At 43.6% G+C, this 288,358-nt stretch overlaps 2 protein-coding genes across 14 annotated transcripts; both read right to left on the bottom strand.

Moving 5' to 3' along the window:
- Positions 1-35,784: 35,784 nt before the first annotated feature.
- TNFSF8 (TNF superfamily member 8) lies at positions 35,785-55,078 on the bottom strand. Its single transcript, XM_075015853.1, has 5 exons — positions 54,884-55,078; positions 47,904-47,949; positions 43,488-43,559; positions 36,877-36,948; positions 35,785-36,342 (listed from the first exon to the last, which is right to left on the bottom strand). Exons 1-5 carry the CDS (start codon positions 55,076-55,078, stop codon positions 35,891-35,893), a joined length of 837 nt encoding a protein of 278 aa, XP_074871954.1. The 3' UTR covers positions 35,785-35,890.
- Positions 55,079-117,050: 61,972 nt separating this feature from the next.
- Positions 117,051-220,821, bottom strand: TNC (tenascin C). 13 transcript variants are annotated; one of them, XM_075015810.1, is made up of 29 exons: positions 220,632-220,821; positions 180,784-181,373; positions 176,696-178,288; positions 175,079-175,342; positions 173,634-173,749; positions 173,070-173,226; positions 171,746-172,015; positions 170,199-170,384; positions 169,194-169,283; positions 168,102-168,365; positions 163,595-163,954; positions 160,286-160,705; positions 156,380-156,652; positions 153,116-153,388; positions 151,499-151,771; positions 149,035-149,310; positions 144,120-144,392; positions 142,215-142,487; positions 136,186-136,308; positions 132,306-132,449; positions 129,739-129,858; positions 128,329-128,472; positions 128,105-128,235; positions 126,888-127,020; positions 122,740-122,891; positions 121,936-122,032; positions 121,579-121,740; positions 119,762-119,925; positions 117,051-118,307 (listed from the first exon to the last, which is right to left on the bottom strand). In XM_075015810.1, the coding sequence occupies exons 2-29, from the start codon at positions 181,244-181,246 to the stop codon at positions 118,197-118,199; spliced, it is 7,305 nt and encodes a 2,434-aa protein (XP_074871911.1). In that variant the 5' UTR covers positions 181,247-181,373; positions 220,632-220,821; the 3' UTR covers positions 117,051-118,196. The 13 variants fall into 13 exon arrangements, with proteins under 13 accessions (XP_074871911.1, XP_074871912.1, XP_074871913.1 ...); XM_075015811.1 differs by having other exon boundaries at positions 151,499-151,768; XM_075015812.1 differs by lacking the exon at positions 153,116-153,388.
- Positions 220,822-288,358: the final 67,537 nt, after the last annotated feature.

Raw genomic sequence — 288,358 nt, 5'->3', positions numbered from 1 at the left:
TGGCCAGTTTTTATCCATTTGATCTTGTTTAAACATTGTCACTGAAATAACTCTTCTCCGTTCCTGGTATTTCTCCCTCTGTTGAAAACAATTGTATCTCCTCTCCAGACTTTGTTTGGTTAGGGCAAGCAAGCCAAACTCTTCAGCTATGGTTACAGTGACCCGAACCACTAGCAGCAGTATGCAAATGGATGGCTTCAAAAATGCAACTGGCCACTCAGTATCATATTTTCTCACCGGCAGATGTGGTGATCTTTTCCAAGCATAAATAGCTGCTGACAAAGGGTGTGGGGGGCAGGGTTTGCCAGCAGAGCCACATTTACGTAGCTTTCTTGCTTTGGCGGCAGTGTGTGCCGGTGAGTGAATATGCAAATGAGCATCAATTTGGATTTTTGAGACCACCCATTTGCATACTGCTGCCAGCTGTTCAGGTCAGTGTAACCATAGCCTTTGTGTCTACTCCTCTAAGGTAGGTTTGCTGTTCTTCAGATCATACTAATTGATCATCTCCACACCTGTTCCAGTTTGAATTCGCCTTCCTTAGACATGTGAGATCAGAGTTTTACACAGTATTCCAGATAGTGTCTCACCAGGTATCTTGTATAATGGCAATGACACTTCTCTTTCTCTACTGTATATTCTTTGCCTACTGCATTCTACAATTGCCTCTTTTGTGGCCGCACTATTTTGGTGGCTTATAAACATTCTGTTATCAACAAGTACAGCCAGATCTCTTCCTCCTCTGTCACTTGCAACTGATACATCCCCAGTATATAGAAAAATTGTTGTCATTGCACTTAGCACTATTACATTTCATGCTATTTCTATTACTCCAGTTTTAAGGCCCTCCAGATTTCCTTGTATGATATTCTGGTCCTCCTTCATTTTGGCAATGAGCTTTCAACTTTGTGTCATATGCAAATTTTATTGGAGCACACTCACTTTTTGTGCCACGGTCATGAATAATGTTAAATGTCAAAAACGTCAAATAAGATTTGTCCGGAGACTGATTTCTCAGGAACTCCACTAGTGACCTTGCTCCAGCCTGATGGTTCATTTTTCACTATGACCAGTTGAGGTTTTTCATTCAACCAGCTCCTTATCTATCTTTCAAATCTCATATTACTCTCCATCTTCAATTTAATTAATTTCTTACATGGACCTGTACCAACTATCAACTGTGCTTGTCCTCTACACTGTTCTCCCTCAGTCTGTTCCTAGAGGCCCAATTCTTTCCTCACAGGTGACAATAGGGCAAGTGGGGGTGATATTATCTCACTGTATAATACAAGCAACTCCCATTCTCTTTTATTGGAATGGGAATCCAGTGGCAAAAGAATAAGACACTCAGGTACAAGTCAGTGCAGAAGTTAAGTCCTTTTGTCCTCTTCTGCCTATTTCCCCAGTTCTTGCTGCTGACTATTCTTGTTTCCCTCTCACTTACCTAGTTCCTGCTCAGATCGTCCCTTCTACTCTCTGATTTCACCAGACTCTCCACTATGTTCTATCCCTAACTTGCTTTGTCCTACTCTTCTGCGTCCTCAAATGTAAGGAGGGCATTAGGGTGGGGTGCAATCCTAGTCAGTACATAAGAATGGCCAGACTGGGTCAGACCAAAGGTCCAGCTAGCCCAGTGTCCTGTCTGCCAACAGTGCCAATGCCAGGTGCCCCAGGGGTGTGAACAGAACAGGGAGTCATTGAATGATGCCTCTTCTGCCATCCATTTGCAGCCTCTGACATAGGCTAGGGACACCAGTCCTACCCATCCTGAATAATGATGGACCTAACCTCCAGGAAAGTATCTAGTTCTTTTTAACCCTGTTAATGTCCTGGTCTTCCCAACATCCTGGCCAGGTGTTCCACAGGCTGACCGTGTGCTGCGTGAAAAAAAAAACAACAACTTCCTTTTTGTTTGTTTTAAAGCTGTTATGCAGTATTCATTGGGTGCACTCTAGTTCTTATGTTATGAGAACAAGGAAATAACTTTTTCTTACTCACTTTTGAATTGGCTGTGTCATCCCTGCAGGGCAGTCTAGGGGGCGTCTTGCAATGCCTCATTGCTCTATTCCTCACCTGGGGTGCTTACAGTCCACCAGCATTCAGGTTATACTCTGAGAACCTTTGCACTGCCATAATTCTAGTTCAGCAGCTCTGATTCCATCAACAAACACCAGCCACCTTGAATATTACCTACAGGATGGTACCAATACACACCCAGGCCTGAATCCTCCTCTCCCTCCAAAATATTTTGTCTTCTGCTCTTTCCTGGACAGTTTGCATATTTTTTTGATCTGTTGTCCCCTTGAGGGATCAATAGACAGTAATTTGCCGTCTTAAACAGTTACCCACAGAGTTCACAACAGATTTTGATTAAAGAACAAAAGCTATTTCTTTGTAGTTAAATAGATTTTAAGTGAGTACAATGATTAAGGTGTCAAAATAAAAATGGTTACAAGAAAAATAGACTAAATTCTTTCTAGTATTAAATTTAGCAGACAAGACTGAGTTTATAGTGAAAGTCTTACCATAGGTTCCAAGTATTTTTGCTGACCAAGGATCTGTACCCAAAGTCCATAGACTGTTTCTTTGTCATCTTAGTTGAAAAAGAGAGATGAAGACTTACTTTCAGCTTAGATGCAGATGGAGGCAAACACACATCCCTTTAAGACATATTTGCTCAACCAGTTCCATGTGAGTTTGGACATGTGCTTTTAACAGAACACAATGTTGTTACACACACTGAGGTGGAAAAAATACCCAGAAAGTTACTTGAGTAAAACTGCTGCTGCTTTCACTTGAGTGCAATCAAGATGTGTGTGTGTGTGTGTGCGCGCGTGCACTTTCACTCAAGCGGTTTTCCTGAGGGACACCAGTGACTTGTAGTTAAGTACATCATGTCCCCTACCCCTTTTTATTCAAGTAATTTTTGGATACTTTTTCCTCCTCTGCATATATTCCACTATGATATTTTTTGATTAGTGAGTCGATAGTTTTCAGGTAGTACCTTGTGGCACATTCAGTACAAAGATTATTGCAATAGTGTGTAAGGAGTGACTATAGGGGTACATTCAGTCTTAGTAAGATTAAGTCCACTTGCAAGTGAAAAGTATGAAGACTTGGGAGAAGGGTCAGAAAATGGGAGGACCCTAGTGCATAATGGCAGGTATAAAAGAGAGGCAAGATAAAAATGGTGTGGGGATTAAACCAGTATCTGAGATATCTGTATACTAATGCAAGAAATATGGGGAATAAATAAGAAGATGTTGAAATGCTAGCAAACAAATGCACATGACACAGCTGGCACCATAGAAACTTGCTGGGATAATATGCATGACTGCAATACTGGTACAGAAGGCTACAGCTTGTTCATGAAAGATAGGCAGCGAGTAAAGGGAACGGTTGTTGCCTTATATATTAATAATGTATACACAATTGGGCAGAGGTTGAGATGGAAATAGGAGACAGACTTGTTAAAAGTCTCTGGGTAAGGATAAAAGTGGGGAAGACCAAAGAGAATGCCATGATCAGGATCTGCTACAGACTACCTAACCAGGAACAAGAGATTGATGAGACGTTTTTTAAACAACTAACAAAATCACCCAAAGCACAGGACTTAGTGGTTGGGGGGTATTTCAACCAGTCAAACATCTGTTAGGAAAGTAATAGAGAAAGATAGATTATCCAACAGACTCTTGGAGTATATTAGAAACAAATTGTTATTCCAGAAGATGAAGAAAATGGGGTGAAGCTATTCTAGATTTGATGTTAACAGAGAGATAGCTATGATAATCGGTATTCTAACAAAACAAAACATCAGTCACGTGGCACTTTAAAGACTAACAAAATTATTTTATTAGGGGATGAGCTTCTGTGAGACAGACCCACTTCTTCAGATCAATAGCATTTCCAGTACAGACTGACAGTTATACAATACAGAGGTCCAAAAAATTGCAATTTAATAGATAGATTTGATATTGACAAACTAGGAGGAACTGGTTGAGAATTTGTAACTGGAAGGTAGCTTGGGTGAAAGTGATCATGAAATGACTGCTCATTTTTTCTCCAGAATCTGATGAAGCATGGGTCTTACCCATTAAAGCTCATTAGCTAATAAATAAAATTGTTAGTCTTTAATGTGCTACAGGACTGCTTGTTTTTATGGAAGGATTGAGTTCTTGATTCTAAGGAATGGTAGGAGGAAGAACAGCAAAACAAAGACAATGGATTTCAAGAAGGCAGACTTTAGCAAACTCTGGGAGTTGGTGGGTAACATCCCATGGGAAGCAAGTGTAAGAGGAAAAATAATTGAAAATAGTTGGGCAGGTTTTCGAAAAGACATTATTAAGGGCGCTGCATGGGAATGATTGGAAGTATGGTAGGAAATCACCCTGGCTTTACTAAGAGATCTTGAATGATCTACCCATCAAAAAGGAGTCCTACAAAAAGTGAAAATCAGGTCAAATTAAAAATGATGAATGTAAACAAACAACACAAGTATGTAGGGGCAAAATTAGAAAGGCCAATGCACATAAATGAGATCAAACTAACTAGAGACAGAACAGCTCCATCTACACTACAGAAATCTTTTGAAAGAAGCCCTTCTGGAAGAGCTCTTCTGAAAGAACTTCTTTTGAAAAAGTGTGTCCACACACAAAAAAGCAGATCAAAAGAGTGATCTGCTCTTCGAAAGCGAGCGTCCCCAGAGCCCCCTACTCTTTTGAAAGAACAGGCCAGGGACTGAAAAATCAGATGCCGTGAGGTCTGCTCTTTCGAAAGAAGGGCCCTGAGGACCAGCTACACCTTTTCTTTCATAAAAAACTTCCGAAAAGGGGCGTCCTTCCTGAAACAGGAGTGGAAGAGCACTTTCAAAAGGAGCACCACATTCTTTCAAATTTACATTTGAAAGAAAGCTTTTTGCATCTAGACACAGTGGGATCTTTCGAAAGAGCCCCCTTCTTTTGCAAAATCTTTTGAAAGAAGTTGCTAGTGCAGAAAACATCCTGGCTGCATCTATACTAGCAAGCTCTTTCGAAATATTTTTCAGAAGAAAGGGGCTCTTTTGAAAGATCCTGTGGAGTGTCTACACACAAAAAGTGCTCTGTCGAAAGTAAATTTGAAAGAATGTGGTGTTTCTTTCAAAATCGCCCTTTCACTCCCATTTCAGGAAGTTACAGCTAGTCTCTTTTCTTTGACCAATGTCATGAAGCTAGAGCGAGAGCCAAGCATCAGTGCAAACACTATCTAGCTTTTCCCATGAAAGACCATTTTTCTTGAAAAAAGTCAGAAACTCTTGTCAAAACCTCAGAAGCCTTTATGTGATCTCCAGTGCTTTTGAGAAAAATATTTCTTCTTTCACAGCACCATCATCCACAAATCAAGCAACTGAGAGGCAACAGATAGTATTGAACTTCATCACTGGCACCATTACAATGAATTGCACAAAAAAAAAAAAGCCAAAAAAACCCCAATGGTTTTATTTTTTCCAAAACTTGTCTTTTTATGTCCTCTGCAAGTTCATCAATACGATGCTTCACTGTGTTAACAGAGACTGAAATTATTAACTTTTCTGGCTTTTGGCACCATGCACAATATTCACAACCTCAACAGGCATGGTTTCACAGTCATATGAGGTTTCTTTACTTTGGCAATGAATCGTCACAGCTCATAAGATGCTTCCACTGGTTTGGCTATCTCCTGATGCAAAGCTCCAGCGCTGTCCAGCTTTATGAATGTCATGCTCTGAAGTTTAGCAGCAAAATATTGTTGTGGCTTGTTTTTCAGTGCCTTGTGGTTTGTCTTCAAATATTGCTCCAAATGGCCAGGTCTCATAGCACCATTGCTGAGAACTGCATGACAGTGAAGCCAAACTTGTTATACTCCTTACTTTCTTTTTGTTGCCACAGACATTTTGACAAAAAATGAAAAAAAAAATCTTTGGGTCTTCAATATATCAGAAAAATTTCAGCCTTTCAACCCACAGAAATTAAATAAAATACAACTAAAATTGCTTAAAATTCTGTAATTAATAAGACCGATATATATAGAATGAATTAACAGTAATTTTTTATTATGTAAACGGAGGTGCCAAATTTAATGACTATTCATGCTTAATTAAAACAGCTATAAAAATTGAAAAGCATTATGCACAGAAAGATAGACATGCTAAACTATCATAGGCCTATAATCTGTATTTAAAATGTAAAAAGAATAGAATTTGCCTTCTGCTGGAAGAAATAACACAGACATTGTCCTGACAGTGAATATCAGCAAACCAAGCAGAACAGGTGGCTTGGAAAGGATGTGGATGATTTTCCAAGAAAGCAGTTGAAAGGTGGGGAACGCTGGCATTTGTAGAAATATCTATGATACAAGAAAAAAGGCAGGTTTATATCCTTTGGCTGCCCCTCAATTAAAAATAATTCCCTTTCTTCTTTTAAGGACGTCTAGGGATGCTGCATAGTGATATTTGTTTGGCAACAAATAATGCTGACACGAGGAAATCTAATCTACTCTTCATTTTTCTGACACAAGGACTGTGGAAGCAGGAATATGAGGAATGTGTTCTTTACAGACAACTTACATGGAAGGGGTGTGTGTATGTAAATAGATAGTTTCTTTTTTTGCAAGACCTGCTCAGTAGCAGATGAAGCAGTGGTGTTTCACCAATTTTAAACAGCTTGTAGTTGTAAACTCACAACTTATGTTATCACCCAGTGTAAAAATTGTGGAATATCACCAATGCTTGAAATTATTGCCCCCCCACCTTTTGCAGGGCAGTCATCATCACTGCAAGAGGTCGATCACACAGAGCTTTCTTTAGCAGATCACAGTAGAATAGAATTGGGGTATTGATTGAACTGCCTGTGAGGTGTCAGGTTTGACTAGTCCTTCTCCCCCACTGGTCAAAGACAGAACTACAGCCCAGACTAATGCAGGGGTCTATAGTTCTTTTGTGAGACTCTGCTCTGGTGAATACAGAGATTCTTGTGGCTAGACCGAGAGCTGAAATCACAGGGTTATGCCTAGAGCCAAGCCTGCAAGTGGCTGGGCAGTGATCCAGCCTTGGTGTGGTAAGTCTCCATGCTCATGTACCTGTGAATTCTGTGTTGGTATGGATTGGACAGCACTGTGAGTGGAAAGTTGAGGTGTAGGTACACTCTGTAAGTGGGAGTATACGTGGTTAAAGAGCTCTAAGCAAGGGACTTGGCTCAGCAGATGCTGGGGACAGTGCCTTGCTTAATGGGGTTTTCCTTTCCTTTGTTTAGGAATACTGAAGGTGTCACTGTGTAATTTATATTAGGCTAGTTTGCTAAACAAGCTGTTTCCACCTCAGATTCTGTGCTTGCAAGAGGGAAGAGTTGCCTTTACTGGCACCACACAGGTAGGGTGAGATTGTCCCATATTACTGGGCGGGTGCTTGAGCCAATTTGATCGCATTATTGACAGAATTCCCTAGGAACTGAACCTGGCCCTTCTGACAGTCACCTGTCATTAATAAAGAGTTACACTTTATATTTGAATGGATTAATAATTTCTATGGGTATTTATGGAAGAAATTATTAAATGTAGCTAAAATAGTGAATATTTCAGCTGAATTTTATATTTAAATTGATATTTTACTTATTGCCTCATGCACCCCCTGGAATCCTTTCATGTCCCAGAGACGATGTGCTCCACAGTTTGGGAACCACTGGTCTAGACAGTATTTGATTCTGTCATGAGAACAGGGTAGTGGACTTGATGATCTCTCCAGGTTCCTTCTAGTCCTATGATTCTCTGAAAAGAAGACATGTTCAGTCATGCAGGCGAGGAACAGCCAGGTAATTTCTGCATGCAAGTCAGTCAGCTGGTAATTGATACCTAATTATTGGGGAAAGTGCCAGATGAGATAAAAAGGCATGTTCTAGTCTTCAAATCGGAAGACATGCATTTCCTGGTGAATAGCACCACTTATGTAACAGGTTGCATAAAAAGTCCTGCAGATGGAGAAATGAATATCATTACCCCCATTTACAACAGAGAAAGCAGAGAAAGTGTAGATGGGACCATGGCACACCCTGGATGACTTTGTTTTCTCAACTGCTGTGAACCAGTATCACTGTGTGGTGTCTTTTATAATTAGAACTGGATAAGAAAGGTTTTTTACCATTTACTTGAAAGCCCATTTTCTGTAGTTAAACCAAGCACAACCAAGAACCAAGCACAGCTCGCTCGACTCCTAGACAAATGCTCTAACCACTAGAATATGCTTGTAGCCTTAAAGCAAAGTTTGCTCCTTTCAATACATCAAACCACCCAGATCAGCAGGGAGGTCTCCAATCTGCCCTCTATTTTTTTTCCATGCATGTGCACAATACATTTTGTTATGAGTACTGAGGCAAATGTAAATGTGTGTCACCAATGAAAACACATTTCCAGCTGCTGTCAGCTGTGAACGTTCTGCTGATCAGGTGGGCAGCATTTGAATCTCATCTGAGAAGCCACCTGAGCCCTCTGTTTACAGTGAACAGTGATGGTCTCCTCACTTCTCCAAATAGGCTTAAGTGCCTCTGCTGAATTATCTGTAGTTCAGGACTGGTCTTAGGGCATTGTTTGTGGTCTCAGAATATTTTACCATCAACTTAAAATGAAAGTCATTGTACAAATAATACTGTATTGTACTGGCCTTTTGGGAATCTCCACATCAAGAAGAGAAATTGGAAAACATTACCACAGCTCAGTGAAGCTCTGGAGAGAATGAAAGAAATACATGTGCTCCTTAGCTAAAAGACAATTAAGGCCATGTCTGCTGTTTACAACTCTTGGAAGGATAATCTTATGGAGGAACTAGCAATGCCTAGTGTATAGAGCACACTGACCTGCGACTAGGTAAATATAGCTATCAGCTGTACCATTGGCCTGCAGAATAATCCGGAGCAAGTTACTTTCGCCTTTCCCTCTTTGAGCCTTAGTTTCCCCTTCTGTAAAATGGGAATAACAACAAACCTCTTCTGTAAAGTGTTTTGACAAATGCTACATAAGAGGTAGGTGATGATGGTTGTGTTTCTTAATCACAGCAGTATATAGCATGTGAGTAGTTGCAGAATCAGGTTCTTGCTACATGTTAACTGAGCCTTTCCACCTACTGCATCAGTCATTTAGCTTAATCAGTGTTACATGTGGCTTTCTAGGGGCTGGTTTATAAAGTGTTTGTACACCCATAGAATTATATCTGTTTGCAAATTGATATAAATAGAGGCACAACCCCTGGGTGTGGATGTAGTTATTCTGGAATAAAGTTATTTATATGGAAATAAGCCTCAGAATCTTGGAAAATTCTACTAAGTTATTGTGCAGGTCTGTGAGTACTTAAATACATTTACAAATCTGTACCCCACTCAGTTTCCCATCCTATAAATGGGGATAACAATCCTTCTTTACTCATCCTGCTGTTTAGATACAGACCTAGTATATCGGGATTGACTTATTATATTTACATAGAACCTGGCAGACAGGGACTCTATCTCTGATGGTGCTATTCAAATCCAAAAAATAATGAAAGATATTAATATTAAGCAGAGGGAAGAATGGATATACTAGAAGGATACTAATAGGAAAAGAATTGAGGCCAGAGTACCCAGGGGAAACTTTTTGATAATTGAAGGCAAAATAGACTATGGGGTGATTTTCTCTGGGAAGTGATGGAATCCTTGTAACTGGAGTTTCTCAGCTTCTTGACTTAGATCTTAATGGGTGATAAACTGTACTAATTCTTGGAAGTCTGAGACTAGAATCTAATGTAACTCAAAAAGTGCTAATTAAAACAAACTTTGCAGCCATAGCAAGCAGCTAGAGAGATGTCTTTTCTGATTTACATTAATTAATTAGTTTTTTCCATGTGGTTAAGGTTTCACATCATGGAATTTTGCTAATTACTGAACTATTTCTAAGTTTATTACACTAATAAGGTTCTCATTGCATTTCCTGATGTGGTCTTTGGTTTAAACAGCTGTTTGAAAAAACTGTGCTTGTCTGACCTGCAAATTATTTTATTACTAATATTTACTGTGTAAAAAGCAGTGTAAAGGGACCATGGCACACTGTGGACGACTTTGTTTTCTCAACTGCTGTGAACCAGTATCACTGTGTGGTGTCTTTTATTATTAGAACTGGATAAGAGAGGTTTCTTACCATTTACTTGAAAGCCCATTTTCTGTAGTTAAATTAAAAAAAAACAAAGCAAATGTTTTGATTAGTCTCTAATGCAGGGGTCAGTAACCTTTCCGAGGTAGAGTGCCAAAATTTTACATTTTGACCCCTGTATATGGTCTGAGTGCTGGTGATACTTTTTAAAGTCACTAATAGTCCTACTTACAACAACTTAATTAATAAACAAATTAGGAGGCAGAGCGTTGCCATTTAGATGGTAGTTGCTAGCATTACCTGGTCTTTTGCTAGTGCACAGGCGACATGATTTTGAACAAGCTTCTGGCTGCAAGGGGGAGGAGGGGAAGGCTAAGCTCCTGCCTTGCATGCTGATGAAAACTGGCTTGCATGGCGCTCTTGGCATGTGTGCCTGGGGTTGCTGGCTCTGCTCTAATGTTATCTGGTTCAATTTACAGAAAGTGCAGCCTAGCCAAGAAGGCTGGCATCTTAATATGCTCTAAGAATCTTGCACGCAGGATTACATTCTGTCACCACTCTATGCTGCTTTAGTATTTTCAGATGGATAACAGGCAAAAGTATAACCACAGCCAATGGGGGAAAGCTGAAGCTAAACAAATTGAGATGAGAAATCAGACAAGAACTTAGAACAATGAGGGTAAATGACCACAGGAAAAGAATGACATAGTAATAGCCCAGTCAATATCATGTTCCTCTTTAAAGAAAACTGAATGGGAAGCAGTAGTGTTGTGTGGATGTGGTGCCTCTGTAAAGAATCAGGAGAACTTGATTCTATTCCCAGTTTGGCTGCTAAGTGACCTAGAGCAAGTTATTTCACTGCCTTATTCCCCATCTATAAAATGCCTGTAATGATGCTCAGCTAATAAAAAAATAAATATATATGGAGATACACATCTCATAGAACTGGAAGGGACCTCGGGTTGTCATCTAGTCCAGTCCATTGTCCTCTTGGCAGGGCCAAACACCATCCTTGACAGATTATTAGTTTTTATTTTTAAATGTAATCTATTTGCCCCAGCTCTCTATAAGGACTGGTTAAGGATTGAACGCACAACCTAGTTTTTAGGAGGCCAGTAAAAGTGCATTGAAGTCTGTGGACAGAAATGCTAAGAGATAGTGTTTTTAAAAGACACTTTATTGCTCATCTCAGATATCTGGTTTTGATGATGGAATGTTTGGGTGCACTTAGTTCTATGGCTTTTGTTCGGCAGGAAAGTCAGATCAGACGATTATAAGGGTTCTGTCTAGACTTAGAATCTGAGTTCAGCCAGAAAGAGAGTCCACCCTATCTTGAGCTAGCTCTTTATTTAAAACAGAAAGTGGTTGAACAGTGTAAGCAAGAAAGCAATGGGGCCCAAAGTGTCTATCTAATTTCCTTCTTAGAATGGCATAAACCAGTAATTATTCCAGTGGAATTACACTGGTGGAAAACCAACATGAAAACTGTGTCCTAAATATGTTTCAGTTTGTATTTTGCTGACCCCCGCCCCCAACTCCATCTTGTTCTACCTACACCACTGTAGGGATACTTAGCTAATAACATGTTGCAAACAAGCTGAGCTTGATGGATCTTGAATATGCCCCCTTTGTTTGCTGTCCTTAATGGGCCCCCATGCTGGCTCCATAGTTTGATATAACTGAACCTCCACGGTCTGATTCCTTTGAAAAGAGCTGGCTGAAAATTTTCAACCAAGGGAACAGTTTTCCCTCAGAAAATGACGACTTGGGTAAATTGAAAAGTTTGGTGCAAAAGTATTGGGTTTTCTTTTTGATTTAAATTTTCAACGAATATCAATACCATTTAATAAAGATTAAAGTTCTTTGTTTAGCATTTACTGTTTCCATTTATAATATGATTTTGATATAATTATAGAAATGTAGGGCTGCAAGAGACACTGAAGTCTAGTACAGCCCACTGTGCTGAGGCAGTACCAAGTAACTTCAGCTACGTCATCCCTAGGGCTGAGTCACCCTGTTCTTTCATACTGCCAAAATTCTGCAATCTCCCTTGGAAACCTGTTCCAGAATGTAACTTCCCGTGCTGCAAATAAGTGTTTTGTAGTATCTCATCTAAATCACATGTAGTGAAGACTAAAGCCACTACTTCTTTTCCTGCCTTCAGTGGATGTGGAAAAAATCTTTTCTCTGTCCTCTTTAAAACAGCCTTTGCCATATTCTGAAGACTCTTGTCAGAGCCTCCTCAAGGTTTTTTTTTTATCATGCCTCTCAACAGGCCCAGGTTTTTTTTTAGGCTTTCCTCATGTGCCAGATTTTATTTATTTATTTATTTTTTCACTTTAGTTGCTGTCCTCTGGACCCTTTTCAATTTGTTCATATCTTTCCTGAAGCGCGGCATTCTGAACTGGACACCATATTTCAGCTGACTCCTCACCAGCAGTGAGTAGGGTAGAACAATTATCTCCTGGGTTTTGCTCCTGCTAACACACCCCAAAATACTAGCGTATTTTTTTTTAAGCTGCATCACTTTGTTGACTCATGTTCCACTTGTCATCCACTATAACAAATGTGGGGAAGCTTTTTTGGGTTGGTGGCCACTGACTCACAGAAAAATCACCATACTGCAAACCTCACTGACCTGGCTCATTATGCGAATGAGGCACTGAATATTCACACCAGTGCTTCATTAGTACTTTCTACCCACTTCATTTACATGCCCCTTCCGAAAGGGAGGGGCATGTGTAAACGTAGTCATTGTGTATGCTTGTGCATGCACGCACACCCACACCCACACTTTTATAAGTCTGTTTCGATACTTCTAAAACAATTTTTTTTCAAAATTTTTGTTTTGCTGCCCTTTTTTTAAACTGTGACTTTCCGGTCCAGTTCAGGATGAAAGATGGTTTATTGCTCTGATCCAGTATGGCCAGTCTTAGGATAGTTCAAAGTATTGGCATTTCCCATAGAACGGACATGCATACTTTTAATCAGCTCTAGCAAAGACAGGAGGAAGTTGGAGGCTGTCTTTAACAATCACCTTTTCCAAGGGGCAGGAGAGGGTATTTTTGCAACGTAAATTACATTGCACAAGCAAATTTACACAAATGTTCCATATACCCCAGTTCTGCTGGCACAGAGACAACTGCTGCAATGTTTTCCTACGTAATCATTTGTGTGCATGGAAAAGGGAACATCTTAAAATTAGAAGCAAATGCCAAGAACTGCTGTGATTAAGGGTGTAGCGTCCCTTATGAAATCAACATCTGTCTTTGCATGCTTGCTTTGTATAGGCTGATGCTTCATTTTTCCACAGTAATTTAATGCTTTGTAGATTGGACAAACCTCAAACTCTCTTAGACAAAGAATTAATGGGCATAAAACAGACGTAAAAACACTCCTGATTCACAAACCTGTCAGCCAGCACTTTAATGGAGTGGGCCATTCTGTTAATGACCTGAAAGTCTGTGTTTTACTGAAGAGGAATTTTCACAACAGTTTGGAAAGAGAGGCTGCTGAACTCTCTTTTATATTCAAATTTGACACATTAACATGTGGTTTGAACTGGGATGGGAATTTTCTAGCTCATTTTAGGGGCTGTTTTGCATACTTGGCTTTATCTAATTCTTGACTCCCCCCGGCCTTCTACTCCTCTGCTCTCTGATTTGCTCACCTGGATAATATTTTTCTGATTTGTCAACCTTGATTACTGTTTTTGGTTCTCTGTGCCTTAAATATTGATTCTGTTCTGGTATGGCTATGGTCTGAAGAAGTGGGTCTGTCCCATGAAAGCTCATCACCTAATAAATTATTTTGTTAGTCTTTAAAGTGCTACTGGACTGGTTTTCTGTTTTAATTTAAACTAGTGTAAATTTAGGAGCAATTCCACTGATTCAGTCACTCCAAATTTACACCAAGGTAACTAAAAGCAGAAATAGGTCCAATATATTCACCTATGTAGCACCTTTCACTTATCTATAATATCTTTGGATTTTTATAACATATATACACAGTCAGCATTGCAGTTCAGGGGTGCATTCATGTGGGGGGACATGTATTTTTAATGATCTAGGAGTTAGTAAGAAATCTGTAGGGCTACGCTCTGGGATATGGCACAGGGACTCTGGGTGAGAAGATGGATTACACTTTGAGCAAGTTTGCAGATGACATTAAACTAGTGGGAGAGGTAGATATGATGGAGGGTAGGGACAGCGTCCAGAGTGACCTAGACAAATGGGAGGATCAGGCCAAAAGAAATCTGGTGAGGTTCAGAAGGGACAAGTGCAGAGTCCTACACATAAGAAAGAAGCCCTAGTATAGGCTGAGGATTGACTGGCTAATCAGCAGTTCCACAGAAAAAGACCTACGAATTAGAGCAGACAAGAAGCTGGATACGAGTCAACGTTGTGCCCTTGTTGCCCAAAAAGTGAACAGCATATTGGGCTGCATTTAGTAGGAGCATTGCCAGTAGATCAAGGGAAGTGATTATTCCCTTCTATTCGGCACTGGTGAGGCCCTATATAGAGTATTGCACCAAGTCTGGGGCCTTTATATTAGGGTGGCCACTGTGCTACAGGAGGATAAAGGGTTAAACCCAGACCCTGGGAGTGGGCTAAGACTGTGGAGCCAGCAGCTAATCAACCTAGCTGCCAACTGGGGCCCAGCTGGGGTGTAAATGGGGATTCTGGGAGAGGAGGGAGAGGAGCTGTGAAGCAGGAGGGATTCTTGAAACTCTGACCTGCCCCCACTCCCAGGCTGCAGGCCCTCAGAGAAGGCCAGCTCAGACTGCAGTTTGCTATTGAGGCAGGGGCTAGATCATGACTGGCAGTGGGTCACTGAGGCAAGGTGAGTATAGGGGGTGGTGGTTCCCTGGGAGTGGAGAATCCCCGAGTGTGGGGCACTGCCACAGGGCTGTACTCTGAGGGAAGGACATCATGGTCTGGGAGGAACATGGGTCTGTTAAGACTGATGGAGAATGAACAAGCAGGTGATGCTGGGTGAGACACTGGCCAGAAGAGGATGCCCCAGTTTTGAGCTAATTTCCACAGCAACCAGCAGGAGGCACCACACTGGGGAGTCATGAACGAATACAGCCCCCTACTACAGAAAGGATGTGGAGAGAGTTCCCTGGAGGCAACAGAAATAGTTAGGGTCCTGGAGTGCATGACTTCTGAGGAGGGGCTGAGGGAACTGGGCTCATTTAGTTTGCAGAGTAGAAGAATAAAGGTGGATTTGATATCAGACTTAGGAGCAGCACATGGAGGCCCTATTCCCTCTCTCCCCAGCTGCAAGGGCACACACATTGGCAGATGGGGTAAGTGAGCATTTGGAAGCCACTATAACCTCGCTGTGCTCCTGTCAGACCCCCCCTGGGGCATTTTAAATCACCCAGGGAATTGCAGACAAGGCTGGGGGACTTTCAGAGACAGGAAGCACAGGCAGGTGGCAAGTTTTGATGGACTTCAGTCCCAGGCCAGAAATATTCATGCTGCCATGGCACCATGGCCCATATAACTTGCCATCTATGGTAGCAGGCTGTTTAGGTTGGCTATTAGGAAAAACTACTCCATTAGGAGGGTGGTGAAGCACAGCAATGGGTTTGCCTAGGGATGTGGTGGGATCTCCATCCTTAGAGGTTCTTAAGGCAAGGCTTCTCAAAGCCTTGTCTAGATTGATTTAGTTGAGGTTCGTCTTTCTTTGAGCAGGGGATTGGGTTAGAGGACTCCTAAGGTCTTTCCCAACTCTAATTTTCTGATTCTATGACTCTCCATACCCATCCAGTGGGGTATGTGTCAAGAAATTATTTACCCTGCCTTCGAATTTTCAGGATCTTAGAGCTTGGCTGTGCTATAGGAACTATAGTGGTATAACTGTGGAGCCGTAGCTATGCTGATGTAACCTTACAGTATATATTCAGATATTATACATGCCTTTTGTACAGGTACGTGGTACCTACCTCAACAGCAATAGTCCTAAATTGACAGAGCCGTGCCTACATTGTGTGTTAGGACATGCATAAGCGTCAGTGACGTAATTCTACCTCCATAATGGGATATTCTGTAGGATCTGCATAAACTGATTTTAGGGCAGGTTTCTTTTTGACACTAGGTAGATAAACTGAATTCCATGCAGCTTATTCTGTGTGTACATGTGTGTCTGGGGCTGAATCTCCTGTAGCTGCCCTCCAGGAGGGTGTGCTATAGTATCCTTGGACACAATTTGCATTTCCTCATTGTACAATATGGTTTGTGCCTTTCTTGCCACACTTCTCCCCAGAGCTGTGTCCAGAGGTTGTATACGGCTATGCAATGGAAGGCGTTCTATAGACGTTGGTGACAATTAAACTATACCTGGTTCTGTCACAGTTGTACAGGTGTATCAGTCTTAGAGCTTTTCTGGTCTGCCTTGTACTAATGGTTTCCATAAAAGTGGAAACATTGTTTCAGAAATATTTTGGTGCTCCACCCCCCTTTTCCAGCCTAGTCCGGGAATTCCCTGTTTTACTTGATATTGATAACCGCACTCCCTTTCATGATATCACCAGTTTTGAAAAAAGGATATGTAGAAAACTTGTATCTGAGATCAGCTTGTATCCATGATAAGCAAAAAAAACCCATATAATCACATATACCATTGGCAAATATTGACCTTTCAGTGTATACCATTTGATGGACTAGTGAAGAACTTTTCCAGTTGGCAGCATGCCTGACAAGGGTGAGATGAAGCTGGCAATACACCACAACTTCCATCGCTCACCACAGTATGATGAACACAATGTTCCAGGCGTAGCTTTGGTAGTAGAAGTGGTTAAGTGCTGAGGCGGAATGCATTTATTTTCATTCCACTGCAGGTTTTGAGAAGTAACAACTTTTAATTTTTTCCATACATTCTTAAAAACAAACTTGGAAGAGGTGGAGGGCTGGGGAGGTGAAAAAAAAAGGAAAACAAAACCAAAACCAACTTCCTTTTAATTTTTCATTTTAACTGTTGTTTTCTGTCTACATTTTCCCCCATTTTTGTCACTAATAGAGGAGAGTGAGGAAGCAGGGACAAGGAAACAAAGTAATAATCAACCAAAAATTGAAAAAGAAATAAACAAGGCAATTGTTTGACTTTTTTTTTGGCAAAAAAGCAAAACTTCAAATATAATGGTATTTCAAAAAGTCCCAACGCTTACAGATAAAAATGCTCATTCTAAAATGCTGGTGAACGCTATTTTATTCTGTGAGTTATGAATACCATATCGTAAGGGAACATACACAAAGATTTATATGGACCTTACAAAGATTGAATTTTCATGTTCATTTATAGAATGGAAGTTCCATAGCCTCTTGCTTATTATTTCCCTCTCTGCACTTTCACTGGCCTTTTTGATAAGCCATTTAGAACATGTCTAGAAAAATAAGTGAGATAAGACCATTGTGCTTACATGGAAATGCTGGTATATACTTCCAAGGTGACAAACTAGCCAAGAATGACGTGGGTGTTACAACCTGCGTCAGATTTGAAGTTGACAGGAGAACTGAGGAACGTTTAAAATAAACTTCCTGTTGCCTACCTTGGCAGGATAGAAAGGGAAGTGGGTTTGAGTAATGAGGCATGGAAAATGGTGTCAAGTGGACAGGAAGGAAAAAATATCAGAAGCATCTTAAGTTCTATTTATGAACAAGTTTGAACCCACGTTTCTTCTGCAGCTGAGAGGCCTATCTACAGGCAAACCGGGACCCTGCTTGTGTCTTACACCAATAAAATGTTAGTATTTGGTCTACACCCATTGATATAAGTGGAGAGACTTCCTTTGACTTGGAAGGGCTTCAAAATAACACTCAGTTGCCTTATTGCTACACTCTGATTACAGATAGGTTCATCAAGCAGATAAACACTCTCTATACTATGCGCTGGCCCTCTGGGTGCTCTAGGTTTGGAGAAAGTTTTCAAATGAATTCATTCTTCCACTTGTTGGACTTTAATCTCACATGGTAGTTGGAGTTTGGCCAGAAGGGGTGTTGATGTCATCTGGACCCATGTCTCTGTCCTGGGTTGGTTAGGTCATCCCTCAGGATTAGGACAAAGAAGGTCCAGGACTCCATAAGATGATGGGGAGTGACAGCCATGATGGTGATGTAGCTGCCCGCAGCCTCAATGTCATTTTCCATCTATTTGTCCTTTCTCTGTTTTCCTTAGCTCCAAAATCTCCTTAAATGGCATTTTGGATAGAATACTCCATCCCTTTTGACAGTTAAATAGGCCTAATATCAGACACCAATTTTGGTTCTTTATTCCCTGGTACCACATCATCTGGTTTTACCATGCATAATTTCAAGATAGTCTATGAATTATATCCCTCTGATGTTGAATTTGGACTAATTTATCCCTTGTCTGGTTTTCTTACTGGTATTCATGTCAACATGTTTTATTACAGGACATTGTGACATCTTACAGACCCACACTCCTCGTGATTAAACTCACAATTAGAACAGGGATTCTCCAGCTTTAGCAACCCAATGATCCCCCTTTAGACTTTAAAAAATTGGGGGATTCCAAGCTCCCCCATCAGGCCCACCAACAGATGAAGGGGAAGGAATGGGGCAATTGCGTTGGGGCCTGGTGCATTTAAGGGGGCTCAGGGCTGCCGCCGCCGGGGTTCTTTTAAATAGCACAACTGTAGCAGCATGATGTGATGGAGGGGGTGGGGGGGCTGGAGCTGGGATCAATGGAGCTGCAAGGCAGGAAGGGTTCCCAGAGGCTGTAATCTTGTGAGTGAGCAGGGAGGGGAGAGCTGGCCTGGGAATGGCAGGGAGCCAAGCTCTGTGGCAGAGATGGGCAAGGAACTGCAGGGAGTGAGGGCTGCAAGGGGCTGAGGAACTGGGCTGGGAAGGGAAAATAGCTGGGAGGGATGTGTGGGGGCAGAGGTAGACAGGGATGGCTGGGAGAAAGGAGACCAGGACCTCTGGGGGAGGGGCAAAGGGGGGGCAGAGAGGGGAAGGAGCCAAGTTGGGCACAGGACCACGAGGGGGGGCAGAGTTGGGTAGGGGTGCCTGGGGACCAGAGGGGGAAGGGGGCTGAGCTGGGCACAGGAACATGTGAGGGGGGCTCAGGAGGACAGAGCAGGGAAGGGGAAGAGTTGGGCAGGGAGTTGTGGGGGTGGGGCAGAGAGGAGAAAGGGCAAAGCTGGACACAGAGGGTCTGGGGGGACAGAGCTGGGCTGGGGAGCAAAGGGAGAAGGAGCCGAGCTGGGCATAAGACTGCTGGGGAGAAAGAGCTGGGCAGGTTTGAATGGGGGGTGGCAGAGAGTGCAGGGAACATTGGGAGCAACTCCAGGCAGGTGGGGGATGGGCTTGCTACCAACCAGGGGGTCTTGTGATTGATGGGTGGCACTTGGGGTTTCCCAGGGTGGGGGGTGGCTTGTGGTTCTATCCAAGGGAGGGGAGCAGGGGGCCCATTGGATGTACTGCCCTGGGTCCTGGAATTCCTGTCAGCAGTCATGCTCTTCCCCACTCAGAACTTGTGCTGCCCCATGCCTGGAGGCCCCACCCCCAATTGCTCCACACTGCCTCTTTGCATCACTCACATTCCCCCACCCTCAGGGCTGAGGCAAGGGTTCAGAGGGAGGGTGGGAGTTTGGGTGCAGGCAAGGGTGCAAGCTGCAGGGTATGGCCTGTGGCAGGGGACTGAGGTACAAGAGGGGCGTGTCAAAGCAAAAGACTTCTCTGTGTTTAGGTGACTAACAGTTTTATTGAATCCAATAAGGCAACAGATGAACCAAACTGGACACCAATGAAACCAGGTCCAGCATGGCTGCTTGATTGCGGCTAACTCTAGTATTTTATACCCTTAACAAGTCCAATGTCAGAGGCAATTAGTTAGAGAAAGGTAAGTCATTTTCAGAGAGAAAACTATCATCAGTAAGGAGGAACAGGTACCAGGTAGTAAGAGCCAGCTCCAAACAGTTCATTAACACATTCCATAGAGCCCATCCTCCCTGCCATTCCCAGATAGGTCAGGAAAAGTTCAAGCTGTTGTGTACATGCGGAAATCAGAAACGTGAAATGACTTCTATATAAGATAGCTTCCACAGGCGCATGCTCTGGCCAGTTCTTCGCCTTTCATGGTGGGGATAGCATATGGGAAAACTGCCGAGTCGCCCCTCCTCCCTCCTAAACCTGTAAGGTTGTGCTAGCCACTGCTGCAGCCCTGGACTTTTAGTGTGCAGGATGTGCTGCGGAGGGCAGAGGAGTTGAAGGAAGGAGTAATGAAACTCACCAGTGGGTTCTGCAGTCCCCCTGGAGCACCCTTGGGGGACCCCAGGGGCTTGGGGACCTCAGTTTGAGAAACTGCGTAGAGTAACTTTGTAGGCCCAATTGCAGATGAGGCTTGACCTGACATGGTACGTAACACACTAAGGGAGGCATCATTTTCTTGGAAGACAATAGATTTGATGACCTCTCTAGGTTTCTTCCAGTTCTTTGGTTGAGGAGTTAAACAGATCATTAGCCTGAAAACCAAACAGCTGTGATAAATAAGATCATTAATAGGTCAATAAGCACCGGGACTGGTGCCTCAGTAGTAACCAAGCCAGTTCTAAAGTATGTGGTGTAATAGGTTGTTAATTGTCTATAAAAGGTTTTCCTATGTAAGTTCAGGTGTGTGGTACCCACCTTGAGTCTGATCAATTCAGTGTAGCTTTGCTGCATGCTAAATAAAGATGCCCAATTGGTGATGCTGGGACTCAAACTGAGGCGGGGGAGGGGGGTTGGATCCCAAATAACTGGATGAAAAGTATCCAGTCTGGGAAGTTCTGGATAAGTTCAGTGGGCAAGGTCTCCCATGATTAGAGTCCTAGTCAGAGACCCAAGTCCCATTGTGCTAGGTGCTATACAAAAACAGAAGAAAAAGATGACCCTTGCCCCAAAGAGCTTACAGTCTGAGGTGCATCTTCACTGCGGAATTAGCTCAAGCCATCTAGCCTGGAGATACTTCTCACAAAATCATCTTGTTTGTGTGAGAGCTGCCGCACTGCAAAATAACATCCAAGCCTCACAGCATGACTGAATTAGCAGCAGAGCAGCTGAATCACCATTTGATTGCTACCTCCAGCATCAGAAGCATTTGAATTTCAATGCTCTGCATGCCCTTCATGCTGTCCTTTATGGGCCAGCTACCTAATGTTCAAAGCGCTCCCTAACAGGGGTTAGAGACGTGTGTGTGCAGGGATTGGGTTGGGGCAACATGGTTATACCTCAGGCTAACAAGCCATATGTAGTATTAAAAGAGGAACATCAAGTGGATACAGACAGATCGATGGCTGTGAACAAAGAAAATATCAGTCAGCATAACAGGCAATCATATGCATCTTCTCATTTCTAATCATCTCTGTGAGACAAGCAGAGCAGATGAACTGCAATGAGAGGTGCTAGAATGGGGGTCAGTAGAGCCCTGGGTAGGTAGTTCCCTGCTGCCTATCTTCTAAGCAGGGGTGAGCAAAATAGGGTGCAGTCCCCCTTGGAGGGGTGGCATTTCCTAAGGAGGGCATAGCACAATCGACTGCTGGGTCTCAGGCTCATCCATCTCATTAAACATGTTGAAATCTGTTATTGGTTTCATTTAAGTCTATTCACATTCATATGCCGATTAACGAAGTTTTTACATTCGACATTCTTATTTTCTTATGCGTGCCGAAAGGGTTTTATTTTTTTTTGTATGAACATTGCCGAAATGTCCATTGTTATGGATTACATTAGACAGGTTGGGGAGGCCCTGCTAATTGCACAGATGACAAGTGGGGTCTGACATAAAAAGATTACTCATCCCTGTTCTACAGCATGTGCAGGAAGTTATGGTGAATGCAGAATTGTCATGCTGCTGCACAGGGCCTCTGAAGAATTCGAAGACCCACCCCCAACAGGTGTCACGCTGGGCTTCATGGAAGGAGTTGCCCTGCCTGTCTGATCATATCACTGCAGGACTGGGAGACAGAACTTAGTACATCAAATTACAATGAGAATACACCCAGTCTCTGCACCACTGATGGAACATAAGCACTGTGTCCTATGAGCTGAAATGACAGTCACTTTACCACCCAGCACAGGGTATATGTCAAAGGATTTGTCAAAGCATTCCATGCCCATAAAATGAAAATCTCTCTTTGAGGGACCTATCTGAAGCAATTCTGCAGTGTCGGCTTCTCTTCTAGATACGTGCACAAAGACTGGTGCCTCCTCCAAACGCTTGCATCCTGCAACCTCTGCTGCGCCTTCTAAGTTGCTGCAGCATAGGCGTTGGTCTTATGTAATATAACTGTGTCCTTGTCTGCGTTTGTCCTTGTCTTATCTGAATGACTGATGAAAATATGAGTAGCTGGTCAATTGATAACACTGTGATGGAATTTGTTAGCTAAGTACTCTGTGGTTTCCTTTACTACCTTTAAACTACCATTGACCTGTATTCTGTCTCCTGGTAACCAAAAGCACACCTCTCAGCTCCAAACCACCTCCCCCATCTCCAGGTTTAACCCCTCCAGCCCCAAACCCACCTCCCCAACCCCAGGGTTAACCCGCCTTAGCCGCCCTGCCCTAACCTGCCCACTAAAGCAGAATGAAGAGGCCTGTTTGGTTTTGCACAGGGTGGTGGGCAGGATCTGGCCCATTAAACCAATGCCATTTAGTTCCATTATTACAGGGCAGGGAGCTGCCCCTGCTGCATGTAGGGATGTTGGGCAGGAGAGCTGGGGGGAGGTGCAGTGAGTCTGCCACTGCTTGAGCTGTGCAGCCTGCTGAGAAGGAGGAAGAGGCAGGGGGGCCTCTTGGGACCCAAGCACAGCTCTCCTCTTTGTGGGACCAGCGCCTCCTTCTGGGCAGCATGGTGCCCCCCAGCTCCTTCTCGCTCCGCAGCTACAGCCCCTCCCCCTTTCCACTGATAGCTGCCAGAGCCTGGAGCTGTGTCCCGCAGTGCAAGCTCAGCTCCCCAGGACCCAGCCCACTGCCCCACCCAGCCCTGGAACCCAGTGTGTCCTGTGCTGGTGCTGCTATGGGGGGACCAGCTGGGAAAACTGCAGTCGCTTTGAGGCCTGAGAAGTTGGTGTGGGCAGCGAGGGCAGGGAGACCCAGCGTGCATGCAGAGGGAGAGCAGTGGGTGGGGAAGTAAGATCCAGCTTTAGTGGGCAGGTTAGGGCAGGGCGGTTGAGGCAGGTTAACCCTGGGGATGGGGAGGTGGGTTTGGGGCTGAAGGGGTTAAACCTGGAGATGGGGGAGGTGGTTTGGAGCTGAGAGATGTTAATCCTGGGGATGTGGGGTTAAACTTGAGGGGGCGGATTTGGGGGCTGAGGCAGGTAAAGCCTGGAGATGCGGGAGTTTATTGTTGTAACTGGTACAAATCATTGTGTGTGCACCGTTCTTTAAATAGGGGTTACAAAAAGTACGGTTGACATTATTTATTAAGGACTGTCTTGCATTCACTTGCATTCACTTGCATTGTGGCTGCCGAAGTATTGATTTTGCAACTGAATTTGAAAAAAATGGCTCTTCTCACTATTTTGGCTGCAGACACCTCTCCTCGCCCTTGGAAAATCGGATGCTAAGTGGCTTACCCAGGCTCACACAAAGTCAGTAGCAATCGTGACTCCTGAGTGCCAGTGCAATGTATGATCCACAAAACTACTCTTACAGTAGTAACATTACCATATCATATCCTCACCATGTACAACTGGGGAACTTGCTAATTTGTAGCAAGGTTCAAAATTGCCATATTAACAACACACTTGCTTTCTCCAGATTGGGCAGGCTCTGGTGAGAAATCAGAAAGATTGAGAATATGTCCTTTATCTGCTTGGCTAAGGTTTATGTTAATTATTGGGTGAATGGAGAAGGTTATGTAGTTGTAATTTAAAAATGCATGAAAGAATACTCCTTTTTATTAAATGAGTATGTAAAATACAATATTAATTGCAAGATACAAGGCTTGATCCAATGTCTGAGGAAGTCTATGGGAATCTCCCTTGATTTAAAATTGGTCAAGTCCTTAATTCTTATTTTCTAAAATTCTACAGCAACAGGTTTGCTGAGACTGTTTTTCATTTGTACAAGATGTTAGAGACATTTTCTGTGCCTGGAGCCCATTTAGCACTATAGGATCTGTGGGGGAGAGTGGCTGACTTTTTTTTTCCTGATACCTGTTCACAACCCTGAGCTCCAGAAACCAGGCTTTGCAAAAAGTTTCTGACTTCATGAGAATTGCATGAAGGCTCTCTAGGCTTTTCAAATAATGTTTAGACACTCTGACGCTACAATGGCATCTGACCAAGATGACCAACAAATATGGTTAGCAAATATTATGACCCATTTGTTTTTCTACATAGGAGAACCTACGACCCTGATAGGGTAAGTCAAGAGTTGTCAGAAGTAGCCACTTGCTCTGGATGCTCTTAGGTTCTGGGTGCCAGTACAAAGGTGTGCTCCTAAAACAGAGATAGCCAGTATCAGACTCTTCTGAAAACGTTGCCCTGGCTCTGACTTGCACAAGGTCATATAGTGCATCAGTGGCAGAGCTGGGAGGAGAGGTTGGGAGTTTCAAAGGCATTTAAGAGATTTAGGAATGCAAATCTTACTGAATTTCCATGGGACTTGAGCACTTAGCTACCACTTGGGTCCTTGCAAACTCCTAGCCAGCACTCAGTACATTCTAGAAATTAAATGGAGCTCATCAACTTAACAATCACATCATCATCTATAAATTTTACATCTGCCACTACAAGTACCTGTGATTCGTGCTCCTGAAAGCAATTAGAGAAAAAGAAATATCCCCATTTCCTTATTTTTTCAGTGTGTTTGCAACCTGCCCAATGCATGGAGAAGCCAGATTTTCAAAAAAGTTCAGCTCTCAGAAATTGCTGCTAACACTAATAGGCACATGTTCCAAAGCACTGAACTCTGAACAAGCTGTACTCTTTTGATAAATTACTCCTTTATGCAGAGTTCATTTCCTCTGCATAACCAGCCAGTTTCCTTGATGTGGTCTGTTTAACTTTTTCCACTCTGTAGCCAGTGTTCTTTGTTTATGGTAGTCTTTCATCTGACAAAAAAAGAAAGAAAAACATTTTTGCAATGAGATTATAAATCCATGATAATAGGCCGTTTCACAAAAGGAAACACTTTGGAACACAATTTCACAGTTAGACTGGAAATCACTGTAGCTGAGAATTCAGCACGATTCAAAAAGGAATTGGACATTTGTTGCGGTATCAAGAATATCCAGGGTTACACTTAATGCCAACAAACATGTTGGAATGGATATAAACATGCTTCATTGTTAAACCAATTTCTATTACAGATAATTGGGATACGATTATAAACGGGTGAGCTGTAGGGCATGGCAGATTATCCTGCCTCTATTAAATTCATCATTCTTTTTCATCTGAAGGAGTTGGTACTGGCTGCTATGGGAGACAGGACAGTCATAGGGTCTAATTCTTTCTGGCAATTGTGAGGTTCCTGCAAAGGTGCCTGAAATGCATCTCTAACCATCACTACTAATGAAATATAGCCTAGCTGGTTAGTAAAATCTTAGTAAGCCTTCCCATCGTATATAACTGGTAGGATTATTATATTCTGAGCATAGTGAGGTTGGAGTACTGGGAAATCTCACATTTAATTTAGAAGAATTGTCTTTTATAATTATGCATGACATAGAGGTCCTCTGGGATCTAATTTTAATGCCCAAACTGGATCCATCATGTCAGACTTAGCCTTAGGGCCAGATGGTTGCCATGGGTCCAACGTCTGTAGGGCCCCATGCCCCAACTGATTTCAGCATCCACAGCTCACTGGCTGGACCCCACTATCAGGGTGCTGTCTTGAGCCCTATCCACCGGCTGGGACCTTGTGGCCTGGCTGTGCAATATGCCCCCATCAACGACCTGGCACTTAAAAACCTCTAGGGATGGAGATTCCACCACCTCCCTAGGCAACGCATTCCAGTGCTTCACCACCTGCCTGGGGAAAGAGTATTTCCTAATATCCAACCTACACCTCCCCCATTGTTCCTTGTTCTGCGATCATCCTCTGTCCATCCTCTTTAGAGCCCCACTTCAAGAAGTTGAAGCCTGATATCAAATCACCTGTCAGTCTTCTCTTCTGCAAACTAAATAAGCCCAAATCCCCCAGCCCCTCCTCGCAGGTCACGTGCTCCAAATCCCTAATCATTTTGGTTGCTCTCTGCTGGATCCTCTTCAATGCTTCCACATTCTTTCCATATTGGAGGGCCCAGAACTGGACACAATATTCCAGATGTGGCCTCACAGTGCCAAATAAAGGGGAATAATCACTTTTTAACATCTGCTGGAAATGCTCCTCCTAATATACTATTCTCCTTCTTGGCTACAAGGGCACACGGTTCACTCATATCCAGCCTCTCATCGACTGTAATCCCCAGGTCCTTTTCATTGCCTCATTTTTGTGTGTGTTGTAGAGAGAGGCACTGTGACTTGTTGGCACATGCACTGTCTTTTGCCATGCCGATCCCACAGGGTGCAGGAGATCAGAGATGACACAACCTGAGCATCAGAGGGGTAGTTGCGTTAGTCTGTATCTTCAAAAACAACAAAAAGTCCTGTGGAGCCTTAGAGACTAACATATATTTTGGAGCATTAGCTTTCATGGGCAAAGACCTGCTTGGTCAGATGCATGAAAGGGTGGTTTTTTCAGACCTGACATGAACCTGATAATTATAATTGGGTTCCAGGGGGCCCTGAGTCAGGTAGGAAGGCTCTAGCTTGCTGTCTGGAAATGTTTCTTATGTTCTGAACATTTAAGAGTAAAATGGGACTCCTAGTCTATCTACAACATGGAGTTCAAGACAGGTGCATTTTACAGAATGCATCACTCACACTGGGCTCTCTTTTACTGGGACTTATATTTGATCTTTTCTTTTCTTTTCTTACCCTGCAATGAAAACTACCCAATCTGAAAACTACTGAGCTGTTTGCCTAGGGAAACATTATAACCTTCTAGTCCTATTAACCTTTGAGTGCTTTCAATTACTAGTAAAGCAAAATTCATACTAAAGTCACTGTTAAATATTGGATTTCACAACTTTAAAATTACATTAAAACTATTCAGTATTTTTGGTATGTTTAATATATATGATAATAAGGAATCAAAGCGCTTGAGCAATTTGTTTAAAGTATTGGCAGAAGGTAAATGTACCAAGATTGAATCACCTTCCAGGCTGAAATGGCTTTGAGTCTAGAAAGCACCCAGCTGTACATTCAGGACAGCACTCAAATGCAAACTTAACTGTAATTATGACCCACTGACTTAAAAAAGATGAAAGCAAATGTTTGCAGAAGAAGGGTCTTCTGGAAGGGGGCTTTTTTTTAAGAAGGACCCCCATGTCCTTCCAAAGTATCTCCATCTACACAGCAGCTTTGCTTCCAGAAGGCGATCTTCTGGAAATGAGATCTCACAGGGATATGCTAATAAGATGTGAGATATTTTAATCCATGCCTAATTAGCATCTTCTACTTTGTTCATTACCATGCCCCTTCTGGAAGGCAGTTGGGTGAGTTTAGACACTGCTCAAGGGTTTATATGTATGTTTAATCCTAAACGTGAATAATTTGATCAAGTACACACAAAGAAACAACTATTTTCAGATTTGTGACCTAAATTTGGACTATCATTATTATTATTATTATTATTATTATTATTAAGTGATGTCAATGGCCATGCATCAGCAATAGAATTGAGTTGTTTGGAAAAAAAATTTTGTTGAAGAATGTTTTTTTATTGACAATTTTGAGGAGTAAAAGGACTTTGAAGTTGCCCAGGCACTTTGAAGTACCGTTGGGTTAGCCGCAGCTACATGCGAGCTGGCACTTCAAGGTTTAACATTTCGGAGTTGCCGTGGGGGAGAATTAGCTTAATGAAGTGCTACATATGAAGTGCAGAGCTTTGTTAATAATCTCCTGACACCTTACTTACCATGCGCCCTTCGAAGTAGGGAGCCAGCATAGACAAGCCCTTAATTCCAGAGTAGGGAGCTCAACTTCAGAGCCCTTACTCCATTCCCAGGAATGGAGTAGTGGCCTACTTTGAAGTTTAACTTGGAAGTAGGGTGTGTGGATGCTCTACTGTGAAGTTGCTTACTTCAAAGTTGTATTTCAAAGTAAGCGACTTTGAAGTTATTTATGCAGTGTAGACACAGCCCTATTGTTCAGAATTTGAGAAGCAGAAATAGCTATTTGGAGGGTTTTTTCTGTGTTGGGGAGGGGTTGTGGGTTTTTTTCCTCTTCTTTCACTGTCTTTCCCTTTTCTACCTTTCACTTTTCAGTAGGACAATTAAAAATATAAGGGAATGGGGGAAAAAGATGGGCAAGATGAAAAGCCAACTAAGATCTGAAAATAGGTGAAACATTTCAAAAATGACTATTTTAAGAAAAACAAAATGTTCAATAAAATATTTATACAAACGTAGAGTGAGTAATAAATTATTCCTCCTCAAAAGCTGCAGAATTAAAATGGTAGCTATTTTTAATTTGGAGGGCTCCAAACATCCCCCACTCCTGACCCTCACTTTTGACAGTAAGAATATAAAGAGGTACTTTACTAGGAAGGTGGTGAAGCACTGGAATGCATTACCTAGAGAGATGGTGGACTCTCCATCTCTAGAGATTCTCAAATCCCAGTTTGACAAAGTCCAGGCTGGGATGATATAGTTAGGGTTGTTCCTGCTTTGGGCAGGGGGCTGGACTCGATGACCTCCTGAGGTTTCTTCGAGCCCCATAATTCTATGAGTGAAATCACAGTCAGACCGCTGAGTGAAATGGGATCCACTCTCATTCCTTTTTTCTCCACTAACCATGAACATAAGCCCAATTTCATCAATAGTGCATAGCATTGCACTGCACTTAGCATAAATAGTTTGCAGCATGAGCAGAGGCCATTGGGGAGATGTGGAACTGGATTCTGCTTTGAATGGTTGTACATTTCCTAGATAAATTCATGGAGCATAAGTCCATCTAGCCAAGATGATCAGGGAGGGTATCCCTAGCTTCTGTTGACCAGAAACTGGATATTGGTGAAAGTGGATGGATCACTTGATGATGATGATGATGACCTGTTTTATTCATTCCCTCTGCAGCACCTGGCATTGGCCACTACTGGAAGACAGGATACTGGCCTACATGGACCTTTGGTCTGACCAAGTGTGGCTAGTTTTATGCTTTTAATGCACCGCAAGCGTCTGTTGGACCTCTATTTTAAGAAACGATCATAAGCCAGGGCTAAATACTTTTACAGTAATCTTGTATTAATCAGGACTGAAGAGGACAAGGGCCTAGGGATAATCATGCTGCACTGGCCTATCGTTGTGCTGGTTAAAGGCACAATCCTGCAACCACATAGGCCATGGCTACACTAGTCCTCGCCTTTCAGAAGGGGCATGCTAATGAGCTACTTTGGCAGTTGCTAATGAGGCACTGCCATGAATATGCAGCTCCTCATTAGCATAATGGTGGCTGCACATGTTTCGAAAGTGCTGCTTTCAAAATGCATGCTGCCTGTGAAGACAGGGGCCTTTCGAAAGGACACCCTGGACTTTGAAAGTCCCTTCTTCCCAAACCAAATGGGGAGGAGCGGCTTTCGAAGTCCAGGGGGTCCTTTTGAAAGGCCCCTGTCTTCACAAGCAGTGTGCATTTTGAAAGCAGCACTTTCAAAACATGTGCAGCCACCATTATATTAATGAGGGCCTGCATATTCATGGCAGCACCTCATTACCAAATGCTCGTTACCATGCCCCTTCTGAAAGGTGGGGGGGCCAGGGTAGCCATGGCCATAGGCTCTGATCCTACAGCCACTTCCTTGTGTACTTATATTCACATACTATGTGTAGTCCCTTTAAAATCAATGGCTGCTCACAAATAATCCCGAAGGAGTCAGCATTTGTTTACAGTATTAAGCATTTGAAGAATCATGCTCTAAATTAACAGTGTCCCATGAAGGAGTAGGGCTTATTTTAGCATTTGTCCTGCTTTCCTGCTGACAGTGCTGTGAATACTAGTACTGATGCAGGCATAATTTATGTTGCTTGGGGTAGTGTGTGTGTGTGTGTGTGTGTGTGTGTGTGTGTGTGTGTGTGTTAATAGTTTCATCTCTAAGGCTATGTCTACACGTGAAGCCAACATCGAAATAGCTTATTTCGATGAATAACGTCTACACATCCTCCAGGGCTGGCAACGTCGATGTTCAACTTCGACGTTGCGTGGCACCACATCGAAATAGGCGCTGCGAGGGTACGTCTACACGCCAAAGTAGCACACATCGAAATAAGGGTGCCAGGCACAGCTGCAGACAGGGTCACAGGGCGGACTCAACAGCAAGCCGCTCCCTTAAAGGGCCCCTCCCAGACACAGTTGCACTAAACAACACAAGATACACAGAGCTGACAACTGGTTGCAGACCCTGTGCATGCAGCATGGATCCCCAGCTGCTGCAGCAGCAGCCAGAAACCCTGGGCTAAGGGCTGCTGCCCACGGTGACCATAGAGCCCCGCAGGGGCTGGAGAGAGAGCATCTCTCAAACCCCCAGCTGATGGCCACCATGGAGGACCCGGCAATTTCGACGTTGCGGGACGCGGATCGTCTACACGGTCCCTACTTCAACGTTGAACGTCGAAGTAGGGCGCTATTCCGATCCCCTCATGAGGTTAGCGACTTCGACGTCTCGCCGCCTAACGTCGAAGTTAAGTTCGAAATAGCGCCCGACGCGTGTAGCCGCGACGGGCGCTATGTCGAAGTTAGTGCCGCTACTTCCAAGTAGCGTGCACGTGTAGACACAGCTTAAGTGACATATATTATGCCAGTGTAGGCTGTGTGGTAAGAAAAGGGCTTAAAACGTAAGACCATGTGTGAGGCCTGGGTGCAGGTAAAAGGGGTCAAGACTTTACTAATGTAAAGCAAATTTGAGCTGTGAACAAGAGGCAGGCCCTGTGTACAGAATCTGGAGTGAACAGGTCTGATATTTTTTAGAAATGCACGTCTCAGGTAATAGGCACAGGTAATGCACACACACATTCCAGAATAGTACTAGAACACCCCGATACCAATGTACTTCCCATACGTAACAAGAACATGTGGACCCAGGCTATGGATAGGGTGAGGATGACCACACAATGAACAGTGGTATATCAGGTGGCATCCAGGTACATCAGAAGGTGAAAGTCTGACATGTCAGCAGTGATGTGTGGCATCTACATTATGCAACCACTATTTTGAAATAAATTTGAACTAGCAGGCACATTAGTTCGAATTTCATAAATCTCTTTGCAGGAGGAATAATGTCAATTTCTAAATAGCTATTATGAAATAGGCATTGTTAAGACAGGCTATGGCTATGCTATAGTTGCTATTTTGGTGTACAAATGTATCCCGAAATAGCAATTCTGTGCTCAACACTGTGCTTGAAATAGAGCTGCTATTTTGAGCATGGTTTTCCAGTTCCGGTACCCCTTGTCATACAAGGGGCAGTGGAAACTTTGAAATAGCTGCTTATTTCAAACTTCAGTGCTGTATGGATGGCACCAAATTCAAAATAAGTGAACTCAAAATAAATTTCACAAACTGCATGTTATTTTGAGTTATGGCTACAGTGTAGCCATAGCTACACAGAATAGCACTATTTTGAAAAAAACTGTTATGGGCTGTGGCTACACTACTCTTCCCTTTCAGAAGGGGCATGTAAATGCAGCCCTTCAAAAATGCAAATGAGGCACTGATATGACTATTCAGTGCCTCATTGGCATAATGACAGCCACCCAGCCCACTGAAAGTGCTGATTTCAAAATAAAAATAGCCACGTAGCCAGGGTTCCTTCGAAAGGGTGCCCCAATTTTGAAAGCACCCTTTTTTGGAATAGCTATTCTGGAATAGGTTATTTCAGAATAACACTGCTGTGTAGATAGAGCCACAGAGAGCATATGCATACAGCAAAACAGTTATCAGCATTTCATAGAGCAAGATACCTATCAGGACACCACATTTATGTTTTCTGACAACAGGCTGTAGTGTAGATGTGCCCTGATTCTAACTCTGCATAGTTCAGTCTGCTTGGTGCAAGTTGCATCTTTGTTATTGTTTTCTCTATTGTTTCCCCTTTGTGGCAGACCAGAAGAAGGCTTTTGCAATGTTGATGTTCAACTTGGAGCCTCATAATATGGTTTCTGTGAATTTATGATATGCATATACCTGGGCCAGCCCTCATCACAGTGAAGAATTTCACTCAGCTTTTCTAGAATCTCAGGGGAAGATCTGAAAACTGAATGTAAGTGGAGAAGGAAACTTCAGGTCACCAGAAGAAACCACTCATTGCTAAAGTGGAGAATATGTAGCAGCTGGACCATGACAAAATCCCCCACATCTGGTCACCTTAGAATTTTACTTCTTACTCCAGCCTTTATAATGATCTGAGTCCAAATCTCTCTAATGTTCTGTTATTCAGAGGGTGGGGGGAGGGGGGATTATTAAAAGCACTCAGATCTGTTTCCATTGAAGCCAATGGTAACACAACAGGAGAATAGTTAGCCAAAATGCTGAGCACTTTTGAAAATCCCACCTATATTTACCAGTGATGGACCAGTCTTCCAGCACCTGAAGAATGAGATCAGAAAAATGTAAAAACATGCAGAGGATTCGTACTGTTTGGATCGTGAACATGAAAGAGAAACCCTGAGAGGTCAGACTTCCATATAAGGTTTCTGCTGCTTCTCATTTCTGGTCAAGTCAGGAGCAGAGCATAGGCACAAATGACTGTAGGACTGCCACATCTGAGGACACAGGGCAGGATAATTTAAAGTGTCTGTGTGAGGCAGGCTCTTTCAGTGATGCAGGAATGTGCTGTCATATGAGGGAATCTCAGAAAAGGTACATTCACAATGCTGGAGAGATAATGAGCAAAATAATGGGCAAAGATGGGCTCCTGATTTGAAAGAGCTCTAGAGGTCTTTGGGAGTCCTGCCAGAATAGGGACTTCAGGGTTAGGCTACCATGCTTACTAAAGGAACTTTGCATAACCAGCGTGTCCTGGCACTGAGACTGAGCTAGACTGACTGAACACTGGAGAACAACTACCTTTTGAAAATTGGTTTCCATTGAGACTTTGGTGTTCTGCAACATGTGAAGTCTAGGCCTGTGGTATGGTGTGTCCTCCAAAGGCTGCCGCCATTCACCTTGCTGACCTGACATGCTGTTGTGCAATGGACTGGAAGAGGTTCCTATTATGTTAATGTGTTCAGAATCAAGAAGAAGACAGGTGTCTGCGTAGCGAGCGAGGAATGAAATAGTAACGTGTTTTGGAATCTGCAGCAAAGTGTGGAGTGCAGTGCCTGTCCCAGGGCTTTGTTTTAATGCTAGACACATGACACACATTTAGCTGAATGGCAAAAGTGTACTCCCAAACTTGCATGATGTTATGGCTGCAGTTGGTGCCTATTTCTTGGCCATGGCATAGTAGGTCCAGACTGGTCCCTCCTGCCATCCTGCAAAGCCAGGGTCTGATCACCCTAATTTCACTCTTCCATGATTTCCCCCATTTGCTGAAAGAAAAGCAGAACCTATTGTTCAGGATTTTTTAAAAAGAACCCTTTTATCCTTCAAATTCAAAGTCCTCTTTGTGTAAAAATGGTGCTCTTGTATTCACACTGGCTGAGAAATCTGCCCTTGAAAGTTCTTAAGCAGGATGAACCTATTTCAACTTCATTGAGTTCTACAGAGATGAGGCAGAAGTGCAGGCTGATGATGAATAGAAAGACGTCATAGGCCATCATAGATTTTTAAGAGCAGAGGGATGATTGGATCCTAGTGAGGGTCTCAATGTATGGAGCTAGGTGAGTGCTGCAACAATGTATATTCCCTTTAAATATTCATGATTTTATTGCCATGGTATCTGCAATCTCTTACACTCATTTTTTTTTGCAAGTGTGTGAAATATTTTTCACATGAATGGTTTCCAAAACAAAGAGTGTTGTGAATTATCTAAAAGATAACAGTCTAATTCAAACAGAAATTATTTTGAAGGAGTACTATGGCCTATGAGATATTGATCTCTTCTGACCTTGAAATGTATGACTCATGAAATTATGTATTTACCTGGAAATTCTTGAGCAATTATGCATTTGCACAGATTAAGTGGATGTGTTTTGAAACCTCTTTGTGTATTCTGAAGTCATCCAATCAGGGAGTAGAAACCATAGCATGTGACTGAAGTGACTGACTTGGGTGACCAGTCTCTTAATACAAATAATTACAAATATCTCTGAATGTACTCATACAAACAATACATCAGAAAAACCTGAATAACAATATCTCTAGTAAAAAAAACTGTAGTCTGTTTGGGAGAAATTCACAAAGACAAAAAAGAACTAAGTCCACTAAAATGCATTGTGAACAACTCTCGTCACATGGTTAAAACAAAATACATGTATGCACGAAGAAACTTTATATCAGTAGGCCTTCTATAGTGAAACAAGAGGATGATTTAGTGCTTGCTTTCTTAATTTTACATTTCTGCTGTCACCAGTGTTACAGGAATTACATTTTAGCAAAACATGTTTAGGAAGCTGGAATTTCAGGTAATATTCTGATTTATAGTACTATTGATAAATAACTTCACAGACTGAGAGGATGGGCCTCTCTTGTAGAAGCCCTTACACTTAGCAGTAGCAGACACAAGGCCAAATCAAAACCACAAAGCAGATTCTGTTCCAAATGTCAGATGTCAATATTGGACCACATCACAACCCTGATTCCAAAAATTCCCAAATAGGGGTGGTCAAACTCCAGAGCTCAATCTAAAATGTCACCAAATTGTTTTGTGCAGTGTTTTGTGTTTTGTGCAGTGTGGGCTACTCCTTCCTCCAGTGAGTCTTCTAGAAGCAAGCTGTTGTGACATGCAGCATACCTTTAAAACTTGTCTTTACCAAGCACTTCAAAATGTACTGTGAGGGACAACCCTGTTATGAGGCACACGGATTATTAGTACTACTTTTAATATTTGTATTCTGCATGTACCTAGAGGTCTCTCATGAGATCAGCATCCTGTTGTGGTGGACATTGTACAAAGACATAATACCTGCTCCAGAGCGCTTACAATGGAAATGTGAAAGATGGACAAATGGTGAAACACCATGCGCAATGCCACCCTGCAGGTCAACAGCAGAATGGGCCTGAACAGTGGGTCACATTGCTTTCCATGACTTAACTTCTTCCCATCTCTTTGTTTAGTCACGCTGGCCACAGACTCTCTCACAGATTCAAAATCACTAGCTCTCATTGCAAAGAAAGGTTCAGTTATTGCCTTTGACTGCTTGTTTTGGAAAAAAACTAGCTCAAAGACCTATTGTGTGTAACTCCGAAATCCTCAGGTGATAAGAGGTCCCATTCCCCATGCACGAGTCACCCTTGCCCAGTAGCATCTGTCAATGGAAGATATCAGATCTCATTTTCAGCATGGAAAGTTTTGATAATTTAGTTATTTTTCTTTAGAGGAGCCATTGTCGCTTCTGCGGGTCACTTGCTGGCCTTGTTCGTGAAAAACATACATCTATCATGGTAGCGATCCCACTCTCAGCCAAAGCAGAGTGTTTTCCTATGACTGTTGGGCGTATGATTTAGATTTCCTTTTTGGGCACTTGGAAAGTTCCTCATTTTCCCCAAAGGATGAGGGAAAGTTTGTCAACTGGGTATTGTCCAGCAGAGCCGTTGTTATTGCAAGTAGGTGGCTCTGAATTACAGGGAGCAGTTTATGCACTCCTCACTGTATCTGAGGATTGCAAGAACACTGTCATTGGGAAGAATATCGAAATCCAAATATTTGTATTGCTCAGTTTTTATTGATATCCAGCTATCTGCATCTAAGTTCATCAGATGGAATATGGAGAGCTCCTGAAATATCCTGTTAGGGTTTGCAATAGATGCGCACTGCTGAAATACTGTTTGCCTGTTGCTGTTGAAACAGTGTGTGAATAATGTTTGCTTGTAGGTTTTGTTATTTACCAGCAGTTCCATCTTTAGGTCGATTATGTCACCTGAGAAGTTGGTGAGATGAAAGTGCAAGTTACAGTAGATCAAGTACAAGCCTGGCCTCTGGATCACTGGGTCTCCATCACTGTTGTATGTGATGTCATGGAGAATATGGTTTTTAGTCCATGTCAGCTTTGGACTATTTAATGGCCTTTGCACTAGAAAGAAAAGGAGAATGAGACAATGCAATATACCAATCTGTTATATTTAGACACAAAAGTGAGAGCTTGCTGGACTTATTTGCTGGTAAATGGTAACCATGCATTCTGTGATTCTCCTATGGGGGATACCAATGACTCTTCTAGGACTGAAGATGAAAATTTTGAATACTTCTCTTCCCAGCTTAGCTCCCCTGGATCCTATATACGCATTTCAGGTAGGCAGGAAATCCACCCAATACAAGCAAATGTAGTCAAAATGTTTTCAGGAACAAGTGATGGGAAAGAACATGGACAAACACGAACATGGAAGTTTATTCAGTTTTTGTTTTCATCGTTCAAAAACAAAATATTTGGTTGCTGAAAACATTAACAAAATTTTAACTGAAACCCCCAAATTTCTTTTCAGAACAAGAACTATTTCCATGTCAATGTCCATTTAGAAAATATATAATTTTCCATGGGAAATTTTTCTGATGAAAAATCTTCAGCCAGTTGGAGATGATAGAGCCTCCCTTAAACTTGATCACTCACCTTTCATGTAAGCAGCTGCTTTCTTAAAAGAAGCGTTCTGTAAGGTCATTAGAACAGCTTCTAAATGAATTTCTAGAGGAAACAAAAGGTAAATAGCCATTGCAGTTTCATTTCCATTAGAGGGCTTCCTACCAGCACTCTTTTGCATTGATTCTCCAACCCACACCATCACAAATAGTTTCCCATACCACATAAAAATACAAGTCCCAGAGTCCTCAACACAGCTTTATCCTATTCTAGCTTCATTTCACTTTTTCATGAGCGGAGTATATTCATTCTTGCTTTAGCTTCACTGATGTCAGGAATGGCTTTAACTCAGTATTGCTTTAAACTCCTTCTGCCAAAACCCATATGGAATAATTCTCAGCTGAGGAGGTCAATAAAAATTTAAAAGAGACAACAGAGAAAGAACCTTAAAATACAGAAAACATTAACCCATACATTCATTTACTGGGAAGTAATAGATCGGTGTTCTGGGACATAATTATCCCCATTGTACTGCAAGTGACTTAAGGGCTGAAGCACTATTTTCAGAAGAGACTTAGGCCTCTAATAGTCTCCTTACATTTGTAAGTCACATCTGATGCATATGCAGATAGCCTATCAATATAACTATGGTAGTTAGGAGTAGGCCTTTACTTTATTATTTTTTTAATGATAAAGTTATACTGGTGCAAACTTTAGGGCCAGGGTTACCATATTTGACCTTTCAAAACCAGAAAGTATATCTCTTTCAGAATCTACCAACTCACATTGCATTAATGTACTATGATACTAATACTGATACACTCCCGCACAGGGGTGTCCTCTTTTTTATATGGTAACCCTATATGGGACCCATTTACACTGGGATAAAGGTGACGTGTGTATATCACTTCTTCCCTGTTCTGTTTAAATTGTGACAGTAGAAGTACATTAGTGACTTGCTCTGCTTTAACTATACCAATGTCGTTAAAACGGTACAGCTGTTCAGATAAGGCCCTGCTTTTGAAAAGGGGATTTATGCTCGTGCAGGCACTTTACACAATTTTACCCTATTTCTTTATCATTAGAGCAACCTTACAATGGTCTCAAAGACATGCAGGGGAGTTTGATGACTCTCTAGACTTGGAAGTTGGTTGGTTACTTCATACAACACATTTTGATTTTTGTATTATGTTTTTTCTTGTGTAGTGTAACCTCAAAGGTACTGAGATCACTGAAAAGGGAGAGCGAATGTCTCTTCTACAGCCTTGACTGTCTTAGGTTAAGCAGTAGAGCACATAGCCTAAGATTGCAGGTTTATTTGCCAGGGTCTGTTGGTCTTCCAATACCAATAATGAAAGAGGAATTAGTGAGCACCTTAAATCAGTCCAGGAGCTGAAGATGGGGAGGAACCAATGTAACCATTCAGGGCAATTCAGTAAAATCCAATAAAAATGCCTGAGTCTCTTGATCTTCAGACTAGAACTCCTATTTGTTCATTTTCATATCCTTCTCTGTCAGCTTATTGGAGCTGTAGACAGAGGACAGAAGGGCCATACAAAAAGGCCAACAAGGTTTTTTTTAGTGGTTTGTGAACTGTTGCCATAGCCCCTTAAGCATTATGAAACAATTGTCCCTTTTACATTCCCTTTCTGAGGTTTTATTTCCATTGTGCACAATGCATTTCCCCTCCATCCTTTTCTGTGATGATGAGGCAATAAGAAATGGCTAATTTTGCAGTGAAGTGTGAAGCTGAATGACTCAAATTATGCAATGGAGGGGTGATCCCATGCATACTGCCTGTGGACTGAATACCGCAGCGCGTAGAGGAGTGTATTCCTATAAGATGTTCTACCATTGCTCAAAAACAGGAGAACAGATCCCTCTACTGGGCAAAATTAGTGCAGCATAGCTGAATGCTGTCAATAGAGAAAGGATCAGAGGGGTAGCCGTGTTAGTCTGGATCTGCAAAAGCAATGAGGGGTGCTATGGCACCTTATAGACTAACAGAAATGTATGAACATAAGCTGTCGTGGACAAAGACCCACTTCATCAGATGCAGGTCTGAAAGGAAAGAGAGAGAAAAGAGAAACAGAGAAGGAGCGCATTTCACATTCCACCACAGTTTGGAGACATAAGTTTGAAAGCCAGACTTCTTCCCTTCTTAATCAACAAGGTCAGCTATTGCTCTCTTGATAATGTCACCCCCTAATTCTTCTTCTTTTATTGATTACTGCAACATCCTCCTCTCTAGCCTTGACAATCTTACCCCACTCCTAGCCATTCAGAAGGCTGCTGGAAAGACCAATTTCCTTGACCATGTTGCACTTCTTTTGCATCATTTGATGTATTCCCTCTTCTTTATCACACCAAACAAAAACAACTTTTCTTCACTTCCAAGGCACTTCATGACCTCTTCCCACACTATCTATCATCTCTCCTTCACAGTTGATGCTTGCCTCCTGTCCAGCCAAGGTGTCACCCTCCGTTGTGCACTTGCTCCATGTTCAAACAAGCGCCTGCATCCATTCTCCCATGCTGCCCCCAGGCTTGGGCATTGCTCCCCATTAATGTCTGCAAAGCTAATAATAAACCTTGGCTGTGATACTGACAAAAACCTTGAAATAGGCTGCTGGCATGCTGAAATCCTTGCCTGTTTTGCTGACCAATGCTGTCTTATTTTGCCTGGAATTTCTCCCTCGACCTCCACCCCTCTGTTTATGTCTACCTATCATCTCTTGTTTGATATTTGGATTGTAAGATCCTGAGGTGGGGCGTGGATTTTGTTCTGTGTTGTGTACCTCCTTGCACTGTGAAACCCTGACTGTGTTTCCTGTGCACTATGGTAACACAATAATAAATAGTAACAATAACTATTTCTTTGTGATTAAGACAGAAAACCTTTCATCTCCCCGCCCCCACCCCCCAACCTTTCCACCTCACCTTCAGCTTCCCTGAATGTCTGGGCTATAAACTGGGTGTTATCAACTGAGACAGGAAATATGTTTTCAGATCATTTCCTCCTGAAGGGTGATGGATGCTTTCACATTGTATGTGAAAGCCCCATTGACCAAGTCATATAATATTCCATGGGCATAAGTAAAACTTCTGGCTTCTAACCAAAATGCGCATGGAGCATTATCTAGTGGCTAAAATAGGGGAAACAGAAATCAGGGCTCCTCCATTCTGTTCCTGGAGTTGTCACTTACAAAGCCAAATTCTCCAGCTGTGAAAGGGCATTAATGGAGCTGTGTCAGTTTATGCCAGCAAATAAATTGGCCCAAGATATGCAATATTATGCAAGTCACTTGCACCTTTTTGGGCCTCACTTTTTCTTGTTAAACTGTCATAATACTTAACTTCCTTGCAGGATTCTTATGAGGCTTTGTTGATTATAGGACCAACTCCTTCTGTGAATTACACTGGTAATGAATTTGGAGTAACACCACTGAGATCAAAAGCGTTACTCATTTTCACAGTGTAAAGGAGAACAAAATGAGCCCAGTATGAAAAACTAGTTGAAATTTTCAGATAACATTTGCTATAAAAGTATAAGAAAAGGGATCCTTGTGTCTAGGTCTCAAGAACATCTGTTCAACCTGACTTTTAGGTAAGAAGATACAGATTGTTTGTTATTAGGGCAGGCAAACGAGAGCAGTTGAGCAACTGCAGATAATCTTATTTTCTGGTAATTTGTACTGTCACAATCTTTGTATTCATACCGCCAAGCCATTGGTCAGACAAGTTACGAGCACAGGAGTGAATAAAATTAGGTAGCATTAAATATATGTCACAGGCTGGGTTTTTCAAAAGGGTGAAGGGTAGGTAGGTATCTATTGCACATGGAAAGTCCATGCGAGTGGAGCATGCAGCTCCTCCAGGTTCTGTTGAAAATCCCAGTCAACAACAGACCAAAGCACGTGTGACAGATTTAATGACATTGCTTTGTGCACTACTGGAAATCGCCTGGATGGCACAGTGATTAGTAGACTAGACTAGACTAGACAACTTATGATCTATCCTAGGTACCACAACACTCATCATGCTGAAAAGTAGGGTTTTGTAATATGCATTCAGGTCCTGGACCCTTAAAACGTCATCTATGCTGCGTGAAAGTGGAGTCTTAACAGAAACTCAGTGTTATTCAATGGAATTCACCCTACAGATCAGAAATGCCTTTGTAACATTTAAAGTTCCAGAACTGTAGGCTCTGATGATCACAAAAACAATGCTGCCTTGAAATAAAGAGCCTGATCTTGCAAAGAGCTGAGTACCTCACAATATGTTCTCAGGAGATTCAAGGCACCTCTTACGATCAGCTTCAAGCTGAAGTTACTGTACCTGGCCTTTGCAAGCCTGAGCTTGCTTCCATTGACGTCAGCAAATTTTAATAACATTTATTTGGTGACATCAGCTATGTTTCTGAGAAAACCAAGATGGAAAAAAAAAGTCCGGTTATAGAGTAGCATTTCCTGAGTTCAAGTTGCCACTGGGGCTGCTTATAACATTTTTCAGTTTTGCTTCTCTAGTTAGTTATTCTGATCTCAGTTGGCCCAGTGCACATCAGTGAGGTTCCATGTGTGTAAATCTAGTGTGAGTGTGATCAAAAGCATGGGAATATCAGTGTATGCAGGGTCTAATTTGCCTATATACAGTGGTGTAAATCCAGAGTAACTCGACTGAAGTCAATTGGGTTACATCAGTTTTAAGTCTCAGTAAAATAAGAGAAAAACAGGGCCAGAGTCTGGAAGCAGGGATAAGGGACTCTTTGTTGGCTTCATTCTTGTCCCCTGAGCTGTGTGGTACCTGAAGATCACATATAATGCTAAATTGAGGAGAGTCTGGCAGTGGAAAAGAAGCCAGAGAAGGAAGGTATGTGAATTATTCCGTCCTGAATTTGCTGCTTATGTTATGAAAATCTCAACGTTTGTTTGTCATTGCTACAGATGCTGGGAGTAACTTACATGTGGCTCGCAAAGGACCCTATCCTGCAGAAGGTGGTATCTGCTTGCTGAAAGAGGTGTAAAGCTCACACAAGCTTAGCTTAAGTCCTTGTGGTCCAGCTCAAGGGATGCTCCCTATTTGATGTACCCAATAGAGCTGCTTTGTCTATGGATCATGCGTTTCAGCTGGGCTATAACCTCATCTGCAGTAACACAGAGTACACATCTTAAATTCCATCATTTAGGCAAGAAAGAGCGCATCTCTAGCAGGTACATCAGGTTATTCAGCAGACTGTAGCTTCAGGACAGGAGGAATCTGAAGGCTATACATGTGCACCTGTGCTCTCTCACGTACACACAGAGCATAGTGAATCCAGCCACCAGATGGAGCATTCTGGCAACAGGATGAAGGAAAATCCCAAAGTAAACACGAGATGACATTTAAACAAGTTGGTTTTAGCGGATGAAGTTTACCCAGTTCTGTGAAAGTCTTTTGCATATGAGAAATCATCAGGTTTGGTTGTAGCTTAAGGAGTTGAAGGTTTGTAAACCTTATGAAATTATTTAGTGAGTTCATGAGTTCATTTTATTTTAACTATTATTTGAACCAAAGCTAGCTAAAGAGACCCCTTTAACTTGGGACCTGAGACCTATATGTAGCATCTGGTAGACAATGTATCTGCTATTTGGCTAGCCTCTCTCTCTTTTCCATCTGTTCATCTTGCAGGATCTCCTAGGGGGGTGGTAAACCCAATAATGTTTGAATCACATCTAAACCTACAGTTGTTTAACTGTCTTTGAAATTAGGCAAAACAAATTCACCCATCTCTAGGAAATAGCCGCTTAACTTTCTAGAGGATTTTAATTAAACCTGTGTGTTTGCTTTTGTGCCTGCAAGCCACTAGCAGATACAACACCCATTGTTGCTGCCAGATGCCAGGGGACTGTATTAGCTGAGTGGAACTCTGCAGAAGGACATTTGTGTACAGGTCTTACTAGGACAACTTTATGGAGGAAAGCCGGCAGCCGTGGAAAACTGCATGATTGAGATGCTAGGTGTCCTCAGTCACTTTACCTCTCTCTGCCTTGGTTTCCCTTTCCCCCTTTTGACTCTCTGGCCTTTTACAATGTAAACTCTTTAGGGCAGGAACTACCTTTCATTATAGGCCTGCACAGTACCTAGTAGAATGGGGCCATTGTCTCTAGGCTCTGTTTTAATACAAATAATCATAATTAATCAGAGCTGATGGGAAAATTTCCAAGTGTAGCAATGTTTTCTTGGAAAATGATGACTCGGTTGGATTAAATAGGTTCCACAGGAACATGGCGATTCTGTCAAACCTTTCACCAGAAGATAAGCTGGCTGGGCAATCTGCCTATCCTGCTTTCCTGTTATCTGAGCTGCTTGCCTGACTTCCCAAGCTTCTCAGTCTCCCAGCTGGGGGGAAAGTCTGAGTTCTTGTACATCACAGGCTATTAAAGGTAACCCAGTGACTGCTATATTGAGCTAAGCAGCTTATTTTAGACTAAAACAGCTCTTCTACCTAAGCATCTCACTTCCTATGGTAGTTGGTTCCAGGATTTAATTACCGTTACTACTAGCAAGAAAAGGTTTATGTCTAATTTTAAGCTATCTGGGTTCCACTTCCAGCTTCTTGGTTATATTACTCCACACTTATTGCGTTGGGGGTTATGCAGGGAAACCTGGTTTGAAAGGAACCTGAAGGGCTTGCTTAGCATTTGTAAGTCCAAATTTGCCACCATCCACTTTTTCTTCTAAAAGAAAGCAGAAGGACAAACAAAAATGGTTTCTATAAGCGGGGACTAGGAAGCAACTAGAGGGAAACAATATACCTGCTAAACTCCATACTCATATTGTTCCAAGATAGTCTTCTCCTGCTCACATTACATATACACTCAATATGACTTGCGAGGATAGATCAATAAAGTTTCAGTCTCTGTATGTCTGGATAGTGAATTTCTAAGGAGTCTTTTATCACAGGACTGGATTCTGCTTTCAGTTATGTTGGTTTTTGCCCCAGTGTTACTCCAGAGTCTTCAGTGGACTTGTATTGGATTTTGTCTGATGTAAAAGAGACCGGATTCAAACCACTAGGACAAAACCATACTCTCCCTTTTATTGGTGTTCTATTGGTATCAATTTGGATTTACTTTATTAACTTCACGGAGTTTATTCTCATTTACTCTGGCATGATAGAGATCAAAATATGGCATGCAGTGTCTAAGCATGTAGCTGCTAAAGAATTTCAACATCTTACTTCCAGGCATGAGGTATCACCTGGTATACACCCAAGTCAATGACAGCAGAATTTGGTGTCATGGCTTCATGACCTAGAGAAGTCAGCAAGCCAGAGAAAAAGAAATGGAAGAGACATGATATATGGGAAGGCTGGTGGAGCCCTGAAACCTGACTTTCACCAGACAGCTCCTGACAGGCAGAAATCCCTTATTAAGTAGAATGGTAGATGTGTATCAAGAAATGTGGAAGGCATTTCACAACTGTAGAGAATACGTTTCAGGAAAGATTTATTTTATAGTGATCTTAATTTTTTTCCTCTGCTGCTTATGCCATTCCACTGAATATTGAATAGAGATTTAGAGATGTTTTAGTGGCACTTTTTCAAATAAACATTTAATTAGCTGGCAATGCATCCCTCTCAATTAGCTGCCATAAGATTATTTCAGTCCTATCTCCTGAGAATTGACGTCTGAGTAAGAAATGTGTACACCTGAATAAATTTGCTCTTATGTATCCATTGGTATTTATTTAATAATGTACAAGAGGATGTAAAATCTAAATGAAACATGAGATGAAAATGTAGTGCATGTTTTTTTCTAGTACTGAATCAACTCATATTCATAGCATATGTCTAGTCCATGGTGAATTTGCCTGATACACTTTTTAATTACTTGATCTCCTGATGTTTTTTTTCCACTGTACTCCCGTCTTTTTCAGGACATGGGCAACCATATATCTCATATTTCCCAGCTTTCAAATGCATGATGTGACAACCTAAATAATGTTGGTTCTCTGAACTTAATCCAGAGAGGTGATATTTTTTTTCTGCATGGAATATATGTTCTCATTTATATGAAGACCACTTTACACCAATTGTGTCATGTAACAGGCCTTAAAAGCACACAACCATATCCCACTTTGGGTATGTTTACACTGCAGCTGGAAGTCAATCTTCCAGCACAGATAGACATACCTGTGCTTGTAGGCTTGGAGTTAATGTGCTGAAAACACCAGTGTGGTTATTCCAGTGCTTGCAAGCACAAATTAAATTGTGTATCCATGGTCCCAGGAAGGACTGGATGTTTAGCTTGGGATGCCACCTGTCACTGTGTCTACGCTGGTTTTAGTGAGCTGGCTCAAGCCAAAAGAGATCATGTATGCCTACATGCACCCCAAGCACACTTTCCAAGTCTTGTGCAGCAATACCCTCAGACAGACCCATTATTATTATTTGATTAACTAAACTTGCAATCATACCAAATTGTCACTCAGCTCTTTCATCCTTTACCTCTTCCCTTCAGCAGAGGTAACAGTGGCATTTTGGATTTACTACCAAAATTCAGGCAGAACTTCTGCCATGAGTGGATATTGACCTAATGGCCAAATGGCTTTTGTTTAATGAAATGACAGCTTGTAAGCTCCCTGAGACTGCACATTCCTTCAGTCTGATATTCCCCAGGTTAGTCTTGTTGAGACAGACCAATTGTCAGGAGCTGGCTGGGAAGGAATAAAGGTTTTAGCTTATGTAAAATCACAGAATCATAGGACTGGAAGGGACCTTGAGGAAGGTGTTCCTTCTAATTTTTTCCATCCATGGATGGAATAAATTTTGTTGTGTACACCAAGGCTTGTACAGATGTGAACTGCCATTAGAACACATGCCGCCAGCTGTGGGCAGCCGTTTGTGCTCTCTGTAATCAGCTGGGTGGCACCAGAATTGCTTTTGGGTGGCTGCACAGGTGCTCAGCTTATGGAACACTGCTACAGAGGTCATCTAGTGTAGTCTTCTGCCCCCATGACAAGAGAAAGTATTATCTAGGTCATCCCTAAGAGTGTTTTTCTAACCTGCTCTTAAAAATCACAATTGACGGAAATTTCACAACTGCCCTAAGCAATTTATTCAAGTGCTTTGCTACCCTGGCAGGAAGTTTTTCCTAATGCTTAACTTAAAAAACCTTTGCTGCAATCTTCTCAAAGGTTAACGAGAACAATTTATCTCCCTCCTCCTCCTAACAACCTTTTAGCTACCTGAAAACTGTTATCATATTCCCTCTGTCCTCTCTTCTCTAGGCTAAACAAACTCGATTTTAATAATCTTCCCTCATAGGTCATGTTTAATAGACTTTTAATCCTTTTTCTTGATCTTCTCTGGACCTTCTCCAATTTATTCTACATGTTTCCTGAAATTTGGCATCTCGAACTGGCCACCAGACTCCAGTCCAGGCTAATCAAAATGAAGTAGAACAGAAGAATTACTTTTTGTGACTTGCTTTAACCCCTCTGGCTAATACAGGAATAAATGAGAGATCCTCCTGCACTGCAGAAAATTATATTGTGCCTTTATCTTTGGATTAAATACACACTAAGAGATCCCCAATTTCATTGTACCTGATTTTGATCAATTCCTGTGTCTATGGCAAATATTGGAGCTCCCTTTAATTTGGGTGCAAGTCTGAACTAGTGTAAATTAACATCACTGTTATGAGGTTATTGACACCACTTTGATTTAAAAATAGCCCAGGTTTGGTTCTCTGAGTGTCTCTTTTAATCCCTATTATCACACAACCAGTGCCTGCCTATCCTTCTCATGAGATTATTGTGTAAAGGTAAGAAATAGTCCAGCCTTGGCTGATGATGTTTCACATACCTTCTGGGACCATTGCAAAACTTACTAAGGGTCTGATATCCATCTCAGCTTCTCTGGTGTAAATGCCGGGTAGCTCCACAGAAGCTGAATTAGTAAGTGAGGTGACTAAGACCAGAATCTAGACTTCAAGGATCTAATTGTCTCTTTACACAAAGCTGTTCTTGTAAATTAAAACCTTGGGTTATTTCCAGAGAGATTCCATTTGAAAACAACACAATATTATGAGATATTGATGATACTGGGAAGCTTGTGATGGTTTAGTTGGCATGTGACAGCAGTTTGGTCTCTCTGGATAGCCTATGTATTCGGCCAAACATGGTTCTGAGTTTCTTCTGGGTAGGTGCTCACCAAGAGCAAGGATGATAGTGGTTAAGGCACTGGACTGGTACTCAGGAGTTCCTGGTTAAAGTCTAGACTTCTGCACATGAACTCTGTTGGACCTTGGGCTAGCTACTATAAATCTTTATAACACAGTTCTCCCCTCTGTAAAATGATCATGGTGCGTCCTTTCTTCCTGCAGGTGGAGATATTTGCGAGGAGCTGAAATACTGCTGATGGGAGCCCCTATAAATAGGTGGGTAATGGCAATGAAAACATCCAGTTTTACGATAATCTAAGGGAAAGCAAAATATTGGTTCACTGTATACACTATTCTCATTAGAATTCTCTCTACCTCTAGGTTCTGTTTTCCCCATACATTTATTTCTCTTTCTGCCTCTCCTACCACCCTATTTTTCACCATCTTCCCACTTTCTACTACCCTTGTTCTCCTTCTTTCATGAGTCCTTTCCTAAGCCAAACAAGAAAACAATACTATCTGAAGTCATATCAAACTTGTGACCCATGCTGTGGAAGTGGTTTTGACAGGAGTGACAAATACCCATTTCTGATAAAAACAGAGTAAAATATGTTTCTGTATGTAGGAATGCAGGACCAAGCTGTCTGAGTGCTACCTTATAAACAGATTAGGGTTCACAACCTCTGGTAAAAAACATACCACAGCAAAGACAAAAAGTACTTGTTTTATGCACAACCACGTACTAGTTTCTGGAGAGATCTAGTAATTTGTAAGCTTTTTCCTCTGGCTTGGTTTTCAGAACAAGAGGCAAGTTTAGATAAATGATAAAGAGTTGACAAACACTTTTCATCACCCTGGATGATATTTCCATTATAAACCAGGCAAATTATACTGATAATCAGTTACGGGTCTTACCTTCTTTCTGTGGATATGTAACACCGTGCTCTTGGGGAGTGAGGCCCTGAAAAGAAAAATAAGGGAGCCAATATTTATTCTAGGGGCTATGAACATTTGAGTTCAACATATAGAGTGGTTTCAAGATGTTTTCTATCACATTCTGTCCCTGATGAGTGAAACTCAGCCTGAGCAGAACAACACAAGGTCCTATCCCTTACTTGTGTCACAGGGTGTCCTACAAGCAAGAAGTGGGTTATTCCTAATTTTGAGTCAACCTCTACTTCTGGGTGGGACTAGAACCAGAAGTGCTGAAATAATAGGATAAAGGATCTTTGCTCAGTGACCACAAGGGAAAATGCCCAAAAATGTCTAGGGAACATACGCTGTTGAGAATACCCTGCCTGGCCTACTCTAGGAGACTCAAGAGCAAAAGGTTTGGGTGGCTGGAATTAGCTTTTTGGGAAAAAAAATCAAAAGTTTCTCAATGAAACAGAGCCTGACTCTGAACTTTCTGAAAGAGGCCCTCTCTACTGACGATCTGGAAGATGGAGAGGTGTAAGAAGTCAGAAGACAGTGGGCTTAAGTCTGGGGAATCCTGCACTGGTGAGATGGGGAGGAGCAAGAAAGTTCAAGAGTTTAAAAAACAAACAAACAAACTTGGTTTAATGTTCTGTAAATCTGTCTGAAGCAGAAAGATCAGCCTTGTCATCCCTTTCACACCAGGAAGTCCGGAAGTGCTGGTCCATTAATATTTTTAATGTAACACACTGTCTAACAGTGGCTGCAACCTCTTTCTGTGACTGACCCACAATTCAGCTGTTATTGTTTTCATCTATGGCACTTCCTCCTTTGTTCTGTACAGCTAGAGCTCTATCAAGGTACTTATGTGACTCTTGTTACCATAACATCTGAGGCCTACATCCCCAAAAGAATTTAAGGAAATCAATAGGAGTTAGGTGCCTAAATTTGTGAGTGTCTCACAGCCAAGAAGGGATTCTGTCTTCAAAAAATCCCCATGCAGTAGGGAAAATTGCTAGCTTCACTGAGAGAGAAGAGAGGCATGGGGCAGGGTGTGTGGCTTGCCCATAATCACTGAAAGGGGTTGAGCTGAGTATTAAACGAAAGTCTCCAGTGTTTCAATCCAGTGCTCTAGTCACTAGACCTCTTTTCCACTATAGGTCTCCACCACCCAGGAGTCAGAGCATTAATTCTCAGTGCAATGTACTCTGTTCTGTAAGGAGTCAGGGTCATTTTGCCACACAAAGAAGGAAATTTTGCATCTATGACCTCATTTCACTACATGGAACCAGACAATTGGTTCACTGCTGCTTGTAGCGGACTGTTTTGCAAAGCAATGGAGTCATTAGCACTAAAGCGAGAACTTTGCCTTTCAAACCTTCTTCAAAGATGGAGTTTAGGGGAAAATATATATATAAATTTGATGGACTTGTGCCTTGACTTGAGGGAAATTAAAATGCACCAATGTATCACATTTCCTCCTGGAAAATCTTAGAATAAATGGAAAATAACAGATACTAATGTACGTTGTTTTGACAACAAGTGAGGAGACACCTAAATAAAGCTTTAGTTTTTGTTTCTAAATGGTATTGTGTGGGTTCCCCATCCCCTTCTCACAGCAAGAAGATTCTGTTTAATGCTGTACTTTGAAATGTAAAGCATTCCCTTTTAGGTACTCAATGAGATGAAATTGTACTGCACAGGCTGGAGAAAATGTCATTAGAAATCTGCAGTAGCGCTGGGTGTGGGTGATGAATGGTTTCCAATCACTGCAAGCAGAATGATTTGCATTTGGTTCGTTAGAGAAAACGATAATCACACGACAGTGAAAATCGGCTTTTCAAAAATACCTTTATAAAAACTCTTCAGAAGCCAGTCAGCCTGTTGTCTCATTTCTCATTGAATCAAAATCTAATAAATTGTTTCAGTCGTTCTGCAGACCCCTCTCCCTACGAGAAAACCTGACTGGAAAGGAAGAAGACCCCTAATAATTCAACAATTGTGCACTAACAAACATGGAGGTGGGGGGGGGTCATTTCTGGGTCAGAGGCCAGAACATGCCCTGCAGAAGCTATGAAAAGTGATGGATGAAGAGAACGGGGAAAAAGAAACATTCTCTTCCCACATTCTTTGCCTCTTTTTAAAACTGAATTTTAACGCTGGGCCAAAGTGAGGTAGTAAAACTAATCATCATTTACTTGATATCAATGCACTTGCACTGCCATGTATCTGTTCTAAAATTTACTGTGTATTTCTTTGGTTATGTCTACACAGCCAAGTTATCTTGAAATAACAGCAGTTATTTCAAAATATCTTTGGTGTTGTCTAAATGACGCATCTGCTGTTTTGAAATAAATTCAAAATAATGGGTGTGTTATTTCAATTGTGGGAAACCTCATTCCCTGAGGAATAATGCTTGTTTTGAAACAGGCCATAATGAGCTCAAATGGCAGAATTTTGAAACAGTGCTATGGTCTGGAAATGCTATTTCGAAATAGCCAAGTGCTATTTTGGTTTTCACTGAAGCGTGGGATTGTTATGAATCCTGTATAAAGATACTTTCAATACCCTAGAAAAAGGCATCATAGCAGAAGCATTAGGAGGATTTTTGGGGTAATGACATAATTCTTACAGGCAGAACCAAACCTAGGACTGTCTGCAGCTTAATATATAAGCTCTACATCAGCTAAGGCCATACAGGACAGTCATTCTTTCTCTCCATTAGTGATCTAAGCACCACTACAGGAGACAACGAACCACATCCATGCCATTGTTTTACACTTCAACCAGAGCCATGCATCCTAAACATCTCTAAAAGCCAAGCTCTAGGTATGAAATCTTGGTTCTATCAAAATCAATGGGAGATTTGCCCTACGATTTCACCCTATTTTATTTATTATTAAACAACAACAGTACCCCATGTTTTTGTCTTTTGAGAAGTGCAAAAATATGGAGAAAGAAAAAAGCTAATAAATGAATCCCAGCCATTACAGCTAGCCTCCATATTCTCACAAGGCCTGAAAATAAGCTTTTGGTATACTTGTTACAATGGAGGCTGAAAAATGTATGTCCTGGTTTCATAAGCATCATGCTACTTCATGAGGTTGATGAATTTCCACTTCATATGGCTAAATTCAGTACCTAGCACAGTGACAAACATCAAAAGGTAGCGGCAATAGTCTGTATCCCCAAAAACAACGAGAAGTCCTGTGGCACCTTATAGACTAACAGATTTATTGGAGCATAAGCTTTTGCGGGCAAAGAACCACCTCTGACCTGCATCTGATGAAGTGGGTCTTTGCCCATGAAAGCTTATGCTCCAGTATATCCGTTAGTCTATAAGGTGCTACAGGACTTCTCGTTGTTTTTGGGGATACAGACTAACACGGCTACCCCTCTGATGCTTGTCATCATGATACTTCATCACTTTTCATCTGTGAGCCCCACAATAGGTGAGCAACATTACTCTTATTTTATATATGAGTAAAACGAGGCAGAGACGATCTAAGCAGCTAGCCCGAACTCTCATACAGTCAAGGGCAGAACTCTGAATAATGAGTCACAGCACCTGGCTCAGTGCTCACACTTGACCTGAGGAGACATCTTTACAAATGGAGGAAGAAATACAAAGTGTTTTTTGTTCTGGTGAAAGTTGCCAGGCTCAGAGCCTAGGACAGCAAAGGCTGCTCATGTGGCCTCAGTCCCGTTTTGTACCTAGCTCATTTTCCATCGCTCATTTTCCATTCAGTTCTTGGTCTCTGCCACGTTTGCCCACCAGAGGGCAGTCTTTATTACATTGCAACCTGTCCACGTAGGAGAAGGAGCGAAATTTTTAGAAGTCACCTTAGCTAGTGTACTAAGCAGCTGTCCGATGGTCAGTGCAGAATGGGGCTGGATTCCAGCTGGTGCAATTGTTCTAAACTTTTAATTATACTGGGTTTGCATACTAGCTCATTCCATATATAATTACTGGGGCACATACACAGAAAATTTTATATCATTGCAGTAGGAGGGCTGAACAGTTCAGCGGGGGTGGTGGGGGGCGTGAGGGGAACCTATAAGGTTAGAAACATTTAGAACCTCCTGAATTTCAGAGAGGTCATCTATCCTAGTGTCCTGGCCGTGTATGTAGCTATGCTGGCTGATAAAAGTACAGGCCTGGAGATGAGCAGGAGCTACTATTGCCATGCTTACCCAACACTTTGGTACAACGGGGTAACTTAAGGGTGGTGATCCATAATAATTATTGTTTGTATCACACCTTCTGCCCAACATGCTTCACTGAGTATATACTTACGACAGCAATGAAATGCAGCCATTTCTGTTGTGAAAGGCATCCGTTTCTCACAACTGCAATGAGAATGGAAAATTCTGTCCCCGGCTTCCCATCCCCATAACAAATCCTTCCATTTTTATGAAAAAACACAATCTCTCCCTAAAGAACTATGCAGTGGAAGGTGCTTTATGTATCTCTCATGGCAGCATGAAGGATAGAGTTGACTCTGTCCCAGGCTATATTCCCAAGGAGTCTAAACGTACAGTGCTGTGCTTCAGAGGAGCCGTGTTAGTCTGCTTCAGCAAAAGCAACAAGGCGTCTGGTGCTACCATAATAACTACCAATTCTATTAAGACACAAGCTTATGCCTTGATAAAATCGTTAGTATTTAAGGTGCCATTGAACTTGTTTTTACACTGCAGCCCTATTAGAGAAATGGATGTGAAGATTTTAGTGTGTTATGAAATGCACTAGGACAGTTTATTATTTAATTACATTTGAATTAGCTCCAGAGAGCTGATTGGATTTATGAATATTTATTTACTATGGTCCTCTATGTTGTATAAGCCATGTTCAGGGCATCTCAATTTCAAGTTTCCAGATCTCCTGTGCTTTTAAAAGGTGATTTTCATGTTCTATGGGAGGGTAGTCCTTAAACCTGAACCATTTTTTTAAAGTGGAAATTTGTTAAGAGGGAGCTTTTCAAAAGCACAAATGAGGGTTGCATGCTAACTTTCTTTGACCATCAACAGGCATTAACTATCTAACTGTTCTGTGTGCCTTTGGAAATCTTCCATCAACCCAACAGCCCACCCTCCCCACCCAAGCAAGAAAAATCAGAGGCGCTGCATCTAACTCAAGACCACGGGTGGGTGCAGTGTGTCATCGACTGAGCTCTATGAGCCCTGTGGTTCAAGTGATGACAAACACTTTTGTTGAAGAAGGCACCTAGACTAGAGGCTCTCCTAACTCACTCGCAAAACACATAGCTCTTAGAGGAGCTCCTGACCCATCTTGCACTGTGTGTGAGCATGGGGGAAGCCACATGTTCCAAATGAGAACCGCTGAAGAATCAGAGTTCATCAGTTGGGCTTGAAGGTTAGTCACTTCCCGTGTAGGGAAAGTAAAGTGTCCACAGAAAGCTGATTTAGGCATATGAGTTCTTGGGGTCTGGAAAGCAAGACCAGGAGATATGTTCCTTAATCCCCAATTTCATCATGTGGAATAAAATTGCATCATGATTTTCTGCATCATATACCTGAGCTAGAAGTTTGCTGTTTTTCCATTTTGCAAGCTCACTTTCCAGAACCCCTGTGATATCATTTACTCTAAAATGAACAACCTTAATTCTTCAGTATCATTCCTCTGGCATTTAGTAAAAGAGCATTTATCTTGATGTGGAGATAATTTAGCATTAATAAGTATTGTAGGAACCAATATTATGTGGGAGCTCTGAAGTAATTAACCAATCCATTATTTAGGTCTTACCTTAATGTCTTGCTACATGATTAGTTTTTTAAAATACCTGACTCCCATTGCTTATGCAATTTTTACTTTAGTGTAACAACTATGAGCTCAATTATATGACTTGTTATTTATGCAGCTATAATAAAGAGCTGAAATAGGCCCCAGGGTTTCATTTTTAAGTAAATTCCAGCTAGATCCATGCACAATAGATATAGTAATTCAAGGGGAATGAACAGGATTGACATTTTTCATTCAGCTTTCTCCTATAAAGCTGGATCTTTAGCAACTGTAGCTTTCCTTCTAACAGGTGCACAAGTGGGCCTTCAGTTCTTGGATTTACAATACAATTTCCAACCCACTGTGTGAAAGCCTGGGGCCACTGCAGCTATGGGCAGAATTCCCATTGATTTCAATAGCTTCAAGATTTTATCCACTAAGTCCAGAATTAATTGCATGGAGAAACATAGCCCCGTTGCCTCTATCCTGAAATCCATCATTGCAGCCCCATTCACTCCAAGATCCAGCTCACAACTGTCCTCTCTTATTTTAAAACAATTCCACAGGCTTGTCCCCAGTCCAGCCATAGAGTCCCTCATTTTTTGTCTACCACTAGACCTGGACTCCTGTCTTGTGCCTTCCCTCAAGGACACTACACTCACGTGCTTTATCTTCTGCTGTTGAAATCTGAATTCTTCTGTTATGCCTTTGGTACATTGCTCTTCCCCTCCTGCCCCACACCCTCCATAAACTACCAGTCCTTGTAAATATATGGTGACATATGCAGGGGTTCCTTAGGTCGATAGCAATCACTAGAGCAGTTTGGCAAAGCAGGAGGGTACAGTAGGAATCATTACGTTGGATCAGACCATGGGTCCACCTAGACATGCCCCACCTCTGATGGTGGCCAAACCAGGTGAATCAGAGGCAGATCTAAGAGTCCTGCAGTAAGAACCTGCTCTCAATAAAGAGTTCTTCCTAACCATGCCTGACAGTTTATGTCTTGGAGCATGAGGTTTTCCACTTCTCTTGTGTGGAGGATACCATGCCCAAGAAAGTAGCATTGAACTTTGACAAATAAATCATTTCCTTACAATGTCTTTCTTTCTCATCTTCTCTTTTGCTTTTATCATCCTAATCTATACTTTTAGGAAGCACTAACTGAATTGCCAGTTGCAAGACCCCTTTTAGTGAGTGGGAGGAAAAAGAGAAGGAAGGAGAAAAGCTGGCAGTGACTTACCTTCCTCTGAACGATTAAGACCATGATGGTTGTGAGAGCAAATACAAGGCACACTGTGAGGGAAGCCGTGGTGAAATAGAAATATGTTCTAGTAGTTGTGCTGATCCGCCTCGAAGCAGCTTCTTCAGTGGCGTTCATGGCTGCTTCATGAGACTCATTCACCTGGATAAATGTTAGCTCTTGTGAGGAGCACATTCTTATATAGCCCTCAGTGTATCACTTTGAATCTCCTCTCTTGCAGATTCGCATTCACAGCCCATGTCTGTTCCTAGCAGGATTTTCCCCCTTCATCCTGGCTCATGTGATCTGGAAAAAAAGCTTCATCGCTCGTTGTACGAAGAAAAAGGGACACGGGGGCGTGAGGCAGGATGCAGCCGTGAAGCGAGGAAGGAGCTTCATGTTCTCAAGCAGGGATTTCATGAAGCCAGCCTCTCAGGCTGCGCCGGGGGTTTCTGATGTCAGAAGGTGAATGGTAACCAAGCTTGACACCTCCCCTCCCCCCGCCTTCCACCCTCTTTCTGTGAAACTGAGTGCACGGCAAATGTTGTTTCACTTCCTACTCAACTGCAGTGACAGTTCAGTACAGTCAATAACCCCAGCTGGTACCTTCCTGTTTCACAATGTAGTTCCTTCTCATTTTCACTCAGGTCTTATGGGTCTGTGATCTCCTTTTCTCTTCTGGGTCCGGGTGTGATTGAGGTGATGTAACTCTGGTGACCATCAATCATTTCTTTGGGACCACTGGGTGGGAATTTCTTATGTGCTGAGCTGACTTAGGAGCACAGGTCCCATTGACAGTAAGTGGTACTTGGGCTCCTAAATCACTTAGGACATGTCTATATTGCAGCTGGAAAGTGTCTTCCAGTCTGGAGAGACTCGCACTAGCTTTGATAGAGTTACTATGCTAAACATAGTAGTGAGAGCCTTGCATTATAGGCTGTACAGCAAAGGTCTGACAGCAGCAATGATGCTTGAAGATACAGTTTGCTGGACTCCCTCCATGGGGGAATCCAGAGACTAGCCCACTGAGACTACACAATGTTTGTGCTGAGACTGGCTATCACATTGGTTTCATTCAGTGTCTGGCACACTCAGACCCCTTTCTTGGGAGCCCCTAGACACCAGCTTTAATAAACACAAGGAATAATTTTACTCCTACTCTAAAATATATATAAACATTATAAGAGGCAGGCAGGCAGGTGGTTACTATGGTTGTGATGGTTGTGTAAGTAGACAAATTAATGACTTTTAGTGGGGAAAAAATGGATGTCTTTGGTCAAAGTCAGTCCTAATGAAAGGCACAAGACACTCCCAGACTTGTTCCTCCAACCATTTTCTGCATTAAGGTGAACTTTGTATTTTTAAATAACTCTTTAAGTTGGTATTAGAAGACCGCACTATTTTTACAAGTGTCACTTTCTCCTAGAGGTTCTCAGCAGTTATCCAATACAAAAAAAGAATAACGTCTTCTTCTGGGATGGTTCCTTTTCCTAGTACCTACTCAGCCTACAACAACATACTGCAGAATTCTACTCTGAGTCTCATGGCTGGGTCAATCAGGGTGCAGGCTGTTGCTTAAACACAGCACACATGATGTAAATACTTGCACAAATCCAGAGTCCCTTTTCATATGAACAAGTGCATACCATACCTGTGATACTGTAGCTAAATGGAGAGGGCTGCCTAAGTGCTTGCATCATCTCTGTAAACATATGCCTGGTATATGAACTGTAGGAAATGCCTTGTGTTAGTGAGTTCATCTAAGTTCTCATCTGACTTACAGCAGTTAGATATATGGATGTAACTGGAGATATACATCTCCTAGAACTGGAAGGGAAGCTAGGAGGTCATCTAGTCCAGTCCCCTACCCACTTGGTAGGACCAAGTGCCATCCCTGACATCTATTTGTCCCCATCCCTAAATGGGCTCCTCAAGGATTGAGCTCACAATCTTGGATTTAGCAGAGCAGTGCTTGAACCACTGAGCTATTCTCCCTCCCTGGTTTGCAGCTCCCTAATGGTATCCTTTGTAGAGTGGACACATACTTCATAAACTCCACCATTATTGACTAGTAAACTATACACCTCACCAGCCTAGCCAATCAAGGTGAACTTGTGGTAAGCATGGTAAGTGCCATGTGTTAGGAGTTGGGAGAGGACTGAAAACAGTTGAAAATAGGCTCATGTGTCTCATAAACACTGGGATTCATGCAACTAAAACTTTTTGAAACACGTCTCCCGGGCAATGTTTCATTATTCTGTGGATACTGTTGTCACTCTTGAAATTCCTCCCCATCATCTCCCTGCTTATCTAATGACCTGCTGGAATGCAGAGTGTGGCACATACAGCTTCAAGGAGTTTTGTTTGAGTACATTCACACACGCAGTTGTTAGAGATGCTGAAAGGCAGAGTGTAACTGTGTCTTTGTGGTGGCTTTTTAAAATATGCAATGGAGCACTCTGCAGCACCCGCAGCTCAGGGCTTTTCTCTGCCTTGTGTGAAAGGACAAGGCAGGAGAAAACAAGTGAACCACAAAACCAGCCGTGCTAATGGCTTCTTTGCAGAGTACACAAATCATTTTAGATTCTTCTTACAGGGAAGCAGAAAGAAAGCCCTCACTCCATCTTAATATCCCCGAATTAGTTTTAAGGGGAAAGGAAAAATATCAAACTTGTTGCATGGGGTAAAGCGGTACAATATGGTTTCCATAAAATTGGCCCTTGCACGAAGTCACTGGGAGCTGAGGGGCCTCAGTACCTCTAATGAGGTGCTTTACCCTCCCCCATGAAAGAGGTCCAGATGTTGTCAAACTCTTCCTCTTCATTTGCATTTATGCCCTTGTAGCCTATTGCAGGCTCTGGCCCCTAGTTTATGAAATACAGATTATCTCAAGGCAGATCTTGTTGTGAACCATAACATATGGTTATGAGTCAGAAGGGTGCCTGGAATGTAGATGGAAAATTTATCAAAGAGCCTACACAACAAATGTTTGGCATTAGGATGTGGTGGGGGGGTTCTGACTCATCTCCATATTCAACCCTTTGGCTAGCCCCCTTCAGCAAGCAGTGCCCAGCCTTTTAGATTCAGCTGCATCTCTTTCCCACACATCCTTACGATTACACTAGTAAAGCACTGGAAACCGGAAATGCAGATTCAGAAAACTGAGGTTATTGAAAATGTCTACTCAAGATGAGTCACACCTTTTAAAATTCCCTGTGAATCATTTTCTCGCATCTCTCTTTGGCCTACATTATATTCTGGACTGGGGTCTGGGTTGGTTGAGTAATGCAGTCAGAACTTTCTAGGGCAAAGATGCCTTTCTGAGGGACCTTCCCAGCATGAATGTACTGATGCATCACTCCTAATAAACACTAACGTATTCTGCCCTGCTGGTATAAAACTACATTCAGCCAACCGTTCCTGTATTGACAAATGGCAGCAGGTTGACTCTAGCTTGAAGGGAGTGGAGACCCAGAGCTGCACGTTCATAGAATCATAGGGCTGGAAAAGACCCAGAAGGTCATCAACTCCATCCCCCCGCTCAAAGCAGGATTAACTTTAACTGAATCATCCCAGTCAGGACTTTGTCAATCCAGGACTTAAAAACTTCTAGGGATGGAGATTCCACCACTTCTCTAAGTAACACGTTCCAGTGCTTCACCACCCTCCTGGTGAAATAGTTTCTCTTCGTCTCCAGCCTACTCCACTCCCTCTGTAACTTCAGACCATTGCTCCTTGTTCTGCCATCTGTCACTATTGAGAACAGCTGCTCTCCAGCCTCTTTAGGACCCTCCTCTTCCAGGAAGTTGAAGGCTGCTATCAAATCACCCCTCACTCTTCTCTTCTGCAAACTAAATAAGTCCAGATCCCTCAGCCTGTCCTTGTAGGCCATGTGCACCAGACCCCTTATCATGTGGGTTGCCCTCTGCTGGACCTGCTCCAATGCATCCACATCCTTTCTATACTGAAGGGCCTGGAAATGGATGCAATACTCCGGATGTGGCCTCTCCAGTGCCAAGTAAATGGGAATAATCACTTTTTCCACCCCAATATGCTATTATCCTGCTTGGCTACATGGGCACACTGTTAACTCATATCCATCATCTCATCCACTGTAATCCCCATGTCCTTTTCTGCTGCACTGCTACTTAGCCAGCTGATCTCCAGGCTGTAACAATGCTTGGGATTCTTCTGTCCCATGTGCAGGACTCTGCCATTGTTGAACCTTATCAAATTTCTTTTGAACCAATCCTCTAATTTGTCTAGGTCACTCTGGACCCCATCCCTACCCTTCAATATATCTACCTGTCCCCCTAGCTTAGTATCATCTGCAAATTTTCTGAGGGTGTAATCCATCCTCTCTTCCAGGTCTTTAATAAAGATGTTGAATAACACTGGCCCTAGAATTGATCCTTGGGGCACTTAAATGGGTGTGTCAATGTGGAAAAAGTCAAGAATTATGGACTACCGTTTTAAGCACCAGATCCAGTTTTGGCACCTAGTGCTCATAGAAATCAATGGAAGTTAGGTATCTAAATACCTTTAAGAATCTGGATAAGTGACTTAGAAGCCTAAATAGCACTAAAAGTCAAATATTCCAATTAGCACAAAGTTGAAAATCAATGAGATGTAGGAATTTAAGTGTTACTGTGCCAATAACCATTGAATTAATTGGAAACAGGCCAATGTGTCCATGTGGTTCTGACCCAGGTCACATGTCTGAGGTAAGAAAATAAAGAGACTGTTTTTGTTAGGGTGATATAGAGTGTCATCTAAAGCTTCTTCCTCTGGAATACGTGGGAGAATTTCAAGAAGACAAATGTTGTTGTGTTTCTCATTTGGATTGGGTGGAAAAAAACACCCAACCAAAATTACTGAACAAAGCTAGACATCAGGGAGGGAGAAAAAAGAGAGGTTAAAGCAGCAATTTGTGTAGGATTAGCTCCTCAGGAAACTGCAGAGTGTTTATGCTTGCTGTGCAGCCATTGCTTTTGTTCAAAGGCAGCACATCAGTCAGCCTTTCAAGGCAGTAGAAGAGTAGGTATATTGCATTCACTGTAAATCATCTGCCGGGGGGAAAAATCTTTTTATAACAGTATCAGATATGCATCATACATCTTTCACAAAGTACCTAGAGAAACCAGTGGCATTAAGGCAGGTAATAAAATAGAATAATAAGGCAATACAAATGGAATGGTTGGAACAGGACTATAACTTGCATAGATTTTTCAAATAATGGATTCCCTCATAAGAACATAAGAACATAAGAACATAAGAACATAAGAATGGCCATACTGGGTCAGACCAAAGGTCCATCAAGCCCAGCATCCCATCTGCCGACGGTGGCCAATGCCAGGTGCCCCAGAGAAGGAGAACAGAAGACAAGTGATTTATCTCCTGCCATCCATCTCTTGCCCTTGTTATGAAGGCTAGGGCACCATACTTTATCCCTGGCTAATAGCCATTTATGGACCTGACCTGCAAAAATTTATCAAGCTCTTTTTTAAACCCTAATAGAGTCCTGGCCTTCACAGCCTCCTCGGGCAAGGAGTTCCACAGGTTGACTGTGCGCTGTGTGAAGAAAAATTTCCTTTTATTAGTTTTGAACCTACTACCCATCAATTTCATTTGGTGTCCCCTAGTTCTTGTATTATGGAATTATTGTCTGCTATGGACTATAATAGTTCTGTCTGCAAATGAGACTCTCCAAAGTGGGGGACCAGCTGGGTTGTTTGGCAGTCTTTGGTATCTCACAGCAGGATGTAGTAGATCAGATTTAATTGAGAAGACAATGATCTTTTTTGGGTCTGATACCATTTGTGTCAACCTGGATGATGGAATGGTGGGGGAATTACGAAGCTGAGAAGAAAGGGAAGTTTAAGATTGAAATACAGTATATGCCCAAGAGCATTTTGCAGTATCTAGTGAGTTGGTGAGTTTCGATTTCTGGGTGCCTTATGTGAGACCCCTGACAAAAAGCCTGATTTTCAGCACTTTCTACAAGTGGCCTCTTCAGAATTCCTGCAGCTGGGAGCCCAGGACTGGAATCACTCCAAATCTCTAGGTACTTTGCAAACGTTAGCCTGGGAAGATCCATGGAATTATTTCAAGTTACAGAACGAGGGTCAATCGCGGACAACAATAAATCCAAGTGGATGTGAGCAACAGGAATAATCAAATGCACACACAAAAAAACACCCTGATCCCAAACCCACTGAAGGGAATGGAAAGGACTCCCATTGTGTACACTGGGGTTTGGAAGTCACCCAGAAAGGACACAAGCATGACATGGTGCCACAGGAGGTGTGCTCACACCAAAACCAGTGGGGTTATGGAGGCCCAGAACATGCAGCTGAAAGGAATGTTTTTTTTTGTCCAAGGATTCCACAAACAAACACACAAACCTGGGATCACAGAGCATGACACAGCTGCAATTTTTTAGGGTCATCTAATACGATTTTCTGTGCAATACAGATCACAAAATTTCATCTAGTTATTCCTGTCGTATGCCAATTGCTTGCTTTCAGCTAAAACAAATCACATGAATGACACCATGAGACTGGAGGGAAATAAATAATAACATAAAGAATGGGCTGACCTTTGTTGGCCCCTTACCTTTCACAAGATAAATTGTTCCATGGAATTTGAAGAATAAGGAGAAAGTGAGGAAGAAAGAAGCCATGTGTGTTGTTATTGACATTATGTAACAGTATGTTATTGACCTGTGTACTTCATCCCTATACGCAGTATATTCCATCATATTATGTTTCATTGAAACTTCCTCTGAGATATCTGGGCTTGGCCACTGCAGCAGACAGCACACAGCAATAGAGGGCCCACTAGTCTGCTGTCATATGGCAATTTCTATTGTTCTGTATACAAGAGAATTGGATTAAAAATTCTGCTAAGACTTTGGTTAGGGCAATGTGGTCAGATTGCGAGTCATAAAGATAAAAAGGGAAAATAATGAAACACACAGAGAGCTAAAATTAGCCCTGTTTGAATCTTATCAAAGCAAAGAGCTACAGCACAGAGGAGTTGGGCTCAAGACACATTGAAGTATTCAGATTTTAATAAAGGATCACAAGAAACAATTACATTCCAGCACAGCCTGTTAATAAAGCACTGAATAGCTTATATAAAGAGAAACCAAAAAGTCAGTCTGCTGACAGTGAATTAATATATTAAACCTAATTGGGAAATAGTATAAGACAGGGAACAGACAAAGTCACATCTAATGTGACTTGCAAACTGTACATCAAGGGAGGAAAAGGACACGAGACAAATTCCTATTTATCGATTTATCAAGCAGGAACATTTTACCTCAGAAAAAGATCAAACTCTGTCAGTGTTTTCTGAGGGAGGAGATATTTTAGGTTGTGGAAAAAACCTGCACAAAGTGGCTCATGATTTAAGTTACTTAGCTGGTCCATGTTATCATAATACCTGAGCAACTCCCTATCTAAATCCTTACAACACCTGGGAGAGGCAGATGTGCAACTGAGGCACAAAGGGATTAAAGGTTATATTCACAAAGGGATTTTGGTGGTATGATGCTGAGCTGAGCAATGCCCAGATGTTAAGCACTTTGCCACCATGGGGACTTCACAGCCCATGCTCTCTATAGACTGCAGAGTGTCTAAGAATGATGTTAGCAAAAGTCAGCAAATAGAGGTGGGGATAACGTAAGTTAGCCATTGGGAGAGGCCAACAAGATGGGTGAATTAATATAGTGTTTTGCAGCACATTGCCAGAGTCCTGATTCTTATTGGTCCAGATTCCAATAAGTCCAATCTACAATGTCTAATAAGCAATTAATTTTACACTGGATTTTCAGTAATGGACTAACGCTGCTCCCAGTGCAATCATTAATGAAACTTTTATTTGCTCTAATGGGTAGAATTTTCAGCAACTATATGACGTAAGTGCACAAATTCCATTGCAGGTCAATTGGACTTGCGTCCCTAAGTCACTTAGGCACCTTTGAGAAATCACAACCAAAGGGAGTTAAGGTAAGCCAACCTTGAGCATTTTTGAACATCTGTCATCTTCTAAAAACAACAAGAAGTCCTGTAGCACGTTATAGAATAACAGATTTATTGGAGCATAAGCTTTTGTAGGCTGGTTGCAAAGGCACAAGGTGAACACAGAACAAAGTCAGTGGGAACACAGTTAACCATTTCCTCTCCAGTCACATCTATCCAGGCAGCAAAGAGGTTTCTAGCTGTGTAATTTAGCGCACCTTTTTCTCCAAAACCTTCTCCCATCTTGGAGGCATGCCAGCTAACACAGGAATGGCCAACTACTTGGAAAAACGCAGAAAGCATTCTGCAAGATTGTATACTCAGCAAGCACAGCAGAGGAGCCTGCTTTTACCATCGGAAAACAGAAGTAAACAATGACTTCCCAACACTTAGACACACCAATCCGCCAACTGGTGAAGAGTTTAAAGGAGAGGGGCTCAGAGGCTTAGCAGCCAGAGCGCATAGTGTGTGAAACTGAATTTGCAAACCTGGCCTGCGGTTTCAGCCTAAGCCTTTTTTGTTCTTCCTTTAGATTGTGTGGGTTCATGCCCCCTGAATTTTGCTCTCGGTTTCAGGTGTGAATGAATTCAAACACTTCTAAGCAAAACTCAACCAAAAATGACTTAGTTTGCCTAGTTTCAGAACAAACCCAAAGCAAAAACCACAGAATTGCTCATGGTTTCCAGATCAAACCATACATTTCACCTAATTTGGGGTTTCATTATGATAATTGCATGGCTTGTGAGATAGAACCCACAAAGCACAGGTCCCCAAGGAAACTGAATCACTGTTAGAAGCTTTTGTCTTCTTGTTACACAATGGATGGGCATTCATCCTTTAGTAGGGGGCAGCATAAATGCATTTTGCTGCAAGGAGATGGCATCATGCAGCATTTAAGCCTTCAAAACAAAAAGCAGTCAAGACTAGCAAAACGGTTTATTAGGTGAGCTTTCGTGGGACAGACCCACTTCTTCAGACCATAGCCAGACCAGAACAGACTCAATATTTAAGGCACAGAGAACCAAAAACAGTAAGCAAGGAGAACAAATCAGAAAAAGATAATCAAGGTGAGCAAATCAGAGAGTGGAGGGGTGGGGGGGAAGGTCAAGAATTAGATTGAGCCAAGTATGCAGACAAGCCCCTATAGTGACTCAGAAAGTTCCCATCACGATTTAAACCATGTGTTAATGTGCCGAATTTGAATATAAAAGCCAGCTCAGATGTTTCTCTTTCCAAAACAGTGCGATGATTCCTTTTCAGTAACACACATACCTTTAGGTCATTGTCAGAATGCCCCATTCCATTAAAATGTTGACTAACTGGTTTGTGGATCTGGAGTGTTTTGATGTCTGTTTTGTGCCCATTGACCCTTTGTCTAAGGGAGTTAGAAGTCTGTCCAATATACAAAGCATCTGGGCATTGTTGGCACATGATGGCATATATGATGTTGGTAGAGGAGCATGAGAAAGTGCCCATGATTCTGTGAGTAACCTGGTTAGGTCCAGTGATGGTATTTTCAGAGAAGATATGTGGACAAAGCTGGCAGCAGGCTTTGTTGCAGGGAAAGGTTCCAGGACTGGTGTTCCTGGGGTATAGACTGTGGCTGTTAGTGAGGTTTCTCGTGAGGTTGGGAGGTTGTCTGTAGGAGAGAGCAGGCATGTCACCCAGGGCCTTCTGGAGTGTGGCATCCTGATTAAGGATAGGTTGTAGGTCTTTAATAATTCATTGCAGTGGTCTGAGTTGGGGGCTGTAGGTGATGACCAGTGGTGTTCTGTTCTTGGCTTTTTTGGGCCGATCTTGGAGTAGCTGGTCTCTGGGTATTCGTCTGGCCCTGTCGATTTATTTTGTTACTTCTCCTGGTGGGTAATTCAGGTTTATGAATATTTGGTAAAGTTCGTGTAGTTTTTGGTCTCTGTCAGTTGGATCAGAGCAAATGCGATTGTACCTAAGAGCTTGACTGTAAACAATGGATCTAGTCACGTGTGCAGGATGGAAACTAGAAGGGTGTAGATAAGTATAGCGATCAGTAGGTTTTCGGTACAGTGTGGTACTGATCAGGCCATCCTTGATTAGTACTGTACTGTCCAGGAAATGTATCTCTTGCATGTTGTAATCGAGGCATAAGTTGATGGTGGGGTGTAGATTGTTAAAGTCTCTGTGGAATTCCTCTAGAGCCTCTGTACCATGGGTCCAAATCATAAAGATGTCATCAATGTATCTTAAGTAGAGGAGTGGTACTAGGGGACGAGAGCTGAAGAATCGTTGTTCCAGGTCAGCCATAAATATATTAGCATATTGTGGGGCCATGCGGGTGCCCATAGCAGTTCCACTAATCTGGAGGTATAAATTGTCCCCAAAACAGAAATAATTGTGTGTGAGAACAAAGTTACAGAGGTCAGACACCAGATTGGCTGTGGGGGCATCAGGGATGGTATTCCTGATTGCTTGTAATCCGTCTTTATGTGGAATATTAGTGTACAGAGCCTCTACATCCATTGTGGCAAGGATGGCATTATCAGGAACTTTTCCAATGTTTTGTAATTTCCTCAGGAAGTCGGTGATATCCCGGATATAGCTGGGAGCGTTGGTGGCATAGGGTTTAATAATAAATCATTTAGCTAGTCTTTAAAGTGCTACTTGACTGCCTTTTGTTTTGATAGTGTATAGACTAGCACGACTTCCTGTTTGTTACCATTTAAGCCTCGTGCACATGATGGCCGCGTCTACACGTGCCGGCTACTTCGAAGTAGCGGTGCCAACTTCGAAATAGCGCCTGTCACGGCTACATGTGGCAGGCGCTATTTCAAAGTTGATATTGACGTAAGGCGGCGAGACATCAAAGTCGCTATCCCCATCAGGAGATGGGAATAGCGCCCTACTTCGACGTTCAACGTCGAAGTAGGGAACGTGTAGTCATTGTGCGTCCCGCAACATCGAACTAGTGGGGTCTGCCATGGCGGCCATAATCTGAGGGGTTGAGAGACGCTCTCTCCAGCCCCTGAGCTCGATGGTTGCCGCATGCAGCGGCCCCTTAAAGCTCCCCGCCCCCTGCCTTCCTGTGCAGGAAGCTGAGAGAGCATGCAGGCGGCAGCCCAGCCATGCGGCCAGCCTTCACGTCTCTGAGCAGCCACATCAACCCCCCCAGCACTGTGATGGCCGCCCACCAGCCCCCTAAGCGCCCCCAGGGCACCCCCCACTCAAGGGGAGCCAGGGCTCCCAGACTGGCAGCCAGGCTGGGAAGCGGCAGTGGGGCCCCTCCTGGACGGATGCCGAGCTTCGGGACCTGCTGGGGCTCTGGAGTGAGGAGGAGGTGCTCCAGGTAATGGGAAGCAAGAGGCGGAACACGGATGCGTTCGCTTGGCTGGCTGAGGGCCTGGCCGCCCAGGGTCACTCTGCCCACACTCCGGATCATGTCCGCAGTAAAGTGAAGGAGCTGCGGCAGGGTTACGCCCGGGCCCAGGATGTGGCTGGCCGATCTGGGGATGCCCCCGTCACTTGCCCCTTTTACAGGGAGCTCAGGGCCATCCTGGGCCCCCAGCACACCTCCTCCCCACCGGCCACTCTTGATACCTCAGCCGACAAGCCCCAGCAGGTCCCGGAGGCGGAGTCCGCCCCGGAGGTAAGTCCCGCACCCTGGGGACCCCCCCAGGAGCCCACCCCTGGGACGCCGGAGGAGGAGGGGGAGTCCTCCTCCAGCGACGGGGGGCTGCACATCATCCTGCCATCAGGGAGCTCCAGCAGGGCGTCCGCCCACCGGGTGTCCCCCAACCGTGGGAGCGGACCATCAGGTATGTACCCCCCCTGGTGTGCACCCCCCCCGGGTTGAGGGGCAGGAGTAACAGAATGACCAGGGCCCTCCACATGCCCAGATGACCTTGGCCCCAAGGACAGCAGTGGCATGTCCCTCACAGGAGTGCATCAGCCCCTGCCCCCCCCCAGAAGGACAGTGTGATGCCCCATCCCTGGGGATGGGGGGAGCGGAACCTAGGGTCCCCCGGGGGGGGAGGGGGTGGGACACGCATCATCAGCAGCAGCAGCATCTCCCGGGGACGGGGATGGGGAACCTGCAGCAGACGAGTGGGGGGACAAGGGCCACAGCTCGGGGCCCACACTAACGGCAGTCTCCACTCTTCTTCCCCACCCCGTGTTCCGCAGCTGCACCATCGGAAGGACCGGAGAGTGCCGGCAAGTTGTCAGTGGTCCCAGAGAGCCCACCGGGGCCATCATTCCAGGCCAGCCCCTCGGCGGAGCACCGACCAGGCCCACAGCGGGGACGATGGTGAAGCCAGCCCCGCTCCTGGATGGTGACGGACCCCCAGCTGCTGGTGATCCACCGTTGGCAGCTGGAGGTCGCTGAGCAGCGCCTGCGGGTGGAGGAGCGGCGCCTTCAACTTCAGGAGCGGGCGCTGGCCTGGCGCCAGGAGGCATGGGGGGCCTTTATGCAGACATTCGAGCGTATCGCGGACTGCCGGGCCCCCCATGCCGCGCCGGCCGCCACTCTGCCCGCCCTGCCTGCTCCACCTGCCACTCCACCCGCTGCTTCACCCGCTGCTCCATCCACTGTCGCACTGCCACCCACCACTGAAGGCCCTTCCACCGAGGGGGACCTGGGGCCAGCTGACACCCGCCGGCCTTATCTTCCGGTCCGCCCGGCCCCCAGGCAGCCCTGACCAGTGCTGAGGCTGAGGCGTGGGTCGCGGCCGCCCACCCCCAGCGCTGGACATTAGGGGGTGTGGGGCCCAGGACGTGGCCCCCCCACTCCCCCTTTGTATATATTCCCTTCAGGTTTATCTTCGTTTGTAAATAGTTTCTATTAGACCCCTGTTGTTATGATGTTGTTATGCTGATACCTGCCCCCCCATGTACATAGTTCTCCCCTTCCTTGTCTTCCCCTTTTTTTCTTTCATCTTATCTGACTTATAATATATATATATATATATATATATATATATGTAATATTTATTTGGCCTGTAAATAGTTAGTTAGGATAATAATAATGAGAGTTCAACATATATCTGGTTTGACGAACAAATGTCTGCTTTTATTTACAGGAAAAGTGGGAGGGTGTGTGCTCTTGGGTGCTCTGTGGTGTGGGCGTAGGGGCAGGGAGTGTTGTGGAGGATGTGGGGGGGGTGCAGTGGGGGGCCTGCCAGCATTCACCCTGCGGCCTCATCGAAATGGGCCCGCAGGGCCTCCCGGACCCGGGTCCCTTCAGGGTCCACCTGGCGACTGGGGGCAGCGGGTGGCTGCACATCGGCCCTGCCAGCCTCCACAGCCCAGCCCTGAAAGAAGGCCTCCGCCTTGCTCTCGACGAGGTTGTGGAGGGCGCTGCACGCGCCCACAATCTGGGGGATGTTGGTGGGGCCTGCATCAAGGCGGGTGAGGAGACACCTCCAGCACCCTTTGAGGCGCCCAAATGTGCGCTCCACCACCTGGTGTGCGTGGTTCAGGCACATGTTGAAGCGCTCCTGGCTAGCTGACAGATGGCCCGTGTAAGGGTGCATGAGCCAGGGCTGGAGGGTGTATGCTGCATCTGCGATGACACAGAGGGGAATGGTGGTGTCCCTCACAGGGATCTCCCGCTGGGGGATGTAGGTCCCCGCCTCCAGCCGGCGGCACAGGCCCGAGTTCTGGAATACCCGGGTGTTGTGGGTGCTGCCAGGCCAGCCCACATAAATGTCCAGGAAACGGCCCTGGCTGTCCACCAAGGCCTGGAGGACCACAGAATGGTAGCCCTTCCTGTTCAGGAAGCGTCCTCCGCTGTGTTCCGGGGCGCGTATGGGGATGTGGGTCCCATCCAGAGCCCCGAAGCAATTGGGGAAGCCCAGGGTGGCAAAGCCCACGATGGCGGCATCTGGGTCCCCAAGCCTCACAAGCCTGTGGAGGAGCAGGGTGTTGATGGCGCGAACGACCTGCAGGGGAAGCACATAGGAGAGCACCAATGAGGGGTGTGCAGGGTGTCTGTGACCCTCCCCTGCCAGGGCTCCCCTCCCCTGCCAGGGCTGCCTCCCCCTCCCCCTGTGGGTCCTCTTACCTCCATGAGGACAGCCCCAACGGTGGCCTTGCCAACGCCAAACTGCTGGCCCACGGATCAGTAGCTGTCTGGAGTGGCCAGCTTCCAGACAGCGATGTCAAACCGTTTCTCCACACTGAGGGCACACCGCATGAAGGTGTCCAGGTGCCTCAGTGCGGGAGTGAGCCACTGGCATAGCTCCAGAAATAGCCACAGGCATAGCTCTGAAAGTTCTGGAGCCAGTGGTCGTTGTCCCACTCTCTGAGGAGCAGCCGCTCCCACCAGTCGGTGCTGGTGGGGTAGCTCCACAGCCGGCGGCATATGAGGCGGGGGCGGGGGCGGGGTGCTGCAGGGTTGGGGGTTGCGTCCTCCTCCCCTGCGGTCAGCTCCTCCTCTGTGGCAAGAATGTGCTCAGCTACCTCCTGCATGGCATGGAGCAGGGCGAGCACTGCTCCTACAGGGGCGGCTGTGTGGACCTCTGGCTGCTGCTGCTGCTGCTGCTGGGGGTCCATGACTGCGTTGCTCGAGGTGTGCATGCCTATGGCTCTGCAGACCGCGTGCTGTGCAGGCTGAGTGTGTCTGGGAGGGGCCCTTTAAGGGAGCGGCTAGCTGTTGCCCCGGAAGCACTAGTCCGCCCTGTGACCCTGTCTGCAGCTGTTCCTGGCACCCTTATTTCGATGTGTGCTACTTTGGCGTGTAGACGTTCCCTCGCAGCGCCTATTTCGATGTGGTGCTGCCCAACGTTGACGTTGAACGTCAACGGCACCAGCCCTGGAGGACGTGTAGACGCTATTCATCGAAATAGCTTATTTCGATGTTGCTACATCGAAATAAGCTATTTCGATGTAGGGTTCACGTGTAGATGTAGCTGATAAGTGGGAACAACATCCGTGATAGCCCTTGAATGGTCTCCAGGCCCAGGGCCAAACATCACCTAGTTGGCTCAATTCTGGGCCCCAGCTCTGGCTGTTATGCACAGCCTCTGTAGCGAAAGTGGCGCTATGCTCAGGAAAGGAAATGGAGGGTTCCCTCTACAAGTGGGGTAAAGGGCACATAGCCAGATTTACATCCTCTGCCTTCTTGGTGCAGGGCACAGCTTAAGGCCATGGAGGAGTGGAGGGAAAGCAGGAAGCATTGCAGCTGTTCTCAGCGATGTCAAGGCTGATCCCCACACTGACACTCCAAGTGCAGAAGGTGAAAGTCCATAAGAGACCTTAACAATTCCTTGCCTCTACAGGCTTCTGCTTAAAAGCTTCCCAAGGTGACTGACTCCCTGACCCTGGGAGGTAGCTGCCACCACTCAAGTGACAAAAATCCCTTTTAAAACTCAGGTAAACACACATGGGATGCCTCTCTGAGGGGTAGCCCCCAAGCTCTTAACCCTCCCTTAGTAGAGAGCTTGAAAACAAAGAGGAAGAAATTAAGATGCAATCTGATAGCTGACCTTTCAGTCGTAGGCACCTATTTACACAGACCATTCTCTAGAGCACAGGTATTAAATCATTACCTTGAAAGAGAATTATGAATAAAACAAAAGATAAACTACACCAATAGAGTGATAAAGCATACTTGGTTGCTAGGTGTTACAAAGCAACTTAAAGGGAAAAACAAGTAGATACAAGCACAGAGAATTCCTTCCCTGGGATTCAGTTTTGAAGTTACAAATGTGGGGGTGGGGGAGGTACATCAACTGTCCTGAAAAGTCAAAGCCTCACCAAACCCCAAGTACCAAAAAAACCTGATCACAGCTGATTTAACATTTCCTTTCCACTTACATGTCTGTATGGCCAAGTCATGCTGTGGCCTGGATATTTACTGGATTTATTAAGCCTGCTCAGGATTAAACATCTTGGTCTTTCTGCTCTGGCCAGACAAAAGAAAGACCCTCCTCAGCAGACAACTGCTTCATTTCAAAAGATCCCTCTCTTCCCATTGGCTCACGTGACTGCTTGCCAACAGAGAACCCGCTCGCTCTGGGTTTAATGACACAAGGGCATAGGTGCTAGAACTAAGGGAGCTGGGTGTGCGTGGAGCACAGAAGGGGCTTAAGTTGAAGTGGGAGCTGGAAGAGGCACAGTGCAGGCAAAGCCTCAGGGGATGGGGTGGAGCAGGGGCTGGACCTCATAGCAGAGAGGGTTTGGAGCAGCCACTTTTGGAACGCAAGCCACCTGTGTAGACAGGGGCCCTTTGAAAGGACACCCTAACTTCAAAAGCCCCTGCTTCTGAATTGGTTTTTAGGAAGAAGGGGCTTTTGAAGTCAGGGGGTTCCTTTTGAAAGCCCCCGTCTACACGAGCAGCATGCATTCCGAAGGTGGCACTTTTGAATCGCGTGCAGCCACCATGATGCTAATGAGACACTGCATATTCATGTCAGTGCCTCATTAGCATCTTCCAAACTCCCTCATTAACATGCCCCTTTCAAAAGGGCCAGTGTAGGTGCGGCCTCAGAGTGGATGACCTTGTCTAGATTTTTTTTTAAAAGACATTGTACTAAGACAACCAAGACCACCACTCTGACAACATCTTTATTAATGAGCTGGGTGAGAGGATGGATTCAGCCTACGTCAGTGTCTAAGGTCAAAGTAACCCAAACACGTTTTACATCTTCAGCTCCCTCCCCCGCACCCTGTACCTGCTTTCATCCTGTAAAAATTGTTCCAGCGCTCACTGGCCAAGGGCCTCTTTGATCCCAAATGGCCCATGACTGTGGGAGTAGAAAGGCGGGCTAGTGACAAATAAGTGTGGAAGCATAGCACAGTGGAAGGCTAAACAAAATTTCGTAAAGAGGGCTCCGTCCTCCTGGGCACAAGCGTGTGCAAAAATAGAAAGATGAAAATAAAAGTTGGATTTTTTAAAGTGTAGGCTGTTTGGCCACAACATTTATGTAAGTGACAGTGGGATATCAGTGGCTACAGAAGTGAATACGTGACTTTTGGCAGTTATAGCGGTTTTGAAGACATGCAGTCAGATATTGAAATTAAGCCCATTTTGTCTCCCAATAAACCGCGGCCATTCCTGCTGAGTTCTATAGCTATCCTCCCATTATACACTAATGAACTCATTAACCTGTGATTGAACCAGAGCATATATTTTAGAAATAGATCCAGTCTTCATATGGCAGAATTTAAGTGATGAGGAATTTACCACTTACCCTTGGCAAGCTGTCCCACTGATTAACTACCCTCACTGTTAAAAAACTGTATCCATTTTTCAATGTATCTTGTAACTTCCACCTAGTTATAGCTTACCATGTCTCTGAATGACAGATCAAAGAGTACCTTAATGGCAGATCCCTTCTCCTTACATAGGTTAATATAGAATGTGATGAAATAGCCTCATCATTTTCTGTTTGATCAGCATAATAGATTGAGTTCCTTGAATCACTCACTCTAGTGTACTTTGTAGACCTCGCATTATTTTATCACATCGTGCCACAGTAATCATTTACGAGGAAAAGAACAGAACCTTTTCCCCAGAAACCCTGTAAAGGGCAAGGTAAACTTATGCTAAAAGAAAGACCCCCCAGAACTGAAATTATGGGTCATTCACACAATGAATGGCCTGACCCTGTGGCCAATGGTAACTTAATTAGCTAGTGAGAGGACACGTCCTAGTCCTACTCATTTCCTTTTTGGTTTGTTTTGCTGTTTGTCTCTGAAGAGAAAACAAGTGGTTACCCACAGGACTGAGAGTCAGGAAATCTGGGTATTTTGTCACAGATTTCTTGTGTGAATTTAGCCATGTCACTTAACCTGCCTATGTCTTGGTTTCACCATCTGCGTAGGAAAGATAATATATTGTTTAGCCCATCATTTGTCTGTCACTGTACAATTAAAACTTTTTTGGGAGCAGGGACTGTGTTACTATGCATTAATAAAGCAGCTTGCACTATGAGGATTCTGTGTCACTGGGAACTACTGCAATATAAATAACATGAGCATTTCTCAAAGGAAGTATTATTATCAGCATTTTAAAGGAGAGGGAAACTGGGGCACCTCACAATTAAAGTAATTTGCCTATCATCACAACGAGGAATACAATGCAGTTTTCTTGAGCCTCAGACAGTTCTCTGGTAAGGGGGGCCCAGTGGCTCTCCATGAAGGTGTAATATGTTTTTATTTGCTGACTGGGTCTGTACACAGCAATGTAATCAGTGCCAGGCATTGCCAAGGGAGGGTCACCCCCGGATCTATCAAGACACATGGTGCTTCTCTAAATTCTCCTGGGCTCTATGGATCTGAACAGTCACATCTTTAGAATCTACCCCAGGCAGTCTAAGGAATTAGGAAGAGGAGTAGGATGAAGACACTGTGAGAAGGAGGAGGTGGTGGTGTAGGTTGTGAAAAAGCTCTGACATAAGCAAAGGAAACTTCAAGTTTGTAATTAAAAAAAAAACCACTCAACATTTCTGTGGCAGTAGATAAACATCTATCTGCTGTACTGCTGGGGCTCCTCTGCTGGCTATAAATAGAAACAACTTTATCACAATCTCATGTTATTTCCCCTGGGTTTTTAGGGGGGGTACAAATGCGTGGTAGTGGGGAGTAAACAGCTTGCAACTGAAGTATTATTAGTCAACATGAATAATGGCTCCCAGGGTTCTGATGTGCAAGGCACCATACACACGTACTAAAATAGACCCTGCCCCTGGTGAATTAAAAACTAAAGGAAGCACAGCACTGCTGGACTGCCACCAAATCTGTAGGCGTGATTACTGTTTGTTTAACAAAATGTCTGTTCTTCCATGAACAGAAGAAAAGAGAAGACTAGTCCCAGCCATGAAGATCTTGTAATCTGGTGGCAGACAAACCAACAGAGGACAGGGCAAAGGGATACAATATGTTAGAAGAGTTCATAGAATCATAGAATTCTAGGACTGTAAGGGACCTCAAGTAGTCATGTAGTCCAGTCCCGTGTCTAACACAGGATCAACCTCAACTAAATCATCCCAACCGAGACTGTGTCAGTCTGGGACTTAAAAACATCTAGGAATGTAGATTCTACCACCTGTCTTAGAAACACATTCCAAAGCACCACCCTCCTGGGGAAATAGTGTTTCCTAATATCCGACTTACACCTCTCCCTCTGTAACTTCAGACTATTATTCCTTCTTCTGCCATCTGTAACCACTGAGAACAGTCTCTCTCCATCCTCTTTAGAGCTCCTTTCAGGAAGTTGAAGATTGCCATCAAATTGCCCCTCCATCTTCTCTTCTGCATACTGAAAAAACCCAAATCTCTCAGCCTGTCCTTGTCGCTCATGTGCTTCTGCCCCTTAAGCATTTTTGTTGCCCTCCTCTGAACCTGCTCCAGTGCAGCCACATCCTTTCTATACTGGGGGCCCCAGAACTGGACACAATACTGCAGATGTGGCCTCACCATTGCTGAGTAGAGGGGAATAATAACTTCTCTAGATCTGCTGGAAATTGTCTTAATGCACCCCAATATGCCATTAGCTTTCTTGGAAACGAAGGCGTGCTGTTGACTCACATCCAGCTTCTCATCCACTGTAATCCCCAAGTCCTTTTCTGCTGCACTGCTACTTAACCAGTCAGTCCCCAGCCTGTAACAGTGCTTGGGATTCATCCAACCCAAGTGCAGGACTCTGCCCTTGTCCTTGTTGAACCTTATCAAATTTCTTTTGGCCCAATCCTCCATTTTGTCTAGGTCACTCTGGACCCTATCCTTACCCTCCAATGTATCTACCTGTGCCCCTAGTTTAGTGCCATCCACAGATTTCCTGAGGATGCAATCCATCCCCTCATCCAGCTCATTAATAAAGATGTTGTCACAGTGATTGTCTTGGTTATCTTAGTACAATGTCTTTTTTTTAAAAAAAATCTAGACAATATCAACCACTCTGAGACTGCACCTACACTGGCCCTTCTATTTTGAAAGGGGCATGTTAATGAGGGAGTTTGGAAGATGCTAATAAGGCACTGACATGAATATGCAGTATCTCATTAGCATCATGGCAGCTGCACGTGATACAAAAGTGCCGCTTTCGGAATACATGCTGCTGCAGATGGGGGCCTTTCGAGAGGAACCCCCTGACTTCAGAAGCCCCTTCTTCCTAAAACCAATAAGAAGAAGGGGCTGTTGAAGCTGGGGGGGCCTTTCAAAAGACCCATGTCTACACAGGCAGCTTGCATTCCAAAAGCAGCACTTTGGAATTGCGTGCGGCCGTCTTTATGCTAATAAGGCATTGTATTTTCATGTCAGCATCTCATTAGCATCTTCTGAACTCCCTCATTAACATGTGCCCCTTTCGAAAGGGAGGGGCCAGTGTGGACGCAGCCCCAGTGACTCCTGAGTCTTGCCATTGCTAGCCATGTACTACCTATGTCTATCTACACACACACAGAGGCAGGTACTAACTCTGACTATGTGTTTGCATAGCACTTAGTACAATGGGACTTGAGTCTCAGATGTGGCCATCAAGTGCTCCTGCAAGACAAATTATAATTGCAAAGGTACTGACTAGATAGCTAGATAGATTAACAGATAGATGGCATGTCAGCATGCTGTATAGGCAACTCCTTCTGAAGTCTGTACTGCCGCTACAAATTACAGGGTGAACTGCTCTAGTCCAGCACTTTCTTGTCTGGGAACATCCATAATCCAGCATGATCTTAGTTAGCTGGACAACCACTTACCTTGGTTGTAACCAAGTTTCCTGTGGTCCAATAAAATTTGTTTATAGTCACCAGTCTTGCCTTTCAGTGTTCTGTGCTGGTATTTAGCTGTAATTTACCTCTAAATGTCTTCTAAGAGCCCAGAAAGCGGTGGAAGTGTTGGCAATGCTGCCAGACAATACTGACCTCCTGTGTTCTGGCAATTTCTCACATCTGGCATTGGGCAGGTCCCAAAAGTGCTGGACTAGAGAGGTTCAACCTGTATTATTATTTGGATTGTAGAAGAACATGTTGGTTCAAACGAAACACAGGTCCCATTGCACTAGCTGCTATGCAAACACATAGCAAGATACAGTACCAGCCCCAGAGTGCTTGCATGCTAAGTAGACAAGAAAGACAAAATGTGGAAGGGACAACAAAGATCAACAGAAGTGACTTCCCCAGGGTCACACACAAGGGCTATGGTGGGTCACAGGACAGAACCAAGGTCTCCTGAGACATTTTTCCATCAGTAAATGTTAATTTGTCAAAAACAAAATGTTTCATGGAAATGTGTCATTCTAAATGAAATTTTATCTTAGCAGGTGGCAGAAGGGAAATATTATGGGAAGGTCAAAATGTTCCATTTCAAGATTTTTGGAAAACACTGATTTTATTTTTCATTTTTTAAACAATTTATCCTTTGGACATTTTTCCATTTTATATTATGAAAAATATATTTTTAAAAACATGAAATTAAAAAATATCAAAATAAGAGGACATCTTATTCAGCTTTGATTTTATCTAAATTAAATGTTTCATGACATCCATTTCTTAATTTTGCTTTGTGGGAAATTTGAATTTCTTTTATTTTGTTCCATTTCTAAATGGATCTTTTTTCTTTTGTGAACCTGATATCTCTTCCCTGCCGACCACTCTATGGACAATCACTAGGGCATCAGTGATTCAAAACGTCAACAATATTTTCATTCTCAGGAAAATAAAACCCTTCCCTTACTACCATTCCCTCGGGTCTCTGCTGTGTTTTGAGGAAGGCATGGAGGTGGCTTAGCTAAGTGACAATTCTAGTTAAAAATAGCTGAGTTGAGGGACTTGAGGAACACTGTAGGAAGCTAGGCCAGGAAGCGTAAAACAGAGTTGGCATAAAGTTCTCAGCATTGGGGTGAAGTGAATGACTATCATGCACTTTAAGGCACTGGGTGGCTGGAAGAGGAGGTTGATGGGATCATCAGGAAGGAAATTCTGCATGAAATCATCTCTCACATGAGGTGGTCTGAAGAAAGAAATCTTTGTGTTCTCTTCTGTTCTAAATCTTTGGCTTGAGTTGGAGCATTGCTCTGGGACCTGAAGCAGACAAAATAACCCAAGAGCGAAATGAATAAATGCCTTTGCCAGTAAATAGCCTTCTAAATTAAATCATTAATGCACCATGAAAATCAATATCTAATAGATTTAGATGCAGCATCATAATAAAAGACAATACACCTATAATTTAAACCAAAAGGATTGGAAGGAGGGTCCAAAAATGAAAGATGGGCATGAAGGAGATGTCCTAGACTGCAGCAACCCACATGGTAGACTCCCAACATACCTACGGTGGAAGAAGCTCTGATAGTCAGCTACCTTTTTGCATAAAGAAGGGCATTCTCCTCAGCATGTTCCAGCTCTCATTCCCTGTCTGCCAACCACAAAGGTGCAGATTTGAACCACTGAATAGAGCTGGAGACTTCATAGAATCTGAGGTCTGGAAGGGATCTCAGGAAGGCATCGAGTCCAGGTCCTGCCTAAAGCAGATCAACCCCAACTAAACCATCCCAGCCAGGACAATGTCTAGATGTGATTTAAAAACCTCTAGGGATGGAGATTCCACCACCTTTCTAGGTAACGCATTCCAGAGCTTCACTACTCTCCTGGTGAAATAATTTTTCTTAATATCCAATCAACTCCTCTCCCTCTGTAACGTCAGACTATTGCTCCTTGTTCTGCCATCCGTCACCACTGAGAACAGTCTCTCTCCATCCTCTTTAGAGCTTCCTTTGAGGAAGTTGAAGGTTGCTATCAAATTGCCCCTCATTCTTCCCTTCCTCAAGCTAATTAAGCCCAACTCTCAGCCTCTCCTCATAGGTCATGTTCTCTAGCCCCCTGTAGTGAGCCGGTATGGCCTCCTGCTGACTCAGAGGCGGAGGAGGCTGCACAGAGGCCCTGGTGGGTGGGCCCGGAGCCAGAACACCAGTGGCCCACCTCTCAGCGGGTGGGGCCTAGAGCCAGAAGGGCCAGGGGCGGGGCTGGGGACCCATTAAAGCCTGGGCCTCCAGGCAGGGAGGGAGCACCTGCGCGAGCTCCCCGGTGCCAGGGGCAGAGGGCCCACTGCCGCCCGGCTGGGCCGGAGGAGCAAGCCCCCAGTGGCCCAGAGCAACCATGGATCCAAATGCCCCAGGGGGACTAGCCGGACTTCCCAGACCTGCCAGGACCCTCACGCCGGTGGAGACCCCCCGCAACTTGGAGGAAACCCCAGACGCTGCCAGATCGGTGAGGGTGAGCGACCACGAGGCCCCAGGAGCGGCCTGCCCCAGAGCCCCGGTGGACCCCTGCAGCCCCCAGGCCCAGGATCACCATGGGCCCACCGTGCTACCGCCGCCAGACTACCCCAATGACGTGGACATGACCGACTGGCTGGAGCCCCCAAAGGTGGATGATCTGGAGGGGGCTGACCCCGCGGGATCCCCTGACCAGATGGATTGGGACCTTCCCCTGGTGGAGGTAGAGGTAGGAAGTGGCCCGGGGAACAACGCTCCTGAACCCATGGCGGTGTGTTGCAGCCTGGATCCCCACTGCCATGGTCGTGTGTGAGCGACCCCCAGGGCCCCGGGCCAGGTCGCAGTGGAGTGGGAGGGCCTGTGACCCCCTACCCTCTCCTTGACGGGGCAAGCCCTTGCTGGGCCTGTGCTCCAAACCCTTGTGCTGCTGCCCCACCCCAAACTGAGGGCTGGGCTTGGGCTCCAAACCCCTTGTGAACTGCTGCCCCGTCCTGAACTGAGGGCCGGGCCTGTGCTGTAAACCGTGAACTGCTGCCCCGCCCCAACCTGAGGGCTGGGCTTGTACTATAAATTGTGAACTGCCTCCCCGCCCTGAACTGGGGGCTGGGCCGGTGTTATAACCCTTTTTGGTTGCCGCCCTGCCCTGGGCCAAGGGCTGGGCGCCCCAGGACTCCTACACCCCCTAATCATTTTTGTTGCCTTCCACTGAACCTGCTCCAGTGCATCCACATCCTTTCTATAGTGGGGGCCCAGAACTGGATGCAATACTCCAGATGTGGCCTCACCAGCGCTGAGTACAGGGGAATAATAACTTCTCTAGTTCTGCTGGAAATGCTTCTCCTAATGCACCCCAATGCGCCATTACCTTTTTGGCTACAAGGGTACACTGTTGACTCCTATCTACCCTGTCATCCACTATTAACCTCAGGTCCGTTTCTTCTGTGCTGCTACTTAGTCAGTTGGTCCCCAGCCTGTAACAGTGTATGGGTTTCTTCTGTCCCAAGTGCAGGACTCTGCACTTGTCCTTGTTGAACCTCATAGAATCAAACCTTTGGTGAGACTACTGGAGCACAGGCTGATGTACAAGCCCGAAAGCCTATTCAGTAGGAGGTGCCTCAACCCAGTTCATAGTGGAAAAGTTATTACCTGAGTTTTGAGAATTCAAAGCAGTGGTCATTTAACAGTTTCTCTCCAGGCAGTGTTAGGTGTAAGTCAGTGGGGACATAGCTCCTCCATCCGATAAATGATGAATACAAACAAGAGCACTTTTACCTTTCAAATGACTCTATTTAGGCCTCAAGTGTGCAAATATGCATGCACACCGACCCCCATGTGCACTATGGCAGTAAGGTCATAGCATCCTAAACCTTTATATTTACCAATCTAATATTATTCTGCAGAGTCAGCAACCAGGCTTTTTTCATGCAGCTGCTGGGGAGCTTGGGTGTTGGAGTCTTGTCCAAAGAGAAGCTTCCTCGGAAAGCACCAAAGCACACTTTTACCTAAATTATTTATAGATTGTCTCTGAACAAAGCATATAACACAAAATATCCCATAATAATTGAACAATTTTCATAGCAACAGCAAATTACAATTATTCTTCTGATCAGAAAATCAGCTTCAGCAAAATAAACAAATAAACCCCTTACAAACACTGTCAAACAAAATCAAAGTCAGTTTTCTACACCCTTCTCCTCTGCACTTAAGAATCTGTCTTTGCAGTTTATATATCCCAGTCCATAAAACTGAAACTTTTAGCTGCATTTCTTCTTTCAGTCTAAGCAAGGCCAAATTATTTCTAAGAGGCATCTTCACTTCCAAGTTATAGGGAGGTACAGGCACCAGATGGCACAAGTTATAGCAAACCGAGTTCATACACAACAAAATGGCTTGATGACAACAAAGCAACATGGCCACTAAGTGTCTGCCTACACAGAAATTAGACAGCCATGGCTGGCCCAAGCCAGATGATTCAGGCTCACTGGGCTTGTGCTAAGAGGTCTATAACTGCAGTGAGAAATTCAGGGTAGGATTACAAGTTTTGGTAGGCTAGATTCCTGGATGTTTCACGACATGATATAATCGTCAATTAAAGGTTTGTCTTTAATTTCTGGAGACTCCGGAAGAACCATTGATAACCCTAGTTCAGGCTTGGGCACAGAGTTCAGTTAACTATGCCCCAGCAGAGCGTGTGGACAGTGAACCACTTCAGCTTTGAGAAGATGCCATCCTAGGGCTCAGCACAGAGGAAACTAACCCCAAAGAGGGACCAAAACTACCATCCTGCTCCAGGTAAATCAATTTTTCTCTGTTTAAAAGTTTTACACAGGGAGAGCTTATCAGGTAAGCTCCCTTTTTCAATGAAAGAGAGATCTGCACAATGGTTGCTTCCCTTCAGGTACTAATTGTTATTCAGTACAAACAGTATGATCTAAGTGTTATCAAGTGAAGACAGATCTATCAAAGTATATTATTAAATTAAAATGAAAAAAACATAGTTCTAATTATAGCTAATTCTGGGCCCCCAGTAGAGAAAGGACGTGGATGCATTGGAGCAGGTCCAGCAGCGGGTCAACAAAAATTATTAGTGGACTGGAGCACATGAACTATGAGGAGAGGCTGAGGGATTTGGGATTATTTAGTTTGCAGAAGAGAAGAGTGAGAGGGGATTTCATAGCAGCCTTCAGCTCCCTGAATGGGGGCTTTAAAGGAGAAGGAGAGAGGCTGTTCTCAGAAGCAAGGGATGGCAGAACAAGGAGCAGTGGTCTCAAGTTACAGAGGGGAAATATTTTGTTACATGCAAAATCTTACCCCAAACAAATGTTCTCACTGCAGGTATAAACATGAAGCCAGAGATGACCTTTTACTCTTTAAAATAAAGATAACTAAAATGGGAAAGAAAGACAATCCAGGGAACTATAGACCAGACAGCCTTACCTTATTCCCCGGAAAAATCATGGAGGGGATCCTTGAGGAATCCATTCTGAAGTACTTGGAAGTGGGGAAAGTGATCAGGAATAGTCAACATGGATACACCAAGGGCAAGTCATGCCTGACCAACCTGATTAGCTTCTGTGATGAGGTAAATAGTTCTGTGGACATGCATAAGTCAATGGATATGATATACCTTGACTTTAGCAAAGCTGTTGATATGATTTCCTACTATATTTTTGCTCATAAATTAAGGACGTGAGAACAGGATAAATGGACTGTTAGATGGATAGAAAGATGGCTAGATGGTTGGGTCCAATAGGTAATGATCAATGGCTCATTGTCTGGTTGGCCGTCAGTTTGAAGTGGAGCTCCCAAAGGATCAGTTCTATGGCCAATATTGTTCAACAGCTTTACTGATGACCTGGCTGAGGGGATGGATTGAACCCTTAGCAAATTTGTGGATGACACTAAACTAAGGGGACAGGTAGAGGGATTGGAGGGTAGGGATACAGTCCAGAGTGACCTAGATAAATTGAAGGACTGGGCCATGAAGTTCAGCAAGGACAAGTGCAGAGTGCTGCACTTGGGACAGAAGAATCCCAAGCATTGTTACAGGGTGGGGACTGACTGTCTAAGTAGCAGTACAGCAGGAAAACACCTGGGGATTACAGTGAATGAGAGGCTGGGTCTGAGTCAACAGTGTGCTTTTGTATCCAAGAAAGCTAATGGCATATTGGGGTGCCTTAGGAGAAACATATCCAGCAGATCTAGAAAAGTTATTATTCCCCTCTACTCAGCACTGGTGAGGCCACATCTGGAGTATTGCATCCAGTTCTGGGCCCCCCACTATAGAAAGGATGTGGACGCATTGGGACAGGTTCAGTGGAGGGCAACAAAAATTAATAGGGGGGCTGGAGCACATGACCTATGAGGAGAGGCTGAGGGATCTGGGCTTATTTAGTTTGCAGAAGACAAGAGTCAGGGGCAATTTGATAGCAGCCTTCATCCTCCTGAACAAGGGCTCTAAAGATGATGGAGAGAGGCCATTCTCAGTGGCAACAGATGGTAGAACAAGGAGCAATGGTCTAAAGCTACAGAGGGTCACATGTAGATTGGATATTAGGAAAAACTATCTCACCAGGAGGATGGTGAAGCACTGGCATGCATTACCAAGAGAGGTGGGGGAATCTCCATCCAGAGAGGTTTTTAAGTCCTAGCTTTACATAGTCCTGGCTGGGATGATATAGTTGGGGTTGATCCTGCTTTAGGCATGGCCTGGACTAGCTGACTTCCTCAGGTCTCTTCCAGCTCTAGGACTGTATGATTCCACTGACTTGGGTCTGCACCCTCTTTAAAGCTGCTTGTATTCTTTGAGGGTGTGTTAGGTAGTTTCCAAGGCCAGCCAAGCCTGAAAGCTTCCCATTGCTTAAATAGACTTTCCCCCGGGAAAGGAATATTTTGTTTGGTATCCTCTTCTCCACCTTTTTCAATGGAAAAAGCACCAGATTCAATATTTCATGACCAGGTGGTAAGGTCAGATGTCTTTCTGGCACCAAGCACCTTCTAGTTTTACAGAACAACCAAAACTGATTACAAACCCTTAAAGTAATCTCTCAGTCATTAGGGTCCTGGGCTACCAGTGATGGCTCTCATCAGTGTATTTAAAATTGTAAACAGAATTACACTTCATATTTCTAACTTTACATATAAGAATGATACATGCACAAAAATAGGCTAGACAGATTCAGCAGAGTATAACATTAAAATTGATAGGTTTTATGAAGTATTTTGTTTAAATCATCTTTTAGTTATGCATATTCATATTCAAAACTAATTTTCATAAACCTTGTGGGGGTTGACTGTCACTCTCTACCCACCAATCAGAAGCTTGCGAACCCCTGAGACAGCTAACACACAATGACACAGCATGGGAACGTTCAAAGACCCCAAAAGAATTATTTGAAAGACTCAGAAGTGAGACTCCAGTGCTAAAGTAGCACAACCCTGAAGAGCTGCTAGAGCTGCAATGTGACGTCTCAGGAGTTATGAGCAACACAACCAGAGAGCTAGCAGCTCATAACAGTTGCAAATAGATCTCTGACATATAGGAAGAGGATGTTCCAAGGAAGAAGGTGCTCCTGGCAGTGATTTCTTGGAATGGAATATTTCCATCCGTTTATCTTGCAGCATATGGCATCTTCCCATGTTATACCCAACATGCAGTATTGTGAGACTTTTTTTTTTTTTGAGAGTTCCACCTTCATTTTTTTTTCCCCAGAACAGGAAGCCTCAAAGTTGGCATGATGAAGACAAAAACCAATTAGTTCAGTTTTTCATAGCTAACATGAGTTTTATGTTCGGTTCAGTGCGAGGGTTGGCCCAGGTTTCAGGTCAGTTCTTATTCTGGCCTGCAGTAGTTCCACTGCTTCTTGCTTAGGCGAGCAGAATCAGTACAAATCTCGCAAGTACAGACAGATTTTTACTGTGGTTTTGTATGCTTTCTTGAGAATCAGTGGGCAGTTGTTATTTTTCAGTGTTACAGAAACCCACATTTGTACTCAAGTCCCATGAAGACCTAATAAACAGGCAGGTGTTGTGAAGGATTAGAGAGGGGAACGGTGGCAAAGTATTTTCCTGGCCTCTCTCCAGCACTGCTGAAGCTACCAAGAGGTAATTCATGGATGTAATGAACATACAGTACTGTCAGATTTCAATGTATCAAGGAGGATATGAAGCTGCAGGAAAAATGTGGTTAAATTTTTCTAGCACTTGTGGCAAATTCCTCTCAGAGGTCCTCCCACAAGCAACACATTCTGTACAAGACAGTGATAAAAGAAAAGGGGGAGGAAGGTGGTGTCATATGTTCCCCTGGGGCTGGCTGTTTTATTTTTAAAGAGCCTTAGATAGATTTTTTTAAACAGGACAAAAAACATTATGGAAATTATTACGGCAATATTATATGAGATCAAGGGGAAGCTGGGGTGCAGAGTTCATTTTGCTCTCAGGTGAGACACAGCAGGGGTTGAAAAGAGCTAGAATAAAAGGCTAAATGCATAAAGGCTGTCTCCTAGTTAGCAGGGCTAGCTATATTCCTGACCCTGACATTGATTTGTGATATGGCCTTGGGCCTGTCATTTAATTGCACTTCAGTTCTAACACTGATAAAATGTGGATACATAGCTTACCTGTCTCATGAAGTTTAATTTACTGCAGTTCATAAATGCTTTTGAGATGTCCAAATGCAAAGTGGTATAAATGTGTTTTCTGTATGAAAATAGGCTATACAATGTGGGGTTATTTTAACGCATAAAGGATATAATGTAAGGGGACTTGATTATGATAAACAGCACTGTGAAAGCTCAGGAGTTTCTGTCCTATGCTCTCTCCCATACCACGTAAACCAAGAGTTACTAAAGGATTCACTGCCTTCAAGCATCAGTAAGTGAAACCCCGGGTCTGGGGCTTTTTTAGCCGTGAATAAATCTATGGGCAGAGTATATGCAATTACATAACAAAAATGTTTGGGCAAACTTCTTTTATAAGCTGATCATCAGGGGATAGGGTTGGGACGGATTGGGGGAACTCAGATGTTACATCATCCTGCCTGTCCATCTGCCAAACAGAGAGACTAGTCTGCGCAGATCCCTTCTCCCCACATCCAAAGCAGCGCACAAGTGGCTAGAAGGCTTTTCTCCTTCCTTGGAAGCCTCAGTTACTGAATAGCCTCCAACTGTATCTTCAAACTCACTGTTCTGAGGAGTGGAATTCCTTCCTGAGACAAGGATCACACCTCAGTTTGCAAAAATGATCTGGGAATCTCCCCACCACAGCCTTTGCTGTGCAATGTCTGGTCTGCTTAATTTCTGGTCAAAGGGGAAATGCCAAGTCTGTCCTATACGCCCCTGTGGAGCATCTACAGTGTTTCTGGAGATGAGTAAAAGATGCAAAAGGAATCTCCTGACTTAACACAGAGAAACATGGAATTAAAAATACTCACGGGAGGTTAGATTTAGTATGATCCATGTTGCATATCTGCTTACAGCTGATAAAATACATTGATTTGAGAAAATCTCTGGGTGTTTCTAAAGCAGCAAAAAAATCTTAGTGGGTCAATTCAAGATACACAGCAGGCTTGTTTCTCCTCTCTCCTGGTACAGTAGGAATCAGGAGTAGCCCCAGTGATACTGAGTTATACCAAGGGGAAAACCAATGTAAGTTAGAAGTGAGGTTGGAGCTCTCTAAAACATCGTCCAGAGTTTTCAAAACTGGATATTGGTTTTGGGGTTCTTCAGCATTTGGGAGCCCAATGTGAGACATGTTTACACCGATTTTCAGAGCAGCTGAACACCTACAAGTCCACTTAAAGTCCATAGGAGCTGGTCAGTACTTATGAAAACTGATGTTGCTACTACATCTTACAGTGGCCACCCAAAAACTGAAGAACTCCAAACCAGCAGCCACTTTTCAAAATTAAAGCTGTAGCACCTTCTGACTGTGAAAGGCCCAGAAATGTTCTTGTGAGCTTGGACAGCATAAAGATCCCATGAGGGTGGTAGTTTGGGTCTCTCATCTCCAGGCTGAGCTTTCTTTAAACTGAAAAGCCCCAAGGACTCCTTGAAGGACGTAAAGACTTCACTATTGCTCTTGATTTTACACGGGGAGATTTTCTCAGATCACATGATGATGGGTGCTGTAGAAATGCCTATAACAGATCTGTGTAATAGCTGTACTAACATGTGCAGCACAGACCAATCAAGAGACACTAAGTTGCCAGTAAAGTCCATTTTAAGGTTCAGCCACAAACAGAATAAAATGTATGAGGTTGTTGACTTAACTCCTATGGTTGCCATGGCAAGGAGCCAGTGCTGCTTTTGTTCAAGATGTGGGGTGAAATTTTCTTTGACGAATGTTCACTGTCATAGCTTTAGTTTCCTGGAAGAGAAAGCTTCATCTCAGAATCTATATGCTCCAAAGTCTCAAATGCTGGCATGGCTTAGTGGCAGCTTGCTGAGTGGAGAATATTTTTCCTTATATAGGCCTTTCAGAAACTAGGTCAGAGAATTAGTAAGTACTGGTTGTTAAAATCCTTTTCAACTGCCTATCTTCCTTTATTAGTTCCTTGCCTGAGCCATTACGTAAGCTGACACTTGCCTGTTTTTATAAGCTTAATTCTCTTGTGGGCAAGCTGTGATGACCATAATCAATGGCTTCTTTTTCTTCAAATGTGGTAATGCGTCAGAATGTTTCTGTGTCCATGTTTATGCCCCTGACAGTGCCCACTATGTGGGCTTGTTTATGGTTGCATCTCCGAATATTTATCTTGCCTCCTCCTCAAAAACCTTTTGCTTATTTTATGGTTTTTAAGAGCTACCATAGCTACACAACTGATTAAATGGCCATTAAAGATGCCAATTAAAAGATATTTAAGCAAGAGATTTACAAGTACTCCTAAATCAGGTGTATTAGCAATGTGAATTACTCCTCACAGTTGGACCTAAAGTACAACAAGCCATTGGTCTAGGAATTATGAGACCGAAACTGCTCCAGGCTTTTGGTGTCATAGAATCCTAGGGCTGGAAGAGACCTCAGGACGTCATCGAGCTCAGCCTCCTGCCTAAAGCAGGACCACTCCCAGCTAAACCATCCCAGCCAGGACTTTGTCAAGTCGGGACTTAAAAACCTCTGAGGATGGAGATTGCACCACCTCCCTAGGTAATGCATTCCAGTGCTTCGGCACTCTCCTAGTGAATTAGTTTTTCCAAATATACAACCTCGACGCCCTGTACCCCCCCCCACAGTGTAACTTCACACCACTGTTCCTTGTTCTGACATCCCTTACTACTGAGAATAGCCTCTCTCCATAGAGCCTCCTAATGCACCCCAATATGCCATTATCCTTCTTGGCTACACAGGTACACTGTTAACTCATATCTAGCCTCTCATCCACCATAATCCCCAGTTCCTTTTCTGCTGCACTGCAGCAACTTAGTCCAGTTGGTCTCCATCCTGTAACAATGCTTGGGATTCTTCTATCCCAGTTCAAGGTCTCTGTACTTGTTCTTGTTGCACCTTGTCAGATTTCTTTTGGCCCAATTCTTCAATTTGTCTAGGTCACTCTGGACTATATCCCTAACCTCCAAGGTATCTACCTCTCCCCCTAACTTAATGTCATCTACAAATTTACTGAGGGTATAATCCATCCCCTCATCCAGGTCATTAACAAACATGCTGAACAACACCAGCCCTAGAACTGATCCTCGAAACTGACCACTTTAAACTGACCCCCAACCAGACATCAAGTCACTGGTTACTACCCATTAGGTCTGACAACGTAGCTAGCTTTCTATCAACCTTACAGCCCATTTAGCCAATCCATACTTCCATAACTTGCAGGCAAGATTATTGTGGGAGATTGAATCAAAAACTTTGCTAAAGTCAAGATATGTCACATCCATTGACTTTCCCATGTCCACAGAGCCTTTTTCCTCATCACAGAAGCTAATCAGATTGGTCAGGCATGACTTGCCCTTGGTGAATCCATGTTGACTATTTCTGCTCATTTTCCCCTCTTCCAGGTACTTTAAGATGGATTCTTTGAGGATTCCGTCCATGATTTTTCCAGGGATTGAGGTAAGGCTGAACAGCTCCCTGGATTGTCTTTCTAAGAAGTCTGCTGAAGTCCATGGTTGAACCAGGTGCATTTAGATGTTTATGCTAACATGCTTCAAACTGAGCTACTTATAGAATCATAGAACACTAGAATTGGAAGTGACCTTGAGAGGTCATTGAGTCCAGTCCCCTGCCCTCATGGTAGGGCCAAGCACTGTCTAGACCATCCTCAGTAGATGTCCATCTAACTTGATCTTAAATATCTCCAGTGATGGAGATTCAACAACTCCCTAAGCAATTTAGTCCAGTGTTTAACCACCCTGACAATTAGGAAGTTTTTCCTAATGTCCAACCTAAACCTCCCTTGCTGAAGTTTAAACCCATTGCTCTTTATCCTATCCTCAGAGGCCAAGGCAAACAATTTTTCTCTCTCCTTCTTGTAACCCACTTTTAGGTACTTGAAAACCACTATCATGTCCCTTCTAATTCTTCTCTATTCTAAACTAAACAAGTCCAGTTCTTTCAATCTTCCCTCATAGCTTATATTCTCTAGACCTTTAATCATTCTTGTTGCTCTTTTCTGGACCTTCTCCAATTTCTCCACATCTTTCTTGAAACATCGTGCCCAGAACTGGACACAGTACTCCGACTGAGTCCTAACGAGTGCTGAGTAGAGTGGAAGAATGACTTTCCACGTCTTGCTCTCAACACTCCTGTTAATGCATCCCAGAATCATGTTTTTTGTTTGTTTGTTGGTTTTTTTGCAACAGCATCACACTGTTGACTCATATGTATCTTGTGGTCCACAATGACACCTAAATTCCTTTATGCAGTATTCCTTCCTAGATAGTCACTTCCTATTTTGTATGTATGAAGCTGATTGTTCCTTCTTAAATAGAGTACTTAGTATTTGTCCTTATTAAACTTCATCCTGTTTACTTGAAACCATTCCTCCAGTTTGTCCAGATCATTTTTAATTTTGACCCTATTCTCCAAAGCAGTTGCAACCCCTCCCAGCTCCGTATCATCTGCAAACTTAATAAGCATAATCTTTGTGCCAGTATCTAAATAGTTAACAAAGATATTGAATATAGCTGGTCCCAAAACAGATCTCTGCAGAACCCCACTTGTTATGTCCTTCCAGCAGGACTGCAAACCATTCATAACTACTCTCTGAGAATGGCTATCCAGCCAGTTATGCACCCACCTTATAGTAGTCCCATCTAAGTTGTATTTGCCTAGTTTATTGATAAGAGGATCATGCAATACCATATTGAATGCCTTTCTAAAGTCTAGGTATACCACATCCACCACTTCTCTCTTATCCACAAGACTTCTTATCCTATCAAAGAAAGCTATCAGATTGGTCTGGCATGATTTGTTTTTCACAAATCCATGCTGGCTGTTACCTATTACCTTATTTTCTTCCAGAAGTTTGCAGCTGAATTCCTTAATTACTTGCTCCATTGTCTTTCCCGGCACAGAAGTTAAACTGACTGGTCTGTAGTTTCCTGGGTTGTTCTTTTTCTCTTTTTTACAGGTGGGCTCCATATTTGCCCTTTTCCAGTCTTCCGTAATCTCTCCCAACTTCCAGGACTTTTCAAAGATGATAGTTAAAGGTTCCGATACCTCCTCTATCATCTCTTTGAGTATTCCAGGATGCATTTCATCAGGCCCTGGTGACTTGCAAACATCTAATTTCTCCAAGTAAATTTTAACTTTTTCTTTTTTTTATTTTATCAGATAAACCTACACCCTTCCCACTAGTATTTACCTTGTTAGACATTTCTCCATCAGACTTTTTGCTGAAGACTGAAAAAAGGAAGTCATTTAGCACCTCTGCCATTTCCAAGTTTCCTGATATTGTTTCTCCCTCCACATTGAGCAGTGGACCTACCCTGTCCTAGGTCTTCCTTTTGCTTCTGATATATTTATAGAATCTCTTCTTCATACTCTGTATGGCTCAGCTAATATGAGCTTGTTTTTTGTCTTTGCCTTTCTAATCTTGCCCCCGAGTACACATACTATTTGATTATTTTCATCCTTTGTAATTTCTCCTAATTTCCACTTTTTGTATGACTCCTCTTTGATTTTGAGATCATGCAAGACCTCCTGGCTAAGACATGATGCTCTTTTACCATACTTTCCATCCTTCCTATGCACTAGTATAGCTTGCTTTTGGGCCCTTTATCATGTCCCTTTGAAAAACTGCCAACTCTCTTGTTTTTCTTCTTAGCTTGCTGCCCATTGTACTTTACCTACCAGCTCTCTGAGTTTACCAAAATCTGCCTTCCTGAAATCCATTGCCTCTATTTGCTGTTCTCACTTTCACTATTTCTTAGAATCATGAACTCTATGATTTCGTGGTCACTTTCTCCCAAGCTGCCTTCTACTTTCAAATTCTCAACCAGGTCCTCCCTGTTTGTTAAAATATAATCTAGACTTGCTTCCCCCGAGTAGCTTTTTCCATCATCTGAAATAAAAAAAATTGTCATCAATGCAGTAGACCCCTAGCATGACATCACCCTTGTTTTTTACCCGCTGTAACCTAAACCAGAGACTTTCAACACGTCTCCTGCATCCATCTCCACTTCAGTCGAGATGTACAGATTTCTAATGTATATGGCAACACCTCTTACCTGTTGACCCTGCCTAACCTAACTGAGTAAGCTGGACCCTTCTATACCAATATTTCGATTGTGGGCATTATCCCACCAAGTCTCTGTGATACCAGTTATGTCATAGTCGTGTTTATTTATTAGGACTTCAAGTTCTTCCTGCTTATTACCCATACTTCTTGCATTTGCTATAGGCATCTAAGATATTGATTTGCTTTTGCCTCCCAGTTCTATCTAGTCCCTTTTTTTTTATCTGCTCTTTTAGTCCATGCTCCCTTCCGTTTCCAACCCAGCTCCCAGGTCGCCAGGTTTTTTACTTACCTGTGGGCTTTGGACACCTGTCCATGTCGAATCTAGTTTAAAGCCCTCTTCCCTAGGTTAGCCAGTCTTGATCCAAATACAGTCTTTCCATTCATTGAAAGGGGAATTCCAACCCAGTTTAGCAGTCCTTCATGGTACAGCATCCCATGATTGAGGAAGCCAAAGTGCTCCTGGTGACACCAACCTTACAGCCAGGCATTCACCTCCAGGATACACCTGTCTCTGCCTGGGCCCCTACCTTTGACAGGAAGGATTGAGGAGAACACCACCTGCACCCCAAATTCCTTCACTCGTACTCCCAGAGCCCTGTAGTCACGCTTGATCTTTTCAAGGTTACACCTTGCAGTATTATTCATGCCCATATATTAGTAGTCAGGTAGTGGGTTAGTAGTCAGCAGGCCAGATAGTCCTCCACAATGCCTTCGTAAAGTCTTGGATATGGGCTGCTGGCAGGCAGCAAACCTCCTGAGAGGGCATGTCAGGGCAACAGATGGGTGCCTCCATCCCCCTCAGACGATAGTCTCCGAACACCAATACCCTATGTTTCCTCTTTGTAGTGGTGGCAGCAGACCTCCCAGCCTTGGGGGTACCAGACTGGGGGCGTGATTCTTTATCTCCTGCATATCCTGTATCCAGAATGGCATAACAATTTCCCAGTACCACGGTGGGAGGGTTGGGAGCAGGAGTGGAGCAGCCACTTCAGCCACTACTTCAGCCACTGCTGAGCTATTTGAGCAATTCTTTACAGGTGCTGACCTTGTCTAGAGTATCTAAGAAATGCTACAATATAAATAAAAATTATGATTATAGATTATAGAATTATAGATTACAGGAAATATTTTGTCAGAATCTGAAAAATGCACAGAACAGCCTGGTTTTAGGTTTTGTTACAAGCTCAAAATAAACAACAAGATTGTTAAAAATAGATCTGTGTTAAAGAGCTGACATTTTCTAGACATATTATTTGAAGGGAATCTTGTCTTCCTGGAATTTACACACACACACACCATGCATTATTAACAGGCCAAAATTTTTCTATCCTTGTTCCCTACACACTTATATGAAATGCAGCTGTTTCACTCAAGCACAGTAATTATTTTGAAAGCTATTGTCAACTTTTCCTCTCTCTTCCTCCCTCTGCACATACACATATAAAATCTGTGTTTATACAAACAGGCTGTATTTTCAGAGCCTAAAGCTAGTATGACATATTAGGGTATAATCCAGACTAATGAGCAGCTGTATCACCCCTGTTCTGCACCCTTGGGGCTGCTCCTAACAGCCTGCCAGCAAGCAAGCCACACCATAACTATCTGTGCATTACTGTTATCTGCCAACAGCACTGGGGTTGCTCTTTGGCTTTCACCAGCTTGGTTATACTGCAGGTTGACTCCTAAATACTCTTGGTCCCAGATTCTTCCAAGACATATCTGTTTTATACTGCTCAGCTTTTCCTAGGTAATACAAAATATTTAAAATCTGTTCTTCCTTAAAGGAAATAGAATCCCATCCTATTATCTCAAATAGTTATCCAAACACTTCAGTTTAAACACACTGGATTAGATTTAAAAAAAAAAACAACAACCTGATTAATTAAAAAGAGATCTATTCGAATTGTGTACAAATAATGATGCATCAATGTTAGAAATGTTTACAAAATAAAGCTAAAAACATTCATTAATTCTTAATCAAACAGGCTATTTCAGAGACAAATAAAGATCCTCATCACATGGTTTCTAATTAACCAACCTCTGTAGGTCGGGACCTTCCCAGAAAACTACAATGGCTTTCTTAGAGCCTTGAGGTGTTTGTCCCTCTTTTTTTAATAGTTTTAGTCTTTCTCTTGAAAAACGTTTTCAGCAGAGTACTAGAAGGGAAAAAGTCTATGTTAAAGGATGTTTCCTGCTCGCTTTTTACTCTTTGGTTTCCCCCTCTTCCTACCTGATGATTCTGTTTACTGCTTAAATGTAAAGTACATTACATACACATTCATTTGTTTACAACAGACAAATTTGGCAATCTCTGTTTGCGCAAGGCTGTGTTAATAACATCATGAGAGGAACTCTTACAATTATACATACACCCTTGCCACACATAATTTATTAGGATGATATTGACCAGCAAATTGTATGTTTTTCAAATGATACCTTTCAAGACATTCCTTGTACAAAAAGTATTACAATCATGGGTAAGGTGTAAATATAGGGGCACGTTCTAGCACAGAGTTCTAAAAATGCTGTGCGTACAGCAGGCCAAAGGAATCTATTGAACGTTTAGCACTTTTAAAAGTCAGAGCAGTGATTTAGGTGCTTAAGCATAGGTCTGGAGCCCAGATCCTCACTGGTGTTTAGGCACCTATATCTCATTTGAAACCAGTGGGAATTAGGTGTAGAAATATTTTTGAGGTTTTTTTGGGCCAAGAAGCGTCACTTGAAGTTTCTACTTTTATAAATCTTGGACAAAGTTGATCATATCCTGTAATCTGTAAAGTTCAGAAGACAGTTCAGTGCTAGAGCAAACACATCCATGAGTCTAGTGAAATAATTTAGTTGAGTCTACTTTTGCCAGAATGCGTTTCATCTCAGTGGTCTTACAGGAAGTAATCCTGGTTTGTTCAGGTTCTGCTTTTCTATTAATAATCAAGAAAGAGATCTACTTCTCAGACATGCTCATCCACCTCATTATTTCTTCTCCAGCTAGAATGTTATCTGAACCAGCTTGTGGCTTTGCTTGCTTTGAGCTGAAAAGGTCAGGTTGGATGTTTTCAATTCTATACCCTTGCTATTTAAGAAAAATGTTAACTCTTTTCCAACGGCACCATCTGTCCCTCTGCATTTGTGTTGCAGAAATGCTCCATCTAGTGCCCATATACACTCTGGTGCTAGTTGGTCACTTTACAATTGTTAGAAGGGTTGCCCTTTCCACTGTCTCCCTGGGCTCTTGTCACACAGACAGAGAGCAGACCAGAAGTCTGAAGTACAGACAACGTGATGTTTATTGGGGTTAGTTCCAGCCAAGCACCTTTCAAAGCCCTCCTTACCAGTCAGGCTTAGCTTGGCTCTGTGCGCTAACAGAGTCTGTTCTCCAGAGTTCCATTACCAGCTAGGATGCCCCACAGCCTTTGCCCTATGTCCCCTTTTCCAGCTCTGATGTTGATGCTGCAAAGCCTTGCAATTTCCATTCCTCTGTTCCCATCAACTCTGGCAGCTTCCCGTTCCCCTCTCCTCCATGTAACAGACCTAAATATATTGGCTGTGTACACAATCCCTCACATCTTATAGTCATGTTCTGTTTTGGAGGATTGTGAGTCTGGGGTCTTCATTCCATCCCATGGGAGGGGAAAGGAGGGAGGCCAAAGCCAGACTTTTCTTTGGCTTTTAGTGTTTCTTATGCCTGCTGCCCCCGCCATCTCCTCTCACTCCTCCTGGCTGGTTGCTTGATGTTGCCTTGAGATAGGCAAAACATAAAACAGTACTTCAGGTGAAAATACAGGCCTGGATCCTATGCAGGCACTAGCATTCCTAGCAGCATGAATGAAAGAGATTGCTCCAAAAGAGAGAGAAGAGGCTACTCTGGCAAGCCTTGGAGCCACACAGAGCTCTTCCCAGGTCTCACTCCTGAAGGTATGTCTCTCTAACCAGGGGAGGCGGTCCAATAGGAAATATTATCTCACCCCCCACTTGTCTCTTTAATATTCTGGAGCTGACATGGCTACAGCTACAAAAGAGCAATTTCTGTAAAGTGTTCCAATTCCATGAGACTTTAATTGCACGACAAATTACATGAGTAATGCCAAAGTGTAACTAAGAGACAGATCTGTTAAGTGCTCCTGGAACTGCCCACAGGCAGACTCCAACCTTCAGAGCTTAGTGCAAGGGCCTCTACAGTTTGAGATAACAGCCAGCTATCTCTCAATTAAAGCTGCAGAGGGGACTGAGTGGTTCTCTGTGCGAGTGGGCTAGGTGGCATTACATGAGACAGTGACCCACAGCAAGTAGGTGTGCGGGTTACACTTGGTTAGAGTTGTCTTAAGATTCTTGATTAGGAAAAGACCTTTTCAAGCTGTGAACTGAAAGAGTGCTAGGAAGAAGAGCTGGTTGGGATTTTTTTAATGAACCGTTTTTGTAAGAAAACCCTGGTTTGTTCAAAGTGAAACCTTTTGCAACGAAGAGTTCCTTTTGACACCTTTTTCTATTTGAAAATTGTTTGAGGGGGAAAAAGTTTTGAAATTATTGCTAAGTTTTGTAGTAACAATTTGAAACAAAGCAAAAAAAAATCTGGTTTTCTGGTTTGAACCGATGTTTCATTTTGAAATTTAAGCTAAGTATAATAACCAAAAACAAAACAAACAACATTGAAAGGTGAAAAATGATAAGATAACAATTTTAGAAATTATTGAAATGATGCCATAAGATTTTTTTTTTAATTTTCAGTTGATGAATATTGTGGGGATTGTGAATTTTTATCCCTATTATTCACAGGAAAATTGTTTGATATCTTAAGCAAACAAACAAACAAACAAACAAAACCCAGATGTGGGAAACTTGTTTCCCACCATGCTCCAATAATGAGTAATTCTGCACCTTTATGGGCCTTCACGGTCATACTTTGGCTAGGACAGAAGGTAAACCTGGAAAGCTGAAATGTAGAACAATTTTGTCTCCTGGCTGAGAGCAGGTTCTCCTCTTACTTTCTGCATCTGTAATGTGTTTTAAGAAATGAAGATTGAACTGAGTGAGTTGTGCTGATAATAAATTGGAGCCGTTATAATAATAATAAAAGCAACAAGAGCAAGAAGTCAGGAATTTATGTTCTGAGAATGGCATAGGTCCAACCATTGGTTGAAGAGTGGATGTGTTTCCTTCCCACTGTTAGGCTATTCTGTATGAAGTAATACTGGCTTAACCCTGGTCCCCCTCTCCATCTTTTTTATGCCATTGCATTATTGCATCTGGCAAAGATTGTAGCCATTGGTTGCCTCAGCACAGTAGCCAGGATTGTATAGATTTGTGCTGCCTTGATTACACATGGGTGTCATCTGTGGGCTGGGAATACCCTATTCCTCAAGTGTGGCAGCCTGTAACAGAGGAGTGCAATTCTGTTCCCTTTAGGAGAATCAGTAAAAAGCCCTGAAGATTTAATCGCCATAGTACCATGAGTATTGCCTTGCACAAACACTGAGCCTTGCATTGTTATAGTTACTGCTATGGTCTTCATGCTTCACTGAGTACACTCCAAACTTATAAGATTGACATATCACTGATACACCACTTTATCTGCCACTGCAGTGCAGCTGCCTCTGGGGTGGAACTGTTTAACCACTAATAGAAAAACAACACCTGCATTGGGGGCATTGGGCATAAACTGCAAGGGGACTTGGGTTACACAGAAAGCAGGGGATACGTACCCGACTTGGAAATCAACCATGTTAGCATCCTAACACTTGCAGAAGTTGCCAGGTAATTTTTACAAACTGCAGACCTGCTGTGTTGTACTTTCCCTTCTCATCTGACACACAGCACTTAAAGATACAGACTGACCTCTAGTAGCATGCTTGGGTATTGTCTGCGACACCATTGCCTTCAATTTATGAATTTCAGCAAGAGATTTCACAGTCAAGTACTGACAGAGCCCTGTGCCTTCAGGCAGAGCAGTCACATCCCCCCGCCCCCCCAGTGATGCAGTACAGGCGACATACTGAGACGTTAACAGCTAGTTTGTGCATATGAACATTAAGACCTTTGTATTAAAAAGTTCTGTTCCCAATCCCCTAAAGAAGCAGAAGGAGAAAGTGGTTGAAATACTTATTTATTTAGAAATACTTATTTGGAAATAATTGGAGATATACAATCTCCTAGAACTGGAAGGGACCTCTGGAGGTCATCTAGTCCAGTCTCCTGCCCTCTTGGCAAGACCAAGCACCATCCCTAACATCTATTTGCCCCAATCCCTAAATGGCCTCCTCAAGGATTGAGCGCACAAGCCTGGGTTTAGCAGCCCAATGCTCAAACCACTGAACAATCTCTCCTCCCGGCATGTACTGGCAAATACTGGCACTAAAAAAGCATGGCATATGTGTATGTGTGTATAGTGGCACAAAGGATGGCAGCTTAGTAAAATGGTGTTCAACTTTAGAGTAAGGAGTTTGGGTAGGGCTGAATCCAGGCACTGAATTCAAAGGCATCAAAATCTGAGCTGTTATTGTCAGAATTTAGTCCACTATAAATGAGAGAATTTAATGTGATCCACTTACATCATAGACAGTGGGAGTGCTGTCTTTTGGAAGGTTTAGGCTAAAGCAGTCTGGATTCAGACCCAGATTGTGAATTCAGGACATTCCTAAGGGTTTGAGGAGATTTCTGCTCTGGGCTTTCATTCAAACTATTCTCAGCTGGTTTAGTTTGATAACCTCCACCCACACAGATTGAGCCCTACAGTCACTTGTCCCCAGCTGACTTCCCTGTGAAATAAATAAATGGATTCATGAAGGAATTAAGCAGTAAATATTCCTGTGAGATGTCACCTCAGGGAATGTTGATCATCACTAGAGCTAGGCCTGTGACACAGAGTTCATATCTGAACCTATCATTGGTCCAAAACCAGGCCCAGAAGCAAAGGTGGAAAAAGTACCCAAAAAGAAAAGTACAGCTGCTTTCATGTCTGGATACTTGAGTACAAACTAGATGCGACGTGTGTGTGCGCGCGTGTGTGCCCACATGTGTATGCATTTACTCAAGTAGTTTTCCAGAGGGATGCTGGTAACGTACTTAAATACATCCCCCCGGCCCCCCGTACCTCTATTGGGGTACTTTTTTTAACCTCTTCCCAGAAGGTATGATTTGGTTGGAATGCTTATGGATGACCTAGTAGAAGAAACTCAAATTATTTGGTTTACATATGTCATTAAAATATGACTGCTTAGCTGCAGGGTATTGCATCTAGCTAAGCCGCTTGGATCTAGAAAACTGACCTGGAAATGTTTAAAACATTTTTTTGTCACATAGGTTGAAAATTTTCCATCAAAATTGTTAATTGAGGAAAATTGGATTTTGACTAAACAGTTTTATTTTTGCAGAAGATGCCTGCCAGCTGTGGCAAAAGTCAACTTTCTGGTTAAAAACATCAAACAATTTTCCACTGAAAACATTTTGGTTTTAATTTTTGTGATTAAAATAACAACAACAGACATTTCAACTAGCTCCACTTTTTTGTAAGAGTGCTAATATTTCTTTCTTCTACCAGGGTAAAATATCCACTAAAATAGCCTTTCTCACTGTATTTCTTCTCTACCAAGCTGTAGGAAATGAAGTGAGACAGAAAATGAAAAGTAAAGGGATCGGGGGAAAGTTAGTCAAATACTTCTGGTTTTGAAACTCAGTTCAGTGCAAGCCTTGAACAGAGTTCTAGGTTAGCTGTTGCTCGTTTTAACTCCTGTCTGAATAATAACAAGCAGATCAGAAAGGAGGCCTCTTTGGTAACAGGAGCTGCAAATGCAGTGGTGAAAGGCATAACTTGTACTGAAACTCTTTACGTGTTTCCACTCTGTCTGCCTGTCTGTGACACTCTCTCTCTTTCCTCTTTGGTGAATGTAATTTACAGTAAAAGCACAGGAAACTGAATGATTTCCTCTGAGGAAAGCACCTGACAAAGAGGTAAAATTGCAAGCACTGAAGTAATATATGTGAGTAAAGTCGTCAAAGGATTTGGCTTCATCACCATCTGCTGCATCCTCAGAGGTTTCAGTAAAATACCTGATCCCAGAGTGAGAGGCCTTTGATGTGGTCAGGAGAGTGCATGACATTCAAACATGAGCCCTGAATTGCCCCTCATGACAGCACAAGGCACTTTGAATGTCCCATTGTTTTTGTGAATGACAAAGCATTTACTTGATATTACATCATACCAGAGGCTGACACAGTTAGCAACCTTGAGTTGCACTGTACTTTGCAAATAGTGCATTGAAGTCTGTGGCATTTCTGATGGTTCAAGACACTACTTGAAGAGAGCAAGGGTGAGACAGTCTCTCTCTCTTGGGAGCTGTGGTAGGCCTCACACATAACAAGCCATCTTGTGGTAGCCCTGTCAGACAAATTGCTGGGTAAGCTGCAGTGCCCTGTGAGTGTGACACTACATAGTTGCCATTTTTTCATCCACTCATCTTATGAAGAACAAACCCTCACAGAAGCTTTGGTTGTGGGACTGCACTGCCTGGCCACCATTTTAGATCTCCCGTCTTGTAAGGAGACAATCCTTTCCTGAAGTTTGCCTTTTTTCGGATGCATAAAAGGCTGAAGAGATTTGGACTCCTGGCTCACCTAAAAATGACTGAGATGTAGGCATCCAAATCCCCACAGGTCAAAACTGAAAAATCTCAGCCAAAACTGCTGAAATTGCAAAAGCTGTCCTGACTCAAGGTCCAAGATTCACAGCAAAGTAAGTTGCCAATGGCAGCTACAAAAGATACAAGTGTTGCTCTGAGAGAATGCCATCTCCTAAGGATGCACAAATCCTCCATACTTTACAACTGACAGCATGGTAAGTAAATTTGTGAACATAGATATTGCACTGCTTTGTTTGTGGAAAAAAAGAGGAACTGGTACTCAGCAGGATCCCTACACCTACCCTGCCCAGCAAATCCCACAGCTGGACCTGCCAAGGTGCCGGTACTCAGTACCAGCAAGTACCGACACAAAAAAAAGCATGGTATATGTATATGTGTGCATAGTGCACAAAGGATGGCAGATTAGGAAAAACTGGGATTTTGTATTTTGTTATGGATTAGTAGTTTGTCCATAGTTAGACCATTATAACTTCCTTCCTTCCTTCCCCCTACCAAACACATAGAATTTGTCATGGCAAAGGATGATTAACTTTTGCTTTTTCTTTCCCCACCATAAATGCCATAAGGTTTCAAAATCCAAATGAAATCATTTTGGGGTAAATGAAGCAGTCAAATGTGATGTGCATTACACGTTACTTTGCAGGGCTGATTCATCTTGCAGGAGGGAAAAGAGGTGGTAGAACCTTGATGGCAAACCAATAGGAAATGTCTTAGCTGTGGCAGTGACAGATGCTTTTCAGTTGAAATCCATGGAGCTGAGAATCCCAAGCTGCTTTTAAGATCCCTCAGTGCCAGGAGTTGTTTGTGACAGAGGAGGCTTGCCTAGAAAACCACAGCTACTCTCTCCTTTCCCACTTTTTCCTGAGTGCCTGCCCCACCTTTCAGCTAAACCAGCATTTTCTTCACCACAAGTGAGATTTCTCTGTTATCTTGATGAGATTCTACTTAACAAGTCATCCATTCATGAGGAGGCTGACAGCCTTTCCAGGAATTAAGATAACCTGTAGAGCTTTGACAATGATGTCTGCTTTACACTTCCTCTGTGATCATCAGACTTTGTTTACAAGGACTCATATACATCTTACCCACACACAGCTTCTCTGGCAATGAAGGCTGAGATTTCTTTGCCTGTGGAGGCGGACAGGGAAGTACCCTAGGGGAGCCTATATGCATGAAGACAGGAGCGAGCCAACTGCTTGATTGGACATTTTCAAAAAAATGCGTGACACGGAACTCTGAACTGGGACGAGCCCCACCAGCCATGGAGCTGCTGAGGAGACTGGGAACCATACAAAGGGTTAGTGGTACAAACCACTAACTTCAGTCTCAGGGGGTTACACAGTCAACTACATGGCAGGGCACAAAGAGATGAAATATAACTGCAAAGCTAAGGCAATTGACTGGGACTCATTATCTGGGTTCATTTTCTGGCTCTACAACAGATTATTTTTGTGCCCTTGGGCAAACCACTTCCTCTCACACTGTCTGATTCTCAGTTACGCAGACAAGCCGAAAGCTTTTTGCATTCAGGCACTCCAACAGCTCCTGTTATACCCAACTGCCCACTCCAGCCTTCTTTAAGAAAGACATCCTGAGTTGAAGGTTGACATTTTTAACAGGCAATAATAATCCCCTTCCCAACTCAGAGTGACTACAGGCCATACAGAAGAAAAGCTTTTTTTTGTTTTACCTGTGGAGGCAGATGGGGAAGGCTCTGAGGTTACAGCCATCAGTAAGCTACTGGACTACCCTCTTCATCCAAGAGAGTCCACAACAGAGGGCTGCCTTGTCTCAGGGCATCCTGGGAAGTAAGCTCCACATGCAATCCCATGCCTTTGCACAGCAAGAATCTGAGGGGAGAAGGCTCTTGTGAGAATGCATAGACTAGATTTAATTTAGACTGTTACATTGAACCATTTGGGCCACATCTACGTGAGAAGCAAGTGTTGGCAGACGGGACTGTTGGAAGGGATTTCCTGGCAAAACTTCTGTCGACAGATTGCGTCTACACACAAAAGCAGATCGACAGAGCAATCTGCTGTTGACAGAGAGCAGTCAGACTGCTTGGCCCTCTCTTGACAGAATGGCTGACTGGAAGCTCTGCAAAGAGGGCTGTCCAGTGACCCAGAAGCCATGTCTGTCGACAAAAGGGCCACAGAGCATCTACATGGCTGTTTTCTCAAGAGAACACTGTTGAGAGAAGCGTTATACCTAAATGGGGAGAGGTTTAACGCTGCCAGTGGAGGTGCTTGGTTTTGTTGACAAACTGTCAGCAAAGTACGTTGTGCTTTCTAAGAGGTTTTCTGACAAAACCACTCTTTTGGCCAAAAAAACCTTCTTGTGTAGACGTGGCCTTGGCCTGGTTCTTTGTGTAGGTTGTTTTACTACTTAAGTAGGCAATAACACAGGCAAAGATTGATGAAGCTATAACAAACTAATCTTCCATACATGTGCAATTCCGTATCGCCATAAGCTCAATTATTACCCTCCTGCGCACCCTCAGCACTTCCTGAACTGGAACTGGCAGGGGCTTTTCACTAATGGCCCCATAATGAAATGTAAAACCACAGCTTATAAAGCCACTTCCCAAACAATTGCTGACTGTGGTGTTTTCACTGGAGGGGTTAAAATTAAGCTTGTTTGAGCAGCTCCTGCAATAGATACACTGAGAGCATTTCTTGGGCACTGTGGTACTGCAAATGTTTAAGCCAGGTTCTGTGTCCAATCACCTTCTCAACTTCCTAAGCAACATTCCCTCTAGTCCAGTGGGGTCCAAGAATAATTGAAGGATCGCCACACTTGGGCTTGTCGTCCTCCTGTATTCGCCCCCCCAAATAGATGCCCCCCCCCCCGGGCCAGGCACACAATCCCATAAAGGGCTAATCACCAGAACTGCTGCTGCAGGAGCTGCACTGGGGCCATGCTGGAGCTGCAATCATGCAGGGGCCCGAGCTACGCTGGAGCCCAGCAGGGGCCTGAGCTGCACTGGCGCCTGAGACACAGTGAGCCCAGAGCCACAGGGCCTGAGGCAGAAGCAAAGTCAGGCTCAAGCCGTGGTGGGGCAGGAGCCACAGGAGCCAGCACCACCACTGCCATCACGTGCTAGGGCGCGTGCGGAGAGTGGGCAGAGGGTAAGCGCATGTGCAGCTCTGAGGAGCCTTATTTAAAGGCTCTAAGAGCTGTGTGCAGCTCCAGAGCCCAGATTCACCACACTGCAGCGCCTTGCTCGCCACATGTGACATGTAGCGCATGCATTGGCCACCGCAGCTCTACTCATTTTCATCCACGTGCAGAGTCCATCTTTATGTGCCGGGCAGCAGGTGAAAATGTGCATCATCAATAGCAAGTGTCTGAGTGTCCTACTGCCTCATGGCTCTGAGCACAGTTCTGCTGAGTGGAGTTCAGACCCCGCATGACCAGCTAGACTAGGTATGTATAGCAGTGTAGTTGGGAAAGCACAGTTTAGGCAGGCTGGATACTGTATATGCCTGAATGCCCGGAGTGTAAGCATGGGAGCTCTCCATGCCCAAGCAGGGCCTTGTGTAACTTTGCACGTCATAGTCTTTCTGAAAATATGCTTCTGAAGTGAAGGTGACATAACTCAGATGCACTTTAGGCAACCTGAGGCATCATTCCTGTAAGGAGTCACTGGAAAGGTGACGATTTACTGAGTGTGATCATCCTTTTCGTAGGCATGTATCATTTTTTTTGTATCGGTAGTTAGGAATATTGGCTAATGTACCTGTATTTCTACTGTGCGACTTTGGGTGATGCTCACTGCTAACACTTCAGGTACAACAAGGAAAAAAGCCAGACAGGGCTGATGGCCCATCAGTGAGGACAATGGATGGTCAGAAGGCTTGACTTGCCCAGGTGCACATACTGCTCATATATGCTGAGATGTTGCAGCATCAGGTGACCCAGTCACGTGATACTAACCAGCATTGTGGGCTACTGAACTTTTCCATTGGGAGATGGAGACTCAAACAAAGGATTTCCACTCTATGGAAATACTGTAGCAGGAGTGGGAGGAAAACAATCCCGGTCTTCAGGTTGCATCTTCTCCACTTCCCCACCCAACTGGCTACTTGAAAACACCTGGAAACAAAAGGACTTGAACAGTGGTGAAGAATTGCTGGACCCAGGGTGGAGAGAAGGAATTTACCTAAAACAATATCTATCTGTGGCGAGGGTTTTTTATTTGTAACCCACTTCTGTGCTGAGCCTCGCTGAGCTTGCAAGCATTGAATTATTTTCTTAGTAATCTGCTTTGTTCTGTTTGGTACCCCTTTAACCACTGAAAATACACCTTTGCGGTAGTTAATACACATTTCTGGTTTTATATCATATCTAACTGCAGGGGCAGGAAGTTGCATAACTTTCTCCATGCTGAGGGAGAAGGCAAATTTCCTGTAATTTTGGTTTTGCACTCCAGGGGGCTTTGGCACATCTCTAAAACTGAGCCTTCCCAGAGCTTATCTCAGCATCTAGCTCCATTCTGCAGGGGTATGGCCTTAACTGTATATGCTAAGGGAGGCTTGAGAGCCTAGCTCAGCAAGACAGGATTAAAGAGGGCCCAGACTGGCAGAAATGACAGGGCCAGTGGTTTCTCAGCTCATCAGATAACAGCCCAGGGTTTCCAGGCTGTCACACCTTGCAGAGTTATATTGCCATTTTTGTCAGTGCAGTGTCCTGATGATGGAGCCTTGAAAGGCTCTGGGGAAAAGCTCTGGCAGCTCCCCGTTTCCTAACCCTGTCGCCTCTGGAGCCTCCCCACCTCCCTAACCAGGCAGCCCCCTTCCCCACTGCAGAAGTCCTTCACATAACAAATAGCTACAGGTATGCTGCCTTAGGGCCAGATTACAAATGTATTTAGGGCCCAGATCTTCCAATTGATTATAACAGGAGTTAAGCACCTAAATAGTTTTGAGGACCTGGGCCTAGGTCATTAAGCTGACAAATGTCAGAGGTGCAAAAAGTACCCTATAAGTTTCTTGAGCTGCTTTCACGTCTGGACAATAGAGTACAATCAAGATGTGTGTGTGTGTGTGTGTGTGTGTGTGCGTGCACATGTGTGCACTTTTACTCAAGTAGTTTTTCAGAGTACCACTAGTGACTTGTACTTAAGTACACCCCCCCCCCCCCAGCTGCTGTAATTTTACTCAAGTAACTTTTGGGGTACTTTTTCCATGTCTGACCAAGGCATCTAGTGGGATTCTGAAAAAGCACTTTAGTAGTTTAGGCACTTATCTCCCAATCAGAGATGAACATCAATAGGCATCAGTGTCAGATTTTTAGGGACCTAAATATACAGGTATGTAGATGCCTAGTAGAATTTTCAATAGAATCATAGGGTTGGAAGAGACATCAGGAGGTCATCAAGCCCAACCCCCTGCTCAAAGCAGGAGCAATCTCAATCAACTCATCCCAGTCAGGTCTTTGTCAAGCCCAGACTTAAAAACATGAAAGGGTGTAGAGTCCACCACCTTTCCAGGGCAACCCATTCTTGGGCTTCACCCCTCTTCTGGTGAAATATTTCTTCCTAATAGCCAACCTAGACCTCTCCCACTGCAACTTGAGACAGGACTCTGCACTTGTCTTTGTCTCTTCTCTTCTTTTCCAATCTTCCAATTTGGCTAGGTCACTCTGGAGCTTATCCCTATCTTTCAGCTTGTCTATCACTCCCCCTAACTTAGTGTCATCTTGCTGAGGATACTATCCATTCGGTAGTCTAGGTCATTAATGAAGATGTTGAATAATACCAGCCCCAGGACTGACACTTGGGTGATTCTGCTTGATACCGATCACCAGCCAGACACTGAGCCTTTGATCACAACCCATTGAGCCCAATGATTTAGCCAGCTTTCTATCTACCTTATGGTCCATTTATCTAGTCCATACTTCTTTAACTTGCTGTCAGGAATGCTGAGAGAGGCCATATCAAAAGCTTTGCTGAAGTCCAGATAAATCACATCCACTGCTGTCTCCACATCCAAAGAGACAGTTACATCATCACAGACTGAAAGAATACTTTCAACACAACACTGACCAGCACACCGTTACACAGACACCCTCCCAGCAGCACAAGAAGAATAACGCCACGTGGACTTCTCCTCAGGGTAGAAATAACAGTCTGGGCCTATATATAGAATGCTTCCGCCAACGCGCACAGGCAGAAATTGTGGAGAGACAGCATCATTTGCCTCACAACCTCAGTCGTGCAGAACGCAATGCCATCCACATCCTCAGAAACAACCCTGATATTATAATCAAAGAGGCAGATAAAGGAGGAGCTACTGTCATCATGAACAGGTCTGACTACCAGAAGGAGGCTTCCAGACAACTCTCCAGTACCAAATTTTACAGGCTACTTTCCTCAGATCCCACCGAGGAATACACTACACCATCTGCTCAGGACACTCCCTACACAAGCACAAGAACAGATTTATACCAACACACCTCTAGAGCCCCGTCCGAGGCTATTCTACCTACTACCCAAGATCCACAAACCTGGAAATCCTGGACGCCCCATCATCTTGGGCATTGGCACTCTCACTGAAGGACTGTCTGGTTATGTGGACTCTCTCCTCAGACCTTATGCCACCAGCACTCCCAGCTATCTCCAAGACACCATTGACTTCCTGAGAAAACTGCAATACATTGATGACCTACCAGAAAACACTATCCTCGCCACCATGGATGTAGAGGCTCTCTATACCAACATCCCACACAAAGATGGAATAAATGCTGTCCGGAACAGTATCCCTGATGATGCTACAGCACATCTGATGGCTGAGCTCTGTAACTTTAGCCTCACACATAACTATTTCAGATTTGGCGACGATATATACCTTCAAACCAGCGGCACAGCTATGGGTACCCGCATGGCCCCTCAATATGCCAATATTTTCATGGCTGACCTGGAACAGCGCTTCCTTAGCTCTCGTCCACTAACACCCCGTCTCTACTTACACTACATGGATGACATCTTCATCATCTGGACCCACGGGAAGGAGAATCTGGAGGAATTCCACCGGGACTTCCACAACTTTCACCCCAACATCAACCTCAGCCTGGAACAGTCCACACAGGAGATCCACTTCCTGGACACCACGGTGCTAATACATGATGGCCACATCAATACCACCCTGTACCGTAAACCCACTGACCGCTACGCCTACCTTCATGCCTCCAGCTTCCATCCCAGACACACCACACGATTCATTGTCTACAGCCAAGCACCAAGATATAACCGCATTTGCTCCAACCCCTCTGACAGAGACAAACACCTACAGGATCTCTACCAAGCATTCTTGAAACTGCAATACCCACCCGAGGAAGTGAAAAAACAGATCAACAGAGCCAGACATGTGCCACGAAGCCTCTTACTACAGGACAAGCCCAAGAGAGAAACCAACAGAACACCACTAGCCATCACCTACAGTCCTCAGCTAAAACCTCTACAGTGCATCATCAGGGGTTTACAACCCATCCTGGACAATGATCCCCCACTTTCACAGGCCTTGGGAGGCAGACCAGTCCTTGCCCACAGACAACCTGAAGCAAATCCTAACCAGCAAGTATGCACCACACCACAGTCACTCTAACTCAGGGATCCATCCATGCAACAAACCTCGTTGCCAGCTCTGCCCACATATCTACACCAGCAACACCGTTACAGGACCTAACCAGATCAGCCACACCATCGTGGGTTCATTCAGCTGCACATCTGCCAATATAATTTATGCCATCATGTGCCAGCAATGCCCCTCTGCTATATACATCGGACAAACTGGACAGTCTCTATGTAAAAGAATAAATGCACACAAATCAGATATCAGAAATGGCAATATACAAAAACCCGTAGGAGAGCACTTCAATCTCCCAGGCCACACAGTAGCAGACTTAAAAGTAGCTATCCTACAACAAAGAAATTTCAGGACCAGACTCCAAAGAGAAATTTCTGAGCTACAATTCATCTGCAAATTCGACGCCCTCAGCTCAGGCTTAAACAAAGACTGCGAATGGCTGGCTAAATACAGAAGCAGCTTCCCCTCCCTTGGTGTTCACACTTCCAGATCAACTGCTGGTAGTAAGCCTCACCCTTGCTGACTGAGCTAACCTTGTTATCTCCACCCTTGCTCTGGCTTATTTATACCTGGCCCTGCAGATTTCCAAGACCAGCATCTGATGAAGTGAATCTGTGCTCATGAAAAATCATGCTCAAAACTTTTCTGTTAGTCTATAAGGTGTCACAGGACCCTTCGTTGCTGTTATCATCATAGAAGGCAGTCAGGTTGGTCAGGCATGTTTCCCCTTTGGTGAATCTATGTTGACTACTCCTGATCACTATCTTTTCTTCCAACTGCTTCAAAATGGATTACTTCAGCATCTCCTCTATGATTTTTCCAGGGACTGAGATGAGTCTGACAGGTCTGTAGTTCCCCACATTTTCCTTCTTCCCTTTTTTAACCACGGGCACTACATTCACCGTTTTCCAATCATCCTGAACTTCCCCCAATCATCAGGAGTGTCCAAAGATAATGGCTTTTCAAGAACATCTGCCAACTCCCTCAGCACCCTTGGATGCATTAGATCCAGCCCCAGGGATTTATATATGTCTAGCTTTTATAAATAGTGCGTAACCTGTTCTTTCCCCACTGAGGGCTGTCTACCTCCTCCACATACCATGCTGCCCCATGTAGCAGTCAGGGAGGTGACCTTGTCTGTGAAGACAATGCAAACAAAGCATTAAGTATTTCAGCTTTTTCTGTGTCACTAGGTTACCTTTCCCATTCATTAATGACCCCACGTCCTCCCTGATCACCTTCTTATTGCTAACAGGAGTGTAGAAACCCCATCTTGTTGTTCACATCCTTTGCTAGCTGCAACTCCAATTGTACTTTGGCCTTTCTGCTGGCACCCCTGCAATCTAAAGCAATATATTTATACTCTTCACTCATCAGCTGTCCAAGTGCCCACTTCTTGCAAGGTTCTTTTTTGTGTTTAAGCTCACCAAAGATTTCCCTATTAAGCCAAGCTGGTCACTTACCATATTTGCTTTTCTTACTGCACATTGGGATGGTGTATTCGTGCAGCTTCTGTAGAGCTTCTTTAAAATACAGCCCCACATCGCCTGGACTTATCTCCCCCAGTAGTGCCTGTGCAACTACTTTCCATTGTTCCCAATGGAAGGTAAGCATGTTGGAGTTTTTTAAAAATCCCACTGGGGCCTAGATCCATAATTCATCATCTAAAATCATTGAAACATATGGCCCATTTGCTCCTAAGTCAGTTAGGTATGTTCAAAAATTTTACCCACAGTGACTTAATTTGAAAGTAGCTTTTAACTTCTTGTTTTGGAAAAAGATACCTTAGAGAAGGCTTTAGATCAATCTTGGCACGTTTTAAATTAATGTTTTAAAGTGGGGAGTGTTCTCATGTATTTGCAAAATTCCTTGTCAAGTTCAAACTATTGACAGAGGAGCGAGAGTGAAAAAGATCATCGTACAAGAGATGCAGTGATATATCGCTTTGGTCCTGAATAAAAATTGTGTCAGGTCAGTGGCTGTCTTTTGTCATTCGGTACTTTGAGGTTTTGCCACAATTGGCCATGAAAAAAATATCAGGGAAGGTACCTGTTAGTGAGTAATTGCTGGAAATATCATCTCTCTCCCATTCAGCTAGTTAGCATGAGTTCTGTGACTAGGTGGAAACCTAAGCTTGTCTATATCAGCTGTGTTTGGATTACTCAAATGAAATGTAACCTCTTATAACACCCCACTGAGACAGAGGTTGTTTTGGGATGCTTCTAGTAATGAGGAAATCACTTCTCTTTGCTGGCTTAATGTCTGCAATCAGATTGAGAGTTTCTTTGCTTAGCTTTTGGAATTATTCAGTGACATTTCACAGTTATGTGAATAATGGTCTATGTATGCAATATTCAACCATCTCTGCAAGACATGAGAGGGGGTGTGATCCAGCAATGAATGTTTTGCTTCTCTTTTGTGGTGCCTATCATTTGAACGACTCATTCTGTGCTTTGGTAAGTATCAATGTGGAACATAATGCAGCACTTTCAACCAATGTCAAAGTGTCTAGATTGATTAGCCATGTTGGTTCTTGCTTATTAGTGAGATCTGGATATGTGTGGTAATAGCTGTGGCTCAAAAAGCTGAGCCTTCAAGTGGTATACCAATCTCTTCTGGTATTGGAAAGGAATCCCGAGAGTAACAGCAAAATCCCAAATGGCACAGATTAAGTAACGTTAATAGTGCACCAAATGCCCCAATAACACCTATGAGGTAAATCCAGAGAATCACTACACTTGTGAATGAACTCTCACAGAAATATTATAAAAGCCACAAATAGTATGCTGCCCATGGGTGATAGCTTTTCACAAACTGATTATGTCATGTCCGTCTCTCCATCCTCATCCTCTACATTTTTTGTGTCAAAGTGTTGATCTCCTGGAGTTCAATTTCACATGTCTTGTAAAGATATGCAAAATCAGCCTTTCTGGGGTCCACAGTCAACCCTCTGTGCTCCTGTTCTCGTGAGGAATAAGGGAGGTTGACAGGAGGAATGCTCCTGTGAACCTCCCTCAGTGAAGACAGACCTTGTGGTCAACTGCAGATGTATCGATTCTAGCTATGCAATTGCCGTAGCTAGAATTGTGAATTTGTAGTCAACTGAAAGGTCTAGTGTAGACCAGGCCTTGCATCTTTAAAAAATGCACCCAGAAGCTCAAATATATAACTTTGCCAGACTCTAAAACCATATTTTTAATAAAGGCAGTTTGTGGCTTATTACACCCATTACCCCCAGCATTTTTCTCCTAAAGCTGCATGGAGGTCACTTCATTTTGAATGGTCATTTGCAACCTGTGCACTTCAAACCTCTGTATCTGTGACACTGAATATCTTTCCCAGACCTGAGGAAGAGCTCTCTGCCTTTGGCTATACTATGCTGCTTGTAACTATATGGCCTTGGTGGTACAGCCGTGCTGCTAAAAGTCAGGCAGTATAGATACTGTTTGTTAGAGCTTTTTGCTTCTACCCACAATGAGCAGTACCAGTCACACTTGCTCTTGTTGTGACAAATCTTTTGTCTTTCAGTTGTGTGGGGTTTTGTTTTGTTTTGGGTATCTCCTCTGCCTGATAGCAGTTTTGCCATTCAATTGCAAATGCAGGCGGAACATGTGTAGCTGAAAAGAATAAATAGACGTAAATCAGACATCAGGAATGGTACCATACAAAAACCTGTAGGAGAACACTTCAGTCTCCCTGGACACCCAGTAACAGATTGAAAAATAAAATGGAAAGAGAAATTTCTGAGCTGCAATTCATTTGCAAATTTGACTCCATCAACCAAGGATTGAACAAAGACTGGGAATGGTTGTCCCATTACGAAAGCAGTTTCTCTGCTCTGGAGGTTCACATCTGCTACATTAGTATCTGACAATGGTCCACCCCACCCCGCAAAAGAGATTACTTGTTTTCTCCTCTCTTGATGTTCACAGCTTCATATTAACTACCACTAGTAGGCCACATCCACCCTGACTGAATAGACCTTGTCAACTCTGGCCCTCCCATTTACTGAGACTCCCACTTTAAATCCTCCTCTGAAACCCCACCACTCACGCACTTAATGAAGTGGGTATTTGCCCACAAAAGCTTACGCTCCAAAATCTCTCTTAGTTGAAAGAGCTGATCTTTTCAAGTATCAGAGAGGTAGCTGAGTTAGTCTGTATCTTCAAAAACAAGTCTGTGGCACCTTATAGACTAACAGAAACTGGGCTAATAAAAGCTTTTTAACCTGACCTACCTTGTTGCTCTAAGGTGCCTGGAAGACTTTTCCCACAGGTGCCCCAAAATACAAGTGATATTAGTTATTAGTACTTCAATGTGTTAATGTATGGCAAACTGGCTCAAACCCGCTCAGTTTTGCTCAGACAAATGACTGACACTTCTTCTCCTGCTATTGAAAGAGCATGGGTAACCTTCCCACCTAACCTTGCAACCTCCTGCAGTGGCTTGGCCACTCCTAATTTATGCTCCTTTTGTCACACATCTCCAGTCTGTGGCCATAGGCATCGCTTCAGCTTGCTCATTGGTGTGCAAAGCAAAGCTCTACTGTGGGTCAGAGACCTACAAGAGAGGCTAAACCGCCCGGGAGTACCTCCTTGGAATAAATTGTTTGACAGTATTGGACTTGGCAGGGATGATACAAAAAGCTCTGGTTTAAACTTCCTAGGGAGGCTGTGGAAAGGATTTACAAGTGAAGTCAAAGGCGAGGCCTGGCACATTAATCAGGCCCAGAATGAGTCCAAGTACAATCTACCATAGATCTAGTGTGCCACCTACTGGGAAAAGAGATAGCAATAAATGGGGAAGTCTGACCGAATTAGACTGGCAGAGAGTCTGAGTCCCGACCAAATGTTGGGATAAGAACATAAGAACATAAGAATGGCCATACTGGGTCAGACCAAAGGTCCATCCAGCCCAGTATCCCGTCTGCCGACAGTGGCCAATGCCAGGTGCCCCAGAGAAGGAGAACAGAAGACAATGATCAAGTGATTTATCTCCTGCCATCCATCTCCTGCCCTTGTTCTGAAGGCTTGGGCACCAAACTTTACCCCTGGCTAATAGCCATTTATGGACCTAACCTGCAAACATTTATCGAGCTCTTTTTTAAACCCCAATAGAGTCCTGGCCTTCACAGCCTCCTCCGGCAAGGAGTTCCACAGGTTGACTGTGTGCTGTGTGAAGAAAAATTTCCTTTTATTAGTTTTGAACCTACTACCCATCAATTTCATTTGGGGTCCCCTAGTTCTTGTATTATCGGAAAAGGTAAATAATTTTTCTATATTCACTTTCTCCACACCATTCATGATTATATATACCTCTATCATATCACCCCTCAGTCGCCTCTTTTCCAGACTGAAAAGTCCCAGTCTCTCTAGCCTCTCCCCCTATGGGACCCGTTCCAAACCCCTAATCATCTTAGTCGCCCTTTTCTGAACCTTTTCTAATGCCAATATATCTTTTTTGAGGTGAGGAGACCACATCTGCATGCAGTACTCAAGATGTGGGCGTACCATAGTTTTATATAGGGGAAGTATGATATTTTTTGTCTTATTATCTATCCCTTTTTTAATAATTCCTAACATCCTATTTGCTTTACTAACTGCCGCTGCACACTGCGTGGATGTCTTCAGAGAACTATCCACTATAACTCCAAGATCCCTTTCCTGATCTGTTGTAGCTAAATTTGACCCCATCATGTTGTACGTGTAATTTGGATTATTTTTTCAAATGTGCGTTACCTTACACTTACCCACATTAAATTTCATTTGCCATTTTGCTGCCCAGTCACTCAGTTTGCTGAGATCTTTTTGTAGTTCTTCACAATCCCTTTCGGTTTTGACTGTCCTGAACAACTTGGTGTCATCTGCAAACTTTGCCACCTCACTGCTTACCTCATTTTCTAGATCATTGATGAACAAGTTGAACAGGATCGGTCCCAGGACTGACCCCTGGGGAACACCACTAGTCACCCCCCTCCATTGTGAAAATTTACCATTTATTCCAACCCTTTGTTTTCTGTCTTTTAACCAATTCCCGATCCATGAAAGGATCTTTCCTCCTATCCCATGACCGCCTAATTTACATAAAAGCCTTTGGTGTGGGACCATGTCAAAGGCTTTCTGGAAATATAGGTATATTATGTCCACTGGGTGCCCCTTGTCCGCATGTTTATTAACCCCTTCAAAGAATTCTAATAGATTAGTTAGACGCGACTTCCCTCTGCAGAAACCATGCTGACTTTTGCCCAACAATTTGTGCTCTTCTACGTGCCTTGCAATTTTATTCTTTACTATTGTTTCTACTAATTTGCCTGGTACTGATGTTAGACTTATCGGTCTATAATTGCCAGGGTCTCCTCTAGATCCTTTTTCAAATATTGGCGTTATATTGGCCGTCTTCCAGTCATTGGGTACCGAAGCGGATTTAAAGGATAGGTTACAAACCACTGTTAATAACTCCGCAATTTCACATTTGAGTTCTTTCAGAACCCTTGGGTGAATACCATCTGGTCCTGGAGACTTGTTACTATTCAGCTTATCAATTAACTCCAAAACCTCCTCTAATGTCACTTCAATCTGGGAGAGTTCCTCAGATTTGTCACCTAAAAAGGCTGGCTCAGATTTAGGAACCTCTGTAACATCCTCAGCCGTGAAGACTGAAGCAAAGAAATCATTTAATTGCTCCGCAATGGCACTGTCTTCCTTGATCGCTCCTTTTATATCTTTATCGTCCAAGGGCCCCACTGCTTTTTTAGTGGGCTTCCTGCTTCTAATGTATTTAAAAAACATTTTACTATCATTTTTTGAATTTTTGGCTAGCTGTTCCTCAAAATCTTTTTTGGCTTTTCTTACTACATTATGACACTTAATTTGGGAGTGTTTATGTTCCTTTCTATTTTCCTCACTAGGATTTGACTTCCACTTTTTAAAAGCTGCCCTTTTCTCTCTCACTGCCTTTTTAACATGGTTGTTAAGCCATGGTGGTTCTTTGTGAGGTCTCTTACTGTGTTTTTTTATTTGGGGTATACATTTAAGTTGGGCCTCTAGTATGGTGTCTTTAAACAGTTTCCATGCAGCTTCCAGGGATTTTAGTTTAGTTACTCTACCTTTTAGTTTCTGTTTAACTAGCTTCCTCATTTTAGTGTAATTCCCCTTTTTGAAATTAAATGCTGGAGTGTTTGACAGCTGCGGTGTTCTTCCCAACAAAGGAATATTAAAAGTTATTATATTGTGGTCACTATTTCCAAGCGGTCCAGTAACAGTTACCTCTTGGACCAGATCCTGTGTTCCAGTCAGGACTAGATCAAGAATTGACTCTCCCCTTGTGGGTTCCTGTACTAGCTGCTCCAAGAAGCAGTCATTTAAGGCATCAAGAAATTTAATCTCTGAATCCCTTCCTGAGGTGACATGTACCCAATCAATATGGGGATAATTGAAATCTCCTATTATTACTGTGTTTTTTATTTTGATAGCCTCTCTAATCTCCCTTAACATTTCAGCATCACTATCAGTGTCCTGGTTAGGTGGTCGGTAATATATTCCTAATGCCATATTCATATTAGAGGAATGAATTGTTATCCATAATGATTCTATGGAACATTTTGATTCCTTTAGGATTTTTGTTTCATTTTATTCTATATTATCCTTCACATATAGTACCACTCCGCCACCCGCACGACCTGTTCTGTCTTTCTGATATAATTTATATCCCGGTATGATAGTGTACCACTGATTGTCCTCATTCCACCATGTTTCTGTGATGCCTATTATGTCAACTTCCTCCTTTGATATGAGGTACTCCAGTTCACCCATCTTATTAGACAGACTCCTAGCATTAGTGTAAAAGCACTTTAAAAAACTACCACTATTTATATGTCCACCTTTCACAGACGCCTTGGATTTTTTTTATATGTGATTGTTTCACATCTGATCTTGCCCATATATTATTTCCCACGTTCCCTATCTGACTAACTTCTAGGGAATCCCTATCTATGGAGCCTCACGTAAGAGAAGTCTCCGTCCGATCCAGGTGCTCCCCTGCACCAATCGGCTTTCCCCCACCTCTTAGTTTAAAAACTGCTCTATGACCTTTTTAATGTTTAATGCCAGCAGTCTGGATCCACCTTGATTTAGGTGGAGCCCATCAATCCGGTATAGGCTCCCCCTACCCCAAAAGTGTCCCCAGTTCCTAATAAATCTAAACCCCTCTTCCCTACACCATTGTCTCATCCATGCATTGAGACTCTGAAGTTCTGCCTGTCTATCTGGCCCTGCGCATGGAACTGGAAGCATTTCAGAGAATGCCACCATAGATGTTCTGGATTTCAGTCTCTTTCTTAGTAACCTAAATTTGGCCTCCAGAACATCTCTACTACCCTTCCCTATGTCATTGGTACCGACATGTACTACGACCACCGGCTCCTCCCCAGCACTGCCCATAAGTCTGTCTAGATGCCTCGAGAGATCTGCAGCCTTTGCACCAGGCAGGCAAGTCATCATACGGTTCTCCTGGTCATCACAAACCCAACTACCTATATTTCTAATGATCTAATCCCCCACTACTAAAACCTGCTTCTTCCTAACAGCTGGTGCTCCCTGCCCCGGAGAAGTATCCTCGGAGCTAGAGGATACAATAGCACCCTCTGGAAGGAGGGTCCCAACTATGGGATGGTTTCCCTCTGCTCCCATTGACTGCTCTCCTTCCCTGAGCCTTTCATCCTCCGTAACAGCATCAGGACTGTCAGATTGGAGGTGGGACAGCCCTACTATGTCCCGGAAAGTCTCATCAACAAACACCTCTGCCTTCCTTAGCTCCTCCAGTTCAGCCACCCTGGCCTCCAAAGCACACACTTGGTCTCTGAGGGCCAGGAGCTCCTTGCATCGAGCACACACATACGCCACCCGCCCACAGGGTAGGTAGTCATACATATCGCACTCGACACAATAAACAGTATCCCCCACTCTGCTGCTGGGCTTCTGCCTCCATTTCCTACTCTAATTATATATGAGGGTTTAATTAAATGTTTCAGATAGAGGTTGTTATAAAGGATTTAAGTTTAAGGGCAATAGAAGTCACTGGCTCCCTCCAAGCTCCCCTTCTAAATTCCCCTCTCAAAACTCCCTCCGTTAGCACTCACCCTGTTCGCAAGCACCTGGTTGCAAAACTCCCTGGTCACTTACTAGCGGGGTTTAAGTGCTCGGCCTCCCTGATAGCTCCTCCCTCTGCCTACAGCTCAGCCAATCAGCACATGGTGTTTTGATTCAAACCTAATCAAGACTCACAGCTTCCAACTGCCTGCCTGAGCACACGGCCTTTCAAACAAACACTCAGCTCAGCACTCCAAACTCCAAACAAACAAACAAACACAAGCCCAGAACCCCCAAACACAAGCAGCCACTTACCCCAAGGTGCTTTAGTTTGCTCTTTCCTTCTCCTCCTCCAGGAGAGCCTCTCAGAACTCCCTCCTGTTCGCACTCACCCTGTTCGCAAGCACCCGGTCGCAAAGCCACAGGGGTAGGAGTAGGAGCAGCTACAGTTTGCTACCAAGGTGCTCACCATACCTCTGCCACTGGACTAAGAGGGTCTCCACAGCAGCTTGACATTCAGATTACTAGTTGGATCAGCAGGGTTTCCCCGGTGTGCTCAAACACTCAGCCACAGGCTCTGGGCCAGTGAAAGATCCATACCATTAAGTGAACTCAGGATTGGAAATGATTGGTTTCAAAGGATTACACTAGGGAACACTCTACTGGGCTGGGAGCGGGGAGAATCCTATAAACAGAGCTGTAACAGGGGCTTTGGCAAGAACAGTCCCTGGGAACAGGGGCTGCAAAAGGTGCTGTGGACTAGTTGGGGAAAAATGTTGTGGAAGAGATTGATGTTTTATGCCACTAGATAGTTGCAAGCATTTTTAACTTAACCAGTATTTTTGCTCCTGTGTGATCTGGAATCACAGAACACAAGAACTGGAAGGGACCTTGAGAGGTTATCAAGTCCAGTTGCCTACCCTCAAGGCAGGACCAAGTACCATCTAGACCACTCCCATAGATGTCTGCCTAACCGGCTCTTAAATTTCTCCTGTGATTGAGATTCCACAACCTCCCTAGGCAATTTATTCCAGTGTTTAACCAGCCTGACAGGAAATTTTTCCTGATGTCCAAACTAAACTTCTCTTAAGTTTAAGCCAATTGCTTCTTTTTCTATCCTTAGAGACCAAGGAGAACAATTTTGCTCCATCCTCTTTGTAACCCTCTTTTAAGTACTTGAAAACTGCTATCATGTCCCCTCTCACTCTTCTCTTCTCTAAACTACATGCAGGTATTCAGGGAGAAGGGAATAAAACAATGATAGATTTTCGCTCTTGCATGAAGATGTAGCAACAAAGCACAGCAACGTTGGCCAGCAGCACTATGTCCCTGCTGCAACAGATGTGCTCACAGAGTGAGCATCTTCTTTCCAAGCCACAATACCAGAGATGGTAGAGGAACAGACAGATGCCCACAAGTGAGGAGCATGGGGAGAGCAAAGTAAGGAACAGACTCCAGGGCTTAACACAAAAGATCTTTTATTGCCTTTTATCAAAGAGTATGGTCCAAAGGAACTATGCAGAGGCTTCATTCACGGTTTGTTTGTTTTTGTTTTTTGTTTTTTTTTAAAAAGAGCCCTTTATTTACATATCTGTTCAGAATCACCATATGGTAGCTAATCCCAACTTTGCATTTTGCTTGTTTTCTTATGTTAGCAATTCCCACCTAGTTGAAAGCAAGAGTCAGTCAGTTACACTTAGACATGGTACAACAAATGTGCTTCTGGATAGGAAAAAAGGAACACCCTCTAAAAACCTTCATGAGCATTCCATTGCAATGAGTCCACCAGAATACTTACACCCAAACACTGACACACTGACAAAGGGAGTGTGCTTTCTGAATAAATTTACCATTGTGATCATGCTCAGTCTTCTTTACTACCCTGCTTAAGGAAATATACCCTGGACGTGCATAAACTTGATGCAGGAAGAAAATGGAGAGGTTTATTTAAAAGTAATTGTGCTTTTATTTAAAAAAAATACAATCAGACACTGTCCTGCTGTGTTTTGGAAAGCTGGGTCCTTTAAAAAGATGACAAAATGGTGTTTATTATTATTATTATTATTTTGTTAATACAGTTAAGATTTTGCTCATGGTTTAAACTGTGCTTCTTTCTTCCTCATCTTTCTTTGCAATACATGTTATATATATTAAAATAAGCTGCCCAATGACCAAAAGAATTTCAAACAATAATAATAATAATAATAATAATAATAATGCAAATTTGTGTGTGTAAAAAATGGCGGCTGGCTCTCAAACAACCAATGCACAGCCTATTCCCTCGCCCCTCCCTGGAGCTGCCCAAGAGACCACGGAAGAATGTTTTCATGGAACCTCTCTGAGAAAAAAAAACCCCTCCCAAATTCTATAAAAAAAAAAAACGAACCCTTGAGATTGTCGTCTTTGGTGTGAAGGGCATTAACCATGGGCAACAAAAGCGGTCTGCTTAAGGCTGGTCACTGACTGTAGAAGGAGCCCTAGTTAGGTCTAGCATCACTGATGCTTTAGTAAGATTACCAGCTGCCTTATCCCCCTTCTCAAAGTTATCCCAGAAAACCCTCCCATTACCCTGGCCCTGCTTCCCAAACTTTCCTCCATCTCTGGATTTTATGCTCTCTTTCGTCTCCCTTCTAGATTTCGGAAGCTGGAGGGTCTCAACTTCATTTCTGCAAACTGGATAGAGTATTCATGGCCCTTCCAGTGGAACCAGTTAACACCCTGCAAAAACATACAAGCAACATGACCTTATATTGGCATAATATTCAAATTCAAATTTTGCTCTTATATTGCTCTTTTCAGACAGAGAGCTCAAAATACTCTATAGGTCGGGAAAGAGATGTATGAGAGATGAAATGGCTTGCCCAGGGTCACATCATCAAGCCAGCAACAAATCCAAGAACAGAAGTTAGATGTCCTGAATCCCAGTCCATATCGCTATCAACTAGGTAATGCTGATTGCGTATGTCTTGTCTTATTCTGAATTTCACAAAAGAAAGGTTGCCATATTTATTTTTTTGCTGTATCATAGAATCATATATGTCAAAGCTAGAAAAGACCATTATGATCACCTCATCTAACCCAGACAGCCCAGACTATAGAATTTCATGGAGTGATTCCTGCATTAGTCCCAGCAATTAGTGGTTGAATTAAGGCATCTTTCTTAGAAAGAGATATCCAACCTCAGCTTAAAGGTTGGCAAAGAATTTACTGGGTCCCTTGTTCCAATTCCAACAGGAATCATCTATGAATGGAATAGCACTGGGTTCCCCATAAGTTTTGTCCCTAAGAGCACCTCCTGGTGTGGAATTAATGAAGCTGTAGTAGCTTTAAGATCCCCGAAAGCTAATATTCCTGTCCCATTCCTTTTACCAAGCTCTGCTGGATGTGGCTTGGCTGAAAGAGATTTGAGCTGGGGTAAAAGTTAGCTCTCCCCAGAACTGTCACTCCAAAACTGTTTACTTGATTTCCAACAGAATGCTTTTTTTTTTTTTTAATAAAAACATGAGAACCTGTATTTGAAGTGATAAAAGCCCCAGCCCCAACCGTTCACATGAACTCTCTAGGAAGATTGAGCAAAAAAAAGTTGAGAATGTTTGAATTGTGAATCTCAGTTGGTGAATGTGATTTAATATCTCCAAACCCCATGACCACCCAGTGGGGGCTGACAGATTTTTTAGGCCATTAGGCAAGGTAGAGACGGGCAGCTGTGCTCCCAGAAGGGGCAGGGCCTCAGCCAGAAGGGGCAGGGCTGGGGGCAGCCAGCCTTCAGCACCACGCAGAACATGACGCACTGGCCTCTCCACCCCACCAGCCCTGAGAGCTTTTTGGAGCATGCCATGTGGCACTCAAGTGGCAATTTAAAGAGTCTGAGGCTCAAGGCTCAACTGCTACCACAAAAGTGGCATTGTGTGGAGCCCTTTTGAATTACTGCGGCTTGAGGTAACTGCCCCTTTTGCCTCCCCACTGTTGGTGGGCTTGTCTCCTACTATTTCCATGATTCATTCAGTTTAATGATGGGGTTTCTCCTGTCTCTCTGAAACGATGTCTGTTGGCCAGAATAAGAAACTCACTAACAGAATGAACAAAGCAGTGGCTTGATTTGGTATAGCTGATCCTACATTCCAACGCCTTGTGGATCTTTACGTGACATTACTTTCAAATGGCAGACTCACCTGACTATGGCTGTTGTCTCCATATCTGCCCATCAGATTGGCTCGGTGACAATTCTTGTACCAGAAAGCACCTTTGTAGGACAATGCACAGTTTGTGATGGCAGCATCATTGTCCTTGTCAAAGGTGGAGAAGGATCGTCCATTATGATAGGTCATGGAGTCACCTATACCAGAGAAACAAAGAAGACTGCGTCAGGGTTTTCACTAGGCTGGTATTCTGAGCATACAAATGATTCAATGGGTAGGGGCAACTCTGAGGATTTGGGCATAAAATATGTAGGTTGTACCTGCTGAAAAATTTGGCAGTGTGTATCCAAATTTTGCAGTGACCACTTTGAAAATGCAGTCTTGAATTTCACTTGAAATCCTATTTGCCAATAAACAAAGGAGATGTGTACCTGCACTGTGATTTTTTTTCTCTGTATCCAGATTCTGAACCGATCTGGGATTTGGTTCAGGTCTACCTTGGCTAAAACTAAACACCAAAAAATGCAGGGCAGCCAGTGGAGCTATGCTGATCTACATCAGCTGAACATCTGATCTAAAGACGTGATCGGTATGTAGATTTCAAAAAGTGACAAAACATCTATTTGAAACCTAAGTAGTTTAATAAGATTACCCCTTCATTTAGCACACTTGCTGAATCCAAGATTCAAGCCCTCAAGATGCACTGTTTCTCTTGTTAGAATCAATGTTATATTGTTAAACAACTGCAACAGAGAAGGGTACGACATTCCTTACGCTAATTTAGGTGTCAATAACATTGTCAGGAGAAACAAAGAACTCCAAAGATCTTTAATTTCAGCCATGATTGATACTCAATTGCTTTTCCATGTACCTCTCAAAAATGCATGCGCCAAATTTTATTCTATGCAATTTAAACCTTTGGATCTGGTATCTCACCAGTTGTCAGATGTGCATTTGATTTCCATGTTTACTTCTACAGCTCTGTGTAAAATTGCTCTGGGGTAAATTTCAGCAGTTCATATGATTCATGGTCAATCCCGGTCCACTGCCCACGGTCAGGGAAAATGGACAGTGCCAGGGAATCTTCACATGGTTTATTAATGGAATGGGATCTCCTCTCTAGCTGGTGGTGCAGCAGTGATTTATCACCGGATTTATCCTTTGGATAAATCACCGGATTTATCCTTTGGTCCTTCGTTTGTCAAGACAGGAGCCAAAGTAGGGGTTGGGCAAAAGCTGCAGGGCCTATGCTTGATGGAATTGAAGAAAGCACTCTTCAGTAACATCATCAAGCATCTTATAACAGACATTAAGGGCACATTCTTCACTAATGGTTCTGTGATGAGCTATTATAAACCTATTAATGAGAGGTAGGGACTGCTAAAACAAGACGTATGTCTGTTTAATATGTTTGTTCACCTGAGCTGGCCCAGCAGGCCCTGACTGGTAGGTGGGGCCAAAGGAAGCATGCAGAGACCAGGGCCCGTCTGATAGGCATGGGGCCTGAAGGCATGGGGCCCAAGGCAGTCTGCTTGCCCGCCTCGCCCTGAGGCCAGGCCTGTTGTTCCCATTCTGTCATAAGCATGTTATAAAAAGTGGCTTCTGAAGGAGCAGAGCCCTTGGAATGCAACCAGAGAGGAAAGTGAGCTTTTCAAATGTTCAGCTCACACTCCTAAAGGACATACTTGCCATGACAACATTCCCGTTGCTTCTGCACAGAAGCTGTTTCTCTGAACCAAGTGGTAGGAAATTGTAGCTCAAGCCTGATGTGGAGAAATGCAAAGCCTCCACCCCACCCCCACCTTCCCATGACCTATTTCTAGCCTGAAAAAATATTAGCTTTAACCCACCTGCTGTACCACTGTATCCATCCACTTTTAGCCGATAACGGCTCTTGGAGTCTCCCACGCTAAACCTGTCGTAGATTGCGTATGCTGTCTCACCCTTGTCTTGGAGATCCACACGCAGCTCATATTGGCCCTGAGAAGTGATTTTGTGGAGGTTTTCCAGACCTGTATGAATGAATGGATAAACAACTAAAGAACCACCGTATTGTCTCTCTCTCTTGATCTCCTCCCTTAATGGTGTATTACCACATGTTACGTCTTTCTGCTGTGAACCTCTGTAGGGAAGTTAGTATTGTGGTTGGTAATATGTTTACAAGCGACTCATTCTTTTGTTTCAGAAAGCTGTTGGTAATCACGTACCAATCCAGAATTCATCCTTGGGATCCCCAAACCCAGCAGCATAAGTCCTCCAGTTCCTGTAGAAGTTTTCCTTTCCATTGTGGCGCCTCAGAAACACCTAAAACCCCAAAACACAAGGAGCTTTAGATTTATAACAGTTACAGCTCTTACACACTAAAGACTTCTGGACACCAATGACTTGCACATACCAACCATCCCAAAGAAACATTAGTCATCCAAGCTAGTACAGATTTTATCAGACCCACTGAACATTTATTTTAAGCAAGGCCCAAATGTCTTCTTTGGCTCCTAGCCCGCTCAGTAATCTGCAGCCTTACAATCCCTGCCTTCTGCTTCCTTTGCATTACCTTAAAGCTCAATCACTCAGACTTATTGCCAAGTACTTCTGTATCCCTCAACCTAATATCCATGGAGCTTCAGTATTTCTCAAGTACCTTGTCTTCATTCATTGACTCTCCTCAGATCCTCAGTCCCAGCTGGCTCTGAAAGATTGTTACCAATATATCTAGGTGTTCCTATTGCCTCTGGTTTTCCTATCCTGCTTAGCAACTCCTCCATCTGGTTGTAGAACTAATGCATTTTTCTCAGCCCTCATTTCTCCTGCAGTGCTTTGGAAAGGGCTCTGCCTCTGCTTTAGAATCCCTCCCCAACAGCAGCCTGATTTAGAACTAGAAAGTTAATTTCCATGTCTTAATGCAACACCATGAAAAATGCATTAATTGATTAAGGCTGGGCCCTGTCTCATGTTCCTTACCAGGACAACAGCAACATATAGGTTTGAATCCCTTCTTGCTGAATACTCACAATCCATCCGCCTCCATCAGCGGTCATGTCACAGTACACCTCGAGGGGCTGAGACTTGTCTCCATTCATATAAATGGTGTAAAGTCCAGAGGCACTTTCTCCATTCAGCAGAGCTTGGGAGCAGTCTCTAGGGTAAGGATAGAGAGCTCCAACTGCACACAAAAAAATAAAACAAAAAAAACGGAACAGCGCATGGTAAACCATTGAGAAAGAAATGCATCTTGCTGATATTTAGGTCATTAATTTGTGAGTTCTTTCTGATAAGACGACAAATAAATCTCTTTAATTTAGAAGTGATCCTGGTAAGAATGAACTAATAGCTCATTGGTTCATGGGTTTGAAAATTTGGGATGGAAAATAAACTTGACTGTCCACAGATCTGTACGAAAAACTATTGGCATTTGTAGTTATGTAGCATTTTCCTTTTTCAATGTGCTCATTAAGTAATGAATCCTTGTAGCATTGTGGTGCCTTAAACATTAATCTCCTTAGTATACAGATAATAGAAATTAAATCAGAGAATTTAGACGACTTGCCCAATGTCCTATAACTAGTGGTGCTGAAAGCTGCTGCCTGGCCTTAGGCAAAGTGTGTAGGTGGTGGTGGGGGATGAGATGGATGGACAGGGGGAGCTGGCTCCACTCCCTGGAAGGGGAGGGGCCAAGGGTAGAAGGGGAGGGACCTATGGGATTTGGACCTCAGCACTGCCTGGACCACAATGCTGGACCTCCCTTCACAGCCACATACAATGACGCAGCAGGGCTGCTGCAACAAGTCAAAGGGAAACAGAGTTCCAGCATCTGTTTCTACTGCCCTTTTTGCCCGCCACCTCACCCCCATCAGTGGGCCTGCTTACAGCTGGTCAATGGCATTGGTTCACAGTGTCAAATTTGCATATGAATTTATAAGTTGACCTTCTCAGGCAAATAAAAAAAAATTGAAACAAATTGCAAAGAGAAACTGCTGAGCTGGAATTCATATGCAAATTTGACACTGTGAACCAAGGTCTAAGCAGACATCTGGAGCAGTATTCAATTACAGTGGGTAGTTTCCAGTTCAGGTTCTCCACCTTCTCGTCTCCACTCTGATGCTAGTAGCACTGATGTCACACTCTCATCTCTGTATCCTGTTTTTTCTTCAGCATCTGAGGACGTGAGTTGTATCTCACGAAAACTTGTACCCTAACACCCTACTACATTTGTTAGTCTTCAAGTACCACAAGACTCCTTGTTGTTTTTGCTGAAACACTAGCACAGCTACCCCCTGAGACATTTCAAGAACATGCATTTCAAAGGGAGACTGGGTTATAAAAGTTATAGGAAAAAAACTCTCCAATTCATCTGTCTTTCATCCGAGAAGACAAAGGAACCAGCCCTGTGACTCTGAGGGATGATCCTGACCCGAGAACTTGGTCAGCCATATTGCTGAAAAGTACAAGGTAAAGATTTTACCTTGAACTCCAAGTCTAGCTTGTTAAGTTTTAGGCACTAGAAAATGTGTTCCTCTTTACATCTCTTGTAATCATTTCTGACTTTTTTACCTAATAGTTTAATTCACATAAAATCTTACCTTCTTGTGATAATAAACTTTTACCTTTTTAAGCCAAACCAATCCAGTGTTGAGTTTAAATAGAACTGTTTGATTACTCCAGTTAAAGTAGCAAGCTGTAGAACCTTTACAGTGGCAATGGAGCTCTAATATCTGAATTGTCCAGGAGAAGCAGGACAGTACAGAACACACATTTCTGGGAAAATTCAGGGCTAGGAATATGTTGGGGTCATATAGCAAGTAGTAACCAATGCTGCTGGAAGCTAGACTGTGACTGGAGTGTGGCTGATGGGCTGCTGGAGTCAGAGCTGCAGGAGCAATACAGATACTGAGGGCAAGTCTACACTATGGGGCAATGTCAACCTAAAGGTACACAACTCCAGCTATATGAATAGCATACCTGGAGCTGATGTACCTTAGGTGGAGTTGCTGTGGGGTCTCCACTGCAAGGGGTGCATGAGAAATTCCCCTATTAATTTCCATTACAATTCTCATTGTGGTGGAGTAATAGAGTCAACAAGAGATCAATCAGCAGTTGATTAAGATGATTATTAGACCTACTAAATTGATTCTGGGGGATCAATCACTTCAGTGTTGATCGCTGGACAAGTGTGTTCCAGGTTGGGAGCTACAACAGCAAAGCATTGTGAAGCACCAGAAGCTGTGGAGTACGTGGTGACACAGCCCCTCACTGATTTGGATTGCACCTCAGAATTTAATTTTATACTGTATGTCTATATCTATAGATGGATAATTGATTTCTTAAAAAAAATCAAATAAGGAAATATTTAGGGACAGATTATTAAAGCTAGGCCTCCTGTCTATGACTGTGGTGTTGAAGGCACAATTAACTGCTTTTTTCGCCTACCTACTTGCAAAGTTAAATATTTAAGTGAAATTTTGTCTGCAACTCCCTGCAGGACAAAACTGCACCTGGAATGATCTGCATCTGTGACATGGAGAGTATAACACAGTGAAAGAAATCTGGATTTGTTCAATAAGAAATGTAAGGCAAAGTTTTTACAAAACAAGGTATGTGAAAAACAACAGTGGTGCATTTCCTTTGGACTACATACTGGCATAGATGCAATACAATTCCTCAACACCAAAGTCTTCACTACTATTAAAACATGTACGTTTGGGGCATTTTCTTGAGATACTTGAAATGACTGAAAGTGCTATTGAGTACGGCATATTCCTTGGAAATAACTGCAACAGTTGTTATCAAGTGATGTTCTGTAAAGATAAAATAGGTGAATTTCTACTTTTATCACCATTTAGTCTCAAAGTCAGCTGTGAAAATGTAACTCAGGCACCCATGGTGGGAGTTGCTGACCCCTGGTATATGTAGTACATTAATACAACATGAGTTGCTAGATTCTGATACACCCTCCCTCTCAGGGGTGCCCTGTTTTTTGAAAGGTCAAATATGGTAACCGTACTCAAGCATGTACTTAACATTAAGCATGTTTGTCTGCCTGAACAAGGTCCAGACTCTTTAGTTGGCTGCAAGCAGATCCAGGGCCCCGTGAGTTTATTCAACATTGTATAAGCCATTTGGCCGGATGTCAGGAAAGATGGCAGAAGTCAGAGGCAAGCATTTGAAAAAGCAGAATTCCATAATCCCTGTATTTTCCCTGCCCTCAGTAGGAGAGCTGACTGTCAGCTGCGTCGGTGCCGGCGTGGCTGTCAGAGTACCCGATCCATTATAGCATTCAGCACACTGAAGGATCAGAACGAACACTCTGGGACAGAAGGATGAAAACTCCAGGAGCTCAGTGGGAAAGACAGAAGGAAGGGGAGAGTCTAGTCCAGGGATTAAGCGCTGAGGGCCAAACTCAGCAGGACTGGAAGTCACTCCTCAATGGACAGGATCAAGCTTTGTGTGGGTAGCTCTGAGTATGGAATGCAGTAGCACTGGGGCTAATTTTGGGGGAGATGTGCTGAGCTGTGTCCCCCCTCAACCTTTTTGAACTCCTGTCCCCGCCCCTAGGCTGGGGTCATACAAATAGCATCCAGTCTGCCGAGTCCAGGAGAGTTGGCAACCTAGCCGCACCTGGAGGCGACTGCATAAACCAAGGCCAGTGGCAGGACGCAGAGCAGCAGCACAGCCTCCAGGACCAGTGACCTGGATCACGTTGCTGGTGGGCTGCAGAGCTTGCAGGGATGGTGGGTGGCAGGAATCCAGGCGTGCTTAAGCTGATATGGCCAGTATGGCCCCTGTGGGGCTGGTGGAGTTGGTGGTGAGGCTGGCCCCCATTCACAGGGAAGCTAGATGGACAACCTGAGAGCATTATAGCAGCCTCTGCACTCATACTTGGTGGAGTGTGACTAGCTGAATTCCATCTTCCTGTGTCAGGGCAGTGAATGGGGCTGTTAGCTGGAGTGGAGGTTATCTGGTGCAGGGAGCCTCACTCAGGCCTTTTATACAGAGGCTAGCCAATCAAGATGCCCAGGGTCCTAAGCGGAGCCGATAGTCCATGATGCTGGGGCTTCACTGCTCAACGGGCGCTGCATCTGCCTACTCCAAAGCTCAATTTGGTCCTAACAAAGGAAAATTGTGGATAATTTCAACCCCTCAGCCTGAGCAAAGACCTTACTTGTTGTGAAAACTGTCTGGATTATCTTGCTCTTCAGATCTCTGTTCAGTGCCTGCAGTTTCACTGTGTACTGGGTGGATGGGCTGAGCTCAGACAGGCTGTAGAAAGTTGCCTCAGGATCCAGGATGACTTCCTGTTGAGAGAGAATAAATCCTAGAGAAACTCTGAAATGAACAAACATATGGACGGCAGCTGTTACATATTTTACTTTTTTCTGATTTTATGTAAATGATTGATGGTATTTTTTTAACCATTTAAAGGATTTACTGTGAAATTTTTTATGCCTATCAGATTTTTACCATGCCGCCATCCATTAGTAATATGAGAATGGCTGCTTGGAAATGAATGTTTAATATTATAATATTTAACTAGTGGGTCTTAAAAGCAAGCCATAGTATGAGACATTAATGTGGATTATATATGCATTTTATGTACTGCTTCAGGGGCAAAGCTTATCAAAAATTAAGCGGGGTTGTCCTTTGGGATTTATTTATGGGTGCTAGTGGCCTAAATTTCCAAATGTGACAATTTGGACATCCATCTTGAAATACTTTGAAAAGGCCTGATTTTGAGAAAATACTAAACACCCACTGTCTGAAAATTGGGTCTTTAAAAATGGCTCAGGTTGAACACCCAAAGTCACTAGTTACTTTTAGACTTGTTTGCCTTTTGTCTTTATACCATAGACATTGGCTAGGGGAAGGCAGCTGCTGCTGTGTTATTCTTTTCCTTATTGCAGAGGGAAGGTAGTCTATATGTTATTCAGGCTGCAGCTAAGTTTACCTTATAGGCTCTGATTCAGGAAAGCACTCAGATGTGTGATTACATCCCATAGACTGGTGTTTTTGAGCAGCTCTACAAGCAGGGCCACCAACAGGGAGGTGCAAAGTGGACAAATGCACAGGGGCCCAGTGTTTCAAAGGGGGCCCAGAGCTCCTAATCACCACAGATGCCGCAGTAGCAATGGCAGCAGCTGGAAGCTCCAGGTCCCTTTAAAACATTGCAGGAGCCTCACTGCCATTCAGTGTGACTTCTAAGGGCTGGGGGGTACCATACTCCAGGAGGCTCTAAGGGATGACTGCCCTTGGCCCTGCCCCTCCTGCTCAAGGCTGAGCCCCATACACCTTGCCTCTGCACTCACAGTGGTTGTTGGCCCTGCTGTCTACAAGCATGGCTCCCAACTCAGGTTAAATGGATTAAAGATCCAAGTGCAGTACCTTGACTTTGCCATCGACAGACTCATAAATAAGGAGATAGCCAGTGAGAGACCCACGTGGAGGTTTCCATGACAGGACCGCTGTTTCTGACTGAACCTCAATGGCACTTAAATCTCTTGGCGCATCCAAACCTGAAGGAAACAAGATACCGTAAGCATAACCTTACAGCATAACCTCACGGCACTACACGAGGCCGCAGTGCTGGGGTAGGGTTGACACTGCACCTGTAGTGAATTTGGTGAAGACTGTCTCACTCTTCTGGGGTCCCTTTATTGCATATAGCCGCAGGGTATATTCAGTTGCAGGAAGGAGGCCATTAAGGTCATATTCCACAGTGTTCCCAGACACCATCTGAGTAACTTCTGGCTCTACACAGCAAACACAGAAAAAGATGGGAGATAACTTTCATTTATTGGCCACTAGAGGTCAGGACATCCACTGCTAATGATACCTCAGATGGAGGCTTCAAACCAGCCCTCCATTCGAATGATCACATCCTGCCCTAACAGCTGATCATTCATTGGAAGAAAACCCATTTTTCTGAGGTGTTTCAGGATGAAATAAACATTAATGGTGAGTGAGGGGATTCACTGCCTTCAACCCACACCAAAGCTGCGTCTACACATGCACGCTACTTCGAAGTAGCGGCAGTAACTTCGAAATAGCGCCCGTCACGTCTACATGTGTTGGGCGCTATTTCGAAGTTGAAATCGACGTTAGGCGGCGAGACGTCGAAGTCGCTAACCCCATGAGGGGATGGGAATAGCACCCTACTTCGACGTTCAACATCGAAGTAGGGACGTGTAGACGATCCGCGTCCCGCAACATCGAAATAGCGGGGTCCTCCATGGCGGCCATCAGCTGGGGGGTTGAGAGATACTCTCTCTCCAGCCCTTGCGGGGCTCTGTGGTCACCGTGGGCAGCAGCCCTTAGCCCAGGGCTTCTGGCTGCTGCTGCTGCAGCTGGGGGTCCGTGCTGCATATACAGGGTCTGCAACTAGTTGTTGGCTCTGTGTATCTTGCACTGTTTAATGAAAGTGTGTCTGGGAGGGGCCCTTTAAGGGAGCGACTTGCTGTTGAGTCCGCCCCGTGACCCTGTCTGCAGCTGTGCCTGGCTCCCTTATTTCGATGTGTGCTACTTTGGCGTGTAGACGTTCCCTCGCTGCGCCTATTTCGATGTTGGGCTGAGCAACGTCGAAGTTGAACATCGACGTTGCTGGCCCTGGAGGACGTGTAGACGTTATTCATCGAAATAGCCTATTTCGATGTCGCAACATCGAAATAAGCTATTTCGATGTTGGCTGCACGTGTAGACGTAGCCCAAAGGTGCAAGTAAATTGATCACGCAACAGTCCATTCCACACACGAAGGGTGAGCACCACTGCTGTACATGTTGAAAATGAAAGTATGTTTTCTTCACCTCAAAGATAAAACAGATATCGCTCTGTGGCTGCTCAACATCTAGACTAGAGGCTGACAACTTGCTTAACTGAGTCTGTTGTAACAGACTCCTAGCCAGCCATTCCCACTCAAATTCAATCTTTTAGTCCTTTCAGTCAACCCATCCAGTCTTGAGCACCACTCTCTTGACTGCCCTGTGGTCAAGCTCAAACATTCCCCATTGACATTTCTTACCATCTTCAGCAATGTAGGAGATGATGTAATTGTCCACTGTGGCAATCGCTGGCTGCCAGATTGCCAATGCTTCAGAGTCTGTGATATTCACTGCTACTAGGCCTGATGGGGTGTCCAGAGCTGAAGGGATAGACAATAGCACAGTGGGAGAATTATACACGTTAAGGGTTACACGTGTTAAGCTAATGTGCTGTACTAGGCTTAGGACACAAACTGTGCATGCACTGCTGCTGTTGTGTGGGCCTCTTTGGAATGCAGGGGACAGGGGATACTAGAAAGATGTTGTGCTTCACAGAATGTCATTGCTGCAGAGAGAGTTCATTGTGCTAGCATATTAATACACATTCTAAGATGTTGGCAGTGATAACTAATTATATTCAAGGTCTCAGTTCTACAGGCTCTTGGATTACACTGCTGACTTCGTCCATCTTGTGGCCTCTTTCAGACTTGATACATTTCCCTCCCTAATGCTCTTGGTTCCAGACAGGTTCTTGGGGCTGTGGAAAGAATTGAACTGACAGCAACCCATGGCCATCACAATCCTCTATGCACTTCCAGTCATAACTGTTTTGAATTCTAGAATCCTAGGGCTGGAAGAGACCTCAGGATGTCATCAAGTCCAGCCCCCTGCCCAAATCAGGGCCAACCTTAACTAAATCATCCCAGCTGGGACTTTGTCAAGTTGGGGCTTGAAATAAGGAAGAGATGTAGATTCTCTAGGGATGAAGATTCCACCACCTCCCTGGTAACACATTCCAGTGCTTCACCACCCTCCTAATGAAATAGTTTTTTTCCTAATATCCAACCTAGACTTCCCCCACTGTAACTTGAGACCATTGCTCCTTGTTCTGCCATCCCTCACTACTGAGAACAGTCTCTCTCCATCCTCTTGGGAACACTCCTCAGGAAGCTGAAGGCTGTTAACACATTGCCCCTCACCCTTCTCTTCTGCAAACTAAATACACTCAAATCCCTCAGCCTCTCCTTGTACATCATGTGCTCCAGCCACCTAATAATTTTCATTGCCTGCCACTGGACCGTTTCAATTGCATCTACATCCTTCCTGTGCTGGGGGGGTGTCCAGAACTGTATGCAGTACTCCAGATGTGACCCGACCAGTGCGGAATAGTGATGAATAATCACTCCTCTAGACCTTCTGGAAATGTTCCTTCTAATGCACCCCAATATGCCATTAGCCTTCTTGGCTACAAGGCCACACTGTTGACTCATATCCAGCCCATCATCCACTGTAATCCACAGGTCCTTTTCTAGTGCAGCGCTACTTAGCCATTCAGTCCTCAGCTTGTAACAGTGCTTGGGATTCTTCTATCCCAACTTCAGGACTCTGCCCTTGTCCTTGTTGAACCTCATCAGATTTCTTTTGGCACAATCCTCCAATTTGTCTAGGTCTCCCTGGACCCTATCACTACCCTCCAGTGTATCTATCTCTCCCCTGAGCTTAGTGTCATCTACAAATTTGCTGAGGGTGCAATCCATCCCCTCATCCAAGTTATTAATAAAGATGCTGAACCATACTGGTCCTAGAACTGACTAGGGCACTCCACTTGAAACTAACTGCCAACCAGACACTGAGCACTACCTACTGGGCCTGACCATCTAGCCAACTTTCTATGCACTTTATTGTCCCTGTATCCAATCCATACTTCCTTAACTTGCTGGCAAGAACATTGTGGGAGACTGTATCAAAAGCTTTGCTAAAGTCAAGGTTTAGCACATCCATTGACTTCCCCATGTCCACAGAGCCAATTATCTCATCATAGGATCTGATTAGGTTTGTCAGGCATGACTTGCCCTTGGTTGACTATTCCTGATCACTTCCCGTTTTCCAAGCATTCACAGTCTCTGTTTTTCTTTCTTGAGGGGATTGATCTTCCCTCCTTTTCTTGTCTCTCAGCATGGGGAGCATTAATTATTCCCAAGGCTGGGCGGGGATGCAAAGTATGACCTGACCTCCGGTGCTGAGTGCACTGCCCATTCCTCCTTATGCTCAGTACCTATACAAACCCAGGAGAATGATGGGCCAACCAGACTGCAGGAGGTTTTCAAAAGGGTTGTGGGGAAACAGTATCTGTGAGTTACTTGAAACTAGTCCAGACAATGGGAGGATGAGAGGAAGGATGGTTTTCTGGTACTGAGCTGGGATTCAGGATATTAGAGAACAATTGCTTCTTCTACCCCTTACTCTGTCTGACTGGAGCCAAGTTAATTAATCTGTGCCGTAGTTCCCCATCTGCAAAATGGGGCAAATAATACTTCCTTTCTGTTTTGTTGGTTTCAGCTGTCTGAGACAGAGTCTCTCTCACACGCATTAGTACAGTGCTTACTAGAATGGGGCCCTGATCACAGTTAAAGTCTCTAGACTCATCTGTAAAACAAACACAAAGAATAATAAACCAATAAAGAAAGAAATCCTCTAGTCAGTATCAGGGAATGGCTAAAATGCGACTGGTTGGTCCTTTTCATCTCAGATGTTTATAAGTTGTCTGTATGACACGTAATATACATGGAAAGAAAATTACTAGGTCCTGATTTCTTTGGGACATTACCTGTGGTCAGAGTTCCAGAGATAGGCTCGCTTTCTTCAAATCCTTTGACTGAGATTATACTAACAGTGTAGGACACACCTGGGATCAGTTTCACCAGTCTGGTCCTAGTCTTGGTCCCATCCACTGTCATAACATTTGGAGTACCTAGGGTCAAACCAAAATGTCAAGGCAATGGTGAAATGCTTTTCCAGCCAGTGCTTAGACTGCGGTGCTCTGCTCCAAACAAAGGTCACCATTTCCAGCACTGAATTCAGTTGCATAGACTTATAGAAATATAGGGCTGGACGGAAGCTTAAGTCGTCACCAAGTCAAGCTCCCTGTACTGAGGCAGGACTGAATAAGCCTAGACCATCCTTGACAGGTATTTATCCAACCTGTTCTTAAAATCCAGGAATGGGGATTTTGGAACCTCCCTAGGGAAGTTGGTCCAGGGAGTAACTATCCATATAGTTAGAACGTTTTTCCTAATAACCAACAGAAATCTCCTTTCTTGCAGAGTAATCCCCTTAGTTCTTGTCCTACCTTCAGTGGCACAGAGAACAGTTGATCCCCTTTTTGTTCATAAGAGCCCTTAACAGAACTGAAGACAGTTTTCAGGCACCCTCCTTGCTCCCCACCCCCATCTTTTTTCAAAAGTAAACATGGCCAGTATTTGTATTATTCTTTCCTTATAGGTCAGGTTTTCTAAAGGTTTTATTATTTTTGCTGCTTTCCTCTGGATTTTCTCCAATTTGTCCACAGGTTTCCTCACACGTAATGCCCAGAATGGGATATGATCCTCCAGCTGAGGCTCACCAGTGATGATTATAGCAGCTAAATCATCTGTTGTGTCTTACATGCAACACCCCGTTAATATACCAGATAAAGATACAGGTTGAAAATCTCTGATCTGATACTCTCTGGTCCAGGAATGGACCACAGACATTGCTGGACCAGAGGGTGTCTGGACCTGAGACACCCAGCTGAGTAGAGTTTGAAGGCCAGGAGCAGAGCCCCCCAGGGAGGCCGTCTGAGGGTGGGGACTCCACCAAGAGCAGAGCCTGGGGGTAGGGAGCATGCAGAGGCTGGAGAGGAGACCAGCCACTGGGCTTGTGGCCTGCTCAGGAAATCCTGGGGGGTCTGACCTCCCCTAGCCCATCAAATTCCCTCATTCAGGTCCCAAAGGCACTGAACCAGGGAGATACAACCTGTATCTATTTTTTTTTTTTTTGCAACTGCATCGTATTGTTGATTTATACTCAGTTTGTGATCCACTATAATTCACAGTTTGTTTTCAGCAATACCACTTGCTAGCCAGTTATTCCCCCATGTAATTGTGTATTTGGGTTTTTCTTTCCTTTTTGCCATTTTCTGTGGATTTCAAACCAATTTCCTCCAATTTGTCAAGGACATTTGAAATCCTAAGCCTGTCCTTTGCAGTATTTACAACCCCTCCCAGCACAGTGTCATCTGCAAACTGTACAAACATACTCTCCACAGCATTTTCCAAGTCACTAATGGGATTACTGAATACCTGCAGACACCGGGACTCTTCCCTGTGAGGCTCCAGAGAATCACTGTCAGTTACTCTTTGAGTACTGCCTTTCAAAGAGTTTTGCACCCACTTTATAATAATTTAGTTTATGTCACTTTTCCTTAGTTTCCTTATGCAAATGTCAAAAATCTTACTAAAAGATATATCACACATGCTGCTTCCCCCTTCTACGAGGCTGATAGATCTGCCAAAAAAGAAAATTAAGTTGGTTTTTCTTGATTTGTTCTTGACAAGTCCATGTTTACTGTCCCTTATCACCCTGTTATCCTTTAGTGCTTACAGATTGATTGGTTACTAATTTGTCCCAGTGTCTTCCAGGGTATCAAAGCTGGTTGACTGGTTTATAATTCCCTGAGTCGTCTTTGTTCCCCTTTTAAAGAATAAGTTCTACGTTCTCCCTTAGCCGGTCTTCTGGGTCCTCTCCCATACTCCATGAGTTCTCAAAGGTCATTGCTAACTGTTCTAAAACTGTTTCAGCAAGTTCTTTAAGTAAGTTAGGATGAATGTGTCAGGTCCTGCTGATTTGAATCAATCTAAATTACGGAGGCCAACTTTCTGACTGAGTATAATCAAGCACCCTGGCTCCACTGTCTCAAAGGCCTCACCCACTTTGCTCATTCCATCTCCCTCCCTCTTGCTTGCTGTGCCCCACCTTCACTCACTCACTCACTGTCACCAGGATGGGGACAGTTCCTTTTTTGACTGGGTGTTCAGAGGAAAACTGGACACTTGGGAACCCTAATCCAAATAAGATATAAGCTGTTATTTCTCTGTTTTGACTTGTGTTCCTCCCTCTGGTTGTTAATAATAATTGCACAGAATATGTGGCCAGCATTAATCTTTTTAGCGAAGACTGTAGTAGAATACGTATTACCTTCTCAACCATGTCATAATTATAAGCTCTCTTTTCCCACTCGCTGTCCTTGATCTTTCTCTTGCTCCCAGTGTCTTTAAATACCCTTTTCTTATTACCTTTAATGTCCTTAGCTAGGTCAACTCCTTTTGTGCCCTACCCTTTTGGAGTTTATCCATATGCTTGTGCTATGTACACACAAGGCCAAGTTTCCCCCTGGGTTAGAACTATTGCCGTCAATAATACTGCATGAGCAAAAACAAGAAAAAATGTCAACAGCTGAAGACCAGTAACAATGGCCTCCCTGAAGCATGAATCACAGGGGCTGGTTTATTGACTATTTTTGAGGCTAGTGGTCCACGTGCCCACATTTGAATCCATGTAAGGAAAAATAAAACTTCATGAACATATGCTACCACATTGTCATTTGCAAAAAGGGGAGGTATCACATGCAAATACAAGTATTTGCATATGCTATTAAAAACAAAGAAATGAAAGAGTCTTGTACATTTGGACCTCTTTGGTTTTGTCTCTGGTGGGAGGTGAAGAAAGGCCAGATATCTGTTCAGCATTTCTCCTTGGCCCACTTAATCTGAGAAGACGACAGTGCATATTAGCCTGAGAGGTTCTGCCTGCATGGACAGGGACTCGGAATACTTATTTATTCCAAATTATGGTCCGACTACAACAAAGCATTTAAGCAGATGTGTAACTTTATGCTTTTAAGAAATACCAATGATTTCAATGCAACCAGTCATGTGCTTTGCTGGATCAAGGTCTAAATCGTATGTGAAAAACCAGCCCCAGCTGGTGGTTTCCCACTTTGTAGTTTCATCCCTATCTCCTTCCTGTTCTGCTCTGTTGCACATCCAGCATGTCTCTTTTACCCCTAGCAGGTGCTTTTCACATGCTGTGCTAAAGTCGATTATTTATCAAGGACATTTCTTGAACAAGACAAGCTGCCCATTTGTCAGTGAAGCACTAAAACTGAGCGCTATCAGGGTGGATGGAATGAAACATCCTTAAGGGAATGTTCAAAAGAAAACATTGACTTAGAAAACACAGTTAAAGTCACAGGAGAAATTTTAAAAATATGCTATTTTTAATCATCAAGGGCCAACTTTTCAAAGGTGCTCAGCACCTGCATACTGAAGTGTCTCAGAGCGTGAATGGGACCCAAACTCTTTGGAAATCAGGTTTCAAAGATGCGTGCTGCTGAGCACTTGAAAATGCAGTTGTGTTGCAAACCCAATCCATGACATATTAGCTACGCCATTCATAAGCAAGTCCACCCAGCAGAATTGGTTAGGTGCACACTAATTGTACCAGTCAGCTGCTGGCTAGGAAGAGAATGAACCTCTTGTGTCCTTCTGATATGGAGGTGGGACTACTTTGTACCAAGTCACTGACATAGGCCCTAGTCTCTTTCATTTATTTTCTGCTCTTTTTCTCCAGAGCACCCTTCTCCTGTCACCACCCCACCACTTCCTCACCTCCTGTTACAGGGACATATGAAATCCGGAAGCTCTCCACTCGTGTCCTGGGAGGTGTCCAGCTGACCATGGCTGAGTTCTCCGTAACGTCAGAAAAAGTGATTGCCTTTGGTGATCCCACAGCTGCCAGTGGAGTCAGAGGGAGTGGGAAAGCACACCACACAGACACAGAGACAGAGTTAAAGAACATGCTTATCTTTTTTTTTTTTTTTTTTTGCTGGTATAACAACTGACCTCAGCCTACTGTTCCAGAAGCTGAAGCTATAAATATCCAGCTCAATGCCAGACTAGAGAAATTGCCACCCAGCTAGGGAGTTTATTACCTGCTCCAAACAATCAGTTTTGTGGTCCTGAGTTTGTTTTCCAATATATTTACAGAAACGTCCAGCTTCATAAAAAAAGCTACTCAATGCATTATTATATTACTTTACTGGTAGTATATTGCAGGAACTAAAGGCAATTGCAGAAGTTAAGGAACAGCAATGGTTTTAGAACCATTTTTTGTTTGCACTCTATGTCGTACAGAATTTGGTCTAGCTGGCATTTTCTAAATCCAATTTTGCTTGGTCTCTGTTTATTTTTTTCCCATCCACACACCTTGGAAAGCATTTGCACATAGCAGTTTTCAACAACAGAGAGAGACCTCTCGTGGTATCATGTCAGCATCCGGCAGCAAGCCTACAAACGGTCCTGAATCTGCAGTCTGGGTGTATCAAGGACTCCCTCCCATGAGAGGCCAAGCACCCTCAACTCTTGCTGATACCAAAGGGAATGAAGGATGCTCAGCAACTTGCAAGATCAAGCCCCGGGTGAGATCACACCACCGAGTAATTCCTAGAACAATTCAAAGTCACTTAAGGTCCAGAACACAGAAGGAACATAGTAGCCCCATGACACCCTCAATAATGCAGAAGTGGAAAAAGTACCCAAAAAGTTACTTGAATAAAAATACAGCTACTTTGGGGGTGAAAAGTAATTAAGTAAAAGTCATAGTATCTGTCCAGAAAATTACTTTGAGTAGAAGCACAAAAGTGTCTCAATTTGAGACACGCCACTCCTGGTTACTTGAGTACAATCAAGATCTAATACTTCTTTGTTTTACTCAAGTAGCCTTCCAGAGGGATACCCAAACTTTTATTTAATTACACCCCCCAGCAGCTGTACTTTTACTCAAGTAACTTTGTGGGGTATTTTTTCCCGACTCTGCAATTAAGGTTCCCAGATGTGGAGTGTGTGGAAGAAACCATTAACTCCCCATGGTAGAGCACTGTTCTGGATTGTATTTTTCTCTGTTAATGGCATGCAGAAGGGATTCAGCAGCAGGCAGTGGGACCACAACTACAGATCCATTAGGACAGTCTGCAAAACACCTGTGGTCTGGCTGTGTGCAGCTCCCCTGACCCCACTTATGAAAATGGGGAGAGCCCCATATCTCCTCAATTGGAGTAGAGCCCCAGGCAGAAAGCCACTTGAACCTGAGCCTTGTATATGAAAACAGCATTTCATGCAGGGAGCAGGAGGGCAAAAACACATTCCCTGGCTGGAAATGAGCGGATACTTAGATCCAGATTACAAATCATTTCACAGGAGGAAGACGGGGAAGGAATTCTTTTGGCTGTCATTCCTAAGGATAAAACCACTGCTTCTTCTAGCACACTCTTTCCAAAGCAGGGGGCATCATAAAGCAGAATTAAAGGGGCATGGGCAAGGTATGTATATGGTGAGAGCAAAGGCAGCTGATGTTTCAATTACAAATAATGTGGGTCAGAAGCAGTCTTGATCTGTATAGTGCTGAACATATTGCTGGCATTGAACAATATATGAGAATAATATTCCCTGGTTGATGTGCACATAGGCATAAATGCAACCAGGTCACCTGGGTTTATGGCTGATTTTCATTGTGAAAGCAATAAAAAAACCCGGAAAGTAACAGTGAAAATGACCCCATGTATATTTTTGCAGAGGTGGAACCAATGAAGATAAGTAGATAGTTCTTATGAAGGATGGGGGAAACTGTGAACCTATTACACTTATCTGAAGCTTTGGTTTCTCAAACACACACACAAAACAGTTACCTTTCCAACACACAGGCCCATGGAAATCCAGCTGCATGCACCACTTAGATAAGTAGAAAAACACCAGTCAAAGAGATTCAGTTTAGTTCTACACTTTTGCTGCAGTCTGAGCAGTATTTCAACAAATTGGATCTTTCGCTAGTGTAACCTGTGTCCAGGGCTCCCAGCACTAAAGGGTAACACCCAGCATTTGAAAATTTATATTCAGCCTTTCAGTCTTAATCTTCCCTTTTGGTTGTCACAAAAACAAGTTGGAGCATTGTAAGAAATAGCCCACATGTGAGAAATTCAGTAGCAGAGGAATGACAACCACAAGGTGTATTATCAGTGGACAATGAGCCAAGGTGAGGGTGAAAGGAAAAAAGAAAAAGCCCATGGGGTAAAATAAGCTTGGAAAGAAAGTTTGCAGGGAAACAAGTGACAGAGGTTTGTGACTTCCAAGTGCTCTTGGGAACTCCAGAGCAGGGTTTTAAAACAACAGAAGGGAAATGAAAGGTAAAGACCCTAAGCTCCCTTAATATATGTAAATTGTCTCCACATGCACATATATTAGCTGTCCCCCGCTCAGCCTGCTGGCTTGGTTAAAAAAAACGAGAGGGGCAGGGTGAAAAGATAAAGCAAATTGGGTTTGGTAAAACTGCGTGACTACAAAAGCTGCTACAATTTCACCATAAATCCACGATCTGGGGGGAAAACAGAAACTAAGAAAAGCCCTGGATGAAACTAAACTGGAAATAGCGATTTACTTTTACAGTTCAAGTGAATTTAGCAGCTGGTGAAAGCTGATGGAATGATCGCCCTGAAGACAAATGCCTCTGGCTGCTGCAGATCCTATGGGTGAAATTCTTCCTTGTGTGGCAAACCTAAGCACCACCTCAGTCCCACCTCTGTCCTATTTTAATCAGTTATGTGGCGTATGGGTTGTATAGTACCTCACTGCATGGGGTGAATTGCTCTCCATTTGAACAGTCCATCAATGATGTCAATACTGGGCTAGGCCCTTAAACCACAGCCCAGGGACATCACGGACATCCCTTGCCGGTGTGCGTCTGTGTCGCATGACAGGGATCGCACCTTGGTGGGAAAGAGGATTTCAGTTTCCAAATGGGCATTTTAGCCTTGGTTTTTGTGATGAGTAGATGTGAAAGGTTCTACGTCCCAGTCCCATGTCTGTCCTTAGGATTCATGGGGCCCTATTCAGCACCATTAAAGTGGTGCCTGACGGCAGCTGGGGGTGGGGATAAGGATTTTCTTAGAGCTATGAGTATATAATCTTCAGCTGCATGCTAATGGCATAATTCTGAAGCAGATTTTAAACTAAGATCCTGTAGACTAACACAGTAATTTCAGAAACAGATAGTATGTACGTGGCCAGTGTTCCCTGTAATCTGAGTTCTGGGCAGCCACCCAGAAGAATACAAATGCTGCCCAGCTGATTAGCAGAGCACCCTCTGCAGCCACAGTTGGCAGCATATTGTGGTGCACATCCACACACGCCTCAGTGCACATAATTTATTCTGCACATTGATGGAAGATAATTAGGGGGACACTACACCTGGTGTCAGCCAGTCTGTTTAAATGGCTACATTATACTTGCCTGGCTTTTTCACAGGTTCAGTGTTCTGCTAAGAGGTCTGGCAGGGTACTTAATACAGATGCCGTTCTGCATATGGGTAAGGACAGCCCTGCCCAATCCCCTGAGCCATTTGGTCTGTCAAACACCGACTGTCAATGAAACCGCTTAAACAACTTCTTTAGGAAAATTTCCCTGAACAAAACCACAGTTTCAATAAAACAGAAATTTTGCAGAAAATTGTTGATTTTTTCCCCTTGATTTTCAGATCAGGGGACTCAAAATAATTTGCAATTAATAATTTTAAAAGACTATTTTGTTTTCAGCTGTTATTCAGATCAAATTCTTGCTGACAAACTGGATTTTTTCCATTAAAAATGTGTACAATCTCCATTAAATCTTTTTGAAATTTTTCATTTTGTGATTTTTTTGATATTTTTACTTTTGCTTCCTGCTTAGAATGGAAAACAATGGTGAAATCTCAAAATGCCTCAACATGTTTCTTTATTATTAAAGCAGAAATACTATGAATGCTTGGCAGAAAGATGCAACTAACTCAAAAAGCTAATTAGATTTCTTAGTGGCCTTGTCTACTGTTGCTGAGAGTCGCGTAAACAGCATGTAGCTGGGGTTTTATGGGCCCAGCTCCATTATCAACTATCCATGGCAATTTATAGATGTCTATCTTCTGGACTATTACCTTCAAGGGCTGACATGCTCCTAAATCCTTCTGCCAGGGCTGAATCAGAATGAAGACAGGAGGAAATTTATAACTGCCTGTGGATTACGATAAGTATTATGTGAGGCAGTGAATATAAGTTCATACTACTATGAAATATAGTTGACTTTAAACATCTCCCTGAGGCTGCCTGTGATGGATTGATGTGCTTATTGCTAAAGCCTCAGAGCATAAGTACATTTGCTTGGTGTTTGTTCAAGGGACACAATTGTGATCATTTGATAACTGGTCACAAGTATGCATTCTCCCTCAACCACCGGGAATCAGTTAGCTAAATCACGGTGTTGTGCAGACTCAGTGGATGCTTTTCAACACTGATCTACCACTGGCTCTTCTCCAAACACTGTCTAAATGTACCAGCCAGATAGGGGCCTGGTTCTCATTTTCACCAAGGCCCCTTCATACCAGTTGAGCAGTTTAAAATGGCCTACATGTTAGTTTATTGCAGGGGTGATTTAAAAGGCAAGACACACCCAGGAGTTAAGCACCCAGGAATCAGACATTGGGGTTCAGGCATTATTTTGTTTCTGTGCCAGGTTAGCTTCACTGAAGTCCATGAACACCCTGCCTGTGTAAAGCTGACATGTTACAGCATAGAACCAAGCCCTTGTTTTTCTTAAAATTTACCAATTTACTAATAAACTCTTGTGTCTGACTCTTTCCTTGAGGATGCCATTAACAAGGAGATGCAGCTGAAGAGTCACTGCCACCAGGGTACGGTACTCACAGTAAAGCTAATTTATAGTAGCCTTTACTTGAGAGCTTCAAAGCGCTTTCCAGACGCCGAAGGTTTGATCCTGCAGAATGCCGACAATCCCCGCCCCACATGAGCTGTAGAGCATCTTTAATGTCCATTAAAATTAGTGGGATCTCATGGTGCTCAGCACCTTGCAGATCAAGCCCTAAGTGAGGAGCCTCTCAATAACCTTGTGAATCAAGTAAATTTTATCATGCAGTTGGGAAGCAGGGAGAGTGAAGAAAAGTAACTGCCACTTAGCCAGTTATTTAACAATGCTTGCAATAGAAGGCAAATCTCCTGTCTCCTAAGCCCTCTGCTCTAACCACTAGACTATGCTGCTTGCCTTCCGATAACAAGTATGAAACAAACCCCTTCATGTTTTATTAAATATGGTAAAGAAGACCAGGCATAAGAGTGTGCTCTATCCAGCTCTGCTGCCTGGGGAAGGAAGGCAAAGTGAGCAACTGCCCTGGGGCCTGACAATTCCAGAGGGCCTGGGGTTCCCGGCCCCTGCTAGTATGGCAGCACCAGCAGTTGGAGCCCCTGGTCTTAAAATCCCTGGCAGAGCAAAGAGGTGAGGGCTGCTTCCCCACTCCCACAAGGTGTGTGGCCTCTGGTGGAAGAGGTGGACCTGGGGCCAGCTGGCCCTCAGGGCAGCGTGGACCAGCCCTTGCCCCCACTCCCCACCAGCCAGCCCATAGCACAGGGACCAGGCAATTCTGTCGCCCCACCCCCCATGCCTTGCCCTAGGAGATTGCCAAGGAAAGAAATTTTTGTGAGAGTTGTGGTGATGAAAAGTCTTTAAAATCTTTGTAAGAAGTCTGCATGGATCTGAGAGACAGAGAAATTAAAGGAGAGAGGCATACACATTATGCTTTTCTCCCTCTGTTGTTGAGACAATACCTGTGGTAGCTACGGCATTTATGGGCTGGGAACGTCGTCCACTGATAACTCCATAGAGTTCAATGTCATACTTAGTACCCTCTTTCAGCCCTGATATATCCTGGGTGCGTTCGTGGCCTGGCACAATTAGTTCCCGAGGGTCAGACTGCCTGTCGGTATCCCTGATTTTAAGAACAAAGCTGTCGAAGACCCCATCATCGGCGGTCCAGGACAGCCGGAATCCATCTGGGGTGGCATCTGAAACCAGAAGGTTGTCAACCTCGGGTTCTGCTTCTAAAAAAGGAAAAATAAAATAATAGGAGGGAGAAGAAATTAGATTTCCCATGCAGGCACCCAGAAGTTCCTTGTCACCTGGTCTAGGTTGGGTCAGAGTATGCTGCAAAAATTCAGCCACAATTCAAAGCAATTGGGACAATCTGCTAGCTATAAAAAAGAGGAGAAAGTTTTGGATATTTAAGAATATTACATGCACTCTACAGAAATATGTGAGTGTGTGTACGATTAACAAACTTTTATACTACCCCAAAGTAGAATGAATATCGGATACATGCCATTTTGCCCATCATGCAATGTTAAAGATGCTAATGGTAAAAGTGATGTTTGTTTGTTCTCTGGTTTCCACTAGAGTTACCCATCCTTTCTGAGACCTTGATGAAAAATAAAGACGTCATTGTTAATAATCTGCATCTGTGCCTATAACCTTGCTTGCGCTTTGCCTTGTGGTAAGAACACTGTAGAGGAGTCCAACAATTATTGCATGCGATTATGGACCTTTTGATGCTTCTGATCAAAACTAGACCACAGGGTCCACTTTTCCTTTGGGATCAATCCTGAGGCAGCAATGGGAAAAATCAAGAAAACTATAACAAAGCTGCATACTTAAGTCCAAAGAGGTTTATTAGAACCATTAGTAGAGGAATGCAGCTAAGAGTTTCCAGCAGTTAACTATCATTGTGCTTACCTACTCTACACAAAACTAACCATAAACAATGCTACTAGAATAGAAACTGTTTAATAATATCTCCAATGTGCTTGCATTTTCACAATAAAAGGTCCATATTTATTTTTCACCTATGTTCAGCCATATAATTCCAGCTTTGCTCATGCATGGACTGAGCAAATCTTGTGGCTGAAACTTGGTGACAAGAACCAGGCAGCTAGCAAAAATTGTTCAAGAAGGCCAAAATGCAGCTGGAAAAACAGCTACGATGAGAATAAGAACACCAGTAATGCCTTGCTGAGAGATGTCCAACTATTGGTTGTAATGATCACCTTGCTTTTCCTGAGAGAGAGAATGAAGGAGAGGAGTCCCTAGCAGTGGTCCCTGTAAGCTGAATGCTTGGGCAGCCACTCAGGAGAGAGTCAGGTGCCACCCACTAATTAGCAGAATGCCCAAAATACCCACAGCCAGCAGCATGTTTCTATTAGTGGTGCCCATCCACACATTCCTTGGTGTACATAACAAACATTACTCCTCCCATGGATGGAAAAAGTTGGAGAAAACACTGGTCCATTGGCCGGATATCCAGTATGACTCTCCTGAATGGCTCTGAAGGTTGGACAATTGAAGAATATCAAAGTTCTGGTGGCTTATAACATGCTGCACTCATGGCATTTGGTTTCCTTTCTCCTGCTAAGGGTTCTTGCAGGAAGCCACTTGAGCAATTTACCCGTCTACCCTGTTCCATTTCTCTCCCCTGGAAACCACAAAGCCAGAACATACAGAAAACACCAAAAACTGTAGAACTGGTCTCACATTTGTGAGCCTATCAGTCACGTAGTTATGGTGAAAAATGAGATGCAAAAGCCGTGGTTTGTTTTGCAAATGGATTGCACACATCTTCCTGATGAGAAGAGAAGCATGAAAGAGTGATGGAAGGGAATAATTTGCCCACGATAATATACCTGTAATAGCCACAGTGTTTAAGGGCTTTGTTTGGCGCCCCTTGGCAAAACCATAAAGCATAACCTCATAGCCAATGCCTGTAATAAGGCCCTTAAGCTCCAGATGCCGCTGGTCTCCTGTAAGGAGGAACTCCTGTGGGTCCAGGAGCTTGCCAGAATCCACCACGATTACTAGAAAGTTGTCAAAGGCATTCTCCGATGCCATCCAGGACACCATGAACCCATAAGGATTAATGTTAGAGACAGTTAGGTTTTCCAGTGAGGGCATGGACTCTAAAAGAAGGGAAAGTATAAAAACAAAACAAAAACAAAAAACAAAAGAAGCAAAAAAAATATTGCGAGTTAGACAATGTCCCAGCTTCCAGCAAACATCAGTCACAAGTTTCCCCCAAAATACTAAGATTTAATGGAAATATCTGGCCACTACAAGAAGGCTGGGATAATCAAAGGGGCATATGGAAGTTAGGTTTCCAATTCCCACTGCATGTCAGTGGGACTTGGTGCCTAATTCTGGTAGCTCCCTTTGGAAATCCCCAATTGGCTACTTTAACCAGTTTCCTGAATTTCGCATGCACGCAGAATCAGTTGTGAATAACAGAAGTTTAGGATGATTTGAACAAAACATCTCTTCCCCTCTCCATCAACATTGCTTTAGGCATGACCCTTAATTTTTATATATTTCACTACCTTCTACCAGCATCACCTGCTTTTCTTTCCAGTTGTTGACCCAGTGGAACTAGGGCTTAACCAACATGGGTCACAGCAAACATAAGATCTAAACAACTGAAAGATTCCCTCTTTGAGCAGTTGTGCTAACACTAGCAAATAACAGCTGGCCAAAATCAGACTGCCGAAAAAGCTTAATACCCAACCACTCCTCCCCTCTCTCCCCTTTAACTGACAAGCTGACAACTTAAAGAGATTCCAGCAAAGTGTGTTGATTCTGGTAGTTTTCAGATCCAAAATGTACTACAGGTTGAACCTCTCTAATCCAGCACCCTCAGGACCTGACCAAATGAGAGAATTTGCTAGACCACAGGAGGTCAATATTGTCTAGCAGCATTACCAACACTTCCACTGCTTACAGGCTGGGCTCTTAGAAGACATTTAGGGGGTAAATTACAGCTAAATTACAGCCCAGAACACTGAAAGCCGGGTCTGGAGGCTGGAATTAACATTATGGGATCTTGGGAAAGTGGTCATTCAGCAAACTATAATCATGCCGGATTACAGATTTTGCAAATGGGAGCATTTCAGATTAGGGAGGTTCAACCTGTAGTTGAAGTTCAGAGGCACAGGGCCATTAGTTCAAAAGAGAGTAATTTGCAGTTAGGCACTAAAATCAGTGGTCAGATTTTTAGATAAGCCTAGGTTGTTGATACCATCTGAAACTCTGGTCCTTCACAGCAACGAAGGGTCCTGTGGCACCTTATAGACTAACAGAAAAGTTTTGAGCATGAGCTTTCGTGAGCACAGACTCACTTCATCAGATGCATCTGATGAAGTGAGTCTGTGCTCACGAAAGCTCATGCTCAAAACTTTTCTGTTAGTCTATAAGGTGCCACAGGACCCTTCGTTGCTGTTACAGATCCAGACTAACACGGCTACCCCTCTGATACTCTGGTCCTTCGGAGTCCCAGTGGGAGCTTCTGGGCATGGAGCATTTTTGAGACTCTGTTCTTGATTGTTGGTGCTCAGTCCTTGTTAAGATTTTTAAAGTCTGGCCTTGTTATTTTATATGGCCTGTGCATGGACTCTTGCAATCCTTATTCAGCATGATAGCTTACTGCAGTTGAATGCTGCCCCTTATGAGTGGACTGAATTTTTCCCTTGTCTTGCTTCCTTCCCACCCATAAGCTCCCAAAGAGCCCTGCCCCATTTCAGTATGTGTGACTGCATAAAGAACAGCACAGATGGGCTCACACTGGAGCCATGGATGTGAAACACACAACTCAGGGGCCTGAGAAACTTTCTGAGCTGAATTTTACATCTTATGCCACGTGTACACCTGGGCTACGTCTACACGTGCCCCGAACTTCGAAATGGCCATGCAAATGGCCATTTCGAAGTTTACTAATGAAGCGCTGACATGCATATTCAGCGCTTCATTAGCATGCGGGCGGCAGCGGCGCTTCGAAATTGACGAGCCTTGCCACCGCGCGGCGCGTCCAGACGGGGCTCCTTTTCGAAAGCACGCCACCTACTTCGAAGTCCCCTTATTCCCGTGAGCTCATGGGAATAAGGGGACTTCGAAGAAGGTGGCGTCCTTTCGAAAAGGAGCCCCGTCTGGACGCGCCGCGCGGCTGCAAGGCTCGTCAATTTCGAAGCGCCGCTGCCGCCCGCATGCTAATGAAGCGCTGAATATGCATTTCAGCGCTTCATTAGTAAACTTCGAAATGGCCATTTGCATGGCCATTTCGAAGTTTGGGGCACGTGTAGACACAGCCTTGGAGATCAGAGTGTGATTCCCAGCTCGGAGAGATGTATGTTTGTGGTTTCTCACTGAGCACGTGCGACCATGATAACATAGCTGTGGTTGCAGGAGCAGCAGTAGCAGATGGTAACATCGGCTTTGCTCAAACAACAGGTTTACCTATAGCCCACATTAAGTACTAGAAAGGCCTAGCCCATATAGACAGATGCTATCATGGCCACACTGTTATTTTTAATGTGCTGACTCAATGAGAGCAAAAGCAAGTACGTCTGTGTTAACTGGGAACCATACCCCAGTTCTAACTATAGACACCATCTTAGTCCAATCTAGGATCTCAGATACGGACACTCAGTTTTGATCAGAATCAAAACTTCTTGGTTTGAGCTCATCTCTACTAAAAAGTTGCATAGTACTTCAAAAATGGAATGAATACTGAAATATTTCTCACTATTTCCAAGGGAAGGACCAGAGAAACAACTTTGGGGCACCTCCTATTCATGTGGGAAGTGAGACATTGTTTTCCTCCTTCCTCCAGCTATAACATACATTGAACCTCTCTAGATCAGCAGCCTCAGGCCCTTACCCATGCCAAATGAGAGAATTTGTCAGACTACAGGAGGTCAATAGTGTCTAGCAGCATTACTAATGCTTCCACTGCTTCGTGGGCTCTGAGAAGACAGGTAGGGGTAACTTACAGCTAAATAACAGCCCAGAACACTGAAAGCCAGGACTGGTTGCTGTAAACAAATTTCATTGGACCATGGGAAACTTGGCCACGTTCATGATAAGTGGCTGCCTGGCTAACTAAAATCATGCTGGATTATGGATATTACCAGATGAGAGGGTTCCAGATTAGAGAGGTTCAACATGTATTAAGACACAATGTATAAATCCTAGAGATTTGATGTCTGGGTAGGAATGTGCCAAAGGCTTTGTTAGAATTTAATGAATACAAAGTGCAGGAGACTGGCAGACCAGATGCCAGCTCTTGTCAAGGCTTTAGGCCTCTGTTTGGTGCTGACAAAATTAGTGCTGGAAAGCAGTTTGTTTCACCTATGCGTTAGTAGTATGATTAAGACGCATATTGGGATTATAACAATGTGTTTAATGTTTAGACTATACAATACTTATAAATTACTGCATGCATTAATCTGATTTATAATTTCTTTGTCACTAAGTTTAAGAAATTCAAAGATGAAAGATTATGAAACCACAGACTAACTCATTTGTGTGAACATTTGCATTTTTGAAACTTGTAATACCTCTGTCATTTCTTTTCTTAGTTAATAAATCCTTAGGTAGTTAACTATCGGATTAGCTACAAGAATTGTCTTTAATGTCAGATCTGAGGTACAAACTGACATGGGGCGAGTACTGCCATATTTTGCAATCTAAGATGCAACCAATTATCAGTCACTCCAGTTTGCCTGGGCAGCAAGATCATGGAACTCCATGATCAGATTATTATAGAACTTTAGGAGTTCATTTTTGTTACTGGGATGATGAAATCTAGTTATAGAATGTATGAACAGTTCAGGATCTCTACTGTGCTTGTTGACAGTCTGCTCAGAGGTTGGCCCTTATGGTCATGGTCCACTTCAGACAGCATGATAGAGCAGTTTATGGGATTTATGCTCATTTGCTACTGAGCATCCCCAAGACATCCTGGATTCAACTCCTCTTGGAGTCAGTCGCAGGTTCCTCCTCTTGGCTGCTGGAGCCTTGATAAACAAATAAAGAATCTGAGATGTTAGCATTTTCTTGAGGCAGGTTTACATGAACTGCAGGGAGACAAGAATTTATTGGCTTGCAAGGAGCACAGAATGTTTACCTACTTCTGGGAAAATTGCTTTCAGAATACTAATAGCAATGCCACATTTGCTATAGGGAAGCAGCTCTACTTTGGAAAAGCAAAGAATGGGATTGGAGAAGCCAAACACTTGCTCATTTGTAAAGTGCTACTATCCGGGAGGGAGGTCACAGGCAGTGCAAACTGCAACCACAGAGTTTCAGCAAAGTGCTTGTGCAGACCACCCTATGTGAGGGAGGCTAACCTAGCATGTGTTCAATTGTCGTCTGCCCCAGAGAAAGGCAATGCTCATTTCTCAGGCAAACTGTGTCATTCAGTAGAATTGACCTGGCGAATTTTAAAGACCATGTTACTCTGAATACCCCAGAGTGGTTATGAAGACTAGGAGGCATTAGAAAAATGGGTACATTAAGTTATCGTTATTTTTTCAAAGCTCTGAGGGGAATGGAGAATATTAGTTGCAGCTGAAAGGAGGAGTAAAGATTTGTATGGGTTCTTAATTCACCTGATTTTGTTCTTCCTTCCCTCGTCTTAAAACTGGAGAATCTCTTTAAGTGTCAACATTGCTCAGTTTCAAAGAAACAATAGGCACAGTTCTCTGCCTTCCTACACATTAACCAATATTTTTAACAAAACCCAAACATGTAAAGCAGCAGCCTTTAAATGGGTACCTGTCATGACAAAAGCAGTGAGGGGCTCTGTGCCGACCCCTGCGTGGGTGGTGCCCTGAATGTTAATGTCATAGCCAGTGTAATCTACCAAACCAGAGATGTGAGCGCTGCGGGCACCTCCAGGCACTGTAAGCTCCTGAGGCTCGTGGGCAGAATAGGAATCTCTAACATTGATAACAAACTTTGCAAAAGGCCCATCTTGCGTGGTCCATGAGAGGTTGAAGCTGTCGGGGGTAACGTTTGTGAGTGTGAGCGTGCCCAGCTGTGGCTTGGACTCTGAAGGAAAAGGAACACAGGTGGAGAGAGCATTACTTAGAGCAGGGCAATGCTAAGAACAAGGAAGAGCTATGGCTATTTAAGGTTATAGAGCAACATAGCCAGCCCTTGCCATCTGCTAAGCAGTGGTGAAGAAATAAGGAGCTGGGCATTACAAATAGCCATTTATAAGAGCTTTTAAATTAGCCTCTTGCAGGTCTTCAGCAGTTTTTCAGTTTTTGTTCTTGCTCTTTTTTGTTTACTGGGAAATATATTTTGACCTAAAATTGGGTCTGATTTGCAGCAGTGCTGAGCACATACAATTCCTAGCCTCTCAGTGGCTGCACAAATCCGAACCATGACTTGCCTTCTGCAGAAGCCGCCTCTCCCAGGTCTGGCATGCTTCCTGCACTTCATGTTAAACTAATTTAAACAGCAGGTCAGTGTCATTATCCTCATGGCTCAGATGGAGAAACTGAGGCACAAAGGAGTGATGCAATATGGCCAAAGTCAATGACAGAGCTGGGAAACTAACCCAGATTACGTGAGTGCCAGTCCAGCACCCTAGATCTCACTGAGGATCCCTAACTTGAAATACAAGACCATTGCAACCTCCTCTTTTCAGGCCCTTACAATTCTGGTGGAAAAATATATTTCCTGTTAGCATGAATTTCTGTCTCATCCTCAAAAGGAACACCTTGGGAAATTGAAGCCCAAACTATCCAGCTTGCACATAAGACAGTAATGAGTCATCTATTCAAACCCCATTTGTCAAAATGTTTTGGGGTTGTGAAAGTGTTGGTTAAATGGATACAGTGATATTCAGGGGAGTAACTGGGTCAGTGACTCACCCTGGGGGATGCAATCATGACAAATCTCAGGGAACAACTGAACGAGTAAAGAACAGAGAGAGAGGCCTGCAATGAACTGACATACCAAATGAGGCAAGATGCCATCATTTACCCACCCAAGGCCTAGGTTAAATGGGCCAGAGCAGTTTGTTCCCCTTCCCCTGTGCTGCCTTCGATTAGCCCAGGAACAGGGCATCTCAGTGACCACATTAAGGATGCATGCTGGGAATGTCATCATGCTGTCATATAGCGACTGGCAGAGCTAACATGGTTGGTAATGAAGTTGTCACGGCAGGAGCCTGGTGCCTGGGGAGATGGCAGAGATCAGAGAGTATTCAAGATGCAAACATACAGAAAGGGACAACATGGTGAGACCAGGCACGGTGCTGTCAGCCCTGCATGCAGGTTGGAGAGAACAATCCTTTTCCACACTGATCCCGAAATGGGCACATTCCCTCACATGCCATTCACATCCAGGTCAGGCTGGCCCACGTCATGGCACCCAGATTGGAAAGGTTACTACATGCAACATGTTGAAAATCTCTCTCCAGGCAAGGCTTAGTGGGTCCTAACATCCTGTAGTCACTAGCACTGTTGGAAAGGCTCTGGCATCCACTGGAAGGCACTGTGTGGCCCATTCCCTTACAAGATCCACTGACCACTGTGCAAGTGACAGTGTATGGAGCTGAACATCAAGAAGGGATGGATTTCCTTTTCAGTCCCAGCTCATTGCTGGGAGAATGCATAAAGATGCCAGGCAGGGAAAAAAAAAACCCTCTTGGTACCAGCGCTAGATAGTTGGACCAATTCATGCAGGTTCTGTTGGTTTTTTAACATGCTCCAACAAGCATCAGTAAAAGATTCAAATGCCATAAGAGACATTTGACCTTTATGAACCAAACCAAAGGGCATGCAGTTGCCTTTCTGGAATGACAAAGACACAGGGGCCATTCCCGTGATAAGAAAGATCCCAGGCAAATGAGAAGAGAGGTTGTAGAATGAATAAAGAGGATTCCAGGTCAAATGAAATGGTGTTCCAGAAAATCATATGGAGCAATTATTTATATATACAGAGAGCTTGCAGTTAAGTATATACATAAACAAACTAATCAAAGGTTACCATTGGGCTTCCTTAATTTTGGGGATACTTTTCAGCCTTTTCCAGGCTGGGATCCATTTTTTTCAAAGCCGTCTCAGATTCAGCTTATTCCAACCTGTCCCATAATGACCCTTTCAGTAATTTATTAACGAGGGCCATCTAGATGAGGAAAGTGATGTCACATCAATGCCACATCGTAGAGTAGTTTGATGGACAGGAAAAGAGCGTATAGAAAAAGCAAATCTTGAAGGTAAAATACCTGTGGTAACCAGAGCAGTCAAAGTCTGAGCACCTTGGCCATCAACTAGACCACGGAGTTGGACAGTGTAATTAGTGGCAGCTCTTAGGTTGGTGATTACAAAACTCCGCGAGTCCCCTGGCGCTGTGTGCACCAGGGAGTCCAAAGGCAAGTCAGAGTTTCTAACTTCTAAAACAAAGCGGTCAAAGGCATCATCCTGAGCTTCCCATGTGAGGGACACACTGTCTGAGGTAGCATTTGAGACAGTTAGTTTGCTAAGGAGAGGTTCTTCTACTAAAGGAAGAAAAACAAATAGAAACACGTTGGAATTTGTTAGAAATAAAATAAAATAAAATCAGAAAAGTCAGAGATGGAAAAGGCTTATTTAAATCACATTTTTTGTACCATGTCCCCTCCCATCTTAGCCAAGATCTAGCCAGGATCCCCTTCCATTTAGCAGTATGAGATACGCAGAATGATTTTCACCCATTGACACCTGTTTGAAATCCTCTTGGGGAACGGTGAGGGGGGACACAATCCCCAAGACTGTGAATGCCTACTTCCATCCATCTGCCAGGGTACCACTGCTTGCTTCCAAATATATCTGCTATTGATTTGATGACAGATACTTGATATGATACTGAAGTGCAACTGACACCCTGACATTTCACAGAACTTTCTCTCAGTCATGCCAGCAGCATCCCATTGTTATAATTCCTCCAATTTACACATATTTTAAGATAAAACAGGGTCTATTCTTTGCAATCTGTGAGGTAATACAACCTGCTTTACTTGTATAATCTCTCACAAGGTTAATGTAGGCACCAGAGATCATATTAATGGAGTCAATACTAACAATAAAAGTTCACTGTATGTACCCTCCATTGAAAGGTCCAGGTAAATTTGTAATTTGCTGGATGTCTACTTCCAATTTCACTCCATAGCTGGCGAGCACACACACAATAGGATTCTCTCTTTCCTCTGAGCCTTGATGCTACAGAGATAGCTGGATGAGCAACTTCAGATGGTACTCAGTGCTAAGAATAAAATCCAGACCTGTGCAGACAATCAGTCATGGACTGTAAAGCACTTCAGTCCTCTATAAAAACCTAACCTGAGATCTCAAATAGGATTAAAATAGTGCATAGGCCTGGTAAAATTCCTTTGCCCTGGAATCAATTTCATCCAACCTGCAATAAAAAAGAAGGAAAAAAAACCCTTTGCCTATAAATTTGCCTATTCAAGAGAAATACTCCTCCCACAATGTAGCATAACAGATATGAATACGTGTTGCAAGGCTGAGGTGCCTAGCAAAGTATTGGCTCCATGCTCAAGAACTTGTTGAGGTTCTCCTCTCCAGCAGAAGTTGTCCTGTTTTGATGAAGTTCAGAGGAAAGAAAGTAGATTATTTCTGTTGTGAATAAGGGCGTTTCTCATCATTGTGATTACCTTTCCCTAAATATAATTTAACATCTTAAAATAATGCCAGCAACTCTTCATCAGAAGATGTTGTAGGATGAGGTAGGGGAATTAGCTTCAGGTGGATCGATGGGAGAAGATAAGGGTAGAGGAAAGGGAAGGTTCTGCAAAGAAGAGATAGGAGAAAGCTGAATTAATAAGTGAGGTAGGTTTTTATACCTGTAGTAGCTGCAGCACTTATTGCCTTTGTGCGGAAACCACGTGTGCTCCCGTAGAGGTAGACAATAAAATCAGTTTTTGGGGAAAGCCCTGAGATGTGAGCAGTCCTTAAGTTGCCTGAAATGTTATACTCCATGGGTTCCTGTAACCTGCTAGAATCAATAATTTCTATTGTAAATGTTGTGAAGGCCTCCTCCGGGGCTGTCCAGGAAAGGTTGAAGCTTTCAGGGGTAATGCTGGAAACCGTTAGTTCACCAACTTCGGGTACCGTTGCTAAAGAAGAAGACAAAATGAGAATTAGGTACCCATCTGACACTTTACAGTCAGGAATGCTGTGCTTGCATCTACAGCCTCCAAAATTCTAAGCTAAAAAGAGGAACAGATGATTCAAATAACAGCTCTTGTCAGCTCGCAGCAAGCTAAGGAGAAGAAAGCCATGAAGAGGAAGCCTCTAGCAATGTTTCCTATATGAAATCTGTAAGACTGTACTGGTTTACCATTCTTGTGAGGGTAGCCAGGATTCCTGGAGTATGTCTACACTGCAGCTGGGGCCATGTTCTCTAGTGGAGGTAGGCAGACACATATAGCTCTATTCAATGTAGTATGGTCAGCATAACAGTGTAGCCAGAATACAACCCCACCCCCCACTGCCACCCGGACTGTGGGTGTACCTACTAGGGTGGGTTACCCAAGCTGCTGCTGCCCTGGTGATTTTTAGTGTACAAGATCAAACAGAACCAGGACATATCTGTTTATCAGTACCCTCCCAGCTGCAGTGTAGATGTATCCTTTGAGGTCTGAGCATGAAAGTAGATGGCTGTGTCTACACTAGCCCCAAACTTCGAAATGGCCACGCAAAAGGCCATTTCAAAGTTTACTAATGAAGGGCTGAAATACATATTCAGCGCCTCATTAGCATGCGGGCGGCCGTGGCACTTCGAAATTGATGCGCCTCGCCGCCGCGCGGCGCGTCCAGACGGGGCTCCTTTTCGAAAGGACCCTGCCTACTTCGAAGTCCCCTTATTCCCGTCTCCTCATGGGAATAAGGGGACTTCAAAGTAGGCAGGGTCCTTTCGAAAAGGAGACCCATCAGGATGAGCTGCGCGGCGGCGAGGCGCGTCAATTTCGAAGTGCCGTGGCCGCCCGCATGCTAATGAGGCGCTGAATATGTATTTCAGCGCTTCATTAGTAAACTTCGAAATGGCCATTTGCGTGGCCATTTCCAAGTTTGGGGCTAGTGTAGACGTAGCCGATGTGTAAGAACACACTGTAGACCTTAAAGCCTTGGAGAATATATTTCTCTCTTTTGAGCTAAGCTGAAACTAGATCCATGGCTTGGTCAAGGAGACAGAGTTGAGTTTCATTTGAGCTCTTCCCCTCTTCCTTCCTGTTCAAATCACATGAAAGTTGGCATTGATTCCTGGAGCTTGAACCAAAGTACAAGAGATAGCTCCCTGGGGGTTCCTTCCCTTCTGCAGGCATTTCTGGGATGCCACAAAAGGGCTCAGAACAGTCCTATAATAGAAAATCCCTCAGAAAAGAGAATAAAAAAAGTCTGAAAGTTTAGGCAGTGAGTGTGACTGAAATAGAAGGGACAACCCCCAGTAGGGGGCCCTGACCACTGGTTACAATAAAGTAATAGAGAAAAAACAACGCGTAAGCCATACTTAGACAGGACACTGAGTATGTCTATGTGGACAGCAAAAATCTTTGGCGCCCAAGTCTCAGGGGCAGAGTCTACAGGCTTGAGTTTCCTCTATGGTGCTAAAAACAACAGTGCGGGTGTGCAAGCTTGAGCGGAGGTCTGTTTTCTTTTTAACTATCCCCCCAGTGCCACCATTATTTGCTCTCCTCAAAGGAGATTTACATTCAAAGGTACTACACTGTATTTGGGTACTACCCATACTCAGAGCTCAGGAAATTTTTAGTGCAAAGTCAATGGCAATGTACAGCACAAGCAACTCACGTCATAAACCTTTCTAGCCAAGCCAAAGCATGAAAATAACTACCATTGGCAAGCAGTGCCTGCTCATTTTTGTAATTCACTTTTATATTTTTCTATTTCCTTTTAGCTACTGGATAACATGTACTCAGAGGCAGCAAACAAGGCTAAGTCAGAGCCATTCTCCAAGCCAGAGAAAAGTTGCAGCAGGCTACAAAGGGCATTAATGAACAGTTCTGAGGATACCGTTTGACACAGATCATTAGTGCAGCTGAAGGAAGAACCATTGTGTTCTAGCTATTGACACCGAATGAGTGAGGCATACAAAGGTCCATTAATTATGGCCTTTTTGAATATCTAAAAGTGGCAGTGGAGCAGAGAACAATCCAATGAAGAAATTGTTTGCCTTGTCACAGTAGAAGTGTACTGTGTTGCAAGAGACATACCCCTAAGGCATATCATAATGGGAGTGGCTGCACGCTTTCTCAAGTAGAGAGCAGGCATAGCGTATAAAAAAATCTGCAAGGTGAAGATGAGGGACACAGTTCAAACTGGAAGTGAAAGAAAATCAAATGTCTGATTGGTTCTCCAATCAGGTGCAACACATGGTTCTTTTTATGTGAGGGTTGATTATTTAGAGTTTGGTAGATCTTTAAAATAATCTTATTTTTTAGAGATAGGCCTGAACCCCAACCATGAAACATCTTTGACTTTGAGGACTGCAAGGTCTGGAAGTGAATATAGGAACTAGTGCTCATCTCTGCTTTTCAATAACCCCGTTATATTTGCATCAGAGAAAGGTGAATGCATATCAGGGAAAGGTGCAGAGATGAGTCATATAAGTCACTTTAATTATTACTATGGATAATTATATGCCATTTGGATTTGCGTAGGGCCTAAGCTCACTCTAGCAGTATTCATTTCCATATTTTTTTATGCATTTGTTTGGAAATAACTTTTGGAATCCAAGAAACACAAGTGCTCAGGGCATTTTATAGCCCGCCAAAAGTCAGATTCACCACTTTCACAAACAACTTGTGCTCTTTCTGATTATGCACAATGGGCCTTGCTAGGGATATGAGAACAGTAAGGACAAATGGAGCATGTCACAGCATGATGGCTCTGAAACTCTCACTAGAAAACCTGGTTAACCATGAGACATTTCCAGGCAAAAGATGTTCAGCCATGCTTTCATAAACCTCTAGGATTAAGCATGCTCATGCAAAACAGTCCAGACTGGTTGCTGAAATAGCTCTGAATCACAGCTCTATCTATAAAGAAGGCAGAAGCATAGAAATGGATGAATGAATTAGAACGGGTACCTGTTGTAGTGTTAACAGAAAGGGGTTTGGTCTTGTAGCCCCGAATCACACCGTAAAGGATGACAGTGTAAGGCATGTGAGCCTTGAGACCAGTAACATTCACAAAGTGCAGCGTGCCTGGAACTGTGAGATTCCGAGCTTCTTCTGGGTTGCTAGACTCCCACACCTGAATGACAAAGTTCTCATAGGCCCCGTCTGCTGCTGTCCAGTTGAGTTGGAAACCATCCCAGCTAACTTTCGACACTGTTAACTTTCCGAGCTCAGGTTCCTCCTCTGAGTAAGGACAGAGAGTCAATTAATTACTCAAATTACAAATTAAAGTAACAAAGGAGACGGGTGCTGCTTGATGACTTTCCATGCTAATGAATTTCAGTTAAAATTGGTGCAGATATTGATGCACTCTTAAGCTGCGTCTACACGTGCACGCTACTTCGAAGTAGTGGCAGTAACTTCGAAATAGCGCCCGTCACGTCTACACGTGTTGGGCGCTATTTCGAAGTTGAAATCGACGTTAGGCGGCGAGACGTCGAAGTCGCTAACCCCATGAGGGGATGGGAATAGCACCCTACTTCGACGTTCAACATCGAAGTAGGGACGTGTAGACGATCCGCGTCCCGCAACATCGAAATAGCGGGGTCCTCCATGGCGGCCATCAGCTGGGGGGTTGAGAGATACTCTCTCTCCAGCCCTTGCGGGGCTCTGTGGTCACCGTGGGCAGCAGCCCTTAGCCCAGGGCTTCTGGCTGCTGCTGCTGCAGCTGGGGGTCCGTGCTGCATATACAGGGTCTGCAACTAGTTGTTGGCTCTGTGTATCTTGCACTGTTTAATGAAAGTGTGTCTGGGAGGGGCCCTTTAAGGGAGCGACTTGCTGTTGAGTCCGCCCCGTGACCCTGTCTGCAGCTGTGCCTGGCTCCCTTATTTCGATGTGTGCTACTTTGGCGTGTAGACGTTCCCTCGCTGTGCCTATTTCGATGTTGGGCTGAGCAACGTCGAAGTTGAACATCGACGTTGCCAGCCCTGGAGGACGTGTAGACGTTATTCATCGAAATAGCCTATTTCGATGTCGCAACATCGAAATAAGCTATTTCGAAGTTGGGTGCACGTGTAGACGTAGCCTAAGACGTGTTTAGATTTATGTCTGTCCTTGTTAAGTCAGTGGATAGCTTTGGAGACACAGCAATGCACAGCAATACCCAGGAGAGGGAAATAATAATAAATAATCATTTTAATACTATAATATTTCATTTTGAAGGCAGCTTTGGAGTTGAAAGCATTTTAGAAACACTTACTAAGTCTTCATGTGAGGCAAGTATTTCTATAACTATTTTACGTCTGCCATCAACAATTCAATGATTGCCACTTTAAAGTGATCCTGGTACAGATTGAACCTCTATTGTCCAGCACCCTCAGGACCTGATTGATGCCAGACAAGAGAATTTGCTGGACAACAGGAGGTCAATATTTTCTAGCACATTACCAACATGTCCACTGTTGACTGGGCTCTTAAAAGACATTTGGGGTAAAATAGAGCTAAACAGTGCAGAGCACTGAGAGTCAGGACTGATGGCTATAAACAAACTTTATTGGACCACAGAAAATTTGCCCACTCCCATGATAAGTGGTCGCCCAGCTAACGAAAATCATGCTGGATTACGGAGTTTGCCCAATGAGAGTGTTTTGGATTACAGAGGTTCAATGTTTACTTCAGAAATTCCTTTTCCAAGGTTAGACAGATACAGAAGTTTAGTTAAGTACCAGAGTCTGTGAATTTCCTGTTTGTGAGGGCGTCTACTTGAAATGATGTTGGTTTTGTTTGTCATTCTGAAGTACTAATTGATTCTTTTTAAAATCAAATAAAGAACAGTGGTTTCTTGGCCCGTAGGTGCACATCTTTAGAGATATGCCCTAATTATAATGAATGTGCCTTTTCCTAATGGTTAACATGAGCATTATGGGGGCATATAACAATAACTTTTTTGAAAAGACAAGGTTATGATTTCAAAAGCAGGATCTCTGGCATGTGCTAGAAAATCCTTCCTGCACAGAAGCAAGGCAACTGACACAGCTTTTCAAACTCACACTGAAAATCAGCATCTTCTTATCTGGGTTATGAACAGGGAATCTCATCTTTTAATCTGTGATCAACTTTTGGATGAGGCCCATTCTGTCCCCTCTTTTCTCTTATTGGCAAGGTAAAAGCTTTAATAATGATGACAGGGCCTGATTCTGGAACCCTTACCATGTTGCTGAGCAGATCTCATGAGAGATGTTGCACTAGGACTGATTTTCAGTTATATTCAAGTTTTTTTTTAAGCTACAGGGGTGTAAGGTGCTTTAAAGGTTTACATCTATTTTAAGGCAGGTTAGCGTAAAAGGGCCTTAGTGCAGATAAGCGTACTTGTGTAGGAGCTCATCATGTAAAGTAAGGGTTTCACACAGTATGTATGCACATGTGCTTTGCATGCCATAATTATACTATATGGGCCTAATTTTCAGACATGTTGAGCCACCAGGAGTCCACATTGGCTGAACTGGATTTTTGGATGAGCAGACCCTTTATCTCTATAGGAAAGTGGAATCACTCAGGTCCACTGAAGCTGCCTCCTATCCCCCTATGGTCCTGGAAAGAGTAACTTTTCACATCAGTGCACCTCAAGAACTTTGCATGAATTCAGAGCTGAGCTGTTTTAACCAAAATAGGGATCAGACATTCATTATGACGTAATGCAATTCCTGTTTAGATATCACTGTTCAGATGGAAAGAGAGAATGTAGGCTAGGAAAGAAATGAATAGTCTTTGATGGCAACAGAGACATAAGGCATTCCTTTAAAATCAAAACACCCCCACCTACAACACCACAAAGAAATAATGTCACAGACTTCTGTCTTTTAAGGAAAAAATATTATCTGTTGTGCGAGTGCTATAACAACTTAAAATAAAAGCCATTCAGATTTCCCCGAATATAACCTTCAATTTTCCATTCTCTTCCAAGACGCAGTGTTACAAAACCCTTTTCCTTTCAGTTTCCCGTTTATGGACATGCATGTGTGAGATCTGGAAATACATCCAACTCCCATCATGCTCTTCTGTTCTCAGACACAAATCATGCAATGCACCAATTCTGATTGCCACAGAGCTCAACCAGGCTCAGCAGTAAAGCTTTGACCATACATGACAACAGAGATGAAGAAGAGATGATGTTTCTCAGCTTAAAAAAAAGATAGAACACATTGTAGAAAAAGATGAAACTCTTTGCCCCCTAGGTAAATCATATATCTCACACAGGGGTCATTTTGGTACTGGTGCCTAGACTGGGAGTGCTGCTAGCCTTTTCTCTATTTCTCCAAATGTACATTTGCATCTTGGTACGAGATCATTCATGAATTTATATGACTGTTTCCTTTTACTGTTATATTTTTCAAGGAGAAATCACTGTGCTGTAGGAAAAGATGCTGTTTAAGAACTATGAAGATTCCCACTCACAATGTGTTACAATCTTTTTTTTTCCCCCCGCCTCCTTCAGACATCACCTCTTCCATGGAAACACTGCCAAATGTTACCACTTTGCAATCCTCCTGTTGCAGGGATCACAATCCAAAAAACCCAGTAATATCTTGCTATTTTCATTTGTGTTGTAAATAGCAGATGCATCTAATTCCCTCTTTACATGCAAGGGAGAATCAATGCTATGCCTCTTCAAAAGCTGGATGGGGAACTGCCCATGCTACATAATTTAATGTCCTCATTCTGAAGCAACAAGAGTTTTGTCCCATGCAGAAAATAATTTCAGAAGGAAGCTCTGTTATGAAGTCTGGAATTTCCTCAGTGAACCCACAGAACAAGGTGAGGTGCAGAATTTCAAAGCAAAAACAAGAGCACATGGATAACAGAATCCATAGAAAATACCTGTAGCAGCTATTGCATCCAATGACCGAGACAGCTGGCCTTGAGTGCTTCCACGGAGATTAATCAGGTATTGTGTGCCAGCTATGAGATTGGTAAATTCTGTTTCTCGTAGGTTTCCTGGCACCAAGATTTCCTGGGTTTTGTTTAAACTGGGCAGACTTTTCAGAGTGATAAGGAACTTATCAAATAATGCATCTTGCACTGCCCAGGACAGTGTGAAACTATTGAAAGTCCTATCTGTTATTTTAAGATTATGAATTTGGGCAGAGGCTTCCAGGATGGAAAAATCAGTGGGCACTGAAAACAGAGTGAGAAAATCAGTGGTTGGATTTGCCAAGTCACTTATTTCAGTAGGTGCTGGACTGGTAGGATTAAATGTTGTTTCACTGGCTGATTCTCCAGAAGTTGTGACTAGATGGGCTAAACAGAGGCAAAGCACAAGTTAAGTTTTTCTTATTTTATATATAAAGCAAAGAAACAGAATGACACCTAACGTGAAAAAGGATAGTTTTTGTAGTTTGTTTTAAAGATTTATAAACACAGAGAAAGCAGATGGTGTAGCTGATTGTTTGGAGACTGAATCCATGTTGTAAGCAAAGGAAGCATTACAAAGTTTAACAGTCTCATACCAGCCATGCTCAGTGGTAGCTTTAGAGCATCAGTCTTTAGAGATACTGCATCAAATCCTCAACTAGTGTAAATCAATATAGCTTCACTGGCTTCCCTGGAATTGTGCTGATTTACACTGGCTAAGGAGCTGGCCCTCAATCTCCTAAACATGCCTTCTAGCCACGCAATACGACAGCCAACGCTACTGATGGAAACCAGAAACGGAATGCATGCTAGGACTGCTGACATGTCTAACACAGAATGAGATTCAGCTATAGGGGGAACATTGCTAATTTTCTTCCTATCCTAAGAAAAACAAAATTGGAACTGTTGGCTGTCTGCACACATGCCACATTCTTTAAGAAAATGGGGAGAATGTAGGGAGGCTTCTTTATTTAAAGAGCTTCACAAGACAAAGAGATGAGCCAGCACTTGCACAGTGCATGGGTTTTGCATGCTACCCAAGAATAATTAGTATGCCTTACACCAGTATCATCCTTAGGGTTAAACAGATAGGAGAGAACGTCCAGCTCATTTGGAGAGTAACAGGCAGGTAACTTTTCTGGTACTTCAGTTAATCAGACAGCACTATCGCCTCATTCGTGAACTAAGCACGCCATTCCACACTGAAACGGCTGTCCTCTTTTCTTGTCTCAATGGCATTCATTTAAAAGACACTGAGCAGCCTTCCAGCAGCAGGCAGATCAGCATGGGTACATGCCCTAGATTCAATACCTGTCTCCAAACTGACAAGATACTAGCGTATCACAAAAATGTTTGCAGAAAAGAAAGAACAATTAAAAACATCTTTAAACAAAAGCAAAAAACCCCCAGTATCTAGAAAATACATTTCCAGCACAAATACTTGTGTAAAGTACCTTTTCTGCTGATCTTCAAGAAATTGGACAGCCTACGGGAACAATTTACTTATATGGGTCATGGATCAATTAACTCTATTGCTGACTTAAGTCACATGATTTACTCCAGTGTGAGACCAGAACCAGGACACATATAATGTCTAACTTAGAGATAGAAGCTTTAACATCATGATAGTACATTCCCTACAACGACCACTACTACACAAATTCCCATTTTGCCAGTGAGGATACTGAGTTAGCCTACAGTTATTAAAAGAAAATCAGTTTTTATGTTAATATGGCATCCATAGGGAGAAAAATGAGGAAAGCATGCAACATCTAAATATTAACCTTCTACAAGTCTGAGAACTGCAGTTACATCATCTGTGTTTTCACAGGAGATGCCACCCATTCTTTTCTAAGCATATGGGCAACAACAGATTCTGAGGAATGTGTTAACTAAAGGCAAATGCTGGCTAGACATTGATTACCTTATATTCATGCTGCTAGTTAACATTCAATCTAGACTATGTCCAAGAATATAGACATGCAGGCATACAGACACAGACAAGCAGAATAAGGACTACAGCAAAATTATCATCTAGATATAACCTCCATGATGTAAACTGAGGTGGAGATCATAGAGAAATGCTAAAATGGATGTGAGAGAAAAAGGCAGACTAATTTTACACTTCTTTCTGCACTTGCTGATAAGATAAACTCATAACTGAGGGGAAAGGGTGAAAATTAGTGTGTTGACAATTTCTGAATGTCAGAATTTTGATAAAATGTCAAATCAGAAAGAAAGGGAAATTTTCAGTGATATTTGCACAAAATCCTACCCCTCCGCCATTGGCTTGAGACATTTAAAAGTTGATCTAATGTCAGTTGCCAAAATATAAATTTTGTAATTCCAAAATAAAAAAACAAAATAAAAAGGAATTTTTGAACAACGTTGCACAAATGTCTTCCTTTTTTCAGTCACGTTTTATAGAAAATGTGCATTTGGGTGGCCACCTGCGAGAAATTTAAATGCTGCCCAGCTGATTATCAGTGCCCACAATTGCCCACAGCTGGCTGTATGTTTCTCTACTGGTAGTACACATCCATACATGCCTTAGGCATGCCACGAAATTTATTCTGCATGTGGGTGGAAAAAATTAGAGGGAACATTACCTGTCACCTGTTCATTGCTGATAATCTTACTCTGAGCATGGGGAAATGGGGACACAACCTTAAACAAGCAGAAGCCATAAGAAAAAGAGACTGACACAGACTATTGTCAAGTGAGTCCATGGCAGATAGAACACATCTTCTTTAGTCATTCAATAGAGTAGGAAGCTATTTTCTCCAAGCCATGCTCCCATTCATCCAGCTCTTGGCATGTAACTCATTTCCAAAGACAAGACAGCATCTGATCCAAGAGAGGTCAGTAACCAACAAACAATCTGTGCACCATTGCAGAGGAATGTTAAGCAGGCACTCAGCTTTTATGAAGTCCATTGATTTATTTCCACATGCTACTCATGCGTGTACACATAACTGTTCCTCCTTCTCCAGCATCCACCTTGTGCTGCTCAGATGCAAAGATACAAAGATGCAATCTGACTGCTCAGTCTCCTCAAAGCTGGGCTATGTGGATACACTGCAAATTGACTATCTACTCTGATAAATGTATTTGGAAAGATATGCCAGAGAAAGGGTCTTTCCTGACAACACGTGGTTTATTCTCCTCTGCTTCTCTGATTGTTCTAGACTGCAAACATACCATCGTCCTGGGTGGACCATCTAAAAATGTGGACCATGATTATGGACCCCTTGGTTAACAACTGAAATGATGTACCTGTTGTAGCCACAGCTTCAAGAGGATGGGAGCGTTGTCCTCCAGTCATTCCGTACACCTTGATTTTATAGGATGTGTTAGCCTGGAGGCCATCAATCACAGTGCCTAAGGAGTTTCCGGGTATGAAGACTTCTGCCAGAGGCCCCGCTGCCAAGTCCACCTTCTTGTACTCCACCACAAAACTAGTGTAGACACCCAAGTCCACCTTCCACGAGAGACTAAAGCCATGCGCCGTCATATTGGAGACCACCACATCCCTCAGCGAATCCTCCCCCATCCCCGAAGCCTCCGAGCTCCAGGATCCAGAGTACTCATCTGGGCCAGGAGTTGCCTCCCACTTTAGATCTAGACTAGGTGTGGCTATAAAGAAACAAACAAGGAAAGGATAGCATAGATAGGATAAATTCCTTTCCTTTTTCCCCCGCCCCCCAAGAATAAAAGTCAATAAACTGAATGCTTTGTATTTATTACCTGGCTGTGAGCAGAACCATCTGAGCAGATTTGAAACCCAGGACCCTTCAGCACCAAACTTCAAACCTGTAGCACATGAGCTAAGGGATCCGTTCAGTTACTCAGCAGTAGTAGAGGATGGTTACCCACTAGTGGGTCAGCAATTGAAGGAGATTGTGACATACACTTTTGGCCTGTGTGTTCCACAATGTGCAAAGATCGTTATTAGTGTATGTGTGAGTACCCAGAGGCAGTGGGTATTGTTTGTATTCTCAAAGGGAGATTGAAGGTGGAATGAGGGAACACCAGCCAGGCATACAATGCACAAGCAAAATAATATCTTCAGCTTAAGGAGCAATGCCTATCTTACAGGATTTCAGTAGACGATAACTGACTGATGCAAACAAAACAAAAGTAATAACAACCCTGCAAAATAAAGCCAAAGATTCCCTGAGCTCTGCAGGCCTGACGGAACAAGAAGAAATCAGGGGGATTAAGGAGAAAGACTAAAATTACACAACATGGGTAAAGAGAGGGAACTTTGAAAGCAAACACACTCTCTTCTAAAGCAGGCTGCAGTAAGATCCATTTTTCGTTTTCCATTTATAGCTCATAAAGCTAAATTGTTTGCCTACTATATCAGATAATATATTTTCTTGGATGCTTCACACACACACACACACACACACACAATCTCAATATGCACTCATGATAAAGTATTCATTGTAGGTATTCATGATTATCTACAGTATTCAGCAATAATGCAAGAAATCTGCAGGCCTGAATCCAGCATGAACAGCTAAAGCATGTTGGCAGAGTAAGTTAGCATAACTGACCTTTGTCCTAACTAAAGTGCTTATTGTGCTTAATGTTCCTTAGGTTCTGGGGAACCAGACAGGGAAATGACCTTCAAGGCTGTGCTGGTTCATCTGGTGCCAGAACCTGTTGTTAACCGCAACTGGAAATATCAGGACAGAGAAGTTTTCAAAGGGCCAAAGGCAATGGTTTTGACATCAAATAATCTTCATTAATATGTTGTGATAAGTGTCAATCTACTGAACTGTATAATAAAGGTACCAGAGAAATCCCCAGGGTGAGGAAATAAAATATGAGCATAGTAAGCTTGGTTGAAATTAAGTGATGACAAGACCCTATAAATATTTAGGCTTTTGGCCGGAGTGAGTTAGCTAGTGTGTTTTCTTGGTGTTAGTGTTTTTCTTAGTGTCTTTTGAGTCAGTATGCTTTGAGTTAGTGTTTAGTCTTATCAGAGAGGTAGCAAGTTAGTCTGTATCTTCAAAAACAAGAAGTCCTGTGGCACCCGATAGACTAACAAATACTTTGGAGCGTAAGCTTTCGTGGGCAAAGACCCACTTCGTCAGATGTTTAGTTTCTCTCTTCTATTAATTAATTAGCTTAGTTTTATAGAATAGTTTAGCCATTCAGTACTCTACTTTCTGAGACCTTCAACTTCATCAGGCATGCCAGGGGCAAGGTTGACCCTACACCTCTTATCAACTCTTCTGGAAGGGGTCTGAGAAAGCAAACCTAAATAATTCTTTATCTTAGTAATATAGCCAGAAGGAGTCTTAGAATGGAATTATGTTGTAGTAACCTTATGCTTTCTAATGTTTGTTACTCTTGCATGCATTTTATTAAAGACTTTAAGGAATTGGTATTGTCCTCAATCTAGATACCCTCGCTGTATGCCTCGAAACTAGAAACTAAAGAGTTCTCTGGGTTCTCTCTCTTTGCCTGACCTGAATTCGGATAAGAACCTAAGTGTCTTCCGGACATGTGTGGCAAGTGGTGAGCCATAACTCCTGGTCCATTAATTCAGGTCACCACAGTGAGGAGGACAAATGTCTCTTTTAATGAACAAGTCTTTCTAAGCTGCATCCAGGGGATGCCTCTGCTGAATCCCTCCTAGGATACAAAGAGCTAGTTCCATCCTAGCTATGCTTCTGGCGCCTTCCACTTGAATCTGTTACACTCTGCTCCCCACAGCTCGGAGCAAGCACTCACCCCATCTACCAGCACAGGGGTCATCTCTAGCTTTGGGAAGAGCATGAGAACTGACAAGATTTGTTTTGCTGGGCCAGAGGACTGTAGGATCTCACACATGCCGGGATATGGATGGGCTAAAGAAAGAAGCAAACTCACCCCCACTCCTGGCTCACACCCCCACAGGCTCTTATTTTACAGTTCCTGATTCTTATGCATTTGGGATCCCTCCCAAGGGAAAAGAATACAGTGATGGGTTACAATCAACTTGTACTGCTGCATCTCAAGTGATACTGTGGGAACTTCTTGGTTTGTGGGACAAAAACAAACACCTAAAACATTACACTGGTCTCATGCATTTTGCTTTTAAAATATCCCAAGAAGATAAAGAGTAAGACACGGGGGATTTTGTTGATGCTGAGAATGGCTACCCTGTGAAATTCCACTGCAATGTCCTTCTGATGTATGCGGTTTAAGCCTTTTCACCCTCTCAGTGTACTTCCTGTGAGGGTCTAAATATTCTTCAAAGAGAAGGGGGAGAAATAATCCTGGAAAGATCAAAGCTTTGTTCATCTTTGCAATATAAACTTGTGTCTTTGCTTTGTGTATCAGTGCCGCCTCCTATGTTTTCTCCCACTTGGCTACTGGCCCTATTTATTCATCATACAAATTACTTCACGTGGATGTTTACAGATTATAAACTCTCAGATGTCTTGAATTACTTAACTCGTGTAAACCATTTATAGGAAGAGTTAGCATGGAAATTACTAAGGAAATTACTAATTACTAAAGTTGGGTTGGGTCAGATGGACTATGTGGCAGCAGAATAAGGTGCCTGCTTTAATTTTGAGATATCACAATATCCCGCCATGTTCACTGCCTACAAACGCTAATTTGTAAGATCTGGGATGTCTTGCATGGGTTTGTTCTCCAGATGAATTGAAGGAAAGAAGGTCCAGATCTCCAGCTGGTGCAAATTCATTTAACCTCACTTTTTTCAGAGAACCTGTGCGGATTTATATCAGGGTAGTGCTAAATATAAAAGACCCTGAACATATGGAGGACTCGATTATCTTTTACTCTAAGGCCATGAACGGATACAGCGCTAACTCTGGGCCATACTTAAACACATTGGAGAGTTTTCCACTCAAGTTTCAGAGTGTTAGCTGTGTTGCTCTGGTTTTGGAGGTTGAGGAGAGGGATTCCTATGACACCTTAATGACTAACAAATTTATCATGGCATACACTTTTATGGGCTGGAGCCCACTTCATTCAATGCATCTGATGAAGTAGGCTTCAGCCCATGGAAGCTTGTGCCTAAATAAATGTGTTAGTCTTCAAGGTGCCACAGGGCTCCTCCCTGTTTTTATTTAACCAGATATCCCACTGGTTTCAGTAGAAACTCCATGAGGAATGAGGTACTGCTCAAGGTGAATAATAGTGGCAGAAGGGCCCTTTCTTACTCAGCAGCGTAGCAATCACGGTATCCAGTGGAATCAAGGGTCTGAAACCAACATTATAATATTAGCTTTTCTGTGCAGTTGAAAGAAAACAATGGTGAAAGGCAAAAGCAGAGCTCCGAAAGTATCCCAATGCTTTCAGTGTCAAGCAAGGCTGCAAGGAAAATTCATGAAGGTGATTGGGAAAATGTTAAACAGATGTGATGTTCAGATCTTCTTCTTTGCTTGCTCTGGACTGTGGAACAAAATAAACCATTAGAGTGACATACAAAAACCCATCCAATTTAAAGCAAAGAATGAGGTTATATGGTGCCTGCAGGAGAACAAGTATATTGTATGGGTTTGCCATAAGGGATAAGCAAGCACACAACAGAGGTGCTGGAGAGAAAGAAAGGGAAGTGGTAAATGCACGGCTATCCCTCAGTTAAGCTTCCACACCAAAGAAAGAGAATGCAGGTTTTCTCACTGGCTAATGTGTTCAAAACTGCTCCCCAGCAGTGTCTTGGAAAGCAGGTGCCATTTTGTTTCGACTGATCATCTTATCTGCTCTTTAAGTGAATCCAACACAGAGCCCCCATTCAGCTGCTGTTACTTACCAGTAGACTCCTTCACTACTGTGGGTTTGCCCTTGTGCCTGCCCTTCTCTGCTATGAGGCTGATGGTATATTCTGTACCAGCTTCCAGCTCTCGCAGGATGTAAGAAGTGCTGTCTGCTGGTATCTCGATTTCATTCTTCCTCCCAGAGGGAATAATGTAGATGAGGCGGTAGCGATCGAACTTGGCCAGTGGTCTTTTCCAGCGGAGTGAGAGGGTTGTTTCGGTGCGATCATTGACCTCCAAGTCCTTGGGGTTATCCAGATCTGTTTGTTAGAACACAGAGGTTATTTGTATGTCTGAATAGCTTATGTTCCTCGGTGCAGGAGCTGTGTACTGCCATTGGGATAGTCTGTTAGCAAACTGCAGAAAGAAACCTAATTATACCTATTGCTTGAATAAATTCCGTGTAGTGTGATTTCCCTTTCTGTGTCTTTTCAGATCCTATTCCAAGGTCTAAGTACAAACAGGTAAAGTCCTGTTTACCTACGAACCAAGAAGAACCCAGATCTCCCTCATTAATTTTATCAGGGCTGCATGGGAGAGAGACAGATTCTGACCCTTTAGTTTAATTGCTTTTACCTACTTTCTGTTTCAGCCAGGAACTCCTGCATTGAGCCCTTGTCATGAAACTAAGGCAGGTCTCAGCCTGGCAGTCATGGCCCCCTAGGAGACAGTGGTTGCCACAGACACGTGTTACAATCACACTGGTAGTAGTGGAAAGGGGATACCAGTATAGAAATGGAGGTCCAGCTACAAAAGAGGCTGAGATTCATTGAAACAGAACATATCTTTAGGAAGACATCCAGTCCTGGTGAAAAGACTCCAGTGGATGGAGAATTTGCTGTCCCCCCTCACTGAGCTGGGCCAATGGTTAACTAAACCCACTGTTAAGTTTTTATACATTTGGAACCAGACTATGACATATGTTGTGGGCTTTTCTCTTTTCCCCAGCAGCAACTTTCACTTTCCAGGGACTATGAACATGGCACAATTTAGGAGACATCTACACTTGCCCCTTCTTGGGGGTTTTGAATGGCTCCTGGTTTCTTTGCTGTATCCCCCAGTGTGGCAAAGAGAAAGGAACATCTCACCGGTTGCAGCATTGATGGTCGTAGGAAGGCTCTCTCTGTCCTGCTTCACGGCTGTCACTCCAATGCCATATTCAGTTCCTGGCCTGAGACCTATGGTGAAGGTGTAGAGATTTGCCACTCTTTAGGGATGGTACTAGCCAAAAGCGTTTTGTTTTTGTTTTTAATGGGAAAGCTGGAGCAAGGGACAGCATAAGACCTTTCCTTTCCTAAGAACATTAAGAGCCAATTTTTCAGTCAGGCACTCGCTGGCCTTCAATGTTGTGGAAAAAACTTCAGAATGCACAGTCAACTTGATTAGTTATTATTAATTATTATATTTATTGTAATTATTTGTGTTACAGTACCTGGAAAATCCACCCAAGATAGGAGCCCTTTGTGCTAAGCACTGTACAAACATAAAAAGTGACAGGTCCTGCCTGAAATAGCTTATGATCTAAATCAATTTAATCTGCACAAGTGCGCAGACATCCATGTTGAATGTGCAAATCCAAACTGCCTAGAAAAGGCACATCACTCTGTGAGTGCTAAGTGGGTCTCCTGTTCCTCTGTTACGCGTATGTAGTTCCAAAGAAAGTTTGGTTTATAGGAAAGGACAACCAGATCTCCATAGCTAATGAGAAACTAATGAAAATACTCTTGTTACAGAGCATTGACATAATTATACCATGGTATAAAAATATATGGTGGTCTGAGGCACCAGGTGGGGACTTATGAAGCCTAAAAGCTGATTCAAGTCAAGATCTCTTTGTTTTCTTCAGAACAAGTTTTATTAACTTAAGCTTCCAAAATAAACAACTGAGGGATTGGAGGACAAGGCTCCTTCAAGGAAAGAACTTTACTCTTTGTTTTTATAGACCTTTCCCAGACCAACCAGGTACCCAGGTTCTGTTTGTAACTCCGTCCATGTTTTGACACCTTGCCACAGTGCATCATGGTAATAGAAGTTAGCTCTCGAGATGATTACTGGTGCCATTTATATTAACAACTCTCTCACTTGGATCCTACCTGTGAGCGTAACCTTGGTTGTGGCCTGATTACTCCTTGGCACAGTGATCTCAGCATGGTCTCCACCTGAGATGGGAGCAAACTTGATTCTGTAGTTATCAATGCTAGCGTGGCTGTTCTTCCACTCTAAGGTGATACTGTTGTCTGTCTGAGACAGACGCTTCAGGTTCTTTGGTGCATCCAAGTCTAAGGAGTGAAAAAGAGTTGTTTCATTCAGGACAGAAAGGAAGAATGATTCGCGCACCTAGCATATGGGAGCATCCTCAAAATGAAATCCATTTTCCCACAGAATTTACCGCTCATATGAATGACCTTGACCTGATTAAACCAATTTCTTTTAGTGAGGAGGGCAATTCACTCAAGCTAGTGTATAATATCATGTATCTTAGTGGAAAAATCTAACTTTTCACCAAAAATCTATTTTAAGCTAATCATTTTCAGAAAAAAAATACGAAAATTTTCAAGGAAAGCAAATACCTCCCGTGAACATTTTTCACTTTGCGCATTGAAAACTCCAATTTTCCATCCCATAAAAGATGGGATGGAAAGTTGCTGACTAGCCCTGGAATTCAGTATTGAGCAGATACACTCTAAACCTGGCCTAACGGAGTCTCATCCCTTGGAGTGAAATAGGGATTTTACCTAAAAGTCATATTTCACTACAACAATAGAGGCAAATCTTAGTTTGGTGAAACAACTCTGTTATGGGTCCTGTGGCACCATATAGACTAACAAATGTATGAGCATAAGCTTTCATGGGCAAAGACCCACTTCGTCAGACACAGACCTGCATCTTTGCCCATGAAAGCTTATGCTCATACATTTCTGTTAGTCTGTAGGGTGCCACAGGACCCCTCGTTGCTTTTGCAGATCCAGACTAACACAGTTACCCTTCTGATACTTAACACTGTTATGGAGTGAGAAAGGATTTCATACTTCTGTTCCATTTATTCCGCAGCATTGTCATATGGTTCCACTAACAGATCCAAACCATGACAGCACACTAAAAATGAACACTTTTAACAAAGTATTCCCAGCATAACCAAAGTTGAAACTGAGTTAAAAACAAAAGCAGGCAGAAATTTCCAGGACTAAGAAAGGGGGGGAAAAAAGAGTTCTCTTCTAATCCACAATGGATGCAGGGGTAGTAATGTTTCTGTTCAGAGCTAGACACTGTGATAATGGGACTTACAGGTAAACAGTAGATCAACAGACAGGCAAATAAGGTATGAGGAACACAGGGTATTGGTAGGGGAAAATGAGTGATTCAGGGTGAAAGTATCAAAACATCTTAAATGATCTGGAATCTACTTTCAATTTTCAAAAGAGATGCAGGACTTTAGGAGCCTAAGTTTCTCAGGGAACCAATGGGATTTAGGTTCCTAAGTCACTTTTGAAAAATTTAGTTGACTTCTGTAAGCCTATTTGATTGGTATAGTACAGTGCTGGCACATTGACTCTGCAGTGAAGCAACATGCATGTGTTGATGGTGATTATAGTAGAGCAAAAGGCATGATGCTGTGATCATACCTAGACAAACTCTTTACCTGTGACAAAGGTCTCCTTCGCAGGGTCGCTGACCATATTCCCACGCCGAGATATCAGTGTCACCTCATACTCTGTGTGTGGCTTGAGATTCCCAATGGAATATTGGCTTTCATCCTCAGAAAGGTCAATGGTTGTCCTGTCCCCTGGAACATCTTTGGGTCCATAGCTGAGCTCCATGTCATCGATTTCAGCCAAAGGTTTGAACCATGTGATTAAAGCTGTGGTGTCTGTCACATCTCTTGCTTCAATCTGGCTCGGGGCATCCAGTTCTGTTAGAGAAAGAGGAAAAAACATGAATTTTCTGATCCCGTGACAGAGAGGCAAACACAGTCTGGACACGGAACATTAACAGTGGTATCAAAACAAAGTTAAAATGAGCGGCTCCTATTAGCTGAACCTCATCTTCATGCTGACTTACTACTGGTGTTTAATATTCCACCAATGTAGATGGGAAATGCAGTGTAGGGCAGGAAAGAAATGGACATTGAGCCCAGTTCTGCACTGGCACAGCAAGAATGAGCACATGTCCAATCAGGTTCTGCAGCTACATGAGGAATCCTGCTGGTGCCAACTACAGGTTGAACCCCTATGGTTAGGCACTCTGACCTAGCAACATCTGTGGTCCTGAACTTCAGTGGCTGGGAGCAGGGCCAGCTGGAAGTCAAGCAGCATGGGGTTACAGGAGCATGGCTGGGTCCAGGGCTGGCAGTGCAGCCAGCCACAGGGGCTGGGGCCACTAGCACAGCTGGGAGTGGGGCCAGAGCTGGCACACTGGGATGGTGGTGTGGCTGAGAGCATGGGCATAGCTGAGGCGTCAGGTCTTGGTCTGGTAGCACAGCCAGAAGAGCTGCTGGGGCTGGGCAGCTGGTGCCCAGGGCAGGGAGGATGGATGGGTGTGGTGCAGAAGTGCAGCCACCTGTGCGGCTGGGAGGAGAGCCTGGAAGCTGGGAGGATGGTGCCTCCCCCTCCAGTGGAGCCTGGAGAGTGGCAGCTGAAGGGCCTGCATTGGCTTCCCTGGTCTGGCAAACTCAATCCTTTGGGATTGGTCAGGTCCCCAGGGTGCCTGACCAAGGAGGTCGAACTTGCAGTTCATATGGCTGAGTAGGGACGTGAAGCCTGATCTATTTCATTACATTCTCTGAACAAGATTAGAGTGCACCGCCTACCAGAAGGAACATCTTAGACTGATAGCCCAGGAATTCCTTGTGTGACCTACAACAGCTCTTCTCTGCTACGGGTCTTCAAGGGGACATGCTGTCTGGCTTGCTTTTCCTTCTGTTTAACATCTCCACAGAGTGCACCAAATAACAGACTGGTACTTACTTGTAGTAATCACTCGAAACAGCCCTGGTCCTCTGGTTTTGTTTTTCACTATATGCAGGGATACATTATACTCTTGTCCTGGTGCCAGACCTGGCTGCATGTACGATGTCTGTGGCCTCTTCAAGCTGTTGGTTATGTCCCCGTTATCCTCCTTTTTCTGTAACAGACAAGGCAATTGATTAAAATGATAGCTGATCAGAACATTTTAGACTAGCTGCTTTTTCTTCCCCAACTTGACTGAAATGTCTTCTGGAGACAGATTGATTTGGACAAAGATTTGGATGGGAAAATTTTCCAGGTTCCTGGGTAGACTCTCTCATCATTTCCAGGGAGACAGGGGTGAATCAAAAACCAGACCTTTGTGAACCATTCCAATTTGTGAAAACTTTGGAAAGGTTTGGTTTTCATTCCAGGGAGGAACGGAAACAAATTTTGAAACTCTCCAAACTTACTGTGAGATAAAATAGGCTTACTCTATCCAGCTCCAGTTAGCATGTAACATAAGAGGAGCCCAACATCCTGCACTTGTACGCAGAGGCTTCACTGAATGAGGTTTTTCCTTACTGTGTTTCGGAAGATGAGCTCCCATCCATCAAAAGAAATGTTCAGAGGATCCCATTCCACCTGCACAGATGTCTCCTTGATGGATTTGAATGTCAGACCTTCAGGAGTGGGCAGATCTATGAGGAGGAACAGCAAGAAGGTAGATTCAGGGGTCAGTGTCTCCACATGTCTGGGAACAGAGTGTTCACAAAGGAATATGGCAGTGAAAATGCCTGGGGACATTTGTGATACTACAAGATGCTTATAAAGTAGAGTGATGGGTGCTAGATAAAAACTGGATTAGACAGACAGAGAATCAGTACAATGAACACACACATGGTAGACATATATCAAAGGTGCATTCTGTAGGTGGATGGATGACTTTTTTCACCCCAGAATTAATGTGAGAGACACCAAACTATAGGAAAACCCACCCACTGTCCTGACTCCTCCATTCAACCTCCTCAACTGTACATAAAGCTCTGGCAAGACTAAAAATGCAGTAAAGAATCTTTCTTCCCCTTTTCAAAGAAGGGGGACTCATATTTTAGCTTCCCAACATTTTTTTTTCTTTTTAGAGATTTTTAATCACCCTTGCTTGCCAGACCAAATATATATATGTCCACCACACCACACCTACGTTGGTGCCTTTTAAGAGACATACCCATCTCAGTACCTGCCAGTCTAGCAGTTCTTAAGGAGAGCAGCAATATATCTTAAAGCAGAAATTAGACTTTAGCCCCTTATGGTTATGGGTGAAAGTTCCTTTCTTTATAATCTTTCCAAGCACAGTAGTTAGCACCTTCGTGCAGTAAATCAGCAAATATATTACATACAACCCCTGAGCCTCTGCTTTCTCAAGAGGGCCAACTGGAAATGAGCATGTTTGGTCAGCAAGATTGAAACACGAGGATAATTAAGAGTGAATGCACTTACTTAATCTGGCTTTGATGGTGCATGTTTTTCTTTTAAAAAGCAAAATATTCTACAACAATGGCTTATAATAATGTCATAACTGGGCGAGAGAGTCACTGATGCAGAATAGAATGGAATGGCATGCTTTAAAAATGCCTGAACCTTGTACTGGATGAACTTCTCTAGTCTGGCACTTCCTGGGCGGACAACATCCGTGGTCCACCATGATTTTAATTAGCTGGATGGCCATTGATCATGGGTGTGCACAAGTTTCCCACAGTCCCATAAAGTTTGTTTACAGACACCAGTCCTGGCTCTCAGTGTTCTGTTCTATTATTTTGCTGTAATTTACCCCTAAATGTCTTCTAAGAGCTCATTTCAAGAAAACAATTGGAAAAGAAAGAATGCTTGGGCCAAACATTAAGAGGAATACAATAGAAAAATCATAACAAAAAGGGAAAAATCTCAAAGAAATAAAAAATCCAAGTAAATGTATATTAGGGATCAGACAGATGGTCAAATAAAGAGATTTCTGTTTGTTTTAAACTCACAGGTTGCCACTCTGGCGCTGATTGGAATACTCTTCTTATTCTTTAGGATGGCAAACACACGGATAAAGTATTCCACACCAGGCTCCAGTTCCTGGATGGTTGCAGATGTCTCATTTCCAGGCACGCTGAACTGCAGTTCTAGGCCACCAACACTCGTAGGAACATAGGTGATGAGGTACTCATTAACTAGATTCTCATTCTTCCATTCCAGATTTACAGTCTTATCTGTCACATCTGTCACTGTCAAGTCACTTGGAGGGGACACTGCAGGGGGGGAATAATGAATGGAAAGATCAGTCAGAAATGAACAACCTGGACCAGTTTCTGCTCTCACACCCGCATGCCATCACTCTTCACTGTATGGCATGTCCCTCTCTAGTAGCTGATGCACAGAGGTTATAAGACCACCAAAGCTGGTGGGAATTAGTTGATTTACCTCAAGTGCTAGTGGCCCATGTTTTTACTGCTGAAGACACTGGGTTCAGATGCCACTGTGAGCATGGGTGAGGTCAGCTATTTGGAGCTAATCCAACAATTTCAATATAATTGGTCCAGATTTTCATGGGTGAGAAATGACAATGTGTCTCAGGATTCTTCTGCCACATGGAAACTGAAGGAGATAAAGATTTGGAAATGGCCCCATATGGGCAGTAAAAGACGCAGAGCAGGGCTGCATATCTCAAGAGCTAGATCTCCTATCGGAGTGATCTCAAGTTGTCTTCAGAGCCAGGGCTTGTACTACCAGCACATGACAAAACTCCCAGCACTGGCACAGCTTTGCTGACCATCCAGTTGGAGAGGGTATGAGCCTAGACAACCCACTTCCCATACTGTTCAAACTCAGGTTGATTTACTCCCAAGGATCAGTCAACCATCTGAACTCCTTGGTCTCTTCTTGCTTTGTGCCAGAGCATGGTGTGCACTCTGATCTGTACACCTGCAACTGCTGTTATGTTGCAAGTGCAAAACCCCACTTTCCCCAGTTCAGCATGAGTATCATAACATACAACCCCATTCTTGGCCTGCAACTTGACTATCAGAAATATACAAAACTCAGGTGGTTGAGCTGGGAAGCATGTAGCCAACCTGCCAGTATTCCTGGAGTGCTGCAAGTCCTATTTTCAACTCAAAGTTCTCTCTAATTTGAGAAAAGACACTTCCCTTGGCAAATCCTGCTGACTCCTTAGGTTAGGACTTGTTACCACCCGCAGGGCTGAGCAGATGTGTTTTATATACAACCAGTACTGAAGACTAGAACAGTAGTGTAATGGGAAAATAAAAGTGCATGGGGGCATATTGTCAGTTACTGAAGTTCATGGAAACGGCATGGATTTACACCAGGTAAGAAACATAGCTAGAGTATTAGCCTCAGCAGCCTCGACAAGCTGGCCATCAAGTGATAAACATTATATCCCAGAACAGTAGAGCCTACGAGAATCTGGGCCTCACTGGCCTTGGTTAAACACTGCCTTAACCCCACTGACCTCACTGGGGTCATTCCTGGTTACACCATCATGAACAAGAACAGAATCAGACCCTAAAATCCCCATTAGCTGATGGATAAACAAAGGATAATTTAATGGGGGTTGGCTGGCTGAGACCAACACTAAAACCTACCACTGGAGCAGTCGTCCCCCTCATATCCCTCATCACAAATGCACTGCCCATCAACGCAGCGGCCCAGGTCATTGCAGTTGTTGAGGCAGGTTCGCTCGCTGCAGTCCGGACCACCAAAGCCCTCATCGCACAGGCACTGTCCGTCGACACAGCGCCCCCGGTTGTTGCAGTCGCTGGGGCACCTCTGCTGGCTACAGTCGATGGCTGTGTATCCATGGTCACATTCGCACTGCCCATTGATGCAGCGACCCCGGTTGTTGCAGTTGTTCAAACACACCAGTTCCCCGCAGTTCTCTCCAGTGAAGGCCTCATCACACACACACCTCCCATCCACGCAACGGCCATGGTTGTTGCAGTCATTGGGGCACCTCAGCTCAGCACAGTCATCCCCCATGTATCCTTCATCACACACGCACTGCCCACTGATGCAGCGCCCATGCCCGTTACAGTCGTGAGGGCACCTCAGCTCCCCGCAGTCTTCACCCGTGAAGCCCTCTTCACACACGCACTGCCCATTGAGGCAGTGCCCCCGGTTGTTACAGTCACTGAGGCACCTCAGCTCCCCGCAGTCCTCCCCGATGAAGCCCTCGTTGCACACGCACTGCCCGTTGATGCAACGCCCGCGGTTGTGACAGTCATTGGGGCACTTCAGCTGGCTGCATTCCTCACCCATGAAGCCCTCATCACACTCGCACTGCCCGTTGATGCAGCGCCCTCGGTTGCTACAGTCATTGGGACACCGCAACTCGCTGCAGTCTTCACCCACGAAGCCCTCCTGGCACACACACTGCCCATTGACACAGCGGCCCCGGTTGTTACAGTCTTTGGGGCACTTCACTTGGCCACAAGCTGCACCAGCAAAGCCCTCATTACACAGGCATTTCCCATTGATGCAGCGTCCCCGCTTATTACAGTCCTTGGGGCATCGCCGTTCACTACAGTCATCTCCCACAAAGCCTTCATTACAGATGCACAGCCCATTCTCGCAGCGACCTCTGTTATTGCAGTTGTTGGGGCAGGTCCGCTTCCCACAGTCCTCCCCGGTGAAGCCCTCCTCACAGTAGCATGTCCCATTGACACAGCGTCCACGGTCATAGCAGTCATTGGGGCAGATAAGCTCACCACAGTCTTCACCCGTGTAGCCTTCATTGCAGACACACTCTTTCTCCACACAGCGGCCATGGTTATTGCAGTTGTTCAGGCAGAGCGGCTCGCTGCAGTCCTCACCAGTGAAACCTTCATCACACACACACCTCCCATCCACACACTTTCCATGCTCGCTGCATGCCCCTGGGCAAATCTCTTCACTGCAGTCCTTGCCAGTGTACTCCTCAAAGCACAGACACACACCATCGATGCATTTGCCTTGGTCACTGCAGTCATTGGGGCAAGTCAGCTGGCTGCAGTCCTCACCAGTGAAGCCTTCATCACAGATGCATTTGCCATTGACACAGCGGCCTTTGTTGTTGCAATTGTTCAGGCATTCGGGTTCTGAGCAATTGGGTCCTTTCCAGCCAGGTTCACAAATGCAGCCACAGAGCTCAGTACTGTAGTTCCCTCGTCCATTGCAATAAGGTGTGGTATCCACTTGACCTGTATCAATGAATCAGAAAACTTGTCACATTTAATATGTGGCATGCATCAAAGTAGTTAGACACAGAAGACTCCTCCCATACAAGGGACAGAAGAACACACTTTTACCCCCTCATGGCAGAGGTCAGGGTTACAAAACGTTATTCTCTTGTATTAAATGGTGGGATTGGCATCCATTGACCCAGGGTCCATGGTTACCTATTCTCTTTAAAAATAAAATTGTAATGGTGTTAGTAGTGGGATGATGCCAACATGGAAGTGAGGTTGGCCTCATGGCCTGCTCACAAAAATCTCACACAGAGATTAAGGGTTGGGTCAACCTCAAAAAAAATGGCTTGGATAAATATCCAGAAGTTTTGTGTAAGATTGCACACTAGGTTTGGGTTGGACCACCTGTATTCTGAAAATAACTTCTCATCCTTCATTCCACTGCTCTGACATCCCAGACCAACCTCAACAAGAACAGAGGTATGCTGGAATAAAAAAAACAAACAAACAACAGTCAATTAAAAAAAACCAGTCAATTATAAGAATTTTTTTTCAAAAGGCTAAAATTTCTAAAATAACCAGTGATTTCAAAGAGCTTCAGTGGTGGGCACCCAGCTGGAAAAACCTGAATGAGGCTTCATTTTCAGAGTGGTTGCTTCGCATTTTCTGAAGATCAGGTCTCTTTAAGGCAGGGTGAGCAAAATTTTTATGGAGGGCCCCAATTTTTGTCCCTGCAATTAGCAGGGCATTTCCTACCTGTCTAATGTAATCCAAACAGCTGGAAACGTTAGTTACATTCATATGGAAAAAAAAAAAAAAAGAAAAAGAAAAAATCCCCTTTCGGCACTTGTAAGAAAATAAGTCTGTGCAATGTAAAAACCTTATTAACTGGTATATATAAAATGTGAATACACATCCATAAAATAGTAACATAGTTCAATGTTTTTAATGAGATGGATGAGCACAAGACCCAGCAGATGATTTAACTGCACCTCCCCTTATGAAATTTCACTCCCCACTGAGGTCCCTCCCCTGACATTGCTCACCCCTGATTTAAGGCATCCTAAAGGACCGAAATACATCCTTGTTTCTCCTGTAAAATTTAATTCACTGACATATCTTTAATTCACGCTAACAAGATGTAAAAGCTGTTTCCAGTTCCCACATTGTGTAGATTAGCAGGTATGTTCCTCTCATTAGTTTCATCTGAACTTCCTCACTGATGGAATATTTCTGACAGTTCCAGTAGAGGTCTTACCATTATATAGCACATGCTGACCCCAAAGCAGGGCACCATATAAGATGCTATAGGAGGCACAATAAGACTCCTTAGGTGGGCTGTTGTAATTTTTTCTTTTTCTTGTGTGTGAGCTCTCCAAAAAAAATCAAAGGAAGTTGTTTATTTTTTCTTGTATCCTTTTCTTCCCCTTATCCCTGGCCTATGGTCTACAGTATAATGTATTTCATTGGCCTTTACTAAAGAATACTTGGAAGCAAGATTGAAGAGAGCTTCCACTGTCATTGCTATATTGATAGCCTAGAGAAAGCATTGGTCTGGCAGCCAGGAATTCTGGAACTTCAATCTCAGCTCTGAGAATGTGTTACTACTTATTAATCTTATTTATTTTATTAGTACCTAACAGCCAGCTAGGAATGGGGACTGCCTGTGCTGTACAGTGGCTGTGCTGCCTTATGCTTATATAGAATCATGCAAGATTAGTGTTAGACGAGACCTTGGAAGATGATCTAGTTCACCCCTCTGCTCAAAGCAGGACCAACCCCAACTAAATCATTCCAGCCAGGGCTACATCAAATCTCGTGTTAAGAACCTTTAAGTCTGGAAATTCCACCATCTCCCTAGGCAACACATTTGAGTGCTTCACCATCCTCCTAGTGAAATAGTTTTTTCTAATACCCAACCTCAACCTCCTCCTCCACCTTTCAACTTGAGACCACTGCTCCTTGGTCTATCTGTCACACTGGGAATTGCCTGGCTGCATCCTTTTTGGAACCCCCTTCAGGTAGTTGAAGGCTACTAGCAAATCCCTCCTCACTTTCCTCTTTAGACTAATTCTTCCACACTACTCTATGCTGATTAGGTTTCAACTGGAGTATTGTGTCCAGTTCTGGGCACCACATTTCAAGATTACAAATTGGTGGGTGGGGGACGTGACCCTGCAACTCCCTCCGTATGTCATCTCTGCTCCTAGCCCCGCTGAAATCAAGAGAAGATGTGCGTGCTCTGCCATCTCAGAAGCAGCCTGTAAAGAGCATGGATGGTCATCACAGACCTTACCTCAATCATCTCACTTCTGGTGTTCACCTGTGTTCTATGCTCCTGTGGTACATAACCTGTGGGAAATCCTGACTGAAGAACCAGAAGAGAACTAGCCTAGGAGGAAAGATCTCACAAGAATGGACTGGCCATAGCCCATGGAAAATCAAATGCTATTAACATTTTACATGCTGGCCAAAATATATGTAGCAGCTTCATCTCTCTGTCTTACCTTCTGCTGTTTGGCCACTGGGACAGCAGCCAGCACTGCTGGAGCACTGCTCTCGTAGAGAGGATACCAGCCCCTCCAGTTCCTCTAGACGGCTCAGCAGATCCTTGATGTCTGGAGCAGCTGCACAGCCACAAGCCCGGCGGGGGATGTTGATGCGATGTGTGAAGACTATCTGGTTCCCCTCATTCACGGTATGCTCCTGGTAGGTCTTGCTTGGCTCTATCTGGGGCTTCAGGTCTGTGTCCCCATTAGCTGAGTCCAAGTCCACAGAACAGAGTGAGCCCATGGGTACATTAATGTTGTAGATGTGGTTAAAAACCACAGACTGGTTCTCTTCTGGTAAGGTCACATTTACTCCTGTGTCCCGCTTCTGCCGGATAATTCTCTTGATGAGCCCACCATTGACATGCTGGTGCAGCAGAGCTATGATGGCACAGGTCAAAACCAGCATGGGAAGCCCCATGGTGATACTCAGCTCCTTTGGGATGCTGTTGGTTCCTCAATGTCGTATTGATTTCACAGTCCGGAGAAGAATTCCCAGTCAGCTCAAATTAAATGAGATTTCTGTTCTCTTCCTGATGGACTTTCCCCTATCACAACAAAGAGTATTGCACAGAATGAGTTACCTCTGTACCTCCCAACTAAAGATCCACAAAACTGAATGCACAAGGGCCTCATAAGTGTCTCAGGAGCACAACTGCTGACATCAAAAGCCAGTCAGCATCAGGTCACTGAGCTTGCATTTAAACAACAGCATAAATCCTCATCACTTTCCACCTAAGACCCCTGGGGGGCGTATTGGCAAACGAGTACCTTTTTACAAGTGAACGTAACTAGATGTAGAGAATAGTAGCAGAGGTGGCTATGTTAGTCTGTATTCTAACAAAACAAAACATGTACCACTTTAAAGACTAACAAAATGATTTGAGCTGACGAGCTTTCCTAGGACAGACCCACTTCGTCAGATCCATAGACTTTCGAGTCCAGATTGTGGACCTCTGTACTGTATAACTGAGTCTGGACTGGAAAGTCTATAGATCTGAAGAAGTGGGTCTCAAAAGCTCATCATGAAAGCTCAATCATGTTGTTTGTCTTTGAAGTGCTGCATGACTGCCGTTTTGTTAAACATAGAAAGTTTAATACCAGAGTGGTAGCCAAGTTAGTCCGTATCTTCAAAAACAATAAGAAATCCTGTGGTACCTTGTAGACTAAGAGATATTTTGGAGTATAAGCTTTTGCGGAAAAAGATGCATCTGAGGAAGCTGGTCTTTGCCCATGAAAGCTTCTGCTCCAAAATATCTCTCAGTCTATAAGGTGCCACAGGACTTCAAAGAGTTTAAGTTATTCACTTGGTAGAACAGGGACAAGAATGAAAACCAAAATGGCTGAATCCTAGATTGGATTAAAAATTTACTTGCCAGTGCACACATGCAAATTCCATTGATGACAGTGCACACTGAGCATGTTCACTCAAGACAAAAGGCTGGGCCTCTGAAAGGCGATTGTACGAGATAAGTTTGGAAGTTGTTACAGAAAGTGAATCTGGTTTTATAAGTATAGAAAAGCAGAACCAGTCTAAATACGAACACAACAAAAATTGATGTGATTTCCTTTAAGATCAAATGGAAATTCTACATCTGATGTTGTTCTTGTAAGAAACTTAAAATCCCTCTCTCCTGTCACCTAGCAGCCAAGTGGCATCAGTCTAACAATTATCAGACCACTTGAGACCTAATTACGGGTCACGCAGTAAATCAGAGCCATTAAGCCAATATCCAACTGCTTCCCTTTATTTGCAGTTGACTTCGGGGGTGGAGCAGGAAAAGTCAAGGCTTATGTTCCAACAATACAGTTCTTATATAGAGTCTGGAAGGCATTTGCTCACGGCAGTGCAGCAAATGTGTACGCAGCAGAAGAGTAGAAAGTGTGGACTTTGACATTCGCTTTACAGGGCCATGGAGCTACAGAGATTTACATTTGTTAAGGATCTATCCCCATCATGTATACTGAGAGAAACAGGTCCTAGTTCCCAAAGACGAAGTATATGGTATTGTGTGCTACAGCACTCTTTCTGAAGGGTAGAACACTAGGGCAAAAGAACTTCTTTTCAGGAGTGTGTCCACACACAAAAAAAAGGATCAGAAGAACGATCTTTCAATAGAGAGTGTCCACATGAGCAACTGAAGAAGTGAGTTAACTCACGAGAGCTCATGCTCTAAACTTTTCTGTTAGTCTATAAGGTGCCACAGGACCCTTCGTTGCTGCTACAGATCCAGACTAACATGGCTACCCCTCTGATACTTGACACATAGCCCCTAGTATTTTGAAAGAACAGGCCAGCGATAAAAAAAAAAAAAAAGTCAGGCCCTATGAGGACTGCTCTTTTGAAAAAAAATATGGGGGGGGGGGCCTGTGGAGTGCCTACATACATTTTCTTTCAAAAGAAGCTTTCAAAAGGGGGAGCTCTTCCTGAAACAGGAAAGGAAAATCAATTTCTAAAGGAGCACTGCATTCCTTCAATTTCCTTTTGAAAGAATGCTGTGTGTGTGTGTGTGTAGATGCTCTATGGAATCTTTCGATAGAATTTGCTAGTGTAGATGCAGCCCAGGAGGGTGTGCAGGAGAAAAAGGACAGCAACTGTGAGGAGAAAAGAAAAAAGGGAAACAAATGTCCTTTGATACACCTAAGCCTTTCCAGAGGAAACTTGAAATTGGCATAGGCCTGAATGGGTTTTTTCAGCTGCAGCTGATTGCTTTCACCAGGCACCATTTTCCAATGTGTGATCTTCCATGAGCTCTCCATAGGGTACCTACTTTTAGTCACAGGCACCTTTTTAAAATCACCTCATGGTCTGGTCTTACCCCTGCCCCTGCTTCTAGTTTCAAGCGAGCTGAACTGGAAATCAAATAGGTAATATTTTTTATCTGCCCACCTGCCCTCCAACCTCACCCCCAATCCTCTTCCATTCAGAATAAGCTCTTGTTCTCAGAGTGCTGGTTAGGTTGGCTGTTCTATCATTCCCTGATTAATATCTTAATGTTTGCATTGCTCTCGACTCCTAGAAAAAGCTGGTTAAATGGGGAGATCAGTGGCTGTTTGCCCAGACTGCAGTAAAGAATCCGATACCTGAAATGTTAATGGCAATGTGAGCTGGGTGAATAGCTTTCATGGGCCTTTGCCTCCCACTCAGTACAGAGATTAATTTTGTTTCCCCATGCAAAGCCAGCCATTTTTATAACAGGAAAACAAGAATGCCCAGCCAGCTTCATCCATGCTCATTTTTCTGCACAGAAAAAGCCAAGGTCCCAAAGACTGAACTTCATACCTGTCCTATTAGGCAATAAGTCCAAACTGTCTCATTCTTTTTCTAGTGAGCCATTCAACTTCGAATCATTTGCTAGCATGTTTCATGTCTGTTCAGAAGGCTTTGAACCCAGAGCCTGAGTCAGAATCAGTCACCAGGTAAATAATAAAAAAGTTGGTTTTGAACCACATTCCCTGCCCTCACCCAATGGTTAGTGAAGTTCAGATTCAGAGCTGCATCCCAATGTGACCTAGGCCTGACTTTAAATGGAGTTCTGAGTCATCAAAATATCCCTGCTCAGAATAGTACTTAATAAAAGGCTCACTTTGGCTGTGTCTACACTTGCACTCCTCTTTAGAAAGAGGCATGCAAATGAGGGAAATTGAAAATGCAAATAAAAAAAGAAAAGAAGGATTCTTTCAAAGATGGGGTTTACTTTTGAAAGAGCAGCATCTACACTGGTTTTCTCCTTTCAAAAGGAGCTCTTTCAAAATAAGTATACGCAACTGAGGTGTCAGATATGCAAATCTGCACCTCATTTGCACTTTCAATTTCCCTCATTTGTATACCTCTTTTAAAAGAGAAATGCAAGTGTAGACACAGCCTTTATGTCTGCTCTTTAATTACAGTCAAGTCAGAATTTAAGTAAGTGTTTAACTCATTTCCTGGGGGAAAAAACCTGCAGTTTCCAATTAGGGATCTCAAAAGGTTTTTCAGATGAAGCAGTTCAGATCTCAGGTATGCCTATCTCATGGAACCAGAAGGGACCTCTAGAAGTCATTAAGTCTAGCCCCCTTCACTCACACCAGGACCTATATCAACCTCACTAACAGATTTTTTTTCTTTACCCCAAGCCCATAAATGGTCCCCTCAAGGGCAGAAGTCACAACCCTGGGTTTAAGAGGCCAGTGCTTGAACTACTGAGGCACATTACATATTTTAGTTTGAGATACTAATTGTCTCACATGGTATCTGTAGGTGTTTAGAGTCCCTTGGGAGATGTCCGTGTCAGACCTTAGTCATGTGGTGTTCTGCATATAAGCAGAATTATTCAAATTGACAAGAAGATAGAGATGGGCAAAAACTTGGCTACATTTAGAACTGATTGCTTTAAAGTCTCAACAACAGAGTTAAGGTTGGGCTGTGGAAGGGATTTTAGGTAGATTAATCTATCATTCCAGACATCTTCTGACTAATCTAAAATTTGCTAGAATGAAGATTACGTGGGGTATCATATTGACTAAAGTTTTTCACACATTAGTTTGCTACATAAGAGGCAAGCAGGTGGACATAAGTAACTGGGTTATTAATCTTACTATAATTAATGCTAAAATCTACCCTTCAGTGTAACTACTCCAACAAGGCTTCACACCAATGTAACTGGCCCCTAATCACAGCAAATAACCCATTTTGTTACATGCCTTTACTTGCCCCCATGCATATTGCAAACTAATAAACAACAGATGCCGGTCTGTATTACACCCCTACAATGTCATTTTAAGGCTATAGTTTAAGGTTAGTCAGAACACAAAAGGAAAGTTAGCCATCCAGTTCCAAACATCTTGAAAAGGGTTTGGGCTCTTAACTCCCTTCGGCTTCTTGGAAAATCCCAGCCTAAAGGAGTATGGGTTCAATCCAAAACCCAAGAACCTCAATAGGAGTTGAATATGGTTCTATGACGGTATGAAATGTGTCTTTGGAAGCTGGCTGGAAACCGTTTCTTGGGTCACTCCACCACTGAAGAGAGTCACAGGATTATATGAAGATTTATTGGAAGTGCATATGATCCAAATGATTAAGTTTCCCAACTGGAGGATGATACCGGAAGATTTACTCCCTACTGACATCTTTCTGGCCTTCTTCACAGGTGGTCTGGAAGAAGCACTGCACTCTGCCTGAGTTGCAACCTTTGTGCTTTGAAACAGAGCAGGATTAGCAACAAAGGGTCCTGTGGCACCTTATAGACTAACAGAAAAGTTTTGAGCATGAGCTTTTGTGAGCACACACTCACTTCAGCTCATGCTCAAAACTTTTCTGTTAGTCTATAAGGTGCCACAGGACCCTTCGTTGCTGTTACAGATCCAGACTAACACGGATACCCCTCCGATACTTGAGAGCAGGATTAGATTCAGATCAGGTGTTTGTCTGATATGACAAGAACTTAGCCTGGGGAGCTGAGCTCCCCTTTTGGATCTGAGATCTTTCCCAGCCTACCAGGCAACTTCCCTACAGTACTTCATAAACTACCTTTTTTTTTTGGCATCGCTCCTGCCTGCAACTCCCACCCTTCAAGCATGTCAATGCAACAGGTTAGGCCATTAGTAATCATTCAGAAGGAGACCATATAAAAGGGAGAGATGGAAGCCATGACAATCTGCAATATTTGTTTTATGTTTGCTTCCCTGCAACCTCCCTCTATAATGTTCCTCGTTGCTATGAAAGGCAGCAGCTGAAGGGTACAGACACCTAATCCAATGGAGATATCTCCTCTCTGTAGATCTCAGGGGCTGAGATGTTTTAATGCATGGTAGATTATAAAGCTTGCAGCAAGAGTTTGCAAAAGAGGGTTTAATCCTATGCCAATGCCAGCAAAAACTTGACCATGAGCTGGTGGGTTGACCTCACAGGCCATCATACAGACTATTATCTCATTGCTTATGATCTCTTATCTGACTTTTTCCTCCCTTTTGCGGGCTCAACTTGCTTATGTCAACACTAGCTGTAGTCACATTTCATGATTGCTGTGCAGACATACTCTGAATCTTATGAGTACAGGCTGGAAATCAAGCCCTCATTCAGTAATCTCTAAGTCTACATCTACATAGCAAAGTTATTCCAAAATAAAAGCTGTTCTTTCAAAACAACTTTACGAGCATCTACACCATGCACACACTATTTTGAAATAAATTCAAAAGAGCGGGCACACTATTTTGAATTTCATAAACTTCTATGCAGGAGGAATAATGCCTATTTTGAAATAGCTATTTTGAAATAGGTGCTATAAAGACACGGAATAGTGCTATTTTGAAATGTCATAATGGAGTCAAATGGCACTATTTCGAAATAGGCACTCTGGCTATGTCTACATTTGCATTTCCCTTTGGAAACAGGAACGCAAATGAGGTAAAACAAAAATGCAAATGAGGCACTGATTTACATATCTCATGCTTCATTTGAATAATCTCTTCTCAGAAGAGATTCTTTCAGGGAGGAAAAAAAAGCAGTGTAAATGGGGCTTTTTCAAAAATAAACCCCATCTTCAAAAGAGTCTGTCTTCCTGAAACAAAATAGGAAGAAGGGTTCTTTTGAAGATAAGGTTTATTTTTGAAAGATCCTCATCTACACTGCTTTTGTTTCCACAAGAATCTCTTCCAAAAAGTGATTATGCAAATTATACATGAGATCTGTAAAGTGGTACCTCATTTGCATTTTTGATTTCCCTCCCTATGTAACCAGACATGCTATTTCAAAATAGCTGGGTGCTATTTTGAAATGCATTCTTGGTCATGTCTACACATACCCCTCCATTTTGGAAGGGGCATGTAAATGACACAGATTGGAAATAGTTAATGACGTTCTCATATGAATATTCAGCGTCTCATTAGCATAACAGTAGCCAGGTGTGCTTCGAAAGTGCTGCTTTCAAAATGCAAACTGGCTTACAAAATGAATTGGGAATAAGGGAATTTCAAAGTCTGGGTTTTATTTCAAAGCGCCCAAGTCCACATGGGTGCTTTGCATTTCGAAAGCAGCGCTTTCGAAGCATGACTGGCAGCCATTATGCTAATGAAGTGCTGAATATTCATATAAACACCTCATTAAACAGTTCTGATCCATATCCGTTCCAAAGGGCCCTTGTGTGTAGCAGTGTTATTTCAAAACAAGCTATTTCATAATAGCTATTCCAGAATGGATTATTTTGAAATAACGGTGCTGCATAGACAGAGCCTAACAGAACCATCTCTCATAAATATTCTAAGTGAATTATTTTTGCCACTCACAACCTTAGCTATAGACACACCACATATGGAAAAAAAATCAAGAATGCAATTTGTATTTTTCCATATTTTTGTTAACGATAACAATTAGGCTTCTCAGCTAAAATGAAATAGAAAAAAAATCCTCTCTCTCATTGGGAAAATAATCCCAACTAGACTGTTTTATTTCTCTTTTCACTTTCTTTCCAGCCTTTACTAGTCCATGCATTTACTGCACACTGCACCCATCTAACATATGCAAAATCAAGAACAGCCACCACCGTAGAAAATTTCTGATAGGCATAATTCTCCTTTGTGGCATACACTGTGGCCTAGACTATTACCCCATCTACACCAATTTTGCACACGGAAATCCCACTGTTGTAACTGAGAATTTGAAGTGGGTCTTTCACAAGAAAGCTCATTAACTAATAAATATATTTGTTGGTCTTTAAGATGCTATCGGACTTCTTGTTATTTGTACGGAACAAATGAAGCATGTAAGGGTCAGGATTTCACTGCTGTAACAATGAATAAAGCAAATAAAGAAACAAGCAAAACAAAAAAAGTGGGGGGAAGAAAATATATTGCAAAGGAATTACAAGGCAGAATAGTTTCTAATGGAACCATCTTGTCAGAGAGGCTGAGGTATAAATAAACCTGAGACAGTATTTCAGTCACTGGTTAAGCTTCATATAGCAGCGTAGAGATCTTGAAATAGCATCCATATCAGATAAAAACATACTGAGCCTTAATTTCCTCTGACACGGTTTTGACAGTAGTATTCTACATTGAATTCAGTGCTTATAAAGCTGACAACATGGATCTAAGTCATTCTTTTTACTTCACACTGAGTCAGATTTTCCTTGCCTGGGGCAACATTTCCAAAAGCACCTCGAGTGACTTAGAGACTAATTCCCACTGACTTACATTCCTAAGCTGAAGGAGCTTTTGGAAATATTACTCTTAATGTATTAGACAGGCTGTCAAACTCTAGGATGGAGCATGTAGGAGTTAAAACACAATACGCTATTTGAGAAGCTCTCTGCTAATACACTGAAGCTATTGCAGAAAGAATAAATAAGTTGCCAAGGCAGTAGCCTGGTACAGGAGACAGTAGAGGATCATGCAGACTTTTGTTTTTCAAGCAAGCCACAAGATTAAGTGTAACAGAAACTTGGCCTAGAAGTTACAATAGCTGCACTATTGCCTCAACATTACACTGTTAGAGCCCAGGATACATGCTTCAGGAACGAAGTGAATTGCAGCCAAGCATTCATTATACAAAGCAGAAGCCAAGGGTTTTAAAGATAGGCAGAGGGAACGCTAAGCAACTTTTAAAATGCTACTGGGACATATGAAGCAGTGAAGTGTTGCAGAGGGGGCAGAGTTATCTTCTAGTGAAGGGTGGAGAAGGTTGCATCAGTTTCAAATTAATCCTTCAGGTTGACTCTGAATTCCTGTTGCTATGGTTGAGAAGTAAACTGGCACAGGAAAAAAAAAGATTTGATGACTGTGAGAAGAGAAGAGAGGGAAATTCGTGCAGAAACACTTCATAAAATGTTGATCACCTGACATGACTATCACATAATGATATATGATGGAAGGGAAATGGACTGTCTGTAATACCAAGAAAACTAGCACTTTTCTTTTATATAGCAGCATCTTATCTCTGAGGATCTCAAAGCACCTTATTTGTTTGAAAGTGACAAGAAGTCCTGTGACACCTTATTGACTAACAGATATTTTGGAGAATAAGCTTTTGTGGGCTTATTTGTTTGGTTGTTGAAAACAGATTGTGTTTCTTTACCAGCCACTCTGAGTCAAGATTCGGGTTCTGCAATCATTGAATATTATTTTCCATTTTCAATGGACAAGTTTTTCTATGTTTCAAAAAGTAAAACACAATCTATTAATATTTTCCAAAAGAGAAATTTGTTGAAAGCTACCACGTGTAAGAGGAGAAATGTATGGTCTCATCAGCTTGTAATTCTAGCATATCCTTCAGCTCATTTTGTAAATTTAGAAGGACTGGCAGGACCATCAGATAATGGACACAGAGGGATGTAAATATGCAAATAACATTTTATAAGTTGAACCTCTCTAGTCTAGCACTCTCTGATCCCGCAACACCCATGGTGTAGCATGATTTTAGCTAGCTAAGTGTCACTTATCATAGGTGTGGCAAAGTTTCCTGTGGTCCCATAAAGTTTGTTTTAGCTACCAGTCCTGGCTCTCAGTGTTCTGTGCTGTTACTCAGCTGTAATTTTACACCTAAATGTCTTCTAAGGCCCAGTAAATAGCATGCATGTTGGTAATGGACTAGACCATACTGATTTCCTGTGGTCCAGCAAATTCTTTGATGCAACATAGGTCAGGTCCAGAGGGTGCCAGGTTAGAGAGGTTCAACCTGTATGGTTTTAATCAAAGGACGATCTGAAGCTATGTCTAGATTAAAAGTATTTATCAACAGAAGTTTTTGTCAGAAGATATCAAAACTACTGTCAACAGATGGTGGCCAAACTGCCAAGCGGATTGTAAGAATGATCCACACTGTCAACAAAGCAGCTGGACTGCCCGGCTGCTCTATCAGCAAAATAGCCACCCACAAGCACAGCAGACAGGGCTGCCTGCTGTCCCAGGAAACCCTGTCTGTCGACAGAAGGACCCCTGGGACATCCAGACTGGCTTTCTGTTGACAGATCTCTATTGACAGAGGCATTATTCCTTGTGGGGAGCGGGGTAGAGCTGTAGGCAAAAGTGCTTCATTCTGTCAACTTACTGTTGACAGAACACCTTGGGAATCTGGATGCGCCCCCACAGTTTTGTCAACAAAATCCTCAAGCACAGACATAGCCAGAAGGTGAGGAACTGGAGGTGGTGACAATCTGCAGTACCTGCACTGAACAAGGCAAATCCTGAGATGATTTCTTCAGACACTTGCCACAGGTCACAATGTGGAAATTAAATTCTCAGATGCGTGTGCTCACACACCATGCCAAGGGGATGGGAACAGATAGTGCAACATGGTTTATATTTCTGCTTGGCTTCCTAATATCTGTAGTGAAAATATTGGGCCAGCTCCTCAGCTGGCATGGAGCTGGTGACACATTCTATGGCACCTATTGGCAGAGGAAGCATACAATGAGACACTTTGTATTCTGCTCAGCACTGACTTGAAGGTAGCCCTCTCCAGGTTATCCGAAGAGGAGGATTCAGGGCTTCTTAATCATGTACCAGCAACTAATTTAGCCCTTGGCTACTTCAAGAATTAAGGTTCGTAAGAATGGCCAGGTGTGAGCCACGCCAGGGTGGATTTGCACAAGGAAGTTTCACAAGCATCAAGTCTTTTAAAGAAATCTGCTAAGAATACTGGTGTGCCAGTGTACTTGACCTTACACCAGAGCTGTCCTGTCCATAGGACGAGGTGATGGAGCTACCCCAGGCCCCGCACTTTGGGGAGGGGGCATGGCAGCTGGCCCCGCTGTTTTATGGATAACCCAAAAAGATAGCTCTGGCCCAGCTCTGCAGGCAGGTGTGCAGAAGTAAGGGCTGCAAAACTATATTCTGACATCCTTATTTTTGTGCTGCTGGTGGCACTAATCCTGCCTTCAGAGCTGGGCAGCTGGAGAGAGGTGGCTGCTGGCTGGCAGTACAGCTTTGAAGGCAGAGCCACCATGACCAGTGGCACAAAAGCAAGGATGGCAAGGTACAGTTTTCCAGCCCTTACTTCTGCATTACTGCTTGCAGAACTGGGCCATTATTCAGTAGTGTCTCCTCTCTGGCCACCCAGCTCTGAAAGCAGCAGAAGTCAGGTCACTACCCTTACATCTGCGTTGCTATGATAGGGTGTGGCTTTCAGAGCTGGACTCCCAGCCAGCAGCCAACACTATCTGGCCCCCCAGCTCTGAATGCAGCACAAAAGTAAAGGTTACCACAACCCTCCCTGAAAATAGCCTTGTGATCCCTTTCAACTCTCTTTTGGGTCAGACCCCATAGAAAGAGAAATGGTCTCCACCCATGAAATCTGTGTACTATAATGTAAAAGCACACAAGTCCAGATTTCATGGCTTTGAATGTGTTTGGGCCCTACCTGTAACCTGATGGGCCTGGTTCTTTAGCTGAAGTGATACAAACTCATGCTTTATGTCTAGATCGTTTCAGTTCTATCCCTGTGAATAACCCTCCCGGGAAGTCATCAAGTAACTTTCTAGAGCACCCTCCCAATACCCTGGAAAGGTTTTTTCTGTCCACTATTTGCAAATAAGAGTGAGAACCCTGAATGGAAATCCCAGATCCAAGGAATTCTAGATTGTGGATGCAGATCTAATGGACACTTTCCTCCTTATCGGAGTGCACCCTCCAGTTTGCTGCTTATCAGAACATCACATCAGGCACTTTTACATTGAAATGCAGGCAGCAGCCAGCTGGAAGGAAATTATATTTTCCCACTTTGGCTATGTCATGTGACTTTGTTATAAAGTATCAGCTTGGGTTAAGACCCAAATCAGCCAACACTCCCTCAGATATGGGGACCCATTTGTGCAGCAATGAGTCAAAAAGCATTGTCCTAACTGGTGGCTTTCATGAGGTGACATACAACCGATCCAGCTGTGTCAGACAGGAGACAAGAACAGTTTGGCTTTGAATCTTCAGAGTTACACAAGCAGAAAAGTAGGACACACAGTCCAAGTAACGTAGCTCTCCGCTTGCTCAAAGCATGCACATGGAGCAAAGACCCAGGAACATAAGGAAAACAGTTGGGGAAAAAGCTTTAAAGAATGAATGAAAAATATGGGGTTTGGAGTTGCCCAGAGTCTGAGGGTCCTTAATGTCTGCTATTACTAGAATATTTCAGTAATGCCTAGAGGTCTTGTGGGGGAGACATAACTTGGAGTCACAATGGACACAAGTGTTACTACTCCTATCTGAGAGATGGAAAACTGAAGCACACAGAGACCTAGGGCATGTCTACACCTCCCTGCACTTTGGATTATGAACTGGAGAATGCACCAAAGAGCGCCCCCCTCCCCGGTGGATTCTGTGGGTACGAACGTAAAGGTCCTTAGTTTGAACTAATATAGTCCTCCAAACAGGACTGTTAGTGTGAACTAGGGACCTTTACTTTCATGCCCACAACGTCCACACGGGGGAGATAGAACACAGCACTTTGATGCACTCTGCAGTTCACATCATGGGCATAGTCCAAACTGCGGGGCAGTACAGAAATGCCAGACCGCAGGCAATACAGGAAATCTGTGATAAAACTGACAATAGATCTTAGTCCAGTACCTGAAAACACACCACCAGCCTTTCTGTCTTTCATCTGAGATTTCAGCCTCCTTCAGCAGGCACTCAGATCATCACAGCATCAAGACCACGTTCTATAAACTCATTTGCCTGTTCCTCCTTTTACAGCATGAATAGCTCTTATTTGAAGGGCAAACCAAGGCTTTTGTTTGATGTGCATAAATGCCTACAATGAAGGGCTTTGGCTACATCTTGTAATCATCTGTTTTTCATCTCACTTTGGCATGGATCTTACTAACCCCTCTGGGCACATTTACGGACGTCATCCTGAATTACTACCAGATCTTGTCCATTTTCCATGGATGGAACAAAATATGATTTGCACCCTGCATTTGGGATTCATTTTGGTACAGCAAAAGAGGGGTTTTATGTCAGAATGCATGCGCCGGAAATGCTGGTGGTGCAATTACGGGCCTCCTCTGCGGGGAGTGTTTTTTGTGACTGGTTCCTGGGACCCCCTGACACAGTTTAGGAAGGCAGAAACCTGGCCTGCTGGTATCAAAAATATTGAGAAACACTGTATGAGTTCCTTAAGGTAGCCAAACTAAGCTGTTGGGGGATACCAATAGGTCCTGATGCTTATGTTTATTGCTCTCTGGGTCCAAACCCCGCCTCTATATCAGAGATGAGTAATATAATAGTTGTAAATACATACTTTTAGATCCATTGACTGCCTGGGTCTTGTACTAAGTGCAGCTCAGTTGGACTTGAAGATTAAAGCTCCTAAACTGAAGGCAGTGGATAAATTTGGGTCCTTTCTCACACTGAACTGTATTTATTCTCCAGCCCTCTGCCACTAGAGTCTATTAACCTTGATCTAATAAGGCAAATAAGGTTTTCAGCACTCAGCTCTAGGTTTCTATGGGAGCAGAGCAGTTAGCTGCTCTTTCTTCAGATGAAATCCCGACCCCCCACCCCACCCATTTATCAGCTTGGATTTTAGCCTTCTTGTCCTTTAATAGCCACTGGCTTTGGAAATTCCTTCCTGTCCCTGACTGCTGTTTTTGTTTCACCACTTGCTTTTTTTTCCATGTGTTTCTTGGCCTTTTTCTTTCCTTTAGAGCAACTTCTTGTGACTAACAAGGGCATGGCTGCACAGTTTTTGCTGAAACAGCTCCTACTATATAACTCATCCTTGAATTAAACCTTTAAGATTAACATTAGCCTCTATCCTGTGCCTCTTGGATGAAAAACAGCATGCAGAGAAAATGTTGCCAAGGGGGTTTTAGAAGGTGTTTAAATTAATTGCTTGGTGTACAATTTTGAATTTAGAGTCTTGTATTACAAAGGCATCAGCATGACATTACCACAAAGGGAAAGAAAAAAAAAAAACTAAAGCCAGCTTCCATAAACAAATGTGAAAGGAACTAGCATAAAGCCTAAGTGATAAAACAAAAAGATTCCCCGGGAGACCAAATCTACTGTAAAAATAACAAAAAGTCCTGTGGCACCTTATAGACTAACACATATTTTGGAGCATAAGCTTTTGTGGGCAAAGATCTGCTTCGTCAGATGTGGATCTACTGTAGTGACTTACTTAAGGCCTCCTACTCTGAGTGGAGCATAGGTCATCTACAAGTCTCCTCCACTTCACTCCGTCTCGAGACAAAAACCTTCTAGCTGACTCCAGGAGTACCTCAGTTGCCCTTCACTCTCAATAGATTGTCCAAAATCTTCCTCTTTTGCATTTTCCTTGCAGGTTCCACGTGAGAGCTTGACAGACTATGCTGGATGATGGTTTTCTGAATGTGTGGCCCAGCCATCACTACTTTCTTCTCTTGATTTGAATGTCAAGTGGTTCTTGCCCTGCTCTGTTCCAAAGCTCCTCATTTGTGACGAAGTCTTGACATTTGATGTGAAGGATGCACTTCAAGCATCTGTTTATTAATGTCTGTAGCTTGTGATTGGAAAGCTTTTTAGTACACCAGGTCTCACATCCATACAGGAGCACACTCTTCAATTTTGTGTTGAAGATCCGCAGCTCCTCCTTCTCAGATGTGTGAATTCCATATGGGACAAAGAGTCTTGAATGCAACTGTTGCTTTCCCTATCCTAGCACTGATGTCCTTGTGTGTTCTTCCATCTCTGCCCATAATATTCCCCAAGTAGGTAAACTGCTCCACGGCTTCCACATTTCCCCTCCCCCGCCCAGTGTGATAGTGTTGTTGTTGGACTGGTTGATCCTCACTGTCTTGGTCTTTCCCTTGTCAATCCTCAGTCCAGTCATTGAGGCAGTTTTGTCTAGTGTTGTGAACTTTTCTTCCATACTTTCATGTTGATGTGAAAGGAGGGAGACATTGCCTGCATAATCAATGTCCTCTAGCTGTTTGAAGTGTCCATTGAATGCCCCATTGATGGCCATCGCTTGCCTTGCTCATTATCCAGTCCATTGCGATCAAGCACAGGAAAGGTGGCAATAGGCAACCTTGCTGCACTCCTTAGAGTGTGCTGAAGGATTCTATCAAGACATCATTGTGAACAACTTGACATGTTGAAGGTTCATACACTGAACAGATCAGGTTAATAATTTTGGATGGGATGCCATGGTCTTGCAGCAATTTCCAAAAAGGGTATATCAGTTCTCTTGAAGGCTGTCTACGAAAGCCTATGAAAATTGCATGGAGGGGAGAGTTGCATTCAAGCAACTGTTCTGTGATCACTCAGAGTGGCTATTTGCTCTATATAAGATCTCTCGCTTCAGAAGCTGGCCTGTTCTTCCCTGAGCTGTCTATCAATTTCTTTCGAAGAAAATCCTATTGAACTCTTTTCCGGAAATAGCCAGTAACATGATGCCCCTCCAGTTCTTGCATTCCTTCAGGTTGCCTTTCTTTGGATGCTTGATAAGGTAGCCATATTTCCAGTTTTTTGGGATCTCCTCAGTGTCCCAAATAAGTTATACATCATGTTGATTGATGTCTCACCACCTCCCTTGATTGCTTCTGTGGGGATGATGTCTGGACAAAGTGCTTTTCCACTTTTCAGATGGGCAATGGCTTTTCTGATTTCTTTTGTAGGTCTGCTGCTGTTAATTTGCAGAGGTATATTTGCAGGTGGTAACTCCAGAGGTTCCATGTGGACAGGGTGGTTATGTAAATCTTTCAAGGGTTCCTTCTACCTGCTGAGCTGATCACTTGGGCTTGTTAGCACATGCTCCTCATCATTCTGTACTGGCTGATCCACTGTATGACTTAGCTAGCTTCCGTGTGATGTCATACAGATCTTCAAGTTTCTCTGTCCTACAGCTTGTTCCACTTGTTGTGCAAGGTTTTCCACTACGTTCTTCTTGTCCCATTTTACAGCCCTTTTAACTTCCCTGTTGGCTTCTGAATAAGATCTGAGCTTCTGCCTTAGCCACTCTTATTTTTCTGTTGTTCACTGCTGCTTTTCTGTCCTTTCATTCCTTCGCTTCTCAAAGTTTTTGATGTGGTCCATCCTTTGTGATGCCTTTTCCTCTTTCCCAGTGTTTTATTGCAGGTCTCTTTCCAGGCTATTTTGATGTCTAAAACACATTTTTGTTTCATGGTATCATCTTCTGAGATAAGGTTTGTAAGGAATTCAGAGGAAGATTAGTTTTCTACATAAGGATGAGATTTGGGTTACACCCCCATTTCTGGCATAACTTCGGAGAAGTCAGTTGGCTGGGAATTCCAAAGGAGCTAAAGGGAGTTAGGAGGGAAGTCAGTTGCCATACTTCTCAAACTTTGATCCCCTGCTGGCTCAGTTCTCTGTCTGTGCTATGTGAATGAAGATGATTGAGCTAGGGACAATCTTACTGTATGTATATACTGCACCTAGCACAATTGTGCCTTGATCTTTAATTGAGGGGCCTTCAGGTGCTATTGCAATATAAAGGAAACTAAAAATGAGTCTTAGAGTGACTCCAGATAGTGAAAAAACAGTTAAAAATATTCATGGGTCAGAGTCTAAATAGGTAACTAATACAGAAGACAAGAACAGTGGTGAGAAGTCTTTTGAAAATATGTACTCTGATAAGTCTTTCAATGCTGAAATTGACTACTAGAGCGGATAGGACTGCTGAATACAGAATGCTCTTGTGAAAGCCCGCCTACGTAACTCTTTATAGAATAGGCTGGCATGCTTCTTCGGGAGCCTTTTCTGAGTCTGGACACTGTTGGGGGAAGTTAAATAGCAGCTCAGTGTTTAACATTATTAAATTGAGATTAGGGTAGCAAGAAGCCTGCATTCTGCCATATGAGAGATACTGGTTTCAATACTATTCTGAATCTGCCTTAATGCCCCTATATCAGATTGCTGCGGGGACACAAACCTGCTCTCACAAGAGAGGTGAATGCTGAGAGGTGGGTCACGTTCCACTTTCCAACAACTCTGGCTAACTGAGGAATGGCGTTCTGCCAGCATTAGCACCAAAAGTGTCCGCATGCAGTCTGCAGAATATGAATCCTGGCCTATCTTTTGCAGCCTTAAGGACAGCACCTGGAATGTTGCCTCCAGAGCACAAGGGAATTCAGACGGGATGTTGAGAATCGGTCTTCTTTGTACACACCTATATATGAAAACTCCCAGAGCAGCAGCACGGTCTCTCTTGCATAACTCAAACCAGCTCAAACTAGGATGGCCTTTGCTCTTTGACATGTACTGCAGGATTTCAGATTGTCTGCATTCATCCAGCAGGAATTGTGTCTTATCTGGAGAGGACCAAGTTTGGGGAGGTAAGTGTCCTACTTAATATCATATATTTCTTGCCCAGGTGAGCACAGATTAGGGAGGATATGTGCAAGGAGACAGTTGCTGGGCACATTCCCAATCCTTGTGATTGGGGGCACAGGGATGATTCCTGGGTAGGGCATATACAAGCCCTTGGAGCTGGGGTGAGGAGCGACAGTGGAAGCTATGGTCCCCAGATGATCTTTGCACCATTCAGCAGATGCAGTGGAATAGTTGCTGCACCCTTCCAAAGGAAGTAGCAGCAGTTGCATACCCACTGCTGGGCAGGAATCAATCAGATACATATCTTCAGCTTGGTAGTATGACTCTGCAGTGCCCCTGTGGAGGACTCTAGTTTAAAGCTACACTTTAGTCCTAAAGTTTCTGGAACTCCCCTTCCCTCTAAAAGAAATTGATTTGTTGTAACTCCTCAACTCACACTCCTGGATCTGCTTCGCCTTCACCCAGGCAAGTCCACCACTGAACAGAAAACTGACAGAGCAGGGACCATCAGAGTCCTTTATTGCAACAACACGCATTAGGGACCCAAGGCCATATCCATCAAAGACTGCCATTGAGTTGCTCAGGAGAGCTTTAGATGCACCCTTGGACCTTCAAACTGCTCTTGGCTCGCATCAGACCCCTGAGGTTATTTTAGACTCAGTTGTTTTATATTTAATATTTATATTAGGAAGCAGCCAATTTGGCCTTATATAATAATTATGTTTAGCCATCCACATTGGACCTCATTTCTAAACACAGACATCAACAAGCTTCTAATAACTCCTCTCCGAAGACACTGGAATTAAGGATAATTAATTAAACTCTTGATAAACACTAATAATCCCTAATGGACATGTACCCATAATTCCAAATTAGCCATTTTGTGCTCATGACTTTGGGTTAGCTCTCTTAGGTAACGCATTGGTAACGTGTATAATTACAGCTAAGTAAATGATGTGCCTCAGTCAGTGTTACTTCATTAACAGGAAATGACAAGTCCCTGGCTTTCTAGGGTTTTCCTGGACCCTGGGTTTTACAGAGACCAGCTCACAACAAAGACGCCTCCAGCTTGCAACACAGTGTGATGTTGCCATATCGCTTCATTGTGTGGTCTCTAGCCAGCAATGAGGTTGTTTAATTACTGTAAGAGCAGCTTGATGGTACAGTGTCTATGTTCCTTCTAATTTTTTCCATCCGTGGGTGGAATACATTTTTCTGTGTGCACCCAGGCCCGTGTGCACGTGCACAGCTAGCAAAAACAAAACCTGACGTGGGAGCTGTGCTAATCAGCTGGGTGGTGCTGGAATCATTTGTGAGTGGCTGCCCAAGTGTTCAGCTTACAGGGAACACAGGTTTCCAGCCTGGCCTACCTGCTCAATGCTCCATTGTTCTCTCACCTCCAAGTGTCAAGCAAAGTCTGGAGCTTCATGCCCAAAGCCTGGGATTTGCAAAGCCCTTAAGGGATTCACATGCCCTGTTGGCATCCAAATCGGCTTGGCTGCTCCTATGAAACATCTCAGCTACACTGTACCAGAGCCTGGGGACGCAAGTGCTGACAGTGGCCCACACAGGCAGTAAGGCAGGACCCTGGCTTCCCTTCTCTCCCTGTGTGTGGGAGAAGCACATGTTGCAGCCCAGTAAAAGGGTAACTGCTGCTGCTGTGTGCACTGGCCCAAGAATCAGCAGAGGCAGAGGTTCACTACTCCAAGTACCCCCGACAACCAACAAACTCAGTAGGGCCTGTTGCACTCCATCCAACCAAGGAGGGCAGCGGCTATAAGAGAAGGTCCATCCAGAAGCCTGGGAATGCATGGCAGGGAATCCAATCAGGGAGGTCTGCCTCCTGTTTTGAATTTCCATAGATGTTTAATCTCAGCACCCAGGGAAGACATTGGCAAAGCCTTTCCCTGCTGGGGAGGATGAGTGTGCACAGAGTGGGAGATGGGGGAAATGGATAAATATGCTTTCTTGCAAAGCAAGTCTACTGTTAATTTTAGATGTGCATCCAAGTCTGAATTCATGCAATCAAGTAATCCTGTCAATGAGGTCATATGTTTCTCTGAAGGGGCTTCTTTGTACCTCTGCTCTAGTTAGCAGTGCTTTGTCTGTTATCAAGCTCACAAAAGCAGGGTTTTTTTTAATGTCTCTGGAAGAAGTGAATAAATAAATTGGCTTTTCTTTTGCTTTGTTTTATTCAACATAGGCAAAGAGCAAAGGGGACACAAGAAAGGGCTTCATTGTTCACACACGATCTACAAGGCTCACAAATGCTAATCCATGGTAGGGGTTTCTATAGTGCCCATCACTGTACACATTTATATAGCATGTTCAGGCCAGAAAGACTCCTACCCACCCCCACCCTTGCTTTCTGATTTGCACCTAGATTACAGGGGCCATTCAATACCACTACTGCAATGCGGTCACCTTGGGGTTGGAACACAGCATTCATTCCTCCCGCACTCACAGAATCTTAATTCAAATGTGGGGGGTGGGGGTCAGTGTGGGATGGAGAGAGAGGGATTTGAGACAGATCATTTTCAATTTGCCCAGCTTGTACTTTGACCTGAGCACTGTGGTCAATGTCTCTCTTTATGGATTACAATGGGAACTATGTGATTAAGAATTCTTTTGCAGTTCTGAAGTAAAAAAAAAAATAGTTTGACCATGAAAATATGCAAACATTTCAGCAAATTGGGGGTGGGGGAAGGTTTGACTCAAATGAAAAACAGGTTGAACCTTTCTAATCCAGAACTCTCATCCAGCAACATCCGTAATCCAGTATGATTTCAGTTACCCAGATGATGACTGCTTATCACGAGTGGCAAAGTTTCCCATGTTTGTTCCCATACAGTTTGTTTACAGCCCCCAGCCCTGGTTCTCAGTGTTCTGTGCTGTTATTTAGCTGTAATTTACCCCTAAATGCATTCTAAGACAATATTGACCTCCTGTGGTCTGAAAAAATTCTCTCGCCTGACACAGGTCAGGTCCCAGGGTGCCGGAGGACAGAGGTTCTAAATGATTGAAACTCAATACAGGTTGAAACAGTTTTGGATTTTTTTAAAACAACAATGAAAGCAAATTTAGAAATAAAAACATTTGAAATCTTAAAAAAAAGCCCAGAATGCTTTGAAATTTTCAGAATTGTTTGTTTGGTTTTCCCTACATAATTTGGCAGAACAAGCACAAATTTACTTAGCACTTAGCAAATTTACTTAAAAGCACTTTGGTGTTGCCAAAACTGAATTTTTCACCAAAAAAAGGGGGTTTGCATAAAAAAAATCTGCACACCAACTCTAACTGAAGCTTTGACTTACATCTCAGATGGTTTTCCTGTAGCACAATGCCCTTTAGCAGCAGACTGTGCACAAGGCTCATTATTAACAGGAAAGAGAGAACCATACTCAGTTGCTACCAGCACTTTCTACAATATCTAAATTTTCCTCCAACGAGTAATGTCTAGGTTTTTACTCAGGCCCAGACATGCTTAACTGATGAGCTCTAATGGGATCAGAACCCCAGGCAGTATAGAAAGTAGTTGCTTTACTGTATTTTATCCAATAGGATTCAAAACAAAGACACAGAGTTAGTAGAACACCTGCTGTTAAACATCTGTACTAAATAGAATTGTACCAGTTCACATCAATAATTTGCCGTCACTCTCAATCTTTATTGAAGAAAAATCAAGAGTTCACTTACCTAGCTGTTGTATTATTTTTTCCCCCTGTCCTCATCACTGTGGTGTCAGAGCAGCTCGATAGGAATGGAGTGCCTACTAGGAGCTCCGGGTAAAACTAGTGCCTGGAAGTGATCAACCCATTACGGTTATAGACTGATGTCACTGTGTCACTTGGCTTTCACCAAACTGTGCTGCAGTACTTTGCCATTACCACTCCTGCCAGGTAAAGACCCAATTCAATCAATCTCTGAAAGATTCAAGCCACAATCTTCTTGTGTGCTCATGACATCTGGAGTTCTCTAAGCACCCCAGCCCCTTAGAGCCATGTGTTGATGTGGACATCTCAGTTTTCATTGAAACAGCAAAGGAAGTTCTAAACTGCAAGGCAACACAGGAAAAGCTTTAAAACATGAATACCAAGGGCTCAAAAGCAGGAAGAACCACATTTAAAAAAACTGATTTGAGCCAATCTTGTGGGGGGTGATCCTGCTCCTCCTTGAGAGTGGCATGGCCCGAGAGCAGACCGAGTTAGAGTGTCATAGAATCCTAGGGCCAGAAGGGACCTTAGGAGGTCATCGAGTCCATATTCCTGCCTAAAGCTGGATTAACCCCAACTACATCATCCCAGCCAGGACTTTGTCAAGCTGGGACTTAAAAGCCTCTAGGGATGGAGATTCCACCATGTCTCAGTAAAGTGGTGCAGTGCTTCACCACTCTCCTGATGAAATAGTTTTTCATGATATCCAACCTAGACCTCTCCCTCTAACTTCAGACCATTGCTTGTTGTTCTGCTGTCTGGTGCTACTGAAAACAGCCTCTCTCCATCCTCTGTAGAGCCCCTCTTCAGGAAGCTCAAGGCTGCTAAAATCGCCCCTCACTTCTGTTCTGCAAACTAAATAAGCTCAAGTCCCTCAGCCTCTCCTCATAGGTCATGTACTTCAGTCCCCTAATCATTTTCATTGGCCTCCACTGAACCTGCTTCAATGCATCCACATCCTTTCTATACTTGGGGTCCCAAAACTGGACACAATGTTCCAGATGAGGCCTCACCAGTGCCAAATAGATGGGGATAACTACTTCTCCTAATGCACCCCAATATGCCATTAGCCTTCTTGGCTACAAGGACACACTGTTGACTCATATCCAGCCTCTCATCCACTTTAATCCCCAGGTCCTTTTCTGCTGCACTGCTACTTAGCCACTCAGTCCCTGTCTGTAACAATGCTTGGGATTCTTGCAGCCCAAGTACACAACTCTGAACTTCTTCTTCTTCTCATCAAATTTCTTTTGGCCCTATCCTCCAATTTATCTAGGTGACTCTGCACCCTATCCCTACCCTCCAATGTGTCTACCAGTCCCCCTATCTTTGTGTCATCTGCAAATCTGCTGAGGGTGCAATCTGTCCCCTCATCCAGGTCATTAATAAAGATGTTGAACAGTAGTGGCCCTAGAACTGATTAGGGCACTCCATTTGAAACCAACATTAATGCATTGATCACCACCTATTGAGCCCAACCACCTAGACAGTTTTCTATCCATCTTACAGTTCAACTATCCAATCCATGCTTCCTTAACTTATGGACAAGAATAGTGTGGGAGAACGTATCAAAAGCTTGCTAAAGTCAAAGTATATCACATTCATTGACTTCCTCACGTCCACAGAGCCAGTTATCTCATCATAGAAGCTCATTAGATTGTTGAAGTACGACTTGCCCATGTTGACTACTCTTGATCACTTTCCCCGCTTCCAAGTGCTGCAAAATTGATTCCTTGAGGATCTGAGGACTGAGGTGAGGCTGAAGTAAGGTTCCCTGGATTGTCCTTTTCTTTTTTAAAAGTGGGCACTATATTTGCCTTTTTCCAATCATCAGGGACCTCGCTCAATCTTAACAAGTTTTCAAAGATAATAGCTAAAGGATCTGCAATGACATCTGCCAATTCCCTCAGTACTCAGGCTGCGCCACTCCAGAAGAGGGACGTCTCTGTCCGTGCATTCACCAGAAGCAGCATAGCGGTTTGAGATGAAAAGGCAGGTTGATGTGGAGCAGGAGAAAGGAAGGGGTGGAGCAAAGGCAGAAGAGGCAGGGCTTGGGGAAGTGAGGACCTGATGGGGGGGTACATGGCTGGTGCCTCCGCTGGAGCCCATATTCTGGGTATCCTTAAGCCTCCAACAGCTAGAAGCTGGTACTGGCCGACTGATCACTGGACCTTGCCCTGTTCGGTTCATTCTGTCTGAAGCGCCTGACACCAGCCGCCATCACAAGACAGGATACTTGGATAGCTAGAACTCTGGTCTGACTAAATATGGCTGTTCTTATGTTCATTTGTGCAGGAGACTGAGCTTTCTCAATAGCAGGTTCAAATGAATGGAATAAATGTAGCCAGGAAATAAGTACTATACCATCAAAAACCTCCTCACCTTTCCCTCCAAATGCAACGTGCACTCTTTCAACCTGCATTCAAACCCTGCTCTGTCTGTCTGTCTGTCTCACACACACACACACACACACCCCTTCCAAAACATCACACTGCACTGCACAGAATTTTCCTCTAGAGGATGAGGGAGATTAATCACGTGTGCCACATTCCTTGTGTTGTTTAATGCACCTTTAGCAGTGCAAGGCTACACTCAAGTGCTTCAGTGACTTAAGAGCCTACAGCCATTTTCAAAAGCAAACTTCCGCCAGGTTTTCAAAGGTATTTATGCACCATGAGATGCAGATATATGTTTAATGGGATCTTCAAAGGGGCAGGGCAACTAACTTCTATATTTAGATGCTTCCAAATATTCCACTAGGCAACTGTCTGTATGTCTAGGTGGCTTAAACACCTTCAAGAAGCTGGCCCTAGATCTGAGGAATGTTCTAATTCTTTTCTCTCTTCACCACCACTCCACCTCCAGTTGTCTAGTCCCAGTCCTGTTTCTCACCAGTCTTTGGAGTACCATTTCCTATTGTACCAAGTCAAGTTTGCTCATTCAGCAATAAACCACCATGATTACTGGTAAATATACTGTGAGTGTATGTTTGTTTAGCAGAAAGTGTTCTTTGGTACTAGATATGAAGCAAGCAGTTTGAAATGTATGAAGACTTCAGGAGTCTAATTTCATTGCATTCTTTTGGAGGGTTTAAAACGTCATGCTCTTTTCTCACCAAGTGCTTTGGGTCAGCTGGTGCAAAGCAGCCCAGTTCCACTGACTGCAGCAGAGTGCCAGAGATTTTCAACAGCTAAGAATTCTCAACTGGTGTAAATGTGTATAGGTTCACTGAAGTGAATGGGAACTGTGTGGATTTATCCTCAATGAAGAGATTGCCCCAATGGTTTAAACTGCTTGCTGCTTCCTGGCTTCAGTTTTATAAATCAAGACCTTAAAATGTACCTGAAATAAAAATTACGTGTGTGCAAATTGGAGATTACTTCCATACTGAAAACAGAGACATGGATCTTTGAACTTTGACTTGAGCATTAGGAATACAGTGTCCATCTATCTGCTATGACACATGGAACAGAGTGCAGGACAGGAAGAAGCATTCACATCATTTTTGCTGTACAGAAACATACATGTCATGGCTGATTCCCCACACTTGCACTTTGAGTGCAGGTAATGGGGGATGGCTAGTCAAATAAAACACTGCTAGACCCTGTCTCTGCAGTTTCCAGAGACAGAAAAGTTTTCCTAACTTAATTCTTTTCTGAAATCAGTCAGTGGCTTCTGCCACCAAATGTACCAAAAAAACCCAGAAACCCTTTTTCAGGAAAGAAATCACTTGGAATGTCTTTCCAGAGGGGAAAAAAGCCCAAACCTCCTTGTTATTTCTCTCCAACTCTTTGGAAAAGAGAACCCCACTTTAAAAAAACAAACAAACAAACCAATCCCCCCCGCAAAACAAAACAAACAAACAAACAAACAAAGCAGGGACCTGTGAGCTCCTCTGACAATGTATCTGTAGCCAGGCATGTAGTTTTAAGCCCCTGTAGGACACAGAGGATTAATCAGTACTAGTTGAACAATTCCCCATGCCTCACTTTTTTATTAAAACAAGACTATCTTTGCAAGTATTGTAAAGCCCCAAACATGAATTAAAGCAAAACATATGAATTTTTCCTGGTTCAGATTCTTGGTTACGAGAGAGAATAATAGGAACAAATAACCAGCTCAGACATAGGATGTGTCTACACAACAGAGTTTTGTTGACAAAACTCATGGAGTGTCCACACTACAAATGCATTCTGTCAAGAAACTGTTGTCAGAATGCAGCAGTTTTCTCGGGAGAGTTAAGTTGCTCCTGCACAAGGCATAATGACTTTGTTGACAGATTCAGTCAACAAAAAAGGTAATGTGGACACTTGAGGAGGGGGGTCCCTCTGTCAACAGAGAGGGCTTCCAGTTTGCCAGGTAGCTCTGTTTGCAGAGCCTCCGGATGGCTGTTCTGCCAGAGAGTGGCCAGACTGCCCATCGCTCTGTCAACAGACTGGGTTGACAGAGAGACCCTCTGTTAGGTGTGGATGCATTCTGTTGACAGAGCTTCTGTCAGGAAACATGTCCAGCCAGTAACTTCTGTCAACAAAACTCTGTAGTGTAGACACAGCTGTAGTTTCCAATCCCCACAAGCAACGAAAATAAACCTTATGCAACCACCTAAACTTCTCCCTACTCACACTCTTAGATGAGCCCAGGGTATCTGTTCTGGAAGAGTTTATTCCAACCCCCTCTTTTCTCTTTTTTTGTTTTGTAACAAAGGATAATGTGACATGTACTAGGCCACATACTAGAGATACTTTTTTCTCCCAGCTCTTCTTCCAAGGTTCCAGGATGAAACACTTCAAATGCATCCTGAGAGGTGGTCTGTTGCAAACTGCTTTGAAAATTAATATGCAATGGAAACTGGAGCTGAACTGACATGTAGTGGAGCTGAAGAAAAATGTTAAGACCCCAGTTAAAGTTAGGTTGTGGGGTGATGAAGAGGCCTCTTTTGTCATTATAAAGCAAAAACATGAGCTGAACTAAAGGTGGATTGAGTTCTTCAGTTTCAGGCAGGCTACCACTGGTCAATACCATAGACGTGAGTTTCCCAACTAGTGTCTGCTCAACCATAACTGGAGGAATAAAGCTGCCTCCATGTATTGAATAGTTGAATTCTATGTAGTGTCAGCAGGGTCTGCAGCAGTGTTCCCTCTATTTTTTTCATCCACACGCAGAATAAGTTTTGGGTATATGCACAAAAGCATGTGTATATGTGCACCACCATCAGAAACACATTGCTGGCTGTGGGAATGGTACTAATCAGCTGTGCAGCGTTTGAATCTCTTCCTGGTACCTGCTCAAGTATTCAGCTTGGGGGGAACACTGGGCTGCAGGAAACATTTAAGCCCTTTTAGTTATTATGGTCTAATGGTTAGAACAGAGGACTGGAATTCAGGATTCCTGACTTCTATATTATTTTCCTCTAACAGGGTAACTAATCAATGTATCTCATTTTGACCATTTACAAATTCTCAAAGTGTTGGGGGGACTTGGCTTAACGATTGAATGATTGATTGTAAAGTACACTAAGAACCTCACATGAAAGGCACTGTGTAATATGCAGAAGTGTTGGAGCAATGCCAGCAATTAAACACATTAGACTAATTGGAGTCTGCTTGCCCTGATAGGGAAACTTTTTTCTCCCCCCTAAACACGCTAGTTATAGAATGGGTTATTTTTTGCATCAGGAAGGAAGTGCTAACGAGAAAACGAACAGACAAAACACCAAGAAGCTACCTAGATTTAGAATTTCTGGTGGAACGATTCTAGATCAAAGACTTTGTTTGGAGCTCATGTGGTCAGCAGACTACCAAAACATAAATGTATGGAAGAAGTGATCACGATAAAATCCTACAGCCTTTGCAGACAATTTGTAGCTGGAATAAAATCCAAAGTTTTTATTTGGAGCTAATAGTTGACATTTACACAATGCCTTTGATCTCAAAGAATGCCCAAGATCTTTATGAACTGAACGTAAGAATAACTGCACCCTGACTACAGTGAAACACATCAGCTGCTTAGCAGCTTTAGTGTTGCGTAGTGATGTTATACACTGTGAAACAGCTGATATGTTTCATGCGTTTGGACAGAAGTAAAGAAGAACATAACGTCCAGCTCAAACTGCAATGGAGTTTTCATTCAAGACATGACAGCCTGGATGTTTAGGATAGGGGTATGCAAAGCAGGGGGTCTAGCTCCCTTGAGGGCTGTGAAATTTCATAAGGGGCGCCCCAGGCAAAAGTTGTTTTTTTTTATAATTGAAATTTCCATCGATTTGGGTAACATTAGACAGGTTAGGGCAGGGGGCAGGGGCAGTTAATTCCAAAAGTGATGAAAAGTAGGACCTGACAAAAAAAAAAAAAATCACCTTGTCCACCCCGTTTGAGGGGACAGAATATGATTGCTGTGATATTCCTGAGATCTGGAAACTTGGGAAGCAACAAGGGGAGTGCTAACCCCATCTTTCTCTTTCACTGTAATTCCCACTGCCTCAAATGAGGCCCAGGTTAACATGAAATCCAGTCTGTGCATGAACTTGGTTTTTGCAGAGGCCTTGGTTATTTGACCATCATTTTATGGAAACAGGAACTTGCAACAGAGAAACAAAATAAGCATGTCAGTGGGGGGCTTTCCAAGTACATTCAGAATCCCAGCAGGGTGCAAAGCACTCAGCCAAGTAGAACAGTTTGCTACAAATTTAAGAGAAATAAAATAAAAAGAGGGGACTATGCATTTTCTAAATACTATTTCCCCACACGTACATCCCTCCCAAAACTGCAAAAGCAATCGCCATTATTGCTGTAGTTTCCAGGGCTGCAAAAACACAGCTGGCAGATACAGCTGTGACAAAGAATATAGATTAGAAGCATCACTGCACATCAGCAATGGGAACAGCAGCAAGGGGACAAATTTGATGCGGGTGGGGGGAGATGGTGAAGGTCTCTGGTCTCAAACTGGAAGCAGAACTATACAAATAATGCCTCGTCAACATGACTCCATGGAAACGAAGTCTGAGTTTGCACTTTCCTTTTGTTTTGTCTCCCACTATAAAAAACTTTCCTGCTCCTTGCATTTGCAGCACAGAAATCAGTTTTATCCCGTAGTTTCTGCAGACGTGTATGGGCCTGAATAATTCTTAAATACGGACTCAGGCCCATAAGCAGCACTGAGGGAAGCTAAAATCCAGACTAGTACCTTTTTCCAATACAAAACCTTTGTCAGACAAAACAACGTTTGATCATCATACAGCAAAATCCAGCCTATAGTCTATACCTTTTAATAAAACCCTTCCTAATGGTAAAAGCACTTGCTCTTGCTTTCTCCTCCTTTCTTTAGGAAAGATGTATGCCTGGCTGCAAAAGATCTACAGATTTCTAAACTGTAAAGTTTCTTTGCCAGGTTACATTTTCGCAGGGGCTCATTTATTTTTGGTGAACATAAGTGGCTTCACTTTGAATTATTCTGAGTACTTCACAGACAGTTTCAGACTAATGCCAATTGTATTTTTTTCTGTATTACTCAGAGCAACTTACGTAAATTTTAAATATATAGTTCTGTTTCATTTCCAGAGCTGCCATTGTTTCTTCCACAGCCATGCACTGACTTTCAACAATCCATTTCACACATTCCAGAAGGGCTTTTTTCCTTCAGGACAAATAAGCAGAAGCCGAGAACCAAAACTTTTGTGTTTTGTTCCTGGTTCTTTTGCTGACTTGCTGCCTGATGCTTGGCAAGTCACTGAATTAGTTCTGAATTAGGCCCAGAGAAGTTAAGACTAACTGCATAATTCAATTCTCATTTACGCTTCTGGGAGCTACTCTGAATTTATACTGATGTAAGGCCGACAGACTTGAGTCGTCAGCAGGAGGGAAAGAACCTGCAACTTTAGAAAATAAAGTCCCTGGGCTCTACCACATGAGCTAAAAGCCAGCTGGCTCTCAATCAAGACTTCAGAGCAGATATTTCACTCTTCCTAGTCTCTGTGCCTCTGGGCCCTCAGCTAAGGAAGCATGTCCTCAATTTAATATCTTCCAGCAGTTCAGCCCAGACAAACCCCCACTTGTAAGGCCAACAGACCTTGGTCATCAGCAGGAGGGATTGAATCTGTGACCATGGGGGTTTAAGCCCTGTGCTCTACCACCTGAGCTAAAAGCCCCCTGGCTCAGAGACTTCACTCTCCCTAGGACTTGGTCTCAGTGCCTCTAAGATTACACTGAGGTAAATGAGAGCACTATTTGGCCCACTAATACTAAATAGGAGTTTAAGCTGCTGTTCTTCTTACCCTATGCCCAATATGTAACATACACTAATTTAGAGTGAGTGGCTTATTCTGTTAGACTGAAGCAAAGCTCCCTTCTATTAGCATGTCAGTTAAATCTTCCTAAACTTCACCTCCCCTCTAGATGAGGGCCTCTCACAGACAGATGGGCCAGAATATGAAACTATGGCAAGAAGTGTACTTAACAGGAGTCTGTAAGGTAAAATGCTCCATGCTTTAATATACAGCTTCTTAACTTTCAACGGTTTGGGGAAAATGTGAATTACATATATATACATATATATTTGTTTTCATTCAGATTTACATGACGGCAAATGCAACAAAGTATTTCTGAAGCAGTTTTCTTTAACTTACACCATCTTGCCAATTGACTCACTTTACCATTGGATCCTTGCTCAGCAGTGCCATCTACAAGATGTACGTAATGCCTCATAATGGTGTCTCAAAACTCAGCATATTCACATTTCTGCCACCCTTTGAGCTCACTGGATGAAGGTTATCACTAAGCCAAAACCAAAATATACATGAAAGAAATCAAGAAAGGTGAAACTTCCTGGGTGCCCACTCATGCTTCTCTAATCACAGTATGATGTCCACCCAATCCAAACAAAATTTCTCTTAGTGATGCAGATTGGAAGTTGTTCAACAGGTTCATGGACTTAGAGCATCTTATTTCCAAATAGCCCACAGAGGTGCATTGGTCACAAAACGCATTTGTGGTCCTGCCTGGCATCTTTTGAATGTCACATGAATCAATTCTGAAGTAGTGCCCACTTACACACTTGCTTGGCTTGCGAGGCAGCCAGCAAGTACTGCAAATACATCTCTTTCATGGGTGCTTCTTTGGTATAAATGCAATCATGGTCAAGTTTACAGATGAAAATACATGGTTTGGGATAGATAGCCAAAAGGTACTAACTGGCAAACTGGAGGATGGTTGGGGCTGAAGTTAAGAGGAGATGTTGGAAAATATAGAGGAAAAAAAAAGAAGAAAATACAGAATAAGGGTATAAACAGCTATCCTCATTGTATGAAAGTAATCTGATTTTCCTGTTGTCCCCAGTTTTGACAAAATATTGCTTTGTCATGCTTCCTTGCAGTATCACTGCAACAGAGAACATATGTATTGCATGTGGACTCTCCCTGACCTGTTGTAAGTTGCCCACGGTAAAGAACAATTGAGTATCACAGCTCTAGAGGAAAGCAATTAAACCTACAGTGCCCTATGCATGTGCTGTAACAGAGGATTTCTTCCAAGCCAAACTGATTAGTTTATCCCACAAGTGTGAACAAGATTTACCATAACCAACCATCTCACTATATACTTCAGCTGAGAAACACTGCACCTAGAAACACAGAGCAGCAGTAGTCACTGAAAGGGCTTCAAGTTGGACACCTTCTACATGTTTCAGGTGTCTGATTACTTTTTCTGCATGCTAAGATTTGCAGGGGCCCTTTTTCCTCAGAGACAGTAGTGTAAATCTGGAATGACTTTGCACTAGCCAGCTGCAACACACTAGAATTACAGTGGTGAAAAGGTGCATATAATTTGACGAATAATGTGTTCACTTTTGATTTTGATTTTTAATCACAGTGAAAACAGTTAATGTTTTAAAATAACTAATTACACTAAAGTTTACACTGAGGGAGTAAAGCAGTGAAATCATCAACACATAATATTTATTCATATTTAAACGAATGTTCATTTTGCAGAAAGGGGAGGTTATGCCTATTTATACAACATGCCAAATTCATCCCTTCAATTAACCCCAGTCAAAGATTTGCCTTATCTTGTCTGTTATTTCATATGACATAGGCTCTTATGAAAATAAAGAACCATGTTATCAAGTCCTGCAGCCAGGATATATTAAATACATGTTGCTTGGAGTATAAAGGTGAACAGTATTACATAAGCACAGGGACACAACGTTCATTTGTTGGAGTACTGCCACTTAAGCCAATGCAGTGCCCATGGATGGACTTAACTAAGGATCTTTAAATTACTTCCTGGGGTCACAAAGACAGCGTGCAATTGTCTATTACCCCATTCTATAAGCAAAACATTCCATTTCCTTTCTTCGTGGAAGAATCTTGGTATATAGAGGCAAACGGAGTAGTATTCTCTCTTTATGACTTAGCTGTAGCGAGAGAACACAATTAGCCTCCTTGTGCATTGACCTGAAAAAAGCCATGGCGTTTAAATTATCTCTGTGGCTGAGATGGCAATTGGTTCAGAGGCAGAAGGATATTTTAAATAATGATTGTGGTTATTTGTACTGCAGTTTGTAATTTTGCTTTCTTTTAGCCACATAATTATCCCAACTCTGCAGATTACATGCTGGGATGATGCTTCCCTCCAACCACATCAGAAACGTACACTGCTCCAAGCTACATGAAATATTACTGCTTTCCTACCAACCCCTAGGGGCTTATGACTTCCTCTTACTAGCTGCTGAGGGATTCAGCAAGCAACCTTCCTCTGAGACAATCCCTTACTTTTTAAAGAATTCATGGTTTACTTGGCCTGCATTCCACCCCAGATGAGAAATCCTCTGTCCTTGGTACTAGCACTTTACATTTGCAGGAACATGCACATTTTACCACACACATGACATCACAGAAGTAATTCCTAGAAGATAATTGCTTGGCCTATTTCTGTCAATGATCATGAAATCAAGAACTTGTTTCTTTGGAAGACAAAGGTGAAGTCCTAAATCTTTCCTTAGACCCTCTATTTTATGAGCAAAAAAAAAAAATCAAGCGATAGGAAGGAGGTAGAGTCAACTCCAGCAAGTACAACGCCACCTCTGCTCCGACCACCACATACTGCACATTGTTTGGAATGTCAATGAACTGAGGCTCTACTGCACTAAAAGGAGATTTGAGAATCCTCCCAAGAATATCCTGGCCCATTCTCTCTAGCACATTGACCAGGGACCTGTCCATGCAAGAGCTGGTCTGACTTCAACTTGAGCTGTGCAACCTGAGGAGGCAGGCAGGGTCTAATTTTATGCTAACAGATCTCCACTGAAGTCAACACACTTAAATCAACAGGGAGTGTGTCTTGCAGTCTAAATTTGCCAGATTGAACAGCAGAAAAACCAATCCCTTTCATTGCATGCAGAAATAAAATGAGCCTCAAACAAACAATGAAGTGGATGAAACACCGGCTTAATATGTTCTATCCACCAGAAAACATTCAGCAGACCAGTTCTTATTGCACGTGAGCTTTCCAGTGGCGTAATTCCTTCATGTTACTCCTGCCTTTCATGGAAGCAGGTCAGATCAGCATCAAGTCAACTTAGGCATCTGCATTCTGGGCGAGCAGCAGTTTCTTCAGAATGCAAGTAGCAAAATGTTACACGAGGGGTGTCTCTACAGTAGGAATAACTTTGAAGTTGATTTCAAAGTAGCCTGCAGAGTTTCTGCACACATTTTCCCTTCCTTCAAAGTTAACTTAGAAGTTGGGCTCCCTTACGTTTAAGTCCTTACTCCATTCCCAGTTTAACTTTGAAATAGGGTGTGTGTAGATGCTCAACTTTGAAGTCTGTTCCTGGACACTGCAATCCTGATTCTCATTCACACCAGTCTTTTGCACCTATCTTAGATTTTAAAGTTTATACATCATTTTCAAGTTATATTTTTGTCCACTGTGAGGCTCCTTCATATTTTCAGTGTAAAGCAGCCTTAGAGTACTTGAGAATCAGGGCCCATCCCTTTAAAAGAATACTGTTAATGTAGAGCCAGACTATGAATATCTTACTCATAATGACGGGCCATTACTCTGAGTGGTGCTAATGGGGAAGGGTGTATTTTCGTAACTGATCACCAATGTGAGTAAAGGGTTCACTATCTGGACATAAGAGATCCCAAACAAACCAAAGCAAAATGACTAATAGGTGCAAACTGACTTTCCCAAAATGTTCATAGCAGTGTTTTATCAAAGGCAATATAACCAGTAAAATAAGATCAGCAGAAAAGGGAAAAAGCTCCAGAAGCAGGATCCAGACTGGAGTCAGATTGAGAATGACCAGGCAAGTGGAAATCCATTTCCAACCGTTTTGGAATGTCAGACTCTTTGGATCTTGGACTCGTTATATCAGACTTGGTAGTGGAGCAGCTATCAAGAGGTTGTCGTCATTGTGAGCCCCTGTGGAAATGAAATTTTGATTCTGTTCCTAGAAAGCAGTCTGGTGTCAAGTATGACAGCATTGGGCTCCTTAGAGATGTCATTAACCATAAGGATTTCCATTGGAGGGGGAGGGTGTGAAGGGAAGCAACCCCAAGCACCTGAAGATTGAGAGGCCTGAGCACCAGAGTGTAAAACATTCCACCCACTAAGACTGTTTTACAGAGGGGTGTCAAAAGGCATTAGGGTAAATAAGAATCAGGCTCACCAAGCTAAACTTTAAGATTAATTCCCTAGTTCAGCAAGGATCATAGCCTGTGCTTAAATTGCTCTGATGAATCAGAATTGTAATGTGTTTTGCTGGATCGGGCCATTACACCAATGATTTTCAAAGGAAAATAAGTGTTTTCAGGACCCTGCCCATGAGCCCTCTTTTAAACCTCAGTCTAAATATATACCTAGTTCATCTGCTGCTAGACCTATGTTCAACAGGGGGATGGACTAGGTATCTAACAGATACCCTAATGGATCTTTTTCTATTTCCAAAATTAACATTTTGTTTAAATCTCTATTAAAATTAATTCTTTTCCAGCACCATAGACTTTTTAGTCAACTGCTAAAACGAATGTTTTCTAGCCATGAAACAGTATCATTTTTGTTAGGAGTTTGGAAACTGAACGGCTCTGTGAATTGAAGAAAGCTTCCTTTCTGTTCCTTGAAGTTCTGGTTAAAATAAAAGTGTTTTCTGTGTGAGTAATCTTTATACGTATGCACCAGAGCTCCCCTATTGCTGAGGAAGAATGGCTAATACGTGATGGATGACTGAATGCAAACTTGGCAAGGTTACTCTCCTTTTTCTGAAGAATAAAATGTCACAGGCTTTTTGCAGACAGGGATTTTCTGGTTAGAAGTTCTTAAACTTGGCAACAGGGAAGATCAGTTTTATTGAAACTACAGTGGCAATACCATTAAGGATGTGAATTTGAGGCTATTTCTAATGTTTGAGTCAACTGGGAATGAATTTGTCTTATGAATCCAACTTACAAATAAGCCTATTATATATATTGGAGACAGAGGTAGGTGAGATGTCATTTCCATTGGCTCCGTAGCCCAAGGAGCAATATCTGATTTGTGTTTTATTATGCACAGTGTGAGTTCAGCTGATGTGACTTAGCCTACTTCTTCTGAAGTCAATGCAGCTACACAAATTTAAACCAAATGAGAATATGACCCTATATTACTTGGCTTCTTAGCCATGAGGTCTGGAGTTTGTCAACGACTCAGAGAGGAACCCTAATAAGATGTATTTATTTCCATCTAAATATGATGGAATATCATAGAATACTAGAACTGTAAGGGACCTGGAGTGGTCGGTGAGTCCAGTCCCCTGCCCTCATGGAAAGGCCAAACACCATCTAGGCCATCCCTGATGGACATCTAACCTGCTCATAAGTATCTCCAGTGATAAAGATTCCACAATATCCTGAGGCAATTTATTCCAGTGTTTAACCACCCTGACAGCTGGGAAATTTTTCTTAATGTTCGACCTAAACTTCCCTTGCTGTAGTTTAAGCTTACTGCTCCTTGTCCTATTCTTAGAGGCCAAGGAGAACAATTTTCCTTTCTCCACCTTTACACTCTTTTAGGTACTTGAAAAACCACTGTTATGTCCCCTCTAAGTCTTCTCTTTTCTAAACTAAACAAGCCCAGTCCTTTCAGTTTCCCTCCCAGCTCACGTTCTCTATACCTTTAATATATATAATCCAAATCACTTTTCTCCAAACTACTGCTAGAAAAAGACCATAGATAAAATTGTTTTCCTGCACAGCTCTATGGATTTCACAATATTCCTTCCTTATAGATCCAAATACCTGGCTAGGCTGAGAGATACCCTTTGTCCCAAAGAATTCCCATTCACTCCTATCCCAAGCATGGTGCACTTCAGTTCCTTCACCTTCCAGGGCATTTTATTTGCTGGAAGAATGCCCTGTTATTAACTTTTCCCACATGCGGAAGGCATTTAATTTCAACTCAGATTGGTTGGAGCACGGAACACACAAGTAGATAGTGTTTCATTTACATGGAGCGGTTAATCTGTACCTACCCCACAGCTCAGTGGAACCTGAAATAGCACAGCAGTATATCAAAGAACTGCCCACTTCTTTCCTTTGAATCAAACAAGCTGCTTTTAAAGCATCAGTAGTAAGAATGTTTCTGTTTTGTCTATTTGTAAGGTTCTAGGGGACAGGGACTAGTGCAAAACGTATATGCAACAAGTAGCACAGAGAACCCAAACTAATGTAGTGATAACAACAACAGCTTAAGAGGTGTGTTACAAAGTTCACTGAAGGCACTGGTCATAGGTGCTGCCATAGAGGTTCTGTGGCACCCCCGGCTTGAAACAGTAATACCCAGGCCCTAATACATGGTTTCTGCCTTCAACACCACTGGCCATTATAATTGATTTCAGTGGGCTTTGAATTAGGCCTTTGCAAGTTCTTTCCATCCATAGATCTCCTAGCTCAGTATTAACCTGCAGCTATTCCCTATTCCGTCATTCCGTGGCCCTGGGACTCAAGTTTCTTTTCCGGCACAAATCTAGGAACAAACTTTACAAGTCTTGAAATGATTTGTATTGTCTTGTAACCCTGGGAGAAGATGTGAAACTGGCTCTTAAGATCATGTCATTCTGATGCCCATCTCTGTTAGTTTCTCTGCTTCAGTTGTTACATGCTTTCTGTGATGACACTGCAGCTATTATCTGAAAAACTGGTAGGATTAGGTATTAGTGCTTTATGATATCTTCAAGCTTATGTCGTTTATAAATTGTTTTTGTGAAAACTCAGTTCTTGAGACAGTGCTGCTTGGGAAAAAAACAGCCATATGAGAGCTTAAATTAGGTAAGTGGGGGGAAACAAGATGGTAAATCAGAACATGTTTTTATAGACCAGTATCTTTCTGACTGCAAGAGTTCAAACAAATGTTTTCTGCTAGTGGGAGGATGGAGTTGCTAACTATCCAGTGGTATAAATCATGCATTTCTAACCCTGCAGGTTTATGAGCTATTGACTCTTAAAACCGTCATTGGTCCTTTACTTAGCAGTGTCTTTATGGCTTATGGCCAGAGCTGAATGTATCAAGTCCAAGATTTCTGGTAGGGGTAATTTTCAACCTCCCTGCATCTTATATTTCATTGTGTGTTAAGTTTGTAAGGCAGACAAATGGTTAGCCAGTAACTTATCAGAAACCAGCTAACTCTTTCACTTTAGTCCAAGAAGAGATCTTATGCAGTATGAAGTTTTATTATACTCTACTTAAAGTTAACTCACCTGTCAACTTATCAGTGCTACAAAGATGACATTATGTATTCTTAGAGACACACCAGACAACTGATAAAAACTCATGTTCTCCATTGCCTGTTCATGCAATCCAAAATACCCAGTTAAGACTTAGTGTTTTCCAATATACCTTTTCATCCAATGGGTCTTACATGTCAAAATCATACAAGCCAGGGCATGTGTTAGAGGCACTATATGTAATATCAGAAGAGTAGCAAGCAGCTGTAAGTGGGTGGCCCTTATTTTCACACAATGCTATCCCTTGAGGTTACAAAGTTGCTAAACTTTAGGCTTGCAACTACTCCAGGATTTAAATAAAAAACCCAAAACAACCAACCAAAACCAAACAAGTAGTCCTGTAGCACCTTAAAGGCTAACAATGTTATTTATTAGATTATGAACTTTCATGGATGATACCTACTTCATCAGTGGGTCCAACACATGACTGCTGATTACCTAATAAATAAAATTGATAGTCTTTAAGGTCCTATCGGACTGCTTGTTTTTCATGAAGCTACAGACTAATATGACTTCCCCTCTACAGTATTTCAAATCTATTTTCATTCTATATTTTGTCTTCCTTATGAGACAGCAGAGGCAAGGATAGTATGTAACCAACCCTGAGAAGTATAGCTTTTGTTGCTATCTAATCTGGTCCTGCTTATCCCTAAGTGAAAGAATACCTTTAATCAAGAGAGCTTTCACAGTCTTGGTAAAGTATCTCAACATGAAAGAGTCCTTTGGTTTATTATAGGGATTTAATAAATGGCAAGTTTAACAAGAATGAGCCACCACCATTTAACTTAACTTAAAACACCTTTAGAAACCCCAGACCAGTAACATGATAGTTAAGCTTAAATGCAATTTATTTTTGGGAAGGGAGAGGACCGACAGTCTAGCCAGAGTTTGGAGGGGTTAGGAGAAGAAGGGATTTCCCTGCAAAAGTTGCACTCTGGCCAAAGTTGTAGTAACTTTGGGAAGTGCTTCTGAGTCAAATTTTAAAGGCCATTTAGGAGCACTAATTCAGTGGAAAGGCTGAGTGTTTTTTGGTCTCACTTTATAGAGTCTAGTTCAGCAATATGTACTGTCTGGTGCCTCTTGTAATATGTAATGTGTAATATGACACAAGCATCACTGTAGACAAGACTGTGGTCTAAGCTGCAGGACACATTCTTTTCTGTGGATGATAGGGCTCTTCCATCGCTTGAAAAGCAGTGGTACGGTAACTAGAAAAATCTCTTGTTTAGGTTGAAATGGAGACATAGGAATAAATTAATGAAAAGAAAATCTGGCACATGCATAGTAGTTTGCTACTGACACAGAATGCAAAGGGGCCAGTGAGAGTGTGGGCAGGATAAAGTCCTTTGAATAAACCTTTCTTACTCTGCTCTTTTACAGCTGTTAATCCCCATGTTCATTTCAGATGCAAGCTCTTTACTGGGCTGATACTGGAGAGGTGGAAGAGCCGCAGCAAGACACTATCTATGAACTCCCTCATTATCAATGTGTCCAAAACTCACAACCAATGAAAATCGCCAAGATGATAGACTGGTTTATTTGAATTGAGCACTTTGACTGGATCAAAAAAATCAGAGTTCTAAGATGTATTGCTTAGAAATATGAAATCAAAACATACATAAGAGAAAACTCTTTCCACATCTAGATCTGTTCAGTTCTCTGCTATAAAAAGAGTTCCTACACTGGCTTGGGCATCAAAAAGTGCATCTGATTCACAGGTTCTGGTCTTAAAGTATTACAGTGCACATACAGGCATCCTGTACATGCTAGATAGACCATTTTTCCTAACTAATTTAACATATGTACTCATAGGTTTCCTTCTCTGATATTTTATTCCAGCAAATGCAGAAGTTTGAAAATGAACATTCATAAAAGATATATATTTGCTAAATGATTTTTTGGTGCGGGAAGATATTGTATCAGGCTTTCTGCCCCATTCATTGAATAACTGGGGAGTATTGGCTTTTGTTCCAGCATCTATATAAATGAAGAGTTGGTAATGAATACATATCTTGTGCCACTCTAATGTGTGTCTACAGTTCACTAAAAATGTGTCCTGGTTTTCCATTTATGCCAGATAACATGAGCATAACTTTTTACCTGCCCAGTGCAATGAAAGTTTTGTCAAGGTGATAAGACTCCGTGAAAACCAGTTCTTCCCATTAACTAGGTACCATCAGGAAAACACTGAAAAATGCTCAACTGAAGAAAATTCTGAAATAGTCTTCAGCCATTACACAGAGCCTACTATTGTAATCTGTCAGTCCTACCGATTTTGGTCAACAAGACCACCACTAGAAATGTCACAAGACTAATATACAGACTTAATTGGTTAAACATGAAAAAATAACTGGTTAGCACCATAAGTGGCCTGGTTTTACTGAACTACAAAATTTCACAGCTCTCTCCTGGAGTTCCCTTTCCCACTGTTTCAAATACTTGATAATAAAACACCATCTGTATCTGTCTGTCTCTTTTGTTCCCCAGTGCAGAGTCAGATGTCATTGTACTTCTGGAAGAAATTGAAGCCTTGGGTGGGTGCAGGGGGGAGATGATGAGGGAAAGAAAAATAGTGGAATTGCAAGTATAAATGGCCAATTAAAAATTAAAACTTTCCAACTCTTTTCACTTCATAACTAACAGTCTAGTGATGAGAATTATTAGAATGGGGTGAGATTTAATATGGGGGACTCCTTTAGTTACTTGAGTAGACAAGTGGATCTGAAGAATTCCACTTTAACCAGTCACTCATTCTTTTTATACCTACCTTATCAGCCCAATTTTGTCTGTCTCCACTGATCTAGCACTCAAGAATCCCAACACTCATTCATTCGTTCATTCATTTGTTCAGGCCAATGCTACTGAGAGCTCATCTGATTATATCACCCACCGGAAAATAAAAACAGACTGAACACATGCACATTTGTGAAAAAAACATTCCCAGATGAGATCTTCTGGCAGTTCAGACTGAGTAAAACCAGTCACTGTAGAGTTCACTCAGGCGCATACTATTATTGCACGCTTCAAAATAGAAAAAGCTCCCAAGGGTTTTTCCATGTTGCTTTTTTTATTCATTTAACAAATTTGTAGTGAAGCAGACTTACCTTACAAGCTTTGATATGAATTAGGTCCTACCACAAGCAGCCTCCATGAAATAAATAGGATGTAAAAGTCAGCAACCGGCTCTCCACTTTGTTGCAGTCCTGTCAAAACTGAGAAAAAGTTTTCTTGTCTTACAATCTGTGTGTTTGAGAAAGAGAGAGAGATGTTTGACAGTAAGGCAAACTGTGGTCAGAGCAGCCAGCTTCTGCCTGGTTTTTATAGCAGAGCTAGAAGTCCTGATCCTTGTCTCATTCCACTGTAATGGGATGCCTCAAGGCAAGCTTTCCACATTTTTTTTCCCCCTTTCAGTTGGTGAATTAAAGGAACAGTCTCCAGAGTCCCTCTGGAGCGTGGGTTAGCTTGTGAAACACACACACACACACACACACACACACAAAGGTATTTGCATGCCGTTTTATGGCTAAAGAAGGAAAACCCCTGCTCCAGTAAAGGGAAAAAAAGTCAGCTCAGAGCAAATGACTCAGAATATTTTCCTGACAGCATCAGCAAAGTGTATTCAGAGTTTTTAGTCTCCCCCTCAATTATTAATATGGTGAAAAAAAAATCAAGTAGGGGTGGCCAGCTGAGTCCAGGTCCAACAGTGCCTTTCTCACATCACAAATCAGCCAGACATCACTGGATTGATGTCAGTTTACACCAGAGGAGGAGGCCTGTGTAAATGCAACCTGGCATTTCTCATTAACAAATGTCTCTGTGCCGCAGCAAACTCAGGGCCTGTGTGAAGGGGGAAGAAACCAAGGGAGCAAAGAAGGGAAAAAAGAGACCTGTCTTGCTTCTCAGGATCCATCAAAGGGGATTATGTGTCTGGGTGTGCGAGTGTTGGGAGAGATAATCTGTACTCCTTTGTGAGCTTGTGTTTCATCCAAGCCACCTCACCCTCATCCCCTTTCCTTTGCCAAAGCTATCAGTATTTCACAGACCACTCCCATTAATATATTCTTAGGGCATCCTTTTTGTTATCTCTATTCCTCACTTGAGCCTCAGTTTCATGACTAAGGATGCCCCAGCTTTGCAGGTGGGATAACTTGGACATGCTTCCTATTAGGCATCATAAACTGGCCCATTCAGCCCACCCCACTTAACTTTCGAAAGAGCCTCCTGTGTTTCAGTTCTGCCTTTATTTAGCTACTCACCCAGCCACACATCTCTGATGTTCCTCCAGTGAGCAAGCACTGCAATTGGATGCATTCCCTTTGGCCTGGTTCAAAGCCCACTCCAGTCAGTGCAAACACACCCCTTGGTTTCAAGCTCCTAAACAAAACAGTGGGATATTCTGGAGCTACAATCCTAGGGCACCACTTGGATCCTGGATGGAATTGGAATTGTTTGATGGCTCCTGCATCTCCTGTCAGCTGGCTTCTCCTAGGAACTCAGGATTTGCCACTCAGGATAAGAGCACTTGTCTATTAGTTCCAGTATCCTGCTTCCAGCAGCAATCATCCCTTGTGGTCTTAACGGAATTACACTACAGGGAACATCCTGTTCACTCTTACACATCTAGACAGATAGAATAGATATGGTCATCTGTGCTCTGCTGAACATGGAGGAGAGGAGGAATTCCTGATCTGGAGCAGTCATCTTAAACCTTGAACCCTGTGTCTCTGCTAATCAATTCTTATGATACAAATGGGCAGAAAGTTATCCAGTATTTTCCCCCCCCAAAAAAAATGACATTTCATTCCATTGTTTGACTCTCTCAGGGACACACTGGCAGGGTTGTCCTAAAAGGTGGCAAGAAGGAGATGGGAAATGTAATGTTTTATTGGACGCTTCCTCCCATTTGAAAAGGAAAGGCAAATTTCAATAAATAAGGAGGATTTCTCCTTCTCTTCCCTCCCCTCTTCTCAGTTGGGATAAATCCTATGTTGCAATTATTTACAGCCAGTTCTGGCAGGTGAAGCAAGACAAATTCCACATGGGGAATAGGACACACATATTTAACAGATTAATTAAGCAAGGTTCATGGTGGATTTCCCATCACTGACCATTTTTTAAAATTAAAATTAGATGCTCTTCTAACTGGTCTGCTGGGATAATATGAAGATTTTGGACATGTTCTGGGACCTGCATTAAGCAGGAGGGCAAGCTAGATGGTCACAATGGTCTTTTCTGGCCTTGTAATCCATGAATGAAAGCCCAGTAGAACCTGGGAGACACATTAAGAGTGGTGCACTGCCTTGAAAAGAAACACCACATCCCAGTGGTTCTTCATGTTCTCTCAAACAGTATTGGCAATATTTGGGAAATCTTTCACCATTGCTCTAGCACCAGTGTATCTCCACTAGTGCTACCAGCAAGACGGGTGTTGGATGGGATGCCAGCTCATTTCCTATTTTGACCTTGTCATACCACAGATCTCCTCTACTGCTGGCTCTTCTCTAAGGCAAAAAGTTGAAACCTAGCCGCAGTGTGATCTGTTTGGCAGTTAAATGGGATGGGGCTCATGAAACATTTCTCCCCCACAGAATTACGGTTCAGTTGGCTACGAGAATTCTGGAAATACACAAAGTCATGGGGTCATAAATTAAGAGCAGAAAGGTCCATTAGGATAATCTAGTCTGGACTCCTGTCTAACCCAGCCACAGAACTTCCTCTTTCTGAAGTAAATGGGAGTTGACTGCTACTGGAAGCATGATCCAGGACTTGATTTATTAATGCTCTGATCTGATGGAAGAAATCCTTTGTTCCTGTGGTTCTTATATTTACTGTGCATTCAAGGCTCTCCTTTCCAGGCCCTGGCTCTCGCAATCTTAGTATATGATTGGAAAACATTTTATTTCATTGTCCAAACCCATGAGACTATAATCTGTCCCAGGGAGCTAAGAGCATTCAAAGTCCTTCACTCTATTTCTCTGTAACTGTGGTTAATACCAATCTTTTGCCTTCACTTGTTAAAACCTGTTAGCCATAATTTTCCTCTTAAATTTCTCCACCCACTACTCAATGTGACATTCAAACATGGTTCTCTGTGAGAATAATGTCAGGCAAAAGTTCAGACCTGTTCTTGTTTACTTGGCTCACCCCAGGCGTGTTTTATCTCATCCAGTTCACTCCTCCCTAATCATACACTGCTGTTGTAACATATTTATCAGCATTAAGTGATTCCCTGAATCAGAAACAAAAGAAAACTTGAATCAATGGTAGGGGGTGGTATTTCTCCTTAAAGAATTCTGGATCAGAGGTGCATGTTTAGGCACTGGTCCATACCAAACAGGAAAGCAGCAGCCTAGGTCTCTCAGTCTGCAGCATTCTGTCTTGAGAAATAAAATATGGTGGCAAGCTTTGTTTTAGAGAGAGGTGGGAGGGAGGGAATTTCATCTTACCTGAAAGTGAGAGAACATTAGTCTAGAGAAGGCTGGTTCTTTATATTGGTAAGATTTATAGATAGAACCTTGCAAATCTTTGAAGATATGCTTTATAGCCAAGGCCATCTGCAGATATAGTTATCCACAGCTCATTTTTGTGGCTATGGATGCAAATATAAAATTTCATATCTAGAACCCTGCAAATCCATAGATACCCACAGATATGAAGTAGGTATCTGCTTCAGCAAATGTGGATGCAGATATCTGCAGCCCATTTTTGCAGATGCAGATACACATTTTATATCCACCAGAGCTCTACTTATATATAGAACATCAGGATGTGCAGAGGACATAAGGATTACATGAGTCTGGGGAATGACTGAATTATAATGGTAAAATGCAGGATACCTTGATCAAGCTTCTCATATTCAGATATTGGGATTCTGGAAATCATGGGTCAGATGTACATTCAATTACATCACATTCTGTGAAAATTGATTACTGACACTCAGGTTGTCAGTGGTGGTTAGGATTCCTGAAAAACGTATCTATCCTATTCTACAATACCACCATCCAGAATGGCCCAATATTGACAATAAGGTTATGTCCACACTAGAGGGTTTTGTTGGCAAAATTACCATTTTGCTGACAAAACTCAGGGGGTGCCCAGATTCCCAAGGCGTGCTGTCAATAGTAAGGCAACAGACTACAGCACTTTTGTTGACAGCTGTATTCCGCTCCCCACGAGGAATGACACCTCTGTCAGAGATCTGTCAACAGAAAACCGGTCTGAACATTACAGGGGGACCTCTGTCCATAGGCAGGGCTTCCAAGACAACAGGCAGCCCTGTCTGCTGTGCTTCTGGTTGGCCATTTTGTCGAGAGCAGGGCCGGGCAGTCCGGCAACTCTGTTGATGGAGCAGATCGCTCCTGCAATCTGCTTGGCAATTTGGCCATGATCTGTCAACAGAAGTTTTGTCAGAAGATATCTTCTGACAACATCTTTCAACAAATCCCTGTAATCTGGGCATAGTTTAAGATTTGTATGCAGCTTGCCTGAAGCACTGAGAAGTTGTGTTGTCGATGGGTTCTGTGAGGTTACTAATAGTGTACCCAACCCGAGGTGGAATCATGCTGATGGGAAAGCAGCAATGCTAATGAATATGCCTCATTAAAAATAAATGATCAGGTGATTAGGCTTTTATTCAGTGGAATAGAAACCTGGATTGAATGGCTTTAGGCCCCAGGATATATTCAAGCACATGTATTTGGGAGGAGATTAATTTTCAGTTAGTGACTACAGCACAGATGAGATAATAATGAAAAGTTGCAATTAATTCAAAGTTGGAATAAAAACAAAATCAGAGGGCTATAGGTCATATGTAGAGGTGCGAAATAGCCCAGAGAGCATATCCCTACTTAGTTGCCTCTTTCCCATGATAAAAACTCCCAGACTTCTTAATCTCTTTTCATACAGAAGCTATTTGTGTAAGGCTTCATGAGCCACAGGAGCTAGGGGTAGGCTGGGTCTTCAAAGACAACTATTGGAATTTCAACATCTCCAATGGTAATTTTCTGGTCTGGGAAAAAAGTTCAATCTTGCCCCTCTCTGAAAAGACCTGAATTCCTAAAGCTGTGCATTTCCAACCATGACATGCGGTGAAACAGCCCTTGTGGTCCGCCAGCACCTGCACCACCACTCAGAAGTACCCCTTGCAGGTACTCTTTGGCCAGGTGGTCAGGTGCTAAGATATGCGTGCCATCTATTGCACTATCACAGTTCATAGAATCATAATGTTGGAAAAGACTAAGGAGGTCATTGAGTGCAACCTCCTGCTTTCTGTATTACTACTTCAGATCATTTCCACAGCTATAACATAACAATTACAATTCCGAAATTTTCAGAGGGTAGGCACAGTACAGGTTTTTAGACTTCAAAAATTAGAAATGTGTGTCAGTTGTAACGTTCCAGTGTGAATCCAGATAAAAGTCTGACATTTTACAAAAGCGAAAACAGTAAGGAGGAAAATGAACTATTCAGACTGAACATAAGGATTAGAAGAATAGCAAGCTAAAAATAATATTGAGGTAATGGACCTTGGTGGAACAACGCTTTTAAGTGGCTCAATCATGGGAATAAGTCTTTGTTATATGAAAGGTTTGTGAAAAGATTAGTAGAATGGTGTTGTTTCTTACTACTTGACTAAATGCACACTAGATCTGAACGGTGTCTGCCAGATCCCAGTCTCGTCACTGATGAAGTTAGGATAATGAATTGTTAAGGACTTTTGTAATACATTGAATCCCCCTTTGTTATATTTTCTCATCTTTGAGCAATGCTCAGAAAAGCTCAGCAGAATAAAAAGATTTCACCAGGCTAGTGTTTAGCCTTTTGTGTCCTCCCTCACCCCATATCTTCAAAGTATTGGGCTTCTAAAACATTAAAGTCTTGACTTCTACATGCCTCTTGTCATTAGCTGGCTGATGTTAAATCTGACTGTGTTATTCTTGTAACCTTGCTATCATCTTCTATTTCATTATTTTCATTTGATTTCTCCATGGAGAAAGTTCAGCTTTTTGCAAGAAGCCTTTTGTTCAATGCATTCCATATTTTCTTCTCTTGGTAAATGATTTACACCTTGATCAGATTATTATGAATTTGAAGTTATTCAGCACATGGTTTATGTGAACATAGCTCCATTTACAGTTTACCAATGACCCTTAAAATATCCTGGGTCCATTGCTTGGAATATTTGATACTTATAACTTGCAATGCATGTTGCATATTTAGCAGTTAATTTTCTCCCTGCTGTCATTACTCCCAAACCAATCCAGTGACTACATGGATGGCTCTTGTAGGAATGCTTACACCAATACCTATTTTTACTTCTTAATATCATGCAAATAGGGATCTGTGAGAAGCTTTTCCAAATAATTTCTAAGGTTTATGGATAGCTACTGCTGTGCTCTGGTTCCCACCTTATTGATGAAGTTCCTGTTTGACTTGGAGCCACACTAATATCAGCACAAAAGGGTTGTGATGATCTATTCAGAGGCCAGAGAAATAAAGGCCCATTTCTAATATAAATGGGCATCTGATGTGAGCAAGGACCTCAGGACAGAGTGCTGTAAGCCTAATACTTGTGGCTCGCCTTCACAACCCGAAGCAGAAAGCTTTGCAGCCCAGGGAGGCAATCCATGATCCTGCAAGCCTTGCTTATATGAACAGGCCTGTGGATTTCAAAGTATCACAAGTATATAGAACTGTACTCCAATAATCTCTAAACATAATTGGCCAGTAATACCAGTACAAGGTACACTTAAAATACCCACCCTTTTTTCTGTAAAGTGCTTCCCAAATCCCATCAGGAAAGTTGGCAACCCTACAAGGAGAACAGAAAGACCCTCCTTGTTTGTCTGTAGGCAGGATGTTTCTGAAGTGTTGTGTTTATCCCCAAGGAGCAGCGGGATGCAGCTGTTGGAAAGTAAAACCTCTGGGCTTGTGCAATGTGTCTGCCCAGGAAGCAAGTTGCAATAGTGTGTTCCCATGTCCCCTTCTTTAACTTTTCCTTTGGAGGCTGAGGCTGTCTGAACAGCCTCCACTGAACCTGGGAAGATTACAACTGAAAAGCGAGTGAAGAAAATAAATGAGGAAGGTATCATCATCAAATTTCAGGTCCCTTTACCAGAAAGCTCAGGAAAAGCAGTTTTTCCTAGTGGCTAGAGCAGAGCACTGGGACTCAAGATAAATAGGTTCTACCCCTGGTTCTGCCACAGACCTGTTGAGTGGCCCCTTGCAAGTCAAGTCCCCTCTTTGTGCCTCAGTTTCCCCACCTGATAATAGGAATAACAATGACCTCTGTAAAGTGGTTTGTGGTCTACTGACAAAGTATTATAAGGTCTTAATATTCTTGTTATTAGCAATACTCACAAACACAGAATCTATAACAACCTTCACATTCACCACACTGAGTCAGTGCCATATTGCAAGGAGTAATGATAGTCAAGAACCAGGTGATATTTAAAAAGTATCAGCTTCCTTCAGTTCTGTGATGATGCCAGAGTAACAAGAAACAAGATTCAGACCCAGTTTTATCATTTCTTCTACTGGCGGCAGGCTACCTTGGAAGCCAATGAGCATGAAGACAGGCTGAAGTCCCTAGTTAGCCAAAGAGAAGATGGGGACATGCTTTCTCTGACAGAACCACTTGGCACAAGTACCAGGGGGTGGGCTATAGCTTTTGTCAGCAGGGTTGCACTGCATTGGGGTAATGAAGCATGCATAGCCCACACTGAGTATTCAAATGACTGCCAACAAAGCCTTAATACCACACTCCAGCACCTTGCATTTGCACAGCCCACACTCAGGGAAGCACAATTCTAGGCTTAAGTCCCTGTGCCATAGCATATTCCCCACCCATACTGCCACCCCTTGTGCTGCTTCCTTCTAGGGTGGGCTTCACACATCCTCCCTTGGGTTCCTAGGCCTGAGGCTTCTTCTACCTCTGCTGAGCAAATAAACTTTACGCACACTCCACTGAAGTGCTATTACTGACCCTACTTCACAGCCTCGCACACAAAGCCTAACCTACACCCACTCAGATTGTCCTTTGCCCTCACAGCCTTCCTTCCCCAGTGACTCTGACAGCTTCTCTGAAGGGATGGTGCTGCTTCCTGTCAGCTCGAGAGCAGTGTGTAATGGGGTTCACGATTTCCAAGCTCTGTACTCCATCCACAGTCAGGAATGGTGCAGCAGGTAGAACAGAAGGTTTATTAGTCAACAGGGACACAGCATAATACAGAGGTGTCAGTACAGCAACCAGAAACACTCCAATCCATTTTGGGGAGAGAAGGCCCCAAAGGGCACCCCCCCGGCCAGGCCATGGCCTCCCTTTGTCTTCCTCTGCCCAGCCCAGGCTACCTGCCTTCCAATTCCCAGTTTCAGTTCAAACTAGCCAAGCCCCACATACCCACTTTGTCCTGTTTCCCCAGAAACAAAGGTGTCACCCTGTGAGGTCATACTACCACTTACTTTGCCTAGTGAAACTGCAGGGAACTACCGGCCATTATAAAATACATGCCAGCTAAACCTAGAAATAAAATCCTCACACCCCACTTCATCAGCCAGGGCCCCCTCCCACAAGAAACAAAACCACTCCCTGTAGGACCGACTGCCTATCTGAGCCTCATCTCAGCATTCTTATCCACAGACGCCTGAACCTGCTTCCCATGGGCTCTCCTACCTGCACCAGGCTCTTCCCCAGAGCCTAACTCTCTCCTAGACCTTCCCTGTAGCCCTTTCCTAAGGTGCTGTCCCAGAGCTCTTTAAGTATTTTCTCCCAGTTCCCTACAGTTGCCATGTCACCATCACCTGGGAGCTAGTTGTTAGATCAGAAGCAGGGCTGAGCCTGGCTTGTCAAAGGGCTGGCCAGCCATTCTGTCATAGTCCCACTGACTTTTCTGTTGAAGTTATGAATGTTAACCAGGTGCTTGTGTTTGCTGAAGATGTGTTTTCTAACTAGTAATAATAAAATAATCTGCTAGGGAATTCACTATTGACATCTATTTTATGTGGAAGTTGTCTCAGATACTAGATAGGTGTGAGTATAAAATCATGGGATTATTGTTGTTCATAAAACTTAGCCATTCTATAACGTAGATACAGCACTTGTGTACACTGCCCCCCACCCCTTTCCATTTGGCTGCATCTATACTGCAGTGATCTTTCAAAAAATATGATCTTCTGGAAGATCTCTTCCAGAAAACTTCTTTCAAAAAGAGTACATCCACACACAAAAGTTATTGACAAATCAATCTGCTCTTTTGGTAGAGAGCATCCACACAGCCCCTGCTCTTTTGAAAGAATGGGCCAGGGATCAAAAAAATCTGACGCCACGAGGACTGTTCTTTTGAAAAGAAAAGGCCCGCAGAATGTCTACACATGTTTTATGTAGAAAGAAGCTTGTGAAAAGAGGTGCTCTTCCTGATCCAGGAGCAGAAGAGGGATTCCTGGAGAAGAGCCACATTCTTCTGATTTTGGATCAAAAGAGTGCATTGTGTGTAGACACGCCCTGTGTTCTTTCAAAAAGTGGCCTGATTTTTCAAAAAAACTTGCTAGTGTAGATGCAGTCTGAGACAGGTGGCCTTCTGTAACAACGACATCATTTCAGTCCAATATGTAATTCTTAGAGGAAGATAACATGAATTCCACATGTGGCTGGTGTGATTGGTTCTGAGAATCCAATCCTAGCAGAGGATGAGCAAAGGATACAGTTTCTACATGGTGTGGAAGTATAAGAGTTACATTGTTAAAAAAAAACAAAACACTATGATGCGATGTTGCTTCTGAGTTCAAGAAGGGGAAGTTATGTTGGTGCTGTGTGTAGGAATGTAGGGTGGGTTTGGATGGAGCCAGGTGTGCCTGGGAAAGCAGGAACCAGAGCAGTAGGTGCTAGATGGTAATTAATTAAGGTAACCAGAGAGTCATAAACAGGAGACTGCTGAAGGTGATATGGAAATGAAGATACGTGACTGGTCTCAAGGGCTATGTGGGGTGTGTGTGTTTGGTGGTTCTTTGTTTATTAACTTGCCTTCTTTTGTCTGTATAAATTGAGAGACCTGAGCCCTAGGTGGAGGGCTCACCTTTTCTGAATAGTAACAGAGAGGGAGCCATGCTAGTCTATACACTATCAAAACAAAAAACAGTCAAGTGGCACTTTAAAGACTAGCAAAATTGTTTATTAGGTGAGCTTTCATGGGACACGTGTCCCGTGGAAGCTCACCTAATAAACTATTTTGTTAGTCTTTAAAGTGCTACTTGACTGCTTTTTGTTTTTCCTGAATGTATTAGCAGAGCAGCTTTGCTAATAAACAGAGTCGTCTGACAAATTGTGAGCCTTGAGTCTAACTTTGACAATGGGAAGTAAAGAGTTACGTGCTTTGACAATGGGAAGTAAAGAGTTACGTGCTTTAAGTTCAGGGTATGTCTATATGGCAGAGCTATTTTCAGGATACCTCCAAGTCTTTGAAACACGTCTGTTATTTCAAAGTATTTTAAAAACAACAGGCAGGCTATTTCAGCATCCCTGTAGCCCTTGGTGCAGGAGGAGTAAAGAAAGCCTCAAAATATTGCTTTATTTCAATGTTTACTACTGTTTAGACAGTGTCAAATGCCAAAATAGCCTATTTTGAATTAGATTTGAAATAAGCTACACAATTTGCATAGCACAAATTGTGTAGCTTATTTTGAGTTTGGGCTGCCATGTAGATGTAGCCATGCTGATTACTGTGTAGTTCTCTATGCAGTGTGGTAAAGATGGGCAACTCTGTGTCCTCTACATGTCTTGTCCAGGTTGCTAGTTAGGAAGCCCTCTTCTCCTAATTAGGAGTTTGATGAGGCATGTCTGAAGTGCTTTTATTGACCCCGCTCTAGGGAGTCTGAGCTAGTCATTCAGCATAGGATTAGCCCTGTATATTTTTTTTCCCCCATGTAAAAATGCCAGACACTGCATAACTTCTGCTGATACCCTGGAATAAGCAACAGCTCTAAGCTGCCTGTTAAAGTATGTCAGAAATGAGTACTTGCTGAGTGAATGGCTTTTCCTATTGACTTACAAGCAAATGCAGGTCCCATTGTGTTTTGGCTTTTTAAACACTTCCTTCACAAACCAACATGCTTCTGTCTGGGGCAAATTAGTTTATCAAACTTGTGCGGTTAAATGGTTTAACCTGATTTGTACATATAGATTACTTCCTGAATAACACCTGCACATATATATTGTAATGCTCACAACGCCCATTATGAGATTCACTTTCATGTTACACAACATTATTTAGAAATAAATACTAAGACTGCACTGTACTGGGCGTAATAAGCCTGTCAGGCGTTGTAAGAGTTGCATCAATTTTTGCCAGCTGAACATCTGGCCCTATACTCTTCTGCTACACACTGCAGTACTAGCCCCAAGCACCTCTCATACTGGAAGCAGTAGAGTTTTGAACTATTGCCAAGCTTTTTTGAATGGGAAAAGTATTCTCAGCTGCAGAGTGACACTCTCACTTTGCTAGTTAGGTTGTCTTGAACTGTGAGCTTCAAATTTGTTCACTTCATGGTAACTATACAACGTTATGCCAGCTGAGGATTTGGCTATCAGCTATGTCAAGCTTTCATACCACTATAGTGTCTTCCTGCATCACCACTATGAATTCATGACAATGCTTTGTTCTGGACCCTCATGCTACCCCTCTTACATCATTGTGGTAATCTCACAGTTGTATTGCATGTCAGTAAGTATCTATGTTGCAGGTTTCCCCAACAGCTAAGATTCACTCTCACTTGCTCCTCGTAAAGGGAGCTGACTTTTTAAAAAATTCTTATAGAGGCTTGCTTTGTGTTTCAATAATGGGCTTATTATGGCCCCTGCTAATGAATCCATGTATGAGATCACAGAATAAAATGGAAACCAAAAGCTTGTTAATTATTAACAGAGGCATAAAGGGGACAGGTAGTCTGGTTTGTGTCTGCTTTCTGCTGGCTCCTTACCTTTTAGTTACCTTCCCACTGAGGTATGCACAGAAGTCTGAATACTGTAAGATCCAGACAGTGAAATATCCTGGTGTGCCATAGTAGGAACAGAGAGAATCCAGGACTCTTGAAGGTTGATGATTTCAGCAGTGGGACACCCTCACCCCCCTTTTTTTTGGGGGGGAGACAGATATTGTCCTACTTTTTGAAAACTGTTCATGACTAATTATAGATCATCCTGGAGTGTTTCCTACGAAGGGGAAACATGTAAAGTCTGACTTATCTCAGACCAGTGTAAATGAAGACTAATGGCTTTCCTGTTAAGGGATCAAGACCATGGAGTGCACGAGGCTGGTCTCTACTAGAAAGTCAAGTCAACTCAACCATAACACTGAAGGGTGTGAAAAATTCACACTCCTGATTGAGTTAGTCAAGCAGATCTATGCCCTTGCATGGAAAGCTCTAAGACAAGGGACGGATGTCAGCTGACCCAGCTACTGCCTCTCAGGGCGGTGGACTACTACAGCAGTGGAAGAACTTCTGTCACTGTAGTAATGTCTACAAAAGGTTAAAATATGACCTACTGACTGGATCTGTCCTGCCATGTCTTTTAATCTGGCCCATGGCTGCCCCGTGTCAGAGCACAGCACTGTTCAAAGCAGCTAGATGCTCCCTGTGCCTCTCTGTACTGGGGGGAATGGGGCTTTGAACACTGCCCCAGCAATATGTGCCTCTCTGTACTGGGGGGAATGGGGCTTTGAACACTGCCCCAGCAATATGTCTCCTCTTTTGGCCAGCTTCCAGCCAACAGGAGCTGAGATGTTTTGCTGGGGGAGTAGGAAGCACGTGAAGCTCTTTCCTCCTCTCCCGTATCAGAGAGCCACATGGAACAGCCAGCCAGGAACAATCTGGGGCTGCTGGCAGACAGACTCCTGGCCAAAACCTGCCTCTGGCACCCTACTCCCTTCCGCACCCCAACTCCCTCCCATATCCTGCAGCTTCTCCCTTATAGACTCTGCACCCCAATACTCAGCTCCAGGTCACAACTCCCTTCACCCAAACTCTCTCAGACACCACACTCTATCCTGCATCCAGTGCCCTCCCCAACACTCCCTTCTGCACCCAGCCTCTGGTGCCGTCCTTGACCACTTACCAAAATCTTGGAGTGGCCCCCTCCATTAAATATTATTGCCCGCTCCAGATTACACTGAGGCACTACAGCTGTATTACTGATGAACTTCTGGGGTAGATATGGCCTAAATCAACAGCCACCAACCAAGGGCGGCCATAGTCTTTCCTGCATCCTGGGGCAAGAGGCTCTGATAGGAAGAATGCTCTTGTGGGTTAAGGTACTGGACCAGAATTCAGGAACTCTGCATTCAAAACTCAGCCCTGCTTGTGATTCTGTCTTCCTATGGGCAAGTGACTTAATTGTTCGGTGTCTTGCTTTCCCCACCTGTAAAATGGAGATAAAAGCACTACTTTTCCGATGCCTCGTGTGCGCCTCATGTATTTAGATTGTATGGTTCTTTGGAGCAGAGACTGTGGCATCTTCACACTGCCAAGCACAACAGGCTCTTGATCTCACTCAAGGCCTCTTGGAGTTGCTGTAATATATAATATATGTAATTAATAGCCTTATAATACAGGCCAGCTGACACAGAGGGGGCAGTGAAGGGATCAACTTCCTGGGGTCTGGCTATTCAAAAGGGCACAGGGCTTTCAGTTGCTGCTGCCACCACTACTGTGAAGCCCTGGTCCCTTTAAACTTGTCAGAGTGCTGTGAGAGCTGAGGTGAGATGCACTGCAGTCTGGATAGCACTGAGGGCTGGCTGCTCCCAACACCACCCTTTCCACCTGAGGCCCTATTGTTTCCAGGAGTATGAAGCTCCTCCCACACCGAGCCCAGGGGCCCAGCAAGGCTATTGACCCTCCAGATATATTACCTTTTCCCCAGCCTCACGTCACAGTGGACACTAGCCTCATATCAGTTCAATATGCTAATTTTTAGGTGACAAAAGAGCCATTATTACTTATTTGCTAATTTGGTGAGGGGGTGTCAAGATGCCCATATCTGATTTCTCCTGCCCTCTCCCTCCAACTTCATGGCTCCCCTTTGGCATTGGGATGGTCACACTGCCCAGCCTTCCAAGGTGGATGCAAGTCTCTCTACAGCCAATCAATTACTTTCTGCCAATGTAAGTGTTAGTATTGGTGGTAATGCTGCCCCCCACCATTTAATCACCACGGCCTGCATGGCCAGAATGCTTTCATACAAGTGATATAGTATTTGGCACTTCCTGTACCTACATGAATGCTACATCTTAAATGAATGATCATTCTAACCAAGAACCAAGTCACTCAACTTCTTTGGGGTACAAATCACCCAAATGATCTGTAATTTCTACTGCTTTAGGCAGGGAGCTGGACTAGATGACCGCTTGAGGTCCCTTCCAGCCCTAGAATTCCATCATTCTATGAATCCTACACTTCCATTTTCTTCAGGCCGAAGCCTTGTATGACACATAGGCTCCCCTGAGGAACACAGTCATTCTGATTTACACTAGAACTTAACTACTCCTGATTTATTGTGGCCTGAGAGAAGAATCAAGTTTGTCCCTTCTCTCTCTAGGCAGACTGCTCACTGTGAGCATTTGAGCAATGAAGAAAGTTCAGGATTTCATGAAAATGGACAAGTGAGAAAATACGAAGTCAATAAGTACCTTAAACTATTGCAGAAAATGGCTTTTGGCCGAGTTCTAGGAAGGGACATGAGTTTGGAAAGGCTATGAAGACCTCTGTGTTTTGGAAGAAGTCTGCATTCTCTAATTGAAAGCTTCCCATAGTTGTACTGCCAGAACACACAATTCACTGCCTTAGATGGTTCATGACACCCGGTGGCAGAAGGACAGCCCATCACTGAAGGGTGATAGTATGGGCTGAGAGGACAAAGTTTTAGTTTATTATCCCCCTCCAAGTTATCAACCCAACAGGTTCAATGCACACTTTAGCTATTGTGGCAGGGCCTCCAGCCCTATGCCTCTTCAGAAGACTTTCCCACTGCCCTCAGGCCTCCATGGCCTCATCTGTATCCCATTAGTCAGTGTTCACAGCCCTCAGCAGCCTATTCAGTACTCACAGGCCTTGGGATCCTGGTTGACTTTGACAGGTCAGTGCTCCCACTTCCTTGAGATCACTGGGTTGGGGAGCCTATGCCCACCCACTCTATCAGGCACCAGCCTAGGGCCCTGTCAGTGGTAGGTGTGTCTTCCCCCCAACTACCAGCTCAGCAGGGATTCCCACCACAACACTCCAAGCTCTCAGGACACCTTTTGGCTCCCTGACCTGGGCCACTTCCTACCTGCTCCAGATGAGATGTACCATCCTGGCTCTGGCTGCTTCTCCTTGGACTGCCGCTGTTGCCACTGTTGCTGCTTCCTGGGCAGGGGCAACCCCCCAAGTTGTAGCAGGAGCTCCTTCTCCCCTGGTGGCCAGCCCCAACTGATTGGCCTCCCTGGCATTTATACTTGGGCTACAGTTGGAGCATGCCCAGCAGGGCTGCAGGGGAGGGGCCTTTTCCATCCAGCAAGCCCCCCCCATTGGCTAGAGTGGGGTTGGTACACCCCATCTCACCTATAAACAAATGGATAGCTCAGGCAATAGACCTGGTGCACCTGTATGTGGCCCAATGTAGGGCACTTCAGTGGCATAGCATGCATGGAAGAGGGAAAAAGTCTGTTTTCAAAGAGGAACCTTGTTAAGCCAGGATCCTGAAATTCACATATATAAACCTGTGGAGTGGGAGAAAAACTAATTCCTCAGCACCCTTCACTGGCTTGCCAGCATACCTGATAAAGCTGTTTCTTACATCTCCCTTTGCCTGCGTCCAGGCTGCATTACTGACTGCTTATGAAACGAGCAGGGGAAGAAAAAGATGCTGTAGTGGACACCAGGGCTCCAACCATATAGCACTCCAGCCAGAACCATTAAGATTCTTCCTGGTCCCTCTCCTTTCAGGGTTGCCTTGCCTGCAAGCCCTATGATTACACTCATGTTTGCAAGGGCTTGCAAGAAACTGCTCAGCATATGTGACCACTCACATGTGGTTCATGAAAACTCAGGAATATTTGCATCTGCAATTAATCTCCAATTTGTATCCTGCCACATAGTAGAAGGAATGTTTTGTGCACAGCAACTCTTCCCTGAGTTCCCCCTGTATTTCTCAACCAGGCCTATAGACAGCATAGCAAGTTTGTGATTTCTGCTTTTCTTCCATCTGGTTCTGTCTAGAAATTTTAATCCAATCTGCTGGGGGTGGCAGAGAAGGTAAAATTGCTGGTCTGTTCTTTGTTCATTGCTTTGCTATGCAATGTGTTTTACTGTAGCCTGCATTGCTATATAAGGTTGTTAGTGATGAGGTCACACCATAATAGCAGACAAAAGGAGCATAGGGAGGCATTTTTTCCTCCCCTCCCCCCCCGCCCCTCAGTGATTCTGGGAAAAGTCTATACACCTCTGCTCATATCCTGCTGTTGGTTTCTTCTGGGACCAAAGGGAAACCTCAGAGCAGATGAGATTTAACTCACTTATATGGCTACCTCAGATTTCATGAGACAGCTGTAGTCCCAGGATCCTTTAAACAGGTTAGCTCTGATCTTATGCTTTTGTGTTAGTGAGCTATGATCAGCACTACTGTTAAACTACAGAGGGAAGGGGTTTGGCATCTGACACTTGTGTGTAACAGTCATACACTTAAAGTAATGGAACAGCATGTAATTAAGGCCTGACTCAACTCCCACCTACCTCTTCTCTTTGCATTAGATGGTAAGGCCTACTCTAGGCTTAAGACAGAATGTTGTCTAGCACTGTATGAGCAGATATAAAGATGGGCAGATCAGACTGATTCTGTAGTCATTTGAGCAAGTATGGTGCAAACAGGTACCTATCTCTGTCAAAGCTCAAATTCACCCCTGCATGCAACGCTGAGTTTTGGTTTTGTTGACATGGGGTAGGGCTACACAGCAGTTATTTCAAAATAACTATCCTAGCAGTTGCATTGTGTAATTGCCACTTCAAAATAATGGTTGGCTTATTTTGAAATTATTAAAGCTCATTGAATGAGGAATAGCACCAATTTCAAGTTAGCTATGTCAAACTAGGGCTGTGTCTACACTTGCATTCCTCTTTTGACAGAGGAATACAAATGAGGAAAATAATGCAGATGAGGCACTTATTTACATGATCTCTTTTCAGAGGAGATTCTTTTGACAGGGTAAAAAAGGCAGCGTAGATGAGCTCTTTCTAAAAGAAAGCCCATCTTTGCAAGAACCCCCTTCCTATTTTGTTCCAGTGCTTAGAGCATTGTCCTAATAAATGTAAGGTTGTTCATTCAATCTTTGCAGCGAGCCTTTCAAGAGTCTGGGACAAGTTAGATTAAAGATACTGCCAGGAATGGTGGTAGGTTTTGCTGTGAGGGCCAGCAACTTGACTAAATGACCTCGAGGTCCCTTCCAGCTCATTGTTTATTTTATTATTCTAGACACTGAAGCAATCCCTCTCACCCAAAAGCTATCAACAGAACTAGACTGGAAGACAGACAAGTCAAGAGGTGATTATGGTGGAGGCTGCAGGTAGAGTAAAATACTGGCTGAACCTCTGATCTGATCAATGCCGAATGAGAGAATTTGCCAGACCACAAGAGGTCAATAGTATCTAACAGCATTGCCAACACTCTTTGTGCATCATGAGCTCTTAGAGGTAAATTAGCGCTAAATAAAAGGACAGAGCATTGAGCCAGGACTGGTGGCTGTAAAACTTTATGGAACTTCCAGAAACTGGGCCACACCCATCATAAGTAACATCTGGCTAACGAAAATCATGCTAGACAAGGGAGTGCCAGATTAGAGAGGTTCAACCTGTTTATATCATGGGAATCAGTCATGCTCATGTATTTGTTTTTGCTACATAAAGCCATCCCTCTTCCCATCAGTATGTGTTCAAGTTACAAATGTTTTCCCCAAATTTACAGAACTTTAGCAATTTCATCCAACAGGAAAACATTTGAAATCAGACTACAGTAATTGAAGTTAGCCTCTTTTCTGAGCCTTTAGCATCACTATGAACTATAAAACAGTTTAAGTCTCCAAAATGGATGGATTACATTCAAATAGCATACCCAGCAATGCTGAGGCCAATTCCTACTCTTGGTCACACCTAGTCAGTTCTCATTGTCAGAATTGAGAAAAGAATGGGATATCTAAGGCACTGCCAGATACTTAAGAGGCAGAATTGAAAACACATAAGTAATTCCATAATAGGATAGAAAACCAAGCTCACATTCCTGCTCCACACCAGGCTGGGAGGGATTTGAACAAGGGTTGGACATTGTAGGAGAGTTCCCTAAATATTGGGCTGCTGGATGCTAGAGGGTCACCAGCTCTTCCACAAGAGGAAGGAGTCAAAGGAAAAGAAATCATGCAACACAGCCAACCTGTGGAACTGCCTGCCAGGGAACATTATGAAGGCCAAGATTAACAAAGTGAGATAATTCGTGGAGGAGCGATCCATCAATGGCTTTCACCCAGGATGGACTGAGATTGTGTCCGTAGCCTCTGTTTGCCACAAGCTGGGAAGGGGAGATGGATTACATGCTCTACTCAATGTCGGTGCCCTAGAAGGAATGGCCGCTGTTTGAAGGCAAGACACTGAGCTAAATGGACCTTTTGCCTGACCTCATATGGCCATTCTTTTGGTCCTGCCTATTATAGCACCAAGTCCCCTTTGTGTGTCTAGACCTGGGAGCATTCATACTCTCAGCAATGTAACAATAACTGACCAGGTCTGAGATAGTTCAGTAATGTTATAGCAGCTCCATTTTTTAATGCCATCAAGATACCCCATGCTTTGCCTTGACAGCAGCTATTATATTCATTGGAAAGTTGAACATATACAGCTGTTGGCCTGAGGCCACACTTATTACACCACCTGCATACAGCAATAACCCCATAGGAATGCTCTGCCTCCCACTGTCCTATTGTTAAGTACAATGGAAATCACCGCTTAGTGGGAAACACATGCCCTAATGCGTCAAGCAATCTTTGGTGATTGGCCATGTGGCACAAGATGTTTATGGCCTTTACACACATTCTTTTGATGTTATCTTTAAACTCATGTCTTTCTTTTTGGGGCCCATTTTACAAGTGTCTGTTCCCCGTTTGCTGCGTAACAGTGAGCCAGGACTCAGGATCATCCGCTGGAACACAGCTGCCAGCTCCTCCACCTCCTTTAACATGGCTCAGCCTCAACCCCAGGGATGAGCAAGCACTCCACTTTTTGCAGCTACTGCTGCAGCCCTGGCAGGACTAAAAAGTCAGGCTGTGTCTGAGTCTGCTCCAGTGCTGCAGGAGGGAGTGAGGACAGATTTTCCATTCCATAGCCAGAGGTCCGTCTTCTGGGAAGTTTCAGTCACTAAAAGCAAAATGTTACTGGAATGCTGCCTTCCTTGGCCTTGCAGGGAATTTTATTACTAAAATTGAACAAAGGTGTGAAAACTTCATTCCTCCCAGAGGGGCTTGTTCAGATGCAGCAGACTGTAGATTGTATCAGATGCTGAGGTGTTTCTATCTGGCAATGTTACCTGCCGACAGAACTGGTTTCTAATTAAAATAAAAAACAGCAGTCCAGTAGCACTTTAAGGGCTAACAAAATAATTCATTAGGTGATGAGCTTTCATGGGACAAACCCACTTCAGACCATAGCCATACCAGAACAGACTCAATATTTAAGGCACAGAGAACTTAAGTGACAGATATGGCTATGATCTGAAGATATGGGTCTGCCCCATGACAGCTCATGACCTAATAAGTTATTTTGTTAGTCTTTAAAGTGCTACATAACTGCTTTTTTGTTTCTTATTAATTGAGTGATGCCCCTCCCCTGGAAACTTGGAATTAGCAGCCCTGGGGAGTTAGCGGGGGAGGGGAAGAGAGTAAGTGTTTGGCAATAGCAGTCATACCTTCCATGGAAATGAGGTGCTAGATCATCCCTCATTTGCTCAAACAACTCAGCTTGAAAGTCAAAACAGCAAAGCAGTGAAGGGTGGGGGGAGCCCTATTTTTTGTGAGCAGTGCTGCCCAGCCTACATGACACCCCCTACGGGGTGGGAGCCTAACCATAAGGCCTCTCTTGGCCTGCAGGGGAATTTCCATTGAATGACAGAGTGCCTTTGAAGACAAAATAACCTGTGTTCCTTTAGGTGATGTGGACACACAGGTTTCATTCAGCAGTACACCTCAGCTAGCAGGCTTCCTCTCTTGTTGCTCCAGCTCCCTCCATGTTTACCCAGACCTCAGCTATGCTGGCCAGGTACTGTGGGATGGACTGTAACCCTGACAGTACTGACTGCATGTTTTCATTGGCTTATACTGATCATGTGACCAAAGCATAATTCATTTCAGGATGTGCTTTTAGGGACTGTAGGTGAGTTGTCAGGGAGCAGTCACACCTGCTCCCTATACAATGCAGTCCTGGGGCTCAGTCCAGTGTTCAAGCCTCAGTGGGCTGATGCCTAGCTTCTTGGGCAGGCCCCACAATTAGTCTAGTCCCAAAGTCAAATAGCCAAGGCCCTGGTACAGGGAAGGGCAGCAAACAGCCAGTCAATTTACAAAGCAGGTCCAGGTATTCACAAACACAGAGGGCAAGGCCATCCAGACATGTGCCTGGCCTAGTGGCAGGGGGAAGACTGCCACCAACAGGTTTGGCATGACAGGGGGAGACACAGGCCTGCCCGCTCCCCTATGTCCCAATTCAGGTGCCAGTAGTGGTCTGCTACCAGGTTCAGAGAGGGCTGCACACCAGAACACTCTGACCCCTGTGCCCCTTCCACATCTCCCACTCTCATACCTGGCATAATGCTGGTTGGGCAAGGTACCATGGGGAGTAGCTCCTCCTCCAGGGGTCCCAGTGTTCCAGGCCAGTCACTGGTTGGGCTCCTCTGGGTTCTGGGAGATGCAGTGAATCGACCACATGTTAGAGTCACCTAGCAGGAGTTCTAGTGGTCCAGGCCACTTCTTAACCTGCTGGAGCAAAGGATCCTCCTCCCAGTCCAAGAGCTTAGGTTTGGCCTGCCTGGTGGCTGGGCCCCCTACTGTGTTCTGGGCTGGGGTTTTTATAATGGTAGCCCCACCCATTACCTTCCAGGCAGGTAAGGGAGTGGGACTGAATTCCATTCCCCAGGGTGCAGGGAGGGATTCTTCCCTTCTGTGTCAGGGAGTAGCACCACCTGCTCCCTACAGGGACTCAATAGCCATTTCTGGGAGGCGGTGCTGGTTTAAATGAATCTCTTTCTTAACAGGGGAGACCTGATCTTGGAGCAGCTACTTGTTTTCTGAATAACAAGTGCCTGACTTCTAGGGAAGCATGATAAGGATGATGTTACTTGAACTACAAAGCCAGGAGGACCAAAGCAAGGTGTCTCCCATGTTAAGAATTGTTTGTTTAGGGGACAGGGTTAAGTTACACAGGTAGTGGGTAATGAGTAGGGTTAGGTGGATGGGTTTGGCTTCATTACACTTGTAGGGTCAAATTCTGAGGCAAGCCAGAGGGCAAAGTAATATGTTACTCAATGGTAAGCAGGTATGAATCAAAGGGAAGCTAGAGAAAGTCTAGCTGGTATAACATCCATGTTAGGAAGCAGCAGAAGGTGTTGACAGACCCATTTCAGAATTGCTCGGAGGCTGACCAATCCCACTGCCACAGAACAATGGGGACAAAGCAGTAAGTTGCAGTAGCTGTGCTGCTATTTCACAGTCTATTATCACCTTCTCTCTGCAAGAGCTGTGCAGAACTCCCTTGTGCACTGCTCCTTGGCTTATGCTGTGTGCAGGGTCCTGGACTGGACTCTTCCTGTCTTACAGACATATATTTTCTCTCTCTCTCTCTCTCTCTTCTTTTTTTCCAATTTGCTTGATGCAAGGAGAAGTTCTATTTTCAGTTTTATTTATGGCCCATTTCAAGTCACTTTCTGCTTCCCAGCTGCAAAGCACCAGCACAAGACCGGGTTATCTGAGACGTGGTTGCTACAGGGGGAAATTTGCTATCCCAACAAGAGATTGCTTTGTTGATAATAATGTTTAAACAACAATTATTCAAATACTGTCACCATTAACACTATGTCTTGTCAAGCATAAACTTGTTGCCTAAATTACTGTTGGTGTCATACCCATGACTTTCCCAATGTGCCCAGAAGGCTATAATTCCCATGTTAGGCTTCTTTGTACCTCCTTCTGGAGCAGCTGAAAATGGACACTTTTACAGACAGGATCTTGAACTAGATGGATCATTAGCTTGATCCTGTCTGGCAATTTGTGTTTTCCTATTAAGATGAGTGGGAATTATCACAATAGGCAACTAAGTTCTCTTTATTTTAACTTTTTCTTGGTTCACCATGCAGCTGTGCGCCTTTTCTCACTCAAAAGAAATCTGATGAATGCAATGCGCTGACCAAAATGTTATGGGAAACTCTAACCTACAGCATGGACTGTGGATTTAAGCAGAATCTGGAAGTCTACCTAAAAAGTCGGAGGTATTTTTTAGATTTGGAAGGGCTGAGAGGAACATTGATGGCAGCATCTGATGCTTGTTAGGCTGATGTAAATCCAGAACAGCTTTTTGACATCAGTGGTGTTATGCAGATCTAGACTGCCACAAATGAGATCAGGACTTGGCCTGCTGTCAGGTCAAAAGGTTGGTAATTCCAGATCTTACAAGAGGAAATGGTTAACATTAAAGCCAACTGTGTCAACAGACTATATTCCACCTGGAGGAAGAGGGTTTCTACATGTGGCTGAATTTGACATGAGAAATGTATAGGTGCAGTCTCCTGACGTATTACCAGGAAACATGAAGAGAGACATACCAATGGAGTATTTTTTTCTCTAAGACCATAAATAACTTAATCACTGAAACACTGGCTTGGAGACTGTGGTTTAGAGCATATCTCTAATCAAAAATGGGCAAAAGACAGCAAGAGACTAATGGGTTTAAGACAGTGGAATCCAATAGTAACATGAAGACCTTCACACTTGTTGTTGACAGCCTAGCACATTCACCACAGCCTCCTCACTGCTCTAAACAAATGCCTCCTCCACAGCCAGGCACCCCCACCCCACACCCATATATTCCACCCAACTCACTGGAGTCACTGCTGCCGGATCCGGGGTCACAGCAACCACGTCGCACCTGCCTAGAGCCCATGCTGGGCCTCAGGTGCTGGGGCAGCAGGAGCCGCATCAGGGCGGAAGGAGTTATGCTGCTCCCAGCTTGTGCCAGAGAAAATATGGCACGAGCTCCCTCCACCGCTGCTGTCACATGCTTGTTCCACCATGTGGCGGGTGTGCATGTGAAGTGGCTGGAGGGGCAATCCACGTATGCAGCTCTCCTGAGCTGCTGATCCACACTTCACCACACTCTGCTGCCCTGTTTGCCACTGTGGGTCTAAGACTTAAATCTCTCTGAAGTTAGATCCGCATCTACTCTATTCCTCATTATTCTGGAAACCAGGCTGAAAATTGCATGAGATCTAGTTTGCCTTAAAGATTTTGAGGGCTTCCTGCATCAAGTTTGAGTTGCTTCCTTTCCTGGCTGAACCCAGTAGCAATGATGACTGAAAATTTGTACCCCTTCTCCCAGTTGGTCTCTCTTTTCTCTCTCACACACATGCACACTTGGTACACACTCTTGGACAGCTTCACATCTCTCTTTTGTCTTAGTTGGGGGCTTCTGATTACCTTCTCATAATAGCTGTGTTAACCGAAGGAGGCCTTCCCACCCAGTCTTAGGCTAGGTCTATCCTAGTGGATAAGTTCAAATTAAAATATAAAACTCCAGCTTCAAGAATTGCATAGCTGGAGTCAATGTAAGGTGATTTGAACTTTGTTGCCATCCGCACAGTGGGAGGTTTACAGGAGAAACACTCCCATCAACTTGCCTTACTCCTTGCAGTCACTGGAGTCGACAGGAGCACCCTCAAAGTTCAATTTAGCATATGCCTACTAGATGTGTTAAATCAAACCCCAGAAGGTCAGTCTCTGGAGTGTTGATCCACGGGTAAGTCTAGATTTACCTTAAAGAGATTCTGATTGATGCAACATGACAAGGTAGTTTGCCATTGCAGGCCCAGAGGAATTAAGCTTTTCCTTCTGCTGGTGGAGTGCAATCCTCAACAGTCCCTTTTGAAAGTCAGACTCTCAGCCCCATTTGGGCACCAGATGCTGTCCATTGTGTAGGAAAGTAGCGGGGCAGGAGAATCATCCCTGCCTGACACATCTGGGTCATGAAGTGTTGCTGGTAACATTAGCATCTTTCCAACCTCATGCTCAGACAGTGCATCTATCCATGTGATGACAGCCTTCTGCACAGAATTACAAGACAGCAAAGGAGCTCATTCTGTGCTTCCACCCATGCATTGACTTCTATTTGTGTGGCCCCACAGCCGGAACAGATTCAAGTTCTGATTGAAGGGTCAGAGATGTAGCTTGAGAACAGGCTTCCTCTTGCTCCATAAACTGCTCATTGGCTACAGCTGATTCCTGAACTCCGCTGCAGGAATGACAGATGGCCTCCTCTGAAACAACATGCAACATCTTGCCTCATGTAGCACTTCTTCTTTCATAGAGAGAGAAGCTGTGGTCTGTGGTGTGTTTTGGCTTTGCAGCTGAGACTTTCAAAAGTGAGGTCCTGGCTGTTCTGCATGGAATTTAAAGACCACAGAGCATTGTTAATTGAAATATTGATCATGCTAGTGTATGCAAGACGTTCATATGTTTGTGGACAGAAGTCCCTTCAACACAACAGTGTCTCCTCTCCAGGAGCATGCAAACTGCTTGCATGCTCTAGCACAACCAAAGGCAGCTGCTTTGGAGCCTGGTGCCTGCCCCAGGGGACTGGGTTTGGGGCATTACAGCCATGCCAGAGAAGGCGTCTAGGTTGGATGCTGGATCCTGCAAGAAGTGTCCTAATGTGCTGCTGATTTTGCCATTACAGTTCCTGGTAGACCTCTGGAGCTGTATGAATATTTGCTGTATCTGTGGATATAAATTTGATATTCATGGGGAGCTCTACACCCATGATTCAGTCATCAATGCAAAGCAAAATAAAATAAAATAAAATAAACCCAGACTCTTCAATAACAATGATAATGCCGATGTGTGGACAGAAAACAATACTTCTAAAGTTGCTAAATAAAACCCAAAATTGAGCTTAGAAAATATTTTATTGCTTACAGTAGCTGTTGATGGATGTCGGGTCCTGGAATTGATTTGAACAGGAAGTCTGAGAAGGTTCTCTCAAACTGGTGAGCTGGCCTGTCTAGGAAAGAGAAACCAAAAGAAAGAAATATTGGAAAGTATCACAAACTAATTTAAAAAATGTTTTGTGGAGGGTCCTTTGGCCTGTGATTTCCCAAGTTGCTGGTGCTTTGGACTGCTCCTGATCCAGAAATTACAGTATTGCATTTCTGCCTAAATACAAAGAACAGCATGACACTTCACTGATTACACTGCCATGTCTGTTTCCTTTCGGGCAGAGTGGGATTTTTCCAGTCCGCGTTATCATTTCTAAATGGCTGCTGTGATTTCCCATGAGTTGCTGAATATACATTCACGCACCTTCCAAAAGCAAAGGAAAGGCACATGACATGTATTTGGGGACTGCCTGCCAATATTTTAAAAGCCTGGTAGATTATTATAATTCTTGGGCCTTTGCAAGTGGCAAGGAGGAGTCCCAACACAGCAAAGTTGTATGCTGCTTACGGTTTGAATTCTAGGATGTTGTGCTTGGAGAGCTACAAAGATACTTCAAAGTCTGTGGGACTTAAGACTGATGTGTACTTCAAACCTATCTCCTCCTTAATGCGGGTCTTTGACCTGTGCTTGGAAATGCTGCTGCTGATTGATTGAGCAAAGTTCAGGGGGATTGAGACTAGCACTCTGCTTGGTGAGACCATCTGGGAAGGAAAATAGGGGTAAGTGTATGTCTACACAGCAGCTAGGAGCAAGTTTCCCAGCCCAGGTAGCAGAAGTATTGACTCCCAGTCCTAAAGGTGTGCTTGAGCCTTGCTCCATCCCAGGCCCCAGCCCCATTCTACCCCTCCCCCCAGGCCTTCACTTCCAACTTGCTATTTCCCAGCCCATCCCACTTCTATCTACTTCCACCCTTCCTGTTCCACCCTCCCCTACTTCTTCATGCCCACAATGCCTCCCCTTTTCCCCAGTGCCTCCTGCGTGCTGCTGAACAGCAAATCACAGGCAGCTGAAGGTGCTGAGAGGGTGGGGGAGGAGCAGATTTGTGGGGCTGCCAATAGGTGCTGAGCTCACACCATTTTTGTCCTGAGCACCTACGGAGTCTGTTGCCTACACTAGGAAAGATAGACATGTACCTGCTCTGCTTGACATGTTAAAAATAGCAGTGCGGATGCAGTGGCATGGGCACAGCTTGGAATAGCTATCTGAACATGTGCCCCATGGTGCCGGGTAGGTTATACCTGGGTGGTTTGCCCAAGACACCCTGTGCGGTTCCAAACTCTTCAAACATAAAAAAAAGGCCCAACCCCGGGGATGCTGAAGTTACTCTGGCGTGGCCAAAGCTGTCTTTGTAATGACCCCCTCACAAACACACACATCTCAAATGTACTTGATAGCAATATGTTTGGCCTCCAGCCACACAGTCTGAACAACATGTGCTAGGTGGGGGTTGCAGACACATTTGAATCATCTTTCAACATGGTTTCTTGCAGAGGGGAGAAAGGGGAATCTTCTGAATCAGTCTCATTAATCTCCCAAAGGTCCTAAGATGGGAACAGACCCACAGGCATATGGCTGCAAAGAGCTGCAGTGAGCCATATGATGTAACACCCACACTTCCTCCAGGATATTTGGATCTAACTGCCATGTCATGGGACTGATCTCATCCAGCAAGAATCCCAGTTACAAATAGATTCACCTAACATTGTGACAGAGAGTAAGTCATTTATGAGAGTGTTTAGCATTGAATTCCACAGGCCTGGATTAGTCCAACTCCGTCATCTTCAGGCATAACTGAGGATGGGAGCTGTCCATGAATCACATGTTGCTAAAGAAGATGCTGGCAGCACATATGGAGTTGGGGAGGGCAGGAAAAGGAACTCACTCTTGAGCAGCACTCAGGGATCAGACTGGAGAGCTAGAGGACAGCTGAAGAGCTTAAAACAGCTGGCTTCAAGAATGTTTTAGCAAGATCTACAAGCCAGATCTTCAGCTTTAAAGCAGCATTCTATTCCTGAGACCAATTCCCTGACCCCCAAACTCCCCCCACACTGTTCACGGACCCCTATCAAAGCCAATTCTATTTGCTATGTAGACTTCATTAAATGAAAAAGAAAACCACATCATAGACCTTCAGACAGCAATTAATAACATTAGTTGAAGAGATTTTATTTAAAATAATAATTGACCGTAACTTTGCAATTTATTTAAAACTTATTTTTTATGATGATTTTTTATTTAGCTTTCATTTTTTTCATGGACCTCCCTGTAATATCCTCATGGATCCCTGGGGTTGGGAACCACTGTTTAAGGTGTCTGGGAAACATAGAGGGCTGAAGACAGATGTATTTATGAAGAGATGTTATTAGGCTTTGTCTGCTTTACAAAGTTGTGCCACTTTAATTTCAGCGGGGTAGTAAAAGCGGCACAACCCCCTAATGTAGACACAGCTCTACATTGATTGTAAGCTCTTTGGTACAACCATTGTCTCTTTGTTCTGTACACTGCACCTAAGGACCTATGGTCTTGTCCATGACTGCATCTTCTAAGCACTATGGTAACATTATTAATAATGTTGGTATAAATTAGCTTTACAATGCTACAGGAAGGGTTTCTTTCTTCTTTTTTTTTTTTATTGCTACAGGCTGAACCTTTCTAGTCTGGCAACCTTAGGACCTGACCATCACCAAGCCAAAAAGACGGTACCAAGACAGGTCAATGTTTAGCAGCATCACCAACACTTCCACTGATTAATGGGCTCTTAGAAGACATTTTGGGGTAAAATTAGAGTTAAATAACAACACAGAACACAGAGCCAGGACTGGTGGCTGTAAACAAAGTTTATGGGACCCTGGGAAACTCGGCTACACCCATGATAAGTGGCCATCTGCCTAACTAATATCTTGCCCAACCATGGATGTTGCCAGATCAGAGATGTTCAACCTGTAGTGCAACTGTGTTCACACTAGGGCTTCTTCCGTAAAATTTTCAGTAAACAAAGCAAAACAGAAAGAAAACACCACACCCTTACACCTGTAAAGTGTAGAACTGGCCTAAGAGGGAGAGGAGTATGGAAAATATTTGGGGGAGATATCTGAATTGCTAAGAAAGACTTAACAGGTGATAAGTGCTTCAGTACAAGTCGACGCTTTTAATGGCATCTTTCATCTGAGGCACTCACAGTGCTGAGTACTCAGTGCAGTGCAGACACAAAAAAGAAAGCAGCAGAATATCACTGGCCTTGCAGCCCCCACCTAAAACCTCTCTGACAATCTACAACTTATCCTAGATGATGATACCTCACTCTGACAAACCTCGGTAGGCAGGTCAGTCCTCACTTAGAGACAGCACCCCAACTTGAAACATATATTCACGACCAATCCCCTTCCCCCAAACAGAAACACTAACACAGGAAACAATCTCTGCAACAAGCCCTATTGTCAACTCTGTCCGTGCATCTATCCTAGTGATACCATCATAGGACCAAACCATATCAGCCATAAAATTAAAGGCTCATTCATCTGCACATCTACTAATGTGATATAGGCCATCATGTCCCAGCAATGTCCTTCTGACACATACAATGGCCAAACCAGACCTTTCTATGCAACAGAATAAATGGACACAAATCAGATATCAAGAATGGTAGCATAGAAAAAACAGTGGGAGAACATTTTAACCTCCTTGGACACACAGTTACAGACTTGAAAGCTGCCATTCTCAGGTGAGAAAACCTTCAATAACAGACTGCAATGTGAAATTGCTGAGCTGGAGTTCATATGTAAATGTGACACCATCAGAATGGGTCTGAATAGGGACCAGAAATGACTCTTTCATTACGTAAATTAATTTTCCACTTTTGGTGTTCTCATCTTTGTAACTCTCCCATCTCTGAATCCTCACAATCTGTTTCTTTTTCTTTCACTTTATGCATCTGAAGAAGTTGCAACTCAAGAAAGCTTATGCTGTAATAAAATCGTTAGTCACTAAGGACCCAGTGGACTCCTTGTTAGTGCTGCCTGAAAATACCACCATGTTACTGATGGAAACTGAAGCAGACAGAGGCTAAGTCACTTGCTCCAGGCCAAACACGAAGCCTGGGACAGAGGCATGGTGACTGAGGATCTAAATTCCACACTATAGCAGCCAGGATGGAGGAAGAGACAGAATATTTTTTTCCCCAGCTGTTACTATGTGGCTGACTAGCAACAGCTGGGATAAAAGGCTGCAGTTCAGACAGAATGAGGTGACTGCCAGACAGCCAGGGGACTATCTTAAGGATGTTCCTCAAGAGTAGCCTGGTGAACAGCCATTTAAGGATTGGACCCAGAGGCCCTGCAGTGGGGTAATAGCACTAGGGAGTTTTCTCTCTTCTACCTTCCAAAGCAGGGAGGAGCAGGCCAGCATTCTGGAGATCCACAATGCCATGTCTTGGAGGTACTGTTACATAATGCCAAGGCCTAACTGGAGAGCTGGGAGATAGGGATTAGAAAGGGTCACTGTTTCACAATAACCCTGTACCTGAGGGGTGAAAGAACAAGCCCCTTCACAACCAGGAACAGAGTTGATTCCTGTCATCACCTAAGACTGTGACTCAGCTGCAAGTCTTCCTTCCTTGCCTCGAGATTCTTATGATTAAAATGTGTTGAGTTAAATGTAGAGCTGTTGGTAGGAAAATGTCTGTCAAAGCGAAGATGCCCTTGCAAACAGAAACAGTTTGTCACAAACATATTTGCAGATTCCACTCCCTGCCCATTTTACAACCTGCTCTAATGCAAAACTAATAAAAGAAAGTTTTTCTTCACACAGCGCACAGTCAACCTATGGGACTCCTTACCAGAGGACACTGTGAAGGCCAGGACTCTAACAGAGTTTAAAAAAGAGCTTGATAAATATTTGGAGGTTAGATCCATAGATGGCTATTAGCAAGGGGTAAGGTATGGTGCCTAGCCTTTTGTCGAAGGTGGGAGATGGATGGCAGGAGACAAATTGCTTGATCATTGCCTTCAGTTCACCTCCTCTAGAGCACCAGGCATTGGCTACTGTCAGCAGACAGGATACTGGGCTAGATGAACCTTTGGTCTGACCCAGTATGGCCGTTCTTATGTTCTTATGTTATGTTCTAAGAGATTATCTTTACTAATGACCAGCAATCAAAAGTAGGGACCAAACCTGGAAATACTTACACAGAGGGTTCCCTGTAGGCATGTGAGCAGTCCCATCAGAAAATTCTTCTGGCTTCCTGGTGCCCCATGAACCAAGGGAAATGCAGAAACCAGGGAGAATTGAGCTAATAGATTTCAAGGCCAGAAGGGACCATCGTGATCATCAAGTCTGGCATCTTGTGTAACACAGACCATGAAATTTCACTCAGTAGTTGTTGCATCAGGGCCAACAACAGCTGATTGAAAATACAACTCTGTACCTTTGTAATCTGGTTTACCACATTCATCATCATGGTATCTGAGTGCCATGGAATAATTACATTATGAACCTGACAGACTCTTTGTCTGGTTTACCTGGTTCTTTTTAAACTATCCCTCTTCCACCCCAACTCTGTTCCCCACCCCATAAGTCATTCTAAAGAGACAGCATCAGGCAAACCTGGCCTTCAGGCATTTCTCAACTCTGTTGTTTATCACTTCTTTTATTGTCAGTAACTGTGGAATAATTTCTTTGAAAAAAAGATGTTGTGATGCCAAGGATAGCCATCTCTGTAAATATTTACAATGAGTGAAAAATGTCCCAAAGGTATCAGGAATCTGGCCAGTTGGAGAATGGGTCTTTCCTTGGTCCATCTGGAAGACAAATATAAACAGTGCAGATAACAAAATGCAGCACTTTCCATTCAATATTCCATTTCCATTTGCAAGTAACTTTGCCAAATTGGAATTTTGCCGGTGTAACTTTTAGGAAAAGTCTGAACTCAAACAGTTTGGCTGCTTCTGAAAATGAAATTTGAGATTTTTTTTAAACCCACTGTTTTGTCCATGCAAAAGTATTCTTTCAATTATTCCAGGGTTTAGATGCAATGCTGTAAAAAATGCATGGGGGCACACAATGACTGATGCAGATAAGAAGAACCACTCAGAAGATGCCTGAATGAGGTAGGGGTCTTGTGGTGAGGTAGAACAATTGGATGTTATTCTAATTAAAGTATTGTGAAGTATTGTAATTCATATGCATAAAGAGGCTGCTTTAAGGTCACTCGTGCAAACTTACGTGATGCTATAGCGCTAAATTTGCATTTTAAAAATAGTGTTCCCAATTCATGAGGACAGAGTGGTGATACAAAGTATCCATATGCCTTATTTCACCAGCCACCTAAGCTAGGTTCAAAGACTTTTACATCAGAGCAGTACAAAACAGCAAAAGTAGACCAGTGAAACTGACCCTTTGTCTGCATTGCCAGCTATGAGCCTGATACTCAGCTTATGTAAAATGAGACTCTGACTAGCTTCACTGACTTCAGTAGAGTTGGGGCATCATCTGAGAATCTGGTGCTATTTATTTTTCCTTAGGGACCCGATATAGTACTGCATTATTCAAGTGTGACTTGGAGAATCAGACCCCTAACACCTCTGCCCTGGTTATTGTAGCTTCTGCTGTCCCTCAGTCCTTGTCTGTGCTGGAAGAAAAAATCTGAAATCAAGAATCAGTATATATTTAATTTTACACCACTTCAAACCACTTCCCACAGGGCTTCAGCTTCCCAATACTTTGTGATAGATGAAGGCTGATGCAGATTGCTTTATCACTTGCCAAGGAATGGATTTGAAATGGTTCTTTCCTGGCTGCTGTGCATGCTACAAATGAGATGCAGCAAAATTCAGCTGTCTGAAGCAAACAGAAGAGATTAAAGTTTGCCCCCAAATGTACAGTTCAACTGTACAACTCACTAACACTAGCTTTGGTTTGGGTCCAGCTTTTTCTATCTTGTTTACTCAGTGAAGGCAGCTTGCAGGTCATCTCATTCCAGTCTGGTTTCATTGTTGTGGCTGAGCTTTGCTCATTGACAAAAACTAAATAATCTCCTGAGATCAGGAGCACGATCAACCTGAGGGATTCTCATATATACCCTAGGATATCCCTGGCTCACCATTGCCTCTTACCTCATTTGTTTAGCAGTAGCACGATCCTCTTCTTGGGTTTATCCAGTGTTTCTAATTACTGGAAGAGGTTGAAAAATCTCCCTCAGAGCAGATAGTTGATATAAATGGACTTATGCCATTTTGACAACTCTGTAGTGAATTCATTATCACTAGATGTCACTTCCTCACAGTTCAGCCTACTGGATGCTTGAGCTTAATGAAGATTTGGCTTGTTACACTTAAACCCATTGACACTGAACACAAATGCAGTTCCAGCTGCTTGGTTTCTCTTTTCAGGTTTGACGTGATTTTTATTTCTCAAACTCCATGCAGAGAAAAATTAAGAGAGAAATGTGGAAGGGGTCTCAGTTCTGAAAAAAGATCCCAGCTCAGAGGTTTTAAATGGTACATATGAAATACATGGGCCTGGTTCTGGTCCTCTCCACGGGGATGAATTTCACCCAATGTTGATAATGTCTGAACAATTAGGGACATATAATTCAGGTTCCTTTCTTTACTCTGTGCATTCTTCTCTTCTGCCATTCCTTCTTTCCTTGTTTGGTTAGTTGGTGGTTTCTCACTCTGAAAGTTCTCCCATTTCAAGCCCTTTCAGTCTCCAGAAAGAGCATCACCTGTTGATTTCATGGACTATCCTTTTTAATTAGAAATATTTCCTTACACAGATAAACACAGCCAGCTGGGAGCTGGAAAAAAGCACCTTCAGTGACACAAAGGTCACCATCATTCTTCTGAAGATTGTACATTTGTTCTTTCCTCGTTCTGGCCTTTCAGTCGGAAATAAAAATCATGACAACTGAAATTACAGAAACATACCCAAGGCTCAGGAAGGTGGCTTCGTCTATACGGCATGCTCTGCTGGCAAGGTCATGCAAATGACGGCACTCGACAATACAAATTGTGCGCCTCATTTGCATACTCTCACGTGATTGCTGTCCCGGCAGTGACTTCAGTTGCCACAAAACAAGCTGTGTAGATGAGGTTCTGTTGACCTAAACCCCCCTTGTTGACAGCCCCTTATTTTTTGTCAGGGATAAGGGGCTGTCAACAAGTGGGGGTTTGGTCAAGAGAACCCCATCTACATGATTTGTTTTGTGGCAATTGAAGCCTCTGCCTGGACAGTGATCACGCAAGAATATGCAAATGAGGTGCACAATTTGTAAATGAACACATTATTTGCATTGACGAGTGCCCACATTTGCATAATCCTGCCAGCAGCAGCACACCATGTAGACATAGCTGGTGAGGGAAAAGTGGTTTAGCAGATAAAGCACTAGACTCTGAGCACCTCCTGCTTCTGGACTTCAATACTTCCTGCAGAATTTTGCAAAACCTTAGCTAATTCATTTCATTGTTTTGTACCTTTATTCCTAATCTCTAAAGTAGGGATAGCAACGTTGTCTTTAACTCTTCTCTAAACCCTAAGCAGCTTGTGGCAGGGACTATTCCTGTACGTAGGCAAAGCAGTTAACCGTGATTCAGACAGCACCTCTAGCAATACAAGCTATGCCAATATAAATAAGGGCAGAGTTGGCCGTAGGTCTCCTCTTCATTATGCCCAGTTCTGTTCTCACTCACCCTGGTGTGAATCAGGAGTAATTCCAGCAAGGTCAAGGGAGTTTTTTCAGCAGCATAAAGCAGATGTGAGGAACCAATGAGGTGCAGTTGATTCCCTGAGACTGAACAAATGGAATGGAGGAGGTAGGATGTGGCTAAAAAAGTTTGCACTGCTCGTGTAATTTCTTAGAGAATTTTAGTCTTGAATAGCTCCTCGTAGACCAGCTACTGTAAAAATAAAAATAAAGAAAATAAAGAAAGAAACAAGCTGGGTGGTCGTTTTTGAAAGGAGGGGAATGCAAGTTTGCTGACCTTTCACACCCAACCCAGTACTTTCCCATCCCTATTTGGATGGGATATGTGCCTTCCAAATATTTTCATGCAGTGGAGACTATAGGTTTGAAATCTACGCAAGCAGCCAGTGATCTTGTCCACTCCCTGTCAGACATAAGCGCTGGCTGCCTGGGTCTGGTTGGCAATTGGACATGCTATGTGATGTTTAAAACAGCTTGCAAGAAAAGCTAAGGGATGTTGAACAGAGCCCTTTCTTCACTGTCAGAACACATAAACATGAACAAATATGGGGTCTGTATGGAAAACATCAAAGTCAGGTAACACTCAGCTCGGCTTGACACCCCATTGGAAGGACAAGGCTGAAGTGTAAAAGAGTCCTTGTTTTACATAGCTGCTGTCGTACGTCACACCGCCTGGGGTTAGCTGAAGTACTGGCTGCATTTCTGGAGCCTGCCCCCAAATCCTTCTTCCAAGTGCTGGCAGGAATCGGACGCTTCAGCCTTTTGTTTGCTTCAAACTGCTTTTCTGTCCTGGGTTTCTGGAAACAACATACATGCTTCATGCCAGATGCTACTAGTCTGGAGATACTGAATTACAGCTTGTGTTGGACGAAATATGGTCATTTCTTTAATGCAATGGGCCAGGGCTTGTATTCACAGCACACAGAACCTGTGTAAATGGAGTGGATTTATTTAATCATTTCACCCCTATATGGGTAGCTGCATATTAATATCTGCTGACGTCAGAGCCAAAAATACTTCAGCCTCCAAAACATTACCAGCAGCCATCCTTTTAACTCTGAAATGTGCTTTGAGATATACAGATGAAAAGTGCTGTATAAAAGCTAATTCTTATTAATATGTGCAGCCCCCTCTTGTTTGCTGGACCAGCGTGCAGTTGATCAAGATCGAGGGAGCTGGCCTTGTGACTTTTTACATAACTTCAGGAGACTGGACCTGAGCTGCCTTTGTGCTCTCTGCAGTGTGTCAGTCTGTGTCACCCCGGACCAGACCCACTCAGACAAACAGCAGGAAGAGTCTTTATTGTGTAAAGAACATAGAACAGGATTACAGTTCTGGATCTTGGGCTACTAAAGCTCTTACTCACATGAGTGATCCCACTGATAGCTCACATCACTAAGCACTTCTTGTACAAGTGAAGGCTGAACATTTCTGCTTGTATACTTGTGTACATGCATGCACACATTCACACTGCGTAATTATGCGGATTGCTACAATCAGAATACAGGAGGTACCTGCTTATATTCTGGGCCATATCCACAGCTAAGGTCTAGTGATTTCAGTAGAGTTGTGATGATTAGCACCATCTAGGGGTCTGCCCCTCTTATTGTATCAACTGTGATATTTGCCCCCTCAGGCTATGTCTACATGAGAAGCTTCTGTTAACAGAAGTTATTGTTGGAAGGGATTTCCTGGCAAAACTTCTCTTGACAGATTACATCTACACATAAAAACAGCTTGAAAGAACAATCCTGTCAACAGAGAGCAACGAGACTGCCTGGCCCTCTCTCAACAGAGCAGCTGACTGGAAGCTTGCATACAGGTCTGTCTGGTGAATCAGAAGCCCTGTCTGTAGACACAAGGGCCCTGGAGCATCTACATGGCTGTTTCGTCAACAGAACACTGTCAAGAGAGGTGTTATACCTAAATGGGGAGAGGTATAACACTGCTAGCGGATATTCTGAGTTTTGTTGACAAACTATGAACAAAGCACATTTTGTGTGTAGAAGGTCCACGTTTTTATCCTGAGAAAAGCCCAGTTTTGCTGGGAAAAGCCTCTCAGGTGGATGTAGCCACAGTGTTTTAGAACAGCTGTGGAGTTTTCTTGGGACATATGGACTGACCCTCTGCCAGTCTCTCACACAGTCTATACTGCACTGCTTGCAACTAACATACTTATGTTTTGGATGGTCTCTCCAGCCTTTATTGCCCGGCCACATACAGTGGGATTATCTAACATGCTCATCATTGGCCTAATTCTCCTGCCTTTGAAATCAGTGCTAAAATTCCAAGTGACTTCAATAGGAGCAGCATTAAAATGACCGTGAGTCCTGCTGAAAATCTTTCCTCAAGATTCTAGCTGTTCTCGTGGATGTTTCCATCCCTGAATAATGAACATGATCTCTGCATGCTTCCTTTCCTGTGATGCCATGATAATCTTACATCTATTTAATTGTAGCCCCTAGAAGGATCTAGGAGAACAAAACACAGTATCAGATACACTCTTTTGGTCATTTGAAGTATTCAGAGGTTCAATTACAAGATCAGTCACTGGAACACATAGTTTTTATAAATATTTGGTGTAGACTTTATGTTGGAGGTTCTCAGTCTGCTTATCATTGTGGGTTGCATGTGCAACTTTCTGGGTTATGTGAGCCACAACCACGCAGTATATATACTGCCTCCATGACCCTGAGGTTCTCACATGCTAACTGGGCCGTGGGTTGAGAGTCACTGCTCATTATCATCTCTCCAAGCCTTGATCTACATTAGGAGATTAGGTCAAATTTAGGTGACTTAGGTCAAATATTTAAGGCATCAGTCCATACTACATTGATTGTAAGAGCGCCTAAGGTCAAATTTTAGACTCCTGCTTTTCATGAGGTATAACGCCAAATTCAACCTTGCATGGTCGATCTTAGGGTAGTGCAGATGGAACATTGTGAAGTTCAATATTCTTGACCTCCTGGAGATGTCCCACAGTACCCCAATGCGACCAGTGTGACCAGCGCATTCTGCTCCAATGCTCTCCAGGTGTGCAGGAAATAGCCTGAGAAAATTTAAATTTAATTTCCTGCTTGGCCAGCATGGCACGCGGAGTAGGCAGCACACCTCAGCAGCACATCTGGCCATGAATTCCCAAGGTTGCAGATGAGCTCCAGCATGGGGCATGCAGGAGATCCACGACTTCATTTCTGGGGTGGCAGCAGGGCGAGGGGAGCATGAGTCTGTGCTGGGAACTACAATCAGCAAAAGAAATGCAGACATCTGTGCCAAAATCTCACAGGGCATGGAAGAAAAAGAATTCACCAAAGGTGCCCCACAACGCTGTGTGAAAATAAAGGAGCTCAGGCAGGTATATCATAAAACAAAGGAAGCAAATGGACATTGTGGGTCATTGCTGCAGCTGCATGGAATTCTAGGGAGTGACCCAAACACTGTCCCCAAAGGGTCTGTGGATACCTCCAGACAGATTCCTCAGCAGGTCTCTGGCAACAGGACTTGGTGGATGGGGAAGAGGAGAAGGACAACAATGGCCAGCAGGACAATGAAGAAGCTGATCTCGCCAACAGCAAGGAACTTTTTGTAACATTGGATCTCATCAGCACTTCACAGGACATTTTGGCTACGTCTACACGTGCACCCAACTTCGAAATAGCTTATTTCGATGTTGCGACATCGAAATAGGCTATTTCGATGAATAACGTCTACACGTCCTCCAGGGCTGGCAACGTCGATGTTCAACTTCGACGTTGCTCAGCCCAACATCGAAATAGGCACAGCGAGGGAACGTCTACACGGCAAAGTAGCACACATCGAAATAAGGGAGCCAGGCACAGCTGCAGACAGGGTCACGGGGCGGACTCAACAGCAAGTCGCTCCCTTAAAGGGCCCCTCCCAGACACACTTTCATTAAACAGTGCAAGATACACAGAGCCAACAACTAGTTGCAGACCCTGTATATGCAGCACGGACCCCCAGCTGCAGCAGCAGCAGCCAGAAGCCCTGGGCTAAGGGCTGCTGCCCACGGTGACCACAGAGCCCCGCAAGGGCTGGAGAGAGAGTATCTCTCAACCCCCCAGCTGATGGCCGCCATGGAGGACCCCGCTATTTCGATGTTGCGGGACACGGATCGTCTACACGTCCCTACTTCGATGTTGAACGTTGAAGTAGGGCGCTATTCCCATCCCCTCATGGGGTTAGCGACTTCGACGTCTCGCCGCCTAACGTCGATTTCAACTTCGAAATAGCGCCCAACACGTGTAGACGTGACGGGCGCTATTTCGAAGTTACTGCCGCTACTTCGAAGTAGCGTGCACGTGTAGACGCAGCTTTTGTAACTGGATCCTGATGGTGAGGAGGGCACCTCTGATGAGTTCTAATTTTAATTATACTACAAGTGGGCTAAGGCAATTGGGTGTGATCTGTTGTGGCCACTGTATCTACACAGCCCAGGGCCCCAGAACAACTTGTTAATGTGTCTGGGGATGGAGCACTTATCCTCCTCACATCTCCATAAAGCTCTCAAAGAGGTACTCCTTAATTATTCTGAGTTCCGTAATAGGACACCTTTCCACACCAAGCCACCAGTAAGTGATCTGGACCATAAGTGACCACAGAGTAGTGCAGCATAATGACTGGACTTGAGCCCACAATCCATTAGCTTCTCTTCCCTATCAATGTTTGTTCACCTAAAGAGACCAATGTCACAAGCTGTGCCTCCATGTGTCTGGACCACTCCCCTCCCTTCCCTGGGCTACTGCAGGAAGGAAAGCTTTCACTGTCCCAGCCAAGTGGGGAGGAGACCATGTGGTGACAGCAAGCCAGGCACACAGCCACAGGGAGAAAGGCACAAGCTGCTCCACCATGCCTGGACCCTCCCCCTCTCTTTCTCAGGCTGCTGGGTGAAGGAAAACTTACAGTGGTCCAGACAAGGGGGTGGGGGTGCAAAGGAGACCATGCAGTGACAAAGACAATCAGGCACACATAGTAACCAGCACTGCCACAGTCCTTAGGCTCCTCCCCATCTACTTATAGCATGCACAGCTGCAAAAACAGCTTTTGCAATCATAGGCTTGGAAGCACGCCCCCATTATCTGCCTTACCACAGCTGAAAGCAAACAAATTCAAACAGGTTCCTTAAGACCTCTGTGTACTACCTGCTGCACACAGGATGCTTAAAAACCAAAAATTGCCCTTGCATGGAATACATCCCTACTATCTTTTACAGAGGCTCATTCATAAGATTCATTTGTGTGTTGTTAAACTTATCTACAGTAAATGTATGTCTTTAATGCCTGGACTTCACTTATGTTTCATTGCAGTGTGCTCCACAGCAGGCTCTTCAGCCACTGCTTTCCGTCACCCCTCACCGAGGTATTCGACTGGAAGAGATCTGCAGGAGAAAACGAGCAGGGGAAAATACAAAACAGCAGAAATGTAGCACTTTAAAGACTAACAAAATTCATAGAGCACATGGAAGCTGCTCACATGGATAGGGCATGGTTAAATGCTTGGAGGAAAACCATGCTGGAGGCGAAACAGGCTATTTGGGAAGAAAGGAAAGAGTACAGAGAGGGTGTACTGAAGACCAAGAAGAAGATGTTGCAACTAATGATGCAACAAACAGAGCTCCTGCAATGCCTCGTAGAGGAGCACAGAGACCCACTGTAGGCCATGATGTCCTCCTCATCATGTTCCCTAATCTCCACCCCCTCAGCACACCAGAATGCAGGACAGGGGAGGAGTCTAGAGCAGCCTTGCATTCCACTCCCAGAGACACTTCTGAGAGCGGAAAGCTGACGTTCCCCCATCTGTGATGCAAAATTCCCTTGCTTATCCACCTCCAAAGCCCCTGCCATGAACTTCTTTAGTGTACCTTGAATAAAAATGATTAAATTCACAAAACCAGGGGAGACATCTGTGGCAAGGTTATCGGGAGCCAAGTTAGGCATATGCATTCCATCTATCACCCCATCACAGCTAGGAAACTTCATTGTGGCAAAACCCTCCACTATGTTCTGCACATTTCCCAGAGTCACTGTCTTTCATAGTAGAAGGGTATTGATTGCCTTAGCCACCTGGATCACAGCAGCCCCCACTGTAGATTTGCCTACTACTAATTGACTGGCACTGACCAGTAGCTCTCTGGGGCTACGTCTACACGTGCACCCAACTTCGAAATAGCTTATTTCGATGTTGCGACATCGAAATAGGCTATTTCGATGAATAACGTCTACACGTCCTCCAGGGCTGGCAACGTCGATGTTCAACTTCGACGTTGCTCAGCCCAACATCGAAATAGGCACAGCGAGGGAACGTCTACACGGCAAAGTAGCACACATCGAAATAAGGGAGCCAGGCACAGCTGCAGACAGGGTCACGGGGCGGACTCAACAGCAAGTCGCTCCCTTAAAGGGCCCCTCCCAGACACACTTTCATTAAACAGTGCAAGATACACAGAGCCAACAACTAGTTGCAGACCCTGTATATGCAGCACGGACCCCCAGCTGCAGCAGCAGCAGCCAGAAGCCCTGGGCTAAGGGCTGCTGCCCACGGTGACCACAGAGCCCCGCAAGGGCTGGAGAGAGAGTATCTCTCAACCCCCCAGCTGATGGCCGCCATGGAGGACCCCGCTATTTCGATGTTGCGGGACACGGATCGTCTACACGTCCCTACTTCGATGTTGAACGTTGAAGTAGGGCGCTATTCCCATCCCCTCATGGGGTTAGCGACTTCGACGTCTCGCCGCCTAACGTCGATTTCAACTTCGAAATAGCGCCCAACACGTGTAGACGTGACGGGCGCTATTTCGAAGTTACTGCCGCTACTTCGAAGTAGTGTGCACGTGTAGACGCAGCTTGGCATTGCAAGCTTCCACAGAGCTATTGCCACACACTTTTGAACTGTCAGAACAGGTCTCATTTTGGTATTGCAAAGCTTTGTGGGGGCTGGGGTGGGTGGGAAACAATTCATAAAGTGTGTGAAAGTGGCCTTACCCATTCAGAAGTTTTGAAGCTACTGTTGAATCATCCCACACTTGCAGAACAATGTGGTCCCACCCGTCTGAGGTTTCTCATGGCACCACAGCCAATGCTCCATACTATTGAGTGCAGCCAGCATCTCCCCATTCCTCCCCTCCAGTGTCTCACTTGTGTATACGTCCATACCCTCCTCAGAGTCTTCATTGCTCTGACAGCTGTTTAGGATCTGCACATACCACAGCACAATGCATGAGATGCTCATAATACTTGCCTGAATGGTTTTAAGTGTACATTTTCCATGCTAAACTTGCAATGGTGTCTGCATGGATATGAAAAAAGGGCACAAAAATACGTTTTGCAATTGCTTTCCAAAGGGAGGGGGAGGAGACAAGTGCCGTATAGGAAGCTGATGACACAAGCTCACAACCACACACAGCACATTTTTGTCCTGTCAGACACTGGGACAAAAACCTTCAATGCAATGGGGCAGCAGGACCTGTGGGATAGGTACCCACAGTGTATTATGGACCAAATTGAAGCTGGCAACATTAATGGGGATATATTCCATCAATTTTAAGTGCCAGTCTGGACATGCACCCTGATTTTGTAAAATCGGGTGATAGAAAATCAACCTTAACAAATTTGACCTAATTTCGTAGTGTAAATATACTGTGTGAGAGTCTTTTTAGTTTAAAGCACAGGTTAATGACTGGACTATTGGTTCAGATGTTTTTTAAAGCAAACAAAAACTTTTCTTCTTCCCTACCTAAACATACAGCTCTCCACTCCTTTAAGAGTGAATCCTCCAGATTTTGCATATAAAATCCTATAACAATCCAAACTCTCTGCATTGGTCCATGTTCAAAGCAAATCCCAGAGATATTGTAGGGATGTGATGTACAAAACCAAAAATTTGGAAATTTTAACACAGCTATGACAAAAGGCAGATATGTTTCGTCCTTATCCCACCATTAGCAATAAAACTATTTGGTGTTGCTTTTAGTTCTTACTCTTCCATTGGTAATAAATGCTTCCATCAAGGGAGCAGGGGGTGAAGGCTTCTTTCACTCCTTCCACATACCATTTATTTGCAAATTTAGACCAATGTCAGAAAAATTTATAACATGTACCTGATGAGATAGATGGATTCTGGCATATGGAAATCCTGAGATTCACTATTCCCCTAGTTGGAGTCCTCTTTAGCAGAACTAGTTCACTACAGTCTGGTCTGACCTGTGATAGAATCCATACAAGCTATTTTTTCCAAACACCTCTGTATTCTTATTGCAGCTCGCTTGAAACAGGCACAGCCAGCAAAGGACTGAGATCCACATCCTCCTACTTTCTTGAAGTAGGAAAATTTTGGAGGAAGATCTACAAATATTCATTAGCGTTCTCTGCAGAAACATGCAGTAGACTTCGGGAAAGCTCTGCTATGCCTCACATTTCATCACAGTTAGATTTGTGCTTATCAGTGTAGCCAACAAAAGGAGGAAAAAGTGTGTATTCCCAGGATGTGTTTTCTCACAGCTAAATCTCTAAATGTCACCACCAGCACATTAATAGCAATAAACCCATTGTGGCAGATGCAAGGCAATGGGCTGCAGGAGCCTATTGGAGGGCTGTTATGCACTGAGCTGGGTGAGTGGGTTCCTGTTCATTGCACAGAAAGCACCTGAGACTCATTATGCATTGGTTTGTAGCAGCAGGCTATTAGACACTTGCAGCCTTTTAAGGCCAGGAGGTTCACCTTAAATGGGGTCCCCCAGACAATGGAAGCCGGGGAAGGAGAACAGGACTAAACCTGTAGTGGAGAAAGTGCTGAGGGAGGAGAGGTTTGGAGAAAGGGGAAAGTTGAAAGAGGTACCTGACTGAAGGTGATATAGGGAGTGGGTGGAGAAGTGGTCCACGGAAAAGGTTGCTGGAATGGGGCAAAGGAGATGCCCCATCAGCTGCTTCTATTAAGGGTCCCTGGATGGGAACCCAGAGTACTGGGCAGGCCTGGACTCCCACCATCCCTTCCCATGCCCCAAGGGGGCTACCTTTGGCAGGAATAAGGAGGAGCAAGAACTGCTAGTGGGGTTTTGCCCCAGGCTAAAGACTTGCCTGTGATGAGAATGTCTTGATGGCTACGTCTACACGTGAAGCCTACATCGAAGTAGCCTATTTCGATGTGGCGACATCGAAATAGGCTATTTCGATGAATAACGTCTACACGTCCTCCAGGGCTGGCAACGTTGATGTTCAACGTCGACGTTGCGCAGCACCACATCGAAATAGGTGCTGCGAGGGAACGTCTACATGCCACAGTAGCACACATCGAAATAAGGGTGCCAGGCACAGCTGCAGACAGGGTCACAGGGTGGACTCAACAGCCAGCCGCTCCCTTAAAGGGCCCCTCCCAGACACACTTGCACTAAACAGCACAAGATCCACAGAGCCGACAACGAGTTGCAGACCCTGTGCATGCAGCATGGATCCCCAGCTGCCGCAGCAGCAGCCAGAAGCCCTGGGCTAAGGGCTGCTGCACACAGTGACCATAGAGCCCCGCAGGGGCTGGAGAGAGTGCGCCTCTCAACCCCTCAGCTGATGGCCACCATGGCGGACCCCGCTATTTTGATGTTGTGGGACGCGGATCGTCTACACGGTCCCTACTTTGATGTTCAACTTCAAAGTAGGGCGCTATTCCCATCCCCTCATGGGGTTAGCAGCTTCGACGTCTCGCCGCCTAACGTAGATGTTAACATCGAAATAGCGCCCAACATGTGTAGCCGTGACGGGCGCTATTTTGAAGTTAGTGCCGCTACTTCGAAGTAGCGTGCATGTGTAGACACAGCTTAAGTGGCCTTCTCAACGACTGAACTCACAACCCTCGGTTTAGCAGGCCAATGCTCAAACCACTGAGGAGAGTGATCATCAAAACAGCACCCACCTGTGCAGAATCACTTCCCATTGTAAACAAAGGTGGAAGTAGAATCAGTCTGGAAAATTAATTCCTGTGGGCTTGAATCTCTAGTGAAATATATTTCTGAATGAAACCACAAGGAAAGATGCAGGACTTCAAAGATATTGCTGAGATCAAAGAGGTGGGGGGAAATGTTTTATAGCAAACACTTGTTGTACCATGTATAATGTATGCATGGAAACAATGAAACAATCCACTGCACAGAAACCTTACGATAGAACACTGATCCAGGATGTAGATATGCCTGTAGCAAATGTCTTAAGAGAACATATCAGTCAGAGTTTAATGCTGCAGGGAGTTTATGCATATTAACTGAAACGAGAACTGAATGGGCTATGCACTCCATGCAAGTATACAGAAATTACCCCTGTAGGCGTAGTTAGGCATGTGAATGGTAATTGAGGAGACAGGCAGCAACCTAGCACTGAGGGAAAATGACAGACCAATGAGGTGGTACTTAATGCTGTATAGCACAGTCTATTTGAGACAAGATGTGCTAAACAAAATACTAAGTAATAAGAAACTTAAAAGCCTAGGAATGAAACAGAGCAGTAACAATCAAGACAGCTTTGCTCTGTTCCCACTAGAACTTGAAATAATTTTCACTGGAAAATTTTTTTAAACAAAAAATGCAAATTTGGCAACTTTGAAGTGTTTGTGTTAGTTTCACCAAATTGTTTGTTTAGGAAAAAAAATAAATCACAAAAAAGTCTGTTTCAATATTTTTTAAATGAAATGTGTTAGATTTTGGGGTATTTTTTGCATTTTATTTCTTGGGGGCTTCACAAAGCTCACAAAATGTAAGTATTTCATTTTTTAATGAGTTGAATTTTCTATTCAATTTTAAAATGAGTAAAATGATGAGGTATGAGGCATACCTAGCCTCATAGCGACCCTCAACAGCAGAAGACTACTATGGATTTCTCATGTGAGAAGAATGGGTGACAAATGTCTTCCCAAAGAAATCCTCTTCGGTGAACTGTCATGTGGGGTGAGAACAAGAGGAAGACCAAAGCTAAGATTCAAAGATGTACGCAAAAACGCCATGAAAAAATTCAACGTCGATCTAAACTCCTGGGAATCTACATCATCAGATTGAAATACCTGGCGACAATTCCTATGACAAGGCACATCATCCCTTGATGGTATATGTGCAAGTCACACAAAAGAACTTTGTTATAGAAGAAAAAACTTTCAGACTCAAGAATTCGGAAACAGACTGACATGCAGTTTCTGCAATTGGATGTGCAAATCCAATATTGGATGGATAAGCCATGAGAGAAGCTGCAGACTCAAACACTGCCCATAGATCCTCACTACCGCCGTTAACTACCATCTCTCGAGAAGAAAAGGGGCCATAGATATAGAAAATGATGAAAAATAGGAAAAAGGCTTTATTTAACTTTTTTTTAAATTTACTTTCCAATTCAGAGGACAGTTCAAATATTTTCACTTTTCTTCTGAATGGGAAGCATTATTTGTTCCAATTTTTCAAAACCTGGCAAGGAAAAACTCTTCACCCAGATCTAATTCCAGCTATTGACAACGCTTCACTCTGTAGCCTTGAACAGACCATTTTACTTCCCTGCAGTCCAGTTTTCCTGTCTTTAAGGTACTGATTCAGCAAAACACTGAAACATACTCTTAACTTTAGGTACAGGCTCCTCCTCTCGAATGAGGGAATTTGCCGGATGAAGGGAGGTCCTTTGCTCTGGCCACCCAGTCTGCTGCCAGCTCCTCTTTTGTCCCATCTCCCAACTCCAGCTGCAGGGCCCCCTTTCCTCCTTCCTGGACCTCAGCCCCTGCTGGGCTGATGCTGACATGGCCACCTCGGTCTGCTGGCCGCGGAGATCACTCCAGCCCCGGCCAGCCTGCTAGATGTAGCCCAGTCCCTGTGGATGCTGGCTCCAGCCATGGCCACAGCCAAGGCCACATGGTGCTAGCTCAGCCCTGACTGGTCTGCCAGCATGAGCCCCAAGACTGCTGGTCAGCTTTGGCACAGTCCAGGCTGCCAGCTTTGGCTCCAGCCCCACAGACACCGGCAGTATCTCGGGCCGGGCTACCAGCTCTGGCCACGGCCCCACAGAGATCAATGCAACCCCAGGTTTGTGGGCTCCTGGTTTAGCCCCAGCTAGGCTGTCAGTGTGGCCCCAGCTCCGCAGAAACCGGGTGCAGCCTAGGCACCATAGAGGCTGGCTGTGCCGTTCACCAGGGACACAAGATCTGTTGAGCTCACCTGCCCAAGGCAACCAGGTTCTCTATACTAAATTCCCACCCCAGCATCTCTGGTCCAGTAACATCTGTGGTCCTTCTGGACGATGGATGTTGCTGGACAAGAGAATGCTGGTTTGGGGAGCTCCAACCTGTATGTGCTTAAATCCGTATCCATTCATGTGACCATATGTTTAACTTTCAGTGAGTTCAATGGAATTTAAAAAAAAATGCTTAAAATTAAAAATATACTTATGTGTTTTGCTGTACCAGGGCCTAAAATGGATGTAACACAGACACACAGTCACAGGTGTATTGTGAACTACTGCATGTTTGCAAAGCACTTTGAGATTTTTTGTCAACAAGTGCTATAGAAGCATTAGAGTTGTTATATTGCATACAATGAATAGCAACTGGCTTTTATTATCAGCCACTGTATGTGCCTTCCTTGCTGTCATTTTGTGAATTTCCTCACAGAAAAGTATGGAGCTTTGAGGTCTTTCTGCTACATTTTGGAGCACGTGTAGAACACTAAGATAATTGTACAACCAAGAAATAAATCCCTTCTCCTCTGCGGTAGAGCGAAGAAACCATCACTAGAGTAAACTAAGGCTTGAATCTGACTTATTGCCCCAGTTTTATAATAAGTGTAAATGTAAGGCCTGTTTTTTCAAGGCCTGTTTATGCTGTCACAGTGGTGTAAGGGAGAGTTAGTACAAAGGAGACTCAAACCCTAAGTCTTTGCCAGATGTTGCATGTTACCATTCCAACTGTAAAAAACTTCACAGTTGCATCATTCACCAAAATGAAATAAACCACAGTAAATAAATCAAAAATCAAATTATTAGACTGCTCTGTCTTTGCTCATTTTCAAGGGAGCTGATCTGTTTCAGATGCAAACTGGATGCACATTTCTAGTCTTTCCTTAATAAAGCGATTTTGTATTTTCACAGGAACAAGGAGTTCCTTGGAACTGGAGGCACTAATTGGTTGGCTTGTCTGTCTTGCAGAACCACTATAATTTTTCAGCATATGTGGAGGTCAGAAAAGAATTTTTCCCCAGGCCCAAGTGGCAGTGATATTGGAGTTTGCTTTGCTTTCCTCTGCAGCCTGGAGGTGCAAGTCATTTGTCAATAATATCTGGGTCTGTTTCACTTGGCTGCAGGGGCCTTGAGCACCAGAATGCTTAGATCCCTCCTATTGTCTTCATGTGGCACAAAACAAACTTGTCTCCTGTGCAGTGTGATACTTAGGTTTTGTTTATTTCCATTACTGGGTTTACTGATTGGAGCTTGGCAGTGTTGGTGGCTTGTGACATACAGGAGGTCAGACTAGATAATCTGTCAGTCCCTCCTGACCTTCATGTCTATGACTAAATTACTAAACTGCAGTCATCTTGGCGTTTGCAGTCCAGGCACACCTTGAGCTCCCCTCTCTCAGTGCCGATGGAAAGGTTGAAGCCTATCCCCCCAGGAAGCTCTTTCTCCTGTAGGTTGGACAGAATCAGGCCTCACAGTACATTCCACTTTCTTGGGTTTTCCTCTGTGCTGTGCTCTCCCTCTCCCCACTCCCAACACACACAGATCTGTGACCTAATTCAGTCTACAACATTGCCACAGCAGAGCACAAAGAGAGGTGATGGGTAGGCAATCTGGAATAAGGGCACCGTGTCTCAGTTGTAAGACTTAAGTCATTTCATCCTTTAGACATGACGGCTGCTCCTGACACCTCTCCACACGTGATTTGGGGCATGCTAGTGATGCCACAGTACATGAATGTTGCAAATGTTTGAGAAACAACAAATTCCTGTGAAAGAGGATCAAGGCAGCACTAAATACTCAGAGCAGGATTAAATTGGTTTTGTGTTATCATACAGAGAGCTTAGAGGCTCTTGACATCCCTTTGAAAAGGAGAGGTTAAGTTTTCTGGTAGCAGATATTTAAGGACACTTGTAGAGGAACAAATCTTGCTCCAAAGAACAGGCCCCTTTCACCCTTGGCCTGTGAAGATGTTAGCAGAAGACTCTAGCAAGAAAACCCTCCAGGGGGCAGAGAATGATAAATGGCTGCAAACTCCTCAGGAATGGTTGTAAGAGGACAGCACAGCCCAAAAAGTGAGTGGAGATGAAGAGGGAGTGGATTGAGACTGCAGCAGATAGGTTCTGTGCTGTTTCAGCTCACCCAGAACTGATATGACTTCAGTGGAGATACAGATGGTCTTTGAAGTACTGATGGCAATACTGAAGTACTTAGATAGCATGGTGATGATTGTGTTCTATATTCCTAGATAGACCACTCAGGGCAATGGCTGGTAGAGAGAGGTGTACTTTGCTTATCATCACTCATTGGCTTAAAAATACAGTCCAAAACACATAGTGCTGATCCCTTTGCAAAGTGCATTCTCTGTGTGGCTGAATATCTGCTCCTGTCTGTGCTTGGCATTGACATGGTCCTGTATCTATTGTCTTGAACATCTGTTTCCGCCCTCTGTGATCCACTGAGGGACCCCATGTCTGGGCTTCCAGCACCTCAGCTATCACCTCTCTTGGGAGGACACCTGGGTCTTACTCTTTCCTAACCTTGTTTTTTTCCAGGTTGCAGAGTTCTCTACCTACCATGTGCCAGTCTCAGCAAGCCAGTCTGCTTAAATGAGCCAGCTTTCTCTCCACAGGCTATAGCTGCGTCTACACGTGCACGCTACTTCGAAGTAGCGGCACCAACTTCGAAATAGCGCCCGTTGCGTCTACACGCGTCGGGCGCTATTTCGAAGTTAACTTTGACGTTAGGCGGCGAGACGTCGAAGTCGCTAACCTCATGAGGAGATAGGAATAGCGCCCTACTTCGACGTTCAACGTCAAAGTAGGGACCGTGCAGACGATCCGCGTCCCGCACCGTCGAAATTGCTGGGTCCTCCATGGCGGCCATCAGCTGGGGGGTTGAGAGATGCTCTCTCTCCAGCCCCTGCGAGGCTCTATGGTCACCGTGGGCAGCAGCCCTTAGCCCAGGGCTTCTGGCTGCTTCTGCGGCAGCTGGGGATCTATGCTGCAGGCACAGGGTCTGCAACCAGTTGTCAGCTCTGTGTATCTTGTGTTGTTTAGTGCAACTGTGTCTGGGAGGGGCCCTTTAAGGGAGCGGCTGGCTGTTGAGTCCGCCCTGTGACCCTGTCTGCAGCTGTGCCTGGCATCCCTATTTTGATGTGTGCTACTTTGACGTGTAGACGTTCCCTCGCTGCGCCTATTTCGATGTTGGGCTGAGCAACGTCGAAGTTGAACATCGACGTTGCCGGTCCTGGAGGACGTGTAGACGTTATTCATCGAAATAGACTATTTCGATGTCGCAACATCGAAATAAGCTATTTCGATGTTGGCTGCACGTGTAGACGCAGCCTATGAATAGTTAAGGGCCAACACTGACCAGGCAGCCCTAAGCAAGTACCTTTATTCTTAACCAGAAAGCATTTCAGAGAAAATGTATTGAAAACAATGGAAAAAGCCTTCACTCCTGCTAAAAAGCTGAGCTGAGATCACCCTACCTCCAGCCTTGGGCACTGGTGGATATTATTCCCTTCAAAACCAACAGCTGGTCTGGATTAGAAGTTTGTAACTGTCTCTGATTCAGAACCACATTAGCCATGAATGGCTCAGTTTTTCCTTTATATTGCCTGGGCCTTTGGTTTGAAGCCTGGGATAAGAAGTGGTCACTGACAAGAAGACAAAAGACTGTATTTCCATATTAGTGAAAAATTACCCTCCTTCAGTTATCACCCCTTTGATATTCTCTAGGAAAACTATATTATGCCTTTTGTTTTAAAAGTCCATTGCAGTCTGGCACAAAGTACTATATTAAAAAAAACGAACTCCCAGGTTTCACATCTGTCACATCTCCCCCTGGAAAGGTTACATACAGTCCTGTCCCATGATAATACATAAAACATTAATTTCATGTAATGAACCTTATGGATATCCAGATCTGCTGCAGACTCTATTGTTGCACTAACTGCAGTCTTACAGTCTTCATTATATTTATCTTTACACAGCTCTGCAAAGTAGATATGTGATATTATGCCCATTTCACAGGTGGAAAACTGAGGCACAGAAAGACAAAGTGATTTGTTTATGATCACACAGGAATTCTGTTGTGGAGCAGGAAATGACCAACCAGGAATCATATGTTACAAGCCAGTACTGATACCAGTAGATAATTTTGCCTCTTTAGGGTGTTTAGGGACAATACTAACACCAGCGAAAGGGAAACAGATACATAAATTTTTAAAAAAAATTCCTTCTGGTAACACTCGGGGTTTGTAATAATGAAAGTGAAGAGAGTCCAGAAATAAAACAGTAATGATCAGGGAAGAAGCAGGGTTTTCTTAGAAGTGGGGCAAGAGTCAGGTCAGTACATGGTTTCTTTTCTACTTTCCTCAATACCCAGGAAGTTCTTAAAGACATTTGTATTAAAAAGGAGCAACTCCAATTAAGTCAGTGGAATTATACCAGTTTTATACTAGAAAATGTCTCTGAGCAAGAACATAATCAGCTCCCTACCAGACCCTGGCACTAGCAAATTAGATGTGAGAGAGTAGCATGCAGAGTCAAACCTTGTGAAAATATATTAACAAATATTAGCATCAGCAGAAATCATCATGATCATCTAGTTTACTCACCTGGAGGACGCAAGCCAGAGAATTTCATCTAGTAATTTCCATATCAAGCCCCTAAATCTGTTTGAGGTATTGCATAACTTTTAAAAAGGTGTTCTATAGAATTTAATGAGATGAAACTAGTAGGCATCTATGGAAATTAAATAAAGGACCACAAGAATGACTCTGTAGAGCAACGAAGGGTCCTGTGGCACCTTATAGACTAACAGAAAAGTTTAGAGCATGAGCTTTCGTGAGTTAACTCACTTCTTCAGATCTGAAGAAGTGAGTTAACTCACGAAAGCTCATGCTCTAAACTTTTCTGTTAGTCTATAAGGTGCCACAGGACCCTTCGTTGCTCTACAGATCCAGACTAACACGGCTACCCCTCTGAAGAATGACTCTATGACCTTACAGAATTTGTCTCCTTTCTAAAACTTTTTAAACCCTCCTACAGGATTCAATAACAGGGACCTGTTTTTCTAGCCTATTAAATTCTATAAAATAGTTTGTAAAACTTATTGCAAGGATCTCATTTTTCTATTAAACTATATAGGACACATTTTGTTAGGTAACAAATATTGTGAGAAAACACATCCAACCAGGGTTTGTGCCAGGAAAAGCAGACCACCAACTGACCTGTTTAACATATGCCAGGAGCAGCATGAAGCCAAGTTGGCCTCCCAGATGAGCTGTTTGTCCCAGGAAGGGAAACACATCTAAGTACAAGACAAAGGTGTATTTCTTTTCTTCCTGCTTTTTTGTTCCACTTTTTGTCTGCCTATGAGTGGAGTGTCTCTTGCTAGCAAATAAATTATGAACTGCACCTGGGGGCTCAGTGTTTTTGTCAATGGACTCTTGTCAGCCAGGATGCAAAGTGGCTAAATGTATTTTGAGTTTTGCTTGAGATTTCTTTCATTTAGATGCATTTTTAAAAGGCTGTTTCCAGAGTAGTTTTCACTTATTGTGGTGTTAGATTGGATAGTAAGCCCATGCAATGGGGTAATAGAAGATTGAGGGCCAAATATTTCTGTCTTGCATTCATTTCTGTGGAAATATTCTATATAACAGAGAACAAAATATACCCTGCTGACAACGATCAAACACCTCTGTCAATTGCCATGATAGGAAACCCTGCCAACTACCTCTGTGGTAATCTACCTCTTTCTGTGACTCAGACCTCTGGTAAGGTCATTTTCATTCCTTCTCCTTTAAGGGCAAACCAAACCCAACTAACCAATAGTTTGGCAGCATCACAACTGATCTTTGGACCAATGTCAGACAATGAAGGAATCCAGGCTTGCCCTCTGTTCTGGGTCCTAGCCCATGGACTTGGTATAAAATAGATAAGATCTGTTTGTTCAGACTATCTTCTGTATCTTTGAGCTGCTTCCTACCACAACCCATAGCTAGACCTTTCTTATAGTCTCTTCTGAAGCTAACTCTTCTGTGGGGCCCTAAAAAGGAGAATCACAATAATCTGGGGGAAAAATAAACCCCAAAATGTCTGGCACCAGGCCTGTTCTGTATCAAGAAGGCTTCAAAACATAGGAAACCTATGACAGTGACAGTGTGCCAATGCTGTGCACATAGGCAATATTGGGCAGGAGGTGCATCTAGTCCATTATACCTTCTCTGGCAGTGACCAGCATGAGATACCTCATAGGGGGGAGTGCAAGAAATCTCATCCTAGGCAGATGTAGAACTATGTCCTCTATGGTAGGTTTGTCACTAAGCTCCTTTGCTTGAGGTTGATTTAAAGCATGATGTTTGTTATCTCTTCTAAAACGTTCATTGGCGTTTACTATTGTAACCCTTCTGCCAGCTGCAGCCAGCATCAGCCAGGACTGGGTTCAATATCTAGGGATTCCTTTCACTCAATATAACATGGATCCAGCTCGAGCCCCCACACAGTAATCTGGGAAATTTGTACACTACCCTGGGGAGTCTCTGAGAGGCAAAGCTTCCCCACTTGCAAGCACAGAGAGTTAGTGTAGAAAAGAAACTTTTTAATAAAAGGGAGGGAAGTAATTTGCCATTAATTTGAGAAAACACCACAAACAGGGTTCTTCAACATAAATCATGAGTAAAAGACTCACCCCAAGTAGGCTGGGCAGTGTCATTTTCCCTTCAGGTACTAAAGTCCAAAAAAACCTAAAAGTCCTCTTTACCTGCCCAACCCGCTCTGAACCCCCACTCACAGTTGCTGTCGAGCCCACAAAAGAGCTGAAAATTACAGTTCTGACCCAGAGTTCAGAGATGCTTCTGCAGAGTTCATCTCCGATCCTGGGTATGGAAGTAAAGAGGCATCTTACTTGCCCTTCTGGCCCTCATTGTGCATCTGTGCTGTAACTCTGCTGACTGCTGGTGGCGCCTCTGTGCTGTCACGCTACTGGACTTTCATCACACCTCTCCTCAGCTGCCCTGATGGCTGCTCATCATGCCTTTCTGTAGCTGTCTTGCTGACTGTCAGTCACTGTCTGCTTCCATCTGCCTCTTGGCTGTGACCTCTGCACATCAGTTTGTTAGTGACTTTCAGCTCTTTTGCAGGGTAAACGGAAACCCTACTCCATCTCACAAAATTAGAGCTCCCAGTGGTTTTAGCAGGTGGTAAGAAACATAACTTTACCATGACTAGTTTCAGCTCTGGGCTTTCAACACATAGACATGAAGGGGAAGCTGAGCCCCTAGTGCTGGAGCTGCCTCACAAAGACCTTGCCACTTCCTGTGCAGTTCTCAGCATCAGCCTAGCTTCCTGGTGCCATATAAAGTTCCCATATAATTGCCCCCTCTCCTGTGTTTCCTTCGCTGAGAACATGCCCTGTACTCCATGAGAGGAGAAGCTTCCCTAGTACAGTATTGCTTTAGTCCCTTCTGGACCAGTGTGGCAGGGCGGTTGCCCTGCACTGATACAGAAAGGGCTAAAACAGTCCTGGGAGAGCTGTTCTAGAAGCCAATCAGCGGGAGGGATTGTGGCAGCCAGTCAAGACTTGGGCCCATGTACATCAAAGTGTGTAAGTTTCTTTATTTCACTGCTCTCCTACCCTGTGAATGTTGTTTGATTTTTCTAACCTGGAAGAGCTACTGGACAGGGGCAGGAGCTTCTTGTGTGGGGTGATTATATCTAGCCCATTGCAAGTGCTTCCAGGATGCCAAATATAACATGGACCTCTATAGCTCTACAGCTCCCCTTCTGGTGCCCCAATCAACAAACCATAACCAAAATAAGAGGGCTGAAATCTGTGCCCAGTTGAAGTCACTGGGTGTTCTGTCATCAACCTCAGTGCATCCCATATTATGGAACTTAAGGTTTCCCTTAGTGAATAATTTGTAAGGAGAAACCAAAGTCCTGCAACCAATATGATGATCCAAATAATACAGTTTATATGGTATCAAACCAAAAAAGCAGTCAAGTAGCACTTTAAACACTAACAAAATAATTTATTAGGTGAGCTTTTGTGGGAGAGACCAACTTCTTAGTTTATATGGTATGTATTTCTTCCAAAGGCTCACGCTTTCTGAGGTCTGAGTTTAGCTGTAAAGTCATAGGAAATTGTCATTCTAGACATGTGCTGTTTTAGACCAAAGCAAAACCCTCCAGTGTTATTTTTTTCATAAGTAGCTAAAGCAGGGAGTCAGTTGGGTGATCACTTACTGTAGCATTTTGGAGGCCAGGTGAGGTGCCTGCACAGGGAAAAGGGGCATGAGGAGAACGTTGTCAAAACTGCGATAGCCTCTGTCAAACCTGCTGATGTGAATGTGTGACTAGGGAAAAGGGCTGGTACCCTTTTATAACCTGCAGCTGAAGCAATGTCTGGAACCTAGTGAGCTTGTTAGCTGTATCCCAGCTAATAAATTGCATCCTCTGTGAGAATATTTTTCCCCATACAGCACAGAAACCGAGAATATTTTCCATATCAGCTTCCGCAAGTTTATGTCATTCTTCCTTTGGCAGTGCATGTTTATCTCATCAGAACTCTTGGTCATGTCTGTGAACTATGCACAATTTGTTATTTGCCATCTATGGCTGAAGGAATGAAATAGTGAAGAAGATAATGCAGATGATTAAATAACATGTTGTTTAAAAACCTTTTCATGCTGCTCTGCTGACATCGCCCTGTCACATACCAGAGAGATCACATGCCAAAGTGTTATCAAGTTCCTATTTTAGCAGGGATCTCTAGTGGGGCACATCTGGAAACTGAGCCTCCCGGCAGAGGCATTCTGTCTGGCTATACCTGTAACAATGATGACAGCAGAACGTTTTCTGAAATCAGGCCCCCTTCAAGATGTGCCAGGTTGGTTCCCCCAAAATCATTATGCACTTGGGAAAATCTTCAAAAAAGTGACACCCTAATATCTGTATGAGCTGATAAATTTATTAATACCACCAAGGTTGGAAATCAATTTGTTGATTCTCTCATGGCCTAAACCTTTCCCCACAATTTTTTTTTAAATTTGCTTTGCAAGAGCAAAAAGTAGCCAGACATTGGTCCAAAACATTTTTTAACTCAGTAACTCTGCTGAAGTAAGACCTATTACAAATGAAAGTAGCTGAGTTTTCACATAATTTTCAATCTGGGGCATCTAAACTCCTCTTCATGCAATACTGGGGTTCACATTTCATAGGGTAGTTATTTTGTCACTTACAATTACTATTGCTTGTCTACACTTACCTTCACTGTCAATTGACAGCAGCTATGAAAATAGCATAGCTGAAGTCGACATATTTACCGCAGCAGTTGCACATGGTAGGGTTGACAAGGGCTGCTCTTCTCATTTTGGTGGAGTACTGGCATCAATGGAAGTGAGTTTGGAGATCAATTTATTGTGTCTACAGCATTATCATCATCATCATCACCATCATTATTAGCAACAACCATGGATTCAGCAGCCGTTGGGGTTCAATGCCTTTCTCACTATTTCCTCCCATCTTTCCCTGTCCAGTGCAGAGTCGCATAGTTTCTATAGACTAGCTCTGCACCAATCTACTATATCATCTACCCATTCTCAGTGGAGTCTGCCTGTCCTATTCAAACTGTCCATTATGCCAAATACCAGGGTCTTGATTTTTTGTTTGTCATTCATTCTGCAAATATGCTTGAATAGCTGTAACTTCTTTTGAGTAACTTTCTGCAGTGGGTTCTCTTTCAGCTGTATCTTCCTATACAATTCCTCATTGGTGACCTTCTGCATCCATCCTATTCTCCGGATATTTCTATAACAATTCCTCTTGAACGCCAATATTCTTCTCTTTGAATCTTTCATTATCACCCATGTCTCACATCCATATAACATGCTGCTGAACACACACATTTCCAAGATGCTCGGCTTTGATCCTAAGTTAACTGCTTTGCTTTTCCAAATCTTATCCATCGCCTTCAAACTCACTCTTGCTTTCACTATTCTAGTTGCTATTTCCTTCTTACAGTCTAAATCATATGTTATGTTGCTCCCCAGATATGTGAACTTCTACTCTCTCTAGTTCAGTCCCGTCTACACTGATCTTCCTTCTTATTTCCTTATCTCCAGATAGCACTGGTGTCACACACCTTGTTTATCTGGGCAATGTCCAAGCTGGCATCTTTTATCATTTAGTCATACTGGCATCAGATTTCATTGGTAATGTTGTTTCATGGTCAGCGCATCGTCACTCATCTGACTAACCCTAATGCTTTATCCAGGCTTAGGACTGAAATGGAACCCCTAGAGGTTTCATGGAGGAGTTGTGTCTACAGCAGATGTGATAAATTGACAGCTGGTGGATGGATTGCTGTCGGTTCAATTCATCACCTAGTGGAGACAATGGACTAGATATGTTATAGAGTTTTCTTATGTGTGTAGCTCATTGTGGCTACGTCTACACTAGCACACTACATCAAAGTAGCCTATTTGGAAGTAAGAACATCGAAATAGGCTACTTCAATGCGTATCATCTACATGTCCTCCAGGGCTGGTGCTGTCGATGTTCAACATTGAAATAGCGATGGGGAACATCAAAAGGAGCCGCCCCGGAAGGAAATGCGGAGCGTCCCACACACAAGCACCCTCCGTCGAAATAAGGGGCCAGCAAAGCCTGCGGACGGGGTCAAAGGCTGGACTAGCCCTTCTGGGGCAAGAGCAAGCCGCTCCCTTAAAGGGCCCCTCCCAGACACACTCGGCCTGCACAGCACAAGGTCCACAGAGCCGACAACCGGTTGCAGACAGCATGGACCCCCAGCTGTGGCAGCAGCAGCCAGAAGCCCTGGGCTAAGGGCTTCTGCACGTAGCGACCATAGAGCCCTGTAGGGGCTGGACAAAGCATCTCTCAACCCCTCAACTGATGGCTGCCATGGAGGACCCCACTATTTCGAAGTAGTGGGATGTGGATCATCTACACATGCCCTACTTTGACATTGAACGTCGAAATAGGGCGCTATTCCCATCTTCAGATAGGAATAGCAATTTTGACGTCTCGCCGCCTAATGTTGATTTCAATGTCAAAATAGCGCATGGTGCATGTAGATGCGAAGTGTGCTATTTCGACGGTGTGCCAGCTACTTCGAAGTAGCTGGCTAGTGTAGACGCAGCCTGTGTGTGACAGGGATAGAGTATAGGGGAATAGCTGGGGAAGTCTGAATTGTGGGCAGATTTGGAAATCTCCTGAGTTCGCTAAGCAGATGCCACAAGGAAATGACATGTTTAAGGTGGGAGGAGAGATCATGGAATTCTGGAATATAGCTTTAAAGACCCTCCAAGGGCAATGAGTCAGAAAACCCACAGCCCTGTGCCTTGGGCTATCCCTTCATTTGGAAGTCAAGTCTGTTGTATGCAATTGCTCCACATCTGCAGTCACTTGTGTGACCTTATTGCAGATTCTTTGAAGCATTCTGAAAGCATGAATGTGCTGATCTTCCCAAATTAAGTGTTAAAAAGCCAAGCTTATGGCATAGTGTCCCCCCCTTGCTGTGGGCAGGCAGAGTTCAGCTGGCTTGCATTTGCAGACAGCATGAACTCTAGAGAAAGTCTGAGCCTGGGAGCCCTCGCAGTAGCTGCTGATGTCATCACAGGATGCTAAATGCACATTCTCTCGCAAAGACATTATTGTTCAAAAGCCCACACAAAAGCTGTCCAGTAATGATCCAAACAGTTGCTCTGCTGGCTTTGAAGCCAGTAGCCCCTTAGAGAGAGACATGGGTGCCAATATCACTCCTTCATATATGTTTTAATACCTATTTAATCAAGTTTACTGCTTTCCTCTTCCATCCAAATGGATGATTTCATGCTGCTCAGTGGGTTGTCAGTACAGATTTTTCGGTGCAGTATTTTATATTTATTCATGTGCTTACGGGTTCCCAAAACCAAAGGTACCTGAGTGAGTTAGGAGCAGAAATTGTACTGGAAATCAGTTCCCCTATTTCGTGCTCCTAAGTCACTTAGGCTACGTCTACACGTGCAGCCAACATCGAAATAGCTTATTTCGATGTTGCGACATTGAAATAGTCTATTTCGATGAATAACGTCTACACGTCCTCCAGGGCCAGCAACGTCGATGTTCAACTTCGACGTTGCTCAGCCCAACATCGAAATAGGCGCAGCGAGGGAACGTCTACACGTCAAAGTAGCACACATCGAAATAGGGATGCCAGGCACAGCTGCAGACAGGGTCACAGGGCGGACTCAACAGCCAGCCGCTCCCTTAAAGGGCCCCTCCCAGACACAGTTGCACTAAACAACACAAGATACACAGAGCTGACAACTGGTTGCAGACCCTGTGCCTGCAGCATAGATCCCCAGCTGCCGCAGAAGCAGCCAGAAGCCCTGGGCTAAGGGCTGCTGCCCACGGTGACCATAGAGCCCCGCAGGGGCTGGAGAGAGAGCATCTCTCAACCCCCCAGCTGATGGCCGCCATGGAGGACCCAGCAATTTCGATGTTGCGGGACGCGGATCGTCTACACGGTCCCTACTTCGACGTTGAACGTCGAAGTAGGGCACTATTCCTATCTCCTCATGAGGTTAGCGACTTCGACGTCTCGCCGCCTAACGTCGAAGTTAACTTCGAAATAGCGCCTGACACGTGTAGACGCGACGGGCGCTATTTCGAAGTTGGTGCCGCTACTTCGAAGTAGCGTGCACGTGTAGACGCAGCTTTAAAGAATTATAAAAACCCATCCCAGGCATGCAATTTGATTAGGCTCATTTGAAAATCTTACCCTTGCTGCTTTTACACACACACACACACACACACATACACACACGTTAGGGAACATATGGATAGACACCTAAGGCAATCAGATAAATATAAACCAAAAAGTCATCCAGTCTGTACAATCAGCTTAAAGGAAGGGATCTGGTAGTTGGGCAAATTCTGTTTCATATCACTCATTGCACACCAGGTGATTTAATGGAATAGTGATTTAGGTCGTAATTCACTGGTCCATCCCTATTTGGTGATGAACATCAGTGCAGACTTAATGTCAGTCATTGACTTCGTTGGGACTTAGGTACATATTTAAAGTTAGGCCCATATTTATGTGCTTTGCTGAAAAGGGATGGATTTAAGATTGTTCTTAGATAATCTGAGGCCCTCAAATATTGTCAACCATAAACCTAACTTAATGTGTCTGACTCAAGGCCTGTCTACACTACACAGTTATTCCAGAATAACTTATTCTAGGGTTATAGTTCTGAAATAAACTATTCTGGAATAACACATCCACACCACATGGGAGCCCTGGAATAAGCATAACTTTTTCCAGACTAGCACATCCCCACACAATATAGCTTATTTTGTATTAGAGCTCCTGGAAGCACCCTGTGGGGGGCACCGGAGCAGGTACTTTCCATGGCTGCTTGGTCAGGGAAGCTGCTCTGAATGGATCTGATGAAGTGGGTCTTTGCCCACCAAAGCTTATGCTCCAAAAAAATCTGTTAGTCTATAAGGTGCCACAGGACTTCTCTTTGTTTTTGTGGATGTACACTAGCACAGCTGCCCCTCTGATACTTGTGGACAACAAAGACCACTTCAAAGACATCAATGTGGAATGGTCAGGAAAGGCTCAGGACTCATGCACCTTCCATAACTTCTGCCTCTTCTGGAAGATGCACACCAGTACTATTAGAGTCAGGAAGGTTGATATGCTCATTGTCCTTCTGGGCTATGTGGCTTGTCCCTTGTTCCCCTGGCCCATGAAGCCCTACACAGGCAGTTTGGACTTTGGCAAAAAGGACTTCAATGCCAGCTTGAACAGGTTCCACGCTTGGCCCTCTCAAGGGGAGGTTCTGGTGCCTCCTCATCCCCCTGGACTTTAGAGAGCACAATCCCCTTTGTGGTGTGTGCCCCATAACTTGTGTGGGAGCAAAGAAAGGATTTCCTGCCAGCAAGAGGCACTTAGGCAGAATGTCTGGTCAGGGTCCATGAACAGCCAGACGCTGGTGCGAAATGTACATCAAGCGGCTGTGCTCATCAGCGATGTCTTGAAGAACAGTTTTCTGCAGGGTCACTTCTGACATGGTCTCCCCTGTGCTGTGCCACTAAGGACCTTACTTTCCTGTGTGTACTCAACACTTCCCTTTCCCTGCCCCTCACTTTTCCCTTATGCAAACTAAATAAGCCCAAATCCCTCATCCTCTCCTCACAGGTCTAGTGCTTCAGAACCAGACATCAGTCTCCCTGATAGAACCATGTTACAGTGCAAGCATCTGCTGCCTGAGTGCAGGCCCAACTCTGGGCCATGAGTGGCACTACTGTGCAGGTCATTGACATCAGCCACTATAGTGGTGGCTTGTTGCAGGAACCTACCATAGAGTAAAGAACCTCATGGGAAGTACCACAGGTCCCCATGTGGGAGAATCCTGGAGCTTATTGCTGTGGACTGGTTGGCCATGTGCAAAGTGACCAGGCTGTTCTGTGACCCCCAGGCCACGTGGGCCATGAGATGTGTGCACCTCCTGGCTGCTGCCTGCTCCCTAGGTGATAGGGAAAGGTATCTAACTCATTTGGCGGGATCTGGGGGCCTGGCTCCAGGGTCAGCAGGACCTCCTGGCTGTCAGGTATGGTTGTGGAGCTGGCGTCCTTCTGCTGCTCCTCCACCCTGTCATTGTCCTTGGGCATCCCAAGAGTGATGTCAGCACATTCTGTCCAGATTCCACATCTGCAGGGATCTGGTGACACCTGTTCCTCCCTGCCACCAAGAGGCATCCAGCTGCTTGTATTAGCGGTACCTGTAGGATGCTGCCCCAGAAAGGCTGGACTCATCCCAGGCCTTGTGGTAGCTCTGGTGCAGCTAGCACTGCTCCAGGATCCAGATGTGCCCCTTCTCTGCCAGGCTAGCAGTAATCTTGTCATAGAACTCAGCTTTCCACTGCCTGGTGCGGAAATCCTGGAGAGACCTCTCATCCCTCTAGGACTCTGAGGTCCATGATCTCCACACCAGTCCAGGATGGTCTTCGCCTGCGTTCTTGGGGCATTAGGTGCATGGGAGCTGCTCCAGTGTGGCTCCTGGCTCCCTCTGGCTACCCTGCAGCTCAGGGCTTCGGGGCAGGCCACCTGCAGCCTGCCCTTCTGCCTGTGTCTGGCTCCTTTGTGCCTCTGCAAGGAGGGCTGGTAGTAGAGTTGGACTCAGGTGTGCCTAAAGTAGTCAGGTCTGCAGCTGGGCCAGGCCTCTGAAGGCCAGTTAATTCAGAATAACAGCCAATGCCCAGGCACACTGGCACTATTTTCAAATAATAATTTCAAAATAGGAGTTTACTCTGCCCAAAACCAGGACTACGTTATTTTGAAATAATTCCCAATTATTTCAAAATAACTCCTCTAGTGCAGAACAAGGCTCAGCTAACTACATCTTGACTCCATGACTTCAATTCTTTTATGAAAGTTCAAATCTGAATTTTTCCCCCAAACTTGAAAAAAACCCAGCACTCTTGGGATAAGATCTTTTCCATATCAAGTTCTCACCTGTGACCATATTTTATAGAAACAAAAAGCAGTCAAGTAGCACTTTAAAGACTAGCAAAATAGTTTATTGGGTGAGCTTTCGTGGGACAGACCCACTTCTTCAGACCATAGCCAGACCAGAACAGACTCAATATTTAAGGCACAGAGAACCAAAAACAGTAAGCAAGGAGGACAAATCAGAAAAAGATAATCAAGGTGAGCAAATCAGAGAGTGGAGGGGAGGGGGGGAGGTCAAGAATTAGATTAAGCCAAGTATGCAGATGAGCCCCTATAGGCCGTGTCTACACGTGCCCCAAACTTCTAAATGGCCACGCAAATGGCCATTTCGAAGTTTACTAATGAAGCGCTGAAATGCATATTCAGTGCTTCATTAGCATGCGGGTGGGCATGGCGCTTCAAAATTGACGCAGCTTGCCACCGCGCGTCTCGTTCAGATGGGGCTCCTTTTCGAAAGGACCCCGCCTACTTCGAAGTCCCCTTATTCCCATGAGCTCATGTAGACGTAGCCATAGTGACTCAGAAAGTTCCCATCACGATTTAAACCATGTGTTAATGTGCTGAATTTGAATATAAAAGCCAGCTCGGCTGTTTCCCTTTCCAGAACAGTGAGATAATTCTTCTTCAATAACACACATACCTCTAGGTCATTGACAGAATGCCCCATTCCATTAAAATGTTGACTAACTGGTTTGTGGATCTGAAGTGTTTTGATGTCTGTTTTGTGCCCATTGACCCTTTGTCTAAGGGAGTTTGAAGTCTGTCCAATATACAAAGCATCTGGGCATTGTTGGCACATGATGGCATATATGATGTTAGTAGAGGAGCATGAGAAAGTGCCCGTGATTCTGTGAGTAACCTGGTTAGGTCCAGTGATGGTATTTCCAGAGAAAATATGTGGACAAAGCTGGCAGCGGGCTTTGTTGCAGGGAAAGGTTCCAGGACTGGGGTTCCTGGGGTATAGACTGTGGCTGTTAGTGAGGATCCTCATGAGGTTGGGAGGTTGTCTGTAGGAGAGAACAGGCATGTCACCCAGGGCCTTCTGGAGTGTGGCATCCTGATTCAGGATAGGTTGTAGGTCTTTAATAATTCGTTGCAGTGGTTTGAGTTGGGGGCTGTAGGTGATGACCAGTGGTGTTCTGTTCTTGGCTTTTTTGGGCCGATCTTGGAGTAGCTGGTCTCTGGGTATTCATCTGGCCCTGTTGATTTGTTTTCTTACTTCTCCTGGTGGGTAATTCAGGTTTATGAATATTTGGTAAAGTTCTTGTGGTTTTTGGTCTCTGTCAGTTGGATCAGAGCAAATGCGATTGTACCTAAGAGCTTGACTGTAAACAATGGATCTAGTCACGTGTGCAGGATGGAAACTAGCAGGGTGTAGATAAGTATAGCGATCAGTAGGTTTTCGGTACAGCGTGGTACTGATCAGGCCATCCTTGATTAGTACTGTAGTGTCCAGGAAATGTATCTCTTGCATGTTGTAATCAAGGCATAAGTTGATGGTGGGGTGTAGATTTTTAAAGTCTCTGTGGAATTCTTCTAGAGCCTCTGTACCATGGGTCCAAATCATAAAGATGTCATCAATGTATCTTAAGTAGAGGAGTGGTAATAAGGGACGAGAGCTGAGGAATCGTTGTTCCAGGTCAGCCATAAATATATTAGCATATTGTGGGGCCATGCAGGTGCCCATAGCAGTTCCACTAATCTGGAGGTATAAATTGTCCCCAAATCAGAAATGATTGTGTGTGAGAACAAAGTTACAGAAGTCAGACACCAGATTGGCTGTGGGGGCATCAGGGATGGTATTCCTGATTTCTTGTAATCCGTCTTTATGTGGAATATTAGTGTACAGGGCCTCTACATCCATTGTGGCAAGGATGGCATTATCAGGAACTTTTCCGATGTTTTGTAATTTCCTCAGGAAGTCGATGGTGTCTGAGATATAGCTGGGAGTGTTGGTGGCATAGGGTTTGAGGAGGGAGTCCACGTAACTGGATAGTCCGGTGGTAAGGGTGCCAATACCTGAAATGATAGGGCGTCCAGGGTTTCCAGGTTTGTGGATTTTGGGAAGTAAATAGAATAATCCAGGTTAGGGCTTAGATGGTGTGTTTGAGTGAATAAGGTCCCAAGTAGCAGCTATTTGTGAGTCTGTTGATGGTTGATAAGCATGATTCTGGAGTCACAGACCTTATCACAGAAAGGCAGATGTTAGCAGCTGTTGGAGGGGTGCAAGGCAGTTTTTGACGTTCTCTTCTTTTTCTCTGCCTCTTCTCGTATGCACTACAGCAGGACCTCTCAAATTGTGCCACCCCCTCACAGATTACTGCTCTCCACAGGGGATGGTCATGGTTTTTTTTACCCCCAAGGGGAAAATTTTTTTTATATAACTTTAAAAAATAATGTTTGTTTTACCCAGGAACATGCCAAAACATAGATATAAACGGCTAGAATAAACTAATAAAATTAAATCTTAAAAAGTTCATGTTTAGTTTGGATTTAGGGCAAAAAATATAACAAAGAGAAGCTTGTTAATTGTGTTCAGACCAGTAATTTTATCGAAATCAGTTCACAAATTCGTAGCTTGAATCCTTATTAAAATACATACAGAGCTTTCTTGAGAGACCAGGACTGGAGAGAAATACAGAGAACATCTTGTGTTTACTTTAATAGTAATAGCAATGGGGACAAAATAAACAAGAATTTCTTTAGATAGATTCTTCCTTTAGCATTTGCAACACGTCATTAGCTTATGTGATGATACTGATTCATTGAGAGCCTGCTACTGCAAATGCTGGTTCTGTGTGCCTTGTGAGAGCCTCTACACTGACTCAGCTGGATGCACATAAAAGACTCCAAGCCACAACGAAACTAGAAGCCTGTTCAATGACACAACCGGGGAGATGTTTATTATTTACTATGGAAACTGTGTATCCTGGCTAAGCATAATCAGATGTGTTTGGTTGCCAGATGAACTGTCCCACTAAATCCATTGTTTATTGCATAGTAAAGCTCAGAGGTGCTTCTGGAGGGGCAGTGGAAATTTGTCTGAGTCTCCTGTAAATGTTGACGACATTTAGTCTAAAACACTGGCAGCAAGGAAAGATAGGGGAGGTCTGGGGAAGGAAAAACAGTACTGGAAAATTGCAAAATATTCTTGCAAAACAAGATTGCTGGAAAACTCCCTAATGGTTACGGAGGCAGTTTTTAGGAGGGAAAAACAGATAGTATAGCGCCTCTTTGCATTTCCCTGCTGCTAGTGCTGTGCTTCTTAGGTGTAACGACACAGAGTAAGTGACTGGAGAGAATGGAGCAAAAACACAGCAGAGGGAAAAGTGCAATTACAAAATGAGCTGTAGCACCCACAAATTAAGTACACATCACCCCGAGTTAAGAGTGATCGCTGTAAGTCAGATTTCTGTTTTTACTGTAAGAACAGAGTAACTTTCTGCAACGTTTTATTTTAACAAGCTAGTATTTAAAATCATTTTTGCAAGGTTTAAGCAAAGGCTATAATTTGCGATGCAGCCTCATGGAGTGTCCAATATCTGCCTGGTTTCACATCCTTTTACCACTGTGGCTATATCTCCTATTCAACCAGGGCTATAATTTGCAGTTTGTGTGGACACACAACATCAGCTTTAATCTATTTAGCCTGCCAACGACAGCAGGGGGTTGCAGCATGGGCAAGCAATGAGCGTACACACCCCAGGGACCAGGCAGATGTACACAGCACACAATGAAGCCCACAGCACCACGTGCCCTCACTGGTATTTTCAGTGAGCTGATATGAACTGAAGATGCTTGAGACGTTGCAATGCACTAGGACCAGAGTGAGTCATGGGTTAGGTCTGCATTAGAAAGCACATCTCTTCTCACTCATAGGGCCAGCCTTTCATTTACGCTAAGCCAACTTTGATAGTGTAATGGAGCACTAAAGGGAGAGCCAATTATATCTGTATCCCTATAAAGGGTCCTTTTTGAGGTTCAGAGTGAGTTTAATGTAAATGAGTTTCAGGTCCAAACGTCTTCTTTGTTCTCGTCCGTAAACCACAGGTCAACAGGTCCACCAGAAGAACTCATGCAACAATATCAAGGGGCCTTTAATCCCCTGTTTTGCCAACATTTTGACTTTATGTGTTAGGCAACGAGGAAAGGTCCTTCAACTTCCTCAGCACTCCCAGGTGGTCATTGTACTCAGTTTGCATACTCTGGAGCATGTTCTGGGGTTTGCTTGTTATATGCCAAACCATAATTGGGATCTCAGCCTTTTCTTCCATGCGTACAAGCACTTTGGTTCACCTCAAGTAAACCTGAATGGTGAGCTGAGTATATGATTTGCAGGGAAGAAGTTAACTATTGGCTGAGAGAATCTGAAGCCTGACTCTGTTACAGCAATGCTACATGCTGATTGAGTGCTAATGCTCCAGTTACTATTTGTGTTTCAGAATGGAGAAAAATCCTGTGGTACCAAATGATTTGGAAGATTGTGGCCTTCTTTCTGAGAGAAAGAGCTTCTCTCATGAATCTGGAGCTTCAGGCAGGTTTGTTGCCATTCCATTTATAGCAGTAATGCAGTATGTTGAACACTTGCACAAACCTGGCTCATTGTGCACCAGATTTTCAGAAAAACTCAGGGCCAATTGTCTAAGGGCTTTTCTCCCCACATGGCTAGATTTTTCCAGAGACTTAATCATTCCCATTCAGGTGCCTAATAAATTCAATCTTCAATAGTGCTAAAGTCAGTGAAAATTCAATAATCAACAAGCACTGTTATCAACCATTAAAGATTCACAACAAGCTGCCACACCAAGAGGGTTCTGAGGATGGAGGCAGTGGAAGAGGAGGGTGTTTCATTTAAATCAAGTTTTTAACTAAAAACATTGTCAAAATTCAAAATATTCAACTGTCTCTACTTAGTTCTGAGCAGTTCCCACTGTTGTGTAACCGCCTGATGAGCATATGTCCCCCTTCTGTGTCAGTCCACAAGAGACAGGTATGTGCTTTAGCTACATCTCCAACACAAGAACCTTCGTTTGCTAGGTGAAGCTACAGGAACTTATTCTTTTAGCACTGGACAACTTGCTCTAATACATGGGGTGTCTGTCAAGATGATTGCCCTCATGGTGACACTTCTGGCCAGATTTTATGAAGAACCCAACACACACAACTTTTTGGATAATACAGGCCCAAGATCCCACATTGTAACCTCCTCTGATTTTGTTTCTGAAGGCAGAATTTACTAATATTATTTATTGTTCAAGGTCTGGTTAGGGCTGCGAGGAAAACAAACCTTTTGGGTTGCACAAACAAACAAACAAAAAACATAGTATCGTAGAATCCTAGGACTGGAACAGACCTCAGGAGGTTGTCAAGTCCAGCCCTCTGCCCAAAGCAAGGCCATCCTTAATTAAGTCATCCCAGCCAGGATTTTGTCAAGCTGGGACTTAAAAACCTCTACAGATGGAGATTCCACCACCTTTCTAAGTAATGCATTCCAGTGCTTCACCACCTTCCAAATGAAATAGTTTTTCCTAATATTTAACCTAGACCTCACCCTTTGTAACGTCAGACCATTGATCCTTTTTCTACCATCTAGCCATTATCCTTCCTGTTTAACCCTTGTCAAAATCCTGGGAGTTGGCAACAGTGAGTAGGGCACTCCACTGAGATGCAGTATGCTTGGGTTGGAAGCTCCTGCTCTGCCTGAATTAGACTGAGCATACCAAAGCTATCAGCTGGGCTGTGGTATGTCTGTGTCTCTGAAATTCCATCCTAAGAACCACCCCAATGTAATTGTCATCGGAATGGGAGCACTTCCACAAAACATTAAACTGGCATTTTTCAGTGGAAAAGGTGTTGAAAAATTCTGGCTGAGTTGTAATTCTGGTAGACCTTGATGATGCCAAACAAAGTCTGGGTCCTGTTGCACTAACACAGAATGGAAGACAGTCATTGCCATGAAGAACTGAAAATGTAACTTACAAGATAGACACAGAGATACAGAGGAAAAACAATTTATTGTGGGAACAATATAATGTATTTCCTGATCCTTTCAGTGCTGTCAGCTTTCCATACAGAGCCTAATTTTTTTTCAGCTTGGGGCAAAAATCAATATTCCAGTGAGAACTTCAGAGCTGTTGTATGAAACAGCAA

This window comes from Carettochelys insculpta, chromosome 21, assembly GCF_033958435.1.
Source record: "Carettochelys insculpta isolate YL-2023 chromosome 21, ASM3395843v1, whole genome shotgun sequence".
NCBI classification, from domain to species: domain Eukaryota; kingdom Metazoa; phylum Chordata; order Testudines; family Carettochelyidae; genus Carettochelys; species Carettochelys insculpta.
This window is presented reverse-complemented; position numbering and strand designations above follow the sequence as displayed.

Bases quoted from the DNA above. Each gene is read 5' to 3' on its own strand.
- TNC (XM_075015810.1), bottom strand. From the start codon at position 181,246: ATGGGGCTTCCCATGCTGGTTTTGACCTGTGCCATCATAGCTCTGCTG. The intron at 168,366-169,193 runs GTGAGATGTTCC...TCTAACAAACAG, and splicing joins GACCATCAATGCTGCAACCG to ATCTGGATAACCCCAAGGAC. The intron at 129,859-132,305 runs GTAATGTCCCAA...CTATCCCTTCAG, and splicing joins CTCTGGAACTCTGACCACAG to CTCTGGACACCCCATCAGGC.
- TNFSF8 (XM_075015853.1), bottom strand. From the start codon at position 55,078: ATGTGCTCCTCACAAGAGCTAACATTTATCCAGGTGAATGAGTCTCAT. The intron at 47,950-54,883 runs GTAAGTCACTGC...TTTTCTTTTCAG, and splicing joins TCTTAATCGTTCAGAGGAAG to GGCCTCACTCCCCAAGAGCA. The intron at 36,343-36,876 runs GTGAGTGATCAA...TTTTCTTTCTAG, and splicing joins AGCAGCTGCTTACATGAAAG to TGCAAAGGCCATTAAATAGT.